The following is a 244,804-nucleotide window of genomic DNA, read 5'->3' on the forward strand; positions in this document are numbered from 1 at the left end:
ATTATATTACAACAGTATTGACTTGTGATTTACTTCCTATTATTAGTCAATGTATGTTTTTCCATGTACTTGTCTTCACTATTTCTATTTTATGCTTCTGCTTTTACATAAGCAAACTATGGTCATTTTATAAAATATGATGAATTGTTACAGATTAAACTACCCAGCAGTATATAAAGTAATTTGAACAATCTCCACCATGACCAGTGACAACATTAAAATGATGTTTACATGGTAATGCATCACCAATAACAATCAGTAGGCCTTTAACAAAATCACTCATTTGGCAGAGCAAGCTGCAACCTGTGTGCCTTTATATTTCATCCCTAACTTTCTCCTCTCATTGTCTTGTATGAGTTAGTGGAGAACGAACAGAATCCTTTTATACACAAATTTCAGTCACCTTGATCTTATTTTTGTTTTTGTTGTAGTAGTTAATGAAATGATTTCATGAAATCTGCATACTCCTAAAGGATAGGTTCACGTTTAAAAAAAAATCTATCTTAATATAATACTCAAATGCTCATATCTACTTTGACATTGTCATCAGTTGCTGTGATTGTCCCTCCTTCACATACACACTTGACTGTGAAGTGATCACTCTTCGTAACACTGCATTCTGAGGTTCAGCCCAAGCTATGATGCTCCAGCAGTCGGAGTTAGCATAATTAAATAGGCATCTTCCAAAAATAGCCTTTCTAGTAAGAAATTCCCTCTTTGTGTTATTCTCCCTCCACTGCTCCTCAACAAGGAAACACTGTTTGGATGCACAAAACAAATCTCATCACTGTCTCATCACCCTAACCCAGAACCCTAACCCTGTAAAGATCAGAACTTTTTAAACATGTAAAACAAACAAAGTCATTCACATGCTCGGAAAGCATGGGCTTCTGAACAGTTTCTGCTTCCTCTTCTCATGAAGATGTAGTGGTGGAAGAGGTGTACCTGCTGATACTGAGACTGAGCTTTACATAACTGTGGGTTTGATATGAAAAACAAGGAGCTTTAAAAGAGGGAAAGAGATTTGACAGAGTGCTAGTTAGTTTCCATTTGTAAAAATTCAGTGTAGGTTCAGTGATCTGACTGAAGCTCTAGGAGCTGCAGCTGGAATGGAACTGCAGACAAAGGATGCTGTGCAACCTGACAACACAAGAAGCACAGAGTAAAACAGGAAACTAGATCATCTTTTCTTCAAAATAAAAGCTAGCTTTGAAGGATTGTTACATGATGTTCTTTTTCTTTTTTTGATGTAAGCATTTTATTCTGTTAGAGCTCATGCTGGTGCCACCATAACAGAGCTATTATGCAATTTAATGCATGAACGGAAAAGGAGTCTGTTGAAATGGACTACTGGCTAATCTAATTAGCTGATGGGCAGACAAGATGATGCCTCCCATGGGATTATTAACACTGTTGCACTACCACTAACTGTACGACTGACTGTAAAAAACTGATGTGACACCAACATTGAAGTTTTTAAGATTGGCTTTGGGTTTATAATCCATCACCATCTTGGAAGTTAGGGTTGAGGAAAATTAAAATCTGGTTAAAAGGGAGGAGCTAGGGTGAAATCAGCAAATGGCCAGTTCTTTGGAGGCAGAGCAGAAGCTGTGGAGGTTCCTGCTTGGTTAGTCTTTTTAGTACAATAGCAGTGACTTCAGTTCTGTTCATTTATTTTGTGCTATGTTGCATTTTTCACACTAGCCACAAAAAACAGATGGTTTTCATACTTCCCTAGTGAACTGACACCCCTAACAGACAAATATGTCCATCCTGTGTAGATTAATATGTCTATGACCTTTCTGTGATGACATGTCAAATTCACATTTTGTGACAATAACATTTACAATAAATCACATACTTTATTTTATTACCAACCATTTCCCAAATCATTACCATAAGCCTCCAGGAACTGGTTGCAGTTCATTTTTGGAACACAGTGAAAATCAAATCAAATCAAATCAAATCAGAGACTTAAAACTGTCTTTAGATAAATAAGTTTGTCCACAATTTGTCAGCAATTTGTCAACATCCAGGGCTGGACAGTTCAACGGTGAAAAGCAGTACGTTCATTACCTGTGTGAAAATATGGTCAGAAGACAAAAAAAATTATTTCAATAAAATCTTTGCTGAAATCTGTTATCTGAATGTCATCAAATTTATAAGCATCGTCTGCAGGAAATCAATCTAAAAACATTTGCTATACTTTGAAAAATGGTCAACAGTAATGTAAAATGAATGTGATTTGATGTTAATAAGCTGAAACGTGCGATACCTTAATGCTATGTTTATTTTATATTTGGTAGCTTAAAACACAGTCCAATGCCAGTGTTGTCATAATTCAGTATATATTTAGCCTATATATAGCCTAGGCTAAAGAGCAAAGATCAAGTCAAAAATGTATTTGGAAACCTGATCTGAAACGTAATGATCTAAAATTGCTTTACAGGTATTTAACTACACAAATCAAAAATATGAGTTGTTTGTAAGTATTGTTTTGGAGGTCTGGTTGTTAATTATATCAGGTGTTTGACCTGTATTTAAAGGGTGGTGGTTCAGGCTTTATTTTTAAATATATGCCTGGAAGTTTCAATTGACAGTAGTAAAACAAGCTGTGAGAAGTGGTACACCTGCTGTCAAATACTCACCTCCCACTCTCTGAAACTAGAATATGTCAGTTAGGTAGTTATAACTGATTCATGAAGGTGAGAATTTCCAACACTGAAAGCGGGCTAACGGGCGGGTAATGGGACCGTCAGACCAGGAGAACAGTTTCTGCTCCACTGGCCGTTGGTTGACGTTTTCCCGCAGATCCTGTCTCTCGTTTGCTGACATGGCAACAAGCTGCAAGTCAAGTCAAATGAGCGAATTAATAAAACCATGATCGGAAGTGAAGTGGATTTTCAAAATAAAACCACACAAGGGCAACTGAAACTGTGATGATGCATTTGGCCTTTACGTTAAAGAAGTGCAAAAATACTAGACCAACAGACTTCTGCTGTTGGGCTCGAGCAGCTGAAAATTCAACGCACTTTCCATAATAAAGAATGTAATTTACTTTGATACTTCAAATTAAATGACAAAAGGTTGCAACATGTGGATTAAGGTTTGTTTGTTTTTTTTGTTTTTTTTTAATCGGACCGGAAGTTCTGCGTTTACTGTGGCTAACTTGACACTGTTGTGATAACGAGGTGCAGCTGCCGTAGTTTAGTAGCAGTAGTCGTTAAGGAGCGGACAGAGGACCGGGCAGAACAGGAGGCAAGATAGCATAAATGGCCCTAGTGCCTACGGAGTGAAGAATGGGCTCCACGCCATCACAGCCATGGCTAGATCCACCAACAGAAGCGCCAAGGACGGGGACTCACGGGTAACCGCCCCCACTGACCGCGGAGAGGTGCGGGACTTGGCCGAGCCCCGGGAACTGTCTCTGGAGGAGGTGCTGAAGTCCTACGAGCAGCCCATTAACGAAGAGCAGGCATGGGCGGTATGCTACCAGTGCTGCAGCGGGCTGAGGGTGCCCCGCCCGCCGGCCGGGAGAGTCAGCCAGGTGAAGGACCCATCATCCATCCTCCTACACAAGGACGGAACTGTGTCATTACAGCAGGAGCCTCAAGACAACGGTAGGATAGCTGACCGTTGTTGTCCCCAACTTCCCCCTGCCCTTTGGCTTGTTTCTAACAGCTCTAACGCAAAACTCACATACAAAAAAGTAAATTCTAACAATATGTCCATGCTGTGAAAAGTAAGTTATCGCTTACAGTTTGACATAACATTGTATTTGAAGTATTAGGAGCCATTTTTAATTCGGCATAACGTAATAATCACGACTCAAAACTTTCTTCTAGCAAAATTTCGACTTTTTGAACTGCTCCCCCTGATTTCCACTGTCCTCCTCCAGTAAACTACTCCATGGTAGGCGGGAGAGAACACTGCGAACCAGTTTTAGTGTTATGAATTTTACTAAATTACATCAAGTTTTCTTTTACCAAATCAGCGCGGAATTTAAGAATGTGAACTAGTGTTTCGTGAAAGACCTTGAATCATGTTTACCATGCAGTAGCCTTTAATGAAAAACATTGCCACTTTAATTTGTTTGAATTTCACACGGAGTTTGGTGCACTGGAACATCCTGTTCATAGGAGGGAACCAGAAGCATCGATGCTATCCTGTCCCGTCTCAAACGACATTATATTCCTGCCTAATCGACCTTCATTTATATTATTTGACAACCTTGAGCTGCCCTCACACAAACAGACACTGTCTTTTGATCCGGACATCTATGTCGATATTTCGTTGCACTCCCGATGCCAACAAGGATGACTTGTATTATGCCGGTAAATGGTTAATTATTCATAAAGCATAGCTTCACCCTAGCATCCCCTCTTGCAAAGACTGCTTTGGAGACATCAAAGGGTGGCTGGAAGCCCAAAGGATTTTATGCAGTCTTCTAGTTGTTTCTCCCCCCGAATTTAGCCTAATGCATAATATCCTACTGTATGTGAAGTACTGTTTATGCCAGTATTGAGGGCCTGGCCCACAAAACCTGTTCCAGGAGTCTGACAAGCAGAGGCAACTTAACTTGGAAATGGTTTTAATTAGGCCTTGTATTACATATAGCTGTTTTGAGACCCTTTAGAGATACGTAATAATTAAGCATAAATCAAACGCACCTCACAGCACTTGTTAAATGAAGCCTCCACTTTTTCACCTCTTATTGCAAAAGTCTAGGGCAATAACACTAAAGCAGCATCCAGCCAGAGTATTTCAATTACCGTGTGCTTAGTCCCTGCCAAGAGGCGAGAGAAGGACAAATGATATTAAAAACATGAGTGGCAAATGAGGAGAGGAGCAGGAATGTGAGTGATCAAATCTCTGTAGTCCCTGCTCTTGTTGACTGACTAACAAGTTGTCACAACCACACGAACAAACACCTCTGTGCTGTGGTTCTTCCTAGTTACAGCTGTGTAGCACCTGTTAAGGAATCTTACCAGGAAAAGTTCAGTTTATCTCCAGGCAACACTCGATGTTGCTTGGCAACAGACTGGCATCAATCTTAAAACAGTTAATAGTTTGCTATTAAACGATCATAAAATTCACGCTTTGTTAAAGCGAAGGTAGAGGGACCCAGTTCCCCCTCGCGGATCATAGGAGGGACACTGGAACTTAAGATCCGGTGAACTATGCTGTTAACAGCTGCAGTCACTTAACTGTGATCATTCATTCTCAGCTCTCACTGTGAGGATATGTTCACTTCTCATTATCACAGTTGTTTATCCTTGCAGTCTGTATTGGTTTTTGTTCCTCTGATCCATAAGTAAACACAATCCATGTCAAAGCAGTGGTGCAAATCCCTTAACCAGCTTGAAGTGAGTCTATTACAGTCAGCCTGTCTACATTATTAATGCAGCTCGTTAGCGACAGGGCCATTTTCTTTTATTAAGTGCCCAAATTCATCCCAAAAAAACAGGCCAGTTTTAGACAGTTGGGCTGTAGAAGAATACTGATACTCAACAAAATCTTCTTTATTGATGCTGACTATTTTTATTTCCTTTTTTTCACATCCTTACAACTCACACTGCCACACTGGACCTAAGCCTGGACCTACTTTCAAATGGCAGAGCAATATATTCATATTTTATATTTTTTTGTTTGTTTGTTTTTGACATAATCTCCTTAAAGTTGATCTGTTCATTTTTCTACAGAAGATATCCAGAGCGTCCTTTGGGGTCAACCCATTGTTTCTGTGTCCAAAGCTGCTGTAATGTTGCTAATATTTTTCCTGGTTATCGATGTTTAGTAATTAATTAATTAATTTTCTTTTTTTTAAAGTGTATTTTTTGGGGCTTTTTGTGCCTTTATTGGACAGGATAGTAGAGAGAGACAGAGAGAGGGGGAATGACTTGCAGTAAAGGGCATCCGATGCGGGACTCGAACCGGGGCCGACTGCAGCGCCTCTACACATGGGGCGCCTGCTTAGACCACTACGCCACGTTTTAAAATACTGGTGTCTAAAAGTCCTAAGACCACTGGTCAAGATACTTTTTTTTTTTTTTACATTTGTTTCGACAAAATAATACTAATGTTTCCATTACAAATAATAATATATATGCCTAATACATGAATTTCACAATATCTCAGTATTTGGTTTGTCCATCTTTTGCTGACAGCAGGCACTGGAGCTGCGTGGACAGTTAGTGACGGTCAGGACTCCTTGGTCTTCTTTCGTCTCTAAGTAGTTCCTGCAAAGCTTTTAGGTGTGTTGCTCATTATCCTGCTGCAGTGTGAATCCTTCTCCACAAAGATGAGGGTGGAGCATGTCTCTGAAGAGTGGAGTGGTTCTTCTCCTTGGTCAGGGTGGAGTCAGTCCAAATTCCACCACCATGTTGGTCTCATTCTGTCCTTGTCGTCTCCTTACATCCACCCTCTGTTACTGCCAGACATCTCACACTTGGATTCATCAGTAAACAGGACTTCTTCCAGTCCTCCACTGTGAATGCTGGTGTTTGTTGGCCTTGTTTCCCCTCCTGAGAAGTGGTTTAGAAACTGCTCCTCCTCCTCTGAGTCACAGGACCGCCTTCTTCAGACAGGTGCTGACTTTCTTTCCTCCTTTATTTAGAAAACTCTGTATCTGTGATGAAGGTACTTTTCTATCTATGAGGGAACTGAGCTCCAGTTGTTGTCTGTTGCTGTGTGGTCAGTTGGTGTTTGGTCAGTGATGGTGTTTGGTCAGTTGGTGTTTGGTCAGTGATGGTGTTTGGTCAGTTGGTGTTTGGTCAGTGATGGTGTTTGGTCAGTGATGGTGTGTGGTCAGTTGGTGTTTGGTCAGTTGGTGTTTGGTCAGTGATGGTGTTTGGTCAGTGATGGTGTTTGGTCAGTGATGGTGTTTGGTCAGTGATGGTGTTTGGTCAGTGATGGTGTTTGGTCAGTGATGGTGTTTGGTCAGTTGGTGATTGGTCAGTGATGGTGTGTGGTCAGTTGGTGTTTGGTCAGTGATGGTGTTTGGTCAGTGATGGTGTGTGGTCAGTTGGTGTTTGGTCAGTTGGTGTTTGGTCAGTGATGGTGTTTGGTCAGTGATGGTGTGGTCCGTTGGTGATTGGTCAGTGATGGTGTTTGGTCAGTGATGGTGTTTGGTCAGTGATGGTGTTTGGTCAGTTGGTGTTTGGTCAGTGATGGTGTTTGGTCAGTGATGGTGTTTGGTCAGTGATGGTGTGTGGTCAGTTGGTGTTTGGTCAGTTGGTGTTTGGTCAGTGATGGTGTTTGGTCAGTGATGGTGTGGTCAGTTGGTGATTGGTCAGTGATGGTGTTTGGTCAGTGATGGTGTGTGGTCAGTTGGTGTTTGGTCAGTGATGGTGTTTGGTCAGTGATGGTGTGTGGTCAGTTGGTGTTTGGTCAGTGATGGTGTTTGGTCAGTGATGGTGTTTGGTCAGTGATGGTGTTTGGTCAGTGATGGTGTTTGGTCAGTGATGGTGTGGTCAGTTGGTGATTGGTCAGTGATGGTGTTTGGTCAGTGATGGTGTGTGGTCAGTTGGTGTTTGGTCAGTGATGGTGTTTGGTCAGTGATGGTGTGTGGTCAGTTGGTGTTTGGTCAGTGATGGTGTGTGGTCAGTTGGTGTTTGGTCAGTTGCTGTGTGGTCAGTTGGTGTTTGGTCAGTTGGTGATTGGTCAGTGATGGTGTTTGGTCAGTGATGGTGTTTGGTCTATTGCTGTTTGGTCAGATGGTGTTTGGTCAGTTGCTGTGTGGTCAGTGATGGTGTGGTCAGTTGCCGTGTGGTCAGTTGGTGTGTGGCCAGTGATGGTGTGGTCAGTTGGTGTGTGGTCAGTGATGGTGTGGTCAGTTGGTGTGTGGTCAGTGATGGTGTGGTCAGTTGCTGTGTGGTCAGTGATGGTGTGGTCAGTGATGGTGTGGTCAGTTGCTGTGTGGTCAGTGATGGTGTGGTCAGTTGCTGTGTGGTCAGTGATGGTGTGGTCAGTTGCTATGTGGTCAGTTGCTGTGTGGTCAGTTGCTGTGTGGTCAGTGACGGTGTGGACAGTTGCTGTGTGGTCAGTGATGGTGTGGTCAGTTGGTGTTTTGTCAGTTGCTGTGTGGTCAGTTGCTGTGTGGTCAGTGATGGTGTGGTCAGTGATGGTGTGGTCAGTTGCTGTGTGGTCAGTGAGGGTGTTGGATAACAGCTGATCCAGTTCCTGTGAAGTGTTTTAGAGTTCGATGCCCCGCCCTCTTACAGACCTTTGGTCCTGACATGATTTAACACTGAGAAAGTTCCTCTCTGTTCACAAGAACTATTTGACTTCTGACACTTTCACTTATTTTTCCCACCATCACAAAGCTACTTAGTGAGCAGTGATCTGCTGAGAACCCGAGGCCCAGTCTTATAATATAACAGGTGAACACTGGCTGAGCTACATGAAGGAGCCTCTGATGAGTAGATCAAACCCACCTGAGTGTCACCTGAACCCAAGCATCAATGGAAGAGAGACAGCTCAAGGAAATCTGACCTTCACAAAGACATTGAGTTGGTCAATGTCCCAAATTTACTTAAATCTGAATTATGAGCCAGAAATAGAATCTTAAACATTTCTTCATTTTACAGAACTTTCTGATTATTTCCAGGTTTAGATTTTCAACGTGGTCTCAGACTTTAGGACCCTACTGTACATACAGAAACACAACTCAGAAGCACTCGGGACGTTCTGATGGTTAAGAAGCAAACCGTACTGCGATTGCACCAGCCATGGATTGATTCTTTGTTGCATGTTATTCTCTTACTCTCTCATCCCTCATTTCCTGTCACCTCTCTGCCAGTCTTCTCCAAATACAGACATAGAATACCCTGAAAATAACAACCCACATGACACAACACCCAACCCAACACATGCACAGTTATAAAGATTTTTAAAGAACTAATTCATTTCTGCCAGAATAACAATGGAAAAGCAATGTCCATGCATGCTGAGATGTTGCATCAGCAGTGTTCATCTCCTCTTAGATATTCGCATAATGGCTGTAGGGGCTAAAATTGTCCATTAATTGTCCTGGTCTGGTGATGTCCAATGAATGTGCTCAGTACAAATAAAGAGTTGACTCAGTGGGGCACTTAAATCAACATAAGGTCAGTGAAGAAACCATAGACAAGTGTCGGAGGAGCAGTGCGGCATCATAGAGCCACCAAGTCTGCTGGGTGTCTACATAGTTCAAAGGACTTCTCAGAATGGAAGAGCACTGTCTCTGTGAGGATCTGACAATGAACTGACCGGTTATATTAGGTGGTAGTTTCCATACTATTTTTGACTCTTGTCAATGTGACTTTGGTTTTCAGTCTCACCACCAGGTCCACTTAGTTAGTGTTCTGGCGCTCTGTCATATCAGACAGATGAGAAAGGAGACCGCGCTCTTACAATCATTTCCTGGATCTGAGTCTTGTGGGTTTCTCCCCCTCCCTCCCCTGTAGGAGACCAGCAGCAGGTCTGAGTCTGTTCACTGCAATGAGAGAAGTGAACCTGATCACACATTATGATTCTTTGGCCCATAGTCACCAAAATAAATGTTGAATCAATTTCTCACAAGCCAAAGCTCTTCAGAACATTGTGACATTAAAATGTCATTTTTCAGACAGATCAGGAGAAAATTACTATTATTGGAGACATGTCTCTGTCTCAGTAACAAACTCAGGAGCCTGTCTACATTATTAATGCAGCTCGTTAGCGACAGGGCCATTTTCTTTTATTAAGTGCCCAAATTCATCCCAAAAAAACAGGCCAGTTTTAGACAGTTGGGCTGTAGAAGAATACTGATACTCAACAAAATCTTCTTTATTGATGCTGACTATTTTTATTTCCTTTTTTTCACATCCTTACAACTCACACTGCCACACTGGACCTAAGCCTGGACCTACTTTCAAATGGCAGAGCAATATATTCATATTTTATATTTTTTTGTTTGTTTGTTTTTGACATAATCTCCTTAAAGTTGATCTGTTCATTTTTCTACAGAAGATATCCAGAGCGTCCTTTGGGGTCAACCCATTGTTTCTGTGTCCAAAGCTGCTGTAATGTTGCTAATATTTTTCCTGGTTATCGATGTTTAGTAATTAATTAATTAATTTTCTTTTTTTTAAAGTGTATTTTTTGGGGCTTTTTGTGCCTTTATTGGACAGGATAGTAGAGAGAGACAGAGAGAGGGGGAATGACTTGCAGTAAAGGGCATCCGATGCGGGACTCGAACCGGGGCCGACTGCAGCGCCTCTACACATGGGGCGCCTGCTTAGACCACTACGCCACGTTTTAAAATACTGGTGTCTAAAAGTCCTAAGACCACTGGTCAAGATACTTTTTTTTTTTTTTACATTTGTTTCGACAAAATAATACTAATGTTTCCATTACAAATAATAATATATATGCCTAATACATGAATTTCACAATATCTCAGTATTTGGTTTGTCCATCTTTTGCTGACAGCAGGCACTGGAGCTGCGTGGACAGTTAGTGACGGTCAGGACTCCTTGGTCTTCTTTCGTCTCTAAGTAGTTCCTGCAAAGCTTTTAGGTGTGTTGCTCATTATCCTGCTGCAGTGTGAATCCTTCTCCACAAAGATGAGGGTGGAGCATGTCTCTGAAGAGTGGAGTGGTTCTTCTCCTTGGTCAGGGTGGAGTCAGTCCAAATTCCACCACCATGTTGGTCTCATTCTGTCCTTGTCGTCTCCTTACATCCACCCTCTGTTACTGCCAGACATCTCACACTTGGATTCATCAGTAAACAGGACTTCTTCCAGTCCTCCACTGTGAATGCTGGTGTTTGTTGGCCTTGTTTCCCCTCCTGAGAAGTGGTTTAGAAACTGCTCCTCCTCCTCTGAGTCACAGGACCGCCTTCTTCAGACAGGTGCTGACTTTCTTTCCTCCTTTATTTAGAAAACTCTGTATCTGTGATGAAGGTACTTTTCTATCTATGAGGGAACTGAGCTCCAGTTGTTGTCTGTTGCTGTGTGGTCAGTTGGTGTTTGGTCAGTGATGGTGTTTGGTCAGTTGGTGTTTGGTCAGTGATGGTGTTTGGTCAGTTGGTGTTTGGTCAGTGATGGTGTTTGGTCAGTGATGGTGTGTGGTCAGTTGGTGTTTGGTCAGTTGGTGTTTGGTCAGTGATGGTGTTTGGTCAGTGATGGTGTTTGGTCAGTGATGGTGTTTGGTCAGTGATGGTGTTTGGTCAGTGATGGTGTTTGGTCAGTGATGGTGTTTGGTCAGTTGGTGATTGGTCAGTGATGGTGTGTGGTCAGTGATGGTGTGGTCCGTTGGTGATTGGTCAGTGATGGTGTTTGGTCAGTGATGGTGTGTGGTCAGTTGGTGTTTGGTCAGTTGGTGTTTGGTCAGTGATGGTGTTTGGTCAGTGATGGTGTGGTCCGTTGGTGATTGGTCAGTGATGGTGTTTGGTCAGTGATGGTGTTTGGTCAGTGATGGTGTTTGGTCAGTTGGTGTTTGGTCAGTGATGGTGTTTGGTCAGTGATGGTGTTTGGTCAGTGATGGTGTGTGGTCAGTTGGTGTTTGGTCAGTTGGTGTTTGGTCAGTGATGGTGTTTGGTCAGTGATGGTGTGGTCAGTTGGTGATTGGTCAGTGATGGTGTTTGGTCAGTGATGGTGTGTGGTCAGTTGGTGTTTGGTCAGTGATGGTGTTTGGTCAGTGATGGTGTGTGGTCAGTTGGTGTTTGGTCAGTGATGGTGTTTGGTCAGTGATGGTGTTTGGTCAGTGATGGTGTTTGGTCAGTGATGGTGTTTGGTCAGTGATGGTGTGGTCAGTTGGTGATTGGTCAGTGATGGTGTTTGGTCAGTGATGGTGTGTGGTCAGTTGGTGTTTGGTCAGTGATGGTGTTTGGTCAGTGATGGTGTGTGGTCAGTTGGTGTTTGGTCAGTGATGGTGTGTGGTCAGTTGGTGTTTGGTCAGTTGCTGTGTGGTCAGTTGGTGTTTGGTCAGTTGGTGATTGGTCAGTGATGGTGTTTGGTCAGTGATGGTGTTTGGTCTATTGCTGTTTGGTCAGATGGTGTTTGGTCAGTTGCTGTGTGGTCAGTGATGGTGTGGTCAGTTGCCGTGTGGTCAGTTGGTGTGTGGCCAGTGATGGTGTGGTCAGTTGGTGTGTGGTCAGTGATGGTGTGGTCAGTTGGTGTGTGGTCAGTGATGGTGTGGTCAGTTGCTGTGTGGTCAGTGATGGTGTGGTCAGTGATGGTGTGGTCAGTTGCTGTGTGGTCAGTGATGGTGTGGTCAGTTGCTGTGTGGTCAGTGATGGTGTGGTCAGTTGCTATGTGGTCAGTTGCTGTGTGGTCAGTTGCTGTGTGGTCAGTGACGGTGTGGACAGTTGCTGTGTGGTCAGTGATGGTGTGGTCAGTTGGTGTTTTGTCAGTTGCTGTGTGGTCAGTTGCTGTGTGGTCAGTGATGGTGTGGTCAGTGATGGTGTGGTCAGTTGCTGTGTGGTCAGTGAGGGTGTTGGATAACAGCTGATCCAGTTCCTGTGAAGTGTTTTAGAGTTCGATGCCCCGCCCTCTTACAGACCTTTGGTCCTGACATGATTTAACACTGAGAAAGTTCCTCTCTGTTCACAAGAACTATTTGACTTCTGACACTTTCACTTATTTTTCCCACCATCACAAAGCTACTTAGTGAGCAGTGATCTGCTGAGAACCCGAGGCCCAGTCTTATAATATAACAGGTGAACACTGGCTGAGCTACATGAAGGAGCCTCTGATGAGTAGATCAAACCCACCTGAGTGTCACCTGAACCCAAGCATCAATGGAAGAGAGACAGCTCAAGGAAATCTGACCTTCACAAAGACATTGAGTTGGTCAATGTCCCAAATTTACTTAAATCTGAATTATGAGCCAGAAATAGAATCTTAAACATTTCTTCATTTTACAGAACTTTCTGATTATTTCCAGGTTTAGATTTTCAACGTGGTCTCAGACTTTAGGACCCTACTGTACATACAGAAACACAACTCAGAAGCACTCGGGACGTTCTGATGGTTAAGAAGCAAACCGTACTGCGATTGCACCAGCCATGGATTGATTCTTTGTTGCATGTTATTCTCTTACTCTCTCATCCCTCATTTCCTGTCACCTCTCTGCCAGTCTTCTCCAAATACAGACATAGAATACCCTGAAAATAACAACCCACATGACACAACACCCAACCCAACACATGCACAGTTATAAAGATTTTTAAAGAACTAATTCATTTCTGCCAGAATAACAATGGAAAAGCAATGTCCATGCATGCTGAGATGTTGCATCAGCAGTGTTCATCTCCTCTTAGATATTCGCATAATGGCTGTAGGGGCTAAAATTGTCCATTAATTGTCCTGGTCTGGTGATGTCCAATGAATGTGCTCAGTACAAATAAAGAGTTGACTCAGTGGGGCACTTAAATCAACATAAGGTCAGTGAAGAAACCATAGACAAGTGTCGGAGGAGCAGTGCGGCATCATAGAGCCACCAAGTCTGCTGGGTGTCTACATAGTTCAAAGGACTTCTCAGAATGGAAGAGCACTGTCTCTGTGAGGATCTGACAATGAACTGACCGGTTATATTAGGTGGTAGTTTCCATACTATTTTTGACTCTTGTCAATGTGACTTTGGTTTTCAGTCTCACCACCAGGTCCACTTAGTTAGTGTTCTGGCGCTCTGTCATATCAGACAGATGAGAAAGGAGACCGCGCTCTTACAATCATTTCCTGGATCTGAGTCTTGTGGGTTTCTCCCCCTCCCTCCCCTGTAGGAGACCAGCAGCAGGTCTGAGTCTGTTCACTGCAATGAGAGAAGTGAACCTGATCACACATTATGATTCTTTGGCCCATAGTCACCAAAATAAATGTTGAATCAATTTCTCACAAGCCAAAGCTCTTCAGAACATTGTGACATTAAAATGTCATTTTTCAGACAGATCAGGAGAAAATTACTATTATTGGAGACATGTCTCTGTCTCAGTAACAAACTCAGGAGCTCAGATCTCTGATCTGGTTTCACTGCTGCAGCAGAGCTGCCGACCTTTTTCCAACTGCATTTGAAGTTTAGAGGAATCTATACATCACCATGAATTAAAACTTGAATAAAATCTTTGTTTCTTTGCTTAATAATACTATTGCTGTTGTTATTATTATTATTGAACTGTTTTTAGAGGGGAAAAGGAGAGTGTTATTAGACTGATATGAGTGTGTACTGGGTTAATCAGATATTAAGATAGCAGATTTCAAACCTTTATTTATACAGGGAAGCCCATTGAGAGAAGGCGCCATGAAACAAAATATACAATACAAGAGACAATAATCCGTGTGTGTGTGTGTGTGTGTGTGTGTGTGTGTCTGTCTGTGTGTGTGTGTGTGTGTGTGTGTGTGTGTGAGAAACAATTTTGAGTGGATGGAAGTGTTACAGTGTAAAATATAAAATCAATAAAAGCCATATAGAAAATCACACTTAACATATAAACACACACACATTCACACAGCTAACAGAGATTTAAAAAGGTGAAGGGATTAACTCTCTCATTTGAATCTTTTTTGTGTTATTCTACTTGTGTGGAGCGTAAAATTTAAAAGCCAATTTCCTAATATCCGTGTACGTTGATTCTCAAGGACCAAAAAGTCTACATAAAAAGGAGCAGCAAAATCTGGTGCAATTTGCTGTATCTAGTGTTGTACTGTGTTGTTGTCATGTTTTGACATAAACAAGCAATCACGGCCACGCCCACTTAGGGGACAGGAAGTGGATACCATTTGTCACCATTGGAACTGCTTGTAAGGCGTCCTCTTTTGTTATAGAGGATCTTTGGTCACATGTAGTGGACTCGCCTGACCTTTCAGCCAATCAGGAGCAGGTAAAACTTTGCAAAAATGCAGCTGTAGTACATATATCTGATTTCTGTCATCTCTGGGGAAGTGATAAGTCAAAATAGGAGGAATATTACTTCTTTACATCCAGGTGGATTTGTTGTCTTACTGTGCACTCATGACTATCATGGTGTAATATTTTATTTGAAATTTAAAGCGCAATTAGTTTTATAAATAAAGATCAATGAATGGAACTACTTGTCTCTAAACTGCGCTAAAATGACAGTCTTACTGAGTGCTGGCAGGTTGACATACTCCCCCATCCTGGGAATGTAAATATACACTACATTGTATCATTAGTATGCACAGCACACAGCCTGTACAGCCTGAGATGAATTTCTATCTTCTGGAAATCTAAACCTCATCAAGTTGTCCAAGAGTCTGCGTAGGAGGAGGAGGTGAATGTGAATCCACTATACTACACAACATACACCTGGCGTATCAGCTTGTAAGTGACAACAGAAAAAAACACATCATCATCATCATCATCATCATCATCATCATCATCATCATCCTCAGTGAGGTGCTGCAGATTCACCCTGTTTACCACATTAGATTAGTGCGTTGGGTGCAAAGGGGTAACGGCAGTGAGCAGCAGCGCGTCCGGAGAAAGCTGGACTCACCAACATCTCTGCTCTCATTTCCTCCTCTTTAGTCTCCTCTGGTATGAAACATGACAGACGCTCCCTGTCGGTAAGCGTGAGAGCGTGTGAGCATGTGTGAACACAGCAATAACGCAAACTGAATCACGTTACTGGAAGAAGCTCATGTAAGGAAGAAAATGTTCTTTTCCCACTATATAAGAGGTCGCAGGAGCCAGCTGTCATTCAGAACACATTACTTCACACATAACCTGTTGTTATGTGAGTCCAGATCATTTTAATGGCACAGCACCCTCAGCCTCATTAATGGATTGAAGGATAAGTAGGTCTCATAGAAGTCATATTGTTCCTCATAAAAACTGACTGTGCTCTCTGCAGCTGCAATGTCCCATATTCAGCGTGGTGCTCAGTTTGACTGTGCAAGTCTGAGCTGCTGAAAAGCTCCTGATTTGTCATCTAATTAAGTGGATATCTTCCTCCTGCATCAGCCAGGCTGCATCCCAATCTTTGAGCAATAAATGGAGGCGATCAGATATGCAGTGATTCCTCAGTTTGAAATAAAGCTCCTTACAGCTCCCATATGACGGTCGCTGAAAGACATTGCAGGAGAAGGCTAAAGGGCGAGGTGAGTCACTGAGTGTATTGAAGGCCAGCAGGAAGTCAAAGTCCAGAAACATAATGGTCTCATCAGGTGAAAAGCTTTACTATCACCTGAATGTCAACTGCTTTTTTCAAAACGAGAGACAAAAAGCAGTTTTTAGCTCGCTGACCGTGTGACGAGATTCCCCTCAATTTGATTTAATTTTGATACAGCAGCACTCACCTCCTGTGAGAGAGTTTGCCAAATTTGTGCCACACAGAGAGAAGCTTTGACACACGGCAGTCAGTCCACATAACAGGATGTTCAAGTGAGTCAAGTGAGCATTACAGGATCCAAAGAAGACAGCCTGCTTTTACTTCTCTGTTGATCTTGACAGACTGGAGGCAACAACCGGCCTCACAACAGCCCCGAAGATTATCTCCCAACATGTGAAGCGAGTGCTCTAATTCGAGACTTTCAGGGATTTTGTTTATTCCTTTTTAAATCGGAGGGTGTTGTGTAAAATTCCCACTGTAACATACTTCACCGCACCAGCTTGTCTGGTTCGTCTGCATTTGGGTCCTTGCCCCTGAGTTCCTGGCTTCATTGTGACATATATGAATATATATTAGGGATTTGTGCAATTAGTCAACTAAACGATTAAACATCGCTACCCTCAGTAGCCAGCACCAGAGATACTAGACAGTTAAACTAATTATTAATATTCTATTAATGTACAATGCCCGGTAACTGCTGTGTCTGAGGTCTCACACAACCGACCGCCACTAACTGGGGCTGCAGCCAGGCAGACAGCAGCACCCACCCACCCCCCACCCCCCACCCCACCCCCAGTGCCTGCTGCTTGTAAAACATAGGTCAAAGTTCCACTGATTCTGATTTTTATCAAATGTTCTATTGCCGCCAATAAATCGGTCGACCTCCATCGATTGCATTCGTGTAAAATTCTGTAGCGTGCAGTGGAATGTAAAGTCTAAAGTTAGACAAGGAAAACTTAACTTCAGTAATATTTTATCCTGTTTCTTCAAAGTCGAAGTTCATTCTTTGAGTTTCTCTCTAATTACATGTTGACAGGAGTCAGTGTGTTTAGAAAAATACAGTTAGACTGCTTTTTTTAATGTTTAGGGGCAAAGAGGATGGAGTCAAGCGTTCAGAGATACTTGCTAATGTATCAGCCACTTCCTGTTTCCTGGATGCATGAACATACAGAAGATCATCTGGAAAGGAAAAAATCAAGTTGCTTCAAAGAGTTTCCATCCATAGCGCTGAGGCTTTAGCTAATTGTTGTAACATTATCACCCAGTTCCTTGAATTGGACTATTAATGTCTCACAGTGTAATTTTAGGTCATCCATAGCTCTCTGAGTGTAGAGCAGAGTTTGACGTAGAGGCCTGAATCCAGGCTTCAAACCAATACAAGTCCAAATGAAAGTGTTTCCTGAACTCACCAGGCTGATGAAATGAAACAAAACGAACCCACAAACTGGTCAGGGTATCATTAAGGACTGCAGTGATATTACTGAGACCATTTGTAGGTCAGGCTCAGTGAGACACACTGTCAGCCACCAGGTTGGAGTCAGGATGTCCTGTGTGTTATTTCAGTGATTCCCTCTTGGATATTGCTCTCTTGCAATAAATGCACTCATAATGATTTGAAAAGTTCAAATGTCAACTTTGACTCAACATGTAGGTAAAGGTGTGCTACATCGTTATTCTGTATTCCTTTGGTGTACCTGGAGATAAAGGTCATTTCAGCTGATGGCTGTAAATAAACATGTTCTGTCATTCATTTATAAGCAGGTCTCCTCTTCCTCTTCCTCTTCCTCTTCCCAGCCCAGTTTCCCTTCTCTTATCACTTTGTGGGTTCTTTGAATTAAGTGTCTCAGACCTTATTACAATGGCAACACATGGCAAAGTCCATCTTTGGCGAGTGTGTGTGTGTGTGTGTGTGTGTGTGGTGTGTGTGTGTGTGTGTGTGTGTGTGTGTGTGTGGCCAGAATACACACCAGAGCCAGAGTAAGAAAGTGATGACCAGTGGGTGGGGGGTGGAGGGTGAGGGAGTAGCATTAAGTTAGATAATAAACAAAATGTGATCAGATGACATCATATGCCTAGCTAGGTGCTAAGATGCTAAACTAAAACGGTGAACATGATAAATATTATATAGAGGAAAAAAACATGCTCAACCAAAGACAAAAAAAACAAAAACATGAGGCTGGGATTCGTGGAACCAAAGTCAAAGTGTAACGCTGCATTCATACAGAAACCTCCTGTTATCCAGACTCCTGTTGTTCTTGGGTTAGCGACAAAGTGATAGCTAATCATTTGCACGACAATTCAGTTTTGATTAATTATGAAAACGTAAAATTGGCCGTTACAGCGAACACTGTTAGCAGGAAAGAAAGAAAGGGACGCTAACAACTTACAAAGAAACTGTGTTGCTATTTTTCAATTCGCTGAATCCACTGGATTTGTGTTAAATCAGTGAATTTATTTAAATGTTAACACATTGTTGCTTTGCAGCCATTTTACAGGTTTGTTGCTGCTTCTGTCGTTCTTCTCACTGAGCGAGGGCTCTCCTGGCACCGCCGTCAGAAATGCAGTGTCAGCCTCATGGAGCTGCAGCACGGCTGAACACTCCTGTTTTCACTAACTAGCCACCCAGAATCTTAGCAATGAGCATGTTAGCATGAACATTTCAGAGAAAAACAGCCCTGAAAATGAAAATGGTTTGATTTCATCGTGAAACTTTCTGTTAGAAAATCACTGCAGCTTAGTGGATAAAAACAAATGTCTCCATAACCATGTGACTGACTGGTTCCTTGTGTTCAAGACAGAAGCTGGAGGCAGTTGGAAGTCTTCTCCTGTCCTCTTCTGTGTTTACTGAGCCATCACTGTGGGAAACTGAAGGAAGTATCGTTGGTTACACTACGTGACCCTGGCCGTGCATTATGTGAACCTGTCCGACAGGTTTGGGGGGGTTCATGTTATCCCTTCACTCCTGTGGGGAGGGCAGTATAATAGAGTTTCTTCACCCTCCCTCAGTGTCAGTTGCCGCCCTTTGTTGTGGATGGAAGCAGCGTCTGTGTTCACACAGGGAACAGAGTGATGCTGTGTTTGTCTGACGGTCATGTCCCGCTCTCAGCACTTTGTTGTTGAGAGGTCCCCCCACCCCCAACCCCATCACCGCATCCAGACCCCTGCTAGCTGTTTCTTTTATTTTTCTGCTGATCTCTCTCCTCTGTCTTTTTACTGATTACTCCATTCTCTCTCTTTTCCCTGGTGTTTACACCGTCTCTCTCCCTGTCTGTCTTTGTCTCCGTCTCCTTGTCTGTCCGTTCTCCTGTTTCTCCGCAGTGAGAGCTGCTGATCGAGGAGTTTCAGGCCTCTTGGGTGTCATTACTGACATCTGAGCTGAGAGAGAAAGCTTTTTTCTGTCACACACACACACACACACACACACACACACACACACACACACACACACAGACAAACATATACTGCATTCCCTAACCCCTTACCCTTACCTAAACCTGATTCTAACCTTGCCGCAGTAACACATTAGATATGATGAGTAGAACATCGTTGAAAGACTGAGACTGACGTGTTCAGACCTGGTATTAACACCTGTCTGGTGATCTGATCTCAAGTGTGACTGAAAATTTTTCATATTTCAAATGGCTAAAACCTCATGTCACCCTGTCTCTCTCTCTCTCTGTCTCTGTCTGTCTCTCTCTCTGTCTCTGTCTCGTGTTAATGCCAGGTCTGAATAGGGCTTTAGTTATGCCAATTCCTTGATGGAATTTCTTCAAATTTGGCACAAATGTTCACTTGGACTCAAGTATAAGGTGATTCGATTTTGGCGGTCAAAGGTCAAGGTCACGGTGACCTCACAAAACACGATTTTGACATCCTGAATGTGGTTTCTCTCGAAATTTGTTAAGATTTGGCACAAACATTCACTTGGACTCAAAGATGAACTGATTAGATTTTGGTTGTCAAAGGTCAAAGGTCATGGTCACAGTGACCTCACAAAACATGTTTTTTGACCATAACTCACAAATTCATTAATTCATTCTTTAATTATGACACAGTTTAATTCAAATGTCTATTAGGATAAAATGAAGTGGTGACACACAAGATCAAAGGTCAACTTCATCATAATGTTCTGCAAAAACACCTCTGGTCATTATTCAACACTGTAACTCAGGAAGGAGAGACTGAGACCATGTTTCCTGCACCCTGGCTGCTTGGTGGAGGAAACAACCAGGAGGTGGAGATTCTAGTCTTTATTGTTGCTGTAAAGTTCACAGTCATCACTGTTAGTGGCACAAATATTGTGCTTCCTCAAACAACTTGATGATTAATCACCTGGTTGGAAGCATTTTTGATTTTTGTTTAAAGCTGCCTCACTGTTGTAAATTATATCTACAGTATGTGTAACGAACTCCAGTCACAGGGAGTGACAAATCAAACTGTATGAAGTTTAAATCTATTTTCTTAACAGTCCCACAGAGAGTGCTGAGAGCTTTATGTTCCATCAGACGAGCAGTTACCTTAGTTAGCACCTGTTTCATCTCTCTGCTGTTGAGATCTGCCAAAATCAACTCAGAAACATATTTAAAGAAGAAAAAAGAAATATTAACAAGGCTACTATAACTGCCTTTGCAGATTCAGGAGAAGTTAACTTTGACTGACAAAAGATGGATGAGACTAGCTCGATATCAACATCATCTTCTCTACACAAAGATAAATGAACTGTTTAATGGAAAAAACAAAAACCTGTCACTTTAAAAGCTGTGAAGTTATGAATCATTCAAAACAATTTCAGTTTTGGTCAGTCCCATATTTAATCAAAATTAATAATAACATGAAAAACCCTGTGGCATAACTGGGAAGAGGATATATGACTGCTTGTCATCTTTTTATATTTGATTTTTATAATACATATATTTACTGACTTCTCTGTTTATGTTCAGGCTTTGGCTGCATGTTTGTTTGTTTGTTTGTTTGTTTGTTTGATGGTTTTTTATCAAAATGTCCCCAAAAAAAGTAGATTTCTGTGCTGTTTAGCAGTGGACAAATTTAGTTTCAGAAGAATTGTCATTTAGAAAGTGTCATAGAAATGATTTGGATGGAAAACTAAAAAAGTGCCCTTTAAGTAAAATGAAAGGTCCTAAATGAGTTTTGTGTCTTTGTCTCTTCAGATGACGCTGACGGGACTCCTCCTCCACCCTCTGCAGAGCGTCAGGCCAGACAGGTACAGACAAACACACACGGTAACGAGAATATAGTTCAGGCATATGATTTTGGGGGTCAAAGGTCATGAGTGTGGTGACCACACAAACACAGTTTTGACCTTGTGAACGTGATATCTCAGTAACGCCTTGAAGGAACTTCTTCAAATTTGGTAAAAAAAACCTTTTCCTTGACTCAAGGACGAACTAATTAGATATTGGTGGTCAAAGGTCAAAGTTCAAGGGTCAAGGGCGTGGTGACCTCACCTGGATATCTCCAGAACTCCTCAAGGGAATTTCTTCAAATTGAGGATGAACGTGTTAGACTTTGGTGGTCAAAGGTCAAGGTCACTGTGACCTCAGAAAACACTTTTTAACTATAATTCAAGACTTAACATATAAATTATGACAAAATCTGACACAAATGGATCATATTTTACATGACTCTGGATAAACAGGGATGTAACCATGAGGAGGTGATTCTAGTTTTTCTAGGTGACAGTTTTGGAACAATATGCTTGACCTTTTCTAGAGATGTCTCTGCCATCATCTTCCTCCTCTTGGTATATTGTAAATTTCACATTGTCTTCGTTATCTCTCACTCACAATGGAGGGTGAGAGGTGATGAACTCTGCCAGCACTCCAAAATTTGCTGTACTCTATGTACACAAAATCCCATTGAAGTTTGGCCACCTTCACTTAAATGTCTTCAACACAGTCTCAGGATCAGCTGATGTGATGAGTCAGATACAACATGAACAGTGTTTTCCATGATCTTAATGTTTTGTCTGAGGGGATTGTTTGTTTTTAGGCTGGATTTGAACTTAGTGTGGGGAACGTTGTTGGTGAAGGACACCTAACTGTCTTGCTGTTCTTCTTCTCCTCCTTATCCATCCCTTCAGCTGGTCCAGTCGCTGGGCGTGGCCATCTACCAAGCTCTGGACTGGGGGCTGGACGACAGCGAGGAGCGGGAGCTCAGTCCACAGCTGGAGCGCCTCATCGAACGCATGGCCGGGGGGGAGCAGAGCGGAGAGGGCGACAGCACTGCCGGCAATGGCGCAACAGATGAGGGGTACAGCGGGCAGGAAGAGGAGGAGGAACTAGAGGAGGAGCAGGAGGGAGTGATAAGGCCGATGTGTACGTTCCACCAGGTGATGGCGATGTGTGCGTCTCGTCTGGCCAACCCAAGCCTGGCTCCAGAGCACTACCAGGCCGTGTGCAGAGCTCTGTTTGTAGAGACTCTAGAGCTGCAGACCTTCCTCATCAAGATCAGAGATGCTAAGGAGGTATGTGAGACTGCCGTGTCAGCGTTAACGCAACCCTTCAAAGAAAGAAAAAACGAATGCCAGCTGAATTTTGTAGCAAATGAACTGATAACACTCAGGGAGCGAATACATGAAAATACTGACGGGGCCTGTTTTTACGTATATACTTGACTGCTGCTGCCTCCAGTGGCCTGCACCTCGCTCTCTCAATTTGAAGTGTTTACACTCCATCTACATTGATATTCCTGTTTCCATGCTACAGAGCAGAGACTGATAAATGACTGAAGAAAGCACCTCCACAGTTTCCCTCCAGTGCTCAAACTCAAATCTTCCTCCACAACAGTGTGGCCCTGCAGAGGTTTACCACTGTTGAACAGAAACACTGTGCAGGAAGCTGCTCTTCTTACAGGAGTGTATGCAGATGGCAGTCACTGTCTTTTACCAGACTCAAAAACACCTCTGGAGACTCATACTGTGACTGAAATGTGTAAATGCTCCACAGTTATTCAGTTATCATTTAGGTTAAGAAGGATTTTTCTCATTTATTACAACCTGGTTCTTACTCCTACAGTTTTGGCTGTTGCTTTCATCAGTAGTGATTATTTTGTATTCACCAAGTTAAAGGTGAATTTTCTTGTAAACAAACACTTCTATTTTCATTCAGTGTTTATCACCAAAACTCACTGTGTGTCTGACAAACATGTTGAATTCCCCTCCTTCTAAAACACCCAAAAAAACTGATTATTGGACTTTAAAGTCCACATTGTTTAAATCAGTCTTCTTCTTCTCCTCTGCCTTCACTGGTGCATTGCTGCATTGTAAACATCAACAGCTGTTTATCAGTGAAACAGCATGAAGCTGTCAGCAGGAATGTGTACTGCATTTGCCTCACACAATAGGTGTGCATTTATGTGCATGTGACATGAACAAAATCAGGATGCTCCATTGCTCTTTAATAGCTTTAATTGCTGAACTCTAGAAAGAAAGAAACACATCAGATCAGGCAGGTTATCAACAAACCCCCAGTTTACTTTAATTCATTTGAAAATGAAAATAAAAGTAAATGCAAAATCAGGACACAACTGTGTGACGTAAATATCCAGCACAGTTTGCAGCCCGATCTCTAGACTCAACTTCGACCTACAGTCCTTTGACCTCCAGTCTCCACGGTTTGTCCGTGCAGTAAAGGGTTATTAACAATGTCACAGTTGCTCTCAGTTTTGGTCTGTAGTTCTGTATGAAGTTGTAGCTGATCTGTGTAAACCTGTTGGCATGTTTAGAAACTGATCACCTGACCGCTCGTGGCTGATGTCTATGGGACATGTTTCACTGATGTCACCACCTCCCAAGATCTCAGCAGTTACTTTGGTGATTACAGTGTTCTCACAGACAGTCCTGACAGAACAGACGGCCATAGCTGTGAAAATAAAGCCCAAGTCATAATAAACTATAGTTTTCCTTTTAACACCCACAGGTTAGCCAAACTTAATATGAAGAACCTGGACCCATCATACTTGCTGTAGTTGTATGTGCATGTGGTTTTCCACGTGTATCAGGACGCCCTCACTTTTATTTCTTTCTTTCACCTCCAAATAGTCTTGTTCATTGTTGAGCCATTCAGGTTAAGGCCACGATGTACACAACAGATTCCATACGACTGAGTATCAGGGCCACATTGAGGGAAAAAAAAGAAATCTGAGAATAAAGTCGTAATATAATCAGAATTACAAATGTACAATTTCAAGAGAGAAAAAACCCATAATTTTTAGGAATATTACAACAACCAGTCAAACAGGTGAAAGGACAGTCAGTGTCAGCCTGAGCTGCTTCTGGCAGCTGCTGTTTGTCTGTCTAACTATAGAATAGACTCAGTTTCTTCACAATCTTTTCAGTGTCCTGATGCTGATGATGCTGCTGCTGATGATGATGATGATGAAAAGATAAAGTTGTTCATTATTTGTGAAACCTTAAGTAGAACTTCACAGGATGCTCCACGCTCCTCATTTTAAAGCTTCTGATATTTCCCCTCTAAAACAACGATACCTAAAATTACACTTTTTTCTCATTATATTTTGACTTTTCTCTCAAACTTTGAGATTTCTTTTCCTCAGTGTGGCTCTAATACTCCGTTATAAAAGAAACACATAGACAAGACATAAAAATAAACTTATGCCATCAGAATAATTTGAAATACTGACATAAAAATTGTACACAAAGGGTTTTAACATGAGAATACTGCAGTCTATTGAAAGTTATTGAAAATAACCCTTTGGGTTTTGCACCAGTGTTTGTAGTGTTAATGTTGTCAGTGCATAAGCTTGTTATTGTAAAAAAAAAAAAAAAAGATTGCAAATGTATTTCTTGCACAGATGCTGAAGAAGATCACAAAAGATGAAGCTCTGGAAGACAGGTCGACAGCTGAACTAGACGCACTGAAACACAGAGACTGGGTGAGTTGAGACGAGCGAGAGCACAGTGTGACGGGGAGGACGACGCAACAGTGCGTGTGGCTGAAGTAACAAGTGTTGTCACATGCAGATGTGTATTGTTGTTGCTGTTGCTGTTTCCATCGCAGGCGCGTCTGTGGGTGCAGCTGATGAAGGAGCTCAGGCAGGGCGTGAAGCTGAAGAAGGTGCAGGAGCAGCCGTTCAACCCACTGCCCACAGAGTTCAGCCTCACTCCTTTTGAGATGCTGATGCAGGACATACGAGCGCGCAAGTTCCAGCTACGTAAAGTCATGGTGAGAGACGAGCCCCTAGTTTTAAAAAAATCTATCTAATCATTAGACAAGATGAGCCATTTAACTTTCAGATGTAGATGAAGTGATGGAGAGAGAGGAAGTGTTTGTGCTGTAAATAAGCAGAGTCAGAGTGAAAAGTGTCAGTGAACTTGTTGACGCTGCGAGTCGTCGAAATGTCACTTGCAGAGGAATGATGTCTCATGTCACATGTCTTGAGGAAGAAATATCATGAAATCTTTTCCTTCTCTGAAATCTCAGCCCTGATAGAAATGTCATATCATCATCATCGCCTGACTTTGTTGTAATGGGGCATGTGGACAGACAGGAGAGAGACTGTGACTCCAGTGTAAAGACCTTAAAGCCACCGTCATTGCACCATGTACTCTCCAGGCTTTGTTACAGGAAGAAGGTGTTGTTTAGCAGGCAGACACGTGGCAGAGTCACTCTGAGGCCTGGTCCAGGGGCAGATACATAATTCACACTCACAACACAAATATTAATGAAGGCTTCTCTGCCGTCTGCTGTTCTGGCAGCTGTTGCAGTTCATTTCCACAGAGGGTGGAGCCACTGTGACTGGGTATTAATATTGTTATGCAGTGCTTATACATTGAAATCATTTCATACAGTCACATACAACATTTCTAATATTCTGCAAAGAGCATCATTTCATATTTATCATGTATTGTATTAGAATGGTACACTATTTTGCAGTTGCTATCATTAGTATGCTTTTATTGCATTTTTTATTTACTCCTCCACGCGGGCATCATTTACTTTGGCATGGATGTTTAGTTATACCATCACTAGAGGGCAGCCCAGAGTTTTACACAATAACAAACATGGCAAAAGTGGAGGAGGTCGTAATAATGTACTTGTTAAGAAAGAGTAATTTTTGTTTTCAAATAATAAACCATTCTTTCCTGCTTTGGTCATAGAAATTTAAAGATATATATCCACCAATTCTAGATGTACTAGAATTTTTTTTCTTCTTTTTTTTCCCCTTTGGTTATATACTATATATCTGTCAATACATCTGCTTATTCTGATAAACTATTTACCTATTTACAATGTTCATGCTTGTTCATATATATATATATGTATAATGTTCCTATACATTTTCAACAAAAAGGGAAAAACAGTAGGAAACACTGTAGATGGCGATGGTCTGTCAGGCCTGTGAACACGTTACATAACCTCTCCTCAAATAGTTTTGCCATTTTTGAAATTTCTTCATCGTGTCCTTCGGTCGTGTCTCGATTGAACTGCTGGCTGCACTGCCCCCATGATTTCCAGTTGTACTGCTTCATTTAGTCCATACCTCCACAGTTTCAGAAAATGTTCACAAACACGAACAAAATGAAATGCAGTTAAGGCAGAAGGTCCCGTCCGTATCCCTACACGTCTGTAATGTTGAGCACGACTGAGCCTTTACAGAACATGAAGCCCCTCACTGCAGCTGTGTGTATGTTGTGTTTGTTGTCTTACCCAGGTGGATGGAGACATTCCTACCAGAGTGAAGAGAAATGCCCATGAACTGATCCTGGACTTCATCAGATCAAGACCTCCACTTAAACCGGTGAGTGGCTTTAGCTTGAATAGAGGTTTACTACAGCTGAAAACCACTCAGCGTGTATCATACCAACGCAGTAAAGAATTCTCTATATAATAACCAGGCTTAAAAACTAAGGCATAAATAAGTGGCGTTCTCTATAAATGTAGCTGAATGATGTTAATGTGACAGTTAACTCTTTGTATTGCTAACATTAGATCTCCCTCATACACAGTATTTAGTAATTGCTAATACATGTGTATATATCACTAGCTGGCCAGCTCTGTTAACCCATTTTAAATCTCCCTTAAAAATGCACAATTTGGAATTGCATTCTCTTGAACTGACTCTAATTGATAATTGATACATTACTATACTGCTACCCTCAATACATACCTATATTAGTTTTACATACATATAATACTGAAACAAAGACTGTACAGAGACTATATAATCTAAACCTGACGTGATATATATTTGGATATTATTGCCTGATGAGTCACGATAAGAATAACTGGACCATAGAGCCTCTAGCTGGTGTGCACATCAGAACACGTGGATCCAAGAGCCATTTAACCATTTATTGGGTGAGGAGTTAGGCAAGGAATGGATGGATGGATGTATAGATGGATGAACAGATGGATGGACAGATGGATGGATGGAAAGTCAAAGTCAATGAATTGCAGTACATACCATAACAAATACTAAAGGAAGAAATCTTTAAATCACTTTGTCTGGATTCTGTTTATCCTGTTTACAGAAAACATAATTACATACAAGGTACAAAGTGATATGCTTCCTCTACTGAATTAAAACAATTTGCCTTACTTACACTTATCTCAAATAAAATATACTAAATGACTCCAACACATGATCTGCTTCCTCAAAGGTAGGAACCAAACAGCTTCATATATTTCTGAATCTGTTAAGATACACGGTTAAATACAAAATTCATTGCATGTAAACATAACTTGAAGGAAAACGAAATAAACAGTACGAACCTTAAACAATGGCTAATTATTTCAAACATCTTATAGGTATGGCAGCATGGTTTCAAACAGAGGGGTCTGTAGAGAACACACCCAGTGATCTCCTCCCTTTGCTCTAACCCAGCCTCACAGAGCTCACTCTCATTCTTCAATAAATACATTACATATAATACCTACCCAGAGATTTTGTTTACCTAGAATAACTCTAGTGTTTTATTTTGTCCTGTGATCTGATGTACCTGTACATCTACTTCACAGGTATTTTATCAGAGCACCAGTTTATCAGGGCTTTTATTTTGTATATCTGTATATGCTGTTTCCACCAATCGTATCATGGCTTTAACCCTAACCCTCAAACTGAATTACTAGAGTTTTAACTCTCATTATTACTAGTACTACATGTTATTCTGAGTTCCACTGGAGAGTTTTTGAATGGTTGTATTATATACAATGTGTATAAACCTTTTTCCATCCATATGTACAGATTTTGTCCTCGATGGCACCAAGAGGAGAACATCTTTTTTGTCTCTTTTATATCTTTTATATTTCTCAGAAGTACGGATCCTCTCATTATTTCTCCTCATTAGGCCACAGAGCGCAGCCTCCCCCCTCCTCCCCCGCAGCAGCAGTCCCTCCATGACCAGGTCCTGGCTGAGATCAAGCAGGAGAGAAAGCTCAGGCCTGTGGTCCTACCCAGCTCCAGACGTAAGGGACTATCATTCACCACTGCTTTGTTTACCCCAATAATCCTAAATTAAAGCCCCTCACCAAAGGTCAAATCACAAGTTTATGTAAAATATCATTAATTTGCTCATTTTAATGATGTCCTCAAGAAAATCCATAACAAGAAATTCTTATATATTATATAGATCTGCATTTATAAACGACAAAGCTTTATTTGTTTTGCACTCGACCTGTGCTCAGAATCAAAAGCAGACCTTGTTTTGTTTCCACCAGACAGACACTGAAGTTCTTATGAGATGGTCGTATATTATATTTGTCAACATTTGTCAATATGAAAAACAGTTGGATGGTGTCTGGTGAGAAGTATTGTGGAGATATTAAAAGATGTAGAAAGGTCTGGTAGCTGCTCTTGTCATCACACTTTATGTTTGGATTTGTCTGTGTCTCTATGTAAAGTCACTGCATGAGACTCAGTTACACGATGTCTTCAGGGCGGACGCTCTGCCCTGTACACTCTGTACAGTAGCCTGCGAGGGTCACACCACAGTTTGTACTGCAGACAGGTTTGTAAGCTGTAGTGTGTAACAAGAGTATTTTTTCCATGTGGAGCTACAGCATATGTGGAGGTGGTGTTGCATTTCATAAATATTGACCTGCTATTTACAGATCAAGGTCAGAGTAAGTCAGCGTGGAGGCTGCTGATGAAGGAGCCATATTTTCCAGAGGATGAAATCTGAACTTAACAATCTGCTGTTTAAAACTGCTGTGGTTGATTTATGCAAAAGAGGAACATTATCACTGCAACATGTGTAGTAGAGTGACCTAATGGTCAGAGGGACTGGCTCTCAACTAAGAAGCGTCCTACCTGCTGATCTGTCCCATGAGCCAGGCACTGGATCCTTAACAGCTGTTTCATAGTCTGGGTGGTTAAAAACAATCAAAAATTACACAGTGAATTAAATTTGTAGTTGAAACCATTGTCGAACTGTTGAATCAGTCACAGACTGGTGACATCAGCAAAGTGGGCGTTTCTAAAATCCGAAACCACATATCCAATGAAATCTGTTTCTTACGCCTGGAGCACACTGCCTGAGTTGCATGTGCGTGGCAGCTGATGTCGCTGAGCTGTGTTCACACAGTAAATACAGTTCGCAGGTTACTGAAATGTCTGATTTGTTTTCATTATAAATTAATTTCTTATTTGTTTTTGACAGAGAACATCACTAAAGTGTATATATAAATATATATATACATATTTCTATTTTTTTTTATGTTTGTATCATACTCAGGTTCAGCCTAGACATAGACAATTGTAGTGGAAGGAGTCAGTTTTATGTAATGCTGCTGGTGTGATGTCACTATGACATCAACAGGTCTTTTCTCTGTCTATTCACGCGTGAGATCACGCGATGCAGACGCGAGGCATGAGACATGCGTGTCACGCAGGTAGTGTGTCCGCTCTAACCTGTTAACATCGCCAAAATTAAACCCAAGACGTACCGCAGCCGCCACGCCCACGCCACGCACACGCCACGCACACGCCACGCACACACCACGCACACGCCACGCCATGCACACGCCACGCACACGCCACGCACACACCACGCACACGCCACGCCACACCACGCACACACCACGCACACGCCACACACACGCCACGCCACGCACACGCCACACACACGCCATGCAGCTAGTGTGTTCCTGGCCTTACTGTATCTGCCCCTCTCCTTGGCAACTTTTACTGAAGGAGATATGTCTTTTCTTTTCTTTTCTTTTCTTTTCTTTTCTTTTCTTTTCTTTGCCTGTACAGTATGTCATTGTCATTTTTGCCACTTTGCAGCAGCAGAACAAGCTGAAAACACAACAATGACGTGGTTACGGTGAACATGCTAGCAAACGATTGCTGGTTTACACATTCCAGCATTCTCCTAACATGCCAGTAAACAAGTGCATTAGCGTTTATTTGCAGCTGTTTTTGGACACCAGTGTAACGGGTTTATCAGAGCTGTTGGAAACGAGCTTGATGAATGAGGTGAGACTGAAGTAAAACTGCAGATTTGTGGACTGTAAAACCAAATCAATGAGCTGAAAGATGCTAAAGAACTGTCAGGTTTTTACTATGAGCAACCTGTTTCACATTACACAGAATCACCTCCTCCATTGTTCTGTTTGTACTGGACTCGCTTCTGTCTGATTTGTGCTGCAAATCACCACAGAACATTCTGCTCCTAACACGACTCAGCGTCTCACTATAACAACAAATTCAGTGGCAAATCGACAGTGGAACTGCAGCTCCTCTTGTTGGTTTACAGCAATTACACCCACATCTGAAAACGGGTGTAGCTCTGAGTCAGTGATGTTAAAACGCTGCACACAGTACATCTTACATGTTGAGTCACTGCCTTCCGATCTCAGTGCATCTTGCGTGTTTCCTCCCTGACAGTGTTTTGGTTTCTCTCCCCTCAGCATTCGGCTCTCTCCCCTGCCTGGCTCAGACCTGTCCCTGTAACGTCAAATCTACTTCGTGCATCGACCTGTCCGTGTCAGAGCCCGGGCCCCGGCCGCCGCCCCGCCCTCGCATCCTGCTCAAGGCCCCGACCCTGGCAGAGATGGAGGAGATGAACATATCTGAGGTGAGGCCAGGCAGGAGCTCCAACACTGAAGTCTTGGAGGGGAAAAGAAAAGGAATCATTGATGCTGTCTCTGAGGGCCGGCTGGTGTTCTTCACAGGAGCACATGCACTGATTTCCCAGCATAAGTGGGTTAAAATGCCTCTGTGCAGTTGCAGGATAGCACAGAGGGTAGAAAGTGAAACAATGGTTTGAATGAATCATCTTCTCTCAACATCTGGGGAAATCTTCTTCTTGTCTTGCTGTTCATCCTGGTTTCTTTTTCACCTCAGTTTCACATCTATAGACTTTTTCTATGTGCTATGAGCCGTGTTCAGGTTAGAAAGGGTGGCATGGGTATTGTTCATCTTCTCTTCTTCTCCTCTACTTTGTTCATCCTTTGAATTACATATTATATGGAGATCTGCTGAAACACTGAGTCTCTCACAGGAGTTTAAGCCTCCTCCGTCACCAGCAAGCTCTTTACATCCAGTAGAAGAGTCCATGGCCAGTGGACCACGATGCACAGTATTCCAGTTAACATGTTTTTAAATGCACTCCAATTTAAATAAAGCTAATGAACTGTTATGACCCATGGCTGTAGCATCACAGTGAGAAATATTTTCACCTCTCCGTAAATTTTACTTTGATAGAAATGAAAGAAATAGACGCCTCCTGTCACATTATTGATATTATTTACCAGACATACAGACAATTTTTCCACAATATAGAGACACTGTGTACAACCCAAATAACTTAATCCAAATCTTTTTTTTTTTTTTTTTAGTGTCACTTTTCTTTTTGATTTTAAACATTATACAAGATTTTTCCAGAATAGTAAAATGCCAGTTTTTTAATTTTGTTGCTATAAAATGAACAACTTGTCTGTGCTCCTGTTTGATACTTGAAGGTTATTGAGTTATGTACATTGATTTTTGACACATTGATTGATGAAAATTAAATTACTCAAATAGGAATTGAACCCGCAACGTCATGATTACAGCAGAGCAAAGCGACAGACTGAGACAACCCAGGAGTTCAGTTCTGGGTTCATCTTACGGCAGAGTCTGAGCTCACTGCTGCTATACGTTTAAAAGAACATCCCATTTTTTTCTTGTACGTTTTCTTTAATGTGAATTGATGTGAACCGTGTTGAACGCTTCAGGTGTTTTAAAGTCATGAAAAAAATAGGATTGACTCGGACTGATTTGTCACATCAGCTCTGGTTCAGTTCGTTAGTTCAAGACAGACTTCACCCACTGTACCTTTCAAGCTTAGTCCACACTATACATTTGCCACATGACATTTCTTTATGTACACATTTTGTGTGCTGACTTCTGTCCATCACTTCACCTTCTCTCTTTTCCTCCTCCACCTCCCACTCCTCCTAATCCTCTTCCTGCTCCACCCTGAACCCTTCCTCTGTCTCTTCGACCTCCATCCCACCACAGGAGGAGGAGTCCCCAGACAACGGGGAGCTGAGGAGGGCAGAGAGCTCCCCCATGCCTCTGAAGAGGGATCGCTCCTTCTCGGAGCATGACCTGGCCTTGCTCCGTGGAGAGATGCTTCCTTCGCTCTCTGAGTCGGTGCAGCTGGACGGCGCCGTAAGGCTGAGGGGCGAGAGGCCGCGGTCCCGGACACTGACCAGCAGCGGGCCGCCTCCTTATCACAGAGGTCAGTGTGTAAATGTAGGCGGGGTGTGTGGGATGAAACACAAGTGTCACCAATAACATTAGAAAATGTTGCTTTTCAGTAACTAAGAGATCATCACCGTCATTAGACTTACCTGTGCTTTTCCTGCCGTGTCAAATCCAAATGTCTGAAGACCGTTGAATGAATCATTTAGGTACAATACAAAGCTCTGATTTTAGCAAGGCTGTCAACAGTCAGCTCAGAAACATTTAAAGCACAATATGGAGATGTTTCATGTTTCTGATGTTTCATCAAGCAAACATGTCAATCAAATCCTAGAAATGATGAATCTTATCCTGTTTGTGTCTTTTGTGTTTAAACATCTGGCAGTTAAAGAAAAGTTTAACTTGCTCACCAGAAACCAGAGTTCATGTTGTGGTTAAGGTTGTTTGAATCAAATCCTGGGACCGGTTTCACCGAGGTATTTCAGACTGGTCTGTAGTGTTGACTCATTTTAACAATCAAAGACACCTGCTTTAACCAGCACCCAACAACAAAAAACAGGAAACATGGCTCATAATGTGCGTTGTTATGGAGAGAAAGAGAGAGGGAAAGAGTTTTTAGAGACTGCAGAGATTTATTTTTTCCAATTCAGATTCTTCTTTTTATTGTTACACACTTTATACACTCCTGTAACTGTTGAATTCTTCCTACAGGCAAATATTTTCTGCTGGGGTAAACAGAGCTGAGCGCTTACATGTGGTCAGCCGTTCTTTTTATATTGAAAAAACTTTAATTTACCCAGAATTCATTGTACCACAGTCCGGCTTAAGATAGTGAAGAACCAAACTGCTTCGTGCACCAGATGAATTCAGACTCGGTCTATCTGAAGTCTGACTGTTGGTTATATCTAAGACACAGTCACAGTCTGAAACGGGCTCCTGTTGTTTCTAGTTTCCTCTCTGTTGTTGAGGTGACTATTGAAAATAGATTTATGATATAATAGATTTATGCAAAAACATAAAGTGGATTATAAATGAACACATGGTAGCGTTACTGACACTAAAAACATATCAGTTGTCATATTAGGCTCATGGCCCAAACTTCCACCTAATGTAATATAGTAATAATAATTAGAGATTTGTGGGTGCGGGGCAGAATGTTGCAGAGCAGCAGGTTGTGGTGTGTTCACACTCAACGAAGCCAAACAGCTGCACAAGAGTTAGGCATGAGTGTTTTTACATTGCTTCTCAACCAGGGTTCACTGACATTCAACAATCTGCTGTCTAATTAATTCATTGGTTATGAGTTTCCTGTTTGGCTGAGAGAAAGATAATTGATGACATCGGCTGCTGTAGTGTTAGTTTGCAGTGAAAAGATTCACATCGGCTGCAGTTTGAATTATGTTCCCACAGAGGGAGACACAGTGCTAGTTATACTACAGTGCAGCCTGTGGTTTCCACACTCTGCATCTATGTGTTGATGAACTGAAGACTTTGATCATTTGGCCATGAGCTGATATCAAGCCCAAGCCCCCACAAACTGAGGGCACACAGATCATCGATACCAAAGTCTGGACGGCGTTTTAAAGTTTCCAGCTCTCCTGCCTCGAGGCCTGGAAGGAAAACAGAAGTGTAGTAACTAGAGGGTCACGACAAAACCCATCAACTGCTTACGTCTACTGCTAAAAATGAAACACAGGCCCTTTCCAAACCCCCCTTCTAATTATAGAACGTCTATTCAATTGGAAGTAAAATATTTTTTAAGTGTTTTGTTTCAACCTTGAAGGCCATATAATGATCCTGTGGTTGTGGAGACTTTGTGTCCTCACTGCCTCCAATCTATCCTCGGTTATCCCTCAAGCAGTAACCTCATTAAATTACTGTTCCCTCACTGAAATAAGAGCTGTATAGTGTGTCAGTCCACCACGGTGAAACTCTCCCAGCCCTGGCTGACGGGGGGGTTGACAGGGATTACATCTGCTCTGAAGCTATTAGGAAAGTTGGGATGGATTCTAATCAAATATAAAGATGTGCTGATAAAGTCAAACTGAGGGGGAAGGAGAGAAGGAGCTAATGGGTCTGAGTTGTGTAGTGCATGTAAACCACAGGGAGGATGATATGTTTGATGGCTATGGTTCATGCATTAGCCGCATCGTCGTCCATTTTCAGAGGTAATTGTTTGAAAAAGGATCCTGATTCAATCCGTTCTCAGTCTCTAGATCCACACTGCTGCATGCCACAGCCGGCAGGCAAACCTCAATAATATCTGCACGGACATTTGTTATGTAGTGCATGACTCTGCCAACAGGAGACTCTCCAGCCTGAACTGTGCGAATGTGAGGATGCAGTCCCGTAAGCCCCGGCTGTCATCGGCAGCTGATACAAACGATATGTACCGATGATGTTTGCCGGCCTGTTGCAGCTTTCCTCTCGGCCTGTTTACTTTCCATTAGAGACAAATTGACACCCTCCATTTGAAGGATCAAAGAGGCACCCAGTTTGAGCTCTGTGTGGTCGGGGTTTAACCCTCTCCTGCCTGAATCACTGGGCGGACCTCTCAGTGTGATCTAAGTTACACATGTAGCAGCACGGGCTGAATCACTCCCCTGAAATGAGATGAATAATACATGACAGTGTTGGAGTCGATAGACAAACACTCTGATGGGCTGAGATCTGAGATGGGCCTAAATGAAAGAGGCTGCTGTGTAATTCATGGACTTGTTAGACTGGGATTTGTGGCTTTTCTCTCATTCACTTACTGATGCTGTCCTCATTCGATTCATATCAGTCCGATTTAGTTCCCCCTGAAAAAACTTGCATCATTTCCCCTCTCTCTTCCACTTCTCATCCATCTCCACATCCCAGCCTCCTTCCCAGTCACCGGCTGGGTGCCATCCTCTCCGGCCCGCCTGTCCCTGAGTTCAGTTGACGAGACCACAGAGGGGTCAGAGACGGCGTCAGGCTCCAGAGCTGGAGATGAGCACCAGTGGATGGTGAGTTAGAACCACAGCAGCATGAGAGGTGGTGCTTTGCTTCCTGTGGAGTCACAGGGGTCACGAAAATGTACTGCGTAAATATTGCTCCAAATTCTTAAAACAGGAAAGAAGTCTTCTAGTGTCGTAAGATTATTTAAACCTGTCAGTATCTTTACAGACGATAGAGTCTGACAGACTGATGCACAAGAGTCCAGAAAAATTGTCAAAACGATTTTTAATTTCACCACTAGGTCCATTTAAAGTAGCAGCTGTTCTGGAGCTTTCAATTAAATAACATTGGAAATTGAGTTTGCTTGGAATTTTTTCGTGGAATTGTTAGATGTTAGAATTTCCATTTCTCAACGACTTCTTGTCCACACTGACCCAAGAACTGAGGGTCAAGGTTGATTTTTGACTGTGGAAACAGCAGTTAAAAAAAAAAACAGTTCTATAGCTTCAATCATATCCCATGATCTCAGTCACTTTGCCTCAGAATGTATAAAAGTTCCGTAAAGCGCTCAAGAAAAAAAATTTGAACATGTCGAATTCATCAACTGGGGGAATCTGTGAATCTGTGATGAAGATCTGATGATATGTGATTGTTTTCTCAGCTGCTGTTTCCAAGATCAAAAATCAACTTTGAATATCAACTCTGTTTACTTTCTTATAAAGGAGCTCAGCTGCATTTCCCAAAAACCACTGGTCTGTCAAGTAGTGTGACCTCAGTCTCACCACGAGGTCTGCTTAACACTCCTTTCACTGATACTGTTTTTGGTATATATATATGATATAATATATAATCCACCATACATATATAGTGTAATGATATATATAGAATAATGTATGTGTTTTATACATACTGTATGTATATATGTGTGCGTGTGTGTGTGCGTGTGTGCGTGCGTGTGCGCGTGTGCGTGTGTGCGTGCGTGTGTGTGTGTGCGTGTGTGTGTGTGCGTGTGTGTGTTTGTGTGTGTGCGTGTGTGTGTGCGTGTGTGTGTGCGTGTGTGCGTGTGTTTGGTTTTGATGGTTGTTTGTTGTTGGGTGATATGTGTACGTTAAATAAGATATGTATTGTCATATTGTTTTATTTCTTATCAATCAAATAACAAATCAAGCAGTGTTCATAACATGTGGACTACTTTTTGTAGGAAATCCCACAATGTAATATTAACATCTATGTGACATGACCTGTGTCAGGAGGAGTTCAGTCACCCTGTGGAGAGTCTCGCCTTAACAGTGGATGAGGTCATCAATGTGCGCCGGGTGCTTGTCAAAGCAGAGATGGAGAAGTTTCTTCAGAGCAAAGAGCTCTACAACAACCTGAAGAGAGGCAAGGTAACGGAGGAGCTTCCCTCACCTCAGTTTCTCACTGTCATGTTTACAAACTCAGTAACTGTCTGTCTGTCTGTCTGTCTGTCTGTCTCTCTCTCTCTCTCTCTGTCTGTCTGTCTGTCTGTCTCAGGTTTGCTGCTGCTGCAGAGTGAAGTTCCCTCTCTTCTCGTGGCCATCTACCTGCTTACTGTGTAAAAGGTATCACAGAAAACTTTCTGTTCACCTTCATTTCGAATGATTTCACCACGTTTCCAATTCTCAGCAATGCCACCAATAGGAATGAATGCTAAAACCCAAGTTATAATAAACCAAAATGACTCTGGCTTTTATTATCTTTAAGTAGTAGAACAGTAAAAAGTGCACCAACAGTAACACGTCTCCAGCCCACACACTTAAGCTATGATAGCCTAAAATTCACATAGGACATATTTCAATAACTTTGATAACGGCATACCCAATTTAATTATAATTAGTACTGATCAACAGCCAAAGAGCCAGATCTGTCATGATATTTTTATGATATAAGCTAGCGAGCATCTCCCTTCCTACCCATTTCACATTCAGGAATACAGTTGCATTGAGTAATTTGTGTTTCCCTTACAGATCCGTCTGTGTCTCCTGCAGTGCGAAGGTAAAAGTAAAAAAACTGTGCATGTGTTCAGTTCAGCTCACAGTTTGATCCTGTGATTATTTGGCTTCGCTACACATCAAAACTGAGTACACCCATATGTTAAATCATAAATGATTCAAAACTGTGTCGTCTAACAATAATTGTATTATTTTTTAGTTGAAGTGAAGTATTAGTTGTATTAGTTAGTTGAAGTAATTGACTTTATGTATCATTAAAATGAATAGATTAGACTATATTTAAAATACAGGCCCCAGAATACAACCTTAATGCAACAAAGGTAAATCTGTCACCACTGACACACAAGTGACCACACTTGTGATGATTTCCAATTAAGTCCAATTGGATGAACAAGGTTATAAGGTACACCACAGCTTTCTCAGGTCCAGCCTGGTTTGTCTCTAATGCAACATGGCTGCACATGGTGAGGGACTGCCAGAGCAAGTAAGAAGCCAGGAGAGGGTACAAGAGCGTCCGTGGGCTACTGTATGTAAGCTGAAGCACAGCTGCAGCAGTGGTTAGGAGGTACAGGAAGAGCCATACTACAGATGACACATATAGGTCACTATTTTCACAACCTTGCATTTAAAAATAGACAGGTAAGAGCTTCTGCCTTGGCACTAGGATTATCTGTAGAAACTGGTGTTTCAGTGACTGACCAGACAGTTAAAAGGTCAATCTCTACAGACATCCCAAGAAAAAAAACATTGCTGACTAAATGGCACAAAAGTGCAAGATTACAGGAAAGGAAGCCTGATCAATATTGGCAGCACAATCTTTGGTCAGATAAAACCAAAATAAATGAGTTTGGATCAGATGCAGTCTGGCAGGTTTGATGTTGAGCTGCTCAGGACCACCACAGCGACTGCAACGTGCAGACTGTGAAACTGGGGGGGTAGGAGCGTGTACTTAAAAATTACACTATGAATGCAAGTGTAGATGTAATACTGATCGAAAAGATGACTCCCAGTTTCAGAAAGGTTGGCAGGACACACTGCAAAAAAAATCACAGAGGAGTTTTTAAATAAGAAAGAAGTGAAGAACAGGCCAAGCATGGCCCCTGACTTCAGTGGGATCATCAATCCACAGGACTGAAAAATAAAGGCACATAAAAATGATTTGTCAAACATTCATTTTTCAGATTAACTGGCTTCATTCTTGAGCTTTGGCTTAAAACAAATAAAATGGTATTATATGTACAGGATGTGTGATTACTTAATATTCTAGTGACACTCAGCAGGGCTGTACTCAGGTTTGTTCTGTATATATTGTTTTGTAAAGCAGTACACAGAGCTGATATAAACAGGATATTTCACCACTTTTTAACATATGTTTTCAGTTTTGTCAAGTCTAGTGAAGTGGCTGGTATTTCTGTTGACATCAGTTCTTCTGTTGTTCTTTTGTTGGTTTTAATTAGTCGCCTCAGTCCCTGGCCATGTTGGATGTGTGGGTCTGTGCTCTGTAGGTTTGACATCTAGGCTGTTTGGACTTTCTGTTTTTTGTGATTCTAAATGATGTGTGTCGTGTGGTTGTTTGTTGGAGTGCTGTGACTCGTTTGTGCTGTTTAACATTATTGTGGTTTGTCCTTATTGAAATATATGTTAATTTGTGGCTGTGTCCTTAGTGTTTGTGTGTTTGAATCTATTGGTTTGTACTTGGAGACTGGATAAACACTTGTATGAAAGCGTTTTGCCTTCAAGTGTGCTGTGTCCCATCACAACACACTGTTTCTGCTCTCATCTCTGTCTCACTGTCTTCTTCTTGTTGTGGCTCCAGATGAAGATTCCCTCAAAGAAGATGGCCCATATTCCTGTGTACACTGTGGGCTTCCACAGCACTCCAAAGAGCCATGGACACAAAAGCCAAGTCTATAAGTGAGTCTGCGTTTGTCTGTAAGGCCGCCAGAAACACAGTCACACCCTGTGATGAATAGTTTAGAAAATGATGAAACCTGACCCAGAATTAGATATTTGTACACAAAAGCCCTTGAGCCAACAAAGTGTGTATGATACTGGGTAAAAGGCAAAGACAGAAATATGTTTTACAATTAAGAGCAATAAGGTTATGAGCGATATCTGCCTAGTGATCAGAGTGGCTTAAAGATCATTTTATCACTCAGTCTGCGAATCCAACCCTCCCCCTGCCCCATACAGGCACATGATGAATCTGAGGGGTTGCAAGTAAACAGAATTGGAAAGTGGAAAAAATGTATTTTTTTGCACAAAATAATTTTTATTTTTCTAACTTTTTTCTAATTGACGCTTTCGCTCATGAATTACTTTTTAATTTTACATCCCAAAGCCCCTAAGGAAATGTTTCAATTAAACGATCTGAGATGTTTGTGTTTAAACACCCTGTGACAAATGCATCCTGTGATGAGTGGGCACAAGTAGACTAAGACTTACAACCCAACGGTCAGATTGCTGTGAGGTTTATTAATCACATTGGTACTCGTCAGAGGATACACCATTTCCATTTGGAATCTCCAATCGTCCAAAATGGTGCCACCTTTGTTCAAATTTCAATTTTTTTAGACATCATGTCTCATAATCTGAGATTAGACAAATTATCTTGAAATGTGTACATTCATGCACCCAAAGGGAAACATCTTTTGATTCCTGGGAACTTCCTTTCAGTGCCACCGTCATGACTTTACATTTTTAGCCCCACTACTGGTAAAACTGGTAAAGGCTGTACCGATCATTTAGCTCAATCCACTGCTGTGACTAATGTTAGCATGCTAACAGTGACAATGCTAACATGCAGATTTTGTATCAAGAGTAATGTTAAAAAATTAGCACTCAACAATGTACAGCTGAGGATGATGGGAGATATTTAGTCACAGACCAAAGTTTGGACGAATTAGATTTTTGACCTGATGATAAAAAGTCAGAGGATCAGCAAGGTTATTATAGTTCAGGCTGAGTGGGAACATGAATGTGTGTTTTAAACATCATGGCAAACCATCCAACAGCTGTCAAGATATTTCACAATCAAAGGAGGAGGAAAAGGCTTCATCCTTTTAGGACCATGAACACTCTGCTGCTGAGGGATTTCAGTGTGGACCAGAGTGGTGGATTTACAGACCAACATTGTTATTCCTAGAACCACTAGTGTGACCAAAATCAATAATAAATGAGTAAATTAAGTAAATAAATGAGTAATGATAAATAATAACCAATAATCTGTGCAATATTTAAATACAGTAAGATTGTATTAATATTGCAGCCTTCAGCCTTGTATCAGGGCTCTGTCACTTACTCTATATGTGAATATTTACCGACACTGAGGAAGCTATTTATGAACTCATTTACCTTTGTGTGTCATTTCCAAAATTCACTCAAGATTAAGTTGACCTGACCTTTCAACTAATCACTGCCCTTGTTCAGGTCAAGGACAAATAACCACACCCCCCCGCCAGGTTAAGAACAGGTTAAATCTGTCTAAATCTGCCCCTCCCTCAAGCCACTGACTGCTAACCTTCTCCAGCCTAAGCAGAAAGAGCCTCTGTGTTTACCTCAACCAATCACAGATTGCCTACTCAATCCAATCAACAGTGTCCACCCCCCTCACCCCACCCCACCCCCACCTACCGCACTGGTGTTATATAATCAGTGCAGCGCCACGGCCTCTAAGCAGCCATTATGTAATAATTACCCAGCTGTCATTAATATCCTCACTCCTTGTGCCTGTGTGAAGACAGACGTGGAAGAGAGAGTGAGAAATGGATGGAAAGAAAGATGGAGCGAGAGAGCTAGACAGTGAGTTGGGGGGAGAGAGAGGGAGTGTTGCTAGCATGGTGTTATGCTGAACACCTGTCATTAATAGCTGCCACTATAAGGACAGAAATAGTAGGTTTTATAACAGCAAATGTTAGTGTTATTTTAATCAGAGAAGTCAGCCTTAATCTTCCCCCATCACATGTCTGTTGATTTGTTTGTTATACAGTTTATCGTGTTGGGTTTATATTTCATTCACTTTAAATGAGCTTAGAAAGTCTGGCTTTATATCTGCTGATTTACTGTGAGAGATGAGACACAGTACATCTCTTCAGGCGATATTCATCCATTTGAATTCCATGTTAGAGTCCTGCCACAGTAAAGATATGAACTTATAAGTGACACAGTTAAATCAGTGAACAGGACAAAATAATACATGAGGAAGAAATTACAGAGCGGCTGTTTTTAACATGTTATTTCTATTGTTTTTTTTCTTGTGACTCAGCAGTGCCACTGTATATAACAACAATAAAGAAAAAAATTAAATAAAGTCTAAATCTCCTGCTGGTGCTAATCATGATCTGAGAGCCACATGATCTGTGTATATATATATATATATATATATATATAAAGTTAGCTTCCCTTGCATTGGACTCTGGTTCTCCACTCCCTCAGACGTTAACATTATTGGTTATCAACTTGTTTGAAATCATCTAATGTTTCTCTTTTAAAGGCAGCCATTAAATCTTCCCTGCCTGGTCAACACGGGTCTTTCAAACTTTACACACCTAAGTGAAAAATGATTAGTCTGTAAGGCCAAGCCACATTAACTCAGCTGACATCACGCGGGCTGTTTTCTCAGACAGAGCCTGCTGACTGAGATCTCTGCTTTGAGGTTTACCTTCTTAATACATGAAATACAAACCTGTCTGATCCTCCCTGTATCTCTGCAGGTCCCTGCGCAGTTTGTCCCGCCGCTCAGTGGAGGAGGAGTTCCCCCACCTGTACGCTCACGGCTGCACACTGCGAGACGTCTGCGCTGAATGCACCAAATTCGTTGCCGATGTCATTTCCTCCAGCCGCCGGAGTCTGGACATCCTCAACAACACTCCCAAGAGGGAAGCCAAAGCTGCCGCCGCTGCTCAGAGACCACAGCTGCAACGTCAGTCCCACCTCGACATTTGCTCGCAACCAAGCCCTCCCCAACCTCACCGTCAGCGTCACCCTCCCCCTTACCCACAGTCACAGTGTCACCCCCAGCTCCCTCCCCACTCCCATCATCAACAGCAGCAGCTCCACGCATCGGTGACACCTTCTTCGCCGCAGCTCCTCACCAAGGTGATCAACAATGTGAACCAATGAGTAGATTGACACTTTCTGCCTTTCTGCCTACACACACACTCCTTAATGAATTGTGCTGCTGCACCACACTGCACACACACGCACGCACACACACACATGTACAGAAAAAGTAGTGGTCTTCAAGGGGTTCTAGTAGTTACATGCAAAGCAGTAATGACCTCAAAGAGCCATCTGATTGGTTCACATGAATAAAAAATAATAAATGAGAATACATAATCCAGTGAGGATCCTTCAGAGTTCTTTAAGTATTGCTGGGTTGGAGTATTACGTGCATTATTGAATGGTTATGCTATGAAATGATATACTGTATAAAACTAAAGAAGATTTTTCTGGAGCTGTATAGATCCCTTTTTAGTGAGAATCTAGCGACTGTAAACCACAACCACCTCACGCATCATCCAGTTCCCGACAACATTATCTTCCCCGTCTCACCGTCTCACTCACACACACATGCACAGAGCCCCCTATTCATTTCATAGGGTTTCAATAAGAAGCAGTTGTGTCTGTATCTGCCTTATCTACAGCATCATGACTTCACTTCCTGAAGCTCACGGCTGCTGGGAGGCAAGCATATTGGGGGAGAGGGCAGATGAGGAAAGTACTGGTGGTGGTGGTGGTGATGGTGCTGTTGGGGGGGGTCGGGGGGGGGGGGGTACACTGTGAGAGAGAAGGTGGAGGTGAGTTTGATGGGGATAAAAGCTGCCCAGCATTTAGTCAACATGTAACCGTAGCAGTTTAGCTCTTGTGGTTGCCTTGTTTTTGTCATGAATGTAACTTAGAATCAGAACAGAAACAGAATTGTAAAACGATAAGCTCGCACACAGCATAATGACTTTTATTTTTAATCATCCAAAAAAAGGATTTGTAACGAGCGGCTGCTGTTTAACTTTTGCATTTTAAACATGCTTTTGAAGTCCCAGGTCCAGCTGGATGAGGTATGATAGTGATGACACTGTGAATGTAATGGGGTGAAGCTGCAGACTGCTGCGTCTTTAACTGATACAGCTCGATGATGCTGATGTGAAGCGAGCAGATGAAACTCCCGTCTCTCTCACTCCCCATGGACGCTTGCAATCTGCTCTGGTTTTGTAAACACTAAGTAAACCTCAACTGCAATAAAATCTACTGACAAACACGAGCAGTGAGTTTTACTCCTCACCTGTGTTCACCTGTGTTCAGCTGCATCTGTGCCACATAACAGCTTCAGTGGTCATAGAGCTGCACTTCAGTAATAAATGGAACATAATGTTGTTTATTTCAATGAAAGGATTTTTTTCCTGCCTGCGCGCCGGAGACGGTCAGAGCCAGAGGCAAATTGTTTTCAGGAGCATGTCTCGTTCTCGTGGACAAGATATCTCAGTTACACCTCGACGCAACTTCTTCAAATTTGGCACAAATGTTCACTCAGATTCAAGAATGAACTGATTCGATTTTGGTGGTCAAAGGTCAACGGTAAAGGTCAGCGTGACCTCACGAAACACTTTTAACCATTTAGACTTCACACAGCAATTATGACAAAATTTCACACAAATGGTTGATATTTTCTCTGACTCTGGATAAACAGAGATGTGACCTGAAACTAGTCTGAGTGGAGGAGGCAGACGACCACGAGGAGGTGATTCTAGTTTGTTCAAATATGGAAAAGTAATAACAGATAAACAGGCTGATTTTCATTTGCTTTTATCACAGAACAGACTTGTGAGCAAAAATCCCTGATTAAGAGAATATCATTTAAAAATGAGGTTACAGACATCTGCTTTGACAAGATTTATGAATGTCAATTTTTCAAAATGTATGATGCACTTGTGTGTTAAATCTCCCTGACAACAGGTCGTTTGCCTGGAGCCTCTGCCCCCAACCGTCTATAATTTAAGTCACGTTCCATCTTTCCAGACCTCCGGAATCATTCAGATTCCAGCTTTCTGGTTCAGGACTTTATTTCACAACCATACTTATTCAGGCAGGTGGAGCATTTCACTGTTGCTGTGGGATTCACCAGTTACAGAAATAGTTTTTTTTTTTCTCAGAGGAAGGTGAGAGGGTCAGCGCCTCTCTAGTGCCTGTACATCAAGAGAACCAGGAGGCATCTACAACTGAGTTCAACACAAAGACAGGAAGGAGCAAACATGGCTGCCTCCAGAGTTCAAACATCTGCCCTGGAAGAAGCAAAATTTCATTCAAGCTTTAACCGCAACACTTCAAATACAATATATTGTTTTTATTTGTTTTATTTTATTTTGGTAACTACTTTAGTTACATTATGGTGGCAAGTTTATCCTGTCTCATTGTTTCTTTTGCTGTCAACGTGAGGGTGGCTAGATGTGCCTGCCTGCCATGACGATATTAAAACAAGCTAACTACTGTTTATAACAGGACAGCAGCCATGTGGGGGAATCAAACCGTGGAACAGCTGTTAAAATCGCAAACAGCTGACTGAAATTTCTGACCTGAAAGAAACCCATGCAGTTGTCTGACAGCCAGATCACTGATGGCTGATCGCTCCTCAGACAGCTACTCATCTGGTAATTCATACATTGTGTGGTTTAAAGATTAACACCTTGTCTCTCATTTGTTTAATCCATACACAAACAGAAATATGAAAAAGACAGTATGTGGTTTTATGAGGAGGTTATGTTGTGGTGTTCATTAGTAGGAGCCAGGCTAGCTGTTTCCCCTGCTCCCAGTGTTGATGCAAAGCTAAGGTGATTGCCTCCATATTTAACATGCAGACATGAGAGTGGTGTTCATCTTCTCATTTGCCACAAAACAAAAAAAGCATGTTTTCCAAAATGTTGAACTTCACTTAATGAGCTGTAAAACCCTTTTCATTTCGTTTCTTACATCTGGGATCATGAGGTTTTCTATTACTCAGCTGAACACGTTAGTTTACACAGGATGGGGTTCTCTTCTTTATTTTTGTGCCATAAGAAGGACATAAGTCATGTTCAGATAATTACAGAGTGGCCAGTTTATTGGCTCCACCAAGCTAAAACTGATGCAGTCTAACACAGCAGCCCTGAACTAAATCCAACCTTCATAAAGGTTCTCATGTTCAGGTTTTGTTGAAACTTTTAGAGAGATGTTGATTCAAATGTATGATCATTGTATAGATTTATATTGATACTGTAGATGTTTCATTGCTGCCAGTCTAACGCAGTCTGTGTGTGTGTGTGTGTGTGTGTGTAGAAAGAGCTGCTCCAGCTTGCAGGTTGCAGCACTTGAGCTCTTTTCATAGAAAATGTATGAAGGTTAAATTGACCATTTGAAATGCTGAGGGATGTGATTCTGCCTCAGCTCTGCTGGTGGTGAAGAACAAAGGCACATGAGGCGAGAACCCATGTTTTGACTCCACTGGAGATAGAGTCTGTAATGGATGGATGGATGGATGGATGGATGGATGGATGGATGGTGTTTTACTGTGCCCCAGATTTTACTGCTGAATGACACCTGGTGAGCATGTGACCATCTACATGAGGCCACATCAAAAAGAAAATCTGAATAGAGAAATGTATTAAATACAAGAACTTCCCCACTAATGTATCAGCATTAAGAACTGTTACACTGTCCAGCCACCTGTAATTTGAAGATTATTTGTCAACATTAGGTCACAGAGGAGATGGGTAAATAATAAGGAAATTATTTTATGAGCTCATGAAAATAATGTTCACAGATGACATCATTAATGTTTTCTTGTTTCATATTACTTTATTTTGTAATCACAGGAAAACAAAGCATAACAGCCTCACTTTTCCTCTGATGATTTAATTACTGGTCTGTGACCCTGATAAATTGATTTTGACAATTTATGAATGAAGAGTAAACTATTTTCTAACGATGTCACTAATTAGCTTCAGATTACGGGTGATGCAAAAGAGCAGTTGTGGTGACACTGAAATCCTCCACAGTATGAAAACAAAGTTAACAGTAGGCAGCAGCACAATCCAATAATAAGAGCCACCACAGTGAGTGAACTTAAGAAGGCTTTGTCCCCGTGGACTCGGGGATCTGTAATGGACGCCCCGCCTCTTTCATCATGAATAAATAATCTACAGGTCTACATGTCTATTGGCTGTCGACTGTCTGTCATCCGGCTCTGAGTTCACTCTTCAGACAGACAGGCTGCACGAAGCCGCCCTGAGTTAGAGAGCATGAAAACGGAAGTTGGGTGATTTTGCTTCCAAAATAAAAGTATTAACCTATCAAACTTTTGTTAACGTGTATTCATTACCATTTAAACGCTTCTTATGTAGACTTTAAGGTCCACTTGTGATCACTCTGTGTTGCTTTCTTTTGGATCCACATAATTGAAGCCTAAGATATTGTATGGTATAGCTCATACAGCATTTTGGTGTTGTTTCGTTAACCTCTTATTTTATTAGACATTAAGATAAGGTAAGGTAAGGTAAGATAAGCTAAGATAGCATAAGGTAAAATAAGATAAGATAAGATAAGAGAAGATAAGAGAAGAGAAGAGAAGAGAAGAGAAGAGAAGAGAAGAGAAGAGAAGAGAAAAGAAGAGAAGATAAGAGAAGATAAGATAAGATATGTACCTTTATTGATCCCTCATAAAGAAAATTCAAATTCGACACAGCAGCACACAGGAATAGCAGTTCAAGGGGGAAATGTAATGAGAAATAAAATAAGAATAGAAACAGAATCTAAAGATGAAATACTGTTGAAGTACTATATACAATAACAATATACACATGTAATTAATAACAACAGTTCCTTATCTGTGCTCTTTCCTCTCAGCCTGTTTTTTTGTGCAGCTGAAACACATGAATTCCCTCCCTGAAAACCAAAAATCTTAACTGATCTTTTCTCAGACTGTACTATTTTATTATTTTTATTTTGTGAAAACCTGGGAGACTGATGCATCTCAACCCTGCCTTTTGACTCTGACTTTTTCTAACGTGAGCACATGTAGCATGCAGACAAAGAACAGATAATTACATTGATTACAGTTAAATCCGACTCATGACATTAATGGGTTTCCTTCACAAACCACCAATCTAAATGCCTCAAAGAACATCAGTGTATCCAGAATTTTTTTCACCAGATGTTTGCAGATGTTTTTGTTTGGGTCGTTTCTCTATTATTCATTCATTCATTCATTCCCAAAACAGATTCAACTAAACAAAGATTTATTTATACAGCACATTTCATTCCAGATGGAAGCACAATGTGCTGCACAAAACTCAAACAAAAAAGTTATCAAGGAAGTTGCAACCACAAAAACTACGTGATAGTGTAAAGATAAAACGTTCGACACATAAATGATACGAATGAAGTAAAACCTTTAGAAAAATAAAATAATTAAGACCAACAACAGTATCATCAGTATGTAAATTAAAACAATTAAAAGGTAGGAATAACAGTTCCTGTTCTTATGTCTTTTATTTTGAAAGATTTGAGGGGCTGTTCTCCTGTGGTGTTCTCGCTGACTTTACAGTGGAAGTCGGGCAGCTTTAGAGTCTGAACTCAACAACAAGCCCTCTCAGGCTGGCCCATCACAGCCAGTTGTTCTTTTCTTTTTCCTTTCCCTCCTTTCGGGACTGCTGTTTTCTCTCCCCCTCTCCCTGCAGTCAGTGTGAGTGGGTGTGTCGATGTGGGCCGGTGTAGCCTAGTCGCTGCTTGTGCGCACTCTGAAAAGAGGAAAAAGTTGATGATGAGTTTAGTGTGAGAGCGGCCCGCCTCTGAGCAGGCTAACCGTCCAGGAATGGCAGTTTGGACCAGAGCGGACAAAAACGGTCAACTGGACCTTTTGCTCCGCGACCGCTGGATCCGTGTGGCCGCTGAACTCACCCGCGAAACGCTGACTTTAACGGCCGAAGCGGAGGTAACCGGACAGGGGGGCAGTCACTGGGACTACAACAACTCTTCGGCGGGCCTGCGAAATGGCATGTCGAACGGAAACGACCCGGGAACGAGTCCGGGGAACCCTGGCCGCGGTCCGTCCTCTGGTCAAGACCAACTTCAGAGCCAGAACCACGGGGGTCGGGGGCGTAGTTCCAGCCCGGGGCGCGGAGTTGTCAACCGGGGTCAATACGACGTCAACTATGGTCTAAACAGCCCTGGGAAGTACCCGAATAACGGCACAAACTCAGACTTTGGAAGTCCCAGCTCGAGCTACGGCAGTCCCGGGTCCAGCTTCGGGTCGAGACAGGGTGACTTCCCCGTTAATCTAGACGGTTCCTCGGAAGCTGTGCGGAAAGTCCGAGTTGTCAAACAGGAGTCTGGCGGGCTGGGGATCAGTATAAAGGGGGGGCGCGAGAACCGGATGCCCATCCTCATCTCCAAGATCTTCCCGGGCCTCGCCGCCGACCAGAGCCGGGCTCTCCGGGTGGGCGACGCGATCCTGTCGGTGAACGGGAACGACCTCCGGGAAGCAACACACGACCTCGCGGTCCAGGCGCTGAAGAAGGCAGGGAAAGAAGTGACGCTTGAGGGTAAGTTGGCCAACGCGAGAGCGGGGATTTGCAAAGGCCGAGATTAGACTCCTGTGGTGTGGGTGCACACCTCTGTGCATTAGCCCGTTTTACATGGATGTCACTTTGGTTAGAAAAGGTGTGGCGCTTCTTATTACAGAAAATGAACTTGCAGTAGATTTTCATACAGAGACTAAAACATAAATTAGTTTTAAACCATGTCACATGTTTACACAGTTTAAGTGGCACAGTATATTAAACACAAGAATAGCTTGAGGTTTATTGTAAGTGACTGCATGACCTTGTTATTCACCAGGACACCACTTTTATTTTTGAATAAAGGACAGCAGGATGCACACTACCACCACAGAAGTTTGGTGAACTTTGCAGATCCTCCACACATGTTCTGAGGGTTGTAACTTTCACCACACAAATAATTATTTCTGTAACAATAATACAACAATTATGATACAACTGCAGACACACTGGCATAAACAAACAGAGTGCTAGTTGATCTATGGCCAGAGGAGGAGGAGGAGCGGGGCTTAAATGATATCAACAGAACAGAGAGCCTTTGATTAGTGTAAACAGGAAAGTAACCACAGTTGTGGTCACAGTCAAGAGTCAGATACATTGTTAGATACTCTGTGTATTTGAATCACTGTGGGTTGCTAAAGATAAGAGGCCAATGTCAGCATGAGAAGATGAGATTTGTTTCTGTGTGACTGCAGTGACACTGACCAGGAGAGAGAAAGAGGAAAACATGTAAATGATCTGTGTGGTAACGAACATGTTAGAGAACAATGTAACCAATTACATCTAATCAAATCAGAAACTTTAAAGCAGAAGTGTATCAAAGCACAACTGCAATGGAACATACGGAACAAGGATATGAAACAAAACACCATATAATACATGAACTGTGTCAATTACTGTGTGTAAAAAGTTAGGCTAGGGTCAAACAATTTTACTCACTGCATTTGAAGCGTTTTTAGATTTATCCTGGTTTGATTGATTTTTTTTGTCTACTGAATATTTACTGTATGGTTCAGACTTGGAGCTGTTTCATTAATCCACACTATCTCACCTGTGACCTGTGCCTGCACAGCACTAAATGGCAGACAGGCTCAGATAGTGACTATTAGAGCTTCACAATTTATCGAAATATAATCAAAATCACAATATGACCAAGTCTAACATCCAAATCGGATTTTTTTGATAAAGGTAAAATGTGCCACATAGTTGTGCTTTGTTCAAACCGTGAGTGTTGTGGTGCTACAGAGATGCCCCGGCCTGCAAATCATATTATCCAGACGTAAAGGAACACGTTTGTCTGGTATAAGACCAACAATCACATCATCATCATTTTTATATTTTTTTCAGTGAAAATGAAAATGCAAAAACGACCATTCCAACTGAAATCGCAATCACAATATCTGCCAAAATAATCGCAATATGATTTTTTTTGCATATTGTGCAGCCCTAGTGACTTCAGCAGCTACAGAGTCAGATAGTGCTGGAGTTGGTGGAGATGAAAGCAGAGCTAAAAGCAGATTGAATATTTTACATTCGTCCTATCTCCACAAACACAAATTCAGATGTAAGTTAATGTAAATTAATAAGCGATATCCATAACTATAATCTGGAATAGTGGCTATGATCTATTAGCCAGTTAGCCAACATTGATCATTGCAGTTCAATAAACCGCATTTATTCAATTACAAAACACCAGCTGGTATCATCTGATATTGGAAATAGGCTACTGACACTTGTTTTGTCTACAAGAGTGCTTATCAATGCATCACACGTGCAAAGTATTCACATTAGTAGCTCCACACGCAAGGTCTGCTGAAGGTTTCTAGTAGGTGTGCAGACATGCATCCCACAGAACTATCCACATATCAACAAGATTAGGTCATAACGTAGTATATGGCTGGACTGTGTGTGGTCAGTGATCCGCTTTCAATGGGAAGTTATTAAAAACCTGCTGGAGGAGTCACTAAATGTCACTAGATGACGCTAACTAGCATGTTCATGATGTCATCGTGTTGTTGCGTTCAGTTAGTGTCAGCTGGTTTTAGCTCTTGATCTGTTTGCTTCTCTCCTCTCTGTGCTCACATATACACTATTTAAATACAGCTTTTTCACAATAAAGCTGCTCTCGTTGACCTGTTTTTCTGTTTCTGTTGTCAGACAACGGGACAAGTTTGAAACTGACTGAAACCCAGCCCATTAATACAACATGTTCTGTTACTCTGCTGTTGCTAAAATCCCGATTTTATAACCACAATGTCGTCTGACAACATCACCAAACACATAAGTTAAAGATAAAGACTGAGCTGTGATCTTTGGCTATATTTACGTGTAAAATGATCACTCAGAGAGAAAGTGAGTGAAAGGAATAGAGAGGTGTGCCTGTGGAGGGAACATCCGACCTTGTGACTGTGGGCCAATACTGGAGACTCTCTTTTATGGAAAGTAACTAAGGTTTGTCCAAAAATTAGCTGGATTTGTTGCTAGGTGCTCTTTAAAACAAAAAAAAAAGTCACTGAAGGGGCCTGAAAAGTCGGTAAATCTAGCGACAAAGGCGCCAAGTTGGCAACACTGCCTGTAAACTTGCCAAAACTGCACCAAATCATTTTGAAAGAGTTATGGCCACTGGCGGAAACTCCAACACTTGGCCAGCTCATCACTGGTGTAACTTCCATCACTCTGTCAGCTGCAGTGCAGCCAAAAAGCCTGAAAGCTTGCTAAACTTCAGATGGAAGAACCTGCCTCATACAAAGTAAAACATACCTGTTGTAGATGGAGGTAGCATGCTGTAAGTAGAGAGATGTGTTAGCCAGGAGATACTTAGTGGCTCATTATGGGGCTGAGCAGAGCTCCATGGAGAGTTCCGATATTAACTGCGCTAATGTTGAACTGTTTAATGGTTAGAAAAGTGGAAAAAGAGTGAATTGGGGGGAGAGAGGCCACAGAGCCCTCGGGGTCTGGAAACTTCAAGCCAAATGCAGTGTTTAATGGTTTGGAATGAACGCCGGACGAATACTGAAGAGCACAAATTGTAGGAACTAATCAATGTGTGACACATTTCCACTCAAGTCAAAATGAGGCCTGTTTTGTACCTCCCAAAATAAACCAAGGTAGAACGTGACAGACTCATTTAAGTCATCCACTGTGCTGATTAAATCAAACCGAAACCCAGAGGCTCAGTGTAAAAATGCTATCAACATCAGTTTTCCCTAATAAGACATGATCCAAAATATTGTGTTGTTACACTCGGTTACTGGTTTTTCAGCTGGTTGATGGAGATCTCTTAAGTTGACAAATGAAACAGATTGTAACACAGTGGAAGTGCTTGTATCATTTTAAAACCCCCGGTTGAATTTGGCCTCCTGCAAGTGACATCAGTGTAAAAATCTTCTCCAGCAGCCCTCAGACACAGACCGGAGGATGTGCCTCTCCTGCTGCCACAGCCGCAGTCCAGACATCGGCCTCTGTGTGGAAGAATGTATCAGCTGCTTGTCACTGTTTGTCAGTTTGACGGGCAGTGAGCCTGTTGTTTGTGGACCGGCTCTTCCTCCCCAGTTCCCCTCTGTCTCTGCTTGGCTCCCACTGTTCTGAGAAAGAAACGGCAGTCAGTGAGAACGAGGCTCGATTTTCCAAACTGCTGTGCCGTGTACACAATACATAAACCCCCAGATATTCTCACAATTAGCCTAGGCGCCCCACATTCCTGACCTCCGCTCGCATGTGTGTATTTAGGGCAAAGGTCAACACCTCTGCGGCTCCGTGATTCGTGCTGCGCCACAGTTTTATTGCTGGTGCTGCATAAAGGAGGAGAGAGTAAAGCAGCACATCATAGACTGTGATGGATGTATTAGAGGTGTACAGTTCTGTTTCTTAACGAGCCTTGTGACCAAACCATTAAATTATTAGAAGCATATTGCCTGAATGGGTTTGCAATCTAATTTTGGCCCAGTCATTCTATACATGGCTGTAGATATCCAGCATAAGCTCTTGAATGAAACTTCTGCCTGAGCCCTGAGGTGGTTTGTCTATTTTACACTGCAAATCAAGTTATCGGTCTCAATCATGTGTTGTTTTCTCAGCACAAATGGAAATTCTACAAAGTCACGTTGTCTTATTTTAGTATGATTCAATCTGCTTTTCCAAGAGAGATAATCTTGTCAATCAACATTTGCACTAGATTATTAAACTTGTTTCCAGATGTTGAGTGCACACTAACAAGTTAGAGAAGTTGGTTGAAAGTTGACACACTAATATTTTTTCAACCCTCTGACAGACCCATAGGAGTGTCTCTTGAAAAAGCGCCACAAGGGCGGCAGGCGTAACAGACCTCAGTTGTCATGATTATCATAATAAACACATGGACTGTACCGACAGCTGCCTTCCTACCTTTGTCGCCATGGTTACTATAATAATGGTCATGGCTTGGGTAGGTTTAGGGAAAGATCATGATTTGGGTTAAAATAAGTACTTCCTTAACATTACATGGTCTTTGTTGTCATGGTTACAATATAAACAGCTAGTTTCACATGGGAATCGAACACTGCTCTCCTGTGTCATATTCATCCATCCACCACAACCTCCTCCTGACGTGGACGTTGTCCCTCTTTATACTACGTCACTGCACTTTTCCCGTTGCTCCTGTCATCATTACTACGACCACTAGATGTCGCCTAGCAACAAAACCTAACTATGGGTCATAATAACCTGCTGCACAGACGACCTGTGGGCTCGGTTTTTACAGGACAGAATATCTGATACCACTGTGAAGATAAACTAAATGTTTCAGCTGCACTAATCAATATGTTTGTATTAACAATGGATCAAGTGACTGTGTAATAGCATCTTTCAGCTCATTGTTTTGGTTTTCTGCCCCAAAACAAGATTATTTTCAGCAAAAGCAGGCAAAAAACCTCTGACACAGGCAGACAGACAAAGTTAGAGTCCCACTGGTGAACATGGTGTTTATTTTTTGTCTTTTTTTAAAGGAGCTAAATGTAAGTTTTGCTATTGCTACTTAGCTAATGTTAGCATTAACAGATGTTTACTTACCAGTCTGGAAGAAACGTTGCAAGTTCAGCATCAAACTTCATTCCTTTACTCACCAACAGCTGTCTCCAGAGGTGGACAGTTACGCTTGTCTCTATCATGTCTTTTCTTCTACTGAAGTTAGCATGCTAAATAGCTAGCCCCAGCCCGTCTCGTCACTTTCCAGTTGTTACTTACAATATCCCCTTTTTAGAAACGAATGATGAGTGAATGAGTGAATATTGTATTCATCAGTTGGACAGAAACACGACTCCAAATCTACGCTAATGTAGTTTGTGTGAAAGGAAGCAATTTTGTGTGAATGTTATCCTAAATAACGTTAGCAATGATAATGTATATTAGAGGTGGAACAGTTCACAAAATCCACGGTTCGGTTTGTATTTCAGTTTTGGGGTCACGGTTTCCGGTTCGGTATACGTTGTTTTTTTTTATATTTTTTTAACAGTCAAGAAATACCATACATCAGCATAAGATATATAGCCTAATAATCGACCATTTACAGTTTTAAAAAAATCAGTTATTCTCAAGGACATGTCATGTAGTCAAGTAAAAGAAAAAGAATGAGGCAGTGTGATATTAGGTACATCCTTGTGACAGTCTTAGGTTAAAGCTAGGGGATATTTTGGTACAGCAGAAGGCAGTAGGGGATATTATACCTTGGCTCGAGTACTTCGACTACTTAATCATATGCTGAAATCCTGCATGCTTCACCACGCCATAAGGCTGCATATCTTTCACTATGATGATTCTATTGCCCCCAAGTGACCAAAAACTCAGCTCTTACATTGAGCTGGAACAAAAGATAATAAGGTTCTTTCAAGAAAATTTATCTGTATCTTGATTTTCTTAAGTTTGTTTACTCAAGATTTTCTGTTTCTTCCAAGCTAATTTCTCTAGCACACAATATTTTGTATGTAATTTAGTGCAATGTGTTTGATTTTTAACAAACAAGTCAAGCTGCAAAGGGAACAAGTGGGATCTTCTCTCCCATTATTGTTGTAATCTGCAAATAATTCATTACTAGTCCATCATGTAGTCTATTACTGAGACCAAATTAAAGTATTATTTCTTCAAACCAAGTGCACATATGGACTTTGTTTTAAAAGTTTTCAAGAATCAGGTGTCATTTCCTTGATTCAAGTGCGGTAACCTGCCTTCTTCTGTTTCATTTTTTTAAAGCCTTTGTTATAATAGATGTTCTTTGAAATGTTCTATTTATTGTGCGCTGTCACCTGGTCAGAGTTCAGGTCTGTTGCTTGTGGTTTCACTCTCTAAGGCCATAGGATTGAATGAATGAGCTCCTCTTAAACTGCCCCACCAACACATGGCATACATATCCTAGACATGACACACTGCTGCTTAATCCCCCTCCCCTCGCCAGCTGACTGACAGACACAATATCCCATATTTCTAAATGATTATTTGAAGTTTGCTGCAGCAGTCCCTTGTGTCTTATTGGATTAGGCTGCTGGTCAGTGGCGCAGGAGAGGAGGAGGAGATGTAGGATGAGCCCTTTGTGTGAGTAATTGGAGGAATAAAAACAGCACATACCAGACACAGAGGCTATTGATGAAACGGGGACAGGCCTGACGAAGAACAGTTCTTTTCTTTTGTTCCGCACCCCGAAACTAGCCGACCGTTCGTTTAGTGTGTTGGTTGGTGTCCTCACGGGGTGAGATCTGCCACGCAGCATGAGTCTGTACAGCCTGAAATAGGGCACGCCACTTCCTCAGCTCTGCCTCAGTATGAACTTCACTACCTTTGATATTAATCTGCAGAAATGTCTCTGGTGTCCACTTGTCAAGAGAATTATAAGTAAAACCCTGGAATGTCACATAAACTTAAATATGAATTAGGTCTGTGCGTATTAGTTTGGCTGATGCCAAAACAACTGGCTTTTTAAATATTAGATTAGAATACGTTCATAAGAATACAAGCCTCTAGAAGTTATTATTATGTTATGTTAAAGTCAGTTAATGCTGCCTGAAGATGGAAACAAAAAATGCACTTTTGTAATATTTGTATATTTGTAATGTATGTGTGGCTGCTAATAGTCACACACCCACAGTTCAGATGAGAAAAGCAACAACTTTGACATTTTTAGTAAAATCCAAGTCTTCATTTCATGTTTTGTCAAATTCAAATATGTTTGTTTGTTTTATAAAAATTCAGAAGTTTTATAGAAATCTACAATATTAAAATCATCTTAAATAATATTTTTTATATGTTAAGCTAACCCAATTTAAAAAAAAGCTAAGAAAAAATTAAAAGGTTTGAAGCCAGAACCTTTACGCTGTGACGTGACATTGCTAACCACTGGACCACCTAAAACATAAAATACATTATAATTATATGTAAAAAAAAAAGACCAAAAAAAAAACCAACTGAAACATAAAATATTGTGTGTGATAATATCGTATATTGCGATATTTGAGCTGGTTAGATTAATCAATAATAAAAGTAACTGTTAGTTACAGCCTTTAATTGTAAAATAACAGAAGAAATAGATTAACTGCTACAACCTGCACTGGCCTCTCCACCGTTTCTCCTGCGCTCTGTCTCCTTCGCATCAGTCCCCTTCAATCAGCCTGTAAGCTGTGACTGGCCTGTTGACGGTGTGTAAGGTCTGTCTGTCTGTCTGTCGACCTTAGTCCCAGCATCCTGTCACACAGGAAGCTTTGTCTTTTTATTTGTTTAATTGACTCACAAGACTCTGTTTGGTTTGTGAATCTGCACCACAGCAGAAAGCATCAAGCTTTTTCTTCCTTTCCTTGTTTCAGTGTGTGTCCTCACTGCCGACACGACGGAAGGACATTTGTAATCTTGAACAGGCACTACTGCAGGGAATGATGAATGTGATTATTTTTGTTTATAATCTGCTTTATCCTTTTGTAAAAAAGTTGGCACACATATTCAAATACTCTTTGAGGCCATACACTGACCTTTGGAAAACTGATTTATGTAATTCCATAAATATTACAGCATGTTGTTGCAGATGAGAACACTCCTGTGTTTACACTTCAGCTGCATGATTTCCCAAAGGTTTTTCCTCTGATCCAGGTTAGAGGACAACAAAGAGGAGGGGGCAGGTGTGACTCTGTGTTTGAGGGATCAAGGGAATACTTTTTCTTGTTATGATCTGTGTGAGAGAGAGAGAGAGTTTGTCCACAATAGTATGTGATTACACTGCCATGCAGTCTATCTGAGCAAGGTGACTCATTTTGAAAGATCCAGATCAATGTTGTTGCTTTGATTCTTAATCAAATAATATTAAGAATTTATTGATACAGAACTTACACAATTTGAAGTGAATATTTAGTTTAAGGTAGATCTACATTAAATTTTGGAAATTTAGATATGATTTTGGGTATCATGCTGAGAGTCTCCCATCAACTCTTACATAAATGAGTTTAAAATTTCAAACAGCAGCAGCACTTGAGAGGCGTGCTCCTTCTGAGATGGTTTCTTTCATCAGGTACTTCCTGATTTATATCAGGAATTAGCAGCATTTAGCAGTTTGGCAAGATATGATGAATTTTAAAAAAAAAAGAAAAAAAAGGAGGGTGTGGGGGTTAAAGGACACATTGTCCAGCTGCAGGATTTCACTTGTATTGGCTTATTAGAGCTCGTGATTCTGTAAGTGTGTACAGACTGCTTTACTTACATCTACGTCACTCTCTGGTTAGCTTTAGTGTATGTCTCTGGGCGGAGCATTTTGGTATCTCCACTGACTCAGTCACTTCCCATTATTTCCTCTTTCAACCTGAGTAGAGATCTAATCTGCCAAAAATATAGAAAACTCCTGTTAGGGAGCGCAGGGCCTTAAAATCATGTTTATACTCCCAAAAATAATAAAGTGTAAAAAGAGACTTGTTTTGGTATCAGTATGTATCCTATTGGCACCAATATGAGAAATGTTCAAACAGTGCTCATGTCTTGTTTGACACGCCACTGTAGGAAAAGCACTGGTGTGAAATTCATCGTAAAAATAAATAATGGATGAATTCCATTTAGCTGCTTCAGTTGTGTCCTGGCACTGTCACACTGTCATGACTCACTGGGACAATTGAATGGAGCAGATGTTAGTATGTTAATGTTTGTAACCTGTTCATTTCCTACTAGAACAACTTAAAAATGACTCAGGGTTTCAATAAACGCAGGTGAAAACTTCCAGTAACAATTCAATTTGTCCAAAACTGGAGATTTATTCTCAGTTACTAACTAAGCTGTAGGCTGCAATTAATGATTATTTTCATTTATGATCTATCTGATTATTATTTTCATAATTTGCTCCTTTTAAAATGTCAGATAATAATAAAAAAAACTGACGAAGCTGTAAGCAGTTTGTCATTTTTACCTAAAAAAGTGACTATATGAAAACAGCCGCAGATGCATTTTCTGTAGCTTCAACTATGAAGTAAATACGACAGTGTATCTACACTGATTTAAACAAGAGAATGAAAAGTAAAATCCCACTTCAATAAAAGCTGGTTTGCATTTGCAAAAGATGAAGAGGGATTAGTAAAAACTGTGACCACAGAAATACATACATGCTGCAGTGAATGTGGGGGACCCACAAGTACACACATGTACTGCCCCCCCCCCCCCCCCCCCCCCCCCAACACACACGCACGCACACACACACACACACACACATATGCTCTCTCTGTTGGATTCTGACATATTGTTCTCATTATGTTCCTGGCAGAGGTTGATTTGGAGGGAAGGGGGAGAAAGAGGGAGCGGACAAGATCAAGAGGGAAAGAACAGGTCGGGGGGGGGGGTGTAACTTTATGAGAGGTGTGGGAAAGGAGAAGGATGAAGAAAGGGTGAGAGATAGAGAAAGAGGGATTGGAGAGAAGTGGGAAGAAGGGGAAATAAGGAGAGGAATGAGGAGCGAGTAAGGAGAGAGGAGTGAATAAGGAGAAAGGAGTGAGTGAGTATAGAGTAGCGAGTGAGGAGAGAGGAGTGAATGAGGAGAAAGGAGTGAGTGAGGGGAGAAGAATAGATAGATAGATAGATAGATAGATACTTTATTTATCCCCTAGGGGAAGTTCATGGGAACAGGAGAGGAATGAGTGAGGAGCGAGAGAGGAGCGAGTGAGGAGTGAGTGAGGAGAGAGAGGGGAGTGAGTGAGGAGAGAGAGAGAGGAGTGAGTGAGGAGCAAGAGGATTGAGTGAGGAAAGAGAGAGGAACGAGTGAGGAGAGAGAAGAGTGAGTGAGGAGAAAGAGAGAGAGGAGTGAGTGAGGAGCGAGAGGATTGAGTGAGGAGAGAAGAGCGAAAGAGAGAGTGAGGAGCGAGACAAGAGCAAGTGAGGAGAGAAGAGCGAGTGAGGAAGAGCGAGTGAAGACAGAGAGAAGAGCAAGTGAGGAGAGAAGAGCGAGTGAAGAGAGAAGAGCGAGAGAGGAGCGAGTGAGAAGAGAAGAGCGAGTGAGGAGAGAGAGAGGAGTGAGTGAGGAGAGAAGAGCGAGTGAGGAGAGGGAGAGACGAGTGAGTGAGGAGAGAGGAGTGAGTGAGGAGCGGGAGAGGAGCGAGTGAGGAGAGAAGAGTGAATGAGGAGAGGGAGAGAGGAGTGAGTGAGGAGCAGGAGAGAGGAGCGAGTGAGGAGAGAAGAGCGAATGAGGAGAGGGAGAGAGGAGCGAGTGAGGAGAGAGGAGTGAGTGAGGAGCGGGAGAGAGGAGTGAGTGAGGAGAAAGGAGTGAGTGAGGAGAGGGAGAGGAGTGAGTGAGGAGAGAGGAGTAAGTGAGGAGAGAGGAGTGAGTGAGGAGAGGGAGAGAGGAGTGAGTGAGGAGAGAGAGAGGAGTGAGTGAGGAGAGAGGAGTGAGTGAGGAGAGGGAGAGAGGAGTGAGTGAGGAGAGGGAGAGAGGAGTGAGTGAGGAGAGAGAGAGAGGAGTGAGTGAGGAGAGAGAGAGGAGTGAGTGAGGAGAGAGAGAGAGAGGAGTGAGTGAGGAGAGAGAGAGAGGAGTGAGTGAGGAGCGAGAGAGGAGTGAGTGAGGAGAGAGAGAGAGGAGTGAGTGAGGAGAGAGAGAGAGGAGTGAGTGAGGAAAGAGAGAGGAGTGAGTGAGGAGAGAGAGAGGAGTGAGTGAGGAGAGAGAGAGGAGTGAGTGAGGAGAGAGAGAGAGGAGTGAGTGAGGAGAGAGAGAGAGGAGTGAGTGAGGAGAGAGAGAGAGGAGTGAGTGAGGAGAGAGAGAGGAGTGAGTGAGGAGAGAGAGAGAGGAGCGAGTGAGGAGAGAGAGAGGAGCGAGTGAGGAGAGAGAGAGAGGAGCGAGTGAGGAGCGGGCCAAACCACAGGGGAATTTCTGGGCAGTTTTAGGGGAAAATACAGAGGCCAGGGTCTGACTGCCTGCCTTGCTGCTTTGTAAGCTATTATTTTGTTATTTTGGCCTTGCTTTAAGATGATTACTTGTGTGTGTGTGTGTGTGTGTGTGTGTGTGTGTGTGTGTGTGTGGTGAGAACGAAGAGAGGAGCGCGGTTTTGAAGGCGGGTAGTTTTACGGGTAGCTTTGCGGCAGAGCTAAGGCCGCAACCAAATATGTGTCAAGTCAGACTCTTCTGCCTTTTGCACTTCTCCTCCTCCTCTTCTTCCTTACCCCCCCCCCCCCCCCCCCCCCATGTAGTGTCCTCTTTTTCTTCTGTCCATCCTCTTCCCTGTTTTCCTTTCCCCTGCATGCAGCAAGGTATGAAGGGAAACAGATAGAAATGGCCTCATGGGATGTTGGTTGGCATCTGTGGGAAATCTCCCTTACACACATCGATGTAGATTCATACACAGAGACAGAAATGTGTGAGTGTGTGCACACATGCAGAGCTGGTCCTCTGTGGACAGGCCTAATTAGAAGCAGAAGTGGAGCTGAGTGACAGGCTTGACAGAGCTAATGAGTTCTTTTAACAGCACCAAACGAGAGACAGACACACAGATGGAAAGACAGAGAAACAGACATGCGATGTTAGCAGGAAGCACTGAATCTGTCTGTAATGATGGGAAAGGAAGAAAGCATTTTATCTAAGAGAAACAGGCTGTGGAGAGGAAGAGTTATGAGTTCTAGCAGGAGAAACTGAGGAAAAATGTAACAAAGAAAAATTCCTAACATCTGATGGAAAATATTAAATCTGTATTTTTTTGATTCACAATTTTCATTGATTTTTTTTTTTCCTTTTAAAATGCAGAATTGAAACAGCACTTCCTGTAAAAGACAGGAATAATGCAATAATAATACAATAACAACACAGACACCCAGTTTAATAATCAGCTGGTGCACAGAGAGCAGGAATGTCTGCACATCTGTACACAGCTGTGTAGCTAGTGTCAGCCGCCCAGCAGGTAGAGACAGACAAAAACAAAAGAGCTCATCAAACAAAGACCCAGAACTCAGATCAGTGTTCAGAATCTTCTTTCAGTCTGTTTCTCATGTAGATAAAACAAAGACTATCTATGAGTTAGTGTTTGTCAGCTGCTCACCTGGAGTTGCAGGTGTGCACAGTGTGAGAGTAACTTTCTTATGCGCTTAGTAATGACTCGATTTCACAGTTTAGAAATTTCACACATTGTGCAAAAAGAAAAAACGGAATTGATCAAGTGAATATGATCTATTGCCCAGCCCCAGTGCTGCGTATCAAACCTCAGCACGTTTCTTGTAACTCGCTGTGTAATGTGTCTGTAGCACTGAGTATCAAAAGCTGAAAGCCGGCATTGAATGCAGCAGCAGGTGAGATTTGGTATGTCTGTAGCCTCAGGCAGCTGCTTCATACAAAGACAGGGATCAGCCTCATCTTTGGTATTTCTGCCATCTACCATGAAGAACCCAAAATACTGCTACCTCCATTTTAGTTTACTGGTTTTAGGAACACCCTGCACTGGACCACAAGGCAAACTACTTCGAACAGTTTGTCAGACTTAAAAACTGTACATTTTGAATTGAACAGGCCGTTGCAATTGAATATTTAACTAAATAAATTGAATACGTGATACTTAATTGCAATCATCAGGTCAAAAATGATATATATAGCATACTGACATTAGCAAGTGAAGCTTGTTAGAAAATAATCACAAAATATTTTCCAGAAAATATGCAGTTAAAGACCCTCCTATGAAAATCAAGTGTCTAACCTCGTTAACGTCCATATGATGTTTTTATATCATACAGACATATGGTGAGCGAAATGATCATCAACACCATGACTGAGTGTTTCCACCTTGAACTGCAGTGAACCAATGACAGTCTCATAAACACAGATTCAGACAGCCAGGGTTTCATACGTCACAAACCTAAGGAACCAATCCTGGCAACTTGTGGGGACGGGGGGCGGGGCTAAATAAACCTGAAACCTTGTCAGTACAGAGAGAGAGAGTTAGCATTAGCACAGCCGCTAACACTGTGTCAGCCACTGCCAGTTACAAGCTAACAAGCAACGTGAACAAATAAAAGATGCTAACTGCGCTAACCGTTCTGATCCGTCTGCTAGTCTCTGGTTCTGGTCTCAGACTCCTCATCTGAGTCTGGGTCTGACTGAGGCTCCAACATGTGGCTGAGTCTCTCTGATGTTTCCTCCTCTAACCATATATTGATAAGCACCTGTCAACCGAGTGCAAGCATTTTCAAAGAGGAAGTAAGCGTGGATTTGTTTATAGCCCCAGTATTTATTTTTATTTTTTACTTTTTACGTGTGAAAACCAAGTTAAACAAAATATGAATCATGGCAGAGGATTTTTACAGAGTTTAAAACTTGCCTTGAGAGGGACTTTAAATATTTTCTTCCAATTGTTCAGTTCTATATTCTGCTGCCATTCAGCGCTAAAACCTGGGTATAAAGCAGCACCAGCATCCAAACCTTGTTGTTATGTATCATCTTCAGATGTAAAGTCGTTCATTCTAAGCAATTAACAAGTAGTACATAAAAACCAGTGGGCTTCATACAGTATGATGCATGAGTCACTATATCGCAGCCAAAGAGGCAGAAACAGGCTTTGGCCCGATGACATCAAATATCACTATTTCCTGCCATATTCATAATATAGAAAAAATGTATTAATTTCTTTATTTCTTGCCTTTGAACAGCTGGCTGTTTAGTGGCAGCATCACTTATACCTGAAACATAAAATACAATAATATGATTAAAACACCTTTGCAATTCTATGTTATATCATGATACTTGGCCTGGACTATATTGAGGTATATTCAATTTTGTATATCGGCCAAACCTAATGGACAAAGCTGGCTGTGGTGTTTGCAGCATCTCATCTGTTGAAAGAGGCTACATCTCATGACGATGGATTTGATTTCTGTGGCCACATCAAAGACTGCAATTGCTCCCAGGCCTTTCATTTAGACCAAACAGAGAAAAGATGAATAGAAGCAGATGTACACTGGTCCACACTGCCAACAAACTGCACAACAGAGCCTTCATGAGCTTCACTGCTGCAGAGGTTTTTCACAACCAAGATTCAAGAAAGGTTGTTGAAGTTTTAAGAGTTATAAATAGTAGTTATAAGAATATAATTATACACAATGGAAATAAGGAGAACAGGATTTATTATAATATTGAACATGTTTACAGGTTTATAATCCACTTCACTGTCATCCATTCTTCTCTCAGTCTTTGGTTGTGTCTCCTACAGCTCTACAAAACAAAGCTTGTCAGATCTCTGTTAACTTTCCAGTATGACTGCATTGCATTTAGTATTGAAATATTTCCTCTGAAAGCATTGTATCAGATTTAAATCTAGCCAACCATTCTCATGGAGCTGGCTTGTCCACTTGCCATCAACCAATCAGACACAAGGGAAGCAGTCGTGTGACCTGACCTCAGCCAAGAATAGTTCCAAAACAAGACAATGCAGTGATGCAATGCACAATCCTCTCTGGATGTTTGATACTTACTGACTTACTTACTGCCCAACAAAGGATCACAGCTCCTGTCTGTTCCAGGCCAGAGTCTGAACAGTTCCCCAGGTGTGGTGTAGGGTCTCCAGCTCTCCACTGTCCAACGCCAGGTGTTCTTGGTCTGCCTCTTTTTCATTTTCCGTCCGCTGTCCATTGAAGGGCAGTTCGGGTGATGTTGTCCTGTTCTCTTCGGATGACATGCCCGATCCATCTCCATCACCTTCGCCTTCTCATGGTGATGGTGGCCATATTGTCTGCCTGCAGCGGGCGAGTATAAGGGAAGAGGAAAATGAAAGACAAAAGCCCCTTTTACTACAATCATCACCGTCAATGATTTTTTTCCTTGCTCCACCTGTGACGATGACACTGAACTTTTGCTCTCAGGTTCAGGCATGCCTGGTCTCCAGTTGGTTTTGTGCCTCACTGCGTCAAACTTGGATACAGGACTCAGGTCTGTTTACCTGAAGACCACACTGCCTGCTACCTGAACCACCAGGAAGCATCAGCATATTACAAGACACCACTCTGCCCTGCCGTGCCAACATGTACCTCATAACCTGATACTGTACATTTGTATAACCCAGTGTCCACCATTATCTCTTATTATCCACAGTGGACATAATATTCTTACTTCTGATGTTGTGCTTGTTAAAATGTTATTCCCAACTCCTAATAGGGCTGTAACAAAAGAAAAAAATCAAGTATGAACAAAGGAAAACTAAGGTGTAATATATTATATTAAATGAACCATGTAGCCTAATCAAACACTACTTTGTAGATGTAATGTTGTTCCATTCATTCACAGTGTTTCTGCTGCCTTATTTGGCCAAGAGGCTCATGTTACTGGAAGGCAGCTGCATTTTCAACAAACGGCCTTATCGTGTCTGTTGAGCACAGCTCGCAAATTGTCTCCATTTTATGTTGGCAGAGTAACAATAACCTGGTTTATGGACGGGGCAGTGGGGGCACGCAGCGAGTCAGATGGATGGTGCACTCTGCAAACTCTCTCTTCTGGACATGATACAGATTCACATCAAATATGATTTTTTTTTTTAGTTTTCTAGAGCTTTCTGGGCTGTGGTGCCGGCAGAGAGAATAAAACAAAGTATGAGCAGTTACACCATTATTCATAAAAACCAACATATTTGTGTGAATAGTAGAGGTTATATCCGGCCATATGGAGAAGATTGGCATTTATGGTGAATATGTTAGATATAAAAAATAAAAATCTTCAGCTGCCAGTTGTGAATATTAAAAAATACCATCCCTGTGACTAATACTTCCAAATAAATGGAAAGAAGTCTCAGTATTCCTCTGAAGACAATCAGCTAAATTCTAAAGAATATGTCAAATATGTCATTGTATTTCAATGTTGATTGTGGGAATTCACATGCCGCTCTGTGGTCCAGAAAACGAATTGCCAAAATTGAGATTCTGGGCAGAAGTATTCATTTCAATTCAAGAAACTTTATTTGTCCCCAGGGGTGAATTTAAGAGGCACACAGCATAGATATAAAAAACACACACAAAAAACCAAACAGTGCACACATGAAGAAAAAACACTCACCAACAGTGCAAAAACTGTAACCTGTAATATTACAATGAGAATGACAGTAACATGGGAGAATGACATTACCAGTGCAAATGAATACACAGTACACATAAATGCACTTTTCATGCAATCAAAGTGCTTTACAAAATAAAAGCAATAAAAAACAAACCCCCCACCACCCTCTCACTCACACATACACAAACACACTCACATTTACACACAGAACAATAAATGACTAAGTAATGAATAAAAACAATAAAAATAAGACCATAATGAAAAGTAAAGATAACGATAGAGTAGAAGAACGAACCAGTAAAACAGCAACTAAAAAGGGAGGTGTCTTGCGTTTGCTTTTAAAAGTATCAACACTTTTAAGAGACTTATAATCACAGCACAGTGACGGAGAGTTGTCATCTACCATTTCAAGATATAAACGTGCATCACAGAGAGCCGCAAGTTTGTGGATGGAAAAATATCTCTCTGAGCATCACTGAGCCAAATCTGATGATTAGCCTGAAAGTAGGGCTTTGCAGCAGAGACTTCCTCTTCCATATGACCCTCAGACATATACATGAGCATTTAGGAATGCTCTCACTCTCACTTAAATTTGCAGAAACGATCCCAGACCCCGTCAGTATGGGCAGTGCGGTTTGGACAAAGCGGTGAAATGAGGCTGGATTTCTTGGCTTGTTGCCTCAGCATTACTACCAGCCCTGCCCTTTACTCTGTCATACGTAGGGTAATGTACACACAGGCATGCAGGGACTCTTGCACCGTGCAGCTCTCTCTGCATCTGTGGCTCTGTCATTAATTCTGCATCTGTCACTGAGCTCCTTTCAGAGTCATACACAAGCACATTGCTTAAAACCTGATCATATTTTTCTCTAACTCTCATCTACAGACACACACACACAAACACACACACACACACACACACACACACACATTTTTACAAACCTAATATGTCGGTCTACATTCAAGAATGACCTCACCTCTTGAGACTCTCAGGTTTCATACAAAGCAGACTGACCCAGTGGTCCAAGACACACACAGACACACACACACACGCATGCATGCACGCACACTAACACACACACAAAGAGACAAAGAGAGCATGCATTGAAGGAAGGAGATAAGATGGTGTCATCATAGAAGGGAAGATATAAGAGTAAGTGAAGCCATGCAGGGGGTGGGGGGGGTTGGGTGTACGAGGCCACGGGACCAAATTTGGAAAGAGGATCCACCACATTGGAGCAGAAGTCATTCTTTTACAAACATCTGGCCTGCCAAGCTCACAGCTGTACGACCAAACCAACTCTTGTTTTACTAAGATAATTTCACGCAGGGGACCATTCTGTCCTTTTCAGACTGCAGGACCAGCAGGAACCGGTTCATGGTTCAAACTCTCAGCTGGAATATCACCAGTGTCCTTTTCATTTGGAAAATATCCTGTATTAGTAATGAGGTATGTTCAAACTTCAGGTCAGATAGACACTCAATCTCTTTCCCGAACCGCAGCTCTGTCCAACCATGTTTAAAAAGTCTTACCCTGACTGGGCCCACTGACTTCTCTCACAAAACACCCCAGAGTGTTTCCTTATGGCCTGGTTTAAGGCCGGCCACACCATACATCCTGAGTGACTGGCAGTTATTGGGTGGAATCCCACAGATGGTGGAACTATCAACACACTATTTGTTGGAGGTCTGTAGATATTCGGCAGCTGGCTCGCGTTGGCTTGGCCTATGGTTTGCTTTAGTCTAACAACTACAACAAAGTGACGTGTTTATTCTATTATGATAAGAAGGATTATCTGCAGCTCTCACATATTTGTAAAGGACTTTACTCAATTTGGCTCATTAAGAGGAGAATGGCTGGTGATACTTAGGGAAACTGGCCCTTGCTATTTCTCTATGTGAAGACATGCATGTGGCCTGGAATAGATTAGGGAGCATTTGACGTTACAATATTAAGGAGTGTTATAACCTAGCTCATTTAGGGAAAAGGGAAGCAACCTAGAACCAGATGTAATCGGTTAAGCAAATTAATTTATTTGTAAGGAGGTAGAAAAGATTGATATAAACAATATTTGAGGTTAACCAAAAGGGGAAACCGGGCAAATGGATGCTGTTAAAACGAAGAACTAAATATAACCCAAAGAGGACGCTACATAAACAATAGTTTCAAACCACAGACTAAATGAAGGTGGATGTAGCCTCTGTGACGTCACCCACAGGTTTCTGAAGAGTGATTTTGAAGCTCAGAGTGAGCTGCTCCACTGTCGCCATCTTTGCAGTGTCTGACTCCGCCCCTAACTGCTAGCTAATCCAAAAATGGGCAAAGAGGAGGGGGGGCTGTGTGGAGGCCACACTTGGTTTGTCGGTTTGTGGCAAGCATATGCTCACCCACCTGTCACTCAAATAGATCATGCCCTCAAGTACATAAATCTAAGCCTTAATAAAATGTAAACAGGTGAGTTATAGTTACAGGTGTCATGAAGGAGGAAATGAGCTCTAGAGACCAAAACAGTTTTTGTACCAGGCTGTAAACATGTTTATTCCTGCTGTGAAGTTGGACATTTTAACATGGGAGTCTGTGGGGACTGACTGACTGTTGGAGCCAGACTCTAGTGGCCATTAGAGGAACTGCAGGTTTTAGCACTTCAGTGTTGGCTTCAGTTTTCAGCCTCAGAGGTGGATGCTTGTTTCAAACTATCGTTCTAAAACTAAAATGAAGATAAAACCTCTCTGACTACTCTGCTCTAAAACCAAAAAACAGCATCCAGTGTTCCTAGTGGATCTAGACAAAAGAGTTTCCTGTGTGTGTGTTGTCAGTTCTGGTTTCTGTAAGCCTGGCCCAGCCCTCAAACAGTCTGAACAGTACCTCAGTGCCAATTCACAAAGTTAGCCAGGTTTTTGTACTTCAGCTGATTGGTGGGCTGGACCAGGTGCTGCTCTAATCAGGGCTCAACCAGCAAGGAAGGTGGGGACACCTCCAGTAGCTGCAGCCAATCTCAGCTCAAAGACCACACATTCCACATAGTTAGACATTAGTCATTGGAACCGTAAGTGATTCAGGTGTCAGTGCTTGTTAGAAACCGGCTACACTGTCACTCTCATCCTTTTGCACTTTGATATTAACATTCATGGGTTGAACATTTGACTGCTTCCGGTTTAGAGCTGCTTCGCTTTGCTTTTCATTAGCAATCAATCATCTGGCCTATAAAAGTGATTGGTTAAAGGTGAAAACTGTCTTAGGTGACATTTTCAAATTGAATTTCTTCAACAAACAGTCCAAGATATTCAACTTACAATGACACAAAACCGAGAAAAGCAGCAAATCTCCACATTTGATAACCTTGAACTTCTCAGATGATTGTTAAGTAATGTTCTATCTTTTTTTAATTTGATTGATGAGTCAATTAAACACTTGCTTTTAGCAACACTGATTCCTCTAGAAATATTACACCACACAGACAGGGTCTGACAGCCAGAATTTGATTTTTGAAGCTGCAGTAATCATTAGTGTAGAGCTAAACTGCTCCCAGCACCAAGCAGCAAACAGACGAAGTCAACAACCAGCTATTAAACCACACTGCTGTTCTATGGTGCTTTTTAGCTTTTCGCTCTATGTGTGCTGTACATTTGCTGTATGGTTCAGTGTTAGAGCTCTCATCAACCCCCGTAGGCAGTTGTTCCCACCAGAAAAGGTCTCATTAAGTGGCCAAAACATTTTTTATTGCTGCTTTAAAGTTCCTCTCCAGACATGTTTTAACTTTTGTAAAATAATACATCTCCCCTTACTTCCTGGTGGTTTTCGGGCCTCGTGCCCTTTTAAAATTTAAGTTACCAACAAAAGTGTGTAGACTGTAAAGGTATAACTATGTCAGCCAGTCTGGGAGCCATTCAGTCATGCCACCTTGTATTTGACGTCCATCATCTGATATTTCCTCATTCCTCTGTTCCTCCAAAGTGAAGTACATCCGTGAGGTTTCGCCGCTCTTCAAGAAGCCGTCCCTTGTGGCCGACCTGCCGTGGGACGGCGTCCGCCCGCAGTCGCCCAGCTACAGCGGCAGCGAGGACTCGGGGTCACCCAAACACAGCAGCTCCTCCTCGTCCAAAGACAGAAAGGTCATCAGCCTGAGGATGTGCTTCATCAGCAGGAACCTGACCATGCCAGATCTGGAGAGCAGGTCTGATATCAGACTCCTTAGTGTTTGTGTGTATGTTTGACAGAAATAGCTGAATAGGTGTGGTTGGTTGTGTGTGTGTTTGACAGAAATTGCTGTGTGGGTGTGTGTGTGTGCGTGTGTGTGTGTGTGTGTGTGTGTGTGTGTGTGTGTGTGTGTGTGTGTGTGTGTGTGTGTGTGTGTGTGTTACCGTTGGGTGTGTGTGTGTGTGTGTTACCGTTGGGTGTGTCGGTGTGGTTTTGTCCAGTTTCTGTTCATTAGATTGGTATGTTTGTTCTGGGAGATAATGAGTTTTGCAAAATAAAATAAAAAAAAGAAAAGCACACAGAAACATTTATAACTGGTTAATAAAGCAATACCAGGACGTAAATCTCTCTTGTAAACACTGATACAACAGATGGGTGGTGAATTACCAAATAGCAGTATGTCTCTTTTTCGGTGCAGTTTCCCATATGATGTCCCAGTTTTCCAAACTGTGAATGTGTGAGATAATTAACCTTTTTTTATCAGTCCATCTTCAGTTTGAACACAGACTATATGGTTTTGGACCTTTGTGTCAGGTAGCTGTGTCAGAACTGTTGTGTATGACAAATAGCATTTAACCATTTGAACCTGACACATCAGAACACAGTGAAGTCATACACATGCTCCTGGATCAACTCCAGTATCTCTGAAGTGTAACTCAGCATCTTGTCTAGTCAATAATCATGTTTAAGTTTCCTCAGACTCTAAACTGGTCCAGTGGTACTTCAGTGTAAACAGGAACTTCTAGTAGCTATTGCAGCATGACTTTTCATGGTGCAGATTTGCAGAAATGTAAACAAATATTAGCTTTAAAAAACAAGGCAAAGCTAAATGTGCTCACCATCTCCATGGCAACATCAGATTTCACACAGTGTACAGCTGGAAGCCTGGTTGTAAAATCTTAATTAATTCTATGAGAAAATAAAAAAACAATAGCAGTGACAAAAGCTCTGTATAAACCATCCAGCACCACTCGCATGCCAAGTGATGGCGATTCTGAGAAGTGTGTGAGTTCTTTAGATGATATCTGGCATGTCTAGTCCCAAAATAATCTTTAAACTTGTCAATTTATCAAGTGAAATTGAATATGCTATAATTCTCTTTCATTGGTCAAGGGTATGGATGAAGCTCCAGGGAGATTACATCGTATATTAATTTGTATATTTTACAGCTCATTTCAAGCAGATTTCAAATGTGTTCAATGCATTTTCAATAATATATTTAAAAAATATATCCAAAAAGAAATATCAGTCTTGCACATCTCTTACAACCTGTACACAGCACCGACAGGTGACACACCTTAACACACTTTTGTCATTGTGATCAGTCCTTGTCCATGAGCTGTTTGCATTATTTTGTCTAGTCCCTGGGCTGCGATATTAGCAAATCTCCTCTCTGCCATTCAGACTGCTGGAGCTCCATTCCCCAGATGGCCAGCACACGGTGGTGCTGCGCTGTAAAGACGGCCCCACTGCCAACTCCTGGTTCACTGCCATCCACACCAACATTGCTGCCCTGCTGCCACAGACCCTGGCTCACATCAACGCCTACCTAGGAGCCTCGTCCTCGACCTCCACACACCCCCACCTCAAACACATCGGGTGGTTGGCTGAACAGGTATTTTCAGCTGCATTCTATAAAATACATGTGATTACTGGTGTCACGACAACAGAGGAGCAAGGTCTTTTAAACTGAATGTCTGTTCAATATCCTTCAAACTAATTTCACTATAAAGTAGGGTTAGGTTGCCATACCTGGTTTTATTTTGGATCTCTCACATCATCTTTTATCTCTCCTTGATATTTTTTACTAGTAAAGAGAGCAAAACAAAATATTGATATTGCAAGCATCTCGTTTAGCCAGTACTGACCATTGCTTTCGCCATTTAAAGAATAGTTCAGCATTTGGGAAATCTGTTTATCTGCGTTAGAGGAGAAGATAGATACCACTCTCATGGCTCAATATGAAGCTAGAGCTAGCTTAGCACAAACAGTGGAAGCAGAAGGAAACAGCAAGCCAGGCTCTGTCCAAATGTTAAAAACAAAAAAAACAGCATCAGTGAAGCTTATAATTAACATGTGAGTCATTTGTTTAATCTTTGTGACACATCGTTGTTTGACAGTGGGTTATTTGCAGGAACCTTTTGAAGCCCCCCTTTTTCTTGTCTTTATGCTAAGTGCCTGCTGGCTTCAGCTCACAGCATACAAACATGAAAGTGATATTGATCTTCTCTTGTAGCTAATTAATTGCATTTGGCCCAAATAATCAAACTATAAATGTTGTTTTTATCAGCACATGCCTAGATGGTCGTATGGGAATACACAAGGAAGCACACTCTTCCTGTGTGCTGCTGCAGTTCTGACGTTTGAGCAGAGATGGCAGCCTGTATGTTTGAGGTCTTGGTACATACAGTGATAATGGAAGCCTATAGGGGACTATATTAAAATGATAATGTAAACTTGAAAAGAAAAATAGTTGTATTTGTATCATAATTTTCCACATATGTATGTTATTTGAGTAAAAATGCAGTAATCCAGTTTTCATTCTCACATTCTCATGTGGGCGTCTATGACCATGTTAAAATTAAAATGGTCCACTCTACATCCGCTTACAACTTTGAAAATCAAATGTCTAATTGCTTTTCCATATTCATTTTAATATGGTCATAGACGCCCTGAAAGTCACACTTACACATGTGTACACAATATAGTCCCCTATAGACTTTCATATCACTGCATGTACCAAGACCCCAAACATACAGGCAGCCACACAGCAGCACACAGGAAGAGTGTGTTTCCTTAAATTGAAACACATTCAATCCACATCCAGGGACAAGACTCTTACTCTGAAAAAACATCTTTTCACTTTGATGAAGTGTTCATTCAAGGTCATGTTGAATGTATGGATGTGTGGCTCTGTTTATCTTGACCGGGCTCAAACAGGAAACACCAATGGGAGTTTCCGTTGCGTTACACTATTTCCTGTAGAGCCCACCTTCTCACCACAGTTGTACTCACAAACACACTGTCTGGTTTAATGTCGTTGCTTCTCAGTTGAACTCCACCAACGCTGCAGTCGCTCAGTGTAACTCCTGTCCAGCTGTACGCTATCAAACTACATCACTATACCTTCACTGTACCCTCAACCTGTCAGTCTGCACACTACACCACATCACTATGCCTGTGCCAGTCTCACCACATCAGTATATCTGTTCACCATCAAAACAATCACTGGACCTGTTGTCCCTCCCTCCAGGAAATAGACCACACCATGATTCGCTGTTACTGATGGATTTCTTCATCTTCTGCACTTCTAACGGCAGCATCATCACCACTGTCAAACTAATTAGATACATAACATTGTACAAAATAAACACACACTCATATTGCAATAAACTACAGAAACTTAACTATAAACATACACTACAACACATAAGCATGTAAATAAACACCTCGCTGCCTTCACATGACCAAGAGGGAATGAATGGATCTGTGTCACCTTTTAATTTAAACATTAACGGACTACAAAAACCAATTGTCTGTCAACTTCATGTGTTTCTCTGAAGGAAACTGTTCCAACTTAAAGTGTCCCCGAGCAACACAGGCACAAACTCAGTTCCTGCATCCTGCATCAAGCCAATGCAAATAAAACATATCATATAATCACATATCATAAAATAAATCATATAAATAATGTGTGCCAACAAAACTTATCAAATGATAACATTTATTTTTTACTGTGTCAATCTGCATTATACCTGCACCCATACCCTGTTGTAGTTTATACCCCATCAAACGAACTATACCCAACACCTGTACCAACTGTATCAAACAACATGACTATAACATACCCAATACCCCATGGTAGTTTATACCCCACCAAACTATTTTTTAATTTTTTCACATTTAATAAGTGAATAATTAGGTTTATACATCATCAGCACAACTGAACCCATCTGCTCCATGTTCTAGCACACACCATTCTCATAGGGCTGGAGAGAGTGGCCGGGGGAACCTGGGTGCATTGCTGCCTTTGACCTCTGACATCTCCGCTGACTTTCCTCCTCAGGTCCAGCTGGACGGTGGACGGCAGCAGTATAGGCCCGTGGTCATGGCGCTGACGGAGAAGGACATCCTGCTGTTTGAATCGGTGCCGTGGAGCAGAGAGTCCTGGTCCATGCCTCTGCTTACACACCCACTGCTAGCCACCAGGTAAAGACAACAGACAGCAGGGAGTTTTCCCACAACTGTAAAATGGGTTTATGATTCCTTTGTTTTTCAGAACTGATGTTTATATTTACATTAAAATGCGTTTGAATGGGACATTTTTGCAAGTAAACTGTTGATTCTCTGCAAAGCATCAGTAAATGTTCAAACAGCACATCAGCTGACTGTTGAGCACTGGGCAGGACTTTTCATCTAATAAAAAAATCTAACACCATATGTTCAACAAACTGTAATGTATGGTAAGTACCTTGAGGTTTACAGTTTCAAATGTGAGATATGAAACTGAAACGTGAAGGGGAAACTTCAGCAGGGAACCCCACCCTCCAAAAGTACAGGAAAGTACACTGACTAGACCAGTAAATGCTGTGGGTCAGTCACCTCAGAGACCAGGATCCTCAGAGACCAGGATCCTCAGAAACCAGGACCCCTCACCAACTTTAATAAGCAACTTAAGACGACATGAGCAAATTCTATCAGGAGTCTTATGCGAGATGACTTTTGAGGATGTGAAGTGTGCCTGTGTTTTCATCTCTCTCTCTCTCTCTCTCTCTCTCTCTCTCTCTCTCTCTCTCTCTCTCTGTCTGTCTCTCTCTCTCTCTCTCTCTCTCTCTCTCTCTCTCTCCAGACTGGTTCATTCGGGCAGTGCGCGGGGATCTCCCGCCCAGGGCTCAGACCTGGTGTTTGCCACTCGGACGGGCACAGGACGGGGCATCGAGTCCCACGTCTTTCGAGTGGAGACCCACTGGGATCTGTCTTCGTGGACGCGAGCATTGGTGCAGGGGGCACATGCTGCCGCAGAGCTCATCAAAGAAGTCTCTATTGGTGAGTGTGGGTGTGTGCTGTAGGTGATTAGTCTGTGGTAAGAGTTTGACATCAGTCCCATCGGTCCCATAATTCCCTACGCAGACTGCATTACTCTCCCTCTAACCAGTACTGCACACTCTTATGCTACTGTAACGACATCTCAGTAACACCTTGAGGGAATTTCTTCAGATTTGGCACAAACATTCACCTGCACTCAAGAACAAACTAGTTAGACTTTGATGGCCAAAGGTCAAAGGTCAGTGTGACCTCACAAAACACTTTTCGGCCATTCCTCAAGACTTCACACAACAATTCTGACAAGATTTCACACAAATGCTTCATATTTTCTCTGACTCTGGAAAAACAGAGATGTAACCTGAAACTAGTCTGAATGGTGAAGGCAGACGACCACGAGGAGGGGATTCTAGTTTTTAAGATATAGTTTGTAGCATTGTTCATCATTATTCATCATTATTATACTGATTTACATAATGTTATAATATTGTAGGTGTTGATTACAGCTGAGCAATGAACCCAATTTATCAACATTATGAATCTTCATTTATCCTCACAAATGTTCAATAAATAAAGTGACAAAAGCTCCAACAAACAGTGACATCCACAAGTAGAAAGTACATTTATTCACACACTGGATGAAAATGCAATTTGGCAACATTTGTACTTTACTTGATTATATATTAAGTAAGTAAAGTTTATTTATGTAGCACCTTTCACAGATAAAAATCACAAAGTGCTTCACAATAAATAGTAAAAGACATGGAAACACAGTGGGGAGACTTAAGATCAGACCGACATAAAAACCCTCGCCAACAGAGTCTTCAACTGCTTTTTAAAAGAATCATCAGAATTTAAGCAATGTAAAAATGGAGGCAGTGCATTCCACAGTCTGGGTGCCACTGCTTGAAAGGATTTAATGTTACGTAATACCTCGTATCCTCTAAGTCTCAGAAGGAATTATTGCATTGTTATTCCTCTTTATACATTTAACATTGCCGCACAGTAGATTACATAGTTCGGCTTTATGCTCCTTCTCAGCCACTGCGTTCCTCCAAGGAATGATGTCTGCCAGACTGTTCTGGTCTGTGGTTCCCTGATGGTGGAACAAGCTACTGAACACTATCAGAGCAGCAGCGTCTCTCTCTGTCTTCAAGACTCAGAGACAGAGAGACCTCCTCTCCAACACCTCTAACACCCTGACATGTCTAACTAGCTCTGACTATCAGCTCTACCTGCACTTCTTTTCTTCATCTCTGTGCACTTATTAAATAGTTGTAGAACTTACTACTGACACCAAGGTCTGTACTGCGCTGAAGCTTTAGTGATGTCCTTCACTTGTGTGACGCTTTGGATAAAAGCGTCTGCTAAATGGGTAAATGTAAATGTGATGTGAATGGGCTCCACCAAGCTTCAATATTTTAATGCAGCTTATGCGTTAATGGATCTGTTATAATAATCAAGTATGATATGATATGTAAATGTAATGATATGACACCGACAGGACAGTGGGTATTAATTAGTACTTTTTATTCAAGGTCTTTTTAAAGTCATAGAGAATGTAATAAATTACTGTTACAGTTGAACAAAGACAATGTGTCCCCTCTCCCTATTATAGTGTTACTGTACCATGTTTGTGATCACAGTCGATTTCCTAACCGATTACATTTACATACACATGAATTCAATGTGACCCTCTCTTAGTCTAGAGAATGTTCTCCAGTGTCAAATGATGTATAAGGTCTTTAATCCATAGCCTGAAAGCTGGAGGAAATGTATCCCTTCACTGAAGCAGTATAAGACAGAAGCTATTGTATTTTTTACCGGGTGAGTAAGATGTGCATCTTGTGGAGTTACTCCAAAATATTGTAGTAACAGGTTCTCTGGGTTCCTCCAAAACATCTGAGAAGGGTTTTAAATATTGACTGCCAGAAACTATTTGGTTTTGGACAGAACCATATCAGATGTGAATGAGTGGCCGGTGCGTACATGCATCCCTCACACACAGGATCGACAGTAGGCATGAATTTGTGATATTGTTAATGTTATATTATTGCTACTGTGTAGTGAGCCAGAATGAGACACGTGGTCGCTAATAATTTATCTTGGGAAAGGTTTTAGGTCATATGTCGTAGCCCTAGTGTTGAATTGGATTGTGTGTGTTTGTTCTTGTTCTATTCTTGTTTTATACACATTTGAGACAAGTTACATGTGGTTTGTGTCAGTATACACGGGGCAGCCGCAGTGTGTTAGAGTGTGTATGAAGATCATCAGACAGAGGATTTGGGTTCACCTGATCCATGAAATCATCACATTTACAAGTGAATGTCAAACAGAAGTATTTGTTCACAAACTAAATCCTGTATACAGCTTCTACCTGAGTCTTTTTTTTCCATAAGCTCAGATAAAATATTTCTATGTATATAGGCCTTTAAATGCCAGGGTACTCTGACTGTAACAGGAAGCTCCTGACAGTAACTGGCTCGCTCACACTCACAGTGTGCAGCAGCTCAGAAAGAGCAGCTCTGTGCAGGAAAAGCAGCAGTGGGAGCCAGCAGAGGGGAATGTTTCCACTCTGTGCAGAACAATAGTTGGCTGATGTAAAAGCCTCAGCCTTTTTTTTTTTTTTTTCCCTCCTTCCCTGTCCTGCTGCTACACAAACACACAGTTGTGCAGGGATATTCAGGCCTTTCAGGTTACAGTCATGCACATTAAAATGCTTTCAGGTCAAATGACCTCGCAGTGGAAGCTGCAACAGGCTGGATTTTCATATGGAAGATACACTTGTCTCTGAGGCGCAGCAGAAAAGTCACATCCAGTTTCATTCAGATGCTGAACAGATATTGTCACTGATGGGATTTGTGTTAATACAGGAAGTTAACAACATCCCAATGTTGGATAGACATGCCTTCTTTCCCAGGATCTGAGGGTTGCCCACCAAAACTCTCACCCCTCCCCCACCCCCCACCTCCCACCCCAATCACCCAACCAGGCTGAGCAAACCCCCTCCTGAAAAGCCAAGCCTCCCTCTCCACCACTCAGCCGCCAGGCTTGTCCCGGCGGATCTGGTCCTTGTCCCCGCTCTGGGCCCCCCAACCCCATCCCCACCCACATACACACATACACACACACACCACGCCACACATACACAAGCTCCTCTTTCTTCTTGGTCCCTTTTTCTTTTTGTGTGCGTGTGTCTGTTCAAACACAGACTTCAGATCAGACCATGGTCTCTGGTGAAGAATCTTCTGCCTCATCTGTATCTAACATTGCTCAGCTTCCAAGTAAAGACTATTTGTTCTTGTACTTGAAATGTAGTGGAGTCAAAAGCACGGTATTTGTCTTTGAAGTGTAGTGGAGTAAAAGTCAGAAGTTTACAAATGATAACACTCAAGTAAAGTACAGATACTAGAAAAATATACTTAAGTACTGTACTCAAGTAAAAGTAATTCATTACTGTCCACCACTGTCTCTCACACACACATACGTACACACACACACACACACTAAGTCATTACTTTTAAAAAAAAATTTTAAAAAAACCCTGCTTACCCATCCACCTGCTACTCTCTCTCTCTCTCGCCCCTTCCTCCAGGTTGCACGTTGAACAGGCAGGATGTTCGGCTCACGCTGCACTATGAGAAGGGCTTCACTGTGACGAGGGAGCCGGCCGACCCTCCCGGCGGCGCCGTGCTGTTCAGATACCCCTACGAGAAGCTGAAAATGTCCGCTGACGACGGAATACGCAACCTTTACCTTGACTTTGGGGGTCCGGAGGGAGAAATGGTGAGTTTCCTGTGCGCTGCAATAAACCATCTATCAGGGAAGTGGTTTTCAACAATGAGGAGTCATTTGTCATATTTTCTCTAGAAAATAGAAAAGAACTTTATTTGCAGTGAACACAACAGACTGGGTCCAGAAACAATTAACAGTATGACCAAGGAGAGTATAGATACAGATCAGATTTTAAATTTAAGCCAATACTTTATGAATATTTTAGATTATTTTCTTTTACATCTTTATGACTCTTTCCTGTCCCATCTCTCCTTCCTGTTCCCTCCTTCACCCTTTCCTCCCTCTTCTCATGCCGCAGGTATTTGACCTCCATTCCGGTCCAAAGCCGGTGGTGTTCGTCCTCCACTCTTTCCTGTCAGCCAAGCTCACTCGTATGGGCCTGCTGACGTGAAGCAGCCGACGGCAGCAAGTGTGGATGAGAGGACAGTTCCCAGGCACAGCGGGGAGGGGGGAGGACGTCCTTAAAATGCTGATATATGGGGGTTAACTTTTTATTTTCATTCTATTTTTTTTTTTTTTCCCAGTTTCTCCATTCACAGCTGAAGTTAGGCCTGATGTGGCACTGCAGGGAAGGGTTAACCCAGGAGTTGTATTGTTGATTGTCTCAAAAACGTGCCTTCTCTCCCGACGTCTCCTTGCCGCCTCTTGCGCTCGTTTCTGCTGCAAGATCAGGTGAAAGTTGGTGGCACTTTGCTTGAAGTCAGTTACAATATGCAAAAAAAAAAAAAGCTATTAACAATCTCATAACATTCCATGTGATAACAAATTAAACTTCATTATAATGGAAGTAAATAACAAGAGCTAAGATGTGTGATGTGTTTATGAGATTACATCACCAGTGCACTTCAAGCAACGTGTTACTAAAAATATTAAGGAAAGAAGGATTTTTTTAGACAATTAATACACAGCCAAGCACAGATTGGTAAATGCTCCCTGTTTTTACTCTCTGCCTATCATTCCACGACAGCCTTCTAATGTACTTTGGGCTCTTTTTAATGTATTTGTTTGTATTTGTGTTGACATGTGAGTGCTGTTGTAGAGTCAGAATGCAGTTGATTGTTAATTCACAGAGATTGTGTGTGTGGGTGTGTGTTTTTTGTTACCTCTTTAGGACCTTTTCCAGTATAAACACCAACCATGTTGGGACCAGTCGTCCTCACGGGGACCGGAGCCCGGTCCTAATGAGGCACAATGTCATTTCTGACTGAATGGAAGTCACTGCGTGTGTGTGCGTGTGTGTGTGTGTGTGTGTGTGTGTGTGTGCGCGTGCGTGTGTGTGTGCGTGCGTGCGTGTGTGTGTGTGTACGCGTGTGCGTGTCTCTACTACATGTGTCTGTTGGCTTGATAGTGTGCCTGCTGTCTGACAGACTCACCTTTTAGCACATTATCCCAAACTACTGTTGTAATCAGGATCGCCAACTGTGCCTTTTCACATGTAGTCAAAGACACTCTGTAGTTTTTTCCTTTTATTTCACACAATAAGAGAATTTTAAGCTTTCAACATGCACAAGCAATAGTATTACTCTTATAGTGTAAACTATATTACTTTGTTTTTATGCCATTTGTTTTTTTATGTGTGTATATCTCATGATAGCATGACTTCCTGAAATTGAACTCAGATGATGATATATGACATGACCGTGTGTTACGTCCTTCACCTGTACTACCATGTCGTCTCCGTCTCATTGTCGCTATCATCTCATTCCACTTCTCTTGAAATTACTGGTCTCTTGTTACCATTCTACAAGCATCATCATTTATCTGGCGAAGGACTGTTTAATAGGTTTGTCTCAAGGTGGGCCATCACATGACAGAGGTACCAATGTATTTTTTATAATCTAAACTGTAACGTCAATATATTTATAATGTATAAACAGAGATAAAATAATAGGAAATAGCCTAAAAATGGAAACAAAAGACCAAACTCCAGCAGGAAAGAAATTCTGCTGCATGTAGACAAGGTACGTCAGAGACAACAGATAAGAAAAATGTAGTGTTCGCCATATTCTTGCTGTTTACTTCCCTGAGAAAAGCAAAAAAAAGACAAAAATGTTGTCAAATGTTCAAATAAAATGCACATAGTTGGCTAATTCTGAATAAGTTTGCAAGTAGGAGTAACAGTGGAGGATTTTTGTTTTTTATCTTTCTCTTAAGTCCAAAATTTCACATTTAGCAGTTTGATAATTATGGACTCTGGTGCACACAGATGTCGTCTGTTTCCAGTGTTCATTCAGTCCTTGCTTCACCAAGGCACCGGTCCTTAATTAGTCATGTGATGAAAATTGCTGATAAAGACAGTGAGATGCAGTTGAAAAGCTAATAAATGGACCAAGAGATAAAGTTATTTGGCAAACTGCTGTTAAACTTGACTCAAACTAAAACCCAGTTGCAGACCTTATTATTTCTGTCAATACTAATCACCATCTCAGCTTTAGGTTCAGTATGCCCACGTTAGGTTCATTATTTGTGTCCCTAAAATCGAGGTGAGTTAAAGTGAGCTAAACTAACTACAGTCCTCCTCCCTTCAGTTCATCTGTTCAGTCCAGTGCCTGTGTTGAGACTTGACACATTAATGAGTTCAACATAACTGCATGGTACATGCTGCTGGTTACCCTTCAGCAGAGCCTCAGAGTTCATTTAGACCTCAAACAATGTACCATTGTATCCACTGACCTTGTAACATAGGAAAGCCCTTGTGTCCTCGGATAAGGAACACAATCACCTATCTGAAGGACCTCTATTCTATTTTGGACTCTGATGTCCTTGTGATGGTTTGAAAAAGGCTTGTTGGCTTGTTTAGGAGAGCTAAAATGTGTAAGCATATATTTCGTTGAGCTGCGTAGCTTATTCAGGTTATGATTATTGAGTGGCTGTTAGAAGAGAGGCAGACTGCTTCCCTGAAAACGTGTATGTGGGAGGTTTGAGTGATATTTGGCCTGAAATGAAGTCTTCTTCCTGCAACACTTGGAGCAATGGTGAAGTGTTGCATTGCATCATCTTACTTTTCATTTCATTTTGTTTTCTCTAACTTGCTGCACAGATGTGATCGTCTGAAGTTAGTCAACCTTCAGCAAGCTACAGGCCGTCCCTCTTTGAGCTTGATGCACTAAGCTATCAAACCCCTTCAAACCTGTGAATGTACATCTCTGAAAAATGATTTTTTTTTTTTTTTTTTTTTTTTTTTAAATATCTCCTTTCTCTCTATTTCTCAAATCGCGGCTATTCTGTCTATGCAAAGCAATGCTTCAAAGAAGGGGTTTTTGAACCAAAGGTCATATCTGTGGCAGCTTGCGTCCAACACAATCATTAAACTGAAAGGTCACAAGACGATAAAGTGCTGCTGCAACAACCTGTCATATGCAAAGTATTTTAGACTTCCTTCCAAGACACAGTATACAATGTATGATAGCAATGTCATAATCTCAAATGTAAATACCCACCAATAAAACTGTTACAAATTATATAAGTTTGTGTGTGGTTTGTTGTGAAGCTTTGGACATACTTATATGTTATATTGTGTATTTGATTTCATTCACTGTGGGTGTACTACTGCTACAGCACCACCGGGTGGTGACAGCCGCAGTCCATTAAAGCATCTGCTACTGTTGTTTCCATTCGTCAAGTTGCTAGTTTTAGCCGTACAACTGGAAAATATAAATCTTGTCTTCAAATGAAAGTTTTTTCAATTATAATTTATGTTGATAATGTCCATTTTATGGTATGCTAGTCATTGCGTGTTATATTTTGAAAGTTTAAACCGGAAGTTATCTTTGTGCGCGCAAGCTTGTCGGTAGACGCAGTGTTACTGTGGTTTTGTTGGGTCGATGCAGAACTGTCATCTTTGCTAGCTTGTCATGTCAACCCGTCACCTCACAACACAGGGCTGTTAACGAGTGCATCTTTTCACATATCCACATTTGGCGAGGATAGAAATCTGGGTGGATAGCAGAAGAGTGAGATGAAATGACAACGTCAACATTGCAGGTACGTTAGGATATTAGCTAGCTAACGTTAGCTTGCTACAACTGGACATAACTTGGCTTATTTCACCATACAGTAGCCTTGAATGCAAGCTAACTTGCTAGCAAAACAGCTGACGCCAAAGCCCGCTGACATTGTTGGCAACCCAGTTCAGTTAACTCAACCAGCAAACAGTACTTCCATTGTCTTGAAAATAACATTACCATAAACATATTCCTCTAACCTTACTGTACTTGCTAACTACATAATGTAGAAATAATCTAGATAAATTCTGGTGTGAGTCATGAGTTTGTGGATTGCTAACTAACGGCAACCCCCAGCTGGAGGATGTTTATAACGGTGCCAGCCCGTTAGCTGGGCTGTGGCTCCTGCTTACAGACGGAGACAACTAAGATTTACGTTATGGATCATTTTATTTGGGTAATTGGCTTAAGAAACAGCACAGTGATTTTTGTTGTATAAAAAGGAAGGAAGTTTAGTATGATCCTATTGTATGATATTATTTGTTTAACTTATGCTTTGTTTTGGTTGAAGCTCCAGTGTCCACATGTGCAGACTGATATGATGATGACTAACGTGTATATTCCCTGCCCTTATTTCTGTCTCCACCCCCAATCCATCTCACACCTGTCTTCTGACATTATTTCCCTGCATTTATTGCAGAAAGCGATTGATCTTGTGACTAAAGCCACAGAAGAAGACAAGGCAAAGAATTATGAGGAGGCCTTGCGCCTGTATCAGCATGCTGTGGAGTATTTCCTACATGCCATCAAATGTGAGTACAGGAAGTTAAAATACCTGTCCTACCTGAACGTTTACAGTCTTCCATTGGTAAAAACATTGGTGGGTTTTATTCACATTTATTCACATTTCATGGAAATGAATATTTCCTTCAGATGAGGCCCACAGCGACAAGGCAAAGGAAAGCATACGAGCTAAATGCATGCAGTACCTGGACCGAGCAGAGAAACTTAAAGACTACCTGAAGAATAAAGACAAACAGGGCAAGAAGCCTGTCAAGGAGGCTCAGAGCAATGACAAGTATGCTGTTGTTTTCCTGCTCTTTCAGTCAACATGTTCAAGTGTCAAATTCAAGTAGTGGGCTTTTCTGTATTTTTATGTGTCGGTTTGCATTCTAGGAGTGATAGTGACAGTGAGGGTGAAAACCCAGAGAAGAAGAAACTGCAGGAGCAACTTATGGGTGAGTGGGCATGCATGGATTCAATCATTCCTCATGGGTACAAATTAAATCTATTTGCTTTTTTGTTTTTTTTCTCTTTTTTTCCTGTTTTGTGGCCTTTTTTCATTGGTTCAAAAACAAGACAAAAGGGTTTGTTGATACAACAAAGATTGAAACAGAGTCAAAATATGAACAAACAGATGGAGAGAGAGACAGAGAGATACAGGGGTTGTGATATGCACAATTTGACATGCAATTACTGCAATTTCAGTTGGATAGGGTTATACGGTAGTAGGGTTATAGGGTATGGTATATTATGTATTGATTGTGGTGATGAATATGAAAAGAAAATGTTCTGTCAGTTACAGTGTATGAATGTGGATGTGAGGGTCTTGGCAGAGCTAGAGGGTTGTTTAATCTACAGATGTAGTGGTGGGGAAATGAATCTATTTGATGTTTGTGTGTTATTGAGTATTCTGTGAGGAAGACTGCACTGCTAAAGAGAGAGAGACATAAGACTTAATCAAGTCAGTTTTTACTAGCAGCTGTAGTAGTGATGTTGGAAGTTATGAGGTCTTATTAGTGCCAGGTATACAGGTTTGTTGTTGCCATCAAAGAGTTTCTTCAGTCGGCATTTCAAGGTCGTAAAGATCTTAATGATGATCTGCCTCTGTGTCCAGGTGCTATTGTAATGGAGAAGCCCAATGTCAGGTGGAACGATGTGGCTGGACTGGAGGGGGCCAAGGAGGCTCTGAAGGAAGCTGTCATCCTGCCCATCAAATTCCCTCACCTCTTCACAGGTACTGTTGGATCTTCTGTTTACACCCACTAATTATCATATATCCGTGATAGGTGATATTATGTAGGTTGAAACATCTCTTATGTTTCAGTTTGATAAATGTGTGTGTGTGTGTGTGTGTGTGTGTGTGTGTGTGTGTGTGTGTGTGTATATGTATATGTGTCTAATAATGCATATGAAAAATCTTGTATATGGCAGGAAATATCGCAATATTCGTACATTTGGAGCTGAAATTGATCTACAGTATACTTTGGCACCAATTATTTATAAAACAAAAATGCCAAACCTCTGATTTCAGCTTCTGCTACTTTTCTTTGTTACTTTAATTTGATACTTTTCAGACTGAACAGACTTCAGTCTATCCGAAGTCTGTTGTTGGTTACAACATTCAGTGGACATTTTTCACCAATTTCTTTCGATTTATAGACTGTCAATGGATCATTTGAAAAAATAATTTAGAGACAAATCAACAGTGAGAATTAGTCACAGTCGTAGTTCAGTCTAAGTGCATAATAATTGAAAAGTTACTTGAGTTTGGAAATATCATTCTAGCCTTACTTGTGCTGCTCCTCCTTTGATAAAAGCTTTTGATTGTTAGTTGGTACAGCAGTAAATGTTTTCATGTTAATCTCCATCCCTGATTTATCGCCGTCATTGTTTGTCCTGGACTGCTGGAATGGACTACTGGATGCTACTGTAGTGATTTGTTCCCTAGTAAGACCCACGGTCTCTCTGTCCTTAGGCAAGCGAACTCCCTGGAGAGGCATCCTGCTGTTCGGTCCTCCAGGGACGGGGAAGTCGTACCTGGCCAAGGCCGTGGCCACAGAGGCCAACAACTCCACCTTCTTCTCTGTCTCTTCCTCAGACCTCATGTCCAAGTGGCTGGGAGAGAGTGAGAAGTATGTCCGTCTGAAATGACTGCATTATAAACAGGGAGAGAGAGGACATGTGGTCGTTTTGCAGTAATTACACATTAGTGGCTTATTTTTAAAGCTGATAAATCAGAGTTTACACCTACCCCCCACCCCCCCACCTCCCAGTAAACCCATTTCCAGTCCAGCCCAGCAGTATTCAGGGACACTCTTCATCAATATAAACTGCTCCTCCTTTAAATTTGCTGTCCCTGTGTCTCTCAGCCTCGTTTTCTCCTCCTCTCCTTGTGTCTCCCAGGCTGGTGAAGAATCTGTTCGACCTGGCTCGCCAACACAAGCCCTCAATCATCTTCATTGATGAGGTGGACTCGCTCTGCGGCTCCAGGAATGAGAATGAGAGCGAGGCTGCCCGTCGCATAAAGACAGAGTTCCTGGTCCAGATGCAGGGTGAGCCAAAGATGAGATGAGGAAAGAGAACAATCAGACTGACGTACAATAATAATGCACAGTGAAGACTCTGCAGAATCAAATAATATATTATTATATACTGTATAAGTGACAATAGAGAAGTCATCTGACATATGAAAATCCCCTGCGTGGACACCGAGGGAAGCAGGAAGTGCTCATGTTGACTGAAGCTCTCTGGTTTTGTAGGTGTGGGAAACAACAATGATGGTATCTTGGTGCTGGGAGCCACCAACATCCCCTGGGTGCTAGATGCTGCCATTCGCAGAAGGTCAGAAGTCACTACAGTACTCAGATTAGTCTCACTCTGAGTTTGTTTTACAGGGTTTTTTGGGGGGTCATTCAAATAATAACAGTTCATTTTATTACAAAGTTGAGTTACATTCATCTCGGTCAGTTAAAGGAAACATTTCCCTGTACGTGTACATTATGATTCAGGGCAACTGGAACAGGATCTTTGTTAAATAAAAGTAGTTTTAAATGCCTGTGATGACTCTTACGTCTTCACATTGTTACTTTAAACCATTTTCCTCTCAAATGCAAAAGGACCACAAGTTATTGACAAATAGAACTGGAGAGGTGTAACAAAAAGCAACTGAACTCTTTTAACACAACAATTTCTTTGTTGCAAAGACAACAACGAAGTTGGGCTCGTCCACACGAATACGTTTAATACGTTTAAAACAAAATCAATCCGTCCAGACGAGCATTTTAACTCCGCATCAGAAATAATCTCTGTCCACACTAACACACATGAAAACACATATCACATGACTATTGTCTACTCTGCAGCTGGTTAGTTGCTGAGAACACTTACGAACAAGGAACAGCAAAGACAGTAACATTAAAATGCAGAATTTACCTGCACAACAGCTGCTAGCAAAGCCAACAAGGTCAGTAACTCATTATCCATGTTGTATTCACCACTGGTATTCAAGGCTGATGAGACCCAATCAGGCGAACGTGGGTGTCCCTGTCATTGTTTCTGCCCGTAAACAACTGTTATGTTCAGATACAAACAGATATCTCTGTGTAGTCTGAAATTCAGCTGCAGTCAGTTTTCACAAGCTAAAGCTGTAAAGTCTTCAACACATCAGAAACCTGCACACTGTTGATGTTATCTGTGATTTGAACAGCTGATGAACGTGCGATTGATTGGAACTTGTCCTCTGTCACGTGGACAGATTTGAGAAGCGTATCTACATCCCTCTGCCGGAGGAGCCAGCTCGGTCTCAGATGTTTCGTCTTCATCTGGGCAACACGCCACACAGCCTGAGCGAGGCTGACCTGCGGCAGCTCGCCCGCAAAACAGACGGCTACTCTGGAGCCGACATCAGCATCATCGTCCGGGACGCGCTCATGCAGCCGGTCAGGAAGGTCCAGTCTGCCACGCACTTCAAAAAGGTGAGCTCATGTTAAATTTGCAAAACTTCATGTCAGATTTTTACAGTTTTTACATTTATCATTAGTGTTGTGCTTTTTTTTCTTGTTGCTACTCCTGCAGGTTCGCGGCCCATCCAGAAGCAACAACCAGGTGATGGTCGACGACCTCTTGACTCCTTGTTCCCCTGGCGACCCTGCAGCCATAGAGATGACCTGGATGGATGTGCCTAGTGATAAGCTACTGGAGCCCATAGTCTGCATGGTGAGTGGTCTTCAGACCTGCATTGATCCGCTGCCTCCGTAACAACAAGACACACCTGAACAGAACATCCCGTCTGTAAGAAGGAAGCTGTGGGTGTGTTTGATGACAGATGCAGATGTGATTATGAAACAGGCTCAGCAGTGTTAATACTGCAGACATAGATGAGAGAATATTGATGAGGATTTTTGTTGAAAGTTTTTCAGTTCCCTTTGTCCAAAGGACAAGAAGTGATTGCAAGGTGCCGTCAACAACTGTTGTTAACCTAAGATTGTTAGCAAAACACAAAGATCCCTAGCACAGCTTAAAACTGGACAAGTCCTCAGTGAGTCAGATGATATTATCAACAGTCCCACATATGTTCTCTATGACCATTTTAAGCTCATGTCATCAGGAATGTGTTTTAGATTTCCTGCAGCCATTAGACTCATGTACACTGTTGTAAATCCTGGTCTATTTAAAATCTCACTAATATTTGCAGTTTTACATTGTTTCTATGTGTGTAAATGAATTGTCTTTGAGGCATTTGTTTGTAAACACTTGACTTAAATTGAGGGACAAACAAAGAGTTTTGAACTGAATTGGTTTAATATATTAATATGCCACAATACCAGGAGCAGTTTCACCAAGCTGTGTCAGACTGGTCTGTAGTGTTGGTCCAGTCTTCATGTTGCTCACAGATCAGTCTGATGTTTGTCAGACTGTTTCACTAAAATAAAGACTGACTCATTTTAAGATAAAAACATTAGACAGTCCCAGGCTAACTCAGGTCTAAGACCAATGTTGATATTGTTGTGGAGAGAGCAAAGAGAAGAGAAAGAGTTTTTAGAAACCAAATCAGATTTTTATTTTACTCAAAGTAAAACGTCCTTGTTACTGTTGAATTCTTCCAAATGACAATTTGTCCAAAAGACAAAACACTTTCTACTGAGGTAAACAGAGCTAAGCAGTTGTATGCAGTTCCTTGGTCGGCCATTTTTTTTTATTTTAAAATCTTAATTTACCCAGAATTCATAGTACCACAGTCCAGTTTGAGATCAAGAGTCAAGAACTAAACTGCTTTGTGCAACAGATGAATTTAGATTCTTAAGTCTGAATGTTAAATCTAAGACACAGTCACAGTCTGTCTTTGTGAAACCGGACCCTGGTTTAGGTTTTACTGCATCCATAGAATCAGGTCCTATGTTAAAGGTGCACTGTAGTTTGAAATAACATTAATAGATCAAGAGTAGATTGTTTTCTGATAAATATTCATGAGGTAAAACCACACGATTGATTAGTGTGGAGAAATTAGGTTATTGGTAAAAGATATGTAAACGCACGAAATGATGTAAGTGTGGGATTTACTGTACATTCTATTTTAGTTGCGTAATCTACATTTTCAACATGTTAAGTAGTTTAGAAGAAGAACAGATTTGTGTTCTTCTGTCAGGAGATAAATTGTTGAGAGAATAAATCAACATAGTATAACAGTTACAGACAAAGCTGTTTGTGCTGCTGAAGCTGAGGAAGCTACAGACAGTTTACCAGTGTGAATAAAACAGCTTCAGGAAAACAAATGATTGGATAAAGGAGAGAGGGAGGGTTCCCCAGCTGGGACGGAAACAGGTGTGAGTGATTTTGTAAATCAGATTTAATGGATCATGTTTATATTATAACACGATCCACAAAAACAGAATTCAGAATGGAGATCAGTGATAAAAAATGATTTGTGTCTTTGCTTTCTTTGCAGTCGGACATGCTGCGCTCTCTGTCCACCACCCGTCCCACAGTCAACACTGAAGACCTGCTGAAGGTCAAGAAGTTCACAGAGGACTTTGGGATGGAGGGCTGAGAAATGAGCTCCCCCCCCCCCACCCCCTGCCACACCTCTCCCCGAGTCCAACAGAAGGGTCAAACTGCTCCCATCAACTTGTCTCCCCCGCTACTGCTGTACCATCCCTTCACCTCTCAGCCGAGTGCTTGGTTCTCTGCCTCTCATGGATTTCAAATAAACGACTGGTCTGGTTGAAAAAAAAAAAAAAAAAAAAAAGGACAAGAAATTCTGTATTTCTTACTTGTAATCATCCAGTCCAGTGTTTTTGAATCCTTGGAGGACGTTGACCAAATGCAACAATAGAAAACCTTGGTGTGAGTTAATAGCTGGACAAGAGAGCACCTGTCTTTCCCCCCCATTGAAGACAATGTTCCGTTACAAAGCCACCGCTACAGCGCATTCAAAGAACTTTTCATCTAGCCTGCATCGAAGCAAGGAAATCTGCATTTGAGTCTAAATGCGTCAAGTTTGTCCCTTACTGAGCCGATTCTATCTCTGACTGAAGGACTGTACATTCTGCTGCCGTTGTGCACTTTGCTTTGGATCCGCCATGAAGGACAGTGACGTTCTAAGAAGAAACAAAAGAAGTTAGTTCTCCTGCCAGGCATGCGAGTGTGTGAACGCATCTCAGTGTTTTTATTAAACTTGTGTGTCTTAATGTGTTTGTCTGTATGTTGAGATCCCTGTTATTTTGTTATTTGATGAAGAGGTAAATGAATTGATGATCACTGCCTCCATGTCCCTCTACAGCTCTGTGTCTTTATCAGGCCTGTACCTCTGTGCTAGCAGCTGTTTAAGCTTAGCATTCATCTTCAGTATTTGCAACACAAGAGATGTGCTTGACTGAAAGCCAGACATCATATTTATTCAATCCAAAAACCTTTGAGATGACAGTCTCACCTCATGTCCATTTAGTAGCCGTTTTGGAGCTTTAAATCATCACAGGATCTTGTGCTGTCCTCTCGTCCATATTGGTTCAAATGTCATTCTTGATCTTGGAAACAGTAAGAAAAAAACAAAAACCTCATGACAACGTCCTTTTGGTATCTTCTAGAGCTTTTGATCAGATCACATCATCAAAATGGACGAGAAGTCTTAAAGCGCTCAAACAAGAAGTTGAACATGTGCATCTGAAAGCTCCAGAACAGCCACTAAATAGACCTAAAGTGGTGAGGTTCTTTTCTCGACTGCTATTTCCAGTGGCAAGGATGATCTCTGCTCTTTTTAAATGAGCTCAAATGAATTTCTTTCTGCACTTCATTTCCCAGAATGCACCTGTCTGTCTGTTTTGAATGTGAGCCGTACTAGCAGTCTCTTCTTCAAGGCTGAACTCTCATCTCTTTCAACATGGACACTTTTTGTTGTTTTGTTTTGTCACTATTTATACTACCTGTTTGGTCACACCTGACATGTAACTTGACTAATAGATACAGTCTGTTTACACTTGAAGTGTTTCTTTCATTGGGCTTTCATGATGGAGCTCTAATGAAAGTCTTGTTTTTTTTTGTTTTGGGAGGTAAATACAGAGTTCCTCTCTGAGGCCGACACTACCATATTGTTTCATTACCATGTGTTTTCCTTCTCAAGCTTCAACAGTGTTTGTCCTGTTGTCAACTAACAGACAGAAAGGAGAGCTGGCTAACTCAGTTTTAAATAATCTTTTAAATCAAAAACTGCTATTGGATGTTTATCGTGCACCAACTCTCTGACCTCTCACTGTCACATCAGGACTACAGGCTTGTCTGGCTGACTCAGTAATGGCACTTCTTGTGATAGCTCAGTGCTAGTATCGCTGTGTGTTTGTGGAGGTACATACTGGTTCAGTGGGAGGTCATTATTAACAGTCCTGTAAGGGGACCTAATCTCCGACTGGCCATGTAACCATTACTACTAATTTAACCTGAATTAATAAAAACTGACATTTCAAATGAAAAAAAGGCAGTTGTTGGTTTGACATTTCTCTTATGTTTATTGGTTTAAATACACTTAGGGGCTCTGTTTCAGTATGTTCTCTATTTATTCACAGCCATGTATGAAACACAACACACACCTCCACCAGGTTACACTGATTTCTAATGAGGCCACTGTTTATTTACAGTACACTTTAGGCATCCGATCTGAGGAATATTTCATGTTAGGAAATACACAAACAGCACTCTCACATATGTACAGTAAATATGCAGCATGCCAGCAAGTAGTATTGGCTGCGGGCGGGACGATCCGATCAAGCTCCGCCCGCATCCAGTACATCACAGTCCAGCTCCGCCCACATCCAGTAAGTCAACTATGCTTCTTTCAGGAAAAGTGGGAATTTCGAAAGCTTGTCAACCAAAAAATACAAACGGCACGTTTTACCCAGACTCATCCCAAATATCTGCCCAGGCTGCCCACCCACCCACCCACCCACCCACCCACCCACTCACCCACTCACCCACCCACCCACCCACTCACCCACCCACCCACTCACCAGACCTGCACTACTGAATATTTGCCAAAGAGGAAAAAACATGAAGATTATGGTTACGGTGAAGAACGGCTGAAGAACTGAACAGAATCTCGGAGCAGATCCTTGGAGAGTATCTTATCTTCTCTGGCCCGAGATATCGAATAACCTCTTTGATCCAATGAGAATACATGTGGGGATAAGTGAATATGCATATTCCCCAAAATGTTGAACTAACACTAAGAGCAGATTCAGGGCTTCAGTACTTTCCCTCAAGGACACTTTGACACAGGGCTGCTCCTTGACACACAGTGATGGTTCTACATCTCCCGCCATGCAGATGCAGTGTAACTGTGGGCAGAGCTCAAGCAAGTTGGTTCAGTTCCTACTTGTCATGCGTTTTCAGTTTTATTGTTTTGATATGAGGATCGAAACTGATCACAGGACAGCTGAAAAGACGGTGATGTTCGCCACACCAGTACAAGTACTCAATGCCTCAGTGTAGTTGTCAAGGCAACCTCATTACCTTGAACTATTGTGTACAGACATTGGCAGCAAAATGAATTATAAGAGATAATCTGGAAGCTAACAGAAGACATTAATACTGGGCCTATAAGCAGTTCACAGTGCTGCAGGCAACTGTATCTACACCGCAGAATGTGCGGTTACAGCTTTGTTAGATAGTTTAATTACTGCATCATACTTTACGCTTAAGGGTCCCGTGTAACCAGACCTGCTCTGATGTCTATCTAATCTGAATCTGAACATGATTGGAATTCATTTTCATTTGCTCAAAGTTCCACAGGAAAATCCATTAACATCCTTAAGAGCAAATCTATGTTTCCAGTGCATGTCATGGAAACAAAAACCAGTGCCCATCCTTTGAGTGAGAATCTCATCCTCATCCTCATCCTCATCCTCATCCTCACCACCGTCCTGATCACACTTTGCTCCGCTTCGCGTGGCTCTCTGCCGGAGGAGCAGCTCGTTTGTTGCGATGGTGGGGGAAGGTCGGCATGAGCTCCGGTTCACAGGCTGCACAGAGGAGCAGAGAAACACAATTAATGACAAGCATGAGGGGAGATCACAGCTGATACACACCCAACATCTTTTCTACTCACGTAGAGGTTTCTCTTTGAAGTAGGAACTGTCCAAACAATCTTTGGCAGTAGCTCTGGATCAGGAAGAACAGAAAAGAATCAGTTACTGACGGCTCAGCCGTTATGTTTAAATCAACTTCCTGATAAATAGAACAATACTAATGAGGCCAACAGAGAAGCGACCCAGGAAAATAACACACTCTCCCTAAATACTTGAGTAAATAATTTGTAGCTGTCAAAAATCAGCTGTGTACACGGGGAACAAAGGGACAAAACACATCCATAAAAATACTACCACTACCACAGTGATGTTTTTCTCAATTAACTGATTAATCATTATCAGGTCACATATTAAAATTTCTTATTTTGACTCAAAGATATAAAATTTACAGTGAGTTAAAACAGAGAAAAGCAGCAAATCCTTACATTTCTAACCAGTGAATATCTGGAATATTTGCTTCATAAATACCAGTTAATATGTTTCTGTCAATTGACTGAACAAATGACTTTTGTGGACTGTGGATTCTCTTGCTGGGGGCACTTTTGTAGTTCACCTGGTAGAGCGTGTAACACATAGGCTTAGTCCTAACAGCAGTGGCCATGGGTTCAAATCTGACCCACAGCCCTTTGCTGCATGTCATCCCCCCTCTCTCTCCCCCTGACTTTCCTGTAACAATAAAGGCTAAAATGCCCAAAAAAGAATCTTTTGCCAAAATACTATTCAACATATATTCCGGTCCAGAAAAAGCTAGTAAGTGCACAGTACTGACATGTACTTTCTGACACCTGATGAAATCTAAAGTGTATTCTACTGTCTATTAAACTAGAAAGTATAATATATATAAAATTGTAGAAAAACAGCAGTTGTGAAACATGAAAGTGACAACTATGTGTTTAAATCAACTTCCTGATAAATAGAACAATACTGCTGAAGCCCAGAGAAGCGACCCAGGAAAATAATGTGCTCTCCCTAAAGAGTTGAACAAATAAATCGTAGCTGTCAAGCTGACGCCTGTGGGACAAGGTGAATTAAGACGAGCCTCCTCTAAATCTTAGAGTCTGACAGCAGAAAAACCCTCTGAGTTCTTCAGAGGAGCAGCATGACGTCACTCAAACGATGACTCACCACTTGTAGAAACGAGAGAGACGATGTGTGTCTGCAGAGGTGAACCTCCGAAATGGAGCTGATCTCCCCTTGACTGACTGTTTACATCTAATGATATAATACACAATAACACCAAAGTCAAGTCTGGTATGTAAGTGTATGTATATCCATGTATATGAAGTGTGATCTGGGCCGTGTGCATGTACGTGCACATCCACACTCGGATTGGATTTAACAGTTACTGAAGGACACTTATCTGATCTCAGCCTGAGAATGTGGTTGCTTTAGTTGGTGTGAAGTGTTTATCATTTACAGGGTTGAAACAATCTCCAACTGTGCAGTAACCATAGCAACACCACTCAGTAAGGCTTCGAGAGAAAAGGGATGGAAGATCATTTATACTTTAGGGGAATAGCCGGGTTATTTCATAGTAACAGTGTGAGACAGTGCGAGGTCAGATCTTAACCACTGCACTCTCAGACTGACAGAAACGTTTTCCCCCCGACGTCCTGTGTGGAAGATAAAACTTCAGCCCTGAGCCACACTGGTGTTTTGGGAAAGAGCTACAGACAGAAGAATCTGTCTTAAAAGTGTAAATATAGTGAAAAAAATCGAATTATTTGAGTCAGTGAATTCAATTCTTAAGATTTCTTTTCTTATAAGTAGTGTAAGAAAATAGTGTTACAGCAACAATGAAGAAAAGAAATATAAAATTACAAAAATAAAGTTGTAATATTACAAGAATTAAAAATGGAAAATTCAGAGAGAAAAAAACATAATTTTTAGGAATATTACAACAACCAGTCAAACAGGTGAAAGGACAGTCAGTGTCAGTCTGAGCTGCTTCTGGCAGCTGCTGTTTGTCTGTCTAACTATAGAACAGACTCAGTATCTTCAATGTGGCTCTAATATGCTGTGGTAAGAAAGTAGTAGTGGGAGTATTTCAGCCTGTTTTCATTATAAGCTTGTTTAATAAGCTCCCTGCCGTTTTCTTCATGATTCAGGACAAACTCTTACTGGAAGTTATTTTACAGGATAAATTAAATGTTAATAAGATTCACATTTTCGGAGATTAAATTAGTAATCAGCTACAACAGAAATGCTGTTCACACATTGGGAGTCAGAGGAAAAGAGACAGACACACATCTAGATGCACACATGGTGATGTAGCGTGAACCAGCCAGCACAGCGTGGGGCCGTACCTGCGCTGTGGGTTGTACATGAAGAGCAGGTTGAGCAGTCTGTGACCAGCGTCAGACAGCCAGGTGAATTTATTCTTCAGGTTGTTGTACGGCTGCTTCCTCAGGCTGTACTGACCGATCAGGGGCAGCTGAGAGAAACCCTGGGACACACACACATATACACAAACAAATTAAGTTTGGTCTATTCATCATCATCATCATCATCATCATTATCAGACACAGGGTTAATGCTGAGGATGTATTCAGAGCTGCAGTCTCACAGGCCAGATGTTTTCGTTGGGTGTTCCCAGCAGCTGAACAATCAGGTCGACCTGCTGGATCTCAGAGGTTCCAGGCAGCAGAGGTTTGTGAGCGAGCAGCTCCGCCAGGATACAGCCGACCGCCCTGCACACATCACCACACTTAACGTTACCAACAACTCCTACCATCATTTCCTGGTTAATGTGGTGTGTGTGTGTGTGTGTTTGTGTGTGTGTGTGTGTGTGTGTGTGTGTGTGTGTGTGTGTGTGTGTGTGGATGTTCTCATAGAGACACTGGATCATAATAAAAACTAAAATAAAATTATAATTATAATTACTGTTATTTCCAGGTGGAGCTACCTTATGTTCTGAAATGTAATGAGTGGGAATAGAGGACTTTCTTGGGTATTACATTTGGTTATTATGTGTATGTTTTCATTATGGATAGAGATGTACCACATGTCCAGAGCTGTAGTTTGGGTCTTGGTCCCTAGGAGGAGCTCTGGACTTCTGTACCTGCAGACAGCAGACAGCAGGAATGAGCACATATTGTGATATAGACACAGCCGCTGTGAGGTAACGCAGCTAATAACCGAGGATTACTGAGGAGGATTAAAAGGAGTTTCCACTGAGGCTGCACAACCACAACGTAAGCAAGGTTCATCTGCACAGACGCACACAGACACACACACACGCGCGCACGCACACACGCGCGCATACGCACGCACGCACACGCACAGAATTAGGCTAAACTGACTGAGCATATGAACACTCACCACAGTGTAACCACTCTGGGGGTCATGGGCTGCTGGGGGATCCCGTACATCCTGGCCAACCCAAAATCAGCTGTGTACAGGGGGAACAAAGGGACAAGAAACACATCCAATAAATAACAGTTAATACACTCAGTTAACTTGTGATTAATTTTCGACCAATTAGCTAAACAAATGACTCTGTAAATAGTAGTGTGGCAAAATAATCTCAAACTAAGGTCCACTTTCTATCCCACTCCACAAAAAAAGGTAAGTGGACTTTGATTTAAGATTCTTCTCTTAAAGAGAAAAAGCTAGTAAGTACAGTACTGACATGTACTTTCTGACACGAATTTGAAATGCATTCTACTGTATATTAAACTAGAAGGTATTAACAAATATAAAACTGTAAAAAGTAACATAAATGATACTATAAATACAAGTCAACAGAAATAGACATCAGTGGCTGAAATCAAATAAATGCTCATGTTGCTCCTCAGGGCGACTCAGTCCAATTCAACTATTTTTAAGCAGAGATGTTGGGAGAGCAGCGAGGATCCTGCACTTAAACTTAAGAAGCCTGAGGTAGAGGCCATTTAACTTTATGTAAAATGTTTATAAAAGGATGGCAATGTTCTATAGTTTTCTTATTGACAATGAATTAATCCCAATAACAAGTATTATTTGTTTATTTGATTCCTCTGACAAAGAGCTGCATTGTTTCAAAAAACTAGTAGTGTGAGCCACACTGACAGGTTCCTTCATTACCATGAACACACACTCTGTATCTTATTTTGCCCGAGTCCTTCACACACAGTCCTGCTGCTGTAAACGCTCACTAGAGCACCAAGTGTGGATCAACGCTACGATGAAAAAGATTCCTCAACAACTGCACCATTTCCTCCTGTGTTGAGTAATGTAAAGCCCAGCTGTTTTAGGAAATTTTAAAAAACTATATTTTTTGTGAGTTGTTTTTAAAAGTTTGTGTCTTCAGGAGGAACCAATGAGCCACAAAACCCATAAATATATATATATATATATATATATATATATATATATACATATATATATATATATATATATATATATATATATACACATACACATACACACACACTATATATTCTGGAAGTTTCTCCACCTCCACACAGGATCTCTGGAGCTCAGTGGCCCTCAGGGTCCAGGTCACCTCTCTTACCAAGACCCGTCTCCCTGATTACTCAGTTAGTCCAGGTGACCAGCTCTAGAAGAGTCCTGGTTGTTCCACACTTCTTCCATGTAAGAATGATGGAGGCCACTGTTCTTCTTGGGAACCTTCAATACTACAGAATATTTTTTTTTTTTTTTTATCCTTCCCCAGATCTGACCCTCGATACAATCCTGTCTCTGAGCTCTGCGGCGGTTCTTCCTTTCTTTCAGCTGTGAGACCTGATATAGACAGTGTGTCTTTACACATAATGAGTTAACCACAGCTGGACAGGTGTAGAAACATCTCAGAGATCATCAAGAGAAATGGAGGAAACTGAGCTAAATGTCAAGTGTCATATCAAAGTGTCTGATTACTTATGTCAGTGTGGTATTTCACTTTTTCCTTTTTAATAAATTTTCAAAAATCTCTAAAATTCAGTTTTCACTTTGTCATTATGGGTTTGATTGATGAGAGAAACAATGCATTTAAATGATTTTAGCATAAGACTGCAACATGACAAAATGTTGTATAAATGTGTGTGTGTGTGTGTGTGTGTGTGTGTGTGTGTGTGTGTGTGTGTGTGTGTGTGTGTGTGTGAATCTACAGCAGTCATGGTCAGAGAGAGGTCAAAGGTCAGTAATGGCAGAGTATGTGTAGGACCGTATGTCAGTGTAGGTATAATGTGATTACAGTGAGAGCTGTAGAGGTGTTGTTATGGTAACAGTGATGACTCACCAATCTTAACGCAGCCTTTGTCTGTCATCAGCAGATTAGACACCTTCAGGTCCCTGATAACAAGATTGAAGAGGATAATGAAGCAGCGACCAGGAGATACAGCTTTGAGCTCTCAACCCTCTCCACTTGTGGGAACGCTCCAAATCAGCGAGTTGATTTTCATCCGTACCTGATTTACCGTCTGGTATAAACCAGGTTTGAACTGGAAACAGGCTTTTTAAATAAATCAAACCCAGTGAGGAATAAAAAAATTCTTCACAAAACTAAGATTAAACCAACCAAGATAACTACAACACACAAGGGCGTCTTCCAGTTTCTAATCCAGCACACCTTCCTTAGTTTTTTTTACTTGTGCCAACCAGAAACCTATTGATCGTCTCCAGACTGTACAGAACTCTGCTGCCAGGCTTTTAACCCGAGCAAAGAGACATGACCACATCACTCTTGTTTTGGCTCCCTGTGAGTTTTAAAATAGATTTAAAGATTTTATTGATCTATTTTAAAGCTCTCTGTGGCCTCTCTCGTGGTTACATCTCCAAAAGTATTCTAGTAAGCACCTTGAGATCCTCATACAAAGTTCCTTTTGTCTGTTCCAGAGGCCTGGCTGAAAATGAAAGTGGACAAAGTGTTTGCAGTTCAGGGCCCCGAGGCTCTGGAACGATCTGCCTGAGGAAATCAGGTCGACTGGGTCTGTAACCCCCTTTAAGACTCTTCTTAAAACATACTTTTATCTGAGAGCTTTTCCTGGTTTGACTTTCCCCTCAAGTGTTTTATTTTTCTTAAACTGACTGTCCTGGTTTTTATACGCCTGATTGTTTTAAATGTTTTATCACGTTTTGTTCTCCTTTAAATCTATTGATTTCATTTTTTTTTTGCTGTCTTTGTCCAGCACTTTGTAACATAGTTTTTGAAAAGTGCTCTATAAATAAATCATAAATAATCTAAAATAAATCATTATTATTAATTAGTTAAGCTCTTCCTGTAATATGGGTCAAACTGTTTACATTGAAATGACTGACATAGGAAATTATAAAAACTTGTTAGAAAGGCTCTCACACACCAGCTCACCATTAATAAACAAAAATAATTACAGCCATGAAACAAATATATTCCTTTTCTTAAACATCAAACCTTTAAAGTCATTGTGAGGATCTGCTTGTATGACTTTAGATAATTGCATACTCTCCTCTCTTCTCAGATGCTGGAACTAAAGAGCATAATTTGCTTATGGGTCGTTCCAGTGTATTCATTTTTGTTTTCACAAGAACAGATGTTGTGACTGGCGCCTCCAGGATCCAGAGCTTCAACCGCTTCCTCTAATGTGACTCGAGTTCTCAAAGCCTCAGGTGAAGCCTATTTCCATGAGGTGCGACGTCTGTGCTTGTTTGGCTTCAGCGCTCGAACCTTCCAGCTCCAACACCTCTCTATAGATCAGCGAGGCCTCACAGTATCTCGTCGGCTCTCCCTCTCCTAAATAAACCTTTTATCCGGTTTGGCTCCATGGACAGTGCTACATCAGCATCCCTCAGAGCGTTTTCATGCTGCGGCACTTCTTTCATAACAGAGGGACTGATTTCAAAACAACCTAAATCCCTCAGAGTTGAGTTTAATGGCATCAGTAAAGCATTTCACTGCTGTCTCGTTTCCTGCACCTGCCAACTCTGCTTCTCTTTGCATTCTCCTCTGCAGCTGGACCAAAGCTTTCATCTTTATTGGAATCATTCTTCCACTGCTTTCTATTGTAAAACTTCTATATTCTTGCATTATTAACTGTTGATTTCCATTATCCCTTTTCCAGCTGAGTAACAGCAGACCTATATCTCCCTCTGAACTCTAAAATCATCTCCTTAGCTCCTTTAATTACCTTTGCATCACAGCATTAAATGTGACTGCAGCTCTGAAAATCAGATCAGTCCACTTAGTTAATCCAACTGCCTGTCTCAGTGACGCAGAACACGACAGGTGGGGAAAAAATAGTACTAAAAGGCTGAATGTGTGAAATATGAGGAAGATATATAATGCTAGAGATATTCACTGAACATCAGTTTGTGATGTTCAGTGAATATCACGTGTCAGTGATGACGACTGTAATGTACATCAGTAACACATTTTTCTGGATTCCACAGAGAAGCATCACAGAGTGAAGAAGCAGTGACAGTATAATGTGACGGCGCTCATGCTGTGTCTCTGCCTTTTTTTCTGTTGGATTTCTCCCTCTGTTACTGTTCGGGATCAGTGAAGATGGCACTGACACAGACCCTGATGTGTTTACGAGTCTGCACATTAGAAATGTGAAGAGATACTGTAGTTAGTTCACTCACAAGCTAACACTTTATAAACACAGATTCACTAAGATCTATCAGTTGGTTTCTGCATTGCCACTGTTCTCGGTTCAGATATCAGTCTCCGTGTTTTAGCAATGGCAGCATTTGTGTAATTCTCTCAGGGAAAAAGGAAATAGAAAGCTGGTGACACAGGTTTTTTTTCTATAGAGAAAAACTGGAAAGTTAGTTGTTGGGTTTCCAGGATAGTCTGGCACTGACCTGTGTATCATGAAATTGTGGTGGAGATACTCCAAACCTCTGAGCAACTGAAGGACGATACACTTCACCTGGAAAACAGAGGAAAAGAAAACATCATATTGCACAACACAAACCAACACAGCAACTAATGAGTCCTAAAGACCAAAGTGGTGATATGGAGGGGGTTCAAGGAGCCCTTACAAAAATAGGAATTTTTATTTTTCTCTGTAATATAAAATTTACCACCGATTCATCAACAACGTGAATAATTATTCAACAGTTATATTGAAATATTGCAGTGGTTTCATTCACACAGCAACTATTCACCATCTTCGTGGTTTGTGACGCCTCAAAACAAAACAAAGTCTGGGTGTGACCCCTCGACACAGGTCATGACCTCAGCTTGGACACTAAATGGGAGCAGTTAACTAAAGAGACTGTATTCCTCCTCATATTGTTTGACTGATCTTTAGAGACCAGAACATGTGAAAATGTATTGTATTTGAAAAGAACCCATACAGAAATGTAATATATGTTGCCATGTACTCTATGTCACCTATAAGGAGATATATTATTATCGAATGTATACATCCTGAGGATATATGAAAATATAAGTTTATAACGTATATGAAACACGCACAGTAAAATTTGTATAATATGATGAATTTTATATGGTATAACATGTTACAACCATACAAGTTAATGTTATATATTAAATTGATATAGGTAGGTTTATTAAAACACATTCATATAAAAGTTCTATATGCTTATATATGTTTTTCTTATGAATTTCTCATCAATTTGAAACATGTCTATCTTCCCATTCTGGGAAAGTGGTCTCAGACTTTTGGACCCTACTGTATATGATATGAAAATATATCGACTAGCTTTAAAAAGGATATATATTTATGTAACATCTGTCTATAAGCATAGATACATAAACACAGATATTTGTATGGGCTTGACATATGTCAAAATATGAAATTGCTCCCATTTCTAATAGGTTTCATATATAATTTTTACATATATGTATATGCATTTATTTTATATGTTCATATGGAAATGCAATATATGTGCATATATTACATTTGTGTATGGGGGTGTAGGTGGTAGCCTGAAAAAGTATAAACTAATGAAGACAAAAGAATTACATCAGTTCTGTCAGAAATTTACACAAAGTACAAAGACTGTATGAATATGAGTTAAAAGTTAGATGTAGGAATTTGACTCTGTCCTACCTGAGCCTCAGAGAACGGCGTCTGCATGTTTTCCAGCAGACTGGCCAGGTCCTGCTCACAGTAACTCATCACCAGAAACAGACTGAAGGGGAAACACATGATTCAGTGTAAAGTTAACAGACAGGTTACAGAAACCAACTGGGGGGGCACATGAACTACAATTACATATTCATTACATTTAAGGAATAAGCTCTTACAGTCCAGACTATGAATAGTTACATTGCAACCAGACAGATATACAACAATAACGTTTGCTGCAGTTGTTAATCCACTAAAGTGTATTTGCCACATACACAAACTGTTCTACTGCAGGTCCCTCTTCTCCTTCAAGTGCTGATTTAAAGAACCCATTTAGAGCCGGTAGATATGTCTAATTTAACTTGTATAGTAAGTTTAACAACTTGTATATTGATATTTCCCCTGTCTTAGCATTAGGCAGATGATGACCACTCTGGTCTGAAATCAAAACTGAGAAACCACCATAACACTGGCCCTGTTCAGACCTGGTATCAACCTCCGTCTCAGGTGACCTGATCACAGGTGCTCAGCTCTAAGTTCAGGTGTGAACACACCCAAGACACACTGAGGACACATTTGAAGTCTGATCACTCAGACCACATTCGGAGGTGGTCTGGACTCTGGACCACATGTGGACACTTTCTTCTAGCAATGTGAACATTAATGTGTCCTGGACCACACTGAAGGACCAGCTCCTCTACTGACGTCCTCCGTCACAGTCTGATTAGTCCCAACACAGTTTATAATGAACCGGAAATATTTTACTATTTCAACTGGATAAAACCTGATTTCACTGTAGAGCTGTGAGTGGAGCAATGATTCTCTATCTCTATCTCTCTCTCTCTCTCCAATTCAATATGCTTTATTGGCATGAATGTCAGGTGGACAATATTGGCAAAGTGTTACACACAAAATAATAATGATATCTGTAAATAATACATATATTCGCTCATATAATATTATCAAAATCTATTTTAAGTCAAATAGAATGAACAAGTAAAAGAACAGTAATCATTGTTTCATAGGTCTACTAAAGTAATTAATTGTGGATTATTGAGCCTAAACAAACACTTAATAACAATGTGTTAGGAAACTACAGCTGTCACGTGTTGTTGTTCTCTAAGGCTTTGATATGCTCTCACGTATCTTGCCGACACTGTTTGAGTACATATTGAATTTTAGTCTAGTCACAGATGGAATTAAAGCTTTTAAATTTAAATTTTTGTGAAGAACTTTGTTCTGATGTCTTCATATGTGCTACAATGTAGCAGCATATGTTGCTCTGTCTCAACCTGTCTCTGACACAGTCTCTCTCTCTCTCTCTCTGGTGTGAACTGATGAACTTAGAGCTGACCACTTGTGATTGGATCACTGGAGACGCATGTTAATACCAGGTCTGAACAGGGCCACTGTTGCAACAGTGTGTGTGTGTGTGGGTGTGTGTGTGTTACCTCTCCAGTTGGCTGCCTACAACCACCTCCTTCAGCTCCACTATGTTGGGATGCCTCAGCCTCAACAGCAGGGTAATCTCTCTGAGGCTACTGATGGGGATTCCTGCAGGACAGAGAGCAGGCCATCAGCAGGTTCAATAACTTTTACATATCAAACCAGGAAACCAGGAAATAAACTGTTCGTGGTGGGAATGTAAACTTTGGACTAACTGTGTTAATTAATTGCTTCTGTTTTCTGCCATGATAAAGGTGGAGCCGAAGGGTTGGTTGATCCTGAACATCAACAACAACTAAATAGATTTTTGCAAATGACATCCTAACATTTTCCCCACTGACACTATCAGGGGAAACATCTTCATGTATACAAGAGGTTTAAATGCATTGATGTTGCCCAGAGGAACTACGCTTTGATATTTGTGATTCCAAGCAAACACACACATACAAATCAGAGTTAAAGAAATGGTCTTACCATCTTTCTCTTTGTCCATCCGGACCTTCTTCAACGCTACAATCTCATCTGACTTGGTGTCACGGGCTCGGTCTATGGTAAGAAAAGGAAACAGTTTATTTACTGAGCAGTTAAACTGATTTTTCCTAGTCAAACATCTCTATAGTCTCGAACATGAATGACTTACACACAATGCCGTAAGTTCCTTCTCCAATTCGGTTGAGTTTCTCAAACTCTCTGACACTTCTGCAGCTCCCAAACTGAAAGAGTGGAAAGATGAGGAGATGGCAAACAGTGTTTTTTTTTTTTTTTTTATCAACTCTACTAACAACAAAGGACAAATACATACTTCTTTTTTTTTTTTTTAAAAAGGACAAATATATTTTTTAAGTGACAGACGTCCTCAGACAAGCATTTCAGAATACATATTAACTTCTTGTTTGTTAAAAATTTGAGAGCCTCAAAGTAACATTCAAGATCAATTAGAAAACAACAAATTTCACCTATGAATATGAAATGTCCCTTGTAAAATCAAGAGGTTAACAATATTGCATAAATTGTTATCCTTACATTCAAAATAAGTGAAAATATTTTTCTCTTCAGTGCTAATAACGTGTTGTTTTGCATAATATGTAACTTTCAAAGTCTTTCCAGAATGTAATACAATATGAGCAACTGTAGAACAAATGAGTTAGTTATATTTGTTATCAATATTCACAAATCTTGAAATGTGGGTTTGTTGGATACATTTTATGTAATATTTTCAGATGTATTTCTCTAACTTTGTTTGTGATGCAGAATCTATAAGTAACAAGCCAGGTTCTCTTCAGTTCAGTGATCTCCATGCATCATGCTCGTCTCCAACTGCTGTTAAGAAAACTTTTCGTAGTCAGTGCATTGTGATTGTGACATTATCTATGGGATTAAGCTTAAATGGTAAAAGTGGTTGATGGACAGACACTGGGAAGTCATACAGCTCCTCTGGATAGCTCCATGTGATGTATCACATATGACTGATGACCTAGATGGACATTTAGTTAAGTTGAAATGAAATGAACAAGACATCAATAAAAGGATCTAATGGTGATTATCAAACCAAACTGTCGCCCTGAGCCACTAAGAAGTATTGGCTCACAGGGGAATTTAGCATTACCTAAATGGAAAGAAAACACTTAGAGCCAATTCACATTGGCAGTGAGGATTCATCAAGGCATCACTACATGACGTGGTAGTGAGGTGCTTCCACGTGCAGGCTTATGTGTTAGAGGAAGTCAGTAATGAGATTGGCTGCTGCTGGAGACAATGGCTGAAGCAGTGAAGTGTACAGACCTTAACTTTTGCGCCTCACTAATTACTTTTACACAATGTGCACACATAAGCACAACAGACTGACTCTCTTAGATGGAGACTACACCAAACTCCGTTTAAAAAATCAGCAATTTTAATAACTACCTCGCATGAGGATCGTGATTACATTGAGTTAAAGACAGCTAAATACACAGTAAAATCCTTAAATAATATTTAAATAAATATTTAATGTTGCCTTGTCGTCAGATTTCTGTCAAGTCCATTTAAATGTGAAAAGTGTGGTGCTGTGTGAATGATGGTTTCACTGTCTCCTCTTACAGAGCAGATAATCCTCTTACCCTGTCATTTTGAGGCACTGTGAATGTTTTATTGTTCTTGACGGACTTCAGCTTTATAGGGTCCGGTTCGTCCTCTCCTACGGTGTCCATTCCTTCAAAAAAAAATTTAAAAAAGTCAAGAATATCGTCGCTTATGTTTTCAACTCGACAAGCAGCATCTCACTCTGGTGGGCGCCGCCATTGTGTTTTGGTTTTGTTTCTTCTACGTCTTATTGTTTTATGGCGCTTGGCATCAGCTCATTGGTGCATTACCGACCCCTTCAGGTCCGGAGTGTGGATCAGACAATAGACGTACAATCTAAACAGCTTTAAAAAAATTAAAAAATAAAAAATAAACACACACACACACACACAAACACACACACACACACACACACACACACACACACACTAAACTAAACTTCATACGCCATGCTTTACAACCCAGTCATATTATAAATGTCCTATCTTCCCTCCCCTACCACCCAAATCCTGTTTATCCATCATATCCTATAAAAAACTGTTAATCCCTCATAAAAGCTTACAGTGCCCTGACATGTGCGCTCTCCCCCATGCTCAGTAATCTTTTGAACTCCTGCAGCCCTCAGATTATTCCTCACCATCTCTGTATCCCAGTCCTCCTACAACTTGCGTATTAGTTGTAGTGTGTTGCTGACATCCCTCACACAAGCCTGTCTGGTGTTTCCTTGCCATATTTCCTCCCTCCTGTGTCCACTACCTACTCTTGTAACTTTATCTCCCTTTCCTCTGTCTGTCCCACTTTTCTCGCCTTTACTGATTGTAATTTTTACATTCCCCCTTCAACCCACAGAAATGTTATCTGACCTCCCTGATTTGTTATTCATGTGACTGACTGAAGGACTATATTACATCTTGACACCAGTTTGAATGGAAAGACCTTAAACCTGCTTGCTATGTTTTGGTTTGAGCCACCAACAATATGGTGTTTTAGGTATTATTATGAGTTTAACACGACATGGCTTTCATCTGGAACATGTAGGTGCAGGTTTCATTCATTTTGAATGATAGTGTCCTGAAAACAACCCAACAACTGTCAGCTATTTTTAATTGCAAATATTGCTAAATCCTGATTGGTGCAGAGAAGTATGTGACATCATCTTTTCATCAACTGAGACCCACCCACTTAAAAACCATTGAGAAGTGCAAAGACAAAAACACTTAAATACAGAGATCCGCTGCGTGAAATACTCTTTTAACTTTGTAAGAAAGTTCTAGGTCCAAGAGGAACCCCATTGCCCAACCTGAGGAGTTGAGTTAGAAAATAGGTTTTTTGGGCCTTTAAAGGGGCACAACAACAATCTACAATTGCATATAATGTTGGAGGACTCACATAACGCTGTTTTTTTTTTTTAAAGAAAGTTCAAACTTGAAGGGATATACTGAGTTTTAGTCATTCATATGGTCCAAAATTTTACATTTCCTATAAAGCAACCAATGGCACCTTCTCATTAGATCCTGTCTGTTAAATACATATGTCCCACACAGTTTTTAATGAATGTTATAAATTTGTAACGATGACAACCCTGATTAAGTCATCAGGGTTATTATAATACATCTTCCATCAATGTTTATTACCCAACTTTGATTGATCAGTTTACCTTGTGTGGCAGGACATTTTGAGTCACTTTCTGTTCTCTAGTTTCTTCCCCACTACATAGGGTGCGGAGGAAGGCCTCCGGGCTTTGACGGCATCAGCTATAGTGACGGTGGGTTGCGTGGCGTGGAGGTCTTCTCGTGACGGAGCTGTGATGATGATGACAGGTAGACGTGGAGATAACTCAGCTGAATCTGTTTCAGGGTTACACTGTGATGGGGCTGGGGTCTCTGTAACTGAAAGGGAGAAAATATCTCTGAAGTATCACAAATGCACACTGACTCACAACAGATATTAGTCAGATATACAGCACAGTGGGGTCCAAAAGGCTGCCTCCCCACATACGTATGTATCCTTAGTCCACATTTGTACAGCTGAGAACCCACTAACACAACTGCTTTGTTTTAGGAACCATTTACAGTAAAAGGTCACAAGCCCAGTCAAGTTATGAAAGGTGTTGTTTACCTACATCCAGCTTCTCCAGCCTCTATTTTAATTCCTGTTCACTATATTTAGACCTCACAGATTCAAGAGTAAACACTGGACTGGCATTGGCCTGGGAGTGAACTGCGGGTCAAGTGAGGTGTGTATTTGTGTGTGTCTGTGTGTGGGCTTGTGTCTACTATATTCGTGGGGTGCGAAAACCAGGATCCCACAATAGTTGTGGGGTCCAACAGCTTTGTGGGGACCAAAATGCTAGACCTCACAAGTCTGAATTGCTGTTTGAGGGTTATGACTTGGTTTTTAGGGTTAGGGGGAGAGTTAGGTGAAGGTTAGGGTTGCGGCTAGAGTTTAGGCGTTCAGTTGTGATGGTTAAGGTTAGGGTAAGGGGCTAGAAAATGCATTATGCTAATGACAGGTCTCCACGAATATAGTAAGACAAAAGTGTGTGTGCTTGGGTGTGTGGTCATAGTGTTTGTTATGAAGAGCAACAGCACCTTTTAAATTGGATTATGTTAATTTCTTAAGAGCTTTAAGGCTGTGTCTACATCATATTAGTACTCCACAGAGGAGCAATAATTATTATTAACAAAGATCAGCAGCACTTACATATCTTGTTTTTTTGTTATATTTTAATATCTAATTATATTATTTATTCTTTTATACGTACTTGATATTGTCATTTTGCAGTTTTTCTTTCTTTGTACTGTCCACTTTGCTGCTGTAATACTGCAAATTTCCCCACTGTGGGACTAATGAAGAAATATTTTATCTTACTATATTCAGCTGCTGAACACAACTGTATCTTGGTAGATGAGAGCTGAGGCATTGCACTATGCCTCAGCTCTCATCTACCAAGATACAGTTGTGTTCTAACATCATCAAAAGGAAGGCTAAGATTACTTATTATTTTTGTAGCTGTTTTTTGGCATGGTTTACACCAACACATTAATGTTATTATAATAAAGACAGAGAACACATCGTATTTAACAACTGACAACAAATTTGTCAAATGACCCCTGAATTTGGGATAGCTTATGCCTTATTAATGAAAGTATTACTCTATAATACTGAACAGAAATACACTTCAAATTGGATCAGGGTGCTGGGTCAGTGTAAACAATATTCCCATCTAGAGTCCATGCACAGATCTATCTCCTCTGCACTTTAGGACAAACACCAACAGAAATTTGTGAATAATTAAAGTAAAATTCAGTATCTGCTCCTGAAGCACCAATTCTTAAATCTAAACTGTTGAAGTCACAAGTTTAACAGTTAGTTAATAATGTCACTGGTATTGCAGCATTGTTTACTGTTTTATTTTGTGTCTGAAAAAGATCATTTGACGTAGATCCTCCCTACCTGAATCTTCCTTCTGGCTTGGTCCAGACCCCATTAGGCTTCAGTCAGCTGTGGTAAACTCTGTACATCTCCACGTACATGGTGCACATACATAGTTGTTTTTGCCAGTCTATGCTATAGCACATTTAGAGTGTGCATTGTAGAGCCTGTGACTGAGGCTACTGCTTTTGCCAGTTTTCCTCTCCCTGTCTTTGCCACCTCCCCCTCTGTCTCCGTCACTTGCTCTGTCTGGGTGACAGACACTAATCCTGTGCAACTGCTCACAGCAGTAGTAAGTGATACTGGATTCAAAGGGCGAATGAGGATAACTGGCAACAGCCCTTGTTTAATTATGAAAACAAAATATAATATATATGGTATATGTTGGTATGAGATGGCAGCAAAGGGGCAACCACATGATTATTATATTAAAACCCACTGAGAAACTGTCATTACTATTGATTTTAGTGTTTGTGGGAATTAATATAAATCAACCGTTCCAGTTTAAAATTATCATTTAATTTTTTATCCATGTGAAGACCACAGTTTAACCCTGATGATTGCTTCTTGCTCCTTGAGTAAGGATGTGTTTTTTATTTGATGTGGTTTCATAATTTGATACATAAAGAAATACAAACATGCACACTTGATAGATACTGTTATTTTCTACATGTATCAGAGAAATACACTTATATTTGTTGGGTCAACTGTAGAGTTATGAGATCTAATATAATAGTTTTACCTAAGTGTGTAATTTCCTTAAATATGCCAAAATAAGATGATCAAATAACCTTAACTTTCTCAAGATTCGACTTGCGTTTACAAGTTACATGCTACACCTGATTTGTCTACAGTTGAAAAGCTATACTCATTTAATAATATCAACCATGATTGATGGAGCACATCAGATTTGGGAATGACTGAATTAAGTGTAGGTGCAGTTGGCAAAAATACATTTTCCCAAAGACAAGGCAGAAAAAGCTTATTTCAGGAGGACACCTTACCTTACGAAAGGTCAAATTTGAATTGGAGTGACAGTCTGTTTTTCTCTACTCAGTCTGACTGATCTTATAGATTGTAGTATAACCTTTGTCAAGGTAACAGCATACCAGAGACGAATATTACCAATCACACCGTATAAGCATTAAAACTGTATATTATAAGGGTGTCTTTTCCCAGTATCAAACTGTTTATGAAGAAGGCTCATTTAGATAAATATACTCTATGTTATGCCCTAAAATGATCTGGACAGGTCAAAGAGTTTTACTATTGAGTACATGAACTTTGTGCTATGAGCACTATATGAAAATGCTCATTTTGTATTTTAACTTGAAATCTTTTGTGTAAAAATCATTGTCTCCTGCTGGTAAGGTGTTATATAATGGTTTATTTTTGTAACATTAAACAATTTGAAACAAAAACTCTATAAACAAGATGAAAGTCAACACCGTGTTTAAAGACCTTTAAGAGAGCATCTCAGCTACATCAAAGAACATATGTAACAGAAGACCAGTTTTTAGTAGTACATCAAATAATAATATGGGGAGATGGCTTTTGAATCAGGCATGAGTAGCTACATACAGAAGCTACAGATGAATATTTGAAAATTCAGCCTTCATGAAATTCACAAAATATACTGTATTACATTAACTGATACGCTCTTTTTCACTATAAAAAAGGCAGTCAGATGTCCATACAAATATAAAACACTCATGAACAATAAAGTATTATTCCTGTCTGTTTATTCCATCCTGCAATTTCCTCTTCTCCTTTAAATGTGTGTTGTAGCTGTTAGTGTGTTTATGAAGGTTCATTAGCCCAACGTCGCAGAGACTCTAAATCATCCTCAACCTCATCTTCCTCCATCTTGGCTTTGGGGGAGAAAAAAAAAACAAAAACTGTGAGCAGTTTGCATGAATTGGCTTATACTGCCACCAACTGCACCTTGTCTTGTGTCGTGCTCTTAGTGAACATGAAGTTGTCCACTGCCACATTAGTGCTACTAAACATGTACTTGTCCTCTGCTGCAGCTGGCTCAAAATGACTCGATCCAGGATCTATGACGTGACTGCTTTATTAACTCTACAGTAATCAACTTGTGTTGCTACCTGCTCTTTAGACGGTTCTTACCAGGATGGGAAGGTGATGTAGTGGATAACACTTGGGGAGAAGGGACTCTCTCCTCCACTCTGTCATTCTCAAATATGCTTGCATCCAGAGTCTCCTCCAGCCTATCCAGCTCTGCCAACAGCTCGTCCTGACACACACACACACACACACACACACACACACACACACACCAACTGGCATCATAGATCTCAGCAGGATTACCACAAATACTTCTGTGGGTCTTGCTGTAACACTATATCACCCTAAGCTAACTACACAGGCAATATGGTTGAAATGATTAAAATCAAACTTACAATATAAAGAACTCTTTTGATATTGACATGCAAACGATATTGCTCAGAATCACACTCAAATATTAAAAACAAATAGAATTTGAGTTTATCTGTCTCTGCCTTTCAGACTAGTTTCAGATTACATCCCTCTTTATCCAGAATCATATAACATTTGTGTGAAATTTTGTCAAAATTGCTGTGTGAAGTCTTGAGTTATGGCTAAAAAGAATTTTGCTAGGTCCCCATGACCTTGACCTTTGACTTTTGAACACCACAGTCTAATCAGTTCATCCAAGTGAATGTTTGTGCCAAATATGAAGGGATTCCCTTCAGGAGTTCTTGAGATATCGCATTCACAAGGCCAAAACCATGTTTTGTGAGGTCACCGTGACCTTGACCTTTGATCTTGAACCCCAAAATCACATCAGTTCATCCTTGAGCCCTGGTGAATGTTTGTGCCAAATTTGAAGAAGTTCCATCACGGTGTTACTCTGATATTGTGTCCATAAGAAAGGGACGGACGACAACCAGAAAATAATATGCCTCTGGCTTGCCGGTGTGGAGGCATAAAAAAGTAAAAACAAATATCAAAAAATCTATTCAGTGCAGATAAACAAAGTCTATGTATAAAAACCCAAGAGGCTAATAAAAATAAAATCCCTTACAAGAATTAGTTTCTCTGTACCTCATCAAATTCCACTCCAAAGCTCACAGGTGTGTGGAGAGTGTCTGATATATGCTGAGTCACATCCTGCTCCTCTGCGATGTCTCTGATCAGGTCGTTCACCTTGCTGACAATATCTCTGAAGAAAGAGAGACAGAGTTCCTGTCTAAGGTAAACTATATTAGGATACTGTATACACAAACATGGCATCATGTAAATAAATGACATCCACATACTGTATATTTACTAAGCATCGATGCAACAATATGACTTGAGTCCTAAATGTAAATTTGGAATTGCTGACATTTGGTTTGACTTACTGTTTATATTTTCTCAAATTCGTACAGATATTCATGTGTCATAATGCAAATGAGCTCCTGTGTTGATGTCTTTCTCCTTACATGTGTTCATGGGTGGACCTCATGGCCTTAACAGCACAATCAATGTACTTAAGATGTTTCTCGTACCACTTCTTTCTTCTCAGCGCCTGCAGAGCCACTGTGAGGACAGCAGGGGAAATACAGTATATGAGCAGGAGTGTGCCTGAGAATCATGGGCATTTTCAAACAAAACAGCAGTGTAACAGTGACCACACAGATAGCTGTTGAACAATGTTATCTTATGCAGTATTTTTTATTGTAATTTAGTTTTCCATTAGGAATAAGTGAAAATACACTAATGATGGCACAGTTTATTAAGAGTCCCTGTAAGCCACTCTAGTTAGCCCTCATGGACAATACCAGTGTGTGTAGTGTAATACCAATATGAATTTTGACATTTTGCAGTATTACTTTTACTATCCTATCTTTCCCTTTAATACTGTGTCTCTGTGTATTTCAACAATGTGATTAAGTGTCCTGATTTCAAAGGCTCCAAAGTTCGATTTATTCATTTGTAAAAACATGGAAATTACAGTGCTCCCATTCTAATCAATCAACACAGGTTACCAAAATACAGGATATACACGTCCTAAAAACTGAAACTGTTATGGTTTGGTTTTTGATTTATTTTTGTGTTATTGAGCCTCCATTTAACCTCTGTCTCCTCTGTCACTCAGGGCAGCACGGAGGGGCGGGGCCGGTTCTCGGCAGCAGCCTCATTGACCTCACCTGTTCCTGATTCCTTGCAATCAGCCTGGTTATTTAAGCCTCTCCCAAACATTCCCCTGTGCCACACGATTCACTTGTATGCCTCTGTTCCTCACAACGATTCACGAGAACCTGCCTCGCCTCCCGCTCAAGTATTTCCAGTGTTATTTCTAGTGTGCTAGTGAGTATTTTTTCCTCCTGGACAACTTTAGTTTATTCCTGAGTTTTTTTGCCCCTTGTGGTTTTTTGTGTTATTGTTCTTTTGTTGCTTTTCCCTCAGCAGCCGCTTGAGTGGTCCTCGGTTAGTTTTTTCCCTGTTGGTGATTTTCAGTTTTTGTAAATAAACTCTGTTCCTTTTTTGAATCTGCAATTGGGTTCTGGCTCTCCTTATTTCACATGTGACAGAAACCATTGTAAAAAAACAACATAAAACTATATCCCATAATATAACACATCCAGACAACAATACAAAAAGAGACAAAGCTTAAACTAAAGTCCTGGTTTACAATGTTTTGGTTATACTGATATATTCAACGTGGGAAAATAAGTGTGTGTGACAATGGTCTGATCCTGCCACTGTGGTTTGTCAGCCATTGATTTGCGGGATTTGCCTAAAGCAGACACTTTAGCCATAAAAAGTTAAGTTTTCAGGAAAAGTACTATATCATGATATATTTCATATTGATATATATAGTGATATACTCACACCTCTGCTTTTCCACATTTCTGCAGGGAAAACGGTCTATTGGCAAACAGACTAAGAATTTAACATCTGACCTTTGGCCTTTTCCACAAACACCAAAAGAGGAGCTCTCATGTTTTTTAAATCCCTGTTCCATTTTTTCATAATCATTATAATTTTCCATTTCCAGTTTTAAGTCATCTTAAAATTATAGTTTATGGATATAATTCTTAAATTCGCCTGTCTTTATGCAGGCTACACTGACTTGTAACTGACATCACTAATATTAATTACTAATAAGTCTGAGCTAGCCAAAAATGGTCAGTATATTACTCTAGGAACTGCTAGCATTAGTGCTATCTTAGGTTAGTTTAGCTAGGCAGCCACCTAACACTACCTGATCTAGCTGCTGGTATGTTTACTAAGGAGTTACACACACAATGGTGTATATCAACTTCCTTCAAAGATACCTCACCTCTTCTGTTTTTTCTACTGTTCTTCTTGGCATACAGAAGTTCTCTGTCAATCTTTTTCTTCAAATGTTCTTTCTTTTCCATCAGCAGCGCCTCTCCCTGTAGAAGTTTCTCAACCTCTTCTTCTTCAGAAGGCTTCTTTGTCACCTTTTCTCCTCCACTGAACATCTTATTAAATAAAGACATCTGTGACTTGCTTCCTGAAAAACAGAGACAGCTTAACTGACCGGGCTCACGTCCCTGGCCCTTGCACTGAGTGAACACAGCTGCCTGTAATCTAGGGCCACTTTCAAAAGAAAATACGTGTATTTAAGCAATATCACAGGACACGGAGTGATTTTGTAGTGATGAATACCAGCACGGCTGATATTTGGTCGTAGGTGCGAGGTCGCAAACCGAATTCAAATGTTATTTCTGGAAATATATTCATCTTTGCAAAGTTTGTTACAATCTAAGGTAGATAAGGACCGTTAATATAACGCTAATTAACTGTTAATAGAACACCTGTAAAGCGGAGTGATACATGTAGTTAAAAGTCCCAGTGCTGCAATTCGACTTTGCGATATCCAGCAGCTAAAATAAGACAAACGTCAATTTATTTTTTTCCCGCCTCTATGAAAGAAAAGACGCTGTTTGTGTGAACTACTTGAACATTTATTAAAAACGAGCCCTGTCTACAGATGAAACAAGGACGTTATAAATATAATTCATATTAGCTAATAACAATAGCGACTACGCGTTTGGAGGTTGACTGCTAGTGCTGAAAAGGATAAACTATTCTTACCTGGCATTAATAAGTCATGGTTTTAGCTCACTAATGTGACAGTAGGTGGCAGGATTGCACCTGAGCAGGATTCAACAAATGAAGAAGAGACGAAGAAGAATACTATTTCTGATCACGTGACTATTCTTAAACCAGGAAGTCCTGTGTCAGATACACGGTTAAATCAAAACAAATAAAGACTAGCCTGTTGCGGGGCTGAGAATTAATTTTCCCGTGATCATCTGAAATCACATTCGTCTTGACATGGATGGTATGTCGTGTTTTAATAGCTGAATGGTCATGTTGATAGACTTTGTTTTGCTATACCATCAATCTAAAGACAGATAGCCAACATTAGCTTGTTAGCTTAGGTGGGTGGTTAGCTAGATTAGCTGTCAAACTGTTCTGATTCTCAGGTCGTTCGTTTCCAGATTGACAATTAATTTGGCCTACGGTTTCATTGAACATTTTGCCTTAACGCTGCCTGCCATTGAATCTTTTCTAAGCACTTGACTGCTGTGTGAGGAATGTCACACTCAAAATCTATTTTGTGTAGTCTCGACAAACGTAGACACATCTAGACACTCCATTAGATTTACACGAACAAAACCACGAAGACTTCTGCCTGATTGATAGAGTACCTTATAGCACCTATGATGGATGATAGTTTTAGTGACATTTTAAAATACCTATTTAAAAAATATATAGTAAACATTTGCAGTGAAAAGTGTTTTAACGCTTTCCCATCACTGGGTAACTGTAACAGTCCTTCCAGAGAGCAGACTTTTTTGTTGAATTGTACTGTACTGGTTGTTTTATATTTTGTTGATGTAATGGTTTTTTGTCTGAAAGCATTTCCCCCTTAATAATTGTATAGTTCAATAATTTCTACAGGTTTCAGGTTGTGTATTTGTTTATATTTTTAGTTTTTGGATAATACTAATTTTTGGAGCAGCTGTCTGATGCTCCCACAAAATCATAAGTGGCCCCCTGAGACAGTAGTCCCATTGACACATAATCTGACATGAAATATAATGCGTACATTGCCATTAAGGCCTACGTTAGACATTTCCAAGTGGGAACCGCCAATGTCAGGGTTCAGCAGAGACATAAAAAAAAAGATGAATATTTAGGTTATGTTATAATCAACATATTTTTAGCGTAGGTCAGAAGTTAAGGGCCCTTCTACACATTTCCCTTACTTTTTCACTCTGTTTTGCTCATGTTCAAGCAAAGAAAAGACAGCCAATAATTTTTCTTATCAGTTTGTCGGCAGTTTCAGACAATCAAATGCCAGTTTCACCAGACACTGTATGTATAATGTAGGCTTGGTATATAGCTGTGTAACAGACAGTTCATTGACAGTGTACAATATATACTCTCCATATTTCTAACTCTTGTCTCTCACTGTTGCTCCACAGAAACACTCTTCCAGCTAAAGGTATGTGAAAAGGTTTAATCCATATCAGTTTGATAAAATTTGAAACTGAATTATTTATTAATTTTATTTACATCCTTCTCTTTTTGGTTTCCAGTTTACTTCCAAGCAACTTGAGAGATTGGCCAAGAAGGCAGAGAAGGAGTCCGAAAAGGAGCAGGCCAAGGTCAAGAAGGTAAGTAAACTGGCCCAAGCGTTGTGTTGGCTAAATGGTTAAGATGTATACCTTGTCCTGTGATTGCAGTGCTCAATTCCGTCTTTATTCCATGTGCAGTCTCCCTCTCCCTTCATGCATTTCCATCTGCATCTGTACTCTCTAATAAAGGCAAAATGCCAAAACAGTAATCTTACAAAAAAAAGGCCAAGTCACAGTAAGTGCAATTATATAAATAAGGGGGATGTGGACAGTGGATAAATAAAGAAAATGAGCAGAGGGAAAAAGTGAATTGTAAGCAACAGGGATTGGGTGGAGTCCAACCAGCAGTTAGACTACCAGCAATTTTCAGTTTCAGTAACTGCTCTATCTTTAGCGCAAGTGAACAATGTAAAACGTCCAGATTGGTATCATCTACACTTGGAATCTCTCTGCCATCTTTTCTGCAGTTTGCAGTTGGCCTGGAGAGGGTGATGATTATGTTGGGTGTGGCTGTTCATGTCGTATCTATATCTCTTTTGTATTATCTACAGAGCCCCAAACTGACAAAAGACAGTAATAAATACTACAAGTAAAAATACTCTTTATTTGACTAAATACTAAATATAGGGATTAAAACTAAATGCATGAATAGATAATGCAGTTAAATAATTAAAATGGATTGTAAAAAGAAATATAAAGCTCTCTACTTTTCCTTGTATTTCCAGTCAGTTGATGAAACTAATGAAAGATAGATGAAATTGTAAAATGAAAAACATTTAAAAGTATTTCAGCAACTTATTTGAAATAATGTAAAAAAAAAAACAAAAAGAATGAAAGGATCAGTAATATATCTTACTGTAGCTTCCACACATATATATGCACACTGTATCCCAATATCTGCACAAAAGGAATGCACCTACAAAACGTATGTGAGTTTTTTATGCGTCACTGTGAATTAATTTATCACTGATAGATTTTTAAACAACTGATTATATGATAATATATATATAAAACAACTGGTAGTTACATTTTTAACAGGTAACAAACAGTAATATTTATTGATATATTCAGTTAGTTTTACTGCCTTTTGTCAGTTTTGGGGCTCCATAATTGGAACTTTGTAATCAGTAGATTATCTGTGCACCTGTTACTGGCACACCTCAGTCAGCAGGGGGCAACACAACTTAAACATTGAACAAATTGTGCCTCGCTTGTTCTGGGAAATTGATGTGTCACTATTTTCTTAATGGGTTATTGTTTTTAGAGATAAATATTTCTGCTATATGGTTATTGGGCATCTCTGTTCGTTTTTAAATGAATGTTTGGTTTAGAGATTACAGAAGAGATCATTTCTCTCATGGAACTGCTTTGATCGTCCCCACTGGGACCTTTATGCACAACAGGCTTCCCATGACACAGAGGTGAACCTCGAAAAATAGACAGCCACTGTGCTTTTTTACATCAACAGCTGCATGGAAAAAGTCACAGTGGACAAGGAAAAAAGATGTTTCTAAACTTGAAACCATGTATGAACCATGGGGCAAAATCCAGTGACACTAGTTTAAAGTGTCGCCAAGTCAAACCAGAAAAAAGGCTAAAAAAATGCTCAAGACATCTGCAGACAACGTACAGGAGATCACTTCACCAGCACTGACACTAGGAGCATTTGGCAAGACGTCAGGACTACCACTGACTACAGGAGCCTGTCTGCCCCAACAGTGATGTCACACTCGCTTTGAAAGTGGTAATAATGTGACAAACGCAAGAATCCCATCCATAGGTTCTCACACTGAGCGCACAGGATGTACTGATGTTCCAGGATGGGTAGTTATGCAATGTGCAGGGCAGGAAGTTAACTGGCCTTAGGTCAGTCATCATAGTGCCAGTGCCAAATAAAACAAATGTCAGAAAAACAGTTATCATCCAGTTGTCCTCGCATCAACAATAATGAACTGCTTTCAAGGTCTGGTCCTCTCCTACATCAGGGCCACTGTCCCTGCCTCTCTGGACTTACACCAGTTTGCATATAGAACTAACAGATCCATTTCTCTGGCTCTTCACACTGTCCCGACTCACCTGGAAAAACAGGGCACCATTCACAGACTACAGCTCTGCTTTGAATACTCTGAATTCATCCACAGCGACCTAACCTCCAAACTACACCAGATCAGCCTCGGCTCATTATTATGTAACTGGATCCTGAACTTCCTGTCAGAGCATCCTCAGGCGGTGAGACTGGGCCCCCACCTCTCCTCCCTTATAACTCTGAGTACTGGCACATTCTCCCATTCTCTGCTCCTCGCATGACTGTGTTCCTGCTTTCACCACAAACACCACTGTAAAGTTTGCAGATGACACAACAGTGATTGGGCTGATCTCCAACAACGATGACTCAGCGTACAGAGCCTACTGGTGCGCTGGTGCTCAGAGACAGGTTGTTCAGAGCTGGGTGTGTCGAGCTTCATGTTTTTGGGCTCCAATCTCACAGGAGCCCACATGGTCCACTGTGAGATTGCACTGATATAAAAAACAAACAAACACAGCAACAGCTGTTATTCCTGAGGACGCTGAAGAAAGCTGGTCGGCGTACGGTCGGCAGCTGGTGACCCTCAACCGCTGCTCCACAGAGAGGATCCTAACATACACTGCGTCACTGTGTGGTGTCCTATCAGCTGCTGATAGGACAACTCTTCAGCAGGTCCCACACAAGATGGCTGGGATACAGCTCGCAGCCCTGGAGGACATTTACAGTTCACACTGCCCCAGAAAAGCTGCCAGCATCTGTATGGACTCATCTGTTCGAACTTCTTCCAACTGGCAGGCGTTATAAAGGCAACCACACCTGCACCTCCAGACTGAGGAATAGCTTCTGTACCAAAGCCATAGCTGCTCTGAATCAATCCATCAAGTATCCCCCATTAAGTGTCTGACTGATTACAAAACTATTACAACTGACTTCACATACATACTCATACTACACTATACTGTAAGGGCTTTAGACATTCACCTACATTAGCACCCTAGGCTAATTAGCGAGCAAGCTCCCAAGTTAGCAAACAAACCCTGTCAATCATCAACTGAATAACTACCTTTGACATTTCAAAGGCAAATGCTTTAATCACTTTACCTTAAAGCTGCCACTTTAGTCATCTCAATGTGCGCTCGAGCTGATATAAGCTAACTAGTTTACTGGGAGTGTGACGGTGAGCTTATTGCAAAAACAGACATTTCCTTGCCAGAAATGTTGGCCATCTTGGAAATGGCTGCCATCTTGAATTTTCGAGTGGGTACCGTGTTCTATCAAAAACAGTAACACCCAAGGAGGATTTGTGCCAAGTTTAATACTTGTTTCCTCATTTCAAAGATTTCCCTGAAATATGTAGTTACCTGCTGCTTTATATTCCCTCTTTTATGGCATTAAGTACAAAAGCTCTCTGGTCCTCATTGGCCTCTCTCACTGACCAGAGATATTTCCCTGCTGAGTCATGATAGTCTTCACTTGTCATATACAGTTTAACAGGTCACATGCTTTTAAATAAGGATCTATTGTTGCAATTACTATTACCTATTATTACCAACTTCATATGAGCCACACTTTTCAAGATGTTGTACACACAATTAAATTACTGGAAAAGAAAAGCAGAAAATAAACAATAAAAATATTAGTCATGGCTAAAACAAACAAGATGGCCGGCCTCATGTTATCAGCCAGCACAGTCTACAACACTGACATTCAGTTCAGCGCCTTTGCCGACTTCATTTATAAAAAAGGTCTTCTATACAGTGTTACATACAAAAGGCGAATTGCACATGCAGCTTATGTCTTTGTCTCTGTCATCAGGCTTTGCAACAGAAAAACGTGGAATGTGCCAGAGTTTATGCAGAGAATGCCATCCGGAAAAAAAATGAAGGTCTTAATTGGCTGCGCATGTCGTCACGAGTGGACGCGGTGGCCTCTAAAGTCCAGACTGCTGTCACCATGAAGGCAGTAAGTTACTGTGTTCCGTCATCTCATTAACATATTCTGCATTAGATTACACTTAACTATACATTCAAAATGCAGGTTTATAAAGTGAGTTTTTTCATATGACCTCATCACATTATTTCTGCTATTTTGATAAGGTTGGGGGGTTGGAGATGAGATTTTTTTTTTTTTTGTCTTTCCAGAATGAGACAAATGTATAATAAATGTATCTGATTTTTTTCCTTTAGGTGACCAAAAGCATGGGCCAGGTGACCAAGGCCCTGGACAAAGCTCTGAACTCAATGGACCTCCAGAAGGTCTCTGCGGTCATGGATAAGTTTGAAAGTCAAGTACAGAACCTTGACGTCCACACCTCAGTGAGTGGCTGCAGACAATGTGCATTTCTGCTTGCAGTACCTGTATTTTCATACACTGTTTTGGTGAAGTGCTAAGTGAGTTTAAAAAACTCTGTATGGTTAGATATGCTGTTGTGGCATTGAGGAGGACTTGACAAGTCATGTCTGAATTAAAGTCATAAAACTCAAATCATAGACTCTCCTTTTTTTCTTCCCATCCATCCCTCTCTTTTGTACACCAGGTGATGGAGGACTCCATGAGCTCGGCGATGACACTGACCACGCCTCAGGACCAGGTCGATGACCTGATTCACCAAATAGCAGAGGAGAGTGGGCTGGAGGTGATGGACCAGCTCAACCAGCTGCCAGCGGGAGCCACCTCATTGGGTGGAGAGAGCGCACGCCAAGAGAAGGAGGACCAGCTGTCTCGACGGTAAGGACCAGTGTCTGTATTTGATGCAAGATAATATGTGCCGTCCCATAACTACTGAGGGACGGGTTAGAAGCAATGTGTGAGTCTACATCATGTTTCCTTTAACAAGACACTAAATCTTCCCATTCTTCAGCAAGATAACCAGTGGAACATGTTTTCAGTTAGATGAGGGCATGAGAACCGGAAATTAGATTGCACAGCACACTAATATACACACACACAGGACATGACTGTTGTGTCTGTAAAGTCATGAGTGATCAAGAAAGATAAGATGTGTTGAGCCCAAATAGAGAAGCTCAAAGACAGAAGGAAGATGCTGCATTGTAGAGATATGGGTCAAACGAACAGTGGTTTTTGAAGTAGTTACAGCAGTGTCATATTTACAAAAAGCTAACTTTAAAATAAAAATAGAGAAACTAGGAACAGAAAGGACAATAGACGTGTTGCTCCTTAAACATGTTTTAATACGTTATGTTAATATGTTAAATATGTTATGGTTTTAGACTGTTTTTGGACAAAACAAGCAATTTGAAGATGTCACTGTGGACAAGTTTTATATATCAAAATTGATCAAATATGTCGTCAACAGATTCATTAATAAAGAAAATAATTATTTTATTTTTTTTTATCTTTAATTAAGTTACATCTTCAGGTATTTCTATTTCTAGGTGGGACCTGACATGGGGACCAGCTTTCACATGGCAACCTGTTGGCTTATCATTAAAATCATCAAAACATGTTCACGTTTATATATTATATATTGTATCTATGTGTATATACTGTATATGTGTATATATATACAGTATATATATATATACATTTATCTGTCTTATTCACAGTATAGCAACATCTCTGATGTATTTATATTTTCTCCCAGTGAATATAATCATATAATATCTATGTATACCGTCAACCAATTTCCCCTTCAAATAAAGTGTAAAACTGACAGTTATGAATGTAATTCAGTTCGCTGCACCTGTAAGGCTTTTATCTCATTTCATAAAAGCTCAAACGGTTAAACTCTCCCGTGTTTTGCCTCCCTCCAGTTTGGCTGCTCTGCGGAACTGAGGGCTCCTCTAGCAGCGGTGACGGGGCTCACCGCTGCGTGGAAGCAGACGTGCTTAACGACGCCGTCAGGAGCTGTGTGTGTGTGTGTGTGTGTTTATGTTGAACTGTTCCTACCGGGAGGACTTAATGAGGCTATTGATTACCACTCCCCTGCTCTATAAATACACAGACACAACGGCTAGAAATACCACCTGAGGAGATATGAGTCTCTCTCTGGTTCACCTTCCCGTTTCGATCCGTCTCTTCTCCTATTTCTGTTTTCCCCTCTAATTCCCCATTGGATCTCATCTTACCCTCCACTTTTCCCTTTTTCCTCCCTTTTTATCCCTTCTTCTCCACCACCACCTCCTCGTCTGTCTACGCCCTCCGTTTCCCAAATCACACATTTTGCATTTATGCTTTGTACAAAAAGAAAAACATTTTACAAACTGTTTGATTTACAATGATGAAAGTAAAGAGTTTTAATGAGCAGTTATAGTAATTATAACGGAGGTGGCCCTGTCATAAGGTGAAGGGCGAGTCAAAGATATGTGTACATGTTGTTTTCAAGTATTTTGGGGATCTGTCTGTGGGAAATTGTTTCAATGGACAATTCTGTTGGGAGGAATGAGACAGAGATTGAATGGAACAAAAATATCCTCTAACTTTAAAGTAAGTTTAAAGTAAAGTTTTAGTTTAAATTGGTGGCATGTTGCTAACACTAAGACATCGTCTCCTTCCTTCCTCAAATCTGCCCAAGTATCAACCGCTTCTCGACACCATTATAGACATTGTATAAAACAAATGACAGTCCTCCCAACTTTTGTTTACCAATGTCAAAATGGATTATGTTTGTTTTCTTTCTTTTCGTTATTATTCAGATATGTTGGTGATTATTTCTCATGCCTGTCTTCAGACTTTATTGCTTTGAACGCCTTATTTGGGATGCAGGTGCTTGCATAGGCGCTTCCCTCACCAGTGCCTGAAGGACAGTAGTTTAGAGATATGTCTTTAACTCTGTAGCGTGAAGTTGCCTCATCTCTTTTTGGTTTTGGGTGTTTGATTTGAGGTGTTGACACTCTCCCCCAGCAACATTGAAACCTCATTCAGATATTTTTAGAAGCGTCTCTGTCTCAAAATAACCCGATGCCCACCTGTCTCAGTTTCATCCTGGACTGTTTGAGGAGTAAGACGTCATCTCAGAACAGGGATGCACACGCTGGATCTTTTTTTTTTGTTCTTAATTTGACAAGAATCAGTTTCTCTTCCTAATTTGCCTTGTAAACCACACATTTGCTTGAATGTTCATTTGTTAGGTTTCAGGTAAAACGCTGGAGATGTGCTGGAAGATGTTTTGCATCATGAGCAGGACAGATTTAAAGACTGAAGAATAAAATGTACAAAGGCATCCGAATATGTTTGAGTTAACAAAAGACGGGGACCTTTTTTTCTTTTGTTTTTTGAGGTCATAGGTCTCTGTTGAGTTGCCTGTTAAGTGCTTTGACTGGTTTTGATGCTTCCCTCTTTGCGCATTCAGTGTAGACATGAGTAAAGGGGCGGGCAGGCCGGAGCCAGACTTCCACCTATGACAGAGCAGCTTCACCCTCTGGATAATCTTTTCAGTTCTCTGTCCATTTTAACACAGGGAGGGTTTATTTATACCGAAAGTTCACTAGACTTTGCAGCACTTTTGTTTTGTATATCTATCTTGTGAAAATAAAATCTTGCCCTCTGATGCAGTCTTTCATTTCAGAACACTCCACACAGCATACGAATGAATATATAAACACAGAAAATGGCAAAAATAAATGCACATAAAACAAAAAAGTTAAAACAACGGTAATGTCACAATAAAGGGTGAAAAAGGTTTAATATTCAAGATTCAAACAGCCTCCAGAATGTACCATTGCTGCTACTGTGGACACCAAGGACTCCCATTCCACCCATTACTTCATTCATGAGCAAAACTAACAATGTTTCCATCAACTTGGTGTAAATATTATATCTGCTTAACATCAAAATAGTAGCGTTGACACTGTGAGCATGTTAGCATGAATCAAATGTTTCTGTGTCAGGTGAAGGGTGTTGCTCGTATATTATCACAAACTCTGGTCTGTGCACCTCTGACTTTTTTAAGCTCTTTGCTTTGGTTTTCTGTCTCATCAACCTTGTTTCAAGCTGCAGCAGCAGAAACTCATAAACCAAAGATTTCTCTCTGGAGTTGATGAAAATCAAAGCAGAGCTTAAAGGAGAGTGAATATCGGACTTAAATTCATCAGCTGGGCTCAAAAACAACTCCAAGTGTATGCTAATAATGCTCTGTGTCTGCTTGATGTGTGAATGTTCGATACAACCATTTTGTGTGGTGGTGATGATGTCGGTGCTGTTGTAATAAATCCCAGGTCTGAGCTGTGGTCTGACTCACCAGTGCCTGAAGAAGAGGCAACAGCGACCCAGCTCTGCAGCAGGAGGGCGTTTTCTTCAAGCTGGCAAGTGGCCTGGCTAACCCAGCATTAGTGCCACTCAGGAACCCGGCCCCACAGCCCACTGGCTATCTGACCGGCATGTGAGTGGCACTTGCCCCCTCAGCAGTGTGGCTGTAGCTCTGCTTCACAAAGACAGACTGTGACTTAGAACAAACAGTCAGACTTCAGATAGACTGAGTCTAAATCCGTCTGTTGCACAAAGCAGTTTAGTTCTTGACTATCTTAAGCCGGACTGTAGTACAATGAATTTTAGGTAAATTCATTTTCAATATAAAAAAAAATGGCCGGCCGAGGAACAGCAGCCAACAGTCTGTTTACCTCAGCAGGAAATGTTTGTCTTTTGGAAGAATTCAACAGCTACAAGGACGTTTACTTGAGAAATCGGGGGTAAGGCTCCAGTGTTTTTATCTTAAAATGAGTCAGTCTTTATTTTAGTGAAACAGTCTGACAAACATCAGACTGATCTGTGAGCAACATGAAGACTGGACCAACACTACAGAGCAGTCTGACACAGCTTGGTGAATCCGACCGCTGATGTTTCTGCTGAACACCACTGGCTGTTCAGCCCTCCCTCTCCAACCAACAGATCCACCATCAGAACTGATGTGTATAACTTTCAGACCATCATGTAGGGAGATTTACAGGAAGTGTAATAGAGCAGTTTAATAATGAATGAATAAAATGAGACATTTTTTTAAATTTAATTTAAATGGAAAGATAGACATTTCTTTAGGTCTCTTTAAGCTGAATTATTCTACGGCCTCCACAGACATTAGCTGTAGCTAGCTAGCAACATTTACATGTGACTGATTTAATAACTCACCAGGTTCTTTCTGTTATTTTCCCCCCGACTCATTATCCTTCCTATATAAATATGTTTATGAAGTGGACTCAGGAAAAGTGCAAACTATTTGCTCAACTTGGAACATTTTCATTTGGTACAGATGCTTTGCTTCAGTTTGTGCCTCCCAGAGTGAAACTGTATCTATATCCACATCCTTCCCGTCTTTGCATTGCCTTATTATATATCAGCTCCAACATGAGTTTTTCAGGCAGGTGGGCTTCCTGTCTGCAGTGTTTATAAAATCCTGGCTACGGCCCTGTTAGTGACCAGCTGATACCGGGCTGTCTCACCGAGGGCAACACTTGTGTGGAGACTGGTGCTACAGTAAATTGGCATTTGAGGACAATACTTTTAGATTAGTCGTCATGGCTGCTTATGATCTCATTTGCAACACGACACAAGGCAGATCATAACCACTGCTCTGAGATGGTTCATGAATATTCACACAGATGCAGTGAGTTCACACACAGAGGTAAATACAGGCTGCCGTGTTCCCTGGGCACACAGCAAAACTGCAGCACGTACAGCAAATATTCCTGTAATTTCTCACTGAAGTCATCACTGGGGAAAGCGATGGAATGTAACTGAGGAGCTGTTTATATTTCCTCTTCACTCTTTCTCTGTCGCTCCCTCCTGCTGTCTCTCTCCCTCGCTGTTTGTGAAATAAGTCATGAGGTAAATTATCATTCCATTGCTAAATAATTAGACAGCCCAGGGAGGGCAGCAGCACAAGTGCATGCCTGACAGCCTCACAACAACTGGCTGTCACGCCACGAAATGTCAAAGAAGAGGCCAGAGCAATCACCCCAGCAGGTTGTCTTGGCGTGCACTGAGTGTTTCCACTGAGGACTCCCCCGCCTTTTCTTTTTCTAGAAGCCTTGACTTAGCCATGGTGACAGAAGGAGGACGCACAACTCATGAAAACACAATAGATGATGAATAAGCTGTCCCAGGACTGACTTTAACACGGTGAGCAGTGCTAGTTAATATCCAGATAAGCCTGGGTGGTTGCTCTCACTGGAAAATACTGACCCAGTGAACTCACTGACCCCTCCACTGGGGAAGTGGTTGTGATCTGAAAATGGTTTTTAAATATGTGAATGACTCCCAGCATGAGCCTGTTACTATAAAAAGAGAAGCCTACACTGGAATTCCCCCTTAATGACCGAGATGGGACCGCGATGGCAGTGTCAGGTTTCCTCGTTGTGTCTGCTGTTTGTGTATGACAAGCGAACAATAGTGTACTTGGCTGCAGGTCTGTAAGTTGACGCTGCTCGGGGAGTGTGAATGTGATGATACTGCAGTGATCAATGGTCAGGAAACAGAAACTGACTGTGGATACCTGGATTAAGTGAGCAATAGAGAGGAGCAATGTAATTTACATGTTTGCAAAAGACAATGAGAAATACTACGTGACAGTGAAAGTGAGAGATGAGAATCAACATGAACACCACATCCCCAGTGTGGATAACTTTAACATGCTGTGGTTTGTTTATCACATCATCATCACGTTTTCAGTCTCGAGCCATTCCACCATTTTCCTTTGCTCAGAAAATTAAATACATGCCCCCCCCCCCCCCTGTCTATGTATGATGGATAATCCCTGGCTGCGCCCCACGCCCCCATGTGGATACTAATCACGGTGTTCCCTCTCCCATGTGACCGCCCCTGCTCATTGGCTAAGGAGAGTTGACGCTTTGGGCCGCTCCGGCTGGATTAATGAAGCGCTCCGTCAAGGTAGCCAGAGTTATTCGGAGAGAGGGAGACAGACAGGAAGTAGTAGAAGTTTTATTTAAAAAAGAAACGCATACAATTTGTTATAAATAGAGGTGAGTGTGTGTGTACATAACAATTTGGAGAAACAAGGTTTGGTAAGAAAACATTAAGGTCAAGTGTGTCAAGTTTCATGGAAAAACTGAATTCCTGAGCCCTTACTCCCCCCTGCTCCTCTGTGTAGGGGTTTTCTATGTTAGCATACTTCCTGGCCTAAGGTTTACAGTGAGGTAGTTTGATTAAACACATGAAGTTAGGAATATCCAACATAAAATCTAAAAACTGCAAAAAGCAGATTTTGACACAGAATTCCTCCTCATGAAAGGGCTTCGGGATCATGATATAATTTTGTGATTTAATAGTGTTTTCTTTCTTTTCTGAGTTACTGTGTTTGTATCTGTTGCTCTCACATAATGAAGTTGAATTAAACAGAAATGAATCAATCAAGCAGAGCCCCAGCTAAGTCCCTTATCATGCCATCTGATGATAAACTAGCACAAACCTGCTGATAGAGAGTTCCAGCCATGACATACTGTACCATATGAGAGTGTGATTAAATACTACCAGTTTATTTCTGTTCTTTTCCCTCAATAAAAAAAAAGTAATATAAATTGCAAAATTATGACAAATATGAAACAACAATGTACTGGAGTTTGAATTTTACGAAAAGCCACACAGGGTACATCCATGCCCCCCTACTGCCAAATTTTGTAATTAACCATTGTAATTTAATTGATAAAAAATGTAGTAACAAATTAATCAGTACTTTTTTAAAATCAATGTTTTTTCATGACAACAATTGAGGATTACTAACTCATACTATGGATAAAGTATATTTTAAATATATCAATTGGCCTATCTTCCCAAAGGTGAAGGAGACTCATTTTAAAATCATTCACAAGATATACCCAGTGCCAGATTTTCTTAAAGTCTCAAGTCAGTTGTCGACTGTATCCAGTTGTTAAGCCAACCTCAAGTCCCACCAATGTTTCTCGATAATAAAAAGGGCTATTATTTTGGTATTTCGTGACCGGAAGTCAGGCTTTTACTGAAGCTAGCTTAACTGAAATAGCTCTGAGCCGCAAGCAAACCGCAGCTGAGCTACGATGCTCACTGTTCCCATTAACCGGGGAGACAAAAAAAACGGAAGACGAGGCGAGGCTTCGGTTTGTCGAAACGGACATCGTAGCGTCGAGCAGACAAAGGAAGAGCCGTGAGAGACCTGTGTGAGTGTGTGTGTTTCCTGTGTGCCGGGGGCTGCTGCTGTAGAGCTGGGCTCGGACAGGGCGGGGTGATGTTCAGGTTCCGGTATAAAGGCAGCGAGAAAATGAGAACCAGACAAGATGTGGAACCGGCTGCCGACGCTGTCGTTTTATATCGGAGACTAGAATGAGAAGTTTACTGTTGTGGTGTAACAGGGCGGCGGTGTAACCGTCTGGGGAGGCCGCTGGCGGGGGAGAAGCGTGTCTCTGCGGCGTCCCTCCACCCCCTGTCAGTCAATAACATGAGGACGCTATTTACACTCTGTTGTCTCTTCCTTATCACCGGCGGAGCGGACCGGGTGTGGGCCACCGGAAACCTCACTGTCGACAGCAGCAACCAGACCAACCTGACGGCCGACAGCAGCAGTAGCAAGTATATCAGAATCGGGGACGGGTCATCGCAGGAATTTGAGTTTCCTGAAAACACCAACGGCGTGATTGTAATCTCCAGCCAGTATCGGAGCGCCGCGGCCAGCAGGAAGGGCCGCCAGAGCTGGAAGCAGACGGTGACAGTCCGCTCGATGGACCCAGAGGTCCTCTCAATCCTTAATGTTACGGATAGCGGCCACACAGGTCTAGCCAAGAGCTACATTATCAGCATCCGCTCCGGGTTCCCAGGCACGGCTCAGCTGCAAATCCAGCTACTGGACCTGGACCAGGACTCGGTGCCGGTTCTGATCGAGGAGAGGACGGACTACTCCATCAGAGTGGCGCCCGGTGATGATGACCCGGCCACCCGGCTCATCCAGTCGGGTGGCCTCTCCCATTTCTCTGAGAACCCTGTGTTGTTTGCCTTGCTGCCCCTCATCTTCGTCAACAAGTGTGCCTTTGGTTGCAAGGTGGAGGTGGAGGTGCTGCGGGGTCTGCTCAAGAGCCCGGTGCCACTGCTCTTGGGGGTGGTGGGCCAGTTCCTGTTGATGCCATTGTACGCTTACTGTGTGTCACAGCTGGCATCACTGCCCAAAGCTCTCTCCCTGGGCCTGGTCATCACTTGCTCTGCCCCAGGCGGCGGGGGCGGCTACCTGTACAGCCTGCTGCTTGGTGGAGACGTCACCCTGGCTATTTCCATGACCCTGGTCTCCACAGTGGTGGCGGCAGCAGCCATGCCATTGTCATCAGCTCTGTACGGCCGGTTGCTGGGCGTGCACGCTGCCCTGCATGTGCCGTTTGTTAAGATCCTTGGCACCCTCCTGTTCATCGCCATCCCCATCTCGCTGGGCATGCTGGTGAAGCTGCGCCTGCCCGCCCTCACGCGTGTCCTGCTAGCACTCATACGACCCTTCAGCTTTGTGCTCATTGTAGGGGGCATCTTCATGGCTTACCAAATGGGTGCATCCATCTTGGCCAATGTCAGGCCTCAGATTGTGGCAGTGGGGGTGACAGTGCCTTTGCTGGGGCTGGTGGTCGGGGCTGTCATGGCCAAGGTGTCCGGCCTGGCCCCACCACAAAGGAAGACGGTCAGTATCGAGGTGGGCGTTCAGAACAGCCTGCTGGCCCTCGCCGTCATGCAGCTGTCTTTCCGCCGAGCGGAGGCCGACTTCGCATCCCAGGCACCTTTCATCGTGGCCCTCAGCAGCACCTCAGAGATGTTGCTCATTGTTCTTGGATACTTTGCCCAGCGGAGGTTGTGTGGTTCTGCTGCCCCCAGGAGTGACGCTTGATTGTAGCCGCAGTTTTCTTTTTTCTTTTTTTTTTTGTTCTGAACTTTTTGAAGAATGAACCCTTTCAATCCTGTGGAAATTTGGTGTCCCACAGTCTTGGCTACAAGACGCCCAACTATCACCAATCCAGTCATCACTGTTGTTGTACACAGGACAGTGAATGGACTTTCTGTGATTCTTTTGTCGTTGTTTTCGTATTTTTCATGAAAACCAAAGGCCTTTTACCCCTCTGAGACCTTTTTGTGTTTATTTTACAAGATGTACTTTTTAAATCAGATTATACTGTGAGGTACTCAATGTAAATATTCCTAAAAAGAGAAATACCTATAAAAGAAAAGATATTTTTCTACCAGATTACTTTTTGTAATCAAAAAAGAAAAAAAATTGATTTGTATCATGTTTACAAGAGGTCCATGTGTCTTAGCACGGGGGGGGGGGATTCAGGTGTAAAGAGGAATTGTGTGTGAATCAAATGGGAACATGATGATATTTTGAAAGTATTTGCTACTGATTGTGTTTCCTGGATCTGCAAATCCATGTACTTGAATATTAGAGAGGAAGAAAAAGTCAATAAAAACATTGTCAAAGCAGATTTCAGTTTGTTCATACCGTGTCAGCCGAGAAACGTGTGGAATAGGTCGGTGTTGCCGAAAGGCTGTTTTCGGTAACAAAACTGTGAAGCAGGCTGCAAGTTACCAGAATAACAAGCTGTGGTTGTTTGCACTCAGTGACTGTTGGGTGTCACAGATGGAGGAACTGATGGTTGTTTAGTATTTAGCATATTTGAAGAACGGTTTCACAGTATGTGTTGAAGTTCCTATGCAGAACATTTGGCTCATCTAACTACATTATTTATTTATTTATTTTTATATATATATATATATATATATATATATATATATATATATATATATATATATATATATATATATATATGTGTGTGTGTGTCTTGTATTATATATTTATTATAGTTTTGGATAAATAATACTGGTACCAGGGTTGTATTTGTATATTCAGTAACAATTAACTTCACAATTTCACTTTTTTTTTTTTTTTTTTCACATCTGAAGCTGCATTCACATCCATTGAAACACAAACCACAAACATATATTCATACATCCCAAATGTGGAATTAAATGTTGCCTTTGCCTCTCATCGGCAACATGTGTAGTATATTGATTGACTGGTTGGTTGATTGATTGATTAAGACAAACCAAAGCATGCATAACAAATCAGATACTGACGGGGCCTCTTTTTAAAGGGCCAGTTCCTCCAGAAAACAAACAAAAACATGTTTTCACTGTTGTATAAGATGAGGTCGTTTTGGTTTAATGTGCTGAACTTTTAAATATTCTTTCTCAGACCTTTACTGAGGGATACTAAGTATGTTTACCCAAGTACTAAGAACAATTCAGAGATGCTTCTTTGTGCTACTTCCACATAAGAGAACTTTTTCCACCACTGCTCAATACAATGGAGGTGAAGAGAATTTAGTTAGCGCTGTTATTAAAAAGTGGAAAGACTCAAGTGTGAAATGTCTGTCCAGAAAAGGTGTCCCAATTATGAATCCACAGAACACACTGTCAACAGCTCTCCCAGGGATTATATCTTTGGTACAACATGCTTTCAGTTTAGTGTGGATTGTTCAGAGTCCTGGGAATATGGTCTCTCAAAAGCATTTTTGAAATGTATTTTTGTCACTGATTCAAGCACCACAGCCCTCCTTAGTTTGGGTTGGCTGCATTAGTGTCAGAGGCAGATGAAACCAAAAGGATCTGAGTTTTCTGAAAAGCTATCTGCTAGATACTAGTGGTGGTAAATGAGATGAGAAGTGTTTCACAGGAAGAGGTTAAATGATGTGACTCAGCGAGAAACGGAGTCAGTGTTGAATCAAAGAGCAGATTCAAAGGATGACATGAGGGGTATATGAAAGTACATGAAAAAGAAACCATGCAAAAGGTCATTATGGGCTGTACATCTGTGTAACATGCCTGCAGTTTAGTCACCTATTGTACCAGAGGACAAGGTCCAGTTTTTTATCAGCTTCCTCTCTGTTTGGCAGAACAGTGCGGCAGCTTTGTGTTTCAACAAGAGCTGAACTGTTGACTGTCGGGTTAAAATTCAGAAAATGCGCTCACAGCTCACAATCAACACAAACAACCTTCCCTTATCTGAGACACCGCTCGACGGGAAGGGAAGGGTTTTACATGTCATTTCTTTGTAAAGACTGCACTTCCTGTTTACGCAGCAAGAGCAGCAGACTTCATGTGCTTTCATTTACATGTTTTCTGAGGGGAAGTTTTGTAGTGGAAACAAGGGAGTCCAGGCCTGCCTGCTGTTTTGACTGAGCCCAGCAGATTTGCCTGAGCTCTCAGGAATGTAGCACAGCTGTAAAGCCTCCAGGCTGAGCTGAGGTTGTTTGGTAGAAGAGTTTCAGTCCGTTCTGGTGCGTTTCAACTCCTGTGGCCGCCTCACATAGGAGGGGGAGGTCCAGTTCTTTGTTCCTGACAAGGAAATGATGGTTTTCAAAATAGCAACATGATCTCTCTGAGTCACGACCTCTTCCCTCTCCCTCGTCCATTAAAACATTTCAGCTTTTTTTAGGATTACTATTGATTTTTGCCCTTCAGAGGCATGTGTCATGGACAGAACTGTTCCCTGACCTACATGGTTGTAACCACAGCTAAACACATCCACGCAATCAGTGGCAACTGACGATGTTTTTCATGAGGGCAAAGTCAGTGTTCTTTTTAAATTTCTAAATTTATTACATTTTGTTTTTCAAATCATTTTATTGTCATCTAGAATGAAAAAAATCTTTCTATGAACAAGGTTCAGCTCCTATATTTGCTTGATTTTCATAATGAAGCCATTTTCCTCTGTCTTCTTTCCCAGTCATTGCTGTGACCATAATTTAACTATAAGTTTCAAAGTAGAAATCCTTTCAATTTTGCAAATGTACTGAATTGTGCAAATGTAGTTACACTCAGTGATTCAGAGATAGTCACAGGAGTAGCTGGACAGTTTGTCTTTCAGTGGGCGGATCACGTTTGTTCTTTCTGTCCTCGACATGAAATTCATGGTTGAATTTGGTGTTTTTCATATCTGGTGCTTTGTGTTTAAGCTAACCTGCTATTGAAGCTGGTACATTTTCATGCCACAATAATGATATGTGTTCCCGCAGCGCTTGTTACACACACACACACACACACACACACACGCATGTGCACACACATGCAAACACATGCACACACAGGAAATCCTGCTGAGATCCAGATCCAGTCAGTGCTTAATCAAACCGTTGCCTACCTACTCAGCCGTCCAGTGACAGTGGCTCCCTTATGATTCAGACAAGAGCTGCCACTACAGCTGAAAGTGTGTGTGTGTCCTCAGATGTCAGTGTGTGTTGTTGCTCATGGTGCTGACAGCTGATGATGCTCTGCCTTGCTGGTAGATTTGCACTCAGCCCTGTACATCAGCACTCCTGTTTACATTTCTATCCTGCACATTAGTGGCACAATAGGAAGAGAGAGCCCTTAAAAATTCATGAGGACACATTACATTAAGTTTTCATGAGTTCCTTTCACTGGCTCCCATGAGACAGTTTTCCTACTGCCTGCTGCAATAAAGCTGGGAAGTCCAGAAAATACATGGGTGGCTGCGGTGAGAGGAGCACTCTGCACACTGAGGGGGAGGAATGATCTTCACTCCAACACACCAAGGCAAGATGGAGCCTGCTGCTGTGCAGTCAGGGTCACTCAGTGTGATGTAGCAAGGTGTGGCATACACCATTGCAACACCTGAGATGAGTCAAAATCTTATTTGTTCAAGGATAGATGGACTTCATTAAAATGGGATTTTTAATCTTGCACATCACAACCTCACTGAAAGCTTCAGTTTTGAGCAAACATGAGCTGCAGATTCTCACGGTCCATCAGGCTTTTCAAACCAGGTCAGAGCTATTTTATGAAAAGGGGGAAACTGCAGTCAGACCTGTCCTTACATGCCCCGTATCCTGTTCAGTGTACACCCTAGTATTGTGTGCATTAGTCTGTAGCACATTTACATGGGGAAAGTTACAAGATAAAGTAACAGCATACTTTTAAAAGCTTTAATGCATACTCAGATTTTTTTATGTGGCGTTCATGGACACTGCTGTCCCAAAATGTAACACAATAGAATGGAGGAGCTGCTTACAGTGGAAACTAGAATTACCGCCTCCCAGTTGTATGCTTCCTCCCCTCAGACGAGTTTCAGGTTACATCCCTGTTTATCCAGAGTCATAGAAAGTATGAACCATTTGTGTGAAATTTTATCATAATTGCTGTGTGAAGTCTTGAGTAACGGCTACAAAGTGTTTTGTGAAGTCACACTGATATTAACCTTTGACCTTTGATCACCAAATCAGTTCATCGTTCAGTCCAAGTGAATGTTCGAGCCAAATTTGAAGAAATTCCTTCAAGGCGTTACTGCTAACAAGCTAATTGTCTTAGCCATTTTTTGGCCACTTGGGAAGAGCAGAAACAGCTATTAACTCAACATTAAAGTCGATATAGGGAAGTTGTTAGCTAACACATCTGGTGCAAATTTTCCATAAATTTGGAGCAATGTTTCAGGCCACCTGGAGAATGTCACATCAATATTCACCCTCCTTTTATATCTGTTTTTGGTCTCTACCACCTCCTAAAAATAAAATGGTCACATATTACCTGTTAAATGCTCCACCAGCTAATCGCTAACGTTGCTTGTGGTCTCCTTGGTTCTGGATACAGAGCGTACAGTTGGCCTTCTGACTTCACAGTTGCCTGCTGCAGCTGAAACAATGTTAGCGAGAGTGAAACAAAAAGTTGCAGAAAACCAAAACAATGAGCTAAAACCAGCTCCATCTCAGTCTGGTTTGGCAGTTGCACAGCACAGGACCACAAGGCTCTTTAGCAGGTGATGAGAGCGGCCCGGTCAATCACTGGAACAGCCTTACCAACGCTGGAGAGCATCCACCAGACAGGGTCATCAGTAGCCACCCACAACATGACCTATTCACACTGCTACTGCCAGGAAGACGCTACAGGAGGGCAACAAGACTGGGGAGCAGTTTTTACCCACAGGCTGTAAGGCTCATAAATGACACTCACCCACTGCCCCTCCCTCCACCACCACAGACTGCCCTCTGACCACACACACACACACACACACACACACACACACACACAAACCACTACTGGCAACCATTGCAGACTTTGCACATACTCTCCATTTGCACAGAGTCTTTGTGTTTACATGAAGAATCTGTGCATATGGTCTGTGCACTTGAGTTGCATTTTTATTATCCATGTATTTGTCTTTTCTCATGTATTTTTGTATTTAAGTGATGTGGGATGTTGCTGGGAGGTTTCACAGATGTGTGAGACAGTTTCCTGTACATATTATTCAATACAGTTTTAACATTTAGAACTGCAGAGTTGATGCTTATTAAAAGTGTACAAGACTTTCTTTTTCACAACCTAGAAGCCCAGAAATGGTTCTAAGTAATGTCTTATTGCTGTTCTATAAAGCATTAATAAATGATATATTAACCATCAATACAGTCACAATTTGCAGCTCATAGACCATTTTAAAGGGTGACTTATGCAATTATTGACAAAACAACTAAATATATTGTTTTTTCTTTTAACTGCCAAAATAATAATGATAATGGAATAAAGGAGTTTTAATTGTAATGCAGTGTAACATTGTGGTGTTGTTACTCTTACTCATATAAGGCATCTGAATGGTTCCTCATACAGACAGACAGTTTAGACACTTTTATGATCTATTGGAGAAAGAAAAAAAAACATTTCTGTCATTATTTATTCACTTAGAGTCTCTGCTTCCTGGGGTAGATGTAAAATATAGAAACTCAGACAGCTTAAAAAAAGGAAACTGATAATGTTCCACTGCTCTTAACTGTAGGTTTGCAGATTAAACAATGCACAATCACAAGTCATGGGAAAAGACATTATAAGATTGAAAAACTGCTATTCACATGTCACATGCTTTTTTGCAGCAACATCTTGGGAACATTTACACTGAAGAATGAGTAAAATCATGTAAAAAGAACAGACACGAACAGGGTAGACTGATAAAAATTGTATTCAATGCTGAGATGTTGCTATGACATAACAGAGCATAGTAACGCCTGCTACTATTCTCTTTAGTGATGTTTCAGAGGAGGAGAAACACAACAAAAGTTCAGGTCGAGTTTCAAATGTGCTTCTTATTGTCCCATTGTTCAACAGGTTCACTGGAATTCAATTTCATTATCACAGGTGCACAGCAATAACCTGCTGTTTGAGTTACTACCTTTAAAATAATGCAATTAATTAAACATACAAAACACTTAGGAGATGCAAAAAAAGTATCACTATTGAGTTAAAAAGACACAAAAAGACACATAAAACAACAACTTTTGATGCACAGTTTTACACACTGACACTATTTCAGACATTATATATTATATAAAAATATTTCCTTAAGCTTAGATATACAAATCCCATCATGTTATCTGATACATAGGGGAATGGTCTATTTGGAATGAAGGCTGACTGTCTGCTGCATACCACCAGTCAGTCAGGGGTGCAGGTCAGCACCTTCAGTCCCCTTTGTTGACAAAACAAGGAGGATTAGAGGTGACTTCTGTATCATTTATTCATCTGTTTTTCTCTTTTCTGGTCTGTTTTTCAATCCCCTGATTACTTTTATTAGCTTCAGTTTGTTCCACAAATGCATAAATGCATACAAACAAATGAACCTTTAACTTTTAACATCCACAATTAACAGATATTTTAAACTCCGGGATGGTTTTGTTTGTCCCACCTTTGTTTCTTCTGATTGGCTGTAGAATTGACCAATGACAAACAAGAGCGCGAGGGGGAAACATGGAGGAGAACAGGAAACAAAACATGACAGCTTGAAAAAGCAAATAGGGGCAATTAACTCTCCGGAGCACCGTTAATGAATTAATTTCACATTAATAAGCGGCTGAGACGTCTCCTCTCTATCGAAGCGTCTTGTAAACACGTCGTTTTGTCAATGTCAGTGAGTGCAACGTGTGAATCCGTCCCTCAGGAGAGGACTCTGTCGAGCCTCCTCGGTGAGTTGTTAACTGGACCATTTCACTTTATTCTTTATGAAGCGTCATTAAACAATGAATACGACCTGAAACTGAAACCCACAGTCAGACTAACGGTCCTAACGGTCATCCTCGTACATTCTCCCCGTTTAACGTGAAATTTGTAACGTCACTGATGTCGAGTTAACCTCCTTCGACTATTAGAAGGGATATATTAAACTGTGGAGTTTGACGTGAACCTCATTAGAGAATCATCCCCGTTTACATTTCTTTCAACAAATTAACCTACTAAAGGTATATGCATGTAAATACGTGATGTTTATTCATGGTTTAAGTTGGCCAAGACTTTACTGTGGAGGACCAGAGATGTAACAGGAAAAGTAATTAAGCATTTCCTTAATTTCATATTTTTAAAATGCCTTCTCAAATAAAAATGTATTGGTGGATTAATGGTTCATTTATAAATTCTTTTTACAATTCCTATTTTTAAAAGATATGAAATTAGGGAAATGTTTTATTACTTTTCCTGTGACATCCCTGCTCATCCATACTTTGCAACTAGTTTAGTTTTTGCTATATCTGACTATATATTACTTTTTAAAAATGTCTAAGCATCATGTGTTGTTCCTGTTGTGGTCCCAGCTGGTCGTGTGGTGAAGAGGCCGAAGCTGGACGATGGTCGGCGGCTGCAGGAGGCAGCGATCCAGCTGCTGGAGCAGCAGCAGAACCTCTGCAGTCTGCTCAGGGAGGTTGGGGTGAGTGAAGTGACCTCAGGACGAAGAGAGAAATTACTGGGCTGCACAGCCAGTGAACAAACATTAAGCCCTTATAATAATCATATTTTATACTGATCTGTGGACTTAGAAAGAGGGTGTGACAACTGACAATGTCAGAACTGTGAGATTATATATAAAAATGTCCGACTGGCAAAAAATGTGCTTCTATTTGTGTAAGACTATGCAAAGGTTTGCAGCTTCTACCGGCCATTATATTAGATTCATCTTATGCGCCACTTTGGTGGGAAATGCAGTATTCTGCATTGTATTTTGTCTCAAATGAAAGATGTTTTAAAGCACAAAAAAACACACTATTGGAATAAGCACTTCTGTCTGAATTATACCTGTATGATACAGTGTTAAATGAATTTTAAAGAATTAGAAAAAGCAGCCTCAGCCTCAAATCTCCTCAGCAGTAGACTGAATTCAATCTTGTTAATATATCTTTACTGTGTTTTCACACTTTTTGCAGAATCCAGATCCGAGCAGCATTCTTTGCTCTCAGAATGGAAAGCAGAAACCAGCAGCGTCTGACTGTATCTCATCTACCATTGTGGGGTCACTGCTGGGTGAGTAAGACTCTGTACTGTACATCAGTTTTGCTAAAGTTGTGTCACTCTGTGTGTGGCCCAGAGACACCTGCTGCTGTATACAGTCCTTACAAAACAAAGAGTTGTGAAAGAATGGAGGAAGACAGGGACGTTTGAAATTCTCAGTGTTAGGACTGTTAGTGTGTTAGGAGTTGACATATAATATTTGAGACATGAACAAGTTGGCATAACCTTTTCATGACGTACATCTTTGTTCAGTGTTTATCTGCTGGACAACTGTAAGTTTTCAGATGTTGGTTTGTTGCTTTCATACACCACAAAGGAGATGCATGAAAATGGTCTCTGCTCAGAACACCAGCTTTAACATGAAGTTAATGCTGTGAACTGGAGCGTGTGTTGTGTTACCTGTGGACAGTGTGTGAGCTGAGGCATCAGGCCACGCAGCTGGGCGTCCCGCTGGTGGTGCTGTCCGTGAAGACGGTGCTTGAGAGACTGATGGAGATCACTGGCACTGAAGAAGAAGAAGAGGAGGAGGAGGACAAAGACAAGAGGAGAGAGCTGCTCACTTCCTCTCAGAGAGTGAGTATCTGATGGTGGGATTTGATGTTACATTTCTTTGTGGCATAATCCAAGGTGAGCGTTCAATCTGAACTCTCATGCAAATGTTTGCATATATATGTATATATTGTATATATTTCTTGAATCTAAAGGACCATCTGAACTTTTACCAACCACTTCATCAACAGTTTGTTGTTTGAGTGTGTAAGTGCTAGTGTCACTGGAACTATGATGCAGGTCTCTGTACAACATGTGATGCTCTCCCTGGGTTCTTCAGCTAAGGCTACCTGTGAACTAAATTTAACTTTATTTTTATTTCCTGCAGAATGCAAAGCACAAAGGAAACAGATGAGATGCTCACAGTTGCAAAAAATTCAAATTTGTAGGTTATGGTGAGACAGCTCCAGAGAGAACACGGAAAGAAGAACAAAGAGTATTTAATGTTGAGGAAGAGATTTTTCTTTCTCTTTGGGAAGTTTGATTGACAGGAGCATGACAAAGTTGCAGGTTGATTGACGTATGACATTACATGAGTAGTTTGATTTCTTGTTAGTAAAAAATAGTGAAATGTGTTAATTTTTAATGTGTACTAACTGCTGATACAGTTTGCTGTGGTGATTAGTGCAGACTGTACAGAACTATTCTGTCTGGTTCTGGGACACGTCACACATCTGAGGTCTGTCTCTAGATACTCCACAAATATTTGCTGAATTAGGCAAGGCTTCCTTCCAGTGCCAAACACCACATGATTAGAACTAGTTAAGATAAGATAAGACAGTATTGATCCTCAGAGGGGAAATTAACAAATTACACACAATTTTAAAAACTTTCATATTTTAAACTTTTAATTTTGACTATTTGTATATGTGCTTTTAATGATTGTTTGTATGTTTGTTCTACTTCTGCTGTACTCACGTCTCTCTTGCCAAAGAGATCTTGATCTGTAAGCAGATCACTGAATTAGATACATATTATATAAATGTACATAATTTGCTGAGAAGCTGCCACTAAATCAGGACTATCATATGATAGATGCCCCACGTTCTTCTTTTAAAAAATGTGGCAAATGTATTTTTACTAAAAAGCTCAGCTGCATCTTTAATTTAGGGTCTGTAGTGTATTTGATGTATGTGTCAGACCTGATTTACCAGTTGAAAATAGCTGCATGTCAGATGTGTCACAGACCTGTTGGGTGATTTAACATTGCTCTTTTATTGGTCTTTCTTTACTGCAGGATTCTTGTTCAGAGAATAGAAAGCATGTTATGTATGAAAACCCCATAAGTGCCTGTCCTGTCCTCTCCAGGTCCAGCTGTGTGTCCTCCTGGAGTCCAGCAAAGACCTGCTATCACAGGGAGCCCTCTGCCCTAAATTGCTGTGGCAAGAGTACAGGAGAGATCAGGTGTGTGTGTTATTATAGCACGTTCATACACTGTATATGAGGCCTAAAAAAGGTATTCACTTCTCAACAGGTTCAGGATTTTCAGTCTGAGCTCTACACAGACGAGTCAAAGTAAAACACAACTGAAGAAGTTAATTTGGAAAATTCATCCCTTTAAAAAGTTTTCACTCCTTTATTTCAGTTGGTCTCGTATCACCCTGGTTTAAGCTTCACTCCACTGGCTCCCAGTATCTTTTAGAAGAGATTTGAAGGTCCTTTAACCTGCTTTTAAAGCTCTTAAGGGTTTGGGACCGGCCTTCATTGCAGATTCTGTGTCGTTTTATAATCCTGCACAAGCTCTCACATCTCCCACTGCCAGACTTTTAAATACACACAATCGTACACACAAGAAGGTCGTGCAGCTTTTTTTTAACTATGCTCCAAAACTATGGAAAAGTCTGTGAACATTTTTAAACAACAGCTGGAACCTATTTATTTAACTTGGCTTTCAACTAATTCTCTCATCTTTTACTATTCTTACTGGTTCCTGTTTATATTTTCATTTACATATTTTATCATGTACTGTCTTTCAATTATCTATTTTCATTGTACTTCTATTTGCTCTTAATTTATTGTACTATTTGATTTTCTTATTGTAAAGCACTTTGAGCTTCATCTCTCGTATGAAAATAAATTATTTATTGTTATTAAGTCTTACAATTTTATTATTATTGTAATTATTATTGCTTATTCTATAAATAAAGTGTATTATTCATATTCATATTATTATTGTTAAACTGCCACAGCCAGACATTTTCCTCAGCATTAACTGCCATTTGTTTCTTACTTGATAGTACAATAAAAAGTAAAGTCACTCAGCATGAATTTCTTACACAACAGAATAGATGAAGTAAATGTAAAATCTACTGTGGTGTTTCTACAGCGGCTTCCCAGTCTGGAGGTGGTGTATCATCTTCATGTTCACAGCATCCTCACTCTCAAGTACATTTTAGAGAGGTAAGAAAAGTTCATTTTTTATCCAGTTCGAGGCAAACTGTTGGTTGATCAGGGTCAGCTGCTGGAAAGCTCGTCTATCATCCAGGGATTAATGTCACAACTTTGGAACCAGTATTTTCATGGAAGCTTATTAAAGCAAAGGAAAGTCCTTCAGGATTTGAATCTTTTAAGCAACTGAATTCATAATTTAACTGAAAGTTAACCAGCGCCTGAACACTAAATACCACTGCATTTATAGCATTGAGATATTTTACTATGAAAACAAACCGTTGTCGGTTTCTTTTTTTTAGGGAAGTGGTTAATTCAAAAACCTTCACTCATTCAGACAACACAGTTTATGATGGGAAATTCCAGCTTGAACCAAGGCTCCATCAAAGTACAGTAAACTGAGGACAAGAAAGACAAGTTCAGATGAGCAACTGAGAAACTGGATTTCTTTCTCAGTGTGTGAATCTGTAAAATAAATCTTGTTTCTGATTTCTATTTAGTTTGAAACCGAAAACTGTCCGGACAGAAAGTGAAAGTGAACTGTAAAAAAGCCCCCCCCCCCCCTTTAAATTACAAATGAATCACGGATTATCTGATGATACCCAGACCCTTTCAAAGTAAAATCATTCAATGCTACAAATTCAGTGGTGCTGAATATTAATTAATCTCTATTTGGATACATAGTTGCTTATAAAATTCAACTTATTATCTCAGATCAATAACTTCATTCTTTGCTGAATTCACAGCAAAACACACAGACACTTGGCTGCTAGTTCTGTTGTCACAGTGGATGTAGTCAGTAGTAGTCTGCTCTCTTGTTGCTGTTCTCCATTCAGTGATGAAGGCGTGAGGTCCTGGTTGGTGTCTCAGTTGAAGGCTCTGTGCAGTTGGACACCTCCACAGGGGGAAGAGGAGACCAAACAAGTTCAACAGAAAGTGTTGTCAAGTAAGTTCACAGATGTCTTTCACTCATTTAGTTGTAGTTGCGCTTCTTGTAAGACGTCAATCATTCATCAACAAACTCATGTTAATGCTGAAAGCTGTTCCTATTGAGACCTGGACAGAGAAAAGCTGGTCAGTTTAACGTAGCATAAAGAGCGGGAACAGGGAGAAACAGCTAGCGTTGGTCTTGGTTAGGTGTTGTAACTGCAACCACCCAAGCTACAAAAAAAACTGCCCTCCTGGTATCACGTACACTTGAAAAAATGTTCACTAAATGACATATATGAAGTTTATTCTTGTGGTGTCATCCCTGCTGATTGAGATAAAGCTAAGCTGAGATCTCCTGTGTTCCAGTGCTCGTTGGAGTCTTGGTGGGATCCGGCTTTGAGCGGAGTCCTGAACCAGCAGCTCCAGACAGGAGGGTCTCCCTGCTCTGCTGCTCACTGCTCGATGAAATGCTCTTCTGTGAGTCTACATGTGCCCGTCCCACTTACCCTGTCCTGTGATGATTAAATATTTAGTAAAGTACTTTGATTCACACCTCAGGACCCCGAAAGCTATTCTCTACTTCTTTAACTGCTAAGAGGTCTAATTTTAGTACTTTTCTTTTTTGTCTTTCTTTTTAACATTTCATTGTTTTTCTGTCTTTTTGCTCCAGGGCTTCTGGACACTGTGGACAAGAGTCAGGCGTTGCAGTCTGCTGGAGCGGCAGCTGAGCTTTGGTGCTTTGTTTTTTATTTGCCCTATTAACCTTTATGTAATCAGATAACGAGTCCCCAGTACAAAAACAATGCAAGACATGACAGAACACACACACACTCTGGTAAAGAACAGGGAGCTTAACACATACTGCACAACTAGCAACAGATCTATGGTGAATATATCCTTATAACTTTTATTGAACCACTTCCTGTATCTATGATGTTCTGTGCTGAAGAACCAGGAGCCGGTTGCACAAAACACCTTAAATTTCCTACTTAAGTTTAACACCTAAGGTTTAATTTCTCCGTAGCTGAGAGAGTTACTTGAGGGTGTTGACAGAATCTCTTAAAAGGTTTAATTTACAGCAGTGAGAGAGTTTTTACAGCAGTAAAATTCTACTGATTCCATGGAAATGTTTGCTGACATTAGCTTGTGGGAAGACAGCAACATTAAAAGAGTGCACTGTTATCTCATCCTCCTGTTGTTTTGACGGGAACTTCACAGGGTTCAGCGGACATTCAGAGACTTTAAACTCAGTGAGTGACCCGGCACACCGCTGATCTGTGGACATGAAACACCTCGATTATACCTGACCAGAAAGATCACGTTTTATAAAACCGTTGAGCTCATAAAGGTGTGGAAAGTAGAGTGATCCACCTCGGACTAATCAGAAATTGCCTGCCGGTCAAACCTGCGATGTAGAATCAGTTCCTCATTGTTAATGGTGTCCGTTGGGTTCGCCCACTCTTCTTGGGATGTGTTCATGTTCTTCATTTATCACCATGAACTCAGTCATGTTGCAGTTAAGGTTTGATTAAGTTATGGTTTCTAAGGTCTTTTGTCCAACAGTTTAACTGGCTTTAAGGGATTCCTTAAGTATAAAACCAAGATAAGGCGGAAAACCTTAAATACTTAAGTGAACATTTTAAGGAAACCTTAAGGAGAAGACTTAAGGTTGTTTTGTGCAGCTGGCTCCAGACTTCTAAGATTATATCTGGATTCTATTACTTACCCCTGGTACTGACCTTCAGTCTAGTTTAGGTCTGTAACTAGCAGCTCACCTTTGTTTTTAGTTAATTGATTAACTAGTAATTGTCTTGATTAATCGATCAGTCTATAAAATAGCAGGAAACAGTGAAAATTCATGGTCTCATCTTTAGATCACTTGTTTTTCCAAACAACAATTTAAAATCTAAAGACTCTGTTTACTATCTCAAAGGACAAAGAAAAGCAGGAAATCCTCATAGTTCAGAGGCTGGCGCTGGAGAATGTTTTGCATTTTGGCTTGAAAAATCATTTAAAGGATGAATCGATTCATTTTCTGTCAATCAAGTAATGTATCAGCGATTGACATCAAATATCTGATAAAGACAATGTGGTCACTGGCCTGTAACTTATGATGAGCTCCTGTGTAAGGATGCAGCTCCTGTATTGGGCCACAGGAACCAGGATTTTGTGGTTCCATCTGATGTCCAGTTTTCAGCTCATGCCCACTCGAGATTTTCTGTGCAGACCTGTCGCCTCTCTGGTAACTTCGCCACATTTTTTCAGAACACATTAATCCAGCAGGACGGCAGCTGACTGGATGAGTTTTCCGTTGTGCGCAGGTCTCCGTAAACTCTGGCACTGGAGTGTGAAAATTCCTTCGGTGCTTGTCTGGTCCTGAAATGCTGGAGCGATGCACCTGGCACCTATGATCAGACTTTACTTAAATCAGTGTAAACGCGACAGTAACTGGCCCACTCAGCTCAGTCTGCATGCTTCACACACTGAGTCACGACCACCTGAGACTGTCTGCAGCATCCAGCTGTTCATTTAAACATGGATGCATACACATATGTAACTTGAAAACACTGACTGTGGTATTTACCTCCTATAATTAAACACAAGACACTGTGGTCATAGCATTGAAGTTAACTGTCCTGTTTTTATCCAAAATGCCTGAGCATTGTGAAAATGTGCAGCATTAGATGTCTCTGTTTCTTACCTCTCTGCTCTGTGTTTTGTGTAGGATTCAAATATTTGATGCTTCATTATGTGGAGTTTCAGCGTCAACGGAAGCCCTCCAGCGTTTCTTCACACACTCCCTCACTCAGACACTCACATACAAGCCCCGACTAACAGGTAAAGACAAGTCATAGATAGACTTGGGCTGATATTATATTTCTGTCCATATGCAATGTTTTTCAAAATATTGAAAATGATATTGATATTTTGCTGGACTGAATATTCAATTTTGGATATCACCTAAGTATATCACCCAGTTTATTTTCACAGTTTGTTGCTGTTTTTTTCTTGATAATGTTGATGCCTATATTTGCCTACACTCATCTGGCAAGAGCTTTGAATGGGCTCAGAAAATGTTGGTTTTGGGAGGACTTTGAAATAAGTGTCCTTATACACAGTACATGCTCCTCACATAATGAAAACAAACGTAATTTCTGAAAAACCTTGAGTGAATCAACTGAACCGTATTCTCTCAGTGTCAGATGCCATCACTCTGCAGAACAAGTGGACCTTTGCAAAAGCCAGCCGGTCGTTGACCTCTCTGTTCCGTAAAGTGAGTGTTATCTAAACCTTCACATGTACTGAAGTTTGCCAAGATTAAAATGGCTTTTCACATGTGACATGGTCTGTATATATTAAACTGTTATCTAGCTTTGTACACTGTCACTGTTGCCTTTGGATTTCACATCCATCTGTAAATTTCTAAAAGAAAATCTTTGTTTTCGAGACTATACTTTGCCTTTAAAAAAACTTCTGAGACTGTACACGCTCCCTTTGTATCTTTTTGTGCCCATTCTTTGAATATTGGATATACACTCCTGGCTTTAGTCATATGCAGACCAGCTCAGGAACCCCCCTCTTTAATTTGGATATTTTTCTACTGTAACATTCCATATTTCTAGCATAAATGTTACTATTGGATCTATAACATGTCTCAAAGCCCTTATCAAATATTTCTCCCCCATCAAGATCTGGGTCAGGTAACCCTGAATCTCCCTTTACGTTTATTTCCATGGAGACACACAGTCAGGTGTACACCAACAGCCCAGAGGTCTGAGTTGAGAGCGTAGAAATATTCCCTAAGAGTTAGTAGAGCCATTCAGTACCACTTTACAATAAGACTTCCCATATAAAGGACTTATGAATGGTTTATAACTAGTTTATTAATTAGCTTATTAACACTTTATAAATCATTAAGCTGTCATAACACATTAAATAAAAAGAGCAACAGTGACCTTTTCCTTGCCAAATAGAGAGCCCGCATGTATCTGTACTGTTCAGCCTCATATCGCATTAGTTACTGAGCTTTCTTTTGTTTTCTCTGTCATCCAGCATTTGCCCCTGCTGCTTCGTCAGAATTTATAATAATATAATTGTTTATTCATCATTTATAAAGCTTTAACAACTGAATTAATAACCCAATTATAAACCATTTATAAGTAGTCTTATTGTGAAGTGCTACCTTTTATTCTTGGCTTTTGCTATTCCAAATGAATCTAGAGATCATCTTGTCCAATTTGTTTTGGGGAACATTAATTTTAATTCTACATTTCATTCCTTAATTAATTGAAGCAACTACACATTATATTAGGAGCCACAAGCCTCACTCTTCTGCAGCTTCACACAGTCACTGTCATTCCTGTATTTCAAGCTGTAGACAGACACAACAGCAGTCAAATGACTACAGGCTTCAGGTGTACGGCCCTCAGCCCAGAGCAAGGATGTATTGAGAGTACTGATTTATTTGCAGTATATATGTCAGTGTGTCAGTCAGCTGCTGTATTCTGATCCTGGTTTCTTCAGAGTAACACTTTTCTGTTTGGTTTCACAGCTCTATAAGGAGCCTAGCCTTTATGTGTCCTCAGATCTGTAGCCAGGGTCGATTGCAATAGAGCGAACAGTGACTCGTCTGTGTTGTTGCTGTGTTTCTGTAAAAGCTGGCTGTGATCTTCAGTGTGGAGCAGCTGCTGCGTCACCTGCAGCAGGTTTTGGAAACCCATGAGGTCAACTGGAAACACGTCCTGTGCTTCTTGTCCACTCTGCTGGTTTACAACCCCTGCGCCCCGCCCAGCCTCAAAGGTTTAGTGATACGTTTATTCTTGGATTCAAATTTTAAATTGAAGTACTTTGTGTGGTCAATAAATGGCTTGTTTCTACTCTGTTTGTGCCTCCATTAGAGCTGCTGTCCAGACTGCTGAGTTCTGCATTCGAAAGCTACGACTTGGAGAACATGATAACTGCCTTTTTGTTGGCTCGGCAGGCTGCACTGGAGGGGACAGGCATCTTCTCCTCCTACAGCGACTGGTTCAAGGTTTCATCTCAGTTTTTACAACAGCAGGGTTTTAACCGAAGAGTCTCTTAAAGGATGAGGATGGCGTTATTCTACATTTCTCTTTTTGTCAACAAATGGCATGACAAGAGCTAAGCCAACAACGTGTTTACCCCTCGCTCAGCACTGTCTGACCTCCCTGCCTAAGCCCATTGGTTCCTACTAAAGACATAAATTTCCTGGTCACAAATACACTGCTTAAAAAAATGAGGGAACACCAAGTCAGTTTAACCTCAGGGATATCAATCTGTCCATTTAGGAAGCACAAGTGATTGTGAATCAGTTTCACCTGCTTTGGTGCAAATGAAAGTGACAACAGGTGCAATGGAGAGGCAACAGCAAGACAACCCCATGTGGTATCCACAGACAGTTGCTCTCTCCTGATCCTTCCTGACTGATTCTTCTCTAGTTTTGTGTTTTGCTGGTGTGCTTGTCACTACTGGTAGCATGAGGCGGTGCCTGCAGCGCAATCAGGTTAGTCCAGCTCCTCAGGATGGCATATCCATACTTGTGGTTGCAAGAAGGTTTGCTGTGTCTCCCAGCACAGTCTCTACCAGGAGCCCATGGTTCTCTCTTAGAGTCTGGAGACGCCGTGGTGAACGTTATGCTGCCCGTAACATCATCCAGCATGAGCGGTTTGGTGGTGGGTCGGTGATGATCTGGGGAGGCAGATCCTTGGAGGGTCTCACAGACCTCCATGTCACAGCCAGCAGTACCCTGACTGCTGTTAGGTACAGGGAGGAAATCCTCAGAGTGATTGTCAGACCTGACACTGGTGCAGTGGCCCTGGGTTCCTCCTGGTGCAGGACAAAGGCCTCATGTGGCCAGAGTGTGTGGGCAGTTCCTGAATGACGAAGGCATTGATGCCATTGACTGGCTCTCACGTTCCCCTGACCTAAATCCAACTGAGCACTTATGGGACGTTATGTATCGGTGCATCCGACGCCGCCAAGTACCGCCACAGACTGTTCAGAAGCTCACTGACGCCCTGATCCAGGTCTGGGAGCAAGTCCCGCAGGACACCATCCGCCCACTCATCAGGAGGATGGCCAGATGTTGTCAGGAGTGCATACAGGCACGCGGGGGCCATACACACTACTGAGTCACATGAGTTGCTGTGATGAAATTCACAAAAGTTGGATCAGCCTGTGATTTAAATTTTTTACTTTGATTCAGTGTGATTGTGAATCCAGCCCTCAGTGGGTTGATGATATTGGTTTCCATCGACCGTTACATCATTTTGTTCTCAACAAATTATACAAAGAACATCAAGATTTTCAACTTGAATAATTCCTTCATCAAGATCCGATGTGTAATTCAAGTGTTCCCTTCATTTTTGAGCAGTGTATATAGTTTAATTTATTTGTGTAGGGACAGAGGAATAAGACATATCAGGCTTGTTACATACTGATTAGTCATACGTCTGTCCGTCACATTCTTGTGGTCACGATATCTCATTAAAGCCCCGACAGAACTTCTTAAAATTTGGCATAAACATTCACTAGGACTCACAGATGAACTGATTAGAATTTGGTGGTCAAAGGTCAAAGGTCACAGTGACCTCACAAAACACAGCAATTATGACAAAGTTTTCATATGCTTCATATTTTCTTTGACTCTGGATTAACAGGGATGTAACATGAAACTAGTCTGAGTGGAGGAGGCAGTCGACCACGAGGCCGTTAATTATTGTTGAAAATTAAAAAAAGAAAATTCTATAATATTGTAGTGTTTCTGAAATTGATCACCTTTTAATTTTCTCTGTCGTTCACTAAAATCCTAAAAAATTCTTAAACAGCGTTTATTACTCTATAGCCAGTATAGTGCTGATTAAAGTGCTCATGTGTAGAATCTGAACATTTGTGACTCTGGCGACTAATGGTGGCATCAAACAGACTTTGCTCCCTGTTGATATAGTTGCAGTTTGTGTTGTTCACAGATCTGACATTCCAACATGAAGTGCCTTTGCTCTGACTTTGCAGATGTCCTTTGGTGGTGGCAGTGGCTACCACGCAACAAGTAAGAAATCTCTAGTGTTCCTGTTGAAGTTCCTCTCGGACCTGGTTCCTTTTGAACCCCCACAGTACCTCAAGGTGACGTTCAGCAGGTTCTCGTGTCACTTGGACATTATTGATACATTACACAGTATATCGTCTTTTAGATCAGACCAGCCTTTAATGATCTCTGTGAGCAAACACAAAGTAGTTGTGTGATATAAAGGAGGAAAGATTCATTAATGTAACATAGTGAAATACATATATAAATAGAAATAATACACGTGTTTTATATTCTGTATGTGAGCAAAAATGGTATAATGATTAACAACTATTGGTGTATTTGGAGTAAACCCTGCTCTGATCACCCAGCTTTGATTTTTTAGACCTCATCCTGTCATTGTCCCCTGGTAGGTTCATGTCCTCCACCCTCCGTATATACCGGTGAAACACCGCAGCCTCCTGATGGAGTACACCGCTCTGGCCAAGACCAGGCTGGCTGACCTCAAGGTAAGAGCAAGGGTAGAAATTAAATCAAGGATCATTACATTAAGGAATTAGTCTTCAATACAGCATCACAATTCAGCATTCTTACTGAATCTATATAACAGAAACACAACATAAGATTATTATGGTTAGTCTCCTTTTATAGTGACTCTTTAAAAAGAATAGAACTTTGCCCACTGTCTAATGTCTACTACTTTTCTCCACTGCGGTGTGTGTGTGTGTGTGTGTGTGTGTGTGTGTGTGTGTGTGTGTGTGTGTGTGTGTGTGTGTGTGTGTGTGTGTGTGTGTGTGTGTGTGTGTGTGTGTGTGTGTGTGTGTGTGTGTGTGTGTGTGTGTGTGTGTGTGTGTGTGTGTGTGTGTGTGTGTGTGTGTGTGTGTAGGAGTCAGTAGAGGACATGGGTTTATATGAGGATCTTTCTGCTGCAGGTGGAGCATCAGCACAGGTAACAGTGACATGCAGTGATGAGTTGATGGTTAAGGTGCAGCACATAATTGCACTACAGATCGGATTACACAAGCCTTAACAAAGCCGTCAAAATGCTGATGTTCCAACCCATGAGTACTCAGTAGTCATTATTACATTATTACATGGGTGATGAGTACATTGTTTGGACCACACCCACCTTTGAACTCAATCATCATTTTGTTCTCAACTACTCGCCTGTAACCTGTAACACTACTACGCTATTACAGTGACAGTAATCACACCACAAACACACACACACACGCACACACAGACTCACGAGGTGAAAACAATACCAGCCACACACCGTCACAGCTGATAATTATTACTGATGCATTAGTGACCCTCCTTGCAGATATGATTATCTGCTATATATGTTTGATTTTTTTCTGATATAAATATATATGTATTTTCATTTTTAAATTCTGCTGAGTTTTGAGTGTTGTCTAATCATAAGTAGCCGTACAGGAACATTGCCTAAACAATTTTCCAGCAAGAGGCTAAATTTGAATCTAACCAGACATTTGATGCCAACTTTGAGCACTTGCTTTCAAAACTAAATGTTACTCTACTTAAAAAAAGAGTACTGCTATCTTACCTCCAAATTCCTAAACACGTCAAGGTGTTTACACTTTCTTCACTCAGCTAGAAAAACTCTAATGTAGATCAAATGATCAGTCCACATTCTCGGTTTACTCCTGTTCTTATGAGAGACACCTCGTTACTGTCTGCACCACAAATGTGGGACTGAAGTGGTGGGACCAGTGCCTGTTAGGTAAATGGAATCATATTTAAGGTATCATATTATTGTTTGTAGATTTTTTTTTGTCTGTCATATAGGGTAAAATCTAAAAGGACAGAAAGATGAAGACAGTGTAACAAAGTAATACGATTTTTCTTTCTGCTGTGAAGACGGGTTATTCTACGTTCTGGATGAGTGGTTGGTGAATGGTGGGTTAATAACAGTGTAATATATGTGTGTCTGCAGCCTCAGTGTCAGGCTGTTCAGGATGTGGATAAGGCAGTGTCTCTGTTTGAGAGCACAGGAAGAATCTCTGCCACAGTCATGGAGGCCAGGTATGCAGTTAGATTATCAGCTCACCAGAAGCACATACACATAACAGTATGTGAAGGTACTAAAAAAAGATGGTACATTTGCTGTTTTACCTTCTATGATATGATTCACGTAGATTTGAAAATTAAATGAAAGACAGAGACATGGAGAAGTTATTGACACCTGTGTCCTCTCACAGTATTTTCAGACGGCCGTATTTCCTGACACGATTCCTTCCTGCTCTGCTGACACCCAGAGTGGTGAGCCTCTTCACCTTACATTCATACATGGGGAGGATGCCTAATAAAAAATGTTGTTGTCACAAATCTATAATTAAAGTTCACTTGTCCTTTAATTACAGCTTCCTGTGAAAGCTGATACTCAGATGAGTTTCATAGAAGCTTTGAAAAAGTGAGTTATTATCAGATGAGCATAATGTTACTTGTCTTTGTCAGTGTTCACACATACAGTATGCATGCATCAGTTTTAGACGTCAGTTGATATAACTCTAATTATCTACCAGTGTTTCTTCTTTTAATAAATTGCATCTGAGAGAATAATTTCTTGTCAATACCAATAATGATCGTCTGTAATTATTTTATTGTGTAATTCCATTATTATGATGGTTGTTTTTTTCTGTATCCAGAGCAGACAAGATCCCTGCTGCCCAGTATTCATCTTATGTGGACGCCTGCCAGAGACAGAGACAGCAGGAAAGTGGGTTTCCTTTTTCATACTCATTTGTTGTTTACTCATGTATGGAGTCATAGGAGTGCCATAAAAGAGAAAATCTATAGAAGAACAAGAAAATAAATGTGGAAATATAAAAACAAATAACCAAATGTAAAAGAATAATTGTAAGATTTTCTATTTTATTTTCACACTTATTTGTTCATTTATTATCTTTTAATATACAGTATATATATTTATTTTTTGCACATATAATAATCTTTTTTGACTTTATTGATGTGGTTGGTTTTCAGTTTGCTTTACAGTAGTTTAGCAGGTTTACAGAGATGAAAATATTAACCAGGAGTAAATGTTTTATTTCTCCTCTCTTATCATGACAAAGTTGTCGCCCTAATGTTGCACATATTTGAGAAATGGATGAGTACATTTACACGGCGATGTGTTTTCAGAGAGTGCTGTGTGTCTGGACACCAGCGATGATCCTCTGGAGGTCCTGAAAGTTCAGCTGCAGGAGTTCACAGAGCTGGTGGTTGATAGAGATGATGGAGGTAGGCAGAGAGAGGAATCACAGTAACTCACACACAAACACACACATGCTTTGTATTCTGTTGTCAGGGAAAAGACTGCATGATATGATTTTAAACCAAGAGAAAAAGCTTTCATGATATGTATACACTGGAGGAGTTTCTGTGGTCTTTATGATTGTATGGAGCATTGAAACCTCCGCAACATCTGTTTGTGTTCCTTAATGTCAAATAGTAGTCAAGTGTGGTAAATATAGCCAGTTGTCAGACATCTTCAAATCAAGCAGGTTGTTAAAGATGTGTTTCCTACTTCATGTTATGGCAGTATTTTCTGTAGGGGGTAAAAGGTTTCAGGAGGGGCAGCTGGGTTGCAAAATATACTGTAAATAGTGGAAATACTGTTAATGGCGGTGTACATTTTCATCTAGAAGATTCTGTGGGATTTTTAGATCAAGTATATATTGTGTAAGATGTTGAGTTTATTCCACAGTCTGTCAGACACCCTCCCTGACTAACGCTGAGCCCCACCTCTTTGAATCCCTCTTGTCCATACATGTCATATTGGTCATGTGTCCTCAGAGATGCTGGCCCAGCTGTCGAGGATCTCACACACACTGAGCGTCATCTTCCCCGGCCGTCCTGACGAGCTTACTGAACAAACAGTCATCAAAGTTCACATAGACTCTCCTCTGGCCCCTGAGCTCCATGTCAAAGTATTCACTGATAAAATACATTGTCTTCTTTATTTTAATGTTGTTATATTGCCAGTATGTAAATGTATTTGATGATGAAGCTCTCCCTCATACTCTCAGGTCGTCAACATGATCCTGAGAAACTTCTGCCAGTGCCTGTTAGGCGCTTCTCGAGCAAACCCTCCTGATAAGTGAGTGGGTCAAATGTTTTGGAGGTCAACAGATAATAGAAGATGAATTTGATTATTGCCAGGAATTGTACAAATGTATGGAGTGGTATTTAGTGTCCTATCTACAAACACCGGATGTTTTTTGCCTCTCCAGACAAAGCCTGTGGGCCTCCAGGTTCATCACTGTGCTTCTTGGTAACACACAGCTGCTCCCCAGCCTCATACACAGACTCTGGGACCTGTTTCATAACCAGGTGCATTAAACGTTATTCATCTTCTCTTTGTGTTTGTCCGTCACTTCATGTCTGTTGTCTCTCTATTTTTTTACATCTCTTGCAACCTCATTCCTCCACATCAATGTGAATCAGCACATTCACTCATCAGTTTTACAAACCTCTTCTGTCCAAAGGTGTCATCGCTGAGCGCTGCACACATACTCGGTCTGGCAGCCTTTGTGGTCCACCTCCACGCCTCCATGTCCCACAGTCCTCTGGTTCAGCTGGTCCCGCCCATTCTGCCCAGAGCAGTACCTGTTGGAGAAGCTCTCAGCTCAGCGCTGGACTGCAGCACACACACTCTCATGCTCTCCTGTGTCAGGTGAGGTTGCTTTTTATAGGCTGATGTGAATATTGATGCATGGTGACTCATCAGTAGGTCTATGATGAGTGAAAAATATCTCTCATGTAACTATTTAGCACATCATGTTTTGAATGTTTTGTGATAGCGGCCATCTGATCGGGCTGGAGCTGGGACTCACAGTCTTCTTTGGTCCTGTCTAGGTTGTGTGTGGCAGCTGTGAGTTACGGGCTGTGCAGAGGAAACTCACTGCCTCAGCACCAGCAGCAGGACTACATTCTCAGCAGCCTCTATAAGAAGGTATCACTGTCTGTTACTCGCCTTAATGTCATTCATGCCTTAATGTTTGCATGTGTTTTATAAAAATGTTGTAAGACTCATGTCATGGGTTAAATATTTCCACCATTTATTTGCCGAAAAGAGAAAAGATTTGATAAAGGAAGAATAGAAAACGCTGCTGTGTTACTTAAAGAAAGCGTTTATCTGTGTCATACTGTGTAGGACTTTTCACCATATTGTCTCCAATCTTTTGCCAAAAGGAAGATGACATCTGTCACTTCCTGACTCTTAAAACAGCGTCCCTGTGGGTCATTCAAAAGTCTGAAATTAAAATGAAGGAAAATAAAGTCTTAAAACGTCTTATATTTACCGTAAATGTGTCGTAGGTATTAAATTTACAGATAGTGTGTATAAGACTGGTAGAAAAAATCAAAGCCAATAAGCCAATAATAATTATGGTGTTGTGGTTTCATGTCACTTGTTCCACGCTGTTGTGGCTTTGTTAAAAGACCATGCTTAGTTTTTAGGTCTGCAGGTACATAATTAGATCATTTTTAGTGAGAAAAGAAAAAAGTAATTGTGCACATTGATAAGGGCTAAAAAGTCTGCACTAAAACCAGATATTTTTTTCCCTCTGATTATTTAGAAATGAATATGAAATTCTGTAGAAGGATGTAGAAAATGCTCAGTAGTAATAGGAAGTAATAGTTATTTCTAGCAAAATGCAAAATTAATGGTGTGCTTCTTTTAATACTGCTGCAGGTGTTTAGATCTTTTACTTCTGTGTTTCTGTTTTACTCATTTATGTGCTGTTGAACTTCCATGACTAGCATGGACGGAGTTTTCTACTCTGCCTCTATTTTAAAACATTGTTTAAAGGAGAAGAAAAGCAAAAGTCCAAGTCAAAGAAATCATTTCAACATTTTTCGGTCTTAATTTTTATTTATTGTGTTCTTAAAGAGCTTTGATTTTGATTATTAAAATGGTGCAGGAACCCTGTAAAACTTTTCTATCCATTAACACAGACTAGTTCTTTATTGTAAACTGGTTGTTTGAGTTCAGTTATTGGCAGTAGGTTGTAGATGTCGGAAGGCGGGAGCTGCTAGCAGAAGATGGAAGAGCAGTGCAGGCAGACGAACATCCAGAAAGGCTAGGCAATGTGACAGGCTGCAGGTTTGCAGGGATCTGGACCTGGGTTACCGGGAAGTCTGAAAAACATAGGGCAAAGATCCTCGAGCAGAGATCGGCCGTAGCATTTATACCACACAAGGCAGGGCAGGGCAGGGGACAAATACATTAGGGAGGGGGGAGAGGCCTAATCCTAGCAAACTGACTACATATTAATATTTCTTTGATCAACTGATGGGCTATAAAGTGTCCAAATAGTGATACATGTACATTACAGTCTACCAATCTTACATTTTATCATAGTAAGAGTCCAAAACCAAAGTATTCAGTTAGTGATGATGATATAATGATTTAAAACAGAATTGAGCAGCAGATTCTCACATCTGAGAAGCTGGATCCACAGAATGTTTGGTCTTTTTCCTTGAGAGATTTTTAAATTTTTAATGATCAGTTTTCTGTCCATTGACTGATCAGTTCATCTATGTATCAGCAGGTCAACTGTTACGTACAGCTTGCTACCATCACCTTCCTGTATCCAAAAGACTGCTGAACGTCAATATGCAATTTCCTAACGTATACTGCAAACCAGCCTTGTACCCTCACTGATTAGCACCTTTAAAGTATATTTTTTTGGGGCTTTTGTGCCTTTATTGGACAGGATAGTGGAGAGAGACAGGAAATGGGGAGGCAGAGAGAGGGGGAATGACATGCAGTAAAGGCCGTCCGATGCGGGACTCGAACCGGGGCCAACTGCAGCGAGGACTGTAGCCTCTACACATGGGGCGCCTGCTTAGACCACTACGCCACACGACGCCCCATGATTAGCACCTTTAATATTAATCAATAACATATCATATTGTAATATGATATAATATGATATTATATTTTATTATAATATAATAGTTTATTACTTAAATGCTTCATGTGTCTGTGTGTCTGTGTTTAGCTTCTGTACCTCATCCCGAGACTGTTGCCTGAGACCAGAAGGTCTCCCGTCACTGCCGGTAGTCTGGTGGCTGAGAACCAGGAGGAGAACCTGCCGGGCCTGTGGAGCAGTGCCACAGACACCAACAGCACCTGGAGGAGCACAGCTTGGTATCTGTGGAGGCACAGTGCTTTCCAGCAGCTACAACACATACCAGAGTATCAGGTGAGATGGAGCCCAGTGAGGTGCTCGTGTGTTTTCCTGCTTTGAAACGAAGCCTCGGCTCAGTGAACAGGTGTATCATACTCAGAGCAATCAGTAGCTTTGTCACTTCAATTACTATGTTAAATGAAATTGATTGATGGATTGATCTTATTGACGGAAAGTAATTATCAACCTTTGTTGTGTTTGTCAAGTTGTTGTTCTCTGAATGGCTGGTTCATGAGCTCAGAGTACAGAGAAGTGAAGACGCCCTGTCTGACCCAGAGCGGTAAGGCAGGAAACACACACACACACACACACACACACACTCTCTCTCTCTCTCACTCTCTCTCTCTCTCTAAAAATCAATAATTAAATCAATATACACGTAGTAACACAACTGTGTGTGTGTGTGTGTGTGTGTGTAGTCAGGAGTACCAGCAGTGGGCCTGCTTGGAGTTGTACTGGTCTCGGCCGGAGGAGCAGGGAGGCTGTGGAGGAGACATGAAGAGCCTCTGTTCTCATCTCCTCTGTGCCATCATGGACCACCAGTTCAGGTGGGTGCACATACTCATGTAAACAGTATCTTGCATGTTAAAGGTAATTACTCAATACACACATGGGAACTTTTTATTATAAATTATAATAGAATGTGTCAAAGTCTGGGTCAAATCTTTTCAATAGAAGCCGTCCACAAGAGGAAGCATGAATGACACCTGAAGTACATGTAGTGTAATGTTTTCACTCATTAGGTATAAAAATGTGCTGATGTCCAAGTGTACTTCAGCACACTTGCAGTCTTTGGTACTTTCATGTTGGCTTCATATTCAGCCTCGGAGGTTTCCTCTTGGTCAAAACATTATGTAGTTTAAAAACAAAAGCAGCAGAAAAAAGATTAAAATTACAGGAAACACAAAGCCCGAAATGTCTATGTTCAATATAAAGAAAAATGTAAGAAGACACTTATTGACTGCTTGTACTTATATGTGAATAAAACAGACTTTTCTCCTCTGTAAGAAAAGTAAATGTACATTATTGTTTCCACCTTAAATGTAACTCTTCTGTGTATTTTATGTTAACAGTGACCAGAGCGTGAGGAAGTTAGATCACAGAGTGTCAGCCACAGGGACCTGTCTGCCAGATATCCTGTCCAGATTACAGGTGTGTGTTCACTGTATGCGTGTGTGTGTGTGTGTGTCACAAGTTAAAAAAAACAGTTTGTGTGATGTTTGGATTAAAATACTGTACATTCATAGTGAGCTGAGCTGGAAAGAAGTATTCAGTAAGGTAAAGTTGAATGAGAATCTGAAAGAAAACCAATCATTGTGTGTAGGAGCTCGTCTATGAGATGGAAGTGACCAACGTCTCTGGTGGCTGGAGCAACAGAGCTGATGTGTGTGACTTCCTGTTTGAGTTTGTGTCTCAGAGATGCTCCTCTACAGTGAGCTCAGCTTCACTGAGTGTCAGCTCCGAGCTCAGCCTGCAACACACACTGAACACATGGAACAGGTACACACACACACAGACACACACACACACAGACACACACACACAAACACACCATGTGGATTATCTCATTTTGTGTAAAGCCACTGAAACCTTCCTGTGCATGTGTGTGTCTGACAGAGTGCTGCTGGCTCTCCCAGCGGTGCTGTTTGTCAAGGTGAAGGCTGAAGGAGGGAGGACGACTCTGGACTGTAACACAGTGATGGAACATGTCAACCAGCATCAGGTGAGCGGCTCAATCAGATTTTGATACGTTTCTCTCCCAACTCTGATCAGCTGTTTCAAGAAGTTCAGTGATTGTGTGCGAAAAATTTTTCTGTTCTTCCTCTTGTCCATCAGAGGAAGGTGTGTTCTCCAGCCAGCCTGCTGCCACGCCATGTAACAGCACACTTCCTGAGAGTGAGAATCACTTCACTAAAATCTAAAGATCAATCAAATCTATGATACATTTCTCACTGTTCTTTATAGAGCTCATTATCATTATCATTATCATTATCATTATCATTATCATTATCATTATCAAAGAGCATGTGTGCTGACTGTGTTTCCTCTCCAGGGTGTGTTATGTGCCAGTGTGTGTTGCGGATGTCCCAGGACAGAAGTGAATAAGGCCTGGTCTCAGATCAGTCTTCACTGTCCCCTGCTCCTGACCTCCACAGTGGTACTGCTGAACTTAATTAACATTTACATGCTCACTTTGAGTCATTCATTGGATTCAACCAGTATTTACAAGGGCCAGTTACAAACACTGATACTTCAGGTCTTTTGCATGGAAAACATTTTGATCTCAATGTCACAGAAGGTTTATAAAATAAATGATGGCAGCTTCAGTTTCAGGGTCCTGCTCACTGTCACTTCAACCCTACCACCAAACTTAGCAGGTATAAGCAGGTAAACCCGCTAAAAAAGCTGGTTAACCCCTTTTCCACTGCCAGATGAGTTTGCCTTTCCATTCAGACTGAAGACATACACAACTGCAAGGAGTGACGTCATCACATGCACATTACAGAACACACACACACAATGCCGATTGAACCCTTTTCCATTGCCGGCAAAAGCCCAATGTAAGCGGGTCTTAGCAGGTTTTTTTGACCAGTGGAAAAGGGGTTTAAGTAACAGCTGTGCCTTTACTGCTCTGACGAGTCAAAATGTCTTCTCATAGCTGTTATTCTGAGCCGGTACTAAAGGGAGAATCCACCGAAAACATTGTTCAAAAATATTAATCTATTAGTGATTGACCTTGAAATTAGTGAGGTTTGAAGGAATAGTTTTCTTATTCCTGGGTCTGATGTTCATTCACCTCCAGAACTGCTTTATTCAAGGTTTTAATCGATTGAAATAAGTTATTCTGTCTCTGCACCACTTGGCAAGCCACTGTTTTCCATGGACTCTGTAAAATCTGCCAGTTTAGTTTGATTTTTCCTCAATTTTTCAAGAATTTCCTCGAATCAAGCTTAATTTTCTTGGTTCTCATGCAGCATCTTTCCATGTTGTTTCAAGACATAGAGACTAACTCTAGAAGATTCCTAAGGAAAATGAAACTACAGTGTCAAAAGTTGGAAGGTTTTCACCCTATTATTAGTTTTCATAAATGTAAATCTTAAAGGTTCAATATAAAAATAAAATGACCTGCTGAGACTGGGGTAACAGGGAAAAATTAAAGCTTTAAAAATGAAGTTATCAGGATATAGTTATTGCCTTATTTTGAAAATTTCATATCATGAAATGGTTATTATCTTTTAATAGGAAATGTTTTTGTTTGTGTGTGTGCGTGTAGCACTGGTGGGAGTGTCTGTCTCCGGTGCTGGTGTCACTGTGGAGTCGTGTGTGTGATGGAGAGCCTCTACCAGAGCAGCTGCAGCTCCTCACTGACTGTCAGCTGTGGGCACACAGGTAAATCCTCACTCTGTCTCTGACTTGGTTGTAGACACATGAAGACGTTTCTCCTCTCTTCCGCAAGGCTTCTGATCCACCTCAGTCCATGTCATTCCTCAGACAACTGTCAGTGTTCTGGTTCATCCAGCATCTCAGTGTCAGTTTTTCTTTCTGGTGGTTTGTGTGTGAGTTGGCTCCCCTGTGTTGACTTTTGATTCTCTCTGGTGTTCAGTTTAGAAAAAGGCCTGTCATCACTGCCTGTGCCACAAGCTCCAGCTCTGCTGTTGGCCTCCAGCCTGCGCTCTGCCTGGCGAGGTCGTGGGGGGGGCAACCAGGGCTTCAGTGCAGCCATGAACATGCTGCGACCAGAGAGGGACACACAGCACCGACAGGTGAGAGTTTAAAACGTACTCATACTCATGTTGGTCCAAACCAACCTGTGTTTGTACATTTGTTTCCATTCAAAACCTTCATGTACACTAAGCTACAGTTATTATAATGCTATCATGATGAACAACATTGAATTTATGTCATATAGGTACAGAATACACGCTGTTTAGGTCAGAATCTGCTGGAACCATTATCTTTTGTGGTGGTTTAGACACATCAGCTGACCCAGACTGACCTCTGATCAGAGGTTGGTTTCCTCTGTTTCCATATTTACCTGCTGCTGTCTCATTTCTTCTTCTAGGTGCTGGTTTTCCTGCTTTTCCTGTGTGTAAACGACTATCTGTCAGCACTCCTGTGTCCTCAGGTATCTGACCACATGCAGCCCCGTACAGTATCCACCAGCCTGAGCCTTAGGTTAGATGTTGTGCAGCAGTTGGGATTTATATGCAGTTACAGAGACAGGTTTGTCTTGGAGGCCGAGCATTGGTCAAGAAACCTCAATGACAGAGCCAAGATGGATGTTCCTCTCTTTTCAGGCTTTATGCTAAGCTAAGCTAAGCTGCTTCATATTCAGTGTACAAATAGGAGACTGGAGTCAATCATAGCAATGTGGATTTTATTTGTACAGCACGTTTTATTACTAGTAAATTCACAATGTGGTTCACAATGAAAGACAAAATATAAAAATATAGACATACACATGAGAAAATACACAGCAATAAAATCAACACAGCCAAATAGAAACTCCTGCCACAGATGTAACAAACATGTAACAAACTGTACAATAAAGAAGTCCTGACATGCGGCTCAGAGAATAAGCTTTGAGTTTGCTTCTTTGTCTCATCTAGCGTGTTTCCAAAACTCTTTAATATTCCTTAAAGATAATTTAAAGATTTTAAACATTTATTTGCAGAGTTCACTCTCCCTCAGGTCAAAGTTCATTATGTTTACAAAGTTTAAACTTCCAACAAAACACTGAAACAATATGACACAGTAAGACCTTTGAACATAATGTTTGTTGTTGCTCCTCCCACAGCTGAAGGAGTAACAGGTTTATGTTTTGTCTTTTTGTCTCTAGGAGAAAAACAATCAAACAGCCAGGAGTTTATGCACAGACCTTCTATCTGTGCTGGTGGACTCTGCTGATTGGCTGCTCATCTTTAAGCCAAACGGTACAGTGAACATCTTCACACCTCAGTTCACTCCACATGCTCAGCTCTCTGCTGGTAGAGAACATCAGTTTAACCTGCTGGTCATCATGTGTCTGATTAAATCTAATGTTACACTGACATGAAATGGTTTTGTCTTGTGTATATTTTGCTTTATAAAACTCATGTGTTGCATCTTTTTCCCCCCCAAATCTAGAACAAGGTGTTTATCAGTCAGTTACCATGGTGATATCAGATGAGTTTACTCGACTGATGCCTTGGGCTTTCTACAGGTGAGCTCTCAAGAACATCATTAAACATGAAACTAAACAGGAAAATTTCCAGCTTTAGATTCACTGTAGAACTTCTTCTGCTCACATGGTAATGGATGATGCAGGATCCAGATCTGCCACTACAACACCCCCCCCCCCCACCCTGAGTTTGTTCCTGTTGCCAAGTACTGCTCATTGTGGGAGCTGTTGGGTTTCTCTCCATAATATTGTAATATTGTACTGTAAAGTGTCTTGAGTTGTTGGTTATGATTTGGCCCTACACAAATAAAATTGAATTGAATTGGTTCGTCAAGCAATAGATAAAAAGTTTTTACAATTGATGTAACAAGTGCAGCTTTTCTAGCAATCGGCCACTACATATTCTTATTGCAGCTGTACTTTGTAAAACATATCGTGTGTGTGTGCGTGCGTGTGTGTGTGTGCGCGCGCCTGTGTGTGTGCGCGTGTGTGTGTGTGCGCGTGTGTGTGTGTGTGTGTGTGTGTCCAGCCTGCTGCTCCAGCAGAGTGCTGAGCTGCTGCACAGAGCTGTGCGTTGTCCAGGGTTCCTTCATACTGCTGTCCTCTGCTACATCCGTCTGCTGCAGCTGTTCCTGGAGGGGGACACACCTACACCAGCCGTCGAACCCCACGAAGAGCAGGTGACTGAGCCTCAGGTGATAGTGTGTACTCTCTGTTCATGTCGGACTGCACTCAAACCTGTGACACTGCTCTGAAATCAAATATATACATTGTATTGTCAGTTGGCGCCTTCCCAGATACTGAGGCACTCCAAGCAGTTTCTTCTGAGAGTGATCTCACAAATGTCTCCTGCTGCTCTGTCCTCCAGCCAACTCAGACAGGTAACCAACACACCTGAACACCTGCATTTCCCCCTCATGGTAAAATCTTCCATTCACAACGTTCACTGCTCTCTTCACTCTGGTGTTTTCTCTTCATCACTTCTTCCTGTCGGGTCTCTCTGTTGGTGGGCTTCCTGGTTCAGCTGGAGTCCCAGTGTGCAGACCTGGACCCAGAGGTGGCAGCGGCTCTCTCTGTGCACCTCCACCCTCAGAACTCGAGCCCAGAGATGGACTTCCTCTGAACAGCTGAGGACTGACACTGAGGCACAGAATCTGGCTAAAGACTTATCCACTCCCTTGAGCTTTGGAGGTGTCTCTTTGACAGTCATTGTAACTTACTATCCACTCGGTTCTGTTTGGTGGTTCTTTTCTGATGTAATCCAACAGAAACATGTTCCTCAGTAATATTTACTTCACTGTAAAGTCTAAAAAACTGTTGATACTCAGCTTTGTAAAAAACGCCTACATTTTATTTATGTCTTTTTGTACATAATGCACACACATTTACACATGTACATCTGAAGCCCTTTTTGTTGTTTACAATACAGAGATAAACTCTTAAAAATGTACTGAGCACTGTAATAACTTAAGAACAAAAAACTCACCTAAGAAAACTGAACCGTATGTTCTTGGAAATCATTTTGCACTGAGAGGAGGTAACAGGCCATTTTTTACATGTATTTGGATAACAAGAGTATCACATTATAGGAATTAAAACTGCATCTATGTAGGTTACACAGTCATTAATACGTGGCTGCTGCTCTGAAATGAAAAGCTCCATATAGTTCATAGGCAGTGTAAAATAATCTGTATCAGAGGCACCAGAAGTGGTTGTTTCTTTAAAAAATTATAATCCATAAAATTTTAATTCAGTCAAACTTTTTGATACTATTCATGTTTTTTCAGCAATAGCCATTCAATGTATGAACACTCTGTAATTATCTATATGTATGTAATTGAGTTTTGTTGATATCAGCCTTGCAGCCTTTGAACACATCAGAGATGTTAAGTTACTGCGAATACAAACACAACATTTCCTACTGCTAATACTTCACATTAAAAGCATCCAGCGGTGGAAACGCCGGTTGACTTTTATTGTGAAGCAGTGACAGGAAACAGTGTATTTGTCACAGTGCTGACTGCAACCGTTCATCAAAAATGCGTCTACAGAACGAGTCATTTTGGTTGTTTTTAGACATCAGATTCATTGTGAAAACTGCTCGGGGTAATGAAGAGTCAGGAGCAGCCACAGTGAGCTGTTAGATAAAGATTTGCCATATACTTCCAACTCCTCAGCCAAGCAACAAACTACTGGCACTGTGTGCAGACAACTAAATGTTTGCCTGACTGCTCTGTAAACAGAAAAACCAGCTGCTCTTCTGTTGTATTTCTAAGTAACTACTCATTGAGTGTGGTGTTACCATGGTAGCAACAGGGGTCACCAAATCAGACCGAAATAAAATCTTAAGGATTACAACTTTGAATTTCTTAAAATCTGTTAGTAGAATATATCTTACTGTGACAAAGTTACAGCCTTCACTCCCAAGCATCAGGTTACACTGCAGCGCCTGTCAGTGATACACGTGTTCCCCCAAAACAAGCTAATACCTAAACATGTGGTCTCCTTGGTCGGAAATTGTCCTGACAATGAAATAAATTCATTCTGGAATGAGAATCACAGCCGACCATGAGGTGGCTGGATGCTAACTGTCAGTAGATTGGTCACTATCCACTAAAATGAAACTTCTGTTTCGGGTCCCATCCCAGTCCATGAAGTGAATGTAAAGAAATGAAAACCACAGTACAGGTTGTCAGAACTGGTCCCTGTCCCACAGTTTATGTACCCCTGCAGCAGACCTGGACCTGAACTCCCTGCTGTCATCTGTCCTGGTCCTGCGGAACCACCTCCCCGGTCAGAGTGATGGTGTGCAAGTCAGAATACGGCTGCTGCTGTTGGCTGCTGCCTCTCTGAGCCTCAACTTGAGTCAGTGGGTGGACCATGGACATATGGACATTCAGGTTGTGGGGTTTCTCAAAACGCTTCCCACATATCAGGCATGCAAACTCCAGGTCGGCCTCTGCCTTGTGTTTGGTCATGTGGTATTTTAGTGACGCTCGTTGTCGACACTGGAAGCCACACACCTCACACCTGCAGGAGAGAAACAATTTAAAATGAAGAGCGTTTCTAATATGTCATGTGTTTTTGTTTTTAAGAATCATTCTGCTGATTTTATACATGAAGTTTTGTTGTAGTTGTACAGTCTTGTGTGGCTCTGGAGCAGCTTTGTCATGTCTGAGAGAAAATCCCTGATGTGTTTGACAGAGGTATGAAGGGTTTAATATGAGACACTGGTACACTGCATTATTATTTTTAGAATTTGGACTATACTAGGGAAGTCAGGATGTGTCGGGCTACGCATTTTTAATTTTGAGCTTTATTTATATTAAGTCTGTCTCTTGTGAATCTGTCAGATTTATGTAATGTACTAAATTGTTGGAGTGCCTGGTATTAACATAGGGTTAGGGTTAGCCTTCAGTGATCCAGTCACAAGTGGTCAGTGGTCAAAGCATCTTTGGTGCATTCACACCTGAACTTAGAGCTGAACACCTGTGATCAGATCACCTGAGACAGAGGTTAATACCAGGTGTGAACAGGGCCTGAGACCACATTCAGAGGTGGTCCGGACCACATGTGGACACATTCTTCTAGCAGTGTGAACATGAATGTGTCCTGGACCACACTGAAGGACCTGCTCCTCTACTGACGTCCTCTGTCACAGTCTGATTAGTCCCAACACAGTTTATAATGAACCAAAAATATTTCACTATTTCAACTGGATAAAACCTGATTTCATTGTAGAGCTACTTGTGATCAGATCACTGAAGACGCATGTTCATGCAGGTCTGAACAGGGCCACTGTTAAATCTGTTTCTGAATAAATGAATGGTGAGAAGAACCATGAAACATGGAAGAATCACACGAAGAATCAGTTCATTTCATCATGTGGTTTAAATATAATAATTGAAGTTTTGAGATGGCAGTACTCACTGCAGTGGCTTGGCTCCTGAATGCCTCATCTGGTGAACTGAGAGATGCTTCCTCTGTTTGAAGGTCTGACCACACTGGTCACAGATGTAGTTCCTCTCCTCTGGAAACACAGAGGGGACAGACTTTAGCAGAAGCTAAAATAAAGATCAAAACATGACCAATGCTCTGCTGATAAAACATTGTCTAAAAAACAAACTAAAACCTTTGTTGACCTCACCTGTGTGGATGAGCTTGACGTGTCGCTGCAGGTAGCGGTCGATCATGAAAACCTTGTTGCAGCCAGGATGGGGGCAGGGTCGCTCTCTCACCTCCTCATGATGCTCCTTGATGTGCTTCTAAAAATCCACCAGAGGAGAAACTAGACTTTGAAACAGCCGGCTTCATACAGGTGTCAAATACCAACTGCTCATTCATTTTTACTGATTCATAAAGTCGTGTATAGTTCATTGTAAATATGAGCAGAGCACGATGGGTCAACACCTTTTCACCAGCAACACAGTAACTGAGCTTTGTAGAGTCATGTTGCACCAAAGAAAAACTTTGCTACACAGCACTCAAATTTCAATGTGTTTGTTCCGTCTACAGTCATGAAGTATGTGGAGCAGTACGGAGGACAAGAAGCGTCTCCTCTTGGAGTGTATTAAAAATGACTCCAACAAAACTGCTGTTGTTCTTTCTTAACAGGTTATGACATATCTTCTGCATCCTAAGGCAGATTAAAATATACCATGAACTATGTACTATATATATACTATATCCATGGTTCTATACACCATGAGATATAATTATTTTACAGTAGAAATTGAAGTGAAATTAGCTTGCTGTAGGCCAGACACCCAATACTATCCTAATAGTAGTATATTGATCCAGTTACTAAACATTTAGTGACATGGTGTCAGGGTCTGTGAATTCTGACCTTCAAACCGTCAGGAGCTCGATACACAGCGGTACAACCCTGATACGGACACTTGTAGATGTTGGGCAGCTCCTCTCTTAAAACAAAAACACAACAGAAGTTTGTTAATGTACTGTATTAGGCATACAGAGCTACGACCACTGACTAAAATGAACTAAAGCAAAACGGACTGAAAACAGTTTAACAAACTATAATCTGTTGCTTCCATGTGAAATTAATAATAAATTAAACATTTAAATAAAGTTTAACTTGTGTGTTTAAGAAAATGCAGGACTCCACTTGTGACAAATGTGTCTACACACCCTTTAGGTTTGAACTTGTTCTTCCAGCCAGGTTTGGGTCCAGGTTTCTTTTTGATTTTTGGCTCCTCTGGGGCCTTTGGGCTTCGTCTTCTCTTGTTGGAGACAGTCACCCTGCGAGCTCTGGGAGGGGGAGAGACTGACACTGAGTACACACACAGTACTTGGGTTTCTGTCAGCACCCATTCTGAGCCCATCTCTGCTCTTTGGTGAAGAGTATTGGTACACACCTCTTGTCTGAGTACGGCTCGAACAGCTCGTCGTCTGACAACCCTCCTTTTCTACTCTCCTCAAATTCATCCTCAGAGATGATCCTGGACACACACACAGCAGCATCATCATCATCATCATCATCATCATCATCAGCAGCAGCAGCAGCAGCAGCAGCAGCAGCAGCAGCAGCAGCAGCATCAGGACATTGAAAAGATTGTGAAGAAACTGAGTCTGTTCTATTGTTAGACAGACAAACAGCTCAGGTTGACACTGGCTATCCTTTCACTTTACAACTTTATTCTCGTAATATTATGACTTTTGAGAAAAGACATAATCAGATAGAAAAAGATGAGCTGTGTGACTCACCTGTCAGACACATCACTGTCAGCTGTCCTGTCCTCCAGCTGGGCCAGAGCAGGAGACAAAGGCTCCTCATGACCTGTAAAATCTAGTTGAGAAAATCCACAACCATGTGAGTCAAGGATTCATACAGACAAGGTATTTTTTCAGTCTGGCTGGTGAATCCATTCAGGTGAGAGTGGACACTAAATACAACACAATTCAGTTCAGGTTTCAGCAAAAACTCAACATGATAAACTTCATGGAGGTTAACATTTATTGTCACTGAATTAACTTGAGAATTTATAGAAAGGCCTGTATTTATTGACAATTGAGTCAAATTTTATATTTAATTCACCATAACATACTCAGAGAGGAGTTTCATTTACTTAGCCAACCCTCATTGATATAAAAAAATAAAAACCTCTCAGTTTAACACAATACAATTCAATAGCACCACAAACTGCAGCCTCCTAAATGCCCAGAACAGTTTGAACATGAAGTGAACATTATAACCTTCATGAAGGTGAAGGATTTATTCAGCACTCTTGCAGTAGACTGTGTTAGCTTTAGCCAGGTGTTCCTACTATACTGCTAACAGAGTCTGTATCTGTGTTAGGGGAGGGCAGTCGTCTATATCTTCATATCATTATGTTGTCATTACCAGCAATTCAACTAGAGACTCGAGTCGGCTGTTAGAAATAGACCCAGCATGTAAAGATACCTGAGCAGGGAAAAGAGTCTGTGTCACATGTGCCTCACGGACCCATGTGGAATCAAGTGGTCGCAGTATGCGTATGGAGATACACTGGAACACCACAGTAACAATGTCTACTTCCTCCTTTGCTCTCAAACAGCCTCAGTTCTACATGTCATGGATTCCTCATGTTGCGTTGAAACTGCATCACATCATTTCTGCTGATTCTTCAGCTGCACATTAAAGCTGCCAATCTCCTGTTCTACCACATCCCAAAGGTGTTTACAGTTCACTGAACTCACTGTCCTGTTCATGAAACCAGTTTGACAATTTAGCTTTGTGACATGGAGCATTATCCTGCTGGAAGTAGACATTAGAAGACGGAGAACTGTGGCCAAGAAGGAATGAACATGGTCAGCAACAATACTCAGAGAGACTGTGACATTTGGTATTAAGGCCCAAAGTGAGACAAGAAAACATTCGTCTTACCATTACACCACCACCAGCCTGCATTCTGAGTAAAAACTCTAGAGACTGTCGTGGAGATCAGCAGTTTCAGAAAAACTCAAACCAGCGTTTGACACCAACAATCATGTCACAGTCAAAAGTCAGAGTCACGTTTTTCCTCATTCTGATGTTTGATGTGAACATGAACTGAATCTCCTCACCTGTATCTGCAGGACTCTATGCACTGCACTGCTGCCACATGATTGGCTGACTGGATAATTGCATGAACAAACAGGTGGAGCAGGTGTGCCAACAGTTTGCAACAGTTTGCTTTAACATAAAGAGAGAGAGAGAGAAAGAAGGATGGAGAAAGAGTGTGTCTCTGCTGCTAATTATAGCAGCAACAACCGGTTGATTAATCGACTAGTCTATTGACGGAAAATGAATCTGAAACTATTTTGCTGATTGATTAACTTTTTGAGTATTTTTTAATCAAATGCCCAAAGTCTCTGGTTGTAGCTTCTTCAATGAGAAAATGTGCTTTTCTCTTTATTTCAGTGTTAAGTGAATATCTTTGGGTTTTGGACTGTTGGTCAGACACTGTTCTTAATATACTAGTGACACACAAACAATGTTAACAGAACAACTAAAACCTATAACTTACTGGGTCAACTTAAAGTGATCTAACCAAAATATATTATAGAGTGAGAGGTTGCCTTTCAACAATTCAATGCTAGACAAAAAAACCTACAAACATCCATCACAGATCCTCAGAGGGGAGAAACAGGCAGTGCTGGACATGTGCCCTTCAAACATTTACAGTTGATGCTCCTCCTCCAGGGATCACGACTTGTCAATTGTCTCACCTTCAGTGTTGCTGGCCCAGTCAACCAGTGCTGAGCTCTGAGTCTGTGCCATGACTGTTGGTGGACTGTGTTGATCCAGAGTGCTTATACTTCCACCTGGGGTCCTTCCATTCCCACTGGGCTGTTCTACTTCATCTTCCTCCTCCTCCTGCTCCAGTTCATCCTCCTCTGACATCACTCCATCGCCATTGCCACTTCCCAACACTCCACTGCTAAAGTTCATTGTGTAACCTGGATTAGTAGTAGTGGTGCACTGAGTGTCCATGATGTATCTGTGACCGTCAACGCAACCCCACACGGCCTTAACAGAGCCCCAGCACTGGCCCTTCAGCACCTCCTTCAGGTCGGGGCAGGAGCGGCAGGCCTCTCCGTGGTGGTGAGCCCAGGACACCAGACTGTGGAGGCACTTAGAGTCCGAGGTAAAGGACGGTGGTGCTGAAAGGAAACAGCAGAAGGGTCAAAGAGTAATGCAATCAGTTGACCTGTATTTTATGTAACCTCTGAAAGTAAAATCAAAGAAATGCTTTTATTTACTTATTGAACCTTGATTTACTGATGACTCGGGACACTTTGCTCTCTTCCTGAAAAAGAAACAAACAGTTGCTTATATTTGTTGATTTTCTGTCTGAACATTTGAAAATCCTGCAATTCACACACAATTTTAAAGTCACACTAAGGTGAATTTTTTATTGGACTCACCGGCTTTTGAGGTTCTCTTTCCCAACTGGTGGGAGATTGACTCTTTGCAGAAACCTGATCAGGATGCTGTGGCACTTGTAGAACTTGGCATGGCATTTCTTGCAGATAAACTCCGATAAACGGGGGTCACGGTTCAACTGGACCCCGACCAGTTGCTGGAAATCTGTGTGGAATAAAAGGGGTGACGGGGCCGCGGCGTCTGACTCATCGTCAACGATATCGATGGAATCTTGAGACCACCTGTTGAAGGCATGCCGCAGGCTGCGTGGAGAGAACTTTCCGTGGCAGAGCCGGCAGATAGCAGTGGATAGTCTGCCTGTGGAACAAAAAACAGAGATCATTCTTTTCTAAACTTTCAGTTATAACATAAAACAGGATGGGTCTTCAAAGTGAAGCGAAGGGGACTTGAACTAAAGGTCCCCTACTTGGATCTTTTCATTTCTTTATTTGAATGAAATACACATTGTACCAAACCAAATCAAAAAACTTGCAATTTAAACTAGGATTTGTTTATGTCAGACATGTGCATACAAAACACCACTTAAGGCCTTTGTAGTAAAGCAGACAGTCTTGGACTCCTACATCTAATCCAATGAGCAGCAATAATCCACTTTCCACTGTTTACAACAACAAACACTTTTGGTGACAGCAGAATCTTACAAGGGAACAGATGTGGTAGTAATTAAGACTTAAACTATTGTCAATTAAACATTAACTAACTGCATTCATGCTGAATTCATATGTGGAAGCCAGTAACAAAGAAAAATGTTGTAAATGTTTGCTGATATTCTGGCATGAATTTATTGTAACTTGCAAGACACAACACATTAGGGTCAGCAATGAGCCCCTCACCTGAAGACCTCGACTTGCTCTCTGGATGTTTCTGTGTGGCGTCAGCAGCTCTCACACTGAAGTCTAAGTTAACAGTCTTGTCTGTTGCAGCGTTACCATGGTAAAAATTGTCTGTGGTGACAGGAACAGTCTTTCGAGGTCTCCCTCTGTTTCCAGATGTCCTCTTCTCCTCACTGACGCTCGCTGTCATCTGTGTCCTGCTGGTCTGTCGTGAAGTCTCACATGACCTTGGACGCTTACTTTTCTTCTTCATGGTTTATTCTGTACTTGGACTGTCAGCAGTTGGTCCCGATGATGGAGGCCTGCTGCCTGCGCCACTGTAAAGATATGCGAGGCAAGTCCCAATTAGTTTATCTAGGTCTTATGTCTTTTGATATAATAAACAAACATTTTCATCTTTGATTATTATTATTGATAATTACTGTCCATATTTCACTATATTGCCCAAAGATATCGTCATGTGCTTGTCTTAGAGTGAGCTCACTATTTTCCAAACCCTCTGTTCACCATCATGCCTTTCCATTTGAAACATTCATACATTGTTACTAATTTATTTTTTTAATGTTGCCATTAACAGCTGTATTCAATTTTACAAAAACACCATTTGGAATGATTTAATTTAATTTACTTTGCTGAACCACTATTTGCTGCTGAATATATCTCCCCACAGTGATAATGCTTTTTAAAGATGCTATTTAACAACCTTAAGTGGTTTCATGTAATTTTCGTTACAAAGAGAGGAAAACAAACAACAATACATAAAATAAACATACACACACAGAGAAACGTCTGGAATATTATAATTTTTGCATAACGACAAATTTCGTTTCATGAGGTGTTCATTTCTATCAGCTAGCTTAGCCTGACTGAGCCTGCTACGTTTGCTAGCTGCTGTTAAAAATGCAGTTTGCGTTAATGTTGTGACTAATGCAGTCTTGTGGCGTAGCCTACCGTGACGGCAAATAAATCCTAGTACTTGGAGTACATGTTGTTTTTACATAAAAGAAGGTTTTCATAAGCCAGGAACCAGCTCTGTGGTTTCAGCGATGCTACCAGCTGTAAACATTAGAACCCGGAAGTACAACTGGAGGAAAACACAAACGGAAATGTGATACAGCGCCTCTCGCCGTCCATAATGTAACCGTTGGAGATAGTATGTGGTTTTCATAGCATTATTAGCTACAGTAAAAGTCGACTTTCTGTAAGATTAAATTTTTGTTGACTTGACTATTGTTGCTGGGTTTTTAAAAAAAAAAAAAAACATTTGGATCACATAAATGTTTTGATAATTACTGAGGGCATATATAAAATGACATAGATAATGTGGTGACTTTCCAAATGTTTTTTATTCATTATTATCAGAGGTGGACAAAGTACACAGCTCCATTACTTGAGTCAAACTACTGGTCAAATATTGTTCTAATACATGGAGTATTATTTGACCAAGAGTATCAATGAAAGTGTAGTGAAAGTATATGTCACCGCAATGTTGTATTGTTCTACAGTGCATTTACAGAACCTAATGACACCAGCCTAATGACTGACTGACTTGTAGAACCTGAAGAATAAAAAGCTTGTAGAATATGCTACAAAGCCTGTAGAAATTGCAATAAAAACACAATCGAATAAAGAAAAGCAGTTTCATTTTGATGTCCCAGACATCAAAATTAAACTTCTGACTCAGCACATGCCTCTGTTGTCAGCCGAATCTGGCCTAAATACTTCCACATCTGAGCGGATTCAGCTGTTATCCTCTCATATTTTCTCGCAGCTGCAAGAATTGATAGAATTGGTGCAAGAATTGGTACAATCATGCTGTATATGGGCCAGATTCAGGCCACGAATTGGGCGTATACTGGGCCAGAAGAAGACGCATAAAAGCATATGGCCAGAGTACAGGCCAAATTTATTTTGCTATCTGGGGTTGTTTTCATATTTCTTTTTTTTTTAGGCAGTGATAAAGTTTGGTTGTGGTAAACACATCAAACATTTAAAATGACAGGAATCTTTCTTTATTTCCAAAATTTCCAACATGGACTTTAGATCAGACCAGGGTCTCAGGTGAAAAATGTTCTACCTCATCTTTATCTAACTTCGCCATCATTAGGACACTGACAGGCAGGATGTTTTTAGCTTTTTGGGCCATTTTCAAGATGCTGTTTGGGGGCCCCTATTTTGTCAAACTACAACGGGAGGATTCCAAACCCTTTAAGATGATCCGTGGAGTTGCATCAATCTGTTACACTTTAAGAAGAAAACAGGCTAGATTCGTGAAAAACTCTCTCAATTCAAATGAAACATCTCAAGTTGAGACAAGCAATTTAAACCTACAGAAAATGATAATAAAATGTAAATGATGAAGCTCCTCTATGTCAGTAAATGCAACAGATGCAGTCTTTTCCTCAAGAATGATTATTTTAAATTTTGAGAACAAAGTTCTTAAACATGAAACATAACTCAAAATAATAATTATCTCCCCTCCCACCTAAAACAATACAAAAAAAAGAAAAAAAAGAAATTGGGCCATTGCCCAGATATACAGAAAATAAATTAGACTATTACTCCATAATAATGTGCAAACAATAAAAACAAAAAACTAGTAAGAATAATACTGATGTTGCAGGTGTGATCTGTATAATCTTTAGTCTTTAGGCCATTGCACAAGATGAGGCTATTACCTAGAAAAAAAATACGATAAACCAGCATCTATTTTAAAGTGTAAATAATAAAAACAAAACAACAAAAGAATAATACTTATGTTGTAGTTTGAAATGAACCGTATGTAACTGTATAACATGATCACACTACTTTGTAATCATGCTCTGTATGATCAGTCTTATGTTTTCATTATCTTCCTCAAAACGTCTGCTGGCTTTTTTACTTTTACTTACTGCACTACAATCAGTCCCACAGCACAGTCCTTTCAAATGACAATTTTATTTTTGCCCTTTCGTAAAAAAGCACACACTGTATAAAGTTGGGTAAGTGGGTTGACTGTCACTCCCGTACAGTAGGAGGCAGCACACTATTTAAGATTTGTTTACAATGTGCCGTGACTTAACACAAAGAAGAAGAACGAGGGGGCGGAAAGGGGCAAAGAAGAAGAGGATCAGGACTAACCATGGCTACAGCTGACAGCGGTGTGACAGCTCTTCAAAATGCCATGAAAATGGCCAAAGTAGCAATACAACTGGATGGAGGGAGCAAACATAAGGTAGTGTGCTACACAGCCTGACTGCGACATTACTACGCAGTTTTAAGCCCGCACAGGAACCAGTCTGTGGTGATGTAAACAGACGGAGGGGGCGGGAGCTGTTAGTGGGTTAGCAAGCTAACCTGTCACTTCAGTTTTCATGGGTGAAGTAAACACAGCTCCTGGGCTGAGAGGAGAGAAAGCTTGTCAATAAATATATGAACCATTAACATTACCCTTTTTATTGGCTACCCTCTACTCGTGTAGTTAATGTCAGTAATATAATTTTAGACGGAACTTAGCTTTTTATTCCAAAAGCATGAAAATTCGTCCTGTTAACTCTATACAAATAAAAGTTAACAATTAACACTATACCTTTATTTTAGACTATTCTAATGATGTTTAGTCACTATTGAATTAGATTTATACAACTAGTAAGAAAAAGTAAAAGTAGGATAAAGTCTGTCAGATATTGAGACAATAAGCTTTATTAAACATGACACTATCACTTATTATATAATATTACCATTATTTTACACAAGGGAATTTACTGTCTGACTCATAACAGATTATATGTAAATCAGTTATTGAGATGTCATGTCATTTGGAACATTTTACACTAGATATCTGCTTTCCTCTTCTCTCAGTGGCCCTTATTTGAAGAGGATATGCTTTTACTATTTACTATTTACTCTTTTGTATCATTTTTTTTATGGGAGGTCAAAACAGTTTTACTGTAGATAAGATACTTTTGTTGTTCATCTATTGGCATTTTCATCTTGAGAATTCAAATTTAGAAAGCAAGATAATGCTGTTTAATTCATTTACTGTCACTATATCAGCACATAGGGCCAAAACCAAACTGTGATGCAATGCAAGCAAAGTTTAATTCATTATGCCAACAAAAACAACATTCTGTAAAGTCGACGCTGAAGTTATTTACTAGTTTGCAGGTCTTGATTCAACAGTTAAAGTGAAAGTTGAGGCAAACTTAAATTACAATACTAAGCAACTGCTTCTCAGTGTTTTGTACCTTTGTTGCGAAAGAGTGTTAGACACTGCAGTCAAAGCAAATATTCTCTATAACTATAACTATACTCTATATATGTTCTCAACTGTCTCTGATTATAGCTACAACACTGTTCAGACCAGGTCCAGTTCAAAAACCACTTTACTTAGACTTGTCAAATCTGAACCAGATTATCACAGACAGCTAAAGACTCTGTAAAACAAAGTCTCAGATTCTTGATTCTGTTTGTAAAAATGCTATTTTTTTCACATCTAGGTCACATTAGACCAGGTCCAGATAAATTCCTTTAACTTTCACCTTAATTGCTTCAGTATCATGGTGGTCAATAGAACTGATGCCGTAAATGGATGCAGGGTGTACACTACATAGTGTGGTTTATAGAGTGTTTAACTTGATATAAAACGTTTGCTAACATTAAATAACCTATATTTATTAGTTAGTGGTTGTAGTGAAATAGTATCAATAGTAGTAATAGTTAACAGGTTTTTTTTTTAGAAGTAGTCTTGATTTAATAGTGACTTGCTATTACAACAGAGGTATTTTCTATACTTTTCTTTGAATCCTTAATCACCAAATAGACTTTCATATTACCTGAACATGGACCTATACAGTAAAAGAATGACTATCCATCCATCATAAGTGCTAGCACTTTGTTCAGTGGTAGAGAAGAACGGGAAAAAAAATTCTGATGTTGAATTAACGTGTAAAACTGAGGAAATGAATGTTGAAATGGTCAGACATAGTCATCAGAGTTTGGAGAATCTGGCATTGAGACAATACAACAAGCCACAAATAACACAACAGGCCACTTCTACATTTGACAGGTTGTTTCTCTTGGGTTGTGAACCTTTACACAGCAGTAAAAATCTGTTTAGTCAGTAATATTTTCTTTTCTCATAAGTGAGTGTATGTGTAACACTGACACTGGTATTGACCTGACATTGACTCTATACAAACTACAGCTGAATTGACTGAAGCAGTGCATGGCAATCTCTGTGGGTATCTGGGATTGTTTACTGTTTACACGCTTGTGGTCTCTCTGCAGGAAGCTTACTGTGAATACCTCCGGACGATCAACTACATATCACACGCACTTTTGGAGGAAGCTGGGTCACAAAGTAAGATCTGAGTTGTGGCATGTATGACTTATGTTTAAGATATATACTAAGATACTTTACGATAAAATGTCTAACCTCATGATTTCTTTCTCTATTAAATGTTTAGTATGTTTACTCAATCCACTCACCTGTGGACACAGTAACTCAGAAATATAAGACGGGACCAGCCAGTTTAATGCTTTATAGGTGATTAAACAAATTTTAAAATCAATACGGCACTCTGTGGTCAACCAGTGTAGATTTGCCTGACTAAGACTCAGCTTAGTCTGACATTTACTGCTTGAGGACCTATACACAGTTTTACTTTTACTGAGCTGCTCTCGTTGCCTATGATGAGGACTTCTGTCTTTCTCATGATTAAGTTTGAGGAAGTTGTCTGACGTTCAGTCCCTGATAGCTTTTAGACAGTCATGCAGTGTGGAGAGTTTACTGAGGTCTTTTGTATTGAAAGAAAAATATAACTGTGTATTATCTGCACAGTTATAATTTTTTGTCTGCATCTCCTCCTCAGTTTCTTAGTTAAAAAGTTGTGGCAGCAAGTTAGACAATTGCTAGCAGCTTGTTAAATGGGCTGCATGAAAACACATAGTTCAGGACAAAGAAGCCCTTAAACATGTCACTGAGGTCAAATTGTTGACCCTGCAATACTTCAGATTCAATCAAAAATCACATACCAATTCACATACCACTGTTGAGAGCCTTAGATTGAACCTGCCTCATTATTAGGTTATACCAGAAGAACTGTTACATCAGTAGAGAAATGGGCCTTCATTCATGGCTTACTGCTAAACTTACTTATGCCTTTATTGAGATCATGTGAAGTCCTGAGGTTTCTTGTTTTGCTCACCAAAACAAAGTCCTATCAACAAAATTTAAATGGGAAAAACATATGGAAACTCTGAAAGCAGAAACTGTATTGATTTTACTTTCAGGGGCACATAATTCATATTGAAATATAGCCTCTAACTTTTGCACTCAACAGAAGGAAGAGGCTCAATCATCCAAGATTAAAGCCACGAGCAGCAACAAGCAGATTTCAACCTTCACAAATCTGAGTGAAGTCACTGCAGCTAGTTTAATTTAAGGAGTGACAGTAATCACACACTTTTCACACAGATTCGAATGATATGTGGGTTGTATGTTCAGGAGACAACGCAGGATGTCTCCAGTGAGTTTAATCAGGATTGCTCAAAGACGTCTTGAGTTATGAGCAAATATAAGAATGATAGGCCACGCCCACTCGCACTGATCAATATGGCACCTCGGATTTTGGTTAATACTTGCCCCACTGGGTTTTCAGATACACATTTGTGGCATTTGTTGCGCCCCCTATGTGTTGGGACTAAAATGCTCTTGTAAACCTTAACCTTAATAATAAACTGGCACAAACTCGATAGGGTTCCAATCCTTTGTTGTTAGAACCCGAATTAAATTAGAAATATGTTGCAAAAGAGGCTAACCCTAACAGTAGCATCAAAGCTGCATCGAGGATTCTCAGCCCTCTAACAACATCTAGTGCTAAACAGCAGAAACTGCAACATTAGAGTGAATTTCATAGAGATGCAGTATCATGTTCACTTTGTACCTTGGTGAAAATTTGTCTGCTGGGTCATTTTGTCTGAGATGTCTTGCTCTCTTTTCTTTTTTTATTTTTAAGTATATTTTTTGGGCTTTTATGCCTTTATTCCATAGCACACAGTAGAGAGACAGGAAACGGGGAGGCAGAGAGAGAGAGGGGGAATGACATGCAGTAAAGGGCCGTCCGATGCAGGACTTGAACTGAGGCCGACTGCAGCGAGGACTATAGCCTCTACACATGGGGCGCCTGCTTAGACCACTACGCCACACGACGCCCCAGTCTTGCTTTGCTCTTTTCTGTTTAATTTTTTTGCAAGTACCTTGAAGTGCTTTGATACCGACTAAGACTAAAGACAAACAGCTTACTGTGTCACTGTAACCCACATTTAAAAAGAGATCAATCATATGGAGCTGTTTACCTTTACTTGTTACTCAAAGACACACTGTAATGTTGTTCCTGTGCTCTTACCGTTTTGAAATATGTGTTTGAGCTAAGAGGGCAGGAAAACAAACTATTAGAAAAATGGGGACAAGAAAAGAGAGAAAAATATCTAAACACACATAATTCAGTATATCATACTGTATGTACAAGCACACGCATCGATACACATGGTCTATGGCAACGGTTCTCTCTCATAACAATATGGAGGCCAAATAATGGTTGCTCAGAGAACTCTTTATTTTAATGATAACTATGTCCTTAAACATATTCAATAATCATTTCTTTTTAAAACATTTAACAACATTATATATATTTCTACATTTTTTCAGCAAAATTGTACAGTTTTGCAAATGATTTGTCGGCCCATTTGCAGTCCTGGGAGCCACCGGTCTATGGTGCACACATAGGTATTAAGAGTAAGTAAATATGGTAAAAAAAAGAGAGAGAGGAGGGGAAGGGGAGAAAAAGAGGGGAAAGGAACAGCTAACTGTATGTATACATGTAATTAAATTACACATGCACACATTGCAAATGATAAGTTGGTGGGGGGGGCTGTCTTTGATTTTCCTGCTGGTTGATGTCCATATGTTATTTGTGCATGTCAGTTTTCTATGAGACCACTATGATGACCTCAGATGAAATGTATAAACCAAGAGAAAAAACTCTGAGGTTTGAACATGTGTCAGTCAGTGGACTGGTGGATGGGACCAGTCCAGACTTGCGTCATGGTGACAAACAGACCAGAAGCAGCAGCCTCTCCCATTGTAGTTAATCATTCTAACCAGATTTGAACTAATCAGTGTGAATACAGTAGTTGACTGTTAGCATGAGTTGGACTCAGATCTTAATCGCATGACTTTTCTATAATATACCTGCATTAGATTAACCACAAAGGATCACTTCTCATAAGCTTTTCTCTTCTCTCTTTTTCTTTCCCGCTCTCAGAGGACAGGGAGATGGTGGCGGTGGAGGTGGAGCGTATGTTGAGGCTAGCGGAGCAGTGTCTGGAGCGAGCCAAGTCATTTATAGAGAAGAGCACTGACCCTCCTGACCTGTCAGCCTCTGCCTCTCCTTCCTCTTCCTGTTCACCTGCCCAATCAGAGCCCCACCAGACTGCCGTCCTCCCAGTGGCTATTGCTGCAAACACTGGTGAATATATCCAATCCTCCAGTCCAGTCTTTTACAAACATAATGTTCAATCTCTGCTAACTCAGAGTCTGCCCCGGGATCACAAATCAAAACTAGCCATTGTACAACCACATGATTTTTTCCTTTAAACCAATAAGAACTTTTCTCACTGTCTTTCACCTTTGCTGTCACTGTCCCACTATCTGGTGCTCTTGTTGATCCAGGTCGTAAAGCTACCAGCCCCACAAAGACCGGTCACCGCAGGGTGTTGTCAGAAGGTGGCGGGGAGCTCTCCCCCTTTCTCCCCCCTGAAGTCTTCAAGAGACTACAAACAGTGGAGTCACAAGACGCAAGCAAAAAGTAAGGGCAAATGTTGCTCCGTTCAATGGAAGATATCCTCTGAAGTGAACAACACAGCAATGATAAGAGAGATTTCCAAGAACCAGTCACTTCTGGATTCCTTTCCAGTAACCAAATCAGAGCATCAAACACATTCTTACACTCTTTACTGTGTAATAATCTACATTTTAGACCTGTGGTTAGAAATGAATGAATTTAGAAAACTCTTGTTCCTTCTCACTGCCGTGTTTATGTTCAGTTCTCTTTATGCCTACGGATCATTTTTATTAAAAATAGTAACTTGCAGAATGTTAACATTACCATATGTGAATGTTGTTGGTGCTTGAGCTCTTTGACTAATGACTGACCTGCTGAGATTAGATTTGATCTGTCACTGCTTATAAATCCCCTTAAAACCTTCTTCATCTCTGTGAATTTTTATGTATTTCTTCTTTTCTTTTTTTTGTTGTTTTATTCTTGTTTTATTCTTGTTTTATTCTTTTGTGAAGCACTTTGTGACTGTTAAGAAAGGTGCTGCAAGGTGTACAGAGAGACTGATTTATGTGCCTTTGACTCACCCCTTCAGTAACATGTTGCTTATTTGTATTTTGTTTGTTTGTTTGTTTGTGTGTGTGTGTGTGTGTGTGTGTGTGTGTGTGTGTGTGTGTGTGTGTGTGTGTGTGTGTTTGTGTGTGTTTGTGTGTGTGCTGTAGGGAGCTGACACCCATTGAACAAGCTTCACGATTGAACCAAAAGTTGAAAGCCAATTACGAAGCTCGTCTGGCAAGACTCACACCTGGTCAGGCCAATCAGAAGACATCTTTGGTAAGTGTGTGTGTGTGTGTGTGTGTGTGTGTGTGTGTGTGCGCGCGTGCGTGTGTGTGTGTTTTTTAGAGGGTATTTATTTTTTATAAATAAGGACTTTTATTTTGTGAAATAGCTGAAATTAAGCTTTTCAAATATGAAGAAAAAGGACTTGACCCAGAGTTTTTCTAAGACTACGCATGATTGTGGACCAGAAGTGAGAACTATAGGTATATTGACTGTGTTGGCAGTTTATTAGGAACACCTAGCTAAAACTAATGAAGGATAATTAAATAATCCTGTTATGAATCCTCATCTGTCATGAAGGTTGTTCAGTTTGTGTTGAATGTAGCCTTCCCTCATTGATATAAATGTGGTAGACAAAATAATTGAAACACCTGTCCATATAACACAATACAATTCAACAACACCAGAAACTGCAACCTTCAAAATTACAATAAAGTTGAATCAGTAGAACTGTCATGAAGGTTGGATTTATTGATGGACTGTTGTATTAGACTGCATTAGTTTTAGCTAGGTGTACCTAATAAATTGCCAACTGACTGCACTATACAAATAGTGTAGGTAAATAGAATTTAAATAAATACAAATTAGTCAAATTGAAATATAGATGAAAAATACACACAATTCAACTTTACTTTACTTACCTATTTGACATTCCCTCTTTCAAATAATCCAACCACCAAGTATCCATTCATGAAGTGAAATCGCACACTTTAGGATCCCCAGGACTATGGATGAACATTAATTGTTTGTAAGAGTGGCATTTAACAGAGTAACAGGATGCAGAAGTAATCCTGGTATCAGCTGATTAATCTGCCTTTTCCAAACTATTGTTATTACATCGGTCAACATCTCCTCTCTGGACCGGTTGGACTGATGCTCATATTAGTTAATCAGTGGAACTAAAAGTTTTAAATGGGTTCAGCATCCATCATTGCACTGTTTTGTACAGTTAAGTGATAAGACACACAAAGAACGTGTTCACAGCAACCTTTGTCTCTTCAAAATGACTTTATTATTTTCCACAGACATACGAAGCTCCTTCAGCAGTGTGTCTTCATTAGTTTCAAAAGACAACAGTCAATTCAAATACCTTAAATTTGATGCGGTAACTTCCTCTGCTTCCTCTATATGAGATGAGTCAGTAAAAAAGTGTTGAAAACAATGATTGTGCTCTTAATAGCAAAATAATTCTCAACCTTAGGAAGGACTACACATATCCTAAACAGAAATCATGACTAATGTACAATTTTTTTTATTGAAAAAAAACATGACATAAATAACCAGAGGACAAACAATAAATACAGATCAAACTTATCACACTAAGTCACACTAAACAAACCAAATAATGAACGCAAACACAAAACACTATAATATCAATCAGGCTAAAATAATTGAATAAGAGACAAAAACACACAAAGACAAAATAATTCAGATTCTGCATTATTTTTTTTTTTTTATCTCAACTAGCTTTCTACTTCAATAAACCTTTCCCCTTTTTATGCATCCAAGCCGGTGACAGCCAAACCCAGAGACGTATTGTTTTTGGGTTGTCTGTCTGTCCATCCGTCCCATTCTTGTGGACACGATATCTCAATAACACCTGGATGGATCTTCTTCAAATTCGGCACAAATGTCCACTTGGACTCAAGGATGAACTGATTAGATTTTGGTGGTCAAAGGTCAAGGTCAAGGTCATGGTAACCTCAGAAAACACTTTTTAGCCATTACTCAAGACTTCACACAGAAATAATGACAAAATTTCACACAAATGGTTTATTTAACTCTGGATAAAGCAGGATGTAACCAGACACCAGTTTGAGTCGCGGAGGCATACAACCATGAGGCCATAATTCTAGTTCTAAATGTTTTTAACGTCATCATTTATTTTTGCGATATATCCCTCCATAATAAAGCGATGGTTAATAAACATTCTAAATTGATTGATATTCAATGACTCCAGCTTTGAAAATAAATCTTTTCTTTTTTAATAATAAAACTAATGTGCTATTGTACTAATGTACAATAGTTGCCTCAACATTTTAAGCGACATCGTGTGTGGTTCTATTTTGAATTACCTGTGGTACTTCCGGTACCGAGCGTACGTTAGCTTGACGCATCTTACCAGTTGCTAAATGAATACCTGAGTGAAGGGGCAGTGGGCTGCGTCTCTGAGCTGCATGCGATATTTAAGCATAGATAACTTTACAGCTTAAGAAGCACAACTTTCTCTTCTCGTCGTGTTCATCTTTTTGAAGAGAAAGGTCACTTTCTCCAGACAGAAAAATCATGGTAAGCGAGAGGCCTCAACATTTAACCTGTAACTTAATGACACATTTTCTTAATTACCGTCGTTACTAAGCTAACTCATTTGCACCGACATTCCTCCTGTGTGTTGTTTTAATTTAAATAAAAATAATGTTAACTTATCGTTCAGATACCGAAAATGTTTCGGCGTCAAGTGGAGCTCCGTGCTTACTGGAGAAAACTAAAGGCGTTTGTAAAGGTAAAGTCACATCAGCTAATTCACGCTACAGAGCATCGCTGACACACCACAAACATCCAGACAGCAGTAGAAACAAAAAGCAAACTTCCAGTCTTTTATGGAGTATCCACAGTCAGCAAGAAGCGAATGATACTGTTATTTGAGTCCCTTCATTGTAACTGTATGACAAGCATTCACAGTGATGTTTATGGCGTCTGGACGTTTATGTATTGTGGCAGATATCACTCATCACAAGAGACGCTATGCAGTCATTAGTGTTGCCATGGCAGACGGTATAATTTAGACTTTTTGTCTGTTTCAGTAATTTAAGATGAAGAATAATTTCTGTTCTTTATTTATGGCTATTTTAGAATTTAGATAGGAGCTGGGATGGGCCATGATGTACTCCAGCAGCAAATAAATTTATTTGTGTATGTAGTTTTTGACACTTGACTTCTTGTTTCCCCTGGTAATATTGACAAATCAACCATAAGGTAATCTTAATAATAGTAATAATAATAATCTTTATTGTCCACAAATGACTCACAAACAATTGAACAAACAATAAATACATACAATTAGCACAACATGCACAGTACAAATAACAATAAGAGATATGATTCCAGTGTGAATGATGCTTAAGAGTTATTAAGTTATTGCATTTGGTATAAAGGACTTCCTGTAAATGTTCTGGTTGCTCTTGCGGCTCTACAGCATCTTCCTGGGGGCAGTTTAGTGAATACTTAAAAAAGGTGATGAACAAGATCATGTACAGTTTGTAGAAATTCTTGTTTCACCTGGAGTCTGTATATACACTACAGTTGTTTCTACTCTTTCCCTATAATTTTACTGGCCATGTTTGTAATCCTGGACAGTCTGTTTTTGTTCTTAGACCCCAGGTGCCCAGAGCATGTGCACATATTAAAAGTTAAAACACTTTCCACAAGACTTCTGTAAACAGTCTCTAAAATGCTCTTGCTTATATCAAATGAGTCCAATTTCCTGATCAGATACAAACGCTGCTTTTCTTTTTTGAACATGTGTTCAGTGTTGGCTGTAAAACTTAAAGGGCAATCAAGAGGTTCCTAAGTATTTGAACTGCCATACCACTTCGACAGGCTGATCATTAAACAGATCAGGTGGAGAATAATGGCACTGAGATGTCTCCCAATAATCAGCTCCTTCGTCTCATTTTGGTTAATAACCAGGGCAATGTCTTCACACCACTTGGGCCTTATGTTTGTGCTGAAATGAATGGAAATTTTCTCTATATAAACTATTCACATCTTAATACAACTTTACATATTACCTGTTCCTCATTATATGTAATTGCGTGAATGTATGTGATTAAAGTAACTCTCCCTCTCCTCTTTTGCAATGCAGAAGCTCTCTCTCCAGCGGCAGATGATGGAGAACCTCATCATCGCCAAGGCCAGGCAGGATGCTGTATCCTTCTGTTGTCAGCTTGTGTTCTGTTTTCACTGTGTTGTACAAGTCTCCATCTTTGCTGTGCGACTGGTGAAGGTTAGTTTTACTGGTGTCCACAATTTTTTTTTTCCAATATTTTATATATATTAACATTTCATCTGGTTTCTGCGTGGAGGGATGGCAAACATCAGACTCATAGCGAGCAAATATTCAAAAGGGAAAGAGCCTCTTATTTCTACTCAGGTATTTGACCTTAAGCTGCCAGACCACCAGCAATGACAGGCAACATACTGTGTTATTGAAATGCAAAAATCAGGGCCTTAGTTCTTATATTATTGTTCAAGTGGTCAAGAAATACATGGAGCTGTGCTGGGACAGAGAGAACGTCTCATGTGAGGGAATGTAGATTTCTGATGATAAAATATTGTCTTTGAGGTCACTTAGCATCGCTGCAATTTATTATGTTTTCAGATTTCCCTGGTTATATAGTCCACAAAGCAGTGATTCTACATTGTTGACTGTACCTAGAGCTAGTTGAGCATGTATGCTCATTTACGTCCATGCCCTTCACATTGATGTCGGTGCACACCTGGAAGCTATCTTTAACTGGTGGCAACTCCTTTTCTTTTGATGAATTCTGTTTCTTGTTCTGTAAATTCAGCTGCACAGGATAATGGAGTCTAATTGCCTTATATATAACGAATGATGTTTGGAGGTTTCCTTAATGTGTGGTGTAACATTAGCTACAACGGAAGATGGAGGAGAGAAGACTGAGGCTCCAGGAGGAGGCTAACAGGTATCTAGTTTTATTGTGAGCGACTTTTTGATCAGGAAGCTGTGCAGCTCTTTGCTACTGTGACAACTAGCTTTCCATGTGGCTGACTTGACTTTATTACATTAGTTTAGACTTGGGTATTTACCTATACATCTATAAGGCTGTAAATGTTGAATACAATATATTCAGTTCAGATTTTCAGATGGAATCATAAGCTTCTTTTTCCCTAAGTGAAGTATAGTTTTCGTTTCATGTCTCAGGTCAGTTCCTTCCAGCGTCTCCTAAACTTTGAAAAGATGTTTTCACCCTCTCATGTTCCAAAGTGCATTTGAAAGGCTCCATATGGAGTCAGTGGTGTTATCTATTTGTGTACTTATCTAAGGGGTAAAGCTTTCAGTAAATTCTTGGAAAGGGTTTAGTCAATTTTGGATAGCATTTAGTGTCACACAGTTTTGAGAACGATTCCCTGTCACATTTGCTCTTTCTCAGAAAAAGCTCAAAGATCACAGATAGAGTGAAAACTCCTGCACGTCATCAAATTATGTCTGTAAATTAAGTTAGGACATGAAATATGATGGCAGAGTGCATGTACTGTATATTAGCATTCGCTTTTGCAATTTTGTTTAGATCAGTGGTCATGACACAAAATCTACTGTATAACTTACTGATCAATATGTAAATGAAAGTAATAAATAAATCTGAGTCTGTATTGGGATATTAATAAGTTTAAAAAAAGTCTTTCTACACTAAATCCACAAAGAAGCAGGTTTCATATTGTGGTTTCACAGTTTTCCAAAAAAGAAAAAAAACATCAGTGACTCTTGTCATATACTCACAATGGTGATACTTGCAAGGTTGGCAAGTATGGATATATGTAAATATGTTTCCTGTGTTTGTCACCACAGGAGATTTGCAGCATCTGGGGCAATGACTGCAGAGGAGCAAGAACAGCGTACACTCTATACCAACGTACTGGAATATGAGCAAGACCATGTAAGTTTGTGAGTAAATGCTGTAAAAACCAAATGATAATGACATACAATATATTCATGAAGTGTTCAAACCCCTTCACTTTTTTACACATTTTGAATAGAGGCAAATAATAAAAGTGAAATAAGTTAGTGGGTCTGAATACTTCCTGCACTGTAAGCCACCACAAGTTAGCAGACCTGGAGGTGATGCCTTTGAGTTGTGGTTACTTGGTCTGTTGAAAATCTGTGTGTTCACTATTTGATTGTATGAAATGCTAAGTCAAACACCTCTGTGCTTATGTGTAGCTCTTTCCAATAAATAGTTTTTGTTTTTTTTTTTTGTTTTTTGTTTTTTTTACAAAAAAAAATGAATAAAACAACTGTCAGTTTAAGAAGATGAATCAACCAATCAACATGGTTATATGAAATTGTAGATACGGTTACCAAGAAGTCATTTATCCTTTTTTGATTCTTTAGGATTGGCCCAAACTGTGGAAAGCCAACATGAAGGAGAATCCTGATGATGTCACATTAGTGTCACGTCTAGTCTCCTACCTGCTCAGGTAACTGCAACACGGACAGTTTAAATAAGGTTTAAGTTCATATTTGTGCTTAACTGTAGTGACGCTTGGTTGAATGTTAACATTTGTTAAACCATGGCATCATCAAAACACATGAGATTATAGGATGTGCTGTTAACCTTCCCATCTGGTGGAGGTTGACATGTTGTAGTGTTTTTGTCCCTTTGTGTGATGTAGTTTTTAGAGATGGTAGAACAGGGTTAAACCTGCAGTTAGTTGTCATCTTCAGAGATAGCTCCAGTTAGTGTGACTCAAGATTGTTTCCATACAGACTTAAATAATGATTATACAACAGAGACGGACAGAAAACGTGTTTGTTAACATATACATGTACATTGTTCTTCCGAAAGGATGGTACACACTGAAGACTCTTCCTAAATTAAAGTTTTTTTTCAACACCATATAACGTAGATGTAAACAAGTCCACATCTGTATTTTTACCTGCAGTGTGTTGTTTGTACTTGTCCCTCTTACCTGACTTGGCCAAGCATCCAAATGAAGCAAAGAAGACAGTTAATACAGAAATCTGTAATAAAAATGCAAGATCGGTTATGATTTACTTTGTTTTTAAACTTTTATCATTGATTTTGTTCTTAATTAGCTATTGATGATATAGAAGTATAGCCCCTCATCTGGCTAATTGTCTCTTACTGTACATCTGATTGGGGCTTGTATAGCTGCTGGATGCTGTCATGATACCATATGTAACATGATATTCAGCATTTTCATGCCAAATGAGGTTTGACCAGCATTTGTACTGTGTCCTCAGCCGGTGTGACCACCCTGTGGTGAAGCTGCTGAGGAAACACCAGTACAGGGTTTACAACGGCCTCTACCCCATCGTCAGTAAAGGCCTCCCCCAGAGTCCTGCCGTGCTGCTGAGACCCTCTCGCAGCACTCACAACCTGCTTCATCCAGGTAAGGCCAGAGCCAGGTGATCAGTACATGTACCTATGAATCTTAAACACTGAGTCTTTAAACTGACCTGACTGTACTGAACCACTGTTGTCACTGAACAAAGTAGCTTTTAGCAGTGGTGCTCCCCTCACTGGTGACAGTGGTGGAGTGTGCTGCTGTTGGCTCTGTTGTGATAAACAGTAGCCAGGTTTCCGTTGCAGTTTTGCATAGTATAATAGTGATTTTTTATTAATTTATTTAGATTTTTAGAAAAGTCAACAAAACACAATTGCGAATGGTCTGTGCTTTTGTTGCAAATAAATATCATTCCAATTAAACGTGTGTATTTTCAGCAGTCTGCTTCTCTGTTGGAACAGGCTCCCTGGGCCACGATACAGCAGTCACCAAAACATGAATGCGTAAAAACTGTTTCCATTTCAATTTTGTGAAACATTTCTTTGTTGAATCGTCTGAAAAACCACCTCATGCAAGGGTATACATTTTCTTGCGGCATTTGAGAGTTTTTTTTTATTTTTTGGGACTTCAGTTGTTTCCATTACTTATTTTTAATTTTGCAATTTCAAATTGCACATTAAGCAGATTATTGGAAAGGTAACTACTGCTGTGCAGGCCTATGCTGGTTTGTACAGAACTGAATATGAATTTGACATGAGTAACAGACGGAAGTGATTCATTAGCTCCACGTCTTATTTGTCTGATGTATAAATGCTGGGTTCACATGTGGCTTGTTAATTTTCTTGGCTCCCATCTTTCCTATTTTCATTCACTGACTGTGTCTGAAATCATTGACTTTTAAACATAGATTTTCTGTCCACTTGATGGACTTGTAAATAGTTCTTTTAAAAAGTCCAGAAAAGCCACTGTGCTGCAGTGTCAGCTTTGTTGAATAAAGAACCAGTGTGCAAAACACATTCATTTCTTTCTTGTCTTTCTTGTCTTGAGTCAGAGCCAAGGATTAACAGAACTTGCCCACCCTCTTTTTTGTAAAGTTTCTGTTTTATTACATTAGAAAAAGGACGATTTGAACCAGTTTGGCTTCTCGTCGGGCACAAAGGTATCAGAGTTATAGTTTTATAAGGAAAATAAATCAAGTAAGTAACAAGTAATGGCTAAATGGTAAATCACACTTGTATAACAGTCATGGGTGCTACATTAGCATTCATTCATCTGTTTATGTTTTGGGTCATACAGAGACGAAGAGAAAGTCGACCAACACTGTGAGCAGTGGCCAGAGCTTCAGCACCAGCTTGTCGCTCTCCCCCTCGCTCTCTCATGACCTCAACACTAACTATGACGACGACGACGAGGAGGAGGAGGAAGGGGAAGAGCCTCATACACAGTTGACGGTGGACCGGGAGAACTCGTTTGAGGATCTGGAGCAGTTTCTGACTCAGCTGGACTTGGCCCCACCCCATGACAGCACAGATGACACTGGCTCAGATTCAGAGCTGACCTGTGATACCTCTATGCTGAAGGAGGGCCACATACAGGAGCTGGAGATGAGGGCGATGAAAGAACATCTGAAGGCCATTGTCAAAGACATTCATATTGCAATCGGTGAGCACGACCACAGAGGATGAATCCTGTTGCTTTTGAGGATGATTTTACATTAAGTCAAAGTAAAAGTTGTTAAATATTAAAAGAGCATGTTTTTTTTTTTTTTTATATTTCAGATCAACTCCTGTCACTGTGTTTGCTGTCCTTTGAGTGTCTAAACACAGCCAGCTCTAAAGACCTGTGCCTTGCAAGCATAGAGGAAGCCTTCTTCACCCCCCTGTGGAGCGCCCTGGTGGCTCTTTTCAGGTAGTGCAACCTAAATCCTTCATGCCTTAATGTTATCTTAAACTGGCTAAGTGAAACTGGCTGTAAATGAGTTAGACTGAGAGTTTGACTGTATTTTAAACTAGCTTTTCCAAAGGATAATTAGAAAATGCTGAAAGTTGTCAGTACAAAGCTTCTGACTATTTCTAATGAACTAGAAAAACATGAAATCATTGTGCAGCAAGTGCCAGATTTAAAATGTGCATTGTTGGTCTAGTTGTATTACTGGCAGGTAACCTTTTGGAGAGTTGCCACACATGTACATTGAATTGAAGTGTTCAGACCCCCTTCACATTTTGTTGCAGTCTTATGATAAAATAATTAAATTATTTTTCCCTCATCTATGTACACTCAGTACCCATAATGACAAAGTAAAAACTGAATTTTCGAAATCATGCACTATATACAGTATATAGTGGTTGTTTTTGCCTGCTTTCAGACTAGTATACCATTATAGGCTATTACTTGGTGGTGTGTTGAACAAACGTTTTCCATCTAAGTCATGGCTTTCACACTTCACAAGCAAAGCAATTTGCTAGTTAAAAAGCCCCCCAAAAAAATCCTAAATCAGTGTGTGCCTGTGTAGGAAGTCAATTTAAAATAAATGATATGCTTTAGAAAATGGTTCTCAATAGACCAAATCAAATGACAGATCATGGATTTGCTCCATATTTTGCTTGACTGTGTGAAAAACAACTGGACCAATACATAAGTGCAAGAAAGTTGAGAATCAGACTATGTGGGTTGTGTTCAAATAAACTCAACCTAATTGTGAGTTAGTGACAGTTGAGTGACAGCACTAACATGTTCACGGTGGACGGGGAAGAGACCACAGGCTGCAGACATTTAGTATTGTTAGTGTTTTATTATTACACTGCAGTGTAAAGCAAGTGTTAGAGGTTTGCATGAATTGTTTCCTAGAAATTCAGTGCGAGTCGATGTCTCTCATTGACCAGCATGTGGCAGTGTTACTTTAAGTATGTCAGCCTCTTCCAGCTTCTATTTCTGTTCTAATTCTCATTGCCATGCCACTGATAATTTTACAGACTATAATTCAGGGATGGGCACTTGAAGAAATTTCCTTGATTGATCATCGGGAAAATTAAAGATCAATTATGGATTCATTATTACATTTTTATATTAAAATATGCCTTTGGCAGAAAATACTAAAGAAAGCCTCTTTTTCCTCAATTAAATCTATTATTAAACTAAATCTTTCTATTATTCCAAGAAGAAATTATAGTCCAACAACAATCCTCTTAAACACGGCAGTTAAAGTTTAATTATTTAACTATTAAACAGAACAAAAAAGATATGCAGTGCTCCTAATGGCAGCGGAGCCCGAGGCTCTGAGCCAAACCCCTTCACAAATAACAAGCCAAAGCTACGGCGCTTATACACGGCATTGCAATGTTTACAATGAGCTTTGTTATTTTTCAGCTCGAAGTGTTCCCCAAACTTGGTCTTGCTCTCTTCGTGTTTACCTGCAGCTGAGTATTCATTTTTCTCAGTTGAAAATTTAAATTGCGCCCCGGCCAGTTGCTGCCACGTAGTGAAATTCATTGCATTGCTTCAAGACACACTACACAACACAACCTCGTTGATACACACGTTGGATCACATAGATCAACAAAATTCTGAACGATCAATTATCGATCATCTATTAATCATTCCCACCCCTACTATACTTGAGTGAAGAAATAATAATATGGTCTTTACTGACTTCTGCTAAATGTACCTCCTCTCACATTATCATGAGAAATATTTCAACACCATTTTTTGTGTTACGCTGCTTCCGGTATTTCCTGCACTCAAAGAAAACCTCTAGGTTTTAGAGTGTTTAGTGTTAATACTAAATAATGGTAAAGATAGGTGGTTTTGTTCTCTTTCATTTGACAGTGGCCCATCTCCAATCAAAATGATGCCACATTAGGTTATATCAGGGACAAATGACAGACGGTGCCATGAAAAAAAGACTCACTTGTATTTATTGTTTTTGTTCTGTGACACACCAACCTCTTAACGAAAATAAAACACATTTATCTTTTCCTTCTTTCTTCAGGCCAGAGATACATTTTAATAAATATTGATAAGGCAGGGCAGACGTGTTTAGAGTGTGACATTTTTCTTCAGGCTGTCCTCAGCTTGAATTAATTCCAAGTAGATAATTTTGATCAGATTTCAAGCAAATTACTGAGTGATTACATTTTTTTTTCCTCATTTTGTCTGGATTTGAAATGTGATGATGTCCTGTTTTCCACGTCACTGCTAAGTCCACTGTTGGCCTGAGAATGACGAGCACTGTTATCAGCTTCTTTTTACCTGCCCTCAGGACAACCTTACACAGTCTTTCCCAGACTTATTCTGTCATGCGTCCTTTCAGGAGCAGAGCAAACTTCACCTTTTGTATTTCTTTCTCAGGAAGGTCAACAGGGAAAGAGAGCAGGCCTTTGAAACGAGTATGAAACTGTACCAGGATGCCTCACCTGGAGTTCTAGGTGTTCCCTCGAAACTGTTCCCCCCAGAACCTGACACACTGCAAGGTTCCTACCCCTACAAGTCTGCTGTTCAAGAGCTTAAGCTTCTTGTTAAAGACTGCTGTCCACAGAAGAAGCTGGAATGTATCGGTGAGTCACACTGTGTTGATTTTATTCTCCCTGACACAAGTGCTGACTTTTAGGACAGAGAGTATTAAATCAGCATGAAGGAGGAAATCCACCCTTTCCTGGTAGAGTATCATTACCTTAGAGTCGGTGCTGACTCTTAAGGACTTAAGGTCTTGAAAAGTTTGAAAAAGAATTGATTTTAGTTTCTCCAAAAAAGCCTGAGAAGGAATTAAAAAGTAAGTGCTAAGTAGGTAATAGTTAGTAATAAAATGTTTTGTATCCATTTGCAAGCTGTCAGGCAACGTTACACACCTGTACACTAAAAGGGGGATTATTTTCCTCAGTCAGGTTTGCCAAAAATCCTTTCTGTAGAAGAAGAATGAGTGCAGAGCTGAAAAAGTTCAATCATATAAACGCAGAGATGCCTGTTGAAAGGGAACCTTAATCACTGGACAACCAAAAGAAGCAAAAAGATATTTGGGCCTGTAGGGAGAGAAGTTACATATGTGCTCATAAAATAAGATATAGAGAAGATAGTAAGTGAAGTATTGAATAGCATTTGCAATGTTAAATTCATTTTCGGTAGATAACTCACTATGTTGTACAACATCTTATTTGCAATATATTTTTCCAGGTTGTTTGTGTTGTAGTCTGTATAGTTTCTGATGATGTGTTGTTAGAATTACATTTATTCGTTTAGTAATAACCACCCCCACTTTTCACCAAGGAGGATCCTTAGTGGAGGTAAGCGGCAGAGACTGAACTCCTCAAAACCTCTAGCCACTGGATCAGCGCTTTGGTTACTGATCCAGTGAATGTCTCAATGAGGGTGAACACTAATCTGGTGGAGATCCTGAACTTACTGTTATCTCTCCAACTCTTCATCTCTTCTTGTTTGAACAGGCCTAATGATGGATCCATGCAATCCTCACTGACGTCTGTGGTATTAACTTCAGTAGCCGTGGGTTCTGCCTGGAAGCTCTCTAAATTTGATATGTCAACTGAATCTGTTTTGCCTGCAACATTAATGGGCTCAATGAGCAGCAGATTGTACCAGTTTTGCGTTGCTCAAAAGTAGTGGAGTCTCTCTCAGACAACTTTCAACTTAAACTTGTTGGAATAGACACTTTTCCATCCCCAAACCTTCAGGGCTTTGACTGTGTCTCTGTCTTCCTCAGACTCTTCATCTTGTTTTGGCTCAGTTCAGTGATGTAGCTCTCCAGCCATTCCTTTCGTCACTCAGTCTGTGTCGTGCAGTGTGAGCCAAAACACTCTGTCAAGGATTTCTGCTTCAGTGGGCGGCTCTTTTGTATACAGAGTAATGTTGCACTCCTCTATGTCGGGTTCAGTCAGTTTGACTTGCTCACCTCCGTGTGGACAGTCCTTTCCCTAGTGGAACATGCTTCAACAAACGGTACATTTTGATCTGCAGCCGTATCTATCCAGGGGGTTGGTGCCAGGCTGTGGTGTCTCTGTTGATCATTTTGGGACCATGGTTTGCCCTCCTTCACCTTTGCGGTGTCCTGATTAATTCCCAGTTGGAGCGGACAACTTTCCTCCAAAAATCCTCTTCAGTGCTGATTTCATCGACTCAAAAGTCAAATATGTACATGCTGTCAGAGCTAACGGTCGGCCTTTTCCCGTCCAAGCACGCAATATCTAGTAGTTTAAATGCTATAACTCAATTTGGGAAGTTCCATCTTGTATTTGTGCTTTCGTGAGTATTCAAAATCAGTTATAGTCCATCATGGATACACTACTGTCTCACTGGATTAAGCTGAATAAGTTTTCTTCTTTGAGTCTAGTTAAGTCATCAAGTTTCACAAGCAAAGAATTCATAGCAGTGTCCTCATTCAGATCATATACCTGTATTTCTGTTGCAGTTTCTCTTGCTCTTCTTGACAGCTCTAAAGCCATAGCGAGCGCTTTTTTCACTTTTCCCAAGTTCTGTAACTCTTTCATTCTTTTAACCTTCGTATGGTTTCCCTAGTTGCTAACCATCCTCTGCAACCACTGTTAAACAACAAAATGACACACTTCTAAAGTTCATCGACAACCATGGGTGACGGCTATGTTCAAAAAACTCTGAAGAACAACCCTCTATTTCTGACCCCTTCACAATAAGAGCTTCCCCTTTACCTTCAGAGGACATGTGCGATCATATACAGATAGCCTTTGTTCAACTGAATATAAGGCAGCCAGCATAGAGGTATACTTACACAATACATTTTTAATGATTGAAAGTTAACACTAAGATGTTCTTTTCCTTTGATTGTTAAAGCTCTATATTTTCCTCTTCTCCTGTGTTTTATTTGAAGTGTTGATCCATAAGAAGATATATTTGTAGTTTTAAGAACCAAAAACCATCTCAGTGTAGTTTTACATCTCCTCTCTCAGGCTTCTCTCTGGAGCTCTAGTAACAACAGGTCTGTTTTCTGACTGATCCAATAAAAATATAGCAGATTTCAGGTAAGAGAGATAAGATAAGATATTCCTTGATTAGTCACACTGGGGAAATTTGCAAGGATGATAAACACTCAGAGAAACCAAATCCTGCAATGTTGGATGGTGGGTCCAGGTGGGCGGGGCTTGGGGCATGGCTGAGAGTGGTGACTGCTTTGTTGTGACATCACAAAGTTACTGAAGTTCTGACGGCTGGTTTTAAGGCTCAGTTTCTGAATACAGGCTGTTTGCATTTCTCTGTGGACTGAGGCTTTGATACTTTCACAGTATTAATATAGAACCTGGACCTGCTTTATAATCAAAAAATAGACGAATTAATTGATTAAATCTGGGTTTCTGTAAGTGGTGCTCTTTTCTCTGCTGTGGCTCTCATGGAGGTTTTAGCTGCTTTATATACAACATTTAAAAAATGTTAGCCATCACATCCAGTGCAGCCATTACATGAACCTCCGACTGATGTTTATGTTGTTTATTGCCAAAAATGGAACATTGGTTGGTGTGGGCGTGCAACTCATCCATAACAGCCCAAATCTGATTTTTAATTTGCTAAATTACTTCTAACGATCCTGATTAATCCTTGTCATGCGGAGCCGGTTAATTTAGTAGTTATGTTTTTGATTATGGCGAGACATTCTGCTACATTCCTTAGTCACAGACCATCAGTGCTCTCTGTCTGTATCTGTATATTGTCAGTTTGGTCCAACATGGACGATTATACATGTTGCTTGTGCTATGTTTTGTTCCAGTTAGGACATTACGTGTGATCTGTGCCTGTGCTGAGGATTACAGGTGTCTTCATGAGGTGGACTCTGCACCCAAAACAGCTGCCATGTGAGTATCACTGAACTATTACTGAAACTGAAAGTGCCAACTCGTTAGGGTTTTGGTATAAACAAGAAAGAAAATGTGCAGAACAGTGTAAGTCTATTAAGTTTGTGTGTATTTTTTTTGTTTTTGGTTGAATGCCTCCAGATTCGACCTATTCAAACTTATAGTATAGAAATAAGAGCCCTCTCTTCATTTACTACATGCTTATGATAGGGAGGAAGAGACTACCCCAAAGTCCAGTGAAAGTACCCAAACATCATTTAAGGGCTCCCTGCCTTGGTAGCTGCCCTGTCAGGTCTCATCAGTGCTCAGCTACGCCTGGCACAGCATGGGCTGTCCTAGGTCTATTGCCCCCTACAGAGTGCCTCTTCCTGGCCAGGTCTAAAAGTAGGTCGTCCTGTCTGGGTTTGGAACAGACCCAGGTCACAACAACGGAGAGAAGATGAAGGCGATGGAGGTTTGTGGAATCCATGATGATGCACAGAGAATCAGACAAAGGCTCAGTGGGTCAAAACACATATAATGGAGCACATACAGTCCACTATGAACTTAAATTGTTCTGTGTTGACAAAGTTTGAGCGAAACACTGAAAAATAAATGAATACAGAGGAAGTTTTATGTATCTCCTGATTGTGGCTTCACGGTATCCTCTGTACCACATCAGAGACGGCAGTGAATTAGTCATTATGATCAACCTCATCACTGCCTGGCTTAACCCTCATTTGTAAGTTAGTGGACTGACAGTTGGCATCATTATTGTACAAGCAGAAACTGAGACTCTGTGTGAACACACTAGTAAACAAACTGAGGGCCAAAGTTTTTTTTCCCAAGGTGGGTGGGGAACTTAAGTCTTAGAATAGGAGCATTTACTGGGTTGTTTTGAGAGCCAGTCTTAAGGTTAGTCACTTTTTAATGGGGCTTAAAATAAGCCAACATGAAACTCATCAGATATGTCACCAACAGTTAAAGGGGTTTTAAGTGCCTATACCTGCACAAAGAAAAAAAATCATGCACCAAGTCTTGTTTCTTTTCCAAAGAATTATCTTATATCTCGTCCGTTTTTTTTAGTGTGTTGGACTACTTAATGTTTTTTGAGAATGGCTGAGACTTAGCTCCACTTGCTCCATATCTGTCTCCTTGTATTGGGAGTGTTTGTGAAGTGATCAGGGATGGCGGAGTAGAAGAGTTGACCCGGCACAGCACTTATTTTTGTCCAGAAATGTAGTGACGATGAAGGATTTTTGTGTCCTCCCAGTATGTTCAACTGTAATGCACTGATGGAGTTTGTTTTGATACATGAGCTAAACATGGCCAAACCACATAAGGCATCTGAAACAATTATTTATTTTTTCTTGTTAAGTTTACAGCCCAAGAATGCAATCATGTCAGCCATCTCAGGATATAATCTGTGGTGAAATTCATTGCAGCTTTGCCAAAATAAAAGAAATCTATGAATCAAAGCCAGCATTTCAAAGGCACAACTGTTTCTCAAAGGCAAACTCTGGCATTACAAGCTCATCACAGATCCATTTTAATTTTACAATGTCATGTTGGAGCCAGTAACCACTGGCAGCTTTAATTCAATAAAACTTTAATTCAGAACTGAACTTAAAATTTAGCTTCTAAATTTAATTCTATGCTCCTCAAAGAGGGTAAAGTTGGATTGTGAAGTTTCCTGTGTCCAATCTGCTAGTGGTCACATTTTGTCAGTCTTCACTGCGGCTCAGCACAGGCCCATATGTGACTGCTTTTCTTAGTCCATCTAAATACAGGTTGGCTCTCTGCATGTCACTCTGACTCTGACTCATACAAAGTGTTTTTGATCAAGGCCCGGCTCAGATTTTGGAGGTGGATTTATAGCTAAACAAGATGTTTTGCTGCAAGACAAGCTCATATTTCAGCAGGAATGATTGTGTTGTATATTTATGTTGTTTTTGTTTTTTTTTTAAATATTGCATATTTACTTTTCAGAGTTTCTGCCTGTTTGCTGCCACACCCTTACACTTCAGGTTCTAATTTACAATCTCACAAACACACTTTATTGTCCTCGCTGCCCTCTTCTATTCATCAAGCAGCAGTTTTCATCACTGCTTTGTCTTTAACCAACTGGGAGTTCACTTGTTCTCCTGTGTGCTTCTGTCCATATACCTTTCTTTTTTCTCTTCTATTGTGCAGCTATATTGGCCACAATTTTTCCTCTGTATCCTGTTTAATTAGGAATTATTTTACCCTCTGCCCATATCTGCTGTTTTTTTTTCCTTTTTTATTTTGATCCTCCATTAATTCAGAATGCATGCAAACTCTTAATGTTGCCTAATCTTCTCACTGAAATCAGTATTTAAGCATGTGGGGAGAGTGCATTGTGTCCTTGGAATGCAGAGACACCAGTTTTCGTGTGAGAGGAGCGATGTGTGTTTACAGTAGTGAACTCAGAAGATTATAATTCAGGGTTTGTCTGTGTGTGTGTGTGTGAGGTCCAACTCTCAGTGGTTACATGAGCCTGTCCACACCTTCCACAACCTGCAGAAGGAAAGTATCCAGTTGCATGCGGCCGGGTCAGTCCAGGGCCAGCAACCTACCTTCTCACGCAAACTAGCAAGCAAGCAGTTAGCCCTGCGTGTGAGTCCTGATAAACAAATGGTCACTGTCTGCACACAGGGAGAATGCTATCAGGCTGTCATCATCTCCCAGGCTGCAATTTGTCCTCCCTACAGATCTCGGGGAGAGAAAAAAAGCTTTATCACTCCCATCCCTGAACACGCATCCCATTAAGAGCTACATTTGATTTAGTTTCCATTCAGTCCCCTGGGGAGCACATGCCATCAGACTCTGTAAATGTCACTCTCTATTTTCCCTTATGCTCTATTTATTTACTTGTGTTTTCCTCTTTTACTCAGTCTCACCGCCCTCTTCTTTCTGTTGTCTGACAGCGGTGCAGATGACCTGCTGCCCATCCTGTCCTTTGTGGCTCTGCGGTGCCAGTGTCCTCAGCTGGTGTCTGAATGCGCTGCTCTGGAGGAGTTCATTCATGAAGGGTGAGTCATTATGATGGAAAAAGATGGTGAATGAACGTCTCCTTTTGTTTTCACCAAATAGATGAAAATTTGTCTGAGTAGATGTGAGTAACAATTTTGAAGGAATGTCCACTTTCATGATGCCCCTCCCTGTGTCAAGGAAGAAATTTTGCAAATGGCCTCAAACCTGATGGAATCTCTGCCAGCTTCAATTATTATCACAGTGACTGCTTTGGTTGATTACAGCTTTTCAGGGCAGATCTATATTTGGAAGTTTGAACCTGGAAGTGTATTGTGCTGGTCATCACTAGCCCCTTTTATACAGAGATACAGAGTTCCTTTATGAAGACCCCCCGTTATGTTGTCTTTGCTTGTTTACACTGAACCAAACAAGCCGGGATAACCTCGTCCCCATGTGTAATTTTAGTTAGCCTGGCGGCATTTTGAATCAGCGGCGTGACGTGTAACACTACTGCGTTGGTGTCCTGTCCCACTGCGATTTGGCTCAGTCACTATCTCTGCTGATTTGTTATGTGACAAAGTTCTTGCAATCAATTTGTCAAAATTTCATAATTAATGAAGCATGCAAGAGATGATTTCATAGATAAGTATACACTTATTTAAAATCAGACTTTCACAGATAGGAATCATGCCATACAGCAAAATGCTCCTGTCTGTCATTTTTCATTACTGAAAAAGTCCTGGAAAATTATCTCTAGGAAAGGGTGGGAACCTTGAAAATCTCTATATAGTAAGACATCACAGCTGCAATACTATTGACAGTCCAGTATCCAGTTTTTAATCAGATGACCATATGACGGGCTGACAGGTTCACACAGTCTTAAAATAGTGTTGTATCAAATTCCAAGGTAGCAGCGAAGTAGGACAGCTGGGGAGGGCTGGTGGTCTTGAGTTGAGATCACACTGAGTATCATTGCGTGTGAATTCAGACCACACCCAAAAGATCAACTAACGGCTGTAAAACAGTGGGTTGTAAAAATGGTCAGTTTGGCAGTGGTTGAGGAATGCCAGGATATTTGGGATTTGGTTTTTTCTTCTCTATAAAAACACAAATAAAGTCCCAGTTGACATTTAAGTAGCTCAGTGGGTTGGAAGGCTTCAAGTGAAAGGAGAGGTGGAGGGTGGAATGATTGGTGAGTGGTTTAGTCAGCTGACAGATTTTATGTCTGACTATAGCTCACAAACAAGCCAGTCAATGTATGAGGCCTAAAAAACATTAAGGTAAGATAGGAGTGACATGATAGAAAAAGACACTAAACCTGTAGAGCTCTAATGGTTTTCATTTCATTTTACTTTGACTTTTTGTTCATGTCTTTGCTAACTGCGTTTCAAATAAAAGCACATTTTGTTTTTTCTCTGCTTCTGAGGTCAGAAGTGAAATGTACGCTAGATCCAAGTGGAGCAGCAAACATTGACATGACATTTTTGACATGAATTGATTTAGTGTTAGTCTTTTTCTGTTCTAGTCTTTTGATAAAAATGTATATTCATTTAATTATTAGTAGAGTTGGGTCATTAGTTTTAGTTTTGACCTACAAACAACACTTTCTGTTACTTCAGTTAAGTATTGGTCAGTGAAATCTTACTCTCATTTGCATTGTACAGTTTTTTTTTTTTTTCTTCTAAGCAATAAGACGTGCGGTTACCATGGTTAAAGTGTTGTCTACTGCAAATTGTCACTCTCAAACCCTTCCTATCTAAACAGTGCAGTTCTCTCTCACTCTGCATTATAACAGTTCCCTTCTCATTCCAATGCAGAGCACTGTGATTTATCAGCTCCATTACCTGTTCACTAAAATACAGTCCACTTTTTAAACAAACTGCCTAAACCTAAGATTATTTTATGCAGTAATATTCCTTTGAATATTAGGAAAAGTGGAGCAACATAAATAACCAGGTGGATTTGGTTTAGCAGAGTGAGTTATTGTGATGATTGAATGTTTCAGATAAATATTAACAGAGGCTTCTAAGGATAACAAAGGGCCAACAGGTACTACTCAACAAATAAAAATAAGCACAACCAACAGAGGACTTCCTAACCCAGGGTCGTTTATTCTTTACCTATTTGACCTAACAAAAAAATATAAATCAAAAAAATCATCTTAAAGGGCCAGTGTGTGGGAATTAGGATGATCTATTGGCGGAAATGGAAAATCATTTTCATAAATATGTTTTCATCAGTGTGATATCGCCTGAAGCTAAGAGTTGAAATGTTTTCATTAGCTCAGAATGAGCCCTTCAGATCTACATAGGGAGTGGGTCCTCTTTTATGGAGCCCACCGTGTTGCACTGCAATATTTCTACAGTAGCCCAGAATGGACAAACCAAACACTGGCTCTAGAGAGGACCTTTCACATTTTTACAGTACCTGAAGGCCACTGTAAGTTGTACTGCACACTTGGGAAGGGAGGGGTGAGGGGAGGGGTAATCAGTTGATTGTAGTCTGTAACTTCACTGCTGGATGCCACTAAATCCTACACACTGGTCCTTTAGAAAAAAAAAAGTTCTGAAATGAACCAGAGGGGGAAAAAATCATGTCACAGAGGGAGTATGGATTACATTAATATACATTACTGCACATATGATATAATGTTCTATTGTCTCTTGTTATCAGCTAACACTCACTCCTCTGTTCCAGCTATTTGATAGGAGAGGAGGGCTACTGTCTGACCTCCATGCAGAGTGCCTTGGCCTATATTGAGTCACTGCACACCGGAGGAACTTACCTTCCTGCGGACAAGCTCATATGAAAAAGGTAAATTTCATTCTGAACATACTAATAAACATTTTTTGGCCTTTGTTTAAAAACAGCTGAGAGCATATGTTGGGAATGTTTCATGTTTCAAGAATATTGAAGTGTTTGATGTCAGCGATTAAATCTCTGGAAAAAAAAGTAAAAAATATTGGTGGTTATCAAAAATGATGTGCCCATATAAAATGTATGCGTCATCCCAGCCCTCAAAACCTCTTCTTCTTTTATGGAGGCATATGTATAAGCCATAAGGTTTTTAACCAAAAAATGAAGTCCTAACATAACCAACAAAGCCAGACTGTTGCAACGAAAAAGACACCATTTATTTTCCCAAACAAATAGGATAGAATGATCATAATCACTAACACAACACAACAACAACAGCAAAAGAAGGAAAGCCACCAGACCATCCCACAAAGGGTCATAGGATCTGGTTTCTTCCCTCTAACGTTAAAAAAAAAACAAAACAACAATCTAACCTAACAGAAATAACACCATGAAAATAGGACTACTGGACCCATCAGTCAAAGCAAAAAAAACAACAACATGAAAACAAAGCCCCGAACCTAGTTACCGCAGCAGTGGCTGGCAGATAGAGAGAGTCTGAGCTGGGATAACTGCCGATGCTTTATAGATTTCCTTCCACCAATCGGCCCAGACCAGGTTCACCTGAGTAAAAGGAAACATACAAATCATGACACATTTGGCATATCACCAGCAGGGGGGGGAAGAATGTAATAGCATAAAAACAAATTGAGTGTTATATACAGTACTGTTGCATTAATAACTTAATATCTCAATGAACAGCACTTGAGACGACTCCAAATGTTCTTTTTGTCTGGAGTCATTTTGCCATAACCGCTCCATCAGATGTTGGTTTAGCGTTGCTCACTTGCCTCCAAGCTGCCAAAAAAATCTATTATTGCAGCTTTAAGACTTTGTGTACTTTCCATGGAAGGATTAAGTGATTCGGTGATTCAAACCATTCTGAGTAAAAACTCTAGAGACTGTTGTGTGTTAAAATCCCAGTAGATCAGCAGTTTCAGAAATACTTGAACCAGCCCGTCTGACACCAACATTCACGCCACATTCAAAGTCACTGAGTCACATTTTTTCCCTGTTTCTGATGTTTGATGTGAACATGAACTGAAGTTCCTGACCTTTATCTGCAGGATTGTATGCACTGCACTGCTGTCACACGATTGGCTGATTGGATAATTGCATCAATAAGCATGCGTACAGGTGTTCCTAATAAAATGCTCAGTGAGGGGAAATAATGTCCATGTCTTAATGACTCATGTCATAACAACTGTTCATGATCCACTCATGGAAAGGGAGAGGGAGGCATTAACAGCACATATTTAAAATGGACCTGATGTCTCAACTCGTTTGGGTAAGCATTTTTGCCTACAGTGATAAAGGTGTTTAATAAAACAACATGTCTGTGCAAAGATCCCAAGCTGAAAACACCCAATCTCTGAAATATAAATGTAATATCAACTGATGTTAGTTTTGTCCAGAAAACATCAACCAACGAAACACAAGCCCATGACCAGCAGAGGCTGGCTGCTGTGATGTGATGTTGTTTTCTGCGAAATGTTGGTTAATATGATAAAGAGCAGAATATTGGTGTATGGGGGATCCTTGAATATGATCTGGAAACCCTCAACTTCCAACTGTGTCATGAATAATTGACCAGCTGCAACCCGACAGCAGTGGAGTTGGTGATGAGCAGTGGTGAATCTGAAATAGTAAATATTTATAGTTTAAATGTTTCAAAGATCACAGCATTGAAAACAGTGATATTATATTATTATTACATCAGGCCCTATATTATATATTTCAGGGATTAGGTGTTTTTGGCTTGGGATCATTGCTCAGACGTCTTTATCAGATTTATATTGAGTTAAAAAAATGTGAAATATTAGTTTAAAATCAGAGAAAGATTTTGTCAATACCAAATTCGAAACAGCAGAGGCTGCTGCACACACAGTGCGATAACACACATGCATGTATGTATGTATGTATGCACGCATACACACACACACACGCACACACACACCTTGATGTAGTCAGTGTGCATGCAGCAGTTTAAACTGACCAACATGGTGACAGACCCATGGTGTGAGAACATTCATTTAAAAGTCAGTGTTTCATTTAAACAGACTGAACAGTGATGGCTGTAGCTGCTAATGTTCTGAGCACCAAGCTGGTGTTATAAACTGTCGCTACGTTAGCCTAAACAAGCTAACGTTAGCCTTTGGAACGTTGTGGGTGGAGTGTCGTTACAACCGATGTCAGCTGTCACAGTTCACAAACAACAACGGTAACGTTTCAGAACATGAACATGTTGACGACATGTTGATGTGAAGTGAACAACTGAAACTCTCTCAGCCTGAACTCAGTGAACAGATCTGATGTCTGTCTCTGAGCTGCTCAGAGAAGTTTGAGGCATTTCCTCCTGTGGCTTCGTTTCTTCACTGGCTTCTCATTGTCTATAACTTGTACTTGATGATCTTCGTCAAATACAAAATATCTCCATACACCAGTGATGGTGTGTTTTTTTTTTTTATGTTGCTGCACCTTCACTTGCTCCTGTCATTCCACGTGTTGTTGTTATAGTTTACTGTACCTGCCTCCTTCTCTCAGAGTTTGATGTCAGACTAGAACACTTGTAGTGTTATTATACTGCTCGTCAGTGCTGGAAAAATCACATCTACAGCACCTTCGATACCTACTGTACTGCAGAAGAGCAAGTACTGTCACATTTTCAGAATTTTGGCATTGACCTGGTTTTTATGCATACAAATGTGCATAATGAGGAGAAAACAGACACATACACATCTATTTAATTTGGCACCTGACAAAAAATGTCCTCCCAAAGATAAAACCAAACCTGTGGAGGCGAGTAAATAAACACACTCTTGGTTTAGACTGGTCGGCTCCTCTGACCTGATGACCCATGTCTCAGTCTCCTCAGTGTTCGGTGGATCTGATCTTTGGGACAGACTGAACTGTGAAGCAGAGGCCACTGGCAGTTTTGCCAGCAGTTATGAGGAGAGATGGAGGGGTGGGGGGAGGGTGAGGGTTGAATGAAGCAGACTCAGACTGATGCATTACACTGCAGGGTGAGTGTGTTGCTGAATGTCTTGTCGGGTGCCCAAGGTGATGTTTCCACACTGCTACTCGGCAGGACGGGGCGTGATGACACTACACAATATAAAATGTGACATCCTCAACCGGCACTCCCCAAAACTCCCAGTGACACAATGATTCCACAACTGCCAAATATTTAACTTTGCAGACCGCTGTGCACCACAGAGCTGTCGCTTATCTGCTGGGTTGCTGGGTTGAGCTGTGGGAGCATTTAGAGTTTAGTATTTAATACTGGAGGAACAGATTAGGTATTAAATGTCTGGTTTATATAATATATATATACAGTTCTCACATTATGACTTTACACATCTTCTCTTATGCAACAGATTTTATCACATTCATACCAATAAAGCGCATAATAATAATAATAATACTAATAATAGCAGTCATTTGCAGTTGCTTCTAGCAAAAGCTTTAGAAATCCAGGGTCAAAAACAAGCCCTAATTTAGATTCTGTTCATTCTTATTTAGTAACCAGAGGCCTGTCCTACCAAGCAAGTTCAACAAACCCAGAATATCTTTTTGTTATCCAGCTTCAGTAAACCTAACGCCAGCCAATCTGGATAACCTTATCACAAAGCTAGTTATCAACTGACTCAGTTAACTCCAGCTCTGAGCACGTTCATGTTAAAGACAGCAGAGTTGTTACCAGCAACACCATCGTTTTTAAAAGACAAGCCTGGAATTTCTATATTTATTTACTTGCAAGTATATAATACAATAATATACAGCGTGCGTGTGTGCGTGCACGTGTGTGTGCTCATGCTCCCTGGAGTGACGTGTCTCTCCTCTTAGTCCGAACAGAAAGACACACCCGTCTGGCAGTGTGAAAGGCCACACTCAAAATCAAATGCCTTTTTTTTGCGGTTTTACCCACATTTAAACGCACAGTCTTTAACTTCTGCCTCGAGGAGTCTCTCAAAACAATAACAAAAGGCGACGTTGAGTGATGTCATGAAATACTGTAGGATCATTGGGAGTTGTATTACCATAAGCGCCTCCCGGTTTGGATTCCTTCAGTGTCCGTGGTTGAGGAAATCAAACAGATCCGTTGATTCTAACCATTATAAACACTGAATAAAGCAGTTTGACATTTAACAGCGACGCTGTACAGAGGACAGAGACTCAGGGAAGAGCTGGAGCTGAGATTGATGCTGACCTTTGTTCTGATTGTTTCTCTGATAACTTATGAAGCAGATGTTCAGCAGGTTTTTACCAGCAGCTGAATGATCCACAGAGGTGTCCTCCTCTCCATAACAAACACACCAGGGGATTAAAACCAGTAGAAACAGCTTGTTTTTCTGATAACTTCAGATCCAGACGTCAGACGACTAAAATCCTTCATCTGCTTCAAAATCAAGAGCTGAAAACCACCAAGGTGTAAAAAGTGTATGTGGCTTAAAACTAGACAAAAGTTGCCATGATCACAGATTTTTCTGGTTTGAGAATATGCGGAAACATTTGGGTTAATGTAAGAACACAACTCAACAAAACAAAACATAGGTCTAGTCAGTTTTAGACATTTTAAGGTGGAGAAGCTGCACATTATAACTTAAAGAAACCTGCTTTTACATACTCATTTTGGTATAGAAACGGCATCACAATACAGGATCAGATGCTAACGTCTTGCTGCCTGACACCACAGGACACCTTCAGAGGTCTAGTGGAGTTCCTGCCTCAACGGGTCAGAGCTGTTTTGGGGGCACAAGGGGGATGATATTAGGCAGGTGAAGGTGGATGTCATGCTCCTGGAGAAACCCACTGCAGCACCAAATGTGGATCAATCCACAGCTGAAAATAGTCCCAAACAAATACAGTATTTCCTCCTGTTAGAGTGATGTTGACCGGCAGTTTTAGGAAAGCACTGAGCCCTTTTTACTACAACACATATATGTAACAGGCAGGGCGAGCAGACAACAGTCAGACACTGAATAGCACATTGTTAGTCTGGGTCTTTTTCATGGGATTCATTGACAGCCTCAGACTTCAACAAAAGGCCGAATGCAACTAACTGAACCCTGTCTGTTTTACCTTTTTAAGACATTGCCAGCACAATAAGTCTGTCATTTTTGTGTTGTAGGCTGCTGCCAACCCTCCCTCCTGTTCATCCCACTGCTGGGCTACACAGAGGCAACAGCTAAACCTGCAGCTCCCTGCAAGTTGTGCAGATGCATTATAATCTTGTACAAACGCAATGCTCGGTTGACAAGAGAGGACGAAACCAGACTCTGGCACTGGATGGTTTAAAGGGATTACTGTATTTGGCTAAGATTGGACATGTCTTAGGGAACCTTAGGAACTGATGCCACTGACTATATGACTGCTTACAAAGGAAAAATGGTTTACAAATGTATTCCTTCATTCAGGAAAGAGGTCAGATGTGTGGGAACTGAGGTAAAAAAAAAAAAAAAACACACACTACTGAAGTTGTGTCGAGAGTGTGAATCAGCCAACTAAGTGTGCTAAAGCCCCAGTTGGATGGGATTAATATTACGAGGGGGGGGGGGGGATATTCCCTGTGGTCCCTGGTCATTTAACTCATTGTTCTGGACAGGAGTTCAAACTTTACGTGGTCTGTGACAGAGTTGGACATTCTACAGGACAGTGGTGTAACCATTTACATTTAGGACTTGGAGTGTAGCTCTAATCTGGTGTTTGTACTTTTACCTGAAGTTTGTCTCCCAGTACATGGGACTGTATGTGAGGTCGTTATGTTAAATACTAGGGGCATAGGATATAATATCAGTGACGACAGGTTGCACCGGCCAACTAAGGATACTGGTACTTACCTGTAGGAGACATTACAACAGCCCATTTGATGAATGGCCTGATGGCTTTAATTGATTTTCCTTTTCATTGTGGTTCCCTAATAGGCCTGTGTGTCGGTATCAACTTGTTTCTGTCAGATTGGAAAAAACATTTTCAGCCTCCTCTATTTTCACACGAAAGCTGAATTTCACACTGAGCTGGTAGGAAGCGGGAGAAGAGAAGAAAATCTTCCCACGGAAAAACAAGGTCCAATTTAAAATACGAGTATGTCACTCTGCAGTTCAACTACAGGAGGACAGTAGGTAAATGTGGCTGTAATTATTAGTGGAGTGGGATGAAAAATTAAACACTCCATGTCATCAAAATCACTGACCAGGGCAGGTAATACTAAAATCAGACCACCACCACCCCCTCCCCCTAGAGAAATACTTTCCAACTGGGGCCTTGTTTTAGGAAGTCTTTTGTAAAACAAGAATGTCTCCGAATGATGCTGCATCAAAAATGCTTTAATCCATGTAACTTGTGGCTGTTTCTTTATTTTTTGTGTGCATGTGTTTGTTCGTGTGTTTTTAAGACTGGTGGCTTATTTCATCCACAGAATTTCAAGTATAAATCTATGCACTTTGGGTGTTGAGGTGCTCAGGGGTCAGCCTACACTGGATGCTGGTTTTGAGCTCAGACAGTAGATCTATTTGTCGACAGACTTGTCAGTGGGACAGAGAGTGGTGGTCATAGATGCCGTGTAAGGAGGACAATGAGCCACTGGAGGAGCACAGGGATAACTGCTCCTGTGTTTGCATGTAACAGCATGTTTTTAACATCTAAGTTGGGTACACAGGAATATGGTTAGGTAGTAATACTGTTGCACTTTGTTAGCTTGCTCCACTTTGTGTGTGTGTGCGTGTGTGTGTTTGTGTTGCCTGTACGACAGGTTCCAAGCCAAGCCACAGTTTCTGCAGGCACATGTGACCATCATCTGGCCATTTGGATTTATGATGTTGTTTTCAGTATACAACAGTGAAGGAATTTGTTTTTCCTTTCTTGTATGTTTAAAGGTGAAAGCTAAAAGCTAAACTTGTTTTCACAGCCTATTTTCCAATGCGTTCTTTAATGTCTGCAGAGACACAATCACAGGATGAGAACAGAAAAAACAACTTGTATATGTGGAGATGAATTATCCGCTGGTAGATCTTGAGCAGTTGTGGAAATATTAGACAGATGGTATTAAAGGGATCGTTTTACGTTGATAAATGGAAAGAGTTAATTTCTCTCTTTTTTCTTTGAGTCCTTCAAGCTGTCTGGTTTTAAATACGTGCAGACACCAGAGTGAGTGTTAAACTGAAAGGGTCTCGTGTTATTGCATTTTTTTTAATCTGCAAATCATCTTAACTTGAGTGACCATTCTCTGAAGCGTGATGTTTTTTTTTGTTTGTTTGTTTGTTTTCTTTTAAGTCTTTAGTGTGCATTCAGCCCTTCCAGGCAGCCATTAGTTTCCATTCATTTTACCAAGACTTACAAATCAGTTATAGAAACTGTTGCATTTATGTGCTTGTATTAAACTCTGACAACTGAGACTTGCTGCAAGTTAACAATAATAATGTGTTTGTAGACCAAAGGGGTTATGATCATGATCAACACAGATGGATGGCAGTGATTATGACATTATGGGCTAAAGGGGCTAAAATATGCAAAAACATTGTTTGGTTTGTGTTTTGTAGACGCATCTTTCACAGACTTGCCTCCAATATTGGTTCTTAGTTAACTTAGACTGAAAAACTGTAGCTATGAATTGTCATTTTATTTTGTTTGCTTGCTTGAATTTAATGAATTAAATTTCATTTTTTTTTATTTTGTATGGGTCCAAAAGATGTGAAGTGTCTGAACTGTTTTGGATTAGTTGATATTACTTATGTATTTTACAACATTAACACCAAAAACAGATTTATCTATGTCTATGTAATAAATGTTTATGTAATTATAATAAAAATGGCAGGATGCTGTGATATTTTGCAAAGTGGATCAAGCCACTATATTCATGTAAATGATTTATTGTACAATTTGTAATAATATGAATGTTATTTCATTATTAAACTTATTTACTGTGAAAGCTTGGGAATGTAAGATGTGGGAATGTGAGATCTTGAAGTGTGTGTTTGAGAGATGAGTCAATAAAGAGAACAGAGAAATGTTCAAATCATTCGATGTGATCGTCTGACTTGACATCTGATTCAGCCTGGGGCCTCCGGGGCCTCCGGGCCCACCGGGCCCTGCTAAAGCCTGAATCCCTTGTCTCAAAGGGCTGGTTACCGACAACCAATCACATCCAACACATCCAGAGTAACATTTAACAAGATGAGATGGCATTATTTATTATATAAATAGATGTGTGGGTCTCTTAAATAACGAAAGAATTACATTCTTTACTTTGATAACTACTAAGGAACAAAGCCAACAGCTTCAGACACCCTCAGGAGGAACAGACAGAAAATGAACTTGTTTACAATCATACAGAGAGAGAAAAGAATCAATGTGGGACTTTTCCACTAAATCTACAGCAGACACAAAGAATCACAAAGAAAGAAAGGGAAACACGGTCCCTGCCTCATGACACCCAGTTCTAACTGATGTGACATGTTTTTCTTTGTTTTTCCTCTGTGGCTGTCGGTGGTTAGGGTGTCTGTGTGAGGATGATGCCTGGGTGATGCAGGAGGTTGTGATGGGCACATGGCTGAATAGCAGCAGAGGCCTGAGAACTTGAAGAAAAAACAACATGCCACTTTGAATCAGTCAGAACTCCACCAGCAGCCACCACTGCACCACTCAGCATGTCAGCCTCCTCGTGCTCGCTTTCCCCTCACTCTTTCTCTCCACTTACCTTGTTAACCACATACCAACAAGTAAACCAACCATTCCCTCCTGACTCAGGTTTAAATAGACAACACACCTTGCAACAGTGCAGTTTCACTTTTAGCTGCACATTTAGTAACAGCTATCTTAAACCATCATGGTTACATACAGTATTTAGCCTTAATTTTTGATCCCTAACATAACCTCACATCTTATGTCTGTTAATGTTCTACATAGTGCTAATATCCAGCAGGTGAAACAGCAGTTACAGTGGTAAAAGGTTAAAGAAATGGTTAAATGTTTTAACATCCCTTGATACACTAGCATCAGTATGCTAATGAAGCTAAAGCCAGAGACAGTTAGCATAGCATTAAAGCTGGAAGCAGGGGGAAACAGCTAGCCTGGCTCACTTCAAACGTGATTTGTCTAAAGCTCACTAATTAACACATTAAACTGAATCTTGTTTGTTTGCCAGTCGTCACCATTCAATTTTTGTACACATCAAACAAATGACATTTTAAGTGTTAATTAGTGAGGGCAGTTGATTATTTTTTCCTTTTGGAGCCAGGCTAGCTGTTTCCCCATTTGTAGCCTTAATGCTAATCCAAGCTAACTGTCTGCTGACTTTGTGATTATGATTAAAGAACAATCACTTTGGAGCTTAGCAGTCTTTCTGTTTATTTACCTATGCAGTCTTCATATTCAATATGGTCTGTATGGCCTTTCTCAGTTTCCATAGTTTTCAAGATTGGTCTTCAACCAGGAAGTTTCAGAATATCAATTAGATGTTTAAATCCATTACATGTTGAGTGTGAAGCACGAATGTACAATTTACTGGAAAAGTCAGAGAACAATTCATAAACACATCTTTGTCTAAAATGAGGAAGAATCCAACCGCAGAGGTCAGCTTCATAACAAGATGAGACTCTAAGAAGAAGATATTTCACATGTACTGTAGTAAAGATCCCACACATAAAGTCTTATATGTTTAAAATGTACCAGCTGTAATAATGATTACAGCTTGCCTGCTTTCTACATTCAGGAGACACAGTGCAACACAGTGTAGTATGCACAGGATCACATGCATGTGCACTGTCTACCTGCTGTTTTTTTGTCTGTTTTGGAGCATTTAAATGACTTTAACTCCATGTTAACACCCAACATAAATATCACTGACAACTCAAAATGTGCACTTACAGGAGAGGGAACAAAATTATCTGGCCTGGTAGAAATGTAGAACGAATGCTCCAAACATGGCTGCTGTGGTAAACTGTTCTCCCACCCTGTTGTCACACTTTGGCCTTAAACCGCCCCCACAAAACCACATTTTGAACCAATTAGCTTGTAATTGAGTTACTCTGTGTGACATGCTGGCACATGTCTGTGTTTACAAGTGTGTTTTGCTGCAGTGTCAGTGATGGTGTGATGGATGGGACACACCCTGTCGGAGATAGCGTGACTCTGAGCTTCCCTGACCTCAGAGCTGGCTGCTGATATGACACAAGCCTCTGGAGTGTTTAAGCCTTTATTAATCGTTTCCATAGCAACAAGCATGAAGGCAGCTGTTATTAAGTGGATGCAGTATTTATGGGCCGATCATCCTTCTGTCCCTTTTTCTCACAATGCCATGACCCCTAGTGACACACCAGGCCAGGGAAAGAAGATATCTCACTAGGGACCACACACACACACACACACGCACGCACGCATACACACAATTGCAGTCTCTTGCCGTCATAGCTGCCTGGCCTCTCTGATGAACCTACTGTCTGTCAGCTTGTCAGACTGCATCTTTGTGGTGTTGCCTGGCAATAGTGATGGTGTATTCGTTTTTCAGAAGCTGAAAACTTCACTGCTGCTTTGGTGAGTTCTCGCTGCTCTCTCACGGAAAGGCAAAGCACCAAGCCCATGGCTTGTTTTTCCATCTGGCTCAAAATTTGAATCCCTCTCATCTCAGCCGCTCCAGTTCTTAATCAAAAGCAGAGGAGTAATTTGGCATCAGTCTGTCAACTATCGCACTGTTCTTCTACCCTCATTGCCGTTGTCTCCGTGTTCTGACTGTAATCTGTTGTATCATCAGGTACAGGGCAGATGTCAACAGATGTCTCCATCCCTTTTCATCAACCTAGTATTTAATCACTTTATCAAAATATGTGTATTCACTTTGAGCTAAGTTTGTGCAATTACCCTAATTACCCTAGGCTTACTGATCATCATCCAAGAAGAATTGTAGTCTTCTGGTGGTTTCACGATGACGTTATGTGAGCAGTTCGTTTTTTTTGGTCCTAGACTTGTAGACTAAACCTTCAAATGCATCTTCTCATCTTATCTACATGCCCTGTGACGCTGTAGGCGCAGCTGTGTTTTCAGCTAAACATTAGCACCATGCTAACATGCAGATGTTAATAGTTACCACATTCACCATCTCAATTTTGTGGAAGAGCATGCTAACGATTAAGTACGCAGAGTGAAGCTGAGGCTGATGGGCACTTTGGTCATGAACCAAAGTACTGGGCAACTTCAATTTTGAACTGGTGATGGTGGTAGAAAAAAAAGTCATTAAAGTGACGACACTTGATCCTGAAGGCATCATCAATAGTTGTCGAGACATTTTATTCAAAATCATAAATATCAACCTCATGGTGACGCTAGAGGAACAGTCAGGGGATCACCACGATCAGTATGATACATCCTCAGTCAACCATGAATGTTGGCACCAAATTTTGTGTCAATCCATCTAGAGATGTTTCACTGGATACATGAACATTTTCACTTGCTGTCAATGCTACAGGAAAGGTGCAGGGAACATCAAAGTCACTGTGATTTATCCCTGGATATCTGAAACAAATTTTTATGACAAATCATTGAAACATTTCATTATAAACCAAAAAGGTCAACCTCATCGTGGCGCTAGAAGAAATGTCATGGATCAACAAAGTTCATGCACTTGCTGAGATATTTCAATGTGGACCAAAGTGGCGAACTATGACGGAATATTAGGGCCAGATTGAGGGGAAAAAAATCTTAAATTTCAAGAAAAAAAGTCCTAGTATAATGAGAATAAAGTGATAATTTTAGGTTGCGTGTTGTTTTAGAGGGGAAATATAAGAAGCTTTAAACTGAGGAACATGAAGCATCCTGTGAAGTTCTACTTTAGGTTTCACAAATAAGGAGAAAAGTCTTCTTTTGGCTCATCAGCATCATCATCATCATCATCATCATCATCAGGACATTAAAAAGATTGTGAAGAAACTGATACTATTGTACAGACAAGCAGCAGCTGCCAGAAGCAGCTCAGGCTGACACTGTCTGTCCTTTCACCTGTTTGACTGGTTTTTGTAATATTCCTAAAAAATGATGGGTTGTTTCCTCTGAAATTTTACATTTTTAATTCTTGTAATATTATGACTTTATTCTTGAAATTTCAGATTTCTTTTTTTCCTCTATGTGGCCCTAATACTCTGTTGTAGTGGACAGACAGACCAACTGATATTGCCACCTCTGCAGCCATGCTGTTAATGTGGCTAACAGTTTCCTCCTGTTCTAACATCAAAGCCAATATTTCACCCAATTTTCTCTCATTCATTGAACCTGTTGACCGGCGTTTCCTCTCTGACCAGTCCTCAGTCTGTTGAGCCTCCTTTAGAAGACAGCGGCCCCTCGTTCCCTTTTAAACAAAAGCCAGTTTTCTTTTCTTATTAGAATGAGATGACTCATCATCAGAGGGTGAACATGGCCGTTTGTGTGGGCGTGTTTGACCGTTTCCGTCCTTTTCAGACGAGGAGAGAGAGGGAGGGAGGAGGAGATGAAGAGAAAGAGAAAGTGGGGCCCAGTTGGTTCTCCCTTGTGGTTTAATCATAATTTGGCCTAATTGAGCTGTCAGCCGTTCAAAACAAAAACTATGACTGATTTCCCCCAACCCCCCAACAAAACTACTACGACTCTCGCTCTCCCCACTCTGCTTTTATTGTCCAATCCCGGTTATTCTTGTCAACCAAGGGAAGCCCAAATCAGTCAGTGCAGGCAACTTTATTGGCACGAAAAGTCTACATTCTTGTTGTGAAAGCACGCACGCATCAACAGTACAGTACACATAACAACAATGAGACAGTACACAACAAGACACTACACAAAACAACAATACCCCCTCTGATACTGCAGTCCACTGTGGCCTCCAAACTTCTGTTTAGTTTATCTAAGGGCCATGCTGCCTCAAATAATGGGCAACAGACAAAGAGGCATATAGGGGGTCGGTGCTGGTGCTTGTGACCGGGACACAGAGTCACGCTATGGGGATGTAAATGTCAAACCCCACCCGCACTAAAGATCGACCTTTATCTGCGTTAATTTGTTTCCATTGAGACAATTAACCTCAACGTTAACAACTACAAAGACAAACGTTCAGGAAAATACTCCAGAGAACACACAGGATTAGTGATGTGGTAGAACATCTAGTTTATTATTGGTATTTGAATGTAGAACACGACATATTTAAACTTCATTTTATTTATTTTAGCTTAACAGGCTGAATGGGCCAGACCATGCTGTGTAACCTTTGTGTGTCTATAATCAGGCAGGTTCTGACATGTGCTTATCATGCCATGTTGGACACTCACTCACTATTCAGAGCCATAGTGTCCATCCATAAGAGGTCAGTATGCTTCGAGGGAAGTTTGGATCGTCTTATAGCTTTCTAAAACCTACAATTTTACAATCACACCCTCTTTATGCAGCGATTGGTCGGGTGTGGCGGTGAGAGAGTTTGTGGAATTTGAGTTCTTTTTTAATTCTTCACACTTGACTACTTTGAGTTGTTGTATGAACTTTTTAATTTCGAGTGTGCACGAAAGCATCTTAAGTTAAGATTTTCCGTAAAGTTCAACTTTAGATTTCCTTCAAATAAAAACTGTTGCACAAACTCGCTGAAGTCTGAAGTTTCCCTTAAAATGTTCACGTAAGTATTTAAGCTTTTCTCCTTATCTTGGTCTTAAGGAATCACTTACACACGAGACCTTAGCGACCAAACTAAGGTCTGATTGTCTAAAAGTGAATATATTAGTATGCTGGTTTGACAAAAGTATATCTGATTTGAACTGATCTCTTCTTCTCGTTTTACATGCACAAACAAGTGCAGCCCCATGAATGTCTGACTGAACAGTCTTCAAACATGTTGCACTTATTGTCTTTATGTCCTAAAATCCTGCATTATTTACATGTATGCTAGTTTGCAGTCGTTATTGTTGCTTTTTTAATGTGCATTGCTATACTGCCACCTGTTAGTCAGTGCAATAGCATAAAGAATGGTCATTGCTGTACATGTGTGAACTTGTGCGTCGTCTTGCGCATGCTAATACAGAACAACACGGGCATCCACGGCGCCACAATCAGTCAAAAACTCCACAGGTTACCTTTAAATCCAGATTCGTGGACACAAACGATCAGATAATCTACAACCAAACACCCTCTGCTTTTTTGACGAGTTGCTGAAAAGGCAGTGGGGAGCTCGGCTAACAAAATCTCTCCTCCTGATCCTCACCTGCTCTCACCTACGGTTTGGCCTTTAGACATCTAGTTTTATACCAAATATATTAAGCAGATCACATACAGAAACACTGTGCTAATGTAATCAACAGAACTGTGTGATGATATTTGTAAAGAAGCAGGAAACAGGGAGAAGGTCGGTATTATAAATCCTTTTTTTTTTTTACAAACATCACACAACAGAACATGCAGAGAAAACAGTTGCTAAGGATCTAGGAACAGGCAGCAGAATATACAGTATTAGTTGAAACAGTATACAATTCACATACACTTGTGCAAGGACATGGTTCAGAGTCGTGGGAGAGGGAAACAAATGGACACTGTAAATGTGTTTGTGAAGAGTTCAGCAAGAGCAGGAGCAGAAGTGTAAATGTGTCCCACGGGACATCAAGGCAGGGCTGGAGGACGGGTCTGCAAGTCTAAAGGTTCCTCTCCAGAAGGACAGTCTTTAAGTCTGCGGGGCAGTTGACAGTGAAGACGGTGTGGGAGGTGTTTCGCCTTTCCACAAGGGTGGCAACAGCTTCACCCAGGTCCAGGTGGTTCAGGTAACCAGGTGCCATACGCTCTGGAGTGGCTACACCTGTGTTGATCTTCACCTGGCAGGGACAACCGATAAAGGGAGACTGTTTCAGCCGTGATCACATTAAAGAGTAATTCAGGTTTATTGTTTACGCTTACCATAACACTAAAGTGACACAATGATATCCCTGCAATAAAGTCTGAGGGGACATGAGCAGTCAGACCAACACTTAATCCAGATTATCTAAAGCTCTTCCTCTGGAGGTCAAACCTGACATCTCACTGAACAGGAAAACTACAGCAGGTATGACATGTCAAAGTTAAAACAGGAAGTTGGTCCGTTCACTAAGGTGAATGTAATCATTTTATTGTCCATCTTTGTTTTCTCTTCCACATAAATTTCCTGCCCTGTCAAACTTCAACATAGAACGCTCCCATATTTATGAAATTCATTTTGTGAGTACAACTGAAAAAATTGCTATGAATAAAAAAGATCAGGAAATGAATAAACCACAATGTACTACCCTTTAATTATTTAACATGCACGGACTCTGAGGATTGTTTTTGGCCCAACACAAACAGACTCAGGGATTATTTCTGACATCATACTGACACCTCCAAAAAAAAATGGATTCACATGAGAATTTCACTTCTTGTCTTCTATGATTCTGAATTGATTCATGGATTAAAAAAATCGTTTGTTGTATGTCGTTAGTAACACTGACAGAGGGAAACAGGCTGAACTCAGAGCACAGTGCAGCACACAGTGAGCTGAGGTGAGAGCCTGAGAAAAGTGCCTCCTTCTCCATCTATTGAATCGAGAATTGGTTTTCAAATTGTGAATTGATGCTAAATTGACTTGAAAGAATCAGAATTAAATTGAATCATGAGATTCCTTATGATTCCGGCCCCTAACGACTCATATTGTACCAATAAATCTAAATCTAACTGACTTACAAAACACATGAGTGATTCAAACGTAACTGGCTTTAAAAATAAGATAAAACTGTTCTATTCACCTCTGCCTTCATTTAATCTTTTAATCTTACACATTTTCTCTTTTATAATCTTTGTTTTATACTGTTTTTAGCCTGTTTTCTTATTCTGCTTTTTACTTCTATTTTAATGCTTCTTAAATTTCTATTAAGCACATAGAATTACCTTTTTTTGTGCTTCTTTTATTTCTCTTAAGCACATTGAATGACCTCTGTGTCTGATAATGTGCTATACAAATAAATTTCCCTTGCCTTGCCGAAAGCTACTTCATGACAGCTTTGAAACCTGGAGTCCTGCAGTTTTACTGGGAAAAACAGATGGTGATGTTCTTCATATTTCAGGTTTGTGCAACATTAAAAAAAAGAAGAGTTTTTCTGTTATTCATATTTGTAGGGATACACACTGTGGCTGAGTGAGGAAAGAACATGGTGGATGATGAAAGTTAAAACACATGGAACCTGTTTTGTGGCTGTTGAGCTTCAGTTCTGAGCTTCAGGATTGTTAAGAACATTGAACATGAACAAATTTAGCCCAGATCTACTAATCCAATTTAACAACAGTGGTTTAGTAAGTGAGAGAGAAAATGTGTGAAAACAAATCCTGACGTTGGATTTCAGTGCTAATGCAGCTTGTAGCACATCAAAGTGATAACTGGTTTAATTAACAAAAACCATGTTAAAAATGTTCCTGGCTGCTCTGTGGGAAAAACTAAACTTGAAATGAAATCTGAAGGTCTTGTTTTGTGCTGAGCTGAACAGATCTGGGGCAGAAATTCTATATCAGCTTTGGTGCTTTGTTAACTGAAATCTGGCTGTGTAATCCATTTAAAGTCTCACCTGGTTGAGTTTACAGGGCACCTCTGGGTACTCCTCTCGTAGTACCTGGCAGAAGGCCAGGGTGCTGGCAGCTCCCACCGTCAGGAAGCCTGTACCAGGCATCAGCAACTTTTCTCCTGCTCCTCCTGTGGCACAGAGCAGAAGAGGACATTAAACTATATAAACACTCTGGGAGTCGTTTTTCTTCTATGTGCTGGAGTCATGGTTGAAGTGACTTAAGACCACAAAACACAAATGAAAGCACCCCTCTTTACTGACTACAAACAAACACATCTCTAAATACGTGTTTCTGGATGTGTATATACAACAGTGTGACGAGACATTTGTCACATCCACTTAATTACAGCTGTTACAAATGATGTTTCCAGCTTATTATTAGACCAAAGCCTGAGCTACACTGGTAATAGATTCTCACTAGGCATCAACCTTTGTATTCAGTTTCTGACATGCACAGACGAGCATCCCCTTCACCACATCACGTACTGGACAGACGCTGCTGTGCTATTAGTAGAAATAAAAGGCTACAGGACTCACCTGTTATTAAGGTGTAGGTACAGTTGGAGTCGTCCCTTACCAGGGGGAAGAAGGTCTTCCATGACACAAATGTGCAAAAAAGTAATGTCTCAATTACCTGGAGGGTTGAAGGGAGAGGAAATATGAAAATAATCAGTGAAGAACCAGAATTAAATTCTTGTAAAGGAGGAAAAGCTTCTGCAACATTCATGATTTAACAGGAGAACTACCATTACAACAGGAAAATTCACTATTTAATCAAAACCACTGGTAGTCTCAAGTAGTGGTGTAGCTGCTGTTTGGTTTTAGTGTGTGTGTGTGTGTGTGTGTGTGTGTGTGTGTGTGTGTGTGTGTGTGTGTGTGTGTGTGTGTGTGTGTCTGTTTACCCAGTGCAGGTCTTTGAGAGTCTGGGTGTGTGGGGGTCCTCCCTGCCACCAGCTGAAGCCCAAAGAGGAAACAATGTCAGTCACCTTCCCCACAGCCTTCAGCAGGGCCTGCTTCGCCTGCTCTGCTCCCTCCTCTGACCCTGGAACAGAGAGAAGAGGAAAGGCCTCCAGGTTACAGTCCAGATTAGGTTGTCCCCCTGCGGGACAAGAAAGACTTTCAAAACAGCAAGTTAGACCGAGATGTGTGACTATGTTTGGACTAAGACGGGGTTTAAAGGCTGATATTGCTTGATATTGGAGGATGATTCATAACAATTTTGGTGACCCCCTGACTTGTCATCTAGCACCAATGTCACTGATATACACTTTAGTTCATGACATGGAAACTCAAACTCACCAATAACATATACGGAGCATATTCATGCTCCCAGAGGATGAACCCTTTTCAAATGGAGACACAATGACAACCTTTCTCCCTAACCATCATCTTCTTATTTAATATACAACACAACATCTATCTGAAGCTTGCTAACACTAGCTAATGTTAGCAACCATAAGCTACTGGTGATACCATATGCCAGGCAAAGAGAAGTTGTACTGCTTGTGTATTTAACTTTTAATTCTATTTATTCATGGTTTTTTCTTTCAAAGGTTACATTATCTCACTTTACTGACCCCACAATGTCACTAAAGTGGTGTCAGCCCGACCTGTGAAACCTTCCAATCAGCCTCAGCTGCACTTTGTGTTTATCGCTAATTAGCAAATATTTTCGTGCTAACATGCTAAACCATGATGGAGAACATGGTCAGTATCATATCAGTTAAACATCAAGATGTCAGGATTAGCACTGTGAGCATGTTGGCATGCTAATGTTAGCAATTAGCTTGAAGTACCTCCGTGACAAAGTACATCTCCACAGAGCCAATGGCATAGCTTTAGACTCACTTACACTTGTTTTACTACTAGAAGGCTCTAACAATAGGAAAATCAACCCGACCATTGGATCCATCAAATTTGTATTTGTGTAATGTCACATTGCAGCCTGTAGGCAGATTCTTGTATCCATGATACAGTACGCAGTGGTGGAAAGAGTTTTACTCAGGTAGCTTGTACTTTACTTGAGTATTTCTATTTACAATTACTGTATTCTTCTCCTCCACTACAAATATTTTCCTTTTTTACTCCAGACGCTGGAGCTTCAAATAGATGGAAATAGCCAGGGAGAAATCTGTAGTCACGCCCATCTCATCAGCCTGATGGAAAACAAAAGGAGAGACTGCGCGGATGGATGGATGGATGGATGGATGGATGGATGGATGACAGACAGTTGTCTAGATGAATGATGTGTATCTCAACTTACCCACATTCCCCACTATAGTGGTGAGGTTATCCTTTGTGTTGGGAGAGATGAATGATCGGAGTCTCTCCAGCCGGCTGTTGTCCCTGGAGATCACGGCCACTTTAAAACCTTCACACACACACACACACACACACACACACACACACACACACACACACACACACACACACACACACACACACACATATCAGACTCTACATTAATCTGTATTGCAGACAGATAAAACCAGCACCTTTAACACAGACACAGGACTAATCCCTCTCACATGAAAATCAAAATTCAGTAATAGGCCTAAATTGTCCTAATCTGTTTATCAGGGTCATCAGAGGGATGACTGTGACAGAGCAGCAGATGGCAACTTTCTGCTCAGGTCAAACAGCAAAGTTATCAACATGCAAATCTTAGTAATCTCTCATCACCGCATTTAACACTGTCTTCACTGGTTCGAGGCTGCAGAGCACCATAAATACCTGCAGTAAATTTCAGCATAGGGACTGAGACGCCCTTTGAACAGGGATGAAGAACATACAAAATTTACACAGGACTACCTCTAACTAAGATGTAATTTTGTTAGTAATGGAGGGAAGTACAGCAGAGGCTGACACCAGAGCTCAGATCAGTTCAGTTCAGAGTTAAAGGGATTCTGTTGATCAAACCAGCAGCAGGGAAATCCTGACTCTGATGTCATCATAAACTCACAACACACAGATATTTACATTTTTATAGGTAAGTGTACAATTATAAAATAACTATAACTTCTTAACCTTCATTGTTCTCAATTTTTCAATTTCAGTGTTCACATGACTCAAATGCCCTGTTGGAAATTCTAGATGGACCATACCTATCTTTATGTATTTGACCGTTCACTTTATTATGAAATATATTTTAATGATTGCAAACATCAGGATCTGCATTTAGACTTAAACTGAACTTCTCCTGGTCTGAGCAGTCCTTTGCCCTAGAATATCTTTGTAATCATACATCTATTACAATATTTTGTTTGTTGATTGATAATTTCATGCATGCAATAATAGCATAGAAATGTGTCGCAGCTAAAAACACTTTTGATGCATACAAGGTAGTTTTTGACACAGAACACCAGTTGGCACATTGTACGTCCAAATCATGTCAGTGAAGTTCATGCGAGATAAACTCTAAAAAAAAAATTCTGTTTAAACTAAATTTACACACAGACTACATCAACATCAGATAATTAGCCACAGTCATTTAACAATTCAATGTCTGAAAATGACAGTCTTCAGACAGTCTCCAAATTAATTTGAAAATCTGAGTTAACATAGAAACTGTACAATCTTCCACTGATTCACAGATTATAGTTTGTCTAAAGGTCCTCTTAGAGAAGGTTTCCCTCTCTTTAAGTTGCACATGAGCAGCTTACCTTTATCCAGCAGTGCTTTAACTATCCCAGAGCCCACTGTGCCCGCTCCTCCCAGAGCCAACACAACCCTGTCCGAGTTTGACATGCTGTCTGCGGCTGCACAGGCCTGCTGAAGGATGGAGAACTACTCTGAAGTGAAGTTGCTGACTTGTGCTTGGCATCTTTATCAATCCACGAGGCTTTAAAGTAAACTGAGGGGGGGCTATAGTTCCGCCCTTCTACTAGTGTCACTGAGGCCACGCCTGCAGGTCAACAAAAGAGGCTCACCATTGATTCACCCCACGATTCTGTGCGTGTGTGTGGTTCATGTAGAGGTGAGGCTGTCAGAGGGCTTAAAAGATGATATTCTGCCATCTAGTGGATAAGTAGGTGCAGTGGCGGCTGGTGAAAAATATTCTAGGTGGGGCTGTATGTGCCAGAAGCTTTCGGTAACTATCCCAATAAAAGAACCCAAACCAAAAGATACCATTGTTTTAGGGATAAAAAATAATTATTCAGTTGCCCTTTAGAAATCAACAGTTTGACAGATAATGACAATGATATGAGATGTATATTAATGAATACTCTTAATACAAAATGAAAGTTCTTGAGAGACATTTACAGTTGGATGATGATTAAAAATAACTATATACAAAGAAAAACTTTGTCATAGGAACATAAAATGAGCCACTAGACATGTGAGAGCTTGAGGAGTTGTTCCACCTCCGTCCATTTTCAAGGATTTGCTCCCTTACTGCCTCCACTTCACCACTTTTTGGCTACTGAGAAGTCTATGATTTGTTGAGTATGTCATGTGTCTTATAATGTTATATGAATTCATACTTGATTTGTGATGATGAGAGACTTCATAATGTTTCCATGTCTCTTTAAGGTTGACCACCCTATATATGAGAGCCTAAGGAGTTGTTTTCCCTTTCTCCCATTTTGAGGACCTGCTTTGTCTCCTCCATCATTCACTGGGCCACTTTTGGGTTCCTGAGCTTATTTCATGTGGTGAGAGGAATGCAATATGTGTATGTTTAAAGGTTTATGTGTGATAAAATGACAATTGGTAATTCATAAAAGTCTCTTTATATTCTCTGCTACCATTATCTCCTGTCAAACAGGTTTTCCTGACCTACCAGAAGTTCTTCTATGATGCTGGAGTCATCCATCATATCTGAGAGCTTCGTCTTGACTTTGTGAGTTTATTATGCAACTTGTTTTGTCTCAGATTGAAACAAAAGGTTTGATTATGATTGTTTCCTGGTTGAAGATTTTCATACTGATGGTTTTAATCTCAAACATCTGCATATCTTATAAGTTCAATTAACAGTTATGCAGGTAGGCCTGAGGGCTCTTTTGAGACTTAAGTCATCCTTCATGACAGATAAATTTGTTCACTAAGTGTCACTATGTCACAAAAAGGCTACGTAATTGTAAGGAAATGCTATTTTTAAATACATATTTGAATTCCATTCCAGCATCATTTAAAGTTTGAAATGTTTCTTGGAATATTCATAATGAAGTGATCAAAGTTGTAATATTATAATATATTTCTCTAAGACAGGCTACATATGGAAATTGATCTACAAATTTGACTGCAAGCTACTGTAATGTAAGCGAGCTTTACATTTCCCATAAGAAGAGCACAGCTTTTTGATACATTTATGGAAAACTGGGTTAATAACAGTAAAACAGAATAATAGTAAAGATGCAATAAGACAGCATAATGCACCCAGCTCTCTTACCTGCTAGCAAAAATGTACTTTGTTTACAGTAAACAACAATACAATATGATAATGTGTTATGCTGCTAATAGCGCTGAATTGGAATTCAATGAATTTACTAGATTTCTAATGCATGTGATTACCTGCTCTAGCTCCTCCACTATTTTTCTTTTTAATGCATATGTCCTAAGTGCCACCTTTTTGTTGTCGTGTTCTTCAGCTCGATGTGTGGAAAACACAGAACAACTTGATCAGGATGCCCAGATGTCGGGTCAGTGTGGGAGAGTACCACCAAAAAACAGGGAGCTACTTTGCTCCCCTCTTGTGGAGTTGGTTTGAACATTTTAAATATATCTAATATGCTTCATAATTTGTCTATGAAATAAAAACAGTAAAAATTTTCTCCTTAAAATGGTTTGTTTTATTGCAAACATTCAAACAGGTCATATCACAGTCTGTGTGCTGGCTGACATTCAAAGAGGTAACTAAGATAAAAAACATTAGTTCAGTCAACATCCAGACTAGCTTTAACTAGACTGAATAGCTCACAGTTGAAATTAAATAAACACAAACCAGAATTTATGGTAAAGCTGAAAAAAAGACTTCAAATACCTTCTTTGTTTTTATTGTAATTTTTATTTGATCAGATTCGTATTTAGCATATATGTTTTGAGTCCTTTACTTGCCAAGAGCTAGTCTAGAGATGGCCGGAACATCTTGTCACTTTCCGATACAGAGTCACTGTAGTGTCCAGGATTCACTGTCGCAATGTGTGTATGTAACAATAGCAAAACTGATTGCTAATTGTCATTGCTCAGGTTCACTCTCACCTTACCAATAACCATCTTTTCAGACAATTTATGTCTGGATTCTGCCTACTTCATAGCAGAATCACTAACAGCAGCTGTTTCTGGGCTATTAACCATGGGCCTACTTGTGCTGCTTGATCTGAGCTCAGCCTTCAACACAGTTTCTCATAATATTCTGCTAGACAGGTCCTGAAGGACAGTGAGTTGGAGTTGCTGCTGTTTACAGGAAGGACATTAAAACAACCTCTATCCCCATTCCTGCTGCTCATTCTTTTGAACACGTCACCTACAAACTCTCTGGTCCCACTCCTTTGGTCACTGCTGCTATCTACCGCCCCCAGAAAGCCAAACCCATCCTTTTTCTCTGACTTCTGTTTTTCTGACTCAGCTACGTGCAATCTCACCTGCCGTTCTCCTCCTGGGTGACTTCAATCTCCACACTGATGACATCGACTGTAAATCTGCCATAGAATTCCTGGAACTGCTGCAATGCTTCAACTTTAAACCTGTCATCCTGTCTTGATCAGCTGGCTTCCATCAAAAATCAAAATAGTCTGACTCACACACTCAGCTCCCTGGTATACTCCTGAACTCCACCAAATAAAATCATGTGAGCGCCAGCTTGAAAGACTTTACAGGAAAACTGGTTTAACAGCGCATCTGGAAGCCTCCACAGACTGCATCCTACAATACAAAGACGCTCTCACTACTCCCCGGTCCGTTTCAGACCGGCTTTCCATCACAACACAGAAAAGGCCAACCTCAAAGTCACCTATGACTTCCTCTCATCAGATTCTGGTCACCTCAACATTCTCCTCCCCCCTGGCCCTCACAGCAGCTTTCAACACCATCAACCAACTATGGGGTGCCGAATGTAAAAATTTGGTTACAATTTTTATATATACTCGTCAGTGGCTGTGTGAGCTGAGGCTGCTGCAAGGGGGCGGGACCAGAGCGCTAGTGTGGGTTATTTGCATATTTTCTGAACATTTAGCTTTACACTTGGAGACCCATTTAAATTTAGATTTAACATTTAGATTTGGGTTTGATATTTAGATTTAGAATTAGAATTAATATCTACATTTAAATTTAGATTGATTTGATATTTACATTTAGAATTAATATTTAGATTTAATATTTAGATTTGATATTTAGATTTAAATATAGAATTTAGATTTAGAATGAATATATACATTTATTTACATTAGATTTGCTATTTAGATTTAGAATGAATATGTTAAAAATAAATGATGTTTTGCATGAATTTCTGTCTCTAATGAGAGCAAAATTCGCTAAATGTGAGGAAAGTCAGTAACCAAGTGTAACCAAATTTTTACATTCGGCACCCCATACACACCACACTGCTCTCCCGCCTTCAATCCTCCCTCAACATTAATGGTGCAGCCCCTCCTGGGTAAGGTCACATCTCACAAACAGACAACGGAGACGACAGAGCCTTTTCCATAGCTGCCCGCTCTCTCTGGAACTCTCTCCCCAAACACATCAGAGACTGCACCGAATTGTCCACATTCAAATCCCTAATCAAAACTTACCCTTTCAGAAGTTGTTGTATACTTTTAGTATGTTTCTATGATCTTTTTTTAAATCATGTAGAGCGTCTTTGTGCACCATGAAAAGCACCAAAAGCACCAAACCCGACAGTTTCTCTTTACATAGCGACAATATCACAGTTCTTCCTTCACCCCAGGTTCAGAGTTTGGTTGTCATCCTTGACACCACCTTACACCTTTGCTCTTTAAAACATATTAAGTCTTGCAACCTACTGGGGCTTCCTGGGGTCTCACCTGGTAGAGCATCACTTAGGCTCAGTCCTTACTGCAGCGACCATTTGCTGACATGCAGCAAAGGACACGTGGCCCTTTGCTGCATGTCATCCCCCCTCTCTCCCCACCTTTCCTGTCACACTCTCACTGTCCCTATCCGAATAAAAGGCAAAAAACTGCCCAAACAAATAACTTTTAAAGAAAAGTCTTGCAACCTATTTTCATTATTATTCAAAACGTATTATGTTTTGCAATTACTGAATAGCCCACGTTAGCATTAACAGCTGTACTTACCAGTCTTGCCAAGAGCTTCAGCCAAGATTGGATTTAAGAAAAGAGGTTATAATACACCATCTGAGCAACGCTACTTCTTCATGTTAGACTGGACATTACAGTGACTTGGTATCGGAAAGTGACGTAACAGTCCAGCCAGACCGGGGCAAGCTGGTTAGTATGCTAACTTCTATCTCCTAGAAGATAATATAGAAATAGAAGCAATGTAATGTGCTAAATTTGTTCTTCCCTAGAGAGCAAGCCATGATATTGAAATCCAATTTAGAGCCAATTAGAATTTGGATCACTGCTCACAAGAGCTGTGATTTGTGGCGACTGTGGCAAGGAAAAACTTCCTGTAATAGGAAGAAACCTTGGGAGGATCCTGGCTCTCTGGGGGGGGGGGGGCCGTTCCTCCTGAGGGCTGGCGATCTTTCTGCTCCTCCTAGCAACGGGACATGCTCATCATCCATCTGCCCAAGGATGTGGTCTTCATCCATCTTTCTCTCTGGGTGTACTGGTATGATCTCTCCATCTCAGTCCTCCATCTTCACCAAAACTCTGAAATGAAAGGCAGAGAAATTAGCCACCTACCTTTCCACGGCTCATTCCGTGGTTGTTGTTTGGAGGACTTGTTGTTTTAGGGATCAAGATGACTGATGATGGTGTCCAGTCTTCTTGAGGAGCGTCCCGCCGTCTATTCCTAAAAACAGAAAATAATAAACTCAACTGTAATTTGTCTGAAATGTAAAGGAGAGCAGTGTTTGTGTGGTGTCTGCCACATCATCTCCATGATGTGTTTGACTTCAGTTTGTCGTCTAACCTGTCTTTGGTAAAACAGGATGTAGGAAGATCTTTGCCGGTGGTCACAGACAGAGGCACCACTTGTCTCAGTGACCATTGCATCATTGTAGGTGAACCACCGGTCAGTCGGGTCTCTCTGGCCGACATCTGGATCCACCCCGTCGCAGATGTAGTGTCCTAACAAGAGAGCAAACATTGTTAGATGGTTTGTCTTATCAAGGTGTTTTTAATTTAAATGATACAGGCCATAGTGATTTAGTGTATATCATTGTTACTTAGAAATGTGAGTTTAAGGAAAATGAATGGATTATCTTACCTGTTGTTGCTGTGGCGCCGATATGGTTGATGGTGCTAACCAAACTGTAGCAGCCACCACCCTGAGACGGACCACAATTAAAGAGTTAGTACGCACATAGTCCTAACATTTACTCATATCAGCCCCAGTCAAATGATAAACAATAGTTCTTAATAGTTTTTTTTTACCTTCTTGGATGACACCACAACTTCTCTGGAGAGGACGATGGGGTCATGGTCCTTTATCAGCTGGTATGTTGGAGAATACTTGAAGCGCTTCACATGTAAGACGAGCACTCTGTAGACAGACAGAAAAGATATGAGCACTAGGTGACAGAGAAAAAGATAAAAACGTGGCGTAACAACTTGTTACTATTTGTCTTTTTCATCATAAATACTTCAGAATTACTCCTTAGAGTAGTTTGCCCAGTTTGATATCGATGGGTGAACCATGTATCATCACTGTGCACTGTCACGACAGATGGATTTGATGTCACTCACCTTGGCAGATTGATGAATGATGATTGCTGGCCTGACACGGTACCACCGCACTTGCATAAATACTCCAACTGCGTTTCCTGCAGAACAGCACAAAACCAACATATTTTCAGTACTATACTGGATTTACATCCACAACAACAAACAGCTACACATCCATACACATACTGGCGCAAGTAGCTATAAGGTGGTTGATGTGTCAGTGTTTTCCACATCATATCACCACATTATATCAGTGGGTTCTAATGTGAACGAATGAGGAGAGATGTTTCTTACCTTCTGGTAATCTTCGATCATCTCATGTACTGTTCCTCCTCCGGGTATCATGTCCAAGGATAAGTTTGTGAAATCCTCCTCTCTAGCAGATCCTGTTCCGCAACTACACATTGAATGGATAATACAGTTATAATATAGCTGCAGAGGTCATGATGATGCTGATGCTTAACTGAATAGTTAATGATCAATTCACCAAAATTACAAAAGTGTTTTTTTTTGTTTTTGAAAAAGAAAGAACTTCAACTGCAAGAAAGTCAAGTAGTAGTTGCTGAAAGGAATATTTAACTTATCCTGACATACTGCAAGAGATGATGAATGTGTGTGTGTGATGTTCATAAGTGTGTAGTTTACCTCTTGCACTTCCTGGTGTTTAGCATTTTAAACACCATGTTATTCTCCACCGGACAGCTGTAGATGGTGCCATTGCTGGCAGCCAGCACCTGCAGCTCTTGGCCCAAGGACCTGATCTGGTGCAGCACGGACGTGAGGAACTCATGAGCATCCTGTAGATATACATGCACACAATTGTACAGAGAGGTTTAAACACCAAGGAGAAACTATCAGGAAGTGGTGAAACAACAAAAAATGAAACCTGCTTACGCACTTTCTGACTGAGATCTTCAAATTCTATGTCCCTAAGCGACACCGCCTTCTTGAATGCAGCAAGAACGCGGAGTTTTTGACGAACATTACTGGAGAAATGGGACTGTTTGATATCTATTAATGATCTAGAGAGGGTCGAGGGGAGGGGTTAGAGGCATTGTCCATGACATTAAACGTTGTGGTGTTCAGGATACAACTTAAGGATAAAATTTGTTCTTTCATCTGAAGGGTGCTGTACCTTATGATTGATGCGTTGGGGCTCAGACTCCAAACCTGCTGCTGTTGGCTAATGTCTCTGATAAAGCATACCAGTGTCAGGAGGCTCTGCAAGCAGGAGTTCATATAGCAGATCTGCACTGGGTTGGGAAACCTGACACAAAAAATGTACAAGTCAAATACATCTCAATGTCAACAATTCTTCAATGATGTGTCCACAGACTGGAGCTCATTTTCTCCCTGTAGCTCTTTGACTTTGATTTGATTCATGCCTCTACAGCCTTGTTTCTAGTGTGTGTATGGACATGCAGATGTACTTACCCAAGACAGCTCATCTGCTTATATCTAGGGGTCTTTATGGGGGCCACTGTAACTTCTTTCTTTCTCTTAGGTTGGTCTTTAGGAACATTGTTCTGTTTTGGCTGTTCCTCCTTCTTGGTGTGGTGGTTAGGCGTTTCAGGTTTGGAGTGGCACGCCTCCTTCGGCTTTTGTTCTTCAGGGATGGGTCCAACCTTACATCTCTTCTGTTGGGGTAAACAAATACTGTGGTTGGATCATGCAAAGATACACTCATCAATTAAGAAATATCTGGTGGAATTGAGCGATGCACTTTATGTCAAACATATGTACCTTCCAACACATCCACCAACGTGGCTTCTTCACCTCCTTTGATTTTTTGCCATCTGAGGTGGTGACGCTGGTGACAAAGAGAAACAATGTGTGTTATCTCACTATGAACTGAATGATTGGCTGGAGAGAACACTTACAGAGATAAATCAGTTTCTAGGCACTGCCCACAAAAGACCAAATACAGCCTTGTATTGACACTAGTAGGATGAAAGTTCTAATTCCCAAAATTTATGGGATTCTCTAAGGCACACAATGTCCCAGCTGATAAAGGGGCTGAAGGATTAAAGACATGTAGCCAGGAGAAGTGTTCTTACCTTTGCTTGTTGTCTTTAGGAGGATTTTCCTTTTTCTGTATGGAAGAAACCAAAAACACAAAAAAAAGCAATAGAATTAGAATAAACTGTCAAATATCGCTGATGGTGTTTACAACTTACAAGTTCAAATATAATTCTTACTAACTACTTAAATTTGTTTAATATGAAGCCATGACACTGTCAAACATACCAAGGGGCGCCCGAAGAGTCGATACCTCCACGGTGTCCTTTCCTCTTTCTTCTTGGTGACTGCGTCGATGGCAGTGGCACTGGTGATAAAGAGAAAGACAGTTGGTTTTTCTGTAGTTTATTACTGCTGCTCATAAGAAATCATAAATCACAGATAGGGATCATTACGAGAAATAAATCCCTCCGTAGCTGAATTCAGCATCATATTAACTACAACAGCTTTTAAGTCTTTCAGCTCGAGTCCAACTCATATCTCAAGTCTCTGAGAGTCTCAAGTGAAGTCCTTTAATACGAGTCCAAGACAAGTCTCAAGTCTTCGTAGGAAAATCATCCTTACATTCAAGGCTGTGTTAATAGTATTTGTATGTGTGCGAAACATTGTTATTATTGAATACAGCAATTTTCATTGTTCCCATAGAAGCAATTTACACACACGGCTTTCTCTCAGCACTTTGTGTAAAATTATCCACCACAGTGAATAAGAAAGCTAATGAACCTGACTATGGAGATGAAGAAATAGTCAGGAAAATGGTAATGAACTTCCTTACCTTCTCTGAGAGCTGTTGAGCTGCTTGAGCTCATCTGCCACATTTATAACTGCTGTTGATTCCTATACACAGTAAAAAAATATAAACAACATTAAAATTAATGGAAACATAATGTGTCTTCACAGCTGATATAAACTGGTGTCACAGAAAGCATCTACTAAACACTGAGAACTGCAAAGTGGAAATAGTTTCACGTACAAGGTTGATTACACAGTAAAGAAATTACAGAAAATGTGTAGTGTATCTAGAAAACAAACCTTTCCACAACAGGAAAATAGACGATACATCTTTAAAAGTTTTGTCAATGTTAAACTTGAGCTATCAAACTTGAACTGTCAAACTTAAACTGTCAAACTGGAGCTGTCGAACTGAAAGTAAACTACTTGTGTCTCTCTGCTGTGTCAACTACTGAGTGATTTGTTGTACGACCTGTTGCAGAGAAATTCTGTATGACATGCAGTAATGACACTTCTAGAATTTTACTATGATGTCATAATATCACTGTGTGTCATTCAAATTAGAGTGTATACATGGTATCAATGTATTTATGTTTTAAAACTAATGATCTTAAAAGCCAAAAACTAAACATACACAAAATTTCATCAAAACGAAGTTTATTCATCTTCAAAAACCTAATTGCAACCTGGTGCTTAAGCCATTAAAAAAACCTATCTAAATTAAGTTAATTTAAATATGTGGTGGCTGGTGAAAAATATTTTAGGTGGGGCTGTATGTGCCAGAAGCTTTCACTAACTATCCCAATAAAAGAACCCAAACGAAAAGATACCATTGTTTTTGGGATAAAAGATAATTATTCAGTTGCCCTTTAGAAATCAACAGTTTGACAGATAATGACAATGATAAGAGATGTTTTCTACTGTGTTCAGACACGTAATTTATGTTTGTTCTTTTCATAAACATTATATCAGTCAATGTGAAAAATGACATAGCCTACCTGATAGCTTGTATGCTGTTGGTGAACCTCTGAATGACTCCTGTGATGTAGACAGAGTCCATGTTCCTCTTCTGCAGCTGGTTAAACATCATGTCTACATGTGCCATGATCTTGTGAAAAGATGCCAGGAAAAAACAAAAATCTTTATCTTCCAGCATTCTCTCAAAACCCCCAGCCTCTCTCACAGTTGTTGCATCAAATTCACCTTTCTCTCTGATGGTCTGAAAACCCTTCAGGAGGTCATCCTTGTGCTCATAAATGGTGTTAACAGCAGGACTGTGAAAGTTCCACCTTGTTGTTGAAGCTCCAGGAAGTCTGTGTCCCACCACTTGATCAAGGACAGCAGTTCGCTTGGATGACCTGGAGAAAAATGCAGCAAATCCACCCAGATCTGAAAAAAAGCGCCGACCTTGGTGATGTGGGATGTTGCCTGCTGCATTATCAAGTTCAGCTGATGAGCATAGCAGTGAACGTAGTGGGCACTCCCGTACACGTCTTGAACCTTGCGCTGCACGCCACCTGTGGCTCCTCTCATCACGGCAGCTCCGTCATAGACCTGGGCCATTAGTTTTCCCCGTTGTCCTTCAGGAGGAATAGTCTTCAGCCTTTCCAACACCGCAGTGGCGACTGTGTCAGCGGTTGCGTTTGGTTCAATGTAACGTAGCACAAGCACCAGCTGACAATGAGTGGCAGTGTCTGTTGTTTCATCTGCCTGAATAGCCAGATAATCTGCCCTTTGTATATCCTCCAACATGCAGTCTCGAAGAACCGTCAGCATACTGTCCAAAAGTTGGTTTTGAACTGTCTTTGAGGTGCCTTTAAAGACAGTGGCGGTCTTCAGGTGCTCCTCTAACACCTTCCGACTAATCACCGGAAAATGCTGGGGTTGTCGGACGATGCTGTCTCATCGTGGCCTTGCGATGCCAACTCAAAAGCTCCACAGTATTTCACACAATCAATGATTTTTGATTAAATATGTCTATTTTTATCCACCCCTTCGTTGATTTTTCTCACTGCAATCCTGTGTCCTTCATCCAGCTGCGCAGCTATGCTAGTCCTGCCTAGCACGGCTAGTTTGACGGCGTTGTTTATGTGCACTTTCCAGCATTCATGTTTTTTAATCCGCTCTGATAAATGTTTTAGGTCTCTAACTCCTGTTACAGCCCATGCAATATCTGTCCCCGGCATTTTAAAAAGTAAACATGGGAGCAGAATACTGCATTTGCAAAACTACATCCAGTTAGCCAAGCCTTCATGTCATACCAGTTCAGAGAGAAGCTCCTCTGGTACGTTTTACCTTTCTCCTGTGTCTGCTGTGTTAAATTCAGACCAGGCTTCTCAGGTCCAAGTTCTTTAACACGAAGTTTTTCCCCTAAAGTTCTCCTTTCGAAGTGGTTTAGCAAGAGCGGTTTTACAGAATTTACGGGTAGCTGAAGCTCTGCGTGTTCTTGTTCTTGTCTACTTGAGGCCGCCATCTCGATTTCCCACACTTGTTTCTGGTTGCTAAGATACTCATAGGCTTGGGGCGCCCCAAGCTTATCAAATTTGATGACGCTAATTGGCTAAATAACCCGTTGCTATGTGTTTTTTTGTCTCAGCAACAGTCTACTATTGGCTGAGCTGCTGCAGTCAGCTGGGGCGACTTCTCTGGCGCCCCAGGAGAGAGGGGAAATGACCGTGGACACACATTACCCCGTAAATAATGGTTTATATTATATATATATATGGCTCGGTCTTGATAATTCAAAACACATTTATTTGTAGAATAAGCAGTAATTATTATTTTGAACGATTATTTTGGAAAAAATAAAAACATTTAAAAATCACTTTCCATCATGGAGGGCGGCGCCCGAGCGCCCAATATTTGCCAGCCGCCACTCCAAATGCATTTCAACATTTACATAGTCAATTAAATTAACTATGGGCCATAGTTAATTTAATTGACTTTGTAAATGTATAAATGCATTTGGATTAAATTAACTATGGCCCATAGTTAATTTAATTAACTATGTAAATGTAGAAATGCATTTGGATTTATTTTTATAACAATATGATATACAGTGGCAAGAAAAAGTATGTTAACCCTTTGGAATGTCATGGTTTTCTGAATAAATTTGTCATAAAATCTGATCTGATCTTCATCTAAGTCAAGGGTATTGACAAATATAATGTGTCTAAAATAATAACACAAGAAAAAATCTGATCTTTCATGTCTTTATTGAACACACTCATTCAACATTCAAAATGGCAGTGGAAAAAGTAAGTGAACCCTAAGAATTAATAACTGGTTGTTCATTCTAGCTCGGTTTGCAGTGAACAGCAGTCCAGCACAGCTGAAGAGACGCTCACAAGCAGCAGAAGCAGGTAGGCCAGTGTTGAGTTTGAGAGAGAGCTTTTTGATGAGAGGAAAAGAGTTCAGTAGGTCCATTTTGCACAGGCACAGGAACCCATCTAGCTCACTTGTGCCTTTTGACTTTTTGGGCTTCAGTGAGGAGAAGAAATCGTCCTCGTCTGATGAGTGGCCGACATGCTCCATCTCATCCTCTGTCATGTGCTCAATGTGATGCTTCACATAGGCCAAACCTGTGTTAAGTGACAAATACACACAAAACACAGAATATATCAGACATTGAGGCTTTCATTTATGTGGCAACTTAATTCAGCATAATGTTGCCATTACAAAAACCAAAACACTTTCTACACTCATGTAGACAAGCTCATTATTTCGTTGCATGTACTGTATGATATTGGTCAAAGCCTTTTTTAAAGTGGCTAAATGTTTTGTTGGTCGCCCTGTGCACAGCAGTACACTGCTTTGCTTCTATGCTGAAGAAGAGGAGACTCCTCTTCTCCAAACTGTGTGTGACCAGCATCTACAGTAGGTGATACACTGACTATGTAGTTTATACATCCCCCATCAATAATCCAAATGATAACCTTTAATATTATTATTATTATTATTATTATTATTATTATTATTAATAATAATAATAATAATAATAATAATAATAATAATATAATAATAATAATAATAATAAGTGATGAAAATCATACCTGCTTCTATGATGTTTGCCTTCTCAGTCCAAGTAGTCTTGAATTTTGGCAGAAGGATGGCTGCAGCTGTGGCTTTCTCCTTGTCTGTCTTTAGCCTCTTTGGCATATTTATTTGAGACAAAACAACCTCACATGTTGTCATCAAAAATGCAGGGATGAACTCTGAACTTAATGACGCAGCATGAACCCCTGTTCTATAAACTTGCGCCACACTGTGGTGAACACAAAATACTGCACCTCAGTAAACAGCAGTACAATCACAATCACTGAGTACACGTTAAAAGATTGTCTCTTAACACAAACCTGTGTGGCATGCAGTGATGGCATATAATCCGATCACAGTCTATGGTTGTGATGGTTACTTCACTTGTGATATTTGCTCGAACACTGTGCGCCAAAATCATTTTCACGGTTCGCACATTGATTTTTTTTTTTTGACGCAAATGCGAGTGAAATGCTCGCACCGTAGAGACCTGATAATACGAGCAATTTCCAGCACATATCATAGCAATATTAGCATCATTTTGGGTGAAATTAAGGAGTCCATTCAACTCTGACTTTAGTTATAGAGCACATATCCACCAAGTCAGCTAACGTTAGCTAGCACTAACTGGCTGCTAACACTGATGTTAGCATGCACGATTGAGTAAAGTTATTGATTGCATGGTTCCATGATTAATTGCATGTAACGTTATTTAGCTTCAAGTGCGGTTATCTTACCTGTACATGCTTGCGCAGGTTGGAAGAAGAGTTTTTGTAGGTTGTGTTATGACCGCGGTCATATTATTGTAGTTGGTCTATTTTTTGTGTGTGTATGTGGCTGCAGCCCCTGGTCACATGATATATAAATAGCCAAGATGGCCGCCGGCGTCGTCTCATTCTCCTCCTCTCCCAACTGGCCACGCTGTTGCAGTGACTCAGCTTTGTGTAGTTCTTACATTCATTTGAGTAGTAAGGGTGGGCTGCCAGTTTTGTTTCTCTTGTTTTCTCCTGTTCATTTAGTTAGGGAAAGTTTGTTGTCATTTGTTTTCCTTTGGTTAGATTAGTTGTTTACTTTCCAGGCAGGGTTATTATGTTTATTATGTTGGCTTTAGTCCACCTTGAAGCCTAAACTCAGTATTTATTTTCTATATGTTCACTTAAAATCAATAAATATAAAGAAATCAATTTCTTTATATTAAAACAATCTTCGTTGTGGCTACTTGGGACTTGGGGAAGATGGGGCCAGTTTATGTTGTGTCGTAGGCCCCCCCTAGACTGGGGCATAACAGTTGATAGCTGCCTCTCTTTCGGCATACAAAGCTTACTTCGCATAATGACATTGTCGTCATTCGCGGACTTGAACTCAAAGTCCTTTAACACTAGAACCGCAGAGACGGTCTGACAGACCGTTTGGGTTGTTAAAATGTAAATAACTCTGTTTAAATAAAAGCTACAAGCCTTTCAGCTCATGACTTTTCCTATATATGTGTTTTTAATATTTTCTGAAGCCCATAAGGTGCTACAATAAAAGACAAAGGATTTCTGAGCATTTATACCTCTCTCCGCCCTGCGGTCACAAGTACCGCAATGGACTTAGTCCATGGGCCAGACCAGATATCGGTACCACTCAAGGTGACCAAACTTACTCATGATTTTTGAAAAGATTGTGGTGCCAAGTCCTACAGGGCATGGATGGAAAGAAGATGAGGACAAGCTGGCCATTAACTGGATGCGCTCCCCACCTGCCACAGATGTAGTCTTGGAACTGCTAACATGCAAATGTGTGCGTTCATGCAAAATGCCAAGCTGCACGTGCTTATCAAATGGACCGGCATGCACACACATGTGCAAGTTACAGACTTGCAGCAACCAAAAACTGCAGGATGATCCAGAATCCGACTTCGAACTCAGTGGGTCAGATGACGAGAGAGACGAGCAGTTTGAGTGACATTATGTGATGATTCTGTACTTGGTCACCCTACACACAGAACTTGATAGCCTAACTATAATCAGATCTTGACATATTCCCATTAATAACAATGTTAATTTTGTTTACAATATTGTTATGTTTATAATGTTGTTTATAAAACTCAGTTGGTTCCTTATCTCATTGTGGTGTCCTTTATCTCCCGTATTTGCATGATAAAGACCAGTGGCTGTCTAGTTATAGTTTCATAGGAGCCTAATGATGCCCTTCAAGTTTAAGGCTCACAATCACATTATAGGCATATTATACATTTCCTGAATCCTTATGGTCCTGTGAGTATTCCAATTTTTTTTATTTTGTGTCTCTGTTGTTCCTAGATGGCACAGGGCTAAAAGATAGTATATCATTTAGGCGAAAATTGTGCAAAAATGTGTGTTGTGTATAGTTTACAGAGCTACAGTGACCTCTATGTTGGTCAGAAAGATTCACATCTTAGCTTGACTGAAAGCTTAAACGGTCCCCTTTAAAATGATACCAAACACAATATTGTGAAACATTGACAGATGTCCTGTACATGAGTCTAAACCAGGATATGCACCAGCGGCTAAAATGTAATTTTCTGAAGGGGGTGGGTAACTTCATGAGCTCATAACTATGATACAGCTGCCACTCAGGAAGGGTTTTCATACCAAAATATCATCTACAGACATAGATCTTTTCAAAAATCATAAGTAAGTTTGGTCACCTTGAGTGGTACCGACAAGTGAAATTTTGGGCTCTGGCCCATGGACTAACTTGTTACATATATACATTTCGCAGGGTTTGTTTTCGCGCTTTATGACTCGCGGGTCTTTTATTTAGCTACATTTGACAAGAAACATATCCAGGGGAGACAGAGAGAGAAGAAGAAGCTTTGTGATTTATCGTTGTTATTTATTCTATAAACTAAGTAAAATACATTTGTTTTTGCGCTTTATAATTCGCGGGTCTATTATTTAGCTACATTTGACAGAAAACCCGTCCAAGGAGAGAGAGAGAAGAAGAAGCTTCGTTATTTATGTTCGTTATTTATTCTATAATTAAGTAAAAGAGCTAGCTAGCCTATAAAACAAAAAGATCTGAAAATGGACAGAGGAAGAAAACCCCAAAGATACTCCTCTTTTTGTTAGAGGAGTGTACAATAAGAATATCCAAATGGAGAGCTTTTGGTCGGAGGAACGGGGGTTGGCCTTCTTCAACTCCACGATTCCAGGGAGTCGGTACCGGGAGATAATGCGCTACCTGCGCTTTGACAAGAAGGAGAGCAGGCGTGCCCGTCTCTCCAGTGACAAGTTTGCTTTGATGTCAGAGGTGTGGGGGAGATTTGTAAGCAACTGTCTTGCGTGCTATAAACCTGGGGCTAACATCACAGTTGATGAGCAGCTGTTCCCAACAAAAGCACGGTGCCGCTTCACTCAGCACGTGGCAAACAAGCCAGATAAATTTGGAATTAAATTTTGGTTAGCTGCAGACGTGGAAACTAAGTACATGCTAAATGCCTTCCCATACCTCGGCAGAGATGATATGAGGCCAGCAAAACAAAGGGTGGTGGAGCCCTTCATGGGAAAGGGAAGAACCCTAACCCTGGCACGGCTCTATTCAGTAAAAGGGGCAACACGAAGATGGCCAGTAGCCGTGTTCTACAATCTCCTGGACATGGCTGCAAGAAACGCCCACATCTTATTCCAAAAGTGCATGTCCATCAACATCGCCAGACGAGCATTTATCTTGCAGTTGGCAAAGGAACTGTGAGCGGACCACGTTTGCGCCATGTCCGGTCCAGCAGGTCTCCCCACAGAGCCGCAACAGAGTCACCAAAGAAGGCAGTGTCAGATCAACAGCCACTGCAAGCAGAACAAAACAAAGGTGTGCTGTCAAGGATGCGAGCGACCTGAGTGTGGAAGTGCACAGTAAGGGTGGAGAGCTTTTGCTCCAACTGTGTGCCACTGCCCTGGATATAGTTCTAGTATTTAGTATAGATAGCCTAGTTATTGTTTTTAGACTTATTTTTGTTTAGGGTATTCCTGGTTTGTTGTTTCTATGTCTGTTTATAATTTTTTTTTATTTGACGCATAAAATAAATAATCATTATCAATATTATTATTATCACCGCTTTCCCAGTAACATTGGCTTCAGCCCCCGCAACCGAGGACAAGCAGGTTGGAAAATTAATTAATTAATTATCATTATTATTATTATTGTTCTTGTTATTATTACCATTGTTATTATATAGCCTGATATTGTATTGTTTTACATTGTGAATAATTGTATTATTTATATATATTGTTGTTGTTGTTATTAAAATATTATTATTATTACTATCCCCCATTGTTTCTGAGTTTATCTCTTTTATTGAGGGTGAGTTATTAAAATACATATAGTTACAAGTTTTAAGTGTAGGCTTAATATATTTTAGTATTGTGCGGCAAATTTGCGAAACACGCAGCAGCAGTATCCCCCGCAGCCATTCTCTTTGATCCTTGTCTCATTTATCTCCTTTTCCTAGTAATTATCTCGTGTTTAACTGTTGAACAGGAAGCTTACACTAAATACTGATTGATTACCTGACTATGTGACAGTAAGTTGTTTCCTATATCACTAAATATCACTAAACCCTCATCCACTCTCCCGCCCACCTCCCTAACTGATTGCATCACTGAAATAAAAACCTGGTTCACTCTAAACTTCCTTAAATTAAACAGTAACAAAACCGAGGTTCTCCTCATTGGCACCAAATCTACTTTATCCAAAACCAACAGTTTTTCTCTCACTATTGATAACTCCTCCGTTTCACCCTCCCCCCAGGTTAAGAGTCTGGGTGTCATTCTTGACAGCACACTATCCTTTCAATCCCACATCAGTAACATTACCCGGTCTGCCTACTTCAACCTACGAAACATTAATCGCCTCCGCCCCTCCCTTACCCCCCACACTGCCGCCATCCTTGTCCACAGCCTCGTCACTTCCCGTCTGGATTACTGTAACTCTCTCCTCTTCGGCCTCCCTCTTAAATCCCTACGTAAACTTCAATTGGTCCAGAACACAGCTGCCCGTATCATTACTCGTACCCCCTCCATCCACCACATCACTCCTGTCCTCCAACAGCTCCACTGGCTACCGGTTCAGTTCCATATTCATTTCAAAGTCCTTCTATTAACATTTAAGGCCATCCACAACCTCGGCCCCCCATATCTGTCTGACCTCCTCCATGTTCCCACTCCCTCCCGCTCCCTCAGATCATCTTCCTCCACACACCTGTCTGTCCCCTCCGCCCGTCTCACCACCATGGGGAGTAGAGCATTCAGCCGCTCTGCTCCCCGTCTCTGGAACCTACTACCACCCCAACTCAGAAATATCGATTCATTCCCCCATTTCAAATCACAACTCAAAACACATCTGTTTAAAACTGCCTTTTCCATCTAATGCCAATTGCTGTGTTACTTTTGTTTTGTTTTTATTTTTATATTTAATTTTTATTGTTGTTAATTAATTAATTAATTCTTAATGTGTTTTAATCTCAATTTGTGTAACTGTACGGTGTCCTTGAGTGCCAAGAAAGGCGCCTTTAAATAAAATGTATTATTATTATTATTATTTATATCCCCGTACACCTGCAAGGTTAAAACACACAATCAATGAAAATACGTATAGCGGTCTGGCGGACCTCGCGGCTCTTAAAGGGGGTGTTCCAACGTTGGCGGTCCTAGTGTTAAACTGCCCTTTCACGAGAAGGTCTATGGAGGAAAAAATTTGTGTTAAGGAGCTGGGACCCGACAAGCCCGAAATTAGCATCAACCAGCCAACCAAGGAGAAAGGTAAAGCATATAACCGGACATTTAGCGGGAGTTGGTTCCAGCGTAAGCCGTGGCTAACAGGGTGTGGAAAAGCCAATGCACTTTTTTGTTTCCCCTGCATCCTTTTCAAAAGTGACAAGTGTGATTTGACGTGGACACAGTCTGGAATAACTGACTTAAAACACCTCTCCGAACGCATCAAGAAGCACGAGAGATCAAAAGTTCACATGGAAAACTGTGTAAAGCTAGCTGTGCTGCAGCTAGACGATGGGCACCGCATTTCTGTAAGAAGGCACAATGAAGAGGTAGATAAAAACCGTCATATTTTATCTAAGATCATCGATTGTGTTAAGTTTTGTGGTGCTTTTGAACTAGCAATGCGGGGACATGATGAAAGTGATTCTTCAGACAATCCCGGGATTTTCAGGGGTCTCGTCGAGTTAATGGCATCAATTGATCAGGACTTGAGGGAGCACATTTAAAGGCACTTCGTAGACAGTTCAGAACGAGCTCCTGGACTGTATGCTGGCAGAGAGAGCGGATCGTGGGTGAAATTAAGACATTATTTTAGCTTTCCAAGCTGATGAAACTACCAACATTTCCACACACTGTCAGTTAGTCCTGAGAGTCCCACTAAGATACATCGACAAATGCAACAATATACAAGAGCGTTTTTTTGAGTTCATTAAGCTACCCAACGCCTCTGCGGATGCAATAGCCAGCGCCTTATTGGAGAGGCTGCACACCATCCTTCCCAAGCGACAAGAAAAAAAGTTGATCGCACAGGCCTATGATGGAGCCGCGGTAATGATGGGTGCCACTGGAGGAGTGCAGCGTAAGGTACAGGACATCTATGCAAACGCTCACTACGTTCACTGTTATGCCCATCAGCACTTGCTTCGTGGTCTGATTTGAATCAGATCATCAAATAAAATCTAATGAAGATGCTGGCCATTTGATATAGTGGTCCAGACTGAAATGTATATTGTCATATTATTCATTCACCAAGCACCTCGTCAGCACCACTCTATTGCAAGGAGACTTGTTCCAACAACACAGCAGAAAGTTCCCAGATGCAGCACTGGAAACCACGGTGGAAGCTTATCCCTCATTGGACAAGGCCAGACTTAAAACAGAACTGTCCCTGATCTATGAGAACGAGGAGAACAGGCAGGGAAATCTATTGGCACACCAGCCCCACCAAGAATGTTTTTCACCAGCCGCCACTGTCTACTACAATAACATTATATTAGATTATAATTATAGATTATTATAAGAGATTAAACTGTTAAATTCAAGTTTAATACTGTAAAAAGATTATAAAATGAAATAAAATTACTGACAATTAACAGTAAAAGAAGTATTTGTTCTGTCATTTTATTGAGATTTATTTGTTAATTTACAAAAATCTTGTAATTAAGTTTTCACAACAAAAATCTTGAATAAATGTGTTTTTGTCAATGTATAACATGTGTAAGAAGTGGTATAACTATCATTGACATTTTTCAGATTTTTTCCCCATTATACTTTTAAGGTAAAATCAATGTTTGTAAAGCGGGTTGTAATAAATATATGCATTTTAAATTTGAATACACACCCTGGACAGAAAGGGGCCTTATTCAAATATTAAAGTTTGAATCTTTGCCGTCCAATCAGAGCATTGCACTCGGCTCCGCATCCTCGAGCTCCGGGACAGTTGTGTGTGTGTGAGCTACGCTACGGTCTCTGCTCTCTTCCAAAAGTCCGTCAGCTAACCTGCTCCTCCAGAGCTTTCTGTCTTCGGCGGCCAGGGAAAGGTTGTTTAACGAGGTAAAAAAAAAAAATGATGAGTGGAATTATTTAGATTATGTTCTTTATGTGAAAGTAGCTATTATTATTAGTGCCACGGGTGCTCAGCTCCGAGGCATCTATTAATATTCCTCAGACTTATTATTATTCTTCCGCCAAATTTTGGCGCGTAACTCGTCCCGCATCAAAACGTGCGTCTTGATCCCGAAAGAGGTGCTATGACTTTTGGTGTTAAAATTCCAATTTTTCCCAAAGTTATTCCCAAAATACTGGGAATAAATAATGCATTAGGAATGCATTGGAATTTTCTTTAAAAACCCACAAAATTTTACCTTTTTTCTACAAAATTTCACCTTTTTTCTGAGTCACCTAGCGCTCTCATACCTGCACGTAGAAATGTGATTCAAACTATAAAACGGAGGAAAACTTCTGCTCTCACCAAAAACACAACTGTTTTTACATAACATGTAAACTTTTCAAACTATGAGCACTCAAAGGAGGAGTGCAAATCACTTTTTCTTCAAAGTTAGAGTGACAGCGTCAGTTGGCTAGAGTAAAAAAAATAACCTTTATTTTTATTTTTAACTCGAGCTCACGGCCAAACCGTAAAAAGGAGACAAATAATTCTTTCTCAAAATGTAGACATAGTTGTTGGGATTCATAAAATGCAACTTTGACAGGCAGGGTCTGCACAAAATTTTAACGGGGGTGCCGAGCACTGAACTTACTCACTAATTTTAAGGAATATCTGAATAAAATAGAGACTGTAAGAAACTTCTGGCTTCAGTGTCTGTCACAGTGTTTTCGGTTTTTGAAAAGAAGTAACGGTTTTCTCATAATTTGCAGTTGTTTGAAGCCATGTAGAAGCCAAATTCTGGGCAGATTTTCACATTGCCATGGCAACGGCAGCTCCTGACCTGTGTGCGTGTGTGCGTGCGCGCGCCTAGCAACCAGTTTGAAGACATGTTGCCTATTGTTTTATTAAAAAAAAAAAAAAAAAACAGAATGAGATATTTCCCACATAATACATGATGGAGGGTTGTGACATTGTTTTATATCAGAGTCTTTTATATATGAATATGAATTAATAGACAAGTCTTTTATGTAAAATTATGTAATAAAAACCAATTAATAACATTACCTTTCTGCAATTTTAAGCCTTATTATTTGTATTATAACAATGTTAGACCTTATTTATAGGTAATTTCATTTTTTTTATACAGGTAAATGTCTTTATTAAACATTAAGTCAGTGTGGGAGAGTACCACCAAAAAACAGGGAGCTACTTTGCTCCCCTCTTGTGGAGTTGGTTTGAACATTTTAAATATATCTAATATGCTTCATAGTTTGTCTACGAAATAAAAACAGTAAAAATTCTCTCCTTAAAATGGTTTGTTTTATTGCAAACATTCAAACAGGTGAATAGATTTTGAATAGCTCACAGTTGAAATTAAATAAACACAAACGATAATGTATGGTAAAGCTGAAAAAAAGACTTCAAATACCTTCTTTGTTTTTATTGTAATTTTTATTTGATTAGATTCGTATTTAGCAAATATGTTTTGAGTCCTTTACTTGCCAAGAGCTAGTCTAGCGATGGCCGGAACATCTTGTCACTTTCCGATACAGAGTCACTGTAGTGTCCAGGATTCACTGTCGCAATGTGTGTATGTAACAATAGCAAAACTGATTGCTAATTGTCATTGCTCAGGTTCACTCTCACCTTACCAATAACCATCTTTTCAGACAATTTATGTCTGGATTCTGCCTACTTCATAGCAGAATCACTAACAGCAGCTGTTTCTGGGCTATTAACCATGGGCCTACTTGTGCTGCTTGATCTGAGCTCAGCCTTCAACACAGTTTCTCATAATATTCTGCTAGACAGGTCCTGAAGGACAGTGAGTTGGAGTTGCTGCTGTTTACAGGAAGGACATTAAAACAACCTCTATCCCCATTCCTGCTGCTCATTCTTTTGAACACGTCACCTACAAACTCTCTGGTCCCACTCCTTTGGTCACTGCTGCTATCTACCGCCCCCAGAAAGCCAAACCCATCCTTTTTCTCTGACTTCTGTTTTTCTGACTCAGCTACGTGCAATCTCACCTGCCGTTCTCCTCCTGGGTGACTTCAATCTCCACACTGATGACATCGACTGTAAATCTGCCATAGAATTCCTGGAACTGCTGCAATGCTTCAACTTT

The 244,804-nt window shown here is 40.7% G+C and overlaps 12 protein-coding genes and 1 long non-coding RNA gene across 14 annotated transcripts; 7 read left to right on the top strand and 6 right to left on the bottom strand.

Annotated features, from left to right (window-relative positions):
* The first annotated feature begins 3,122 nt into the window (after nt 1–3,122).
* spire2 (spire-type actin nucleation factor 2) lies at nt 3,123–43,917 on the top strand. Its single transcript, XM_056388317.1, has 15 exons — nt 3,123–3,620; nt 21,261–21,313; nt 22,193–22,576; nt 24,925–25,005; nt 25,131–25,295; nt 26,785–26,871; nt 28,421–28,538; nt 30,984–31,150; nt 32,578–32,800; nt 35,626–35,753; nt 36,936–37,073; nt 37,201–37,268; nt 37,674–37,701; nt 39,475–39,572; nt 42,371–43,917. The coding sequence occupies exons 1-15, from the start codon at nt 3,323–3,325 to the stop codon at nt 42,777–42,779; spliced, it is 2,445 nt and encodes an 814-aa protein (XP_056244292.1). The 5' UTR covers nt 3,123–3,322; the 3' UTR covers nt 42,780–43,917.
* A 4,500-nt stretch (nt 43,918–48,417) lies between these two features.
* On the top strand, nt 48,418–82,237 carry sntb2 (syntrophin, beta 2). Its single transcript, XM_056387159.1, has 7 exons — nt 48,418–49,228; nt 69,691–69,910; nt 71,338–71,548; nt 74,000–74,142; nt 74,783–74,979; nt 78,572–78,762; nt 79,070–82,237. The coding sequence occupies exons 1-7, from the start codon at nt 48,499–48,501 to the stop codon at nt 79,160–79,162; spliced, it is 1,785 nt and encodes a 594-aa protein (XP_056243134.1). The 5' UTR covers nt 48,418–48,498; the 3' UTR covers nt 79,163–82,237.
* Nucleotides 63,820–69,718, bottom strand: LOC130176209 (uncharacterized). Its single transcript, XR_008828844.1, has 3 exons — nt 69,637–69,718; nt 64,166–64,426; nt 63,820–63,905 (listed from the first exon to the last, which is right to left on the bottom strand). It is a non-coding gene; the product is annotated as an uncharacterized LOC130176209 (long non-coding RNA).
* Nucleotides 82,238–82,543: 306 nt separating the features above from the next.
* On the top strand, nt 82,544–91,463 carry vps4a (vacuolar protein sorting 4 homolog A). The gene is made up of 11 exons (XM_056387842.1): nt 82,544–82,755; nt 83,416–83,527; nt 83,649–83,793; nt 83,892–83,953; nt 84,613–84,732; nt 85,474–85,630; nt 85,902–86,050; nt 86,258–86,339; nt 87,253–87,472; nt 87,573–87,713; nt 89,443–91,463. Exons 1-11 carry the CDS (start codon nt 82,735–82,737, stop codon nt 89,542–89,544), a joined length of 1,311 nt encoding a protein of 436 aa, XP_056243817.1. The 5' UTR covers nt 82,544–82,734; the 3' UTR covers nt 89,545–91,463.
* Nucleotides 91,464–91,993: 530 nt separating this feature from the next.
* cdk10 (cyclin dependent kinase 10) lies at nt 91,994–105,804 on the bottom strand. Its single transcript, XM_056388316.1, has 13 exons — nt 105,615–105,804; nt 104,156–104,228; nt 103,990–104,061; nt 103,521–103,623; nt 102,052–102,133; nt 100,835–100,902; nt 98,292–98,344; nt 96,392–96,461; nt 96,072–96,131; nt 95,637–95,760; nt 95,377–95,516; nt 93,091–93,143; nt 91,994–93,004 (listed from the first exon to the last, which is right to left on the bottom strand). The coding sequence occupies exons 1-13, from the start codon at nt 105,702–105,704 to the stop codon at nt 92,910–92,912; spliced, it is 1,083 nt and encodes a 360-aa protein (XP_056244291.1). The 5' UTR covers nt 105,705–105,804; the 3' UTR covers nt 91,994–92,909.
* A 4,642-nt stretch (nt 105,805–110,446) lies between these two features.
* LOC130176629 (charged multivesicular body protein 4b-like) lies at nt 110,447–115,184 on the bottom strand. The gene is made up of 6 exons (XM_056387823.1): nt 115,105–115,184; nt 114,323–114,520; nt 112,479–112,575; nt 112,099–112,216; nt 111,142–111,268; nt 110,447–110,882 (listed from the first exon to the last, which is right to left on the bottom strand). Exons 1-6 carry the CDS (start codon nt 115,109–115,111, stop codon nt 110,812–110,814), a joined length of 618 nt encoding a protein of 205 aa, XP_056243798.1. The 5' UTR covers nt 115,112–115,184; the 3' UTR covers nt 110,447–110,811.
* Nucleotides 115,185–115,223: 39 nt separating this feature from the next.
* Nucleotides 115,224–124,192, top strand: chmp1a (charged multivesicular body protein 1A). The gene is made up of 7 exons (XM_056387824.1): nt 115,224–115,354; nt 116,505–116,524; nt 116,619–116,696; nt 120,499–120,645; nt 120,870–120,998; nt 121,220–121,410; nt 122,457–124,192. Exons 1-7 carry the CDS (start codon nt 115,348–115,350, stop codon nt 122,476–122,478), a joined length of 594 nt encoding a protein of 197 aa, XP_056243799.1. The 5' UTR covers nt 115,224–115,347; the 3' UTR covers nt 122,479–124,192.
* A 4,417-nt stretch (nt 124,193–128,609) lies between these two features.
* Nucleotides 128,610–131,075, top strand: slc10a3 (solute carrier family 10 member 3). The gene has a single exon (XM_056388312.1). It carries the CDS (start codon nt 129,065–129,067, stop codon nt 130,481–130,483), a length of 1,419 nt encoding a protein of 472 aa, XP_056244287.1. The 5' UTR covers nt 128,610–129,064; the 3' UTR covers nt 130,484–131,075.
* Nucleotides 131,076–137,364: 6,289 nt separating this feature from the next.
* Nucleotides 137,365–163,567, top strand: LOC130176641 (Fanconi anemia group A protein). Its single transcript, XM_056387843.1, has 42 exons — nt 137,365–137,612; nt 138,234–138,346; nt 138,840–138,936; nt 139,334–139,497; nt 140,782–140,877; nt 141,800–141,873; nt 142,698–142,807; nt 143,158–143,268; nt 143,462–143,525; nt 145,517–145,629; nt 145,989–146,065; nt 147,450–147,591; nt 147,690–147,823; nt 149,824–149,934; nt 150,250–150,345; nt 150,723–150,785; nt 151,794–151,882; nt 152,059–152,119; nt 152,221–152,270; nt 152,506–152,576; nt 152,999–153,097; nt 153,653–153,786; nt 153,886–153,956; nt 154,090–154,189; nt 154,345–154,532; nt 154,715–154,811; nt 156,865–157,068; nt 157,260–157,333; nt 157,473–157,601; nt 158,127–158,205; nt 158,378–158,553; nt 158,671–158,776; nt 158,890–158,949; nt 159,107–159,211; nt 160,328–160,443; nt 160,658–160,817; nt 161,117–161,179; nt 161,894–161,987; nt 162,181–162,256; nt 162,744–162,909; nt 162,997–163,095; nt 163,239–163,567. The coding sequence occupies exons 1-42, from the start codon at nt 137,552–137,554 to the stop codon at nt 163,335–163,337; spliced, it is 4,392 nt and encodes a 1,463-aa protein (XP_056243818.1). The 5' UTR covers nt 137,365–137,551; the 3' UTR covers nt 163,338–163,567.
* Nucleotides 163,544–172,548, bottom strand: znf276 (zinc finger protein 276). Of its 2 annotated transcripts, none has more exons than XM_056387845.1 (12): nt 172,424–172,548; nt 171,473–171,789; nt 170,621–170,936; nt 170,465–170,502; nt 169,922–170,356; nt 167,939–168,020; nt 167,590–167,673; nt 167,363–167,482; nt 167,061–167,136; nt 166,362–166,479; nt 166,145–166,244; nt 163,544–165,244 (listed from the first exon to the last, which is right to left on the bottom strand). In XM_056387845.1, exons 2-12 carry the CDS (start codon nt 171,723–171,725, stop codon nt 164,974–164,976), a joined length of 1,893 nt encoding a protein of 630 aa, XP_056243820.1. In that variant the 5' UTR covers nt 171,726–171,789; nt 172,424–172,548; the 3' UTR covers nt 163,544–164,973. The 2 variants fall into 2 exon arrangements, with proteins under 2 accessions (XP_056243820.1, XP_056243819.1); XM_056387844.1 differs by having other exon boundaries at nt 170,456–170,502.
* Nucleotides 172,549–174,556: 2,008 nt separating this feature from the next.
* Nucleotides 174,557–209,913, top strand: vps9d1 (VPS9 domain containing 1). The gene is made up of 17 exons (XM_056387810.1): nt 174,557–174,686; nt 176,741–176,813; nt 179,779–179,982; nt 180,186–180,321; nt 181,014–181,125; nt 184,997–185,059; nt 185,785–185,837; nt 186,722–186,809; nt 187,265–187,350; nt 188,138–188,286; nt 189,478–189,843; nt 189,960–190,089; nt 192,529–192,734; nt 195,923–196,007; nt 198,935–199,039; nt 201,678–201,794; nt 207,028–209,913. The coding sequence occupies exons 1-16, from the start codon at nt 174,594–174,596 to the stop codon at nt 201,787–201,789; spliced, it is 2,061 nt and encodes a 686-aa protein (XP_056243785.1). The 5' UTR covers nt 174,557–174,593; the 3' UTR covers nt 201,790–201,794; nt 207,028–209,913.
* Nucleotides 209,914–216,236: 6,323 nt separating this feature from the next.
* On the bottom strand, nt 216,237–222,287 carry si:dkey-238o13.4 (uncharacterized protein LOC560780 homolog). Its single transcript, XM_056386204.1, has 6 exons — nt 222,115–222,287; nt 220,716–220,823; nt 219,355–219,494; nt 218,990–219,086; nt 218,456–218,580; nt 216,237–216,700 (listed from the first exon to the last, which is right to left on the bottom strand). Exons 1-6 carry the CDS (start codon nt 222,197–222,199, stop codon nt 216,524–216,526), a joined length of 732 nt encoding a protein of 243 aa, XP_056242179.1. The 5' UTR covers nt 222,200–222,287; the 3' UTR covers nt 216,237–216,523.
* Nucleotides 222,288–226,043: 3,756 nt separating this feature from the next.
* LOC130176896 (ubiquitin carboxyl-terminal hydrolase 37-like) lies at nt 226,044–232,110 on the bottom strand. The gene is made up of 15 exons (XM_056388299.1): nt 232,017–232,110; nt 231,062–231,123; nt 230,515–230,593; nt 230,325–230,359; nt 230,011–230,077; nt 229,702–229,904; nt 229,403–229,534; nt 229,166–229,289; nt 228,913–229,064; nt 228,562–228,664; nt 228,289–228,365; nt 227,977–228,085; nt 227,810–227,870; nt 227,513–227,670; nt 226,044–227,392 (listed from the first exon to the last, which is right to left on the bottom strand). Exons 5-15 carry the CDS (start codon nt 230,020–230,022, stop codon nt 227,387–227,389), a joined length of 1,137 nt encoding a protein of 378 aa, XP_056244274.1. The 5' UTR covers nt 230,023–230,077; nt 230,325–230,359; nt 230,515–230,593; nt 231,062–231,123; nt 232,017–232,110; the 3' UTR covers nt 226,044–227,386.
* Nucleotides 232,111–244,804: the final 12,694 nt, after the last annotated feature.

Source organism: Seriola aureovittata, chromosome 10 (genome assembly GCF_021018895.1).
Source record: "Seriola aureovittata isolate HTS-2021-v1 ecotype China chromosome 10, ASM2101889v1, whole genome shotgun sequence".
In the NCBI taxonomy this organism is placed as follows: Eukaryota; Metazoa; Chordata; class Actinopteri; order Carangiformes; family Carangidae; genus Seriola; species Seriola aureovittata.

Bases quoted from the DNA above. Each gene is read 5' to 3' on its own strand.
- spire2 (XM_056388317.1), top strand. From the start codon at position 3,323: ATGGCTAGATCCACCAACAGAAGCGCCAAGGACGGGGACTCACGGGTA. The intron at 26,872-28,420 runs GTGAGTGGCTTT...TCTCCTCATTAG, and splicing joins CAAGACCTCCACTTAAACCG to GCCACAGAGCGCAGCCTCCC. The intron at 37,702-39,474 runs GTAAAAGTAAAA...TTGTGGCTCCAG, and splicing joins GTGTCTCCTGCAGTGCGAAG to ATGAAGATTCCCTCAAAGAA.
- sntb2 (XM_056387159.1), top strand. From the start codon at position 48,499: ATGGCAGTTTGGACCAGAGCGGACAAAAACGGTCAACTGGACCTTTTG. The intron at 69,911-71,337 runs GTCTGATATCAG...TCTGCCATTCAG, and splicing joins ATGCCAGATCTGGAGAGCAG to ACTGCTGGAGCTCCATTCCC. The intron at 74,143-74,782 runs GTAAAGACAACA...CTCTCTCTCCAG, and splicing joins CACCCACTGCTAGCCACCAG to ACTGGTTCATTCGGGCAGTG.
- vps4a (XM_056387842.1), top strand. From the start codon at position 82,735: ATGACAACGTCAACATTGCAG. The intron at 83,954-84,612 runs GTGAGTGGGCAT...CTCTGTGTCCAG, and splicing joins ACTGCAGGAGCAACTTATGG to GTGCTATTGTAATGGAGAAG. The intron at 86,340-87,252 runs GTCAGAAGTCAC...TCACGTGGACAG, and splicing joins GATGCTGCCATTCGCAGAAG to ATTTGAGAAGCGTATCTACA.
- cdk10 (XM_056388316.1), bottom strand. From the start codon at position 105,704: ATGGACACCGTAGGAGAGGACGAACCGGACCCTATAAAGCTGAAGTCC. The intron at 96,462-98,291 runs GTGAGTCATCAC...CCCTGTACACAG, and splicing joins CAAAGGCTGCGTTAAGATTG to CTGATTTTGGGTTGGCCAGG. The intron at 95,517-95,636 runs GTGAGACTGCAG...TGTGTGTCCCAG, and splicing joins CCAACGAAAACATCTGGCCT to GGTTTCTCTCAGCTGCCCCT.
- LOC130176629 (XM_056387823.1), bottom strand. The intron at 112,576-114,322 runs GTGAGGTATCTT...CTGTCCTCACAG, and splicing joins CAGTAGAAAAAACAGAAGAG to TGGCTCTGCAGGCGCTGAGA. The intron at 110,883-111,141 runs GTAAGAACCGTC...TCTCCCCCAAAG, and splicing joins TACATCACCTTCCCATCCTG to CCAAGATGGAGGAAGATGAG.
- chmp1a (XM_056387824.1), top strand. The intron at 116,525-116,618 runs GTATGTGAAAAG...TTTGGTTTCCAG, and splicing joins AAACACTCTTCCAGCTAAAG to TTTACTTCCAAGCAACTTGA. The intron at 120,646-120,869 runs GTAAGTTACTGT...TTTTTCCTTTAG, and splicing joins CTGCTGTCACCATGAAGGCA to GTGACCAAAAGCATGGGCCA.
- slc10a3 (XM_056388312.1), top strand. From the start codon at position 129,065: ATGAGGACGCTATTTACACTCTGTTGTCTCTTCCTTATCACCGGCGGA.
- LOC130176641 (XM_056387843.1), top strand. From the start codon at position 137,552: ATGTCAGTGAGTGCAACGTGTGAATCCGTCCCTCAGGAGAGGACTCTG. The intron at 147,824-149,823 runs GTTTCATCTCAG...CTGACTTTGCAG, and splicing joins CCTACAGCGACTGGTTCAAG to ATGTCCTTTGGTGGTGGCAG. The intron at 158,554-158,670 runs GTACACACACAC...TGTGTCTGACAG, and splicing joins ACACTGAACACATGGAACAG to AGTGCTGCTGGCTCTCCCAG.
- znf276 (XM_056387844.1), bottom strand. From the start codon at position 171,725: ATGAAGAAGAAAAGTAAGCGTCCAAGGTCATGTGAGACTTCACGACAG. The intron at 167,483-167,589 runs GTGTGTACCAAT...TCCCCCTCCCAG, and splicing joins GAGCCGTACTCAGACAAGAG to AGCTCGCAGGGTGACTGTCT. The intron at 166,245-166,361 runs GTGAGGTCAACA...CTGTGTTTCCAG, and splicing joins CGTCAAGCTCATCCACACAG to AGGAGAGGAACTACATCTGT.
- vps9d1 (XM_056387810.1), top strand. From the start codon at position 174,594: ATGGCTACAGCTGACAGCGGTGTGACAGCTCTTCAAAATGCCATGAAA. The intron at 185,838-186,721 runs GTATCTAGTTTT...TTGTCACCACAG, and splicing joins CTCCAGGAGGAGGCTAACAG to GAGATTTGCAGCATCTGGGG. The intron at 196,008-198,934 runs GTGAGTATCACT...GTTGTCTGACAG, and splicing joins GCACCCAAAACAGCTGCCAT to CGGTGCAGATGACCTGCTGC.
- si:dkey-238o13.4 (XM_056386204.1), bottom strand. From the start codon at position 222,199: ATGTCAAACTCGGACAGGGTTGTGTTGGCTCTGGGAGGAGCGGGCACA. The intron at 219,495-220,715 runs GTAAGTTGAGAT...TCTCTGTTCCAG, and splicing joins CACTATAGTGGGGAATGTGG to GGTCAGAGGAGGGAGCAGAG. The intron at 216,701-218,455 runs GTGAGACTTTAA...TGTCCCTGCCAG, and splicing joins TGCCCTGTAAACTCAACCAG to GTGAAGATCAACACAGGTGT.
- LOC130176896 (XM_056388299.1), bottom strand. The intron at 229,535-229,701 runs GTAAGTACATCT...TTTTTGTGTCAG, and splicing joins AAGCAGATGAGCTGTCTTGG to GTTTCCCAACCCAGTGCAGA. The intron at 228,366-228,561 runs GTAAGAAACATC...GCTGTTCTGCAG, and splicing joins TGATCGAAGATTACCAGAAG to GAAACGCAGTTGGAGTATTT.